Below are 249,643 nucleotides of genomic sequence, written 5' to 3'. Positions count from 1 at the left end.
CCCGTTCCCACGCTGCCCCCACTGCAGGCTCTATCTGGGTGGAGCAGTGGGGGAGGGCAGGCTGGCTGGTGGCCTCTTTAGAGCCCAAAGACATGGAGTGGGGCTTTTAAGACTGAGCAAGGCTGGATAAAGCAAAAGCCAGACAAACATGAGAAGGAAAGGAAGGACAGAAGGAAAAGATAAAACTTAAGAAAAAGGGGGGAGGGAGGAAAGGAAAAAAGGAGAGAAAAGGAAAAAGAAAACAAAGAGAAAGGAAGGTGGAGAGAAAGAGGCCAGAATTACTTCAATTCCTGAAAACTTAGTAGTGGTCTGGCCGTAAAGTCAGGGTTGGAACCCTGGTGCGTCTTCCCAGGGTAGGATTCGAGGTGACTCGGGGCAGAGAATTACGGAGGGGGCCTGGAAAAGGAATCTTTCCAGCAAGTACACCAAGCACAGCAGAGCCCTAGTGACCTAGGTGTTGAAGCCCTCAGGGAAAGGTTCTTAAACTGGACTCCTTCAGAGAACCTGACTGCCTAGCAGGAGGAGCCTGCAGATTGAAGGGGAACAGGTGATGCCGCCCCACCCCGACCACCCTGCTTTCCATCCTTCTCCCCTTCCCCCAGCTTTGCCTCGCCTTCCACAAGCACTGGATAGAGAGTCTCCTAGGAGCATAGGAAGGGCAGAGAAGAGATTTCAGGTAGAGTAGACAGCCCAGTTATGGGGAGAAAAGGGCTGAGAATCTGGACCCCGGGGAATGAGAGACCCCAAGCAGACCCTAGAGTGGTGGGAGTTTGGCCAGGTCTGCCTAGTCAGAGGAGGGAGGGTTGTTCAGCTGGGTGGGAGGAGTTGGTGGGAAGTCGGGGATATTTGTCTGGCACTTTCTGTAGTTTAATATTCTTCTGAAACTTAACCCAATTTGAAGTTATTAGGCAAAATGCTGGGAAAGGTTGCGTGTCAATTTTATTTCAGTAAATCCTCAAGGCAGGAAAGATTGGATGGGGACGGACGGATACTGGCCCTCCACTCACTGAAGCTGCAGCTGCCCCTACTCCTTTTCTGGTGGGGAAGAGGGTGAAGGGCACAGAGTTCTCCTGTCGTGTCCGACTCTTTGCGAACCCATGGACTATACAGTCCATGAAATTCTGCAGGCCAGAATACTGGAGTAGGTAGCCTTTCCCTTCTCCAGGGGATCTTCCCAACCCAGGGATCGAACCCAGGTCTCCCGCATTGCAGGCAGATTCTTTACCACCTGAGTCACACGGGAAGCCCCCTCTATAAGGCAGGAGGTATTTTTCCTCTCTGACCTCCTTCTCTCCTTCCTTACAGTTCAATTCACTTAACGTGAAGTGTCCGCCTTAGCTTTTCCTAAAGCAAGCCTCCTCTCCTCCACACCTTCCCTCTCAGCATCTCTAGGTCACAGGCAAATAAAGCCCAGCTTCTTGCCTGGGGTGAATCACAGGAACCGGGTCGCCGCGGCGGGGAGAAGAAACCGGCTGAGAGGAATGCGCTGCAAACCCGAGCGAGCAGATGTGCCTGGCGCCTCGGGCCCATCCCTGGCCCGGCCCAGAAAGTCTCTCCTCAGCCCTGCGTTCGCGGAATTACATTATGTTCTCCCAGATCCAATCATCTTTTTACAGAAAAAAATTTTTAAAGAAATATAAATTGCTGCTTTGCAAGATCAAAGCGCGGCTCTCTGGTGCATCTGGCAGAGCGGGGAGTTGGGGGAGGGAGCAGGAGAGAGTGGCGCAGTCACAGCCAACTTCAAAGTGTTCTCAACAGTGAATTTTGACCAGTGTATTTGAAATTCTCTTCCCCGCCAACTTAGAGGGGTGCGCAGCGGGGAAGCGCTTAGCTGGTCCTGGGCGCGTGGAGAAACCTCGACGACCAATTCCACGCGGGGGTTAGAATCAGAGCCCCGAGATTCCTGCCGTTACACGGACTTCAGACCGCGCGTGGGTGAGGGTGGCTAATCACCGACAGGACGTCGGGTCATCAGATATCCAAATAAACCTCGGAGACACCACCAAATCGCCTTGTCGCTACTCAAGTAGCCGCCAGAGGCTCTTCGTCCCCCTCCTCTGCGCTAAGGCTGCAGGTCGCTTCTGCGCTGCCAGAAGGACTGGAGTGAACTAGGATAGGATTCTAATCATTCGGGGCTTCCGGGTCAATCCCAGGCTCTCCGGGCAGAGAGTAGCGAGGATCTTGACTGTGGATATGTGACAGGCCAACTGGGCGACTCTGCAGGCCTGGTCGATTAGGTTGGACTCCTTCCGACCCTCAGTTGCTTTCCTTAAGCGAAACGCATTCGCCACGCGGAGAACTCGGCAGTGTGGCCCGGGTGCCTTCGCCGCGAGGCGCGCGGGGTGCGCCGCGTGTTCTCACAGCTTGGGAGTTTGTGCGGCCAAAGAAGCTGAATCCAGGTTGGGCTGAGTCCTGGAGAGGGGCCGACCTTCTCTCCGTTTTCGCTGCACGGTTATTGTGGAGCCAAGCGGCAGAGGATTGTTTTTTCTCTCTCGCGTCTGCAGAACCTACTTTACCTGCAAGATGCATAGGGTGACCGCCACCTATCCGTTGGGCTTCCTGTGCTCTTTGGGGCGGGCCCAAAGGGCAAGCAGGAAAACTTGGCTTCTTCCAACCCTCCGAAAGTCTTTTCCTTTCCTGGAAAGACCAAGAGTGCAATATCACCTCGATTGCACTTGAGTTGTTCCTGTGTGGCCATTTCCGATGTTTTAAATTTCCGATTTCCCTGCCAGGGCAGGAAGAGTTAAAACAGCCGAAAGCGCGCCTGCTCTCTCCTGCTCTGGATTCCATGTCTCCCCAGCCTCCCACGGAACTGCATCTCAGAAAAGATACCTATCATTCCCCTGGGTGGGCAACGTGATGTTAATGTCATTTCTAGCCAAGAAAACCAAGGTTCCCGAAACTTCGTTGACTTTTCCTAGGTTCTGAGTGGCAAAGTTAGGACCCGTTAGCCAGGTCACCTAAAAATTGTTCTTCCCGCTCCCTTGGAGATGATTCCACCCCTCTAGCTCTCCCTTCTCCCGCCCGTCACTCGAGGTCATCGCCCCAGCAGCTTGAGCATCTCTGTGAGGGCTTGTACGCACCGCCCTGACCACGCTCGTGCCAGGCATCTCACATCAGCCAGGCAGGTGCAGAGGTGGCGGCGGCAGCGGTGGGTCATTCGGCCGAAGGGCGGGAGTCGGCTGGCAGCCTCTTTCTGCTGCCTGGTGGCCGAGGGAGCAGAGAAGCGGAGTGGGGGCGGGCGGGGGGGAGCTGACAGGGCTGGAGAAACTGCCAACAGTGGGTCCCGGCCCCGTCTCCCAAACACAATGTCCAGGAAAGCTCGGAACTTTCCATTGTCTAAGGAGCATCACTAAACACGTTGTCCCTATAATTACGGGGCCACACAGAAGAGAGGATAACTAAGGGGGTTAAGGAGAAGAGCGGGCCTGGACTGTCCCTGGAGGAGCCCAGGGCCTGGAGCCTGCCTGCTGGGATGTATGACAGGAACTCTCCACCGCCCGCGGCCCCGCAAGGAGGGAAGCCCTGAAGCACCTCAGTGCTTCCCCAAGCTTCAGTCAGGGAGCTGAGCACCGGGGAGGAGAGGGGCGTCCAGGCCTGGCCTCCTGGATTCTGGGTGGGCAAGGGGCCAGAGTCCGGCAGCTACAGGCTTCTGGGAGAGCCGGAGCGCTTGTTGCTTGCAGGACACGGTGCCAGAGAACTGATCCCAAGTGCCAGGCTTCCCCGATATTGAATTTGTAATGACCCCCACCCTGGACAGTGGCGGGCGATGTAACTTCCCTTCCTTTCTCGTGGAGAAGTTACACTTGCCCCCTCCAGATACACACTTTCCCATCTCAGCAAATCTCACGTGTCCCACTTTCCCCCGGCACACGCCTTCCTGCACCGTGCACTGCCCTTAACCCCAACCTGCCCTTGGAGGTGGGTTCCTAAGAGGTTTAGACACTCTCCGAACACAAATCTTCTATTCTCACCACACTGGGTAAAAAATAGTCAGCCTTCTCTCAGGCAAGAGCCGCGGGTGGGCGCAGACCCGACTCACTGGGCCAACAAGTCGTCAGCTAACCTTGCACGAATCTCTTGATTACCAAGTCCACATTTCCCGTTTGTAAAATTAGAATAATTGGGGCAGCCTAAAAGAGCTTTATGGTTCCCAAGGCGAGTCAACTGTGGCGCCCATTCGGAGCACATCCGACACGTGTGCACGTCTACGTTTGAATCCCACCACCTGAGCCCTTTGAACACCAGCGCACAGACCCACACTGTCTTTCTGTCCCTCTAGCTACTTTTCCTGCTTGCCGGGCTGGTTTCTGCAGGGTGATTAACGACCCCAGATAGTGTAAGGAATTTGGCTTCTCAAGCTCAGCATTTTCAATTCCTTAATTTGTCCCTAGGTGATCGTTAGCGATCACGGCTGTAGATCACATTGGGGGGCGGGTCAGGTAGAGTGAGCAGCTGATTCAACACTGTTGAGTTGGGGTTTGGTTTCGATTTTTAAAGGCGGTTCAGAAAGCGGCCCCTGGAGAACTTCAAGAAGGCGGCAGGCGGCAGGCTGCGGAGGTCCCCGACTAGCCTTTGGGTTGTCACCACTCTCATTCTTTATAAACTGTAAAGCGCTAGCTAGCAAGTCGCAAACTCCCTGGGGCCTTAGTCTCTGATGTAGGTGGGGCAGACAGGTGAGGAAACGGAAGATCAGAAATGTCCTGCCCCTAAATCCAAGGCCTCACTTTGCTGTGGGTCAGGCCTGTTCCTGTAACCTATTCACCACAGAGCAGCAACAGAGGCTACTCCAGATGCAGCCTCAGTTTAACATTTTTCTAGCTGTTCAGGTTAGAAACGAGTTAGACTGCCCTCCACTTCCTTAGTCCTGACTGCCGTCATCTTGTTTAAAGAGGAGTTACTGTCCCTCCTGAGGGGCTGGGGTCTGGAACATTATGGGTTGTCCCAAAGAGCTGTCACAATTTCTTTGGCAGTTTGGGTTTAGAGGAGCTTTAAAAATACTCCTTTCCTGCCCCCGTCCCCCTCTCCTTCCCGAAAAAGCAGGCGGCTGCCCTGGGGGCAAAGCCTTTAGAGGCAGCTCCCTTCAAGGACCTCCTGGACTTCCAAATGCTAGGGAGAGTATAAGGGGAGAGGTGGGAGATGAGGAAGGAGAAACGGAACGGGGAAGAATCTTTGTCCTTGTTTTCCTGGGTCTTTCAGGCTGGGGCAGACTGTTTCTGCTAAGAGGGGGCAGAAATTTGCTCCTTACTGTTTCTGCTAAGAGGGGGCAGAAATTTGCTCCTTACCTCCCCTATGGCGACTAGGGCACTGGTAGGCTGCTCCTTCCAGCCTGCTATGCCTCTGAAGGGGTCTGGGGGCAGGAGGTGGTGGGAAAAAGAGGGTATCAGCATGCTCTAGGTGGTAGCGGGTTGGCTGGAGCACAGAAGAGGATCCTCCGACTCCCACAGAAGTGTGAGCATCTGCGGTCTACTGGAGGGCAAGAGTTTGATCCACTGGACTCTCTTCTCTGAGGTGCCAAGTTTGTAATGTCTGAAGTCACACTGCATTGTGATTAAATATACATTTTATAAAACAAACCTAGAACATTAGACTTGTCTCAGCCAGATTGGAAACAGTGGCTTTTTCCTACCCTTCCTGGAACTGGCAATCCTCTCCAAGATGAAGACACCAAGCATTCCTGAAAACTTCAGCCAGTCTGTGAAAATGCTGACTGAGGCCAGGCAGGTTAATAGGGAGGACCAGTCCATCTGTAGGCCTGTGAAACCCAGCAGTATACCTAGAGATGTACAAAGGAACATAGGGGTGGGTGGGGTGAAATCAGTCGAAGAACCTTTATGAAAACATGAGTGTCTGTGAGGGAAGGAAGGAGGTGACCAAAGTAATGCATTTAGTTTTACTGGTTGACTGACAGGCTTTGCTGCGGGTTGGATAAGTTTACCAACTGGTTGCAGAGACCTATGCCTCAGGCAGGGACATGGGGGAGGGAGCTATTCAGAAGAACTGGAAGGGAAAAGAGGCAGACACCAAAAAATTCTCCTACATTCTGGGATATGTGACACAATTCCTTGTCACATATATATAGTACATACACATATACAAATTCATTTAGCTAAAAAACCTTAACCTGAAAAAAAAAAAACATTCACAAGTTCATTCATTCACTCAACAAAAATATCATTGAATGTCTATGGTGTGCAGGGCATTTTACTATGCTCTCCTTTGTAGAAATTCATGTGTGTCTGTGTACAAGTTCATCCTGCAAGCTCTGCTCTGGCTTCATGGAAGGTTCGTGAGAGTTTCAGCTCTCAACAATCAGAATGATGGAGGCTCAGACTTCAGGATGCACACACTTTGGGTCAATGCCAGAGGTGATAAAGAGTCTGCTGGCACCCTATGAGTTCACGCTTTTCCTCCACTGCATTTGTGGAAGCTCCAGTCGGGCTACCATGGGGTGGGAAATGCTTAGAAACAGAGTATGCTAAATCCTCTTTACACAATGCTTTTCATTTCTAAAGCCTGTTTTCCTTCCAGGAGCGGTCTAAGGAGCTTGGGAATCACAAACTCTGCAACCAAACAAAATCTTTTCAAAGCATATGCCAGAAAGGAGAGACTGATTTAGGGTAATTTCCACAGGTGCACACTTCAATAGCATGCTCACACACCCAAACATATATATATATATATGTATGTATGTATGTATATATGTATATACACACACACAAATACACACATTACTATACAAATTCATTTACATAGCATGAAATCATATTTACAGAAAAAGCAGAATGGGAGAAGGGTGCCTTCAGTTTTTCCTACTAGGCAAATTCAGAAACTCTTCCAGTAGGCTCAAAATATCACTGAGTTTTTTAGCAGTCTTTTTCATAAGTCCCTATCACCTTATTCACTTTATCGGTGGATTACCAGCCCAGAAAACACTACCCTATAAGGGTAGCAACAAATGAGCCAGTGGCCTGTGGCTTCTCAGCATAGTCGGTGAGAATCAGATTTGTACTCCCTGGTAGCAGTGCTCAGAACCTCTGAGATCTAACGGAACTGGTGATGAGGTTCAACAGCTTTGGCGTAGGTATTTGCATGTACAAGCATATTCGTGGGCTGTGACTTTGAATTCTAAGTTCCAAGCCAAGCAGAGAGATACCAGTATAAAGATTCTGTCTAGAAGTACCTTTGGGGAGATTTCCAGCTGGGGGAGAGTGTGACACAGGGCTAGAGAGGAAGGTAAGTTGAACCCAAAATAGAAAAGCTGGCTACAAGCCGCAATAGAAGAAAACGCTGCTGGGGGGGCTGGAGGAAGAGGAGAGGGTGGGACCAGAACGCCACCGGAACTCGTCCAGATGCTGTTGCGTTCAAGCAAATGCCGCACCAACGCACCAACGGCCGAGGCGGGTACAATTTCCCCCAACGCGAAGGTAGGGAACGGAGGGTACTGGGAACCGGAGCTTTTCCTTTTACGGATTCACAGGTCAGCGTAAGCTGCACAAGACCTCCTTAAATGTCCATTCGCCTTAGCTATATCTAGTGAAATAGACAACGGAGAAAAACATCCAGCCCCATCAAGCTGAAAACATTTTCACTTTTACCCTAAACAAATGAAATAAACGGCTTTTCCTTTTTTGAACATCTCTCTTATTTTGCCATCTAGATTTTGGAAATGTAGCCTCGAAATTAAACACGCACAATCATTTCCACTACACCTGTACAGGTGAGTCATGCTTTCACCCCCTGTGACGTCGGATCCCTAAATGACCGAGCTGGCGGCTACCGCTCAGAAGGGAGGTCTGGCCGCGAGCTTCCCTCCCCGGTCCGGGTTCAGCGGCAGCGGTGCGGGCCCGTGGGAGAGGCACGGCCGCACCCCCCTGGCGCAGGAGCCGGGCTGAAAGAGCCCGGCCCCGGCCGCTCCGCGCAGGAAGCGGCGCGGTGCTAAACGCAGCCTTCGTGGCTCTGCGCTTTCTCTCGATCACGGGGGAGAGTGGAGGCTTCCTCAACTCCTGCGTGCCTGCGATATTCAGACGCAGACCAGGCTGGGGCGCCTGTCTTTGTTCCAGGCGGGAAGCCGCCGCGCGGAGTTCGGGTGGGGCTGGGGAAAAAAGGAAAAAGCGAGGGGAGGCGGTGGGGCCAAGCTCCTGACCAGGACCCTCTAGGAAGCCCGCTCTGCGTCCCACTGCGCCTTTCGGTCCCGAGGACTACTTGTACCTGACGCTCCTCGAGCCTTCACACGCGCATGACCTGGAGAAGTCTTGGATCCGGGCGCCCTGGAGCCCTGTGACCCCTCGCGAGGTTTCCGAGCGCCTCCCCCCACCCACCCCGCCAACATGAGCGGGCTGCGAAGGCGTTTATGGCACCCACCCACCCCCCACTCCCCGCCAACACACACCTTCTTTCTAGGGTCTAAGGTAGAGGAGGGTTGAAGCTCCTTATCTACCCTAGCCCGGCATTGCCCTCTTCTCCGTCTTAAGCAGGGAAAAAAAGAAAGAAAGAAAAACCCTTTGGAGCTTTAACATCTTACCCCCTCGCCCCCGCCTCCCCACCACCAGATTTTGAAAAGCGGCTGCCTCCTCCCAACAAGGGCCTGTCCCGCAGGGCACAACTTCCGGAGAAATGGGCCCACGCGGTGAATTCTGTACAGTCGAAGGGCCAGGCCCCTATCGACCAGTTGGCGCTGCGCCGGCGCCTGAGGTGGCCTCGGAGCGGGCTCGTGGTGAAGGCCGAGGCCCAGCGCTTGTGGAGCCCATTTGCTCCGAGTTCCCGGCCTGGCATTTACCCCCCTCAGGAAACGTCCCCTCCTCCTGCCGGCGGAGGGTGCCCCCTTTTTCAGTGCGGTGGGCCAGAGAGGGAAGGAGGTAAAACCTCGAGGAAGGCCTCGCTCATAAACCCCGAATTCCCGCCGTGGTTTTGTGGAGCGAGGTCTGGCTTTGTTTCGGGCTCGGTGCTCAGGGCTTTTACTTGACACTCTCGCGGCTCGCACGGCCGAATGCGCTGTTGCTCAGCCGGCTTGCCGGCCGCCCCAGCCCCTGCGCCTGGAAGGACAAGCCCCCCCAGGCCCAGGAGCCCGCCCACGGCCCGCGGGAGGCCAAGCGCTTCGCTTCCCGTTCACCCGCTTTATCCTCTAGCACAGGAAGGCCTTAGGGGCTCTTGATGCTAAGACATTAACCCCCTGGCGTCGCACAGAGCACGAAAGTTGCCGTCTCTTGCTCCGACTGCGAAGGGTGCGGCCGATGAGCTTGGATCACGCCCCGCCGCCCGCGGCCCCCGACCGGGCCCTGGAGGGAGGCGGGCGGCCTGGGCCGGCTCTGCGTCCCCGGGGCCCGCTGGCGATGCCCGGATTCCAGCCGAGAAACGCCCCCGGAGCGAACCGACGACCGCACCCGCTTGTGAACGAGAACTTCTGACTTCTGTGGCAGCAGCTAGACTTCAGGGCAGACCTGGGGGCCGGAGCCGGCATTTCCACGGTTGGAATCGGCGAGCGCCTAGCAGGGTCCTCGCCCCGCTCCTCCCTTTGCTATCGAGTCCCCGCGAGGTTGTGGGCGGGAGCCGGGGGTCTTGGAACCAAAGCGGCTAGCGCGGCAGGGCAGGGACGCGTGTTCAGGCTCCGGGGCGGGAGATCTCGGGAAAGGCCCCGAATCCCAGGAATCCCTGGGCTCTCACCCTCGCCCTGAGATCGTTAGTACCCCAGGACCCACTGTCTGCGGCCGCCGCCCCGCCGCCTTCTCAGCTTCTGAACTTTTCCATTTCAAAGAACTAAAGAACTGTTGTGACACATCTCCTGCACATTCTCGTGGAATCACCTCCTGTCGAAGAGGGTGCAGTAATCAGTTCCTAAGTTGTCTCCTCCCTTGCCCTTTTTTCTCACCCCTCAACCTCGGGTAAAGAATCTGAGCACATCGAGGGGAAAAAGTAGTAAAACGCGTACCAGAGTGAGGTGGAGGACATTCAAGTCACAAGACTGCCCCCAGGTGATAGTTTTCAGCAACAGCATTTCTGCACGACTTGAGGTCGCTCTATATCTGTACTGAGCTAATGTTATCTGTGGTAGAAAAGTTATTGAATCCAAACGTTTACTTAATCCCGCAAGAAAAGGAGAAATGTCCCCGAGAAACCTCTTTCCCATAGATGCTGTGAAATTGTTCAATTTGTCTTTCTAGCCTCACTACCATTAACATTTGATAACTGCATTTTCAAATCTAACTTTCCCCTCCCCAAAGTGTAGACCTGCTCCCACCCGTCCCTTTTTCTCCCCCCACCCCTTCTTCACCGTTTCCTCCTTCTGAAACAATAGCACGGGCTGCTGGAGTCAGTCTGATGATATAATCCTTAAGGCATTCACAGGCAGACCAAGGGCCAAGCTATCAAAGGGTTCAGCTGCTGCTGCTGCTGCTGCTTCCTTTTTTTTTTTTTTTAAAGCTGTTTACTATTCAGGAAATTTGGTAATTATTTTTTTTTCCTCCATGTAGTGGTATTACCCTCTTCCTTTTGATATTAGATCCTCTATGGGGCCCTAGTTTCATGCTGTAGAGACAGGAGAAAGATGAAGGGGCTGAATTCTGCATCAGAATGTAATTTTCCTTTATGTCATCATTGCTGCTAAAGACCAGCTGAGGGCTTCCAATAGAACAGGAACCCCCAGAACAGGCAGAGAGTCCTCATGCTTCTAGGAGCAGAAGAGAATGCCAATTTCATTTATTCTTTTACACCACAAACTTGGGATTTTTATATACTTCACTTCACTTCATCAAAATACTTTTAGTACTTTTATAGCTGGATTGAAAAGTCACCTCAGGAAGGAAAAGTGAAGATAATAACCAAATTTTAAAAATCATTTGTTTAGAATGCATCACAATGAATCATGGTTTTTTTCAGGGGGTGTCATTGATAGGTATTAAAATCCTTACTATGTTATCATGTTTATCAAGGTTTTCCCTGTGCCTAGCATAGTGCCTTTCTCATTGCAAGTATCAATGAATATATGTTGAAGGAAAGGACAAATGAAGTATAAAGCAAAGGAGCACAAAAGGGATTGGATAGGTAACTTCATTCACTTAAAAACACCTCCATGACATATCTCTTTGAGTGAATGTGTCATGCAAAGCAAAACTATTTTTGCTGGATTGTGAGGGACTGACCATGTTAAATGGGTTTAAGTTTTATCTTACTAACTAAAGTGTCATATATTGAGATCAGGAACTCAGTGTTGACACTTTCATTATATACAATGTCTTTCATATTTCTGGGGACATTATCAATCATCTTAAAGTATGGGGAAGGGGAAGCCTCAACTTAAGATAGAAAATGTTAAGAGAAATGTAGTGTTAAGGCATCCCTTTGGGCAGTGCCAGGTATCCTGGTAGAGGGATGACAGGTCAAGGGGTAGGGAAATTTCTGTTCAGACTCCTCCTTTAATCAGGCCATATAGTCTCCTGCCCAGATTCCTCCCAGAACCAATATCTTCTCCTTGGATACCTTCCCCCATAGGTTATGAAAGCATAGAGAACAGGATGTGTTGACCAGAGGATGACTCTTCCATGTTACATCCTGCCTCACTCCCACCACCCATAGCTTTTTTAGCTTCTCTAGTTTAAGCTCAACAGGTTTGTGTGAGCACTAACCAGATCATCACAAACTTTCCATCCACTGGGGCACGAGTTTGCCCTATTTCAAGCACATCCATGATAATATTTCCTATAAATTCATGTTATTTGGCCAAAGGGAATTTGGAAAGTGCCACCTTTAATATATTCTTACAGGAGATCTTGTTTTTGGAAAATATTTGCCAATCAGCTGGATTTTCCCATAGGAGCCAAGTCATCACAGAGGTTTATATGCCTGTGTAACACTGTCTAATAAAAAAAATAAAAGAGACATAAAATGTACTTTCAAGGAGCTTTCTGTTTTTCACCACTTTTTTGTATTTTTCATTTAAAATTTCCCTATGGCAAGCATAGGTAATCAGGATCAAGTTGTTCATCATTCCTTGTGGCTTTCCACATAGAAAGACTTTCTGCTTCTTAAGGAGCCATCTCATTATCACCCTGCACCTAGGCGTAAAGCATGATACACCAACATCTAAAATGCTGGCTCTCCAAACCATGAATAGTTCATCCTTTGATTCCTCACTGTGCTTCTGCTTAGCATGTTCAAAAGTCCCAAATACTTGATTTGAATGTTGGCTAAATTAGAGGCCAGTGTTGAGTCTGCTCCTAAATATACCAAGTCAGAAGTATTTTCTATGTCCTCCACACATCTCATAAAGGTGAGTAACAACTGTCACTAAGGCAGGGTGCTTTCCTTTGATCAGTTAAAATTTTTCTAAAGGATTAAAGGATTGAAAGCTGACTAGAAAGCAATGGGGCTGATATATTTTTTTAAGTACCAAAATTTATTTATTCAAATTGGAGTTGTCCTTCAAAGAAGTAACCCTGGGATTCTACACCTTATTCAAATGATTTCTCAAGACATTTTTGGAATGCCTCTCTTGGAAATGTCTTGAGGGATAGCTTACTAGCCACATGAAAGATGGCATCATCACTTACTCCAATACTATTTTCCTCCTTGCTGGCTAAGACGTGTACACTCCTGGAATTCAAAGCTGCCCAAACTGAGAAACTAACTCTAAAAGCTAGGCGTGGTAAGTGCAAAGCAGCATCTTTCCCCAGAGAGAGTAGTGTATCACTTCAATGGTGTCCTTACGACAGACACACAGCAAGTAAAACAGTGGCAGAAAGCAACTGTGGGCCAGTCCCAACTATATCCAGTGACTCTAGAGCTCCAGAACAAAGCAGCTCCAGGAAGCCAGCAGATTCCTATGGGGGTGCCTGCCTGGAGAGCCCCAGATGTTCCAAGGGTCCTTTTATTTGAGACAGAGCTTGTTCCAGGAAGCATCCCTATTTGGAAATTTTGAGCTATCGTTAGATGGTCTCAGAGGAAATGGGCTAAATTGACTGTCAGGCCCTTCACCTTCCCAACCCCTCTAACAAAAACAAACAAAATTAAAAAAAAAAAAAAAAAGCAAGAACACATCATTTAGACTAGGAATCACACTAGTAGGACCAAACAGCAGAATTACAAAACTTTGCTGATGGCTTAAATGATGATGGATCATCTATAGGTTAAGAAATAACTGCCCAGTGACCCATCACATGTTTCTGAATGTGCCCAACATAATCTTCCAAAGTGCACATCAAGGAAAAACTTGAAGCTCACCACCCAGCTCAGGCCTCCTACCCTAGGAGATGTGGAGATACAGGAAATCTTATGCTACAGCCTATGTGCAATATTAGCAGCTGGAGGTAAAGGAAGTGTTCCCTTTGCTTCTCATTGATACTGCCAGATCATTCTCTCTCTCTATTCCCTAAAACTCTCCGATTTTGAAACTAGTCATTAGCCTATAGCCTCCTAAGACCATTCTCCTCCATTTCTTAAAGATTAAATGCCTGGCTTACACTCACTTATATCCATTCAACTCTGGGCATAGACTTTGTGCTTGCACAGTGAAATAAATGATGTTTGCAATATTGCAGCTTCTTTGACCTTCTCTCTTCTCCAGAGATAATGTTTTCCTCCCGATATCAACAATCATTCCTCAGGCCATTCCCTCAAACTTTGTCAGTATCAAGAACTGCTTGTCCACAATCTTGAATTCAAACTAAGATCAACATCTGTCTTTCCAGCTTACTCTCGCAATTCTTTGACATCACTGAGGCCTTCAGTCAATTGATCTTGCCCTCTTTTCACTATCTCCACATCCTTCACACCCTCACTTTCCCCTTGGCCCCATTTGGGTGCCATGGCTAATTATTATACATTACTTAGGTCCTTAGCCATTTTGCTCTTTTGTTGCAGTTACCTAGCAAAGCCCAGTTCTAGGTTAATTTCTAGTTTCCCTACATACTGCCTACGCCCACAAAGCAGAATGTGGCTGGAGCAAAACAATCAACTTTATTGGCTCCTCTCATAAATTCACGTTCTCTAGTTTCTTGAGAGCCCTTAAATGCAGCCTGGAAATTCTATTATATGTCTCTGGTCCTTTCCCTTTCCTTTTCCCTACGGGACTACTTTACACCTCCCCCGTCTCGCTCCTCAAACCTCCATTGTGCCCTCCCTCATCCTAATTTTCTGCTGCAGACCTTGATTCCTTTTCACTCAGAAAACTGAAGCTTGCTTTCCTACGACACACAAAAGTCCACCTGGACTGCATTCTGCATCCAGATATTCTTCCTTTTCCTGTCTCTTCTGCCTAATTCCAACCCATTCACAGGTGTCCTAGATCCCATCCTTTCTCACTCAAAGACATTGCTTCAGTAATTGTTCTCTCTCACTCCTGCTTCATAAAATTTTCTTCTTTACTGGATCATTCTCATCAACATACACACATGCAATTATTCCCCCTTCCCAACTTAAAAAGTAACACAGCTCTCCTGAATCCATCCATATCAATGTCATACTGTCCCATTACAGCATCACTGTTTGCAAGTCTGTCAAAGTGATCATCTCTCATGTCTCTTTTGCCATTTCCTCTTAAATCTATTAAACTTTTGACCTCACCATCCACGCGAATTGCTTTGATCAAGGTCACGCAGGAGCCCCAAATTGTTAAAGCCCCCAGTGGTCTTTTTTTCAGTCCTTACCTTACTTGAGGAAACTCCAGGAGATATTGGAGGACAGGAAAACCTAGCGTGCTGCGCTCCATGGGGTCGAAAAGAGTCAGATACTACTTAGCGACTGAACAACAATACCTTACTTGACACAGATAAGTCCTTTTCCAGAAAACATCTTTTTCACTTGTCTTCCAAGGCAACACTCCCTCCTGGTGTTCCTTCTATCATACTTGTCTTTATCAGTCCTGTTGCTGCATACTTTCTTATTTCCTTCTACCTTGAAACAAGATCAGTCCTTGGTCCTCCTCTTTTCTCTGTCGATGCTTACTCGTTTAGGGATTTCATCAAGATTCTTGGCTTTAAATGCTATCTCTATATTGATGACTCCCAAATAATATCCCTTGCCTGGACCTCTCCCTGACCTCTAGTTTTAAATATCTAACTGCCCGCTAAACATCTCCACATGTCCAAAATGAAATTCCTGATCTTTCTAAATTTGCTTCTTCTACAGTCTGTCTCATCTTAGTAACCAGGGACTCCATCCTTCTAACTTCTTAGGTCAAAACTCTTGAAGTTATCCTTGAGTTTTTCCTCTCTCAAATATCACAACCAAACTGTCAGCAAATTCTGTTACCTCTGCTTTCACAAGTATCACCAATTTGACCACATCTTACAACTTCCATCACTATTACCGTACTCCAAGCCTTCCTTCTTGTAGGGATGATTAAAATATTTTTCTAACTGGTCTGCCCACTTCCATCTCTGACCCCTATAGTCTATTTTCTAACATAATAGCCTGAATGAAACTTTTGTAAGTTAAACCTGCAGTGGCTTCCCAATTCTATTACCCTAATGTAAAAGCCATGATCCTTACAATGTCCTGTGAGGCCTTGACCGTGCTCCAGTTACTGTCTCATCAGCCCCTCTCCTTCTCATTAACTTGACTCTGGCCACGCTGGTCCCCTTGCTATCCTTTAACAAGTCAAGCAGCCTCCTGCATCAAGGCTTTTGAGTTGGATGGTCCCTCTTTCTGCACTGGTCTTCCCCAGATGTTACATCACTGTCTTCTTCACCTCATTCAGTGTTCTGACTAAATTTAACTCCAGCAAAATCATCCTTTAGAATCTTACTTAAAAGAAGAGCTCTGTATTAGTTTTCTAAGGCTGCCCTAACAAAATACCACAGACTGCTAAACAACAGAAGTTCGTTTTCTCATAGTGTGGTGGCTGGAAGTCCAAGATCAAGGTGTTGGCAGGTTCAGGTTTGATTTCTTCTGAAGCCTCTCTCCGTGTCCTGCAGATGGCCCCCTTCCCCTTGTGGTCTTTTTCTCTGTGCATGAGCATTCCTGATATCTTTCTAATGTCCTAATCTCCTTTTCCTATAAAGATATCAGTCAGGTTGGATTAGGACTCACTCTAATGACCTTGTTTTAACTCAATTTCCTCTTTGAAGGCCCTATCTCCCCATAAGATCACTTCTAAGGTCCTGGGGGCTAGGGCCTCAACCTATGAATTTTAGGAGGTTGAGGAAGAGACACAATTCAACCCATAACACATTTCACCCCCATTTTCTTTATATCTCTACAGAGCACTCATCACATTACGACTCACCATTTTCTTTCCTTGTTGGTTCATTGTCTGTCTGTCTCTCCTATAATTTCAGTTCAAAGAGGGCAGGGGTTTTTGTCAATTTTGTTCACCACTGTACCCTCAGTGTCTAGCACTGCCTGGCACATAGTAAGTAGTGAAAAAATTTTTTTAATTAGTTAATGAATTTACATAGTTTGGAGTCATTGAACTTGGCAGCTCCTAAACCCTCTCTCTCTTCTCAGGGCTGTTTTCAGTCAATAAGCATTTATTTAGCACTTACTCTGTGCCCAGTATTATGCCCCAGACTGTGAGTAGTTTACAAGATCAATAATAAAAAAAAAAACACCAATATTTTTGCAATGGTATGTGCTCAAAACACTTATAAACAAGTATATATAAGAGAAAAAAATAATTTATGGCACAAACTCCAAGTACAATAAATAGGTTAGTTGGTGCTGAAGGGCACAGGGAAAATTTATCTATAAAATGAGGATAACAATCCTTAGGCTTGATACAAGTTTGTGAAGATGAAATATGGTTATAGTTTACCAAACACTTCTTCATATGTTAAATTAGGAAAAGATTAGAAATCCACGAGAATTAAGAGACTTCTGGGGTCACATAAACTCTCTTGTGGATGAAAAAGGAGTTAATCTGCCTGGCGGTACACAGGGGTCTGATGGGTCTGGTCAGCCAATATAAGCAGATTGCTGTGATGTCATTCTTGTAACATGATTCCTCACTGGGGTGCACCGGTGGGGCATATTGGAGCCTCACAGAGGGGCCCCTCTCTAGCCTGCCCACATAGTTCAATTTACTCTCAATAAAAATGCAATAAAAAGCTCACATGCCTTCAGACTGTTGAATGCTTGTGACTCCAGATTATTTGGAATAGAAATCCTGACTGACAGGATTTTGGGGAAGAAGATGGATGAAATATCCTTAAAGCGAAAAAGCAGGAAATGAAGGAAATAAAGTGGTTGTATTTTACCAAACTGGATGGTAGTTCAAAGACCCTGCAAGATTTTGGAAGTGTATAAGCCAGGGCTAAAATAATCTCTAGCAGCAAATGATGTGGTGTTCTTAATACAAGGTGGTGGAATAAAACCCTTTCTTTTAAAGATTCACATGACTTTGGGGAAGCTGGGCAATGCTAACTGCCGCCTCTTCATTATCATAAAGAGTCTAAAGTTCCTGAGTCTCAAGATTGGCTAGTTTGAGGGCATGCTAATGCTTCTCCCATATTACTGCATTATCCAGAGTGTTTAGCTCCTGCGCTAAAAATGTAAGATCAGCTTGCTGTGTATAGTGGTAATAATATTTTATTTAGCTTTTGGATTATCTACAGGTTTCAGTTATCTGTGTTGTCCCCTGTTAATATGAATAATAAACTGGCTTTAATCTGAAATCGTAACACATGCTTTTATGAACTACATCCATTGTCTCCCTTATTTCTTCTACTTTTATCACCCATCAAATCTGAAGTGTGTACAGGTTTTATACAAAAGACACTAAGCACAAGAGTCCTTATTCTTAGTCATCTGCCTTTCCGTCCCACCACCAATCCCACACTGACCTAGTTTGACCTAGCCTAGAGTTCTGGACACTGATGATATGATGATAAGGGTGGTGACAGCAAAGACCGTAGTTTCCATTTATGATATTGACGTCAGATATTTCAGGAATAATTTAAACATTCCTAACTTGTGCTTAATGTAATTTTATGACTTTCTCACTCATAAATTTAATCCACACTCAACTGTTTTTATTTCTAGGTCATATAACCCTTTATAGGGTAATAAGTACTGTAATTTTACTACCCACAGTATAAAATAACTCCCTTTTCTTATTTGTCTCTCTTGGCTTCAGGAGACTCTCATTTGTTCTAATGTTGATAACCAATTTGTGTTGATCTACAAAAGTAACTTCATTTATTTTCCCTTTTAGGATTTGCATAGACCCAAATGACCTAAGTTTTTAGGGTGCCTATAAATAATCATACATATAAAGAAAAATAGTCTACGTTAAATTATTTTGAGTTAATCTTATGAAAAATGTGAGTAGACAGGAAATAGAAAGTCAAGACAATAATTACGTTTTTGTGATTGGTTATCTATTTGCACACCTTTTACTTCAACGTAAACTCCTCAACTGAGGCTGGGTTTTATTTCTTTTTTATCTGCCCAGTATGTGATTCTCAAACATTAATGTGCATCCAGATCAGCTGGAGGGCTTGTTAAAACCAATTGCTGAGTCTCACCCCCAGAGTTTCTCATTCAGCAAGTCTGGAAAGCAGTCTGTGGGTTTGCACATCTAACAAATTCCCAGGTGAGGATGCTGCTGCTGGTCTGGGAGCCATACTTTGAAAACCACCACCTTACCACATAGAAGGCTCACATAAAATGTTGGTTGAATTGTAGTAATCCAATTGCAGGAAGACATTGGACAAAGAGGCCAGTAAGGTATTAGTTGGGGTAATAGCTAAGGCACTATTACAGAGTTAAAATAGCTAAGGCACTATTACAGAGTAAAATAGCTAAGGCACTATTACTCAAGTTAAAGTGGCTTAAATATGATAAAAGTTTATCTCTCACATAACAGTCCCAAGGTACATGGGCAGTCCAGGATAGAAAGGCAGTGCTTCTTGCCAAGTCCAGGGACCCAAGATGGGGGTTGACCCTCCCCATCTTTCTCTTGTGGCTTTCATCAATGGGTCCAACGTGCAGTTCCAGGAAGTGGGAGGAGGAAGCAATTTCTGTTTAAAAAGATGTGAATTGGAAATTGCACATAGGACTTCCCTGGTGGTCCAATGGTTGAGACTTCACCTTCCAATGCAGGGGGTGCAGGTTCGAAACCTGTTTGGGGAGTTAAGATCACTTATGCTTCCTAGTCAAAAAACCAGAACATAAAACAGAAGCAATATGGTAACAAAGCCAATAAAGACTTTTGAAAAAATGGAAATTGCCCATAACACCTTTGCTCCATCCCATTGGCTGGAATAAATTTATACCTTGCTGCAGGGTGGGCTGGGAAATGTAGTTCCTACCTGTGACTACGTGCTCTGCTAAAATTAAGGGTGAGAGTTCCATTCCAAAAGGGAAGAATGAGAGACTGGATACTGGGGCATAGTTAGCAGTCTCTGCCACAACTTTATGGCAAACCCATGTATAAAGAGAGTTCTTTATGTATCTGCACATATTATTTTCTGGGAGGAGAGGAGGGATGGGGTGGGGTGGAGAAACATTTATGCTTAATACAGAGGTTTTTACTTTGGAATTAAGATGGATCAAAAGGCAACAACTCTTTCATTTACCTTGACAAGTCAATATGCCAGTACATCAAAAGGACATCGAAAGGTTCTTTCCCCAATTCCTCTATGGATGATTCATGTTGATGTATGGCAAAACCATCACAATATTGTGAAGTAATTATCCTCCAATTAAATTAACTTAAACAATGAAAAAAAAGAAGAAAAAAACGAAAGGAAGAATATGGAGGAACAGGTGGCTTGATGAATATGAAGTTGTAGAAGGTGTGAGAATGGCATTGAAGTCATGATAGTGGCTGGTGCAGAAAGGACAGTGGGGCAGAGAGTGGGTAGGAGTGATGTACACAGTTGTAGTTATTGTAGAACAGTGGGAAGGAAATAAGGCGGAATACACAGATGCCCAGACTCAATAGGAACTGGCAGAAGGAGCTTACACTGGCTACCATAAAGTGAGACATCAAGGGAGACTTGAAAAATGAAACATACACAGGCATCAGGGAAGATCTTGAAACAGAAGGGGTGGGAGAGCTAGAAGAGTGCCAAAGTTGCAAGGTCTCAGGAGGAGGTGTGTTTTGCTTATTTGTTTCTCTAGAGAATAGTAGAAGCAATAGATAAGAGAAATGACAGCAGTAGCTAGACTGGGCATCCATTTAGATATGGGGAGTAGGGAGGAGATGCCCAAGAGTGAAAGCACATGCCCCTTCTGCATGATGTGGTGCCTACTAGTTACCACGGAATTCTTTGTACTGAGCTTGCAGGAGTTTTAAAGATGATTAGAAAGTAGGGAGTAAAAAAAGCAGGCCTAAGAACAAAGTAATATAATAATCGTTAACTGAGGAACCACCAACCTCAGCAATTTCACTATTTGTTAATCCCAGGAGAGAAATCCATCAGAAAGCAGTTTGTGGCTTTGAATTCCTATCAGTACTCGCCTCCGCTTCCAGTGTAAGAATAACCCTTCTGCCTGGTTCATGGTGGGAACACTTCTATCCCCAGATCTGGCTCCCATGTCACATCTGGACAAGCCACAGAGTTAAAAAAAAAAAAAAAAAAAGATCACCAGACCTCCTTTTGGGGTGGAGGCTGCTGCAAACTCAGGGAACTCTCTGGACAAACTCTATTTGAACTGACAATTGCTCTCAATGAGCTTCCTTGGGGGCCAGGCTAGTGTGGGATGTGGTTGTAAATGCAGGCCCACGTGCATCTTCATTCTGCGTTCACAGATAGGACCGAGGATGTGGCTTTCTTCCCAGGAAGAGTCTGTACTTTAAAATCTTATTGGAAAAATGGATTAAGTTGGATACGATGAGTAAGACAGTGACTATGTAAAATCAGATCACTTTATTCTAAATAGAGTCCTATAAAGTCACATCATCTGCTTTTTGGAAATACTTCTAGAAAATGATGACCATCAGCCTGTTTTACAGTGTATGTGGGCAGGAGTGGGAAGGGAATATTTCAAAGAACTAGTTTGCATTCCATAGAGCCAACACAGTTAAATATCAAATACTAAATATTCTGCCTGAGAGACACTGAGTACACTTAGAAGCCATATTTCAAATAATGCCTTACTTGATACACCCTGAAGACATACAAGACTCAGAAGACTTTGGTTCTAGATGTTCGTCTGCGTCTCACTGGCTTTCCATGCTCATCTCCACAGAGGAAACGGGGACTCTGCGGGTGGGGACTGTGTCTCAATACTAATTCTCAGTGCTTAGATGGGGCCTGCAAAACAGGCACTCCACAAAATGCTTGTTCATTGGACACAGTGGGTGGATCCACATACAACAAACTGCCAGTTTTGTTGGTAAAAATAATCAAATATCGACAGTTTCATATGGTTCAATCTAATATTTGCATTCTCATTTTGTTCACATACTGTATAGCTTTGCTTTTCTCTAAATGCAAATTTCATGTTTCTGGGTCCTTTCCTAATTGAGATAGTAAAGTCCCTTCTCCTATCCTATATCTGTCTTATTTCTTCCCTAAACGTCTTGGTTAATTGTTCATTTCTATGCTCATCCAATATTTGCTAGCTAGTATCTCTGTGTGTGGGCTCAGCGGTAAAAAAAAAAAAAATCCTCCTGCAATGCAGGAGATGCAGGTTCAATCCCTGGGTTGGGAAGATCCCCTGGAGGAGGAAATGGCAACCCACTCTAGTATTCTTGCCTGGAAAATCCCATAGATGGAGGAGTTTGGTGGGCTACAGTCATAGGGTTGCAAAGAGTCGGACACAACTGAGACTGAGCACGATATCCGTGTGTCTTCCTCTATATTATATGCACATTGCATTTCCCCTGTGCCTTTCACAAAGCAGGCCCTACATAAACTTTTGTCATAATGTTGAATTGCATATCCGAGGATAAGTCACTAATGCTCTGAGCCAGTTTCCTTCCTGGAGAAATAAGATAATCCCAGTCTGGCCAATATAACAGAACTGCTGAAAGTTAACATACGAGGGCTTAAATGATTAACAGTAAAGCCTCCAGGTTGACTGTCTATGGGGGTGTTTGAAAATGTTACATGCTAGCAATAGGCAATCTGTTTTCAGCTCAATTACAGGGAGAAATTGACTCTTCCCAGCCAAAAAAATTTCCAAAGTCCCCTCCAGTTGACAGAGTGAAAAGAGAACATTAGTCACACAGGGAGAACACACAGTCGATGAGAACAGACACAGAGTCATCATGTTAAAGAGACAAAGTGCTGCCCCACAGTACAATCCCTTTACCTAGTAACACAGGCACACAGTACTGGACAGAGTGAACTGCAGGAAATGCAGGCGGGGAGAAATCAGCCTAAGGACTACCCTGCGTGCACAAACTAAGACCTTTGAGGGAATTATTATAAGAGCATTGAAGGAAGAAAGGAGGCAGGGAAGGAGATGTGAAGGCTAAGATAATGGGACATGCAGGAGAGGAACAGAATCCAGAGTAGTCAAAAAGAGGCATGCCACTTCCTTGGGCACACTTAGAATTAAGAGGTACCACTGGGTTCCCAACTAGAAGAAACTACAGACTAATGGCAAATGTGCGAGTCTAGCCAAGTTACTGAATCTTTCTTTACTTATTTGAAAAAGTAGCACTACTAGTTTCTGTCTTGTGATATAAATAGTAAGTGGGATATTTCATATAAACAAACAAAGTACCCAGCAGATAGCAAGTACATATGTATTCTTACTATCTAAGAAACTAAGAAATTATAGATATTAAGTTGGATCTATATCTTCTGGGAAAGATTGAAGTCAGGAGGAGAAAGGAATGACAGGACAATGGTTGGATGGCATCACCAACTTGATGGACATGAGTCTGAACAAGCTCCAGGAGTTGGTGATGGAAAGGGAAGCCTGGCATGCTGTAGTCCATGGGGTCGCAAAGGGTCAGACATGACTGAGTGACTGAACTGAAGTTTGGGAAACTATAAGGTCTGTCATTCTCACCTCATCACTTTGCTATCTTTATGAATTCTCCAGTTGAAGAATTCTCCAGGGAGAGTCCTCAACTGTAGGTGCTTGACCTATTACAAGCAAAATCAGTAAGCTGAAGCCTTAAAGCAGCAATGTCCAAGAGACATTCCTGTGATGACTGAGATACTCTCATCTGTACTGTCCAAGATACTAGTCACTAGTCACTGAGGCTGTTGGGCCCGCAAAAGTGCTGCAGAGGAAATGAATTTTTTATTTAGTTTTAATTAATTCAAATTTAGATGGACATATATACCATATTGGACAGTTCAGCCTCAGCACATGACCCCAAACACACCAGAAGACATTGTGCAGGATCCATTATGGCCTAGTAGGACCCTGGATCAGATGACCTGACTCTAACCCTTGGAAGCTGGACTCTCTTAGGCAAATTACTCAACCTCCTATGCCTCGGTTGCATCCTTAATAATATGATATTGACAATAGTTTCATTTTATTGGGCTATGAGAGCTAAATGAGAGAATTCATATGAAAATAGTTGCTCTTTAATTCTAGCATACATAAGAATTCCCTGGAAGGCTGTTAAAATGGATTGCTGGGGTCATCCTCAAAGTTTTGCGTCAGTAGATCTGGGGTAGAGCCAGAGAATCAATGGGTTCCCAGGTGATGCTCATGTTGTTGGATCAGGGACCACATTTGGAAACATACTGTTATAAGAAGTTGAGTAACAGTGGCTGATACAGAGTGAGGACTCAAGTATTAGCTATTGTTTTATGATTAACATTTTTATGGTCTGCATCAAGGTTTCTGAAAAAAAATCCATTACTTCACTAAGACTCTCTAGCCCATGTTCTGACATTATTTGGATAGATGTTTACTAGGTACCTACAAAAGGCAAGATACTTCCACTGTATTCTGAATGACAGTCCCTCAACATGGATTGGAAGTAGGGCTTGTCAGGGGGCAGAGCTACAGAGCACTAAGTTACCTGAATATGTCACCAACATCTAAATATTCTTCATCATTTCAACTCTCCACAAAACATACAGGAAAAACAATTAAAATCACCTTCTGAGAGATGCCACAAGTTGGATTTCACTCTAATTTTTCATCTTGATAAAAAGATTATGTGGAGGCCTGTAAATGCTAAGTAGAAGAGATGTGAAAATAAATCCAGGTTCTAGCCTTGGCTCCTTTATCAACTTACTGAAATCAAGGGGGCACCTCTCTCAATCATTATGGACTTGGATATTAGATGTGATGAGTCCTCAGGTCACTTTCAAAGAATAACAACAGCAGGATTCTCCCGAGCCCAACCTCATCTGCACAGGGATTTGTTCCTTAGAAGTTATTATAAGTCTTCTAGTTTTTCTCCTCTGAGATTCTTTCCATGGTGCCTTTAGTTCTTGGATAAAAGGTGTGTTAAGGTGGTTAAAAAAAAAACCCACAGACAGTTTGACAGATCCACCTTTAATTTAGTCATTTTTCAGGATTCATACTAGGATTTCTTTTAAAGGCAAAAAAAAAGAGCCTTGGATAAATATGCCAGGAGGCTCTAAGACTCTAGACATCCCTTTTCAAGAAAAGATGCAAAAAGGATCTTTTAATTCGGATTCTGGGAGGCAATGTTAGGTGTATTAACATCTGCTCTGATAAAAGGATCACTCTATTTCCTTCTCTTTAAGAAACACGAGTAAAAATTCTTTGCCCAGCATGCTCATCTCTCATGTGTAAATGGTGATCATGGTACTCACTGACAAAAAACTTATATAAGCAATTTCTGTTACAAAATCAATCAGGCCCTGGAGTGGTGAATCACAATTGTCATTTCCATCTTCAGATGTGGGAAAGGGAAGTGCAGAGAAGCTAGGTTTTGGAGTGACTTGCTACTATTTAGTGGAGAAGGCAATGGCACCCCACTCCAGTACTCTTGCCTGGAAAATCCCATGGACGGAGGAGCCTGGTAGGCTGCAGTCCGTGGGGTCACTGAGTCGGACACGACTGAGCGACTCCACTTTCACTTTTCACTTGCATGCCCTGGAGAAGGAAATGGCAGCCCACTCCAGTACTCTTGCCTGGAGAATCCCAGGGACGGGGGAGCCTGGTGGGCTGCCGTCTATGGGGTCGCACAGAGTCGGACACGACTGACGCGACTTAGCAGCAGTAGCAGCAGCAGCTACTATTTAGACTGAAGCAGATGTGAGATGAGAAGCTTCCACTCAATGGGAAAATCCGATTCATTGGGCCAACTTCTTTTTTTTTGGTTGTGCCGCATAGCACATGGGATCTTAGTTCCCCAACCAGGGATCGAAACCGTGACCGCTGCAGTGAAAGCTTGGAGTCAACCACTGGACTGCCAGGGAATTCTCAGGCCAACTACTCTTGTAGTCAGGCAGAATATACTTTGAAGTGTTTCTGAGGTAAGCATAAGGAGACAAGATTTGGGACTTGCCTTGGGGATTCTGAACAGCAAATGTGATCAAGTTTGGCTGAATCCAGATATAAATCTAGCAGCTATTAGTTGATTTGCTGATATAAACAGTATCAGTAGTTCAGGTCTTATATTTCCAGTTGTTGTTGTTTATTCACTAAGTTGTGTCCAGCTCTTTTTTGACCCCAAGGACTGTAGCCCACATGTTCCTTTGTCCATGGGATTTCCTAGGCAAGAGGGTTCTTTACCACTGAGCCACCTGGGAAGTCCTATATTTCCAGTACTCATCTTCAAAATAAGAATGCTTGGGGTCTCAAACATACTGCCTCTCTATGTGCTGATGAAAAAAGCACTACTTAGGAATAAGGAGTTAAGGTTTTGATCTTGGATTTGCTTCTTACTCACGGAGAGATACTGTACAAGCTAACAGTACTCTCTGAGCTTCATGTTCCTCAGATATAAAATGGCAATTCCTCTCCTATAGATTTCGTGATGGGTTGATGACATTAAACTGAGGGACAAATGCAAGGAAATACATATTAAGAACATAATCCATGGACCTGGGCTTTAGTACAATAAATAAATCAAGTTGAAATAATTCAACCTTCTCAGAAGGTTATATCAAGTATCTCTGAATAAAAAATGTAATAATAATACTTTCTAAAAAAATCAGTGTGGTCTCTTCGGAAATAAGCAGATTAAATACAATAAAGCAGGGATCATCTCAGTGACAAATGACTTATTTTTATGAGCCCTGATATGAGATCTGAACACAAATTGGTCCAAATGGCATCCCAAGGATTATAAGTCTAAGACTTCTACACATTACTTTTTTAAAAGGTTGGGATAGATAAAGGGAGCACCTGTGATGGTAAGGACTCCTGAGAGAGACAAAAAATGAAACACCCATTGGCCAAATTAACTACTACTTACCTCAATCACATTTGTGTAAATAAATTAAGGCCAATGAGCATGCATCAAATAATTGAGGATTCAGATAGGTATGCCTTCTGGGGTTTTTTTTGCTAGAGAATTTGGGATTCGGGACACTGCTTTATTTGAAAGCTACAAATCACTATTCATCAAATGAAACCAATGATCAGATGTACCAAACTATGTGTCCCTAAACTCTATTCGTTTGCTTGTGAGAAAAGCTACCTTTATCGGAGTGCACAGACCACAAGATAGAAAAGTCTTTTTGTGACTCACTGAAACTTCTTATAGAAAGCCCACCAATTTCTTCACCTCCTGGCACACGGGATATGCTAATTCTTTGGCTCTTGCTGACCCAACTTGCAAAATTTTCTCTAAGTGGTCCTTGTTCATCTTCAGTTTTTCAATCTCACTCTTAATTGGAGCAAATTTCTCAATCACAGCATCTGCCACCACCAGCTTGTAGCGAGCAGTGTCTATCCCAGCACTGCGGCGGACCACCTCCTCCACGGGGAGCCCAGTCACCGCTGCGTGAATGGCCACCAGGTTGGACACGCCCCCTCGGCTGGCAGGCTCGTAGGTGACCTCCGAGGTGAAGTCCGTCATAGCCTTGCGGAACTTCTGCACTATCTCCTCCGGGCTGTCGGTTATTCTGACAGTGGCCAGTTTATCGGGGTCTGATTTCGACATTTTGGCAGAGGGATCACGCAGGGACTTTACCTTCTTCATTGATGCTAGGTAGAAACACCAACACATGTCCCAGGGGAAAAAAAAAAGATGTAAACAAAATAACAAAACACCAATAGGAATGCAGTGTCTAGATCTTAAAAAGCAGCAAGAACATCAAATAACTTCATTATTTTTATCTGATTAAATAAATAACAAACACTCACTGTAAAAAATTCAAGCAATTTGAGCAAGCATGAAAGTAAAGGTGTAATATATGTAAAAAATGTTAATATTTTGATCATATTTTTATGCATCTTTTAATGCATATATACACATAAAAACAATTTTATACAAGTGAATTTGTATCAACTATACTGTTGTGCCATGCATAGTTTAAAAAGTATTCCCTATTTCTTTCCTCTTTGCTCTTCCCTATTGGCTAATCACCCCCTGCCTACAACTACTGCCTTTCCTACCCCCATGCCAGTTTTCACAACCTATGGCATCTTTCCATTTCTTTACCATTAATTAGGTAAGTAATTACCAACACACACACAAACACACATGCACACACACACACATGAGAGTGAGAGAAGTGCCTTTATTGCTCTGATAGAATAAAAAATGTTATGCTGTGCTTTATAAAACCAGTATTATTAATAATTGCTTAATTTATGGCTATTACAGAAACATATAAAGTTTATATAGGTAAAATAAAATTGACCAAAGCGTGAAAATAGTACTTGTTGCTAAAAGAAGGTTGATTTCAAAGCATGCTGCTGCTGCTAAGTCGCTTCAGTCCTGTCTGACTCTGTGCGACCCCATACACGGCAGCCCACCAGGCTCCGCCATCCCTGGGATTCTCCAGGCAAGAATACTGGAGTGGGTTGCCATTTCCTTCTCCAGTGCATGAAAGGGAAAAGTGAAAGTGAAGTCGCTCAGTCGTGTCCGACTCTTAGCGACCCGATGGACTGTAGCCTACCAGGCTCCTCCGTCCATGGGATTTTCCAAGCAAGAGTACTGGAGTGGGGTGCCATTGCCTTCTCCGGATTTCAAAGCATGGGGGGCCCTAAATTTATTTGTGTGAACTGTTGAAATAACTTAGGAATTTATATCCACCTTCTGTTTCTAAATTGATACTAGGCACATGTTATATTCTTTAAAATGCTGTCAGCTTAATAAAGATGGGCAGAGCTTAGGCTCAGTGATCTCTGATCCTGCCATAAGTTAACACTGCTACCACAATACTGATAGAGATTTACAGTTTCTTTCCTCAATAAGATTCCAGACTAATATAGCTTTGCAAGCCGTAGGTGAGGTTTTGGACTCAGTAGGTAGAACTGTATACTCCATCTCAGTTGTGCATTCAAGAAGGTAAAGTATGAGGATTATCAGTGCCCTCTTGGTTTATCTAGATTATGATCTGGTGGTTCTCACTCTTAGTACTTTTGTTCTACTGTGAACAGAGAAGGCAAGGTCAGCTGGCTTTGGAACAAGAAGAGCTTGGTGTAGGGTCCAGCTTTGCAACCAGCTAGATACATGACTTGGGCACAAAGTCAGCCTTGCCAAACCTCAGTTTCCTCATCCACAAGATAGGGAAAGATACCTGCTCTACCAAATAAGATGTGTTTACAAATACATATATATGTGTGTGTGTGTGTGTGTGTGTGTGTGTGTGTGTGTGTGTGTGTATACATATATGGCTTCCCAAGTGGTGCCAGTGGTAAAGAATCCACCCACCAATGCAGGAGATGCAAGAGACACAACTTCAATCCCTGGGTTGGGAAGATCCCCTGGAGAAGGAAATGGCAACCCACTGCAGTATTCTTGCCTGGAAAATCCCATGGACAGAAGAGCCTGGTGGGCTATAATCCATGGGGTTGCAAAAGAATCAGACACGACTGAGTACACACACAAACACACCTATATATATATGCTATTTTATAATGAAAATGATTATTTCTAGTTTCTAGTCTCTATTATACTTTTCAAACTTCCTTGGTTATTTTATTCAATAATCCAATGAGGCCTACTAGTCCTACATTATAGAAAAAGATGGGATTCCCATTACAAATCTTGAAGCCTGTTCATGACAAAGCCAAGTATAGTCCCAAGAAAGTTCCAAATCTCTTACTCCATCATCCAATCCTCTCTTCAAAATGCAACCTGATTTGACAATCTCATATTTGCTACTTACTCAGAATGGACTTGGGTACTGGGAAGAACTCCCCATACTTCTTGTTAAAACTCTGTGCTAGATCCTGAACTAGCTCCATGTGCTGGACTTGATCCTCCCCAACAGGAACGTGTGTGGACCTTTAATAAAAGACAGACAGAAGAACTCAGCAAGGCTCCTGCTTATAATGAAATGATATTGCAAGCAGCTGCATTTCCTGTGCCTATGTCACTGTTGGTGTTCAACAAATGTTCACCAGCTACAGAGGGAATGTTGAGACCCAAGTCTTTATCTGTGTATCAGACAGATGCCAAGGAGATGTTTGTCTACTCTAGTTCTGTGTCTTCCATAGCAGAAGAATACAGCCTTCAACACCAGCATGACAGGATCTTGCTGGGAGGGAGGAATGGTATCCTAAAGAGCATATGCTCCAAGCATAATTGTATTTTAAACCACTCCGCTTTCCCTCACCCAGTCAGCACATATTATCCTAGCTTTGACCAGATGCTTTTTACTTCAGGGCTTGCACTCACTTGAAAAACACTCCATCCCACTCTTCATATCAAAGATGGTGGAAAGTTCTTCAGGCAAGTGTTTCCCTCCCTGTCACACAGGGAGTGACTCAAAGTCTTTTTTTGGAATATTGTCTGTTTTTACGTAAATTGCAATCATAGAACAATCAATATGCTAAGGGAACTTGAACAAAATCTATTAGTACAATCTAGACAGATCTCAAAAACAATGTTGAATGAAAATAGCAAGTCGCAGAAGATGTGTAGAGTACAGTGACACTTATCTTAAAAGTACATATGACAATATTACATATTGCTTATAGATGCATATATAAATATAAAAACATACTGGAAGCTTCTCCAAAGATTCGTGATCATAGCTGCTTCTAAAGAAGGAAAGAGAATGGGTCTGGGGAAAGGAACAAAGGAGATCTTGATTTTATCTGCAATATTTTATTTTTATTTTTTTTTAAATAATTTATTTGATTGCACCATGTTTTAGTTACAGCATGCGGGATCTTTGATCTTTGCTGCAGCATGCAGGATCTTTTTTTTTATTTTAGTGTGACATGTGAACTCTTGGTTGTGTGTGGCATGGGAGATCTAATTCCCAGACCAGGGATTGAACCCAGGCCCCCTGCATTGACAGAGCAGATCCCCAACCATTAGACCACCAGAGAAGTCCCTGCAATATTTTGTTTTATTAAAAAATGAAGATGAGGCTTTCCCTGGCAGTCCAGTGGTTAAAACTCTGCCCTTCCAATGCAGGAGGTGCAGGGTTGATTCCTGGTGGGGGAACTAAGACCCCACATGTTTTGTGGTGTAGCCAAAAAGAAAAAGAAGAAGATGTAAGATGAAAATTATCAACATATAAAGACATTGTTTATAGTGCTTTTAATCCCATATATAAAGTTTGCTCTGTTGGAACATGAGGTGGTATGTCAAACAAAGGAAGATGAACCATTACAGAGAAGTCTTGATGGGGAAAACATTATGCTGAAATATTACTAAGGAAGGAGACAGGTGATTTTAAGTATGTAGTGTTGGGCTAGGAGTTGACATTTGATAATACAGTTAATACAGTGTTCTAGTTTCTTGATCAAGGACATTTAATATTCTGCCTGTGGAAGCATCAGCCTTAGAGTACACTTGAATATTTAAATGACAATTGTACATATGAGTGGAAAAATAACAACTTTTCAAAACAGCCACAGAAAAGAAAAACTGCTAGAAAACTATGGTACTTTGTTACAGAGAGAATCTACTAGCCTCGTGGTTAATTAGTGGTCCCTGAAAAACAGGACGAGATTATTTTCCTTGTGCATTACTGTCCACAGGCTACTGGTTTATTTGAAAAAATTGTCTAGAGTATGAGGAAGTGAAGGTAGTTTTGACTAGCATAAAGACTAGCTACTTTATCTCTGATTTAAAGCTACATTATAAAGCTACAGCAATCAAAACAATATTGTACTGGCACAAAAACAGACACACAGATCAATGGAACAGAAAAGAGAGTCAAGAAATAAACAAGTGCATGTACAGTCAATTAATTTATGACAAAGGAGGCAAGAATATACAATCGAGAAAAAACACTGTCTTCAATAAATGGTGTTGGGGAAAATGGACTACATGTAAAAGAACCAAACTGGACTGGTATCTTATATCATATTCAAAAGTTAAAATGGATTAAAACCTTGAATGTATGACCTGGAACCATAAAATTCCCAGAAGAAAACATAGGTGGTGATTTCCTTGACATTGGTCTTAGGGAAATTTATTTTGGATCTGACTCCACAGGGAAGGACAGCAAAAGCAAAAATACACAAATGAGATGGCACCAAACTAACAGGCTTCTGTGTGAATGAATTAAAAGTAAAGTGCTGAAGGTGAGAGACAGCAGCAGGATGAAACCTGGGAGCAGGTATCCTGGTGACTGTTCTTTTTCATGTAATACATCTGCTCAGAGAATGAAAGAGCCAGGCAGGCAATAGGAGAAAATCTATCTAAGGCACAAATATTAACCTAGTTGAGCAACACAAGCATTTGGGCTGGGGCACAGCACACGATTCTGCCCTCCTGCTGAATTCTGAGCAGGGAATTCAACTAGCATCCCAGTAGAGAGATGGCGGACACAAGGGCTTTCAGAGACTTTTGTCTGCTGGCAAACACTATTTGAAAATAGTTTTCTTGTTCTGATAAGGATTTTAAAAACCCAACACATAAAAATGAATTTATGAGGACTTCCCTGGTAGCCCAGTGGTTAAGAATCCGCCTGCCACTGCATGGGACATGGGTTCAATCCCTGATCGGGGCAGATCCCACATGCTGAGGGGCAACTAAGCCTGCACACCACAACTAGAGAACTAGAGAGTAGCCTCCGCTCCCCACAACTAGAGAAAAGTCTGTGTAGTAACAAAAACCCAGCTCAGCGCCCCCCACCCCACCAAAAAAGAAAGAAATCAGTCGATCAAACAAACAAGTGAAAGACCCCAATACAAGGCCTATGAAAAATATCATGGAATGAAGGAACGGGAATGTTACCCTTCAGACCCTGAGCAAGGTCAAACGTTTGAAAATGAACTTTTACAAGAAACAACTGTGTGTGTGTGTGTGTTTTTTTTTAAAAGAAAACTGCTGGGTAACCTCAATAGGATTCAAAAAGGCATGGCTGTTATTACATACGAGCAAGAAATCACAAGAGAAGAAAAACAAACATAGAGTGGTGACAGAAAACAATTAAATGAAGAAAAAGTAAAATGATGAAGGAAACCAAACAGATAATAGAATTGGGAGCAGTAGAAGCAGAATCCTAAGGACAGGATGTATCAGTGACCTAGAAAAGAAACCTGAAGCTCTTCAAGAACTCAGAGCAAGAGGAGAAAGAGAGAAGCATAACATGCAACTAACAGGCTGGAGGGCCATCCTCTGACCTAGAGTATGGTCCTCCTCAGGAAGACATCAGGACCATGTGAACAAAAGAAATAACCTAAAACAGGAGAGATTAATGAATTAAGAACAAAGAAGTAAGCAAACAAAACTGAGTATATTTACTGAAGGAACACAGCAAGTTTCAATTATATAAAAAAAAAACCTGGGACTTCCCTGGTGGTCCAGTGGTTAAGATTCCACATTCCCAATGCAGCAGGCATGGGTTTGGTCCCTGGTCAGAGAAGATCCCACATGCCTGGCCCAGCAAAAAAAAAAAAAAAGGGAAAAAAAATCCTAGAGAATCACACCAAAACACAATCCAGAAAAAATTTTAAATTACAAACTTAAAGAAAAATCCTATAAACCAATAGTTAGAAATAAAGACAGAAAAAAAAGAAATAAGGTTGATAATACAACATTGAAACCATGTTTATAGGGTTGTGAGAAAAAAGTATTAAAAACCTAGCCAAGCTGTGTTTTATATGTGAACTATACTAATAATAATTGAGGACTTCCCAGGTGGCTCAGATGGTAAAGCATCTGCCTACAACGCGGGAGACCCAGGTTCAAGCCCTGGGTCAGGAAGATCCCTTGGAGAAGGAAATGCCAACCCACTCCAGTACCCTTGCCTGGAAAATCCCATGGACAGAGGAGCCTGGTAGGCTACAGTCCATGGGGCCGCAAAGAGTTGGACATGACTGAGCGACTTCACTTTCACTTTCACTTCCATACTAATAATTGGGCTTCCCAGGTGGCTCAGATGGTAAAGAATCTGTCTGCAATGCAAGAGACCCAGGTTCAATCCCTGGTTCAGGAAGATCCCCTGGAGAAGGGAATTGCTACCCACTCCAGTATTCTTGCCTGGAAAATCCCATGGACAGAGGAGCCTGGTGGGCTACAGTCCATGGAGTTGCAAAGAGTTGGACACAGCTCAGCAACTAACACTTTCATAATAATAATAATGATGATGATGATGATAAAGTAACTGATAGCTATTGAACACTTCCTACATGCTACACACTTTGCTAAGCACTTTTAATGCATTCTTATTGTACATAAATAATTTTACAGTGAGGTAAGCTGAACAGAAAGAAATTCTCAGACTGGAAGAAAAATTGTAAAGGACTGGAAAAAAAGTTGAAGTAAATCTATGGACTAAAGAACTCAGAAATGGAGATGCTGAGGTATAAGGACTGGCTAAAAAAGACTAAAAACATAAAGTCTAAATTTTGGTTACAATTTGAAATAGAAAATGATGTAGTCTGAAATCAAGTCATTTATGTAACAACAGTCAATTGAAAATCCCAGGTTAATTTACAAAATCAAAAGCAAGTGTGAGTATAGACTCAGGATCTGCAAGTGTAATGAATAACCCATCTTAACCACACAATATCACAACAACATTTTTTTACTTGAAAAGATTAACGAAAGAGTCAAAAATATATTTTCAAAAAGAGACAAATTGGTATACAAATGGACAATGGTCAGACAATCTATGACCAAAAATCTCTGACCCAAAACCTCTGAAGCAACCAACGAAGGAAGACAAACCAGTCTCTGCAGGAGTGGACCCAGCATGGTCAAGACTTGGTTAATAACTGCCAACATCCCAATTCTTTGTCCAACTTAGGACCAACCAGAGAAAGTCAAATATGTTTCCCAAACCAATCACATAAGGTGTCCCATTTCTAGTTAGTTAGCCTCCAGCTTCCCCTTGGCAACAATCTCTAAACTGAGCATCCCTGAAGACTTCCTTTCCTATAAAGATTCTCTACTGCCCCACTTGCCTGCAGAACACAAGTGATGGTGGCTGAGTCTCTTGCTGTGGTAAGCTCTGAAAGCCTATTTGTTCCCATTTGGGTGGTCTTTGTCTAAAGATGATCACTACTAGAATTAAACCCAGAAAGCACACCTTCCAAATCACTGGAATAGATAAAAGCAAAGAAAACACAATCTCTCTATAGAGCAAAAGGCCCAAAACAAAGAAAACATTAAAATCATTCTAAACAAAATATTTAATGATGTGGAACAACATAAAACAAACAAAAAAAACCCCACTCAGGATGCAAACTTTTTGGAAAATATATATAATGTGCATTCAGATAAAGAAGAGGCCATAGTGGTTAGAGTGGGTACTCTGGTGTTAGGCTGGGGTCAGGTTCTTGCTCTGTCACTCACAAGCTAGGTGTTCCTGGGTGATTTGTTTAAACTAAATCCCTTTTTTTAATTTTTAAAGATGACTAATAATAGTTCCTACTCACAGAGTTGCTTGAGGAATGAGTACAATAATGCATGCAAAGCTCATAGTTGGTGCCTGGTATGTAGTATGCAAACAAGGAATGTTAGCTGCAAAGTCTGGTTTGGAGGAAATGGCACGTGTGTGTGTGTGTCTGTGTGTGTGTCTGTGTGTCTGTGTGCTCAGTCGTGTCCAACTCTTTGCAACCCCATGGACTGTAGCCCACCAGGCTCCTCTTGTCCATGGAATTTTTCCAGGCAAGAATACTGGAGCAGGTTACCATTTCCTACTCCAGGGGATCTTCCTGAACCAGGGATTGAACCTGCATCTCTTGTGTCTCCTGTGTTGGCAGGTGGATTCTTTACTACTAGCACCACCTGGGGGAAATGTACCAATATGTTAAAAAGAATAGAAATAGTAGAAGTGATTTCTCACTTTTTACTGGTTGAATATAGAATGCTTAAATTATATCAGAACATTGAAATGAATTTGTAGAGACTTGACTCTCCTGCTACTGAACTCTATAAAGACAGAAAACAAGATGATGAATCCTGTAAAGTTTATAATTCAAATGTTTAAGGCAGGGAGCTGGATCTATTGAATGTATTGCTCTTGTATCCTACTAGACTCTTCCTCCCTTAACTCTTACTGGTGCCTTGATTTCAGGTCTAAGCTTAAATATCACCTCTTTGGAGAAGTCTTCCCTAACTCTACTCTCCAAAGTTAGCTTCCCTGTTATTCTTTTTCACAATACCTTATTTATTTTCTTTATAGTGTTAATCCTAGTCTAATAATTTTACTTCATTTGTTTGCTTATTTAATTGTATCTTGCTTTCTCTCCTGCTAGCAAATAAACCTTTTGAGACCCTGTCTTGCTTTTCAATCTATTTCCAACACCTAGTGGAGCTGCTTGGTAGGAGGAGCTCAATAAATATTTATTCAATAAATGAATGATCTCATGAGGAAGTAACTATAGTCTATATAGGTTTAAACCAAGAGAAAATTACAATAAAATCCGCTCATGATCAGAATGAGTTAAAATCATAGCTCCATTAGCTACTATTGAGTTACCATAGCCAAGTTTCTCACTGTTCTAAAGCCTCCATTTCCTCTATAAAATGAGGATCATAATGGTGCTGACCTCTTACTGTGGTTTCAAAGATTAGATAAGCTAACCAAGCATAGTCCTTGATAGTAAGAGCTCAATATACACAGGCTATTAGTACAATGTAAATTCATTACTATCTGACAGCATGAAATGATACAAGAATGATAATATTGGGACCTTGATGTGTGGTACATTGTGACTTTTTTTCAAACCAGGACCGTTTTCCTTTTTGATAGCAGACTCATACCACAAACATAAATATCAACACAGAATCCCAGAGACAGCCACAGACCTGGGCAGCAATCCTGATTTGGGTAGAAAACATATTTCAAACTGGCAGTTCAAATATCTGATTAGATAATCCCTAAATACAAATGGTATGATATAGGACTTCTGAGGAGTCTTTTGATTTAAGGAAAATAGGGACAGGATAATGAAGGGAAAGGGAAAACCCAGGGACCATGACAAAGGGTCAGGAAGTCATTTCTCTTCTTCGAAGGTCAGTAGATTTATTTAGGAAATTCTACAAAATCATGTCCAGTGATCTCCTTTCACACAGCCTGGAGCAGAAAGTTACTGACTTGATGAGAAATGAAAATAAAAATCTTCCTTTTATGTTTCCTGCAGTATCCACAACCCTGTACATGCTCCTCTCTGAGGTGTACATGTACTCACCACACCTTCCTAAATTTCTCTTCTGTGACTGGACTTTGGACTCCTGTCTTGTAATTATAGTAAGGCTGACATGCAGAGGTCATCTTGACTGCCCCAAACCAAATTAGCCAACAGGGTAGGTTAAAAAGCAATTACAGTAGCCCATAGGAAATCACAATGGACTGCAACTAACACAGAAAAAACAATTACCATAATCAATACACTTTAAGCACATCAAAATGAATATTTCCACATGTCAAAATGGTTCCAGATTCACAAAGCAACCGAACTAAACAGAAAACACATTTAGTTCTCATAATGACTCTGCATAAGTCTTTGCCTTCTGTCGGATCCTTGCCTCTTTACTAACAATTCTGAGAGGTTTTGCTTTTACAAAAAGGGATTAAAATTTTTTTTTAATTTTTTTCACCTGGACCGATTGCTCCACTTGGCTTTTTCATCTGATTTTAGTTTGTTTGTTTCTAGTCTTTCCTCCCTCTGCTCCTGCTGCTCCTTTCACCTCCTATAATTGATCTTGGCCCTTCCTTCGCATCCATTGAGTTTACACTTTACATTAATTCAGCCTGTCTTTGATTCTGCTCACTTATGGGGCTTATTCTTTTCACATTTTCAGCCTCTCTCCTCACAGTCTTCTTTTCACTTCAAATAATTTAGTGCTGTTCTTTTAAAATTTATACCCTACATAATGATCTCCATATTAATGTCTTCTCTTTTTCCCCATTTTCTTTTTTTTTTTCCATACCCTGACTGTACTTCCTTAGACACAACATAAAACAAAAGTCTTTCATAATTTTGATTGTTATAACTTCTGTCACACAACAATGCGTCTGATCTTCTTTGGTGACTACACCATGTTTCTTTTGCTTAGTTCCTTGTTGCATCTACATTCACTTGGGATCCACCCCACCCCTCAGGCAGAATTAGTGTCCAGATGAATAATCATTGCTCACATGTATCGGCTCACAGAAATGTGTTCCTTTTTTTTTTCCTACTTCTTTGGCTGTGTTTGTGCATTTTCAGCGCTGCTGCCTTTAACCAACCTGGCTGGAATAGCAGTTTGGTGCTGCTTTTCCTTTCATAAAGAATGAAATCACCACCACTGGTTGCCTGTCTGATATACTGTAGTGACTCCTTAATTTAGCAATTATTTATTGAAGATCTATGATGTGCAAGGCCTGGTGTCAGGACTATGTGAGACATGAAGGTTTTAACTTCTAGGGAGTTAAAGCTTTCAAAAGAAGAGAAAACACCGCATGAAGTTATAAATTCTTCTGGCTAGTCCTCCTACAGTATTTCCTATCTCAGTGAATGGCAACACCATCATCAATCCAGCTGTATAAGTCAGAAAGCTGGAGACATCCCTGATGGCTTTTCCTCATACACATCCAATCCATTATGAAGTCTTATCCATCTTACATCCTAGAATCTTTTAAATTTGTCTCTTCTCTTCATCTTCACTGCCAACTTCGTGGTCTAAATAGACTAATGAAAGAGCCTCTTAGTAGCCTACTGACCTTGGCTAAACCCCTACGACTCATCCTTTGTATATTAATCAATTTTCTTTTAAAAGTATAAATCGGATCATTTCACTCTGTTCTTAAAAAGTGCACAAATACCTTCCCCCTGCTTTTAGGAGAGTATACTGAATTGTTTGGGGCTTCCCAGGTGGCTCAGTGGTAAAGAATCTGCCTGCCAATGCACGAGATGAGGGTTCAATCCCTGGGTTGGGAAGATCCCACGGAAAAGGAAGTGGCAACCTACTCCAGTATCCTTGCCTGGGAAATCCCACGGACAGAGGAGCCTGGAAGGCTACAGCCCATGAAGTCACAAAGAGTTCGACATGACTGAGCAACTAACACTTTCACTTCACTTTCTCAAGCTTAAGATGGTCTCAAAACCTCCATTCTTGGGTTCCTTACAGAATTCTACCAAAACACTTATATAAATCTTTCATACACTTATCTGGAAAGCTCCTCTTCCACTGCCTTCCCCCATGTTTGTTCTCCAGCCCCTCATGGGCCACTCATCCTAATGGTGATTTTGACAAAAGAAACATGAAATCTATAACAGCTCTGCACATCAACATATTATGAGAAGCCACATACAGATTTGCTTGTGAGAAAAAGTATGAATTTTTTGGTATATATTTTTGTTTTTTTGTATTTATATTTATAATGTGTATCTTCATAAACATTCTAGTTATCATATTTTTCAAAATTCAGAAATATCTCAAACAAAAAATACCCCAAGTGCTTGAGCTCTGTTGTAGGGAAAACAATGGTAATGGTACAGGCTAAAAATCAGACTTGGTTGAGTTCTGCCTCTGCTACTTATTATCAAGCAATTAGGAGTTTCTAAACTTTGGAAGGAAGCATAGTAAGACAGATGAGAAATGTATGTCAGCAGAGTAAATGTAGTAAACAGAGCTGAGTTTACTGTACTTATCTGCACACTTTGCAGTGGCCCAAAGGACACACATGCCCAGGAAATGGGGGATGTGCATAGTGTGGCAACAGTACTCCTGGGAATAGTCTGAAGGAAGATGGCAGGAGAAAAAAGTTCAAAGGAACAGAGTCTGTGAGCTGGAGCATGTGTGGCTGGTAGCAGGATGTCTGGCCTGAGACCAGACAGGACAGAAACATAGGGTTGTTTCTCTTAAGAAAAGGAGCATACAGTTACTAGCTCCACATCTTTGATCTGATTGTGGCATTACAGGCAGATAGTTTCTAGGCTAAGGTAGGAGACAATCATCTTGAATATAGATAATTAACTTGGATTAAAAAAAATTTATTTATTTTAGCTACCCTGGGTCTTAGTTGTGTCGGGCAAGATCTTCGATCTTCATTGCGACACGCAAGGTCTTTTAGTTGTGGCATGCAAACTCTTGGTTGCGGCATGTGGGAACAAGTTCCCTGACCAGGGATTGAACCCAGGCCCCCTGAATGGAGAGCATCCAGGAAGTACCAGTTCCTAGTTTTATGGAAAAATACTTCCGTTTAACAAATTAATATATCAGAATCCTGACAGGGGTAGGCAAAAATCCACCACTGTAATTTTCCTCTCAGAAAATAGGAAAAATGAAGGAATCTGATGGCATTCTTAGTGTATATTCTAATCACTAAATAGATCAGGAAGTTAAAGAAGGAATATTTATAGTATGGGATTTTTTTTTTTTTTGCTACAGGGGGATAATTGAGGGTGGAAAAGAACTACTAATCCTTAAGTCTTAATCAACTGTGACAGCCTGCTGACGTTGGGCAGAGTGAGACAGACAGAAAGCTATTGGAAAGCTCTTGGTGCTTACCTGCCACATCTGAAATAACTATTGTTTTATGTAAGAAAAGAAGACATTCTCATTTTCACAGTTGGATTGAATTTTGTCGTTTGTACTCTTAAAATCTCTGTATTGAGTATATACTAGGTGATATGAATTTACGCAGAATTTAATAAGCCCCTGAGCTGTGTACCATTAACCCACTTTAGAGATGAAATAAACTACAGGATTTTTATAATTCTGCCAATTATATTTTTGGGCAACTGATGAAAACAAATTCACTATCACTTTGGTATATATGATCTCGTACTGCTCTGGTTATTCACGTGATGATCTTGCCTCCTAACATAATTTATGACTGGCTCCTTAAGGAGGGTGAGCACTGGCCTCAGGAGACCGTGATCACACCCTTAGCCTCCTCTGTCCACTGTCTGGCTCCACAGCTTTGGACAGATTGCTTAGCCAGCTTGGGCCACATTGGTAGAGCAAGGCATTTGGAGAAGAGGCCCTTTAGAGCTCCCTCCCACTCTCTGTTCGATGGTGTTACATAAAGGTCAATCGTTCTTGTTCAAGTTCGGTTTTTCTTTCATAGCCCTGAGTTCAGAGGACTCTCCCACGAGAGCTCTTGAACTGTTAAAGAAATCTGCTGTGCTTGTATGCTTCCAAATCCTGGTGCTGAAAAATCAGCCTCTGTTTCTATGTAGAAGCAGTCCTTGAAAATGGAACTAGACATAAGATTGTGATAGTCAGAGATATCACCCTTAAGCATAGACAAAGGACGTATTTCATTATAATCCTTTAGGAAGGATTTTTCTCATCTTTACAGGTGACAAAATCAAGGTTCTTTGTTGAACCTTTCTAAGTAAATATGCTACTACAGTGGGGAACTATATTATCAGATCCTTCTTAGACTTTCATTTGCTGCTCCTGGAGAAAAATGTTCTAGATTTCCCAGGATAAGTCAAAAGTTACTTATTATAAATAATAAATGCTATCAGGGGCCCAGTATTCAAGTTAAATAGCAAACAGACACATAATCATAACATGAATCAAACTTAAATTTAATGAAATGATGGCAGCTTGTATGTACTAATGGACATTCCTCATATGCAAAGCTGAGCAACTATATTTCTGGCTGTTTCCACCATCATTGCACAAGGGCTCTGGGGTCATGTCACAAGGAACACACACTATCATCTCCATGCTATTATCACATTTACATGCAAAGAATTCCAGTCTTCCCACAGAAGAAGCACTTTTATTGGGGTCAGGGCTTTAGGGGAAAGAAGTAAAAAACACTCATAGAATTTCTCTTTTTCCTCAGAAGCTTTCACTGTAACAATGCTTGGCTATGAGTGCCTGCTGACTGGGAGGCTTTATCTCTAAATGGCCAAATAGGTGTCAAGGGAGGTGATGTGGGGATAGCAGGGAAGAACTGGAAGAGGAATGGGGTCAGAAGCCCTGGCCAGTCCTACAGAGAGTGCAAGGCATTGGCATCCTCTGGTTGTATACTCTTGAGACCTGTAAGTGGCAGCAGTAGCTGATTTATAGATTATGGGTTCAAGAAAAGTGAGGGCACCTTATAGCACGTTGAAAAACTTGCTTTCAGGTCCAATACAGTAGCCACTAGCCACAGGCAGCTCTTTAATCAACTAAAATTAAATAAAAGTTAAAATTCAGTTCCTGTCAACATTTCAAGTGTTAACAGCCACATATGATTAGTGGCTCTGGTCTTAGAGCAGATAGAGAGCATTTCCATAGCTGCAGCAAGTGCTATGAAATAGCATTTCTTAGGAGGCTAGATTATCTGAGAAATCAATATTTAAAACTCCTGAAGTGAAATTATTATTAGGGAAGGCTATATCCCATAGTGGTTAAGAACACAGACTCTGTACCTAAACTTTATAGACTCAAATCCTAGGTCCAGGCCTTGCTATCACCTGGCCCCAGGCAAGTTATTAACTACTCTGTGCTTTAGTTTCTACATCTGTAAAATGAGGATGCTGATGGTACAGATTCTAAAGCCTGTTGTGAGGGTTAAATGGGTTAATGTATGTAAATTACTCATGACTGTTTGCAACCCATAGTAAGTGCTATTTAAATGCTACTTCTTAAAATTATTAGTTTCACATTTAAACATACTTCTATTTGTTGTTGTTCCATCACTCAGTTGTCTCTGACTCTGCGACCCCATGGACTGCAAAACGCCAGGTTTCTCTCTCCTTTACTATTTCCCGGAATTTGCTCAAACTTATGTCCATTGAGTTGGTGAGTTGGTGATGCCACCCGACCATCTCATCCTCTGTCATCCCCTTCTCCTCCTGCCCTCAATCTGTCCCAGCATCAGGCCAAAGTATTGGAGCTTCAGCTTCAGCATCAGTCCTTCCAAAGACTATTCAGGGTTGATTTCGTTTAGGATTGACTGGTTTGATTTAGTATTATTACCGGGGAATAGATGCAAATAGATTCATGTGTCTGACCCTTGCTGTAACCATCCTTCCCCATGAACCAAATCTTTTAGAGCTAGGTGACACTCTCTTGTCAGCATGACTACATTTAGGGCTGGGGTGAACTCTGCTCCTTACTTGTACAGCAGAATGTCAGCTGCCTGGAGCACTGGGTAGGTGAGCAGCCCCACGGTTCCATTCTGCTTCTCCTTGGCAGTCTTTGCCTGTAGGGTGAAAAGAGAGGAGAGAAACAAATCCGACATGAAGCTAATTATAATGCCATATTAAGAAATCTTAAAAGCAAGCAAAGGGTGAGCTGAAGCCACCTGTAACAACATCCTGACTCAGTTCTTTTTAGTAAATCTGGCCGTCTTCTGGCTGGCTTGTCTCCACATTCCAGGCTTAGGCAGGAATAAGGTGAATCCGCTTCCCCACTGTCCCTTGAAATGATCCCGCACTGCCACTATTTCTTTTCCATTTTATTAAAATAAAGGTCTAAGATAGACTCCAAATCAGATAAATTCCAGATTTCACAGGGTAGGTCGGAAAATATCATGAAATTATATTAGTTAACATCACACTGTTTGTGGAAACTTTCCAGAAGTTTCATACTGTGCTATTGAGAAAACTGTAATGTCCCCTTAACATCACATTAAAACAAAACCCTAAAAATCATAGTGTTAAAAAACAATGAAACTAAGAGAAATTTTCATCTTACCAATTCTAATGATCTGTCATGATCTTTAGGTGGGAAAGCAGTGAGAGTAAAGTGATTCCAATGAACAGTACAGGTTGTATAAACCAAAATATTTCCTTAACAGGGAAGCTAATGGAAACACCGGAGGTGATATTAGAAATATTTAACAACTGGTGAGAACTGGATGCTGACTATAAACTACTGGTATGCATACCCTGAATATCAGCCCTAGTGGTACTAACCCCCTTGCTACAGGAAATTTGGCTTTCTGGATAGAGTTGCTTGTTAGCAGGGACTATTGTGTGCAGTTCACTGGTAACTGCTTCCAAGGTCTAGGTATATCATACCTGTAAACTGATAAATGGGGCTTCCCATGAGGCACAGTAGTAAAGAATCTGCTGGCCAATGCAGGAGACGAGAGACATGGGTTCTATCCCTGGGTCAGGAAGATCCCCTGGAGGAGGAAATGGCAACCCACTCCAGTATTCTTGCCTGGAGAATCCCATGGACAGAGAAGCCTGGTGGGCTACAGTCCATGGGGTCGCAAAGAGTTGGACACAACTAAGCATGCACACTAAATTGATATTTTGGTGTGTAAATAAGTTTTATTTGTTTATCTAATATGAATTACTTCCCTTAAATCCAGTGACTCCTGAATGAAATGAACAACTCAATTTATAAACTTACATGATTCCAAGAATCAAGTTCACACATGCCCTCACAACTCGGGCTTCCTAAACCAAAATGCAGACATACATTTTGAGGCTGAATCTGAATACAATAATTTCTCCCTTTAATCGTCTTAATGTTCCATAATTTAGTTGCAGGCTTTTCTGGTTACTTCAAGCAATTTTTGGCTTGTTTTTGTTGCTTAGTCTCTAAGTCATGTCCAACTCTTCTGTGACCCTATGGACTGTCGCCGGCCAGGCTCCTTTGTCCATGGGATTTCCAAGGCAAGAATATTGGAGGAGGTTGCCATTTCCTTCTCCAGAGGACCTTCCCAACCCAGGGATCAAACCCATGTCTCCTGCATTGGCAGGAGGATTCTTTACCACTGAACCACTAGGGAAGCCCAGTTTCTGGCTTACAGCACTACTAGTGCTATAGGCCATTCATAGGAAATTTGAAAGTTGACCATACAATTCCTTCAGTACATCTCTTTATTATAACGTTGATGATAAAGGCCAGTTTGCACTGATTATCAGGTAATTCTAACAAAAATGTAATTTGGAAACAAACAAATGAGAAAAGAACCTAACTTTTAAAAACTGTTACTGTATTAGATTAATAGTCTTTTTATATTAGAATACTAGATATTGAAACTACAAAGGAAGTGGGGAGATGCGGGGAGTTCTAATATTTATTGGATGCCTATTATGGGCCCCAGATGCCTCACACCTGTGTTATCTCATCAGTCCTCCAAATAACCCCGACCTCAGCAGCCCTGATCCTATACTTCTCCCCCACTGTTTTGCCCCTCACTGTCCCAATCAAAACCAAGCTAGGGGGTCTTAGATCTTCCCATAGAACTGGAACCTTGTCCTCTTAAAACTTTTCATACTCTGATTTTTTGTTTAACTGTGCATGCATGCTAAGTCACATCAGTCGTGTACAACTCTGTGCAACACTATGGACTGCAGCCTGCCAGGCTCTTCTCTCCATGGGATTCTCCAGGCAAGAAGACCAGAGTGGATCATCATGCTCTCCTCCTGGGGATCTTCCTGACACAGGGATAGCACCCATGTCTCTTAAGTCTCCTGCATTGGTAGGCAGTTTCTTTACCACTAGTGCCCCCTGGGAATCTGTTCCAGAATAGACTACAAATCTCATGAAAGGTGCTGCATCCATCCATCTTGGTGACTGTGATATCTCCAGCACTTAGTGTGCTATGAGACTAGCAGAAGGCATCACCAGTATTTGTTAATGAAAGAACGACCCTTGAAGGCAGTTTCCAAGCTCTAGGATAAGACTAGCTTTGAAATCCATATTTTTCCCACAAATAAGAAATCACAGACTAGTGGAAGGCTTATTCAGAATGCATTCACTGGCAGCATGTTACCAGGAGATTCTTAGACACTATTTTAAAGTGGGAGCATTTCCCATAAATCAGTTCTTTTAAAAGTATTCTAGTGTTCAGTTTAGCATTACCATATTATGATAAAAAGGGAAAGTCTTGCTGCAAACCAACATATGATAGAGAACATTATCAAATTTTGTTTCTAACTCCTGGCAGGTAATGATTCTACAGCACCACCAGTATGCCTTATTCAGGTATTTCCAGTTTAAAGCTCTGTTTCTCTCTGTAGCGTATGTGAAGCCTTCTGAACAAGCTTTTAAGGAAATCAGTGACCCTGAAAATATGCTAGAAAAAGCTTGATACTAAAATTAGTGTTGATGTCCTGGAGGGCTACATAACTTCAAGTGTGATCCAATTAGAAAATTATATAGGAATACTATGAATTACCCAATTTATATTTCTCAGTTGAACTCTTAGAAAAAGAACAGGCTTAATTTTTTTGTGAGTTTGAACTGTTGCTTAGACTCAATTTGTTTAAATGTGGAATAAAATATGCAATCTCTTCTCCCCACAATGATAACCTTCAGGCCTTAAGTGCCAGTTAATTCTGGTGGAGGCAACCTCAGGGTCTAGTAATCCAGAAATGGTGATTGTTAATTAGAATGTGGCACATTCAAAGTCATTACCAAGTCTATCTAACAGTCACTCAGGACTGACCATGCACAGATAAAATCAAATAATGAATAAGCTGGATATTTTTAACCAGTTTTTCAGTTCCAAAGAATCTTGGAGAATCCTTTTATTTTCTGTTTCACACCCTGAGGCGATGAGGTTAAAGATACTGATCTTGCTAGCCACTAGTGCACAGCAAGCCAGAAAACTCAGGATTCCCAGAGCCTAACACAAAAATAAACAGAGGGGAAAAATAGCTGCAGTGGGGACTGAACTTCTTTCTGTTTATTAATCAGATCCCTGGCATTTACCTTCCACTGGTGTAAATGTTGTAATCGAGGTAATCTGACCATGCAGGTAAGGATCCAACTTAATTGTGTGTGCTCAGACACCTGAAGAAATAAAATAGAACATTAACAAAGGTGGTCAACATCATCTCGCATATAAGGCAAAACTCAATGGACAACAGGTGTTACCTTGACTAAAATATCCCAGATCAGGGTAATTTAAAAAATCAAGGGAGTTAATTCATAATGCATAGAATTTTAGATGCAGAAGACATCTTAAAAACTACCCAATACCATTATTAGTCTAGTATTTCAATCTTCTTCACAACATCCCTAGCCAGCAGCTGACCAGACATTGCTTCAGCATCTTCAGTGAGGGGACTTCATTATGTCCTGAGGAATCTATCTCAGCACAGGGGATCTAGTCAGGATTTTATAATAACTTTGTATGGGGTGTAATCTGTAAAAATATGGAATCACTATGCTGTATACCTGAAACTAATATAATAAGTCAACTATATGTAAAAAAAAACAAAAGCCAAAGAGAAGACACACCCATGCACACACATAAACATGCATACACACTGGTCCAATCCTCTAAATATATGAAAGCAGCTGTAATATCTTACATGTAAATGGCAAAAAAAAAAGGTACTGGACTGAAAATTAAAGATTGAGTCCTTTAGACCAAGAGTAGTTTGAAATTTAGGAGTCAATTTATCATCTGAAAGCATGTTTTTATAGTTTCTATTTTTTCCTTTTTTTTTAAAGAATAGATTTAATCAACAAGAAAATATAACCTTTTCTCAATTTGTTTTTGTTTTAACCAAATTAAATCAAGTCACCAAATCTGGCAACAATTGGGATGATTCTTGGGTTGGGGCCAGGTTCTAACTGGTCACCGAGAATTTAAGGCCTATGCATCCCGTTTCAGGACCCTGGGGATTCCGAGCCCTTCATCCATTGTGGCTTTGTGTGTGTGTGCCCATCTGATTTCCTTAAAAAGCAGAGACTGTTGCCAGCTCTGGAAAGTGGCCCCAAATGTGTTCTTTGTGGGTTTTGCAAATGGAACATAAAGGAATGAAGCTGAATCAGCCCAGGCCTATTTTACTAGCAAGGAATCGCCATCTGGCATAAGATAGTTTCTCGTTTTTTTTTCCCTCAAGTCATGGAGAGGGAAGAGCTGTTTTTCACATGTTTGACAAGGAATCGCTTTTAAAGTTTTGCAAGTTGCTGGGCTGAATCTGTCATCTTTCTTCCAAGAGGCATTTGGGCTTCATTGAGGGCAGTGACTTTGACAGCACTGTCCATGCAAATTGCTAACTGCTGCTGTAAACAAACAGCTATCAGACAGAAACAGGAACCCTGGCTGGGAGCAAGAGGATTATAGTCACTTCCAGTCACCAGCAAAACACGTTCCCACTTGAACTAATAAAATAAGAGCTGTTTTTTGACATGAAAAACTAGGAGGGATTTTTTTTTTCTTCTTTACTGAATTAGGAAAGGAATAAAAACACAGAAAATAACCATGAACATGTGGAAAGAGATAAGATGATCCCTTTCCTTCAACTAGGGCTCAAGAGCTCAGCTTTGGTGATATGCAAACAGCTACCGGGACGTCTCTATCAAGTCAAGTATTTTCCTTGGAGTAGCTTTTTATTTGGATATATGGAATGAGACCTATTGAATATTCTGCAGGGATCTTCCTGGTGTTTCCAAATAATGTGGCATAAAATTAATTCAATTATTCTTATATAGAAAAAAATAAGACTTTTTGGTCAAAGGCAATTAATTTTCATAATTTATCATTAATAAATACATCAGAAGGGTACTATACTTTAGGATTTGGCTCTCTTAATTTATTTATATTCATGGCTACCACTTGGACGTGATCAGATTTCTATCCGGAGAAAGTGAAAATGGTATTAAATATAGTACATTCTGACTTATGTTGTGAAATCACAAACAAAATAAAAATATAATCTGTTTTAGCCACAGAAAAACAAAAGCATGGAACAATAAAGTGGTCTGTTGACCATCCATAAACAAGTCAGCAGTGATTTAAGATTTCTGACCTCTTAATCATAACAAGTAAAGACATATGTATTCTGCAGTTACAGTCATTTTGCCTACCTTGTCCACTGCTGTAAAACAAGAGTCTGGCACACTATAGGTGCTCAATAAATATCTGTTGAATGTATGAACAGTAACAAAGGCTGCAGAAAGAATGGTTAGGACCAAAAAGAATCCATTAGCTTTAGCAACAGACTTGGTAATTCAGCCAAAAGCAGTTTCAGGGGAGTGACTGGGATAAATGCTGAACTATAAAGCCGTGGTTGAAATGTGACTAGGAGGCAGCATATAAAGACAGATGTACAAGCAAAGCATTAAGTAGAGTTCCTTGTGCTACACAGTATGTTATCATTTGTTATTTATTTTGTATATAGTATCAATAGTGTATATGTAAAGCAACTATATGCCAGTAAAAATTAATTTAAAAAAAGAGTAACTAAAAAAAATGTATGGCAAACACCTGTGAAAATATGAAATGTCAAAGTAGTATCCATTAAGTATGGAATGAGGAAAAAAGGAAATATAGCAGAGTTCAAAAGTGCTCTCTCTCTGAGCTTAGGCCATGGTTTCTGAATGCTAGTTCTGCCACTCATTAGCTGGGTAACCCTATATAAATGACTTAACCTCTCTGTGCCTCAGTTTTATCATGTATAAAATGAGATTAACAAAAGTATTCACTTGACAGTGCTTGGTAGAGTATCTAGCATACAGTAAGCACTCAATAAATGATTGCTGTTCTTGTTCAGTCACTAAGTGGTCTCTGACTCTTTGTGACCCCATGGACTGCAGCATGCCAGGCTTTCCTGTTGTATACCATCTCCAGAAGTTTGCTCAAATTCATGTCCATTGGTTCAGTGATGCTATCTAAGCATCTCATCTTCTGCTGCCCTCTTCTCCTTTTGCCTTCAATCTTTCCCATCATCAGAGTCTTTTCCAATGAGTCAGCTTTTTGCATCAGGTGGCCAAAGTATTGGAGCTTCAGTTTCAGCATCAGTCCTTCCAATGAATATTCAGAGTTGAATTCCTTCAGGATTGACTGGTTTGATCTTGCTATCCAAGTGACTCTCAAGAGTCTTCTCTAGCATCACAATTCTAAAGCATCAATTCTTTGGCACTCAGTCTTCTTTATGGCCCAACTCTCACATCCTTACACGACTACTGGAAAAACTACAGCTTTGATTATACAGACATTTGTTAGCAAAGTGATGTCTGCTTTTTAATACACTGTCTAGGTTTGTCATAGCTTTTCTTTCAAGAAGCAAGCATCTTTTAATTTAATGGCTGCAGTCACCATCAACAGTGATTTTGGAGCCCAAGAAAATAAAATATGTCACTGCTTTTACTTTTTCTCCTTCTATTTGCCATGAAATGATGGCACCATATGCCATGATCTTAGTTTTTTGAATGTTGAGTTTCAAACCAGTTTTTTTATTCCCCTCTTTCACCTCATCAAAAGGCTCTTTAGTTCCTCTTCATTTTCTGTCATTAGGGTGGTGTCATCTGCATATCTGAGGTTGTTATTTCTCCCAGCAACCTTGATTCCAGCTTGTGATTCAGTTATTATAATTATAGAAACTTTCAGAAAGAATCTTTTAACTTTTTATGCTGAGATAATTATAGATTTACTTATAGTTGTAAGAAATACTACTACTGAGAGATCCAGTATACCCTTCACTCAGTTTCCCCCAAAGGCAACACCTTGCATAAATACAGTACAATCTCATAGCCAGGAAACAGAATTTGACACAATTCATCCACCCTATTTAGATTTCACCAGTATTACATGTATTCATTGTGTGGGTGTATTTAGTTCAATGCAATTTTATCACATGTATAAGACATTTCTTTTTTAAGGAGGATAGAAACAAAGGTAAGTGGTAGGGATTGAGAACAAAAATTTTGTTTATTTTTTTAATGTGGGATAAACCTACATCTTCCACTGAAACAGGAGGAAGAGAAATAAATACAAATGAGGATCTATCTTGTGGGATAACAGTGGAGAGCAGAAAGTGAGAGAACTTCAACTCTAATGGGTTCCATTATCTCTGAAAACAGAAGACAGGGGGATTACAAACAAATGGGCTAAGAAATATACTCAATGGAATTGCTGGGCTTGATAGGAAGGAAAAAAAATATTCTGAAATAGAGCTGTATAAGACTTGATTCTTTGCTGGTGCTTTTGTGAATGAAAGAGGACAATCATCTTTAAAATACACTCATGAGGAAATACTGATATTCTTCAGGATTGGCTAAAATTTTTTGCCTAAACATTAAAAAAATTTGTATAAAAAATAAACCAGTTGATTGCATCTTTAATTTCCTTTGGTCAGTAAGAATTTTTAATAGGATCTGAAAAGCACTAAACAGAAAGCAAAAATCTTGATAACTGAAACATTAAAATTAATAACATATTTTTATCAAACACCACTATTAAAAAGGGCTTCCTTGGTGGCTCAGATAGTAAAGAATCTGCCTGCAATGCAGGAGACCCGGGTTCGATCACTGGGTTAGGAAGATCCTCTGGAGAAGAAAATGGCAACCCACTCCAGTATTCTTGCCTGGAGAATTCCATGGACAGAGGACCCTGGCAGCCTACAGTCCATGGGGTTGCAAAGAGTCAGACACAACTGAGCAACTAACACTTTCACACTGGGTGCTTTGCTTGGGAATTCTTTCTAGGCAGTAAATCAGAGCCATTGTTTCCCATCTCTCAAGGATCACTCCCTGTCCTTCTTCACCTGATGCCGAAGTCTCCTGAACCATTAAAAGAGGGAAAAAGGGACTTCCCTGGTGGTCCAGTGGTTATGAATCAACCTGTCAATGCAGGGGACGTGGATTCAATCCCTGGATTGGGAAGATCCCACATGCTGGGAAGCAAATAAGTCCGTGCACCGCAACTACTGAAGCCTGGGTACTTAGAGCCAGAGCTCTGCAACAAGAGAAGCCACTGCAGTGAGAAGTCAGCGCGCTGCAACGAAGAGTAGTCCCTACTCGCTGCAACTAGAGAACGCCCACATGCAGCAATGAAGACCCAGCACAGCCAAAAATAAAATAAATAAAAATTATTTTTAAAAAGAGGAAAAAGGCAAGTCACAGAGTGGGAAGAGATGTTTGCAAACAGAATACACTGGTATACAGAATATGTAAAGAATGCCTACAAATTGATAAGAGAAAAGCAGTATAACCTTATGAAAACCGACCAAATGTTCTAAGTGCAAATTAGTGATACCACTACACACTCAGCAGAATGATTGAACTGAAAAACCCCAAGTATGGTCAGGATATTGAGTAAACAGATCTCTTATACTGTGCTGAAGTGAAATGAAAGTCGCTCAGTTGTGTCTGACTCTTTGCAACCCCATGGACTGTATGTAGCCTGCCAGGCTCCTCGGTCCATGGGATTCTCCAGGCAGAATACTGGTGTGGGTTGCCATTCCCTTCTCCAAGGAATCTTCCTGAACCAGGGACTGAAGCCTGGTCTCCTGCATTGCAGGCAGATGCTTTACCATCTGAGTCACCAAGGAAGCCCTCTATACTGTGCTGTGGGAATGTAAACACTGTTCCATTGCCTTTGAATGCTGACTGTATCCACTAATACTCAGCATTCATATAACATATGACCCAGGTATTCCATTTCTATGTATATACCTTAACAGAAATGTTTACATATGTTCACAAAAATATACGTGCAAGACTGTACTGTAATAGCCCCATGTTATAAGTAATCCAAATGTCCACCTACATAGAATGCATATATTGTGGTATACTCACTCAAGGGAATACTACAGCAATGGGCAAGACTAAATTACATTTAACAACGTGAATGAATCTCATAAACATAATGCTGAATGAAAGAAGCCAGATGTAAAAGAGTATGTACTAAATTATATTGAATTTAAAAACAGGTTATCTTGGGAAAGGGTGGTTAGTAAATGGAAAGGGGAATAAAGATCAACACAAGTTACCCATGTAACCTGCACATGGGTGTGTTCAGCTTGTGAAAATAGGCAAAAGGCTTGTAAATCTAACTACACTTGGTCTTGAATAAAATAAAATGAAAACTTTTCTGGTGCTTAGAAAAGGTGGAGGGACTGCTGAAACAGCAGAGTAACAACCTCTGAAAATCTGCTCCTCCATAAAAACAATGAGAACACAAGCAAAAACACAAAGTCAACTTTTATAAAACTCTAGAAAGTTAACCAAAGGCTTGCAATCATCTGAAGAATAATTAAGACTGTTCTTCAGTCTCAGGAAGAACAGAGAGCCTGGTGGCATTTTAACTTGCCTGATCCCCATCAGTCTCTCCCCGTGTCTGTGTGGCCATGAAAACAGCAGCCTATCAGCCAATGGTAGGGAAAGTTGAGGTCTGGCGCTCCTCATAAAGACCCAACCCCAGAGAATCGTCGCTACTCAACCAGACAGCTGCACACTTGGAAAATGGGGAAAAGCCCCTCATTTGCAGGGCTGGCGATTATTTGGCCTGACTTAGAGTTCACTCAGTCAGAAAAGCCCTTTCCTTAGGACATGTTTCAAAAATAATCACCAGCAATGACTTAATATTACTGCTGCCTAAGGGGCTGATACCAGGAGGAGAAAAACAAGATGCTGGCTAAAAAATCTTACGGAGAAAAGCTGGGAAATGATATGCTTATGGAGGGCTTTGAAAAGATCTGACATGTTCCTGGGCCTCTGGCAAGGTTGTGCACAATCCCAGGAAAACAGTGAGAAAACCCCAATCTCTTACCTCTGGCTCCTCTTGAGGCCCTGTGTAAGCCCCTCAGCAAAGGGTTGAAATATAGGATCAAAGCATTTAGACATTTCTGCTCAATCATTGGTGGGCTCAGTGGTAAAGAATCTGCTTGTCAATGCAGGAGACACAAGTTTAATCCCTGGGTTGGGAAGATCCCCTGAAGAAGGAAATGGCAACCCACTCCAGTATTCTTGCCTGGGAAGTCCCATGGAGAGAGGAGCCTGGTGGACTACAGTCCATGGGGTCACAACGAGTTGGACATGACTAAACAACAACAACAACAAGCTCAATCTTTACCTGAACACTAAGCTAACCCAGAAGAGACTGTAGTGAGCACACAGGACTGTGAAGATGGACTTTACAGATTTGCTGCAGAAAAGTCAATCAGCAGACACAGCAACAACAACGAAATGAACCCTCGGTGGTGGGTAGAGAGCAGATTTCACTAGTGAATTCCTATAAACATTGAAAAAATTAATATCAATTCTTCATAATCTCTTCCAAAAAAATAAGAGAAGAGGGCACACTTCCTTACTCATTCTAGGAGGCCTGTATTACACTGAAACCAAAACCAGGCAAAGGCATTATAACAAAATAAACTATAGACCAATGACATAAATATAGATGCAAAAGCCCTCAACAAAACACTAGCAAATTAAATTCAGCAACATACATAAAGCATTACACAACATAATCAAGTGGGATTTATTCCAGAAATGCAAGCTTGCTTTAACACCCCCAAATCAATCAATGTAGTACTACACTAATTTAGAAAATGTAGTACTGGTATAAAGATAGAACATCACTGCGGATGGTGGTTGTAGCCATGAAATTAAAAGACACTTGCTCCTTGGAAGAAAAAATATGACTAACCTAGACAGCATACTAAACAGCAGAGACATTACTTTGCCAACAAAGATCCATCTAGTCAAAGCTATGGTTTTTTCCAGTAGTCATGTATGGACGTGAGAGTTGGACTATAAAGAAAGCTGAGCGCTGAAGAATTGATGCTTTTGAACTATAGTGTTAGAGAAGACTCAAGAGCCCCTTGGACTGCAGGGAGATCCAACCAGTCCATCCTAAAGGAAATCAGTCCTGAGCATTCATTGGAAGGACTGATGCTGAAGCTGAAACTCCAATATTTCAGCCACCTGATGTGAAAAACTGACTCACTGGAACAGACCCTGATGCTGGGAAAGATTGAGGGCAAGAGGAGAAGGGGATGACAGAGGATGAGATGGTTGGATGGCATCATCAACTCGATGGACATGAGTTAGAGTGGACTCCGGGAGTTGGCGATGGACAGGGAGGCCTAGTGTGCTGTGATTCATGGGGTCGCAAAGAGTCGGACACGACTGAACTGAACTGATGTGGGAAAGGAAAATTGTAAAAAGATTCTACAATACAGCACCACTTGTATCTTTTTTTTAAACCACACAATTAAAACTATTGTATATTGCTCATGGGATTGCACATGAAAACAGGTGTGACAAATTGGCTAGATTGATACAGGCCAAGTCCAAGATTTTGTTGTCTGGGGATAGAGAAAAGGGATGCAGGGAGGAGGGGTGAGAGGAGTGGGCAAGGAAAGAATGAAAGGATCCTTCAACTTTAATACAGGAGATTTAATACAGGAGATCAAGCAAATATGACAAAATGCCAACAATATTCATCCTTGGTGTTGGGAACATGAATGTCTGTTATACTATTTCCTGTGTTTTGCTGAATTTAAATTTTTTCAAAAACATTTAATTAACAAGTATAGCATCAGTCAGTCAGTTCAGTTGCTCAGTCATGTCCGACTCTTTGCGATCCCATGAATCGCAGCATGCCAGGCCTCCCTGTCCATCTAACTCCTGGAGTTTACCCAAACCCATGTCCATCGAGTTGGTGATGCCATCCAACCATCTCATCCTCTGTTGTCCCCTTCTCCTCCTGCCCTCAATCCTTCCCAGCATTAGGGTCTTTTCCAATGAGTCAACTCTTTGCATGAGGTAGCCAAAGTATTGGAGTTTCAGCTTCAACATCAGTCCTTCCAATGAATACCCAGGACTGATCTCCTTTAGGATGGACTGGTTGGATCTTCTTGCAGTCCAAGGGACTCTCAAGAGTCTTCTCCAACACCACAGTTCAAAAGCATCAATTCTTCAGCGCTCAGCTTTCTTCATCGTCCAACTCTCACATCCATACATGACCACTGGAAAAACCATAGCCTTGACTAGACGGACCTTTGTTGGCAAAGTAACGTCTCTGCTTTTAAATATGCTATCTAGGTTGGTCATAACCTTCCTTCCAAGGAGTAAGCGTCTTTTAATTTCATGGCTGCAATCACCATTAGCAGTGATTTTGGAGCCCAAAAAAATAAAGTCTGACAGCATGATACAAAAAAAAAATACAGTTGCTAGGTATTGATCAAATCCGTTCAAGCAATTATCTAATTCAATAAATCTTAGCTCAAACATCTAAGTGTCCCTTGGGATTTTACTATTTCCCATATAAATGTTATCTTCCCAGGAATCAGGTACTTTTAAGTTTTGGTTTGGGTACTTGTAAGACTGTTCAGACACAAATTTCCATTTATCGTTTTCTCTCAAAAACTAGCAATTTCATGCTGAGTTATCTTTATTAGACTCTTATCATCCCCATCACAAATCCCTTAACAGGGGCCTTGTTTGGGGATCTGATTTTAATTAAAAGAACTCTGATTTTAATTAAAAGAAAGTTTATCAATGATAAACTTTCATTCACTCTCTTCAACTGGTCTGCCTCCTGTTGGTACTTACATTTGCCAATGAATATCTATCTGTACACATTTGGATTTTTCTATACTTTTTTCTTAGTCCAATACTTCCAAAGCTAAATAAGTAGCTATTTAAGTCTACTCCAGACTAAAAAGTCACCCCTCTAAGTTCTATTGCTTAATTTACACATGTGTATGTGTAAACATATGTATTTTTTTTAATCTATAGCAGTATATTAGTCTGCTTTTTCTAGCTTATGTTGGGTAACAACCCTAAATAAGCAGCTCACAGCAATGGTCTCTTTTTCATTCATATCACATATTAGTAGCTGTAGGCTGGCATGTGTGTGTGTATGTGTGTGTGTGTGTGTGTGTGTGTGCACGCGCAAATGTACGTGCTCAGTCATGTCTGACTCTTTGTGACCCTATGGGCTGTAGCCCACCAGACTCTGCCTATACGATTTTCCAGGCAAGAATACTGGAGTGGGTTGCCATTTTCTCCTCCAAGAAATCTTCCCAACCCAGGGAACAAACTCGCGTCTCGTGTCTCCAGCTTTGGCAGGTGGATTCTTTAACACTGGTGCCACCTGGGAAGTTTACTCTGCTTTATTTACCTTCTCATTCCAGGACCTAAACTAAGTTAGGAGGAAGGAAAAAGAGCAAGAGAGTTAGAACAAACATGGAATGGCTTGTAAAGATTCTGCTTGGGCATGGTGTGTATCATGCTCACTCACTTTCCGTTGGCTAAAACAAGTCATGTGGACAAGCCCAACATCAGTGGAGTGTGACCAGATGTTTCTCCTATCTGATGCACTGACTGCTGGTCACATGGCAGTGGATGAGGACATATAACCCTCATAAAGTAATGGTTAGCAAACTGCTGCTCACAGTCCAAATCTGTGGTTCTAGATATGTTCACATATCTAGATTGAGATTTTTTGAAAGATCTCATAGAGAGATGTCTAGAAGATAGCGAGAAACACACCAAAAAAGTGTCTGAAGTTAGGAAGAAAGGTCAAGGATAGAAACAAAATTTGAGAGAAAATAGCTGAAAGTTATATAAGCAATTGAAACTTCACAAGGGCAGAATATATATAACAGATCGCTCTATCTACCTATCTACCTACCTACTTCAGGACAGAATTCTAGAGATTAAAGATGAATCAGTAAAGGAAACAAATGAACTATCAGAGTAGAAGAAAAATGAAGTTACTGCCTTAACATTGGGATCAAGAGAAAATCCTAAAAGGAATGAGGGAATCAATATATCAATGAATCAGAGCAGTAAAGAAGTATATAAGAAGAAAAGACTAAGGACAGGTAAATTAGAGGTCACATTGTGCTTCATTAAAAACCAACAAACAAACACTGAGTTGTGTTCTTTATTTTGTAATATACAACAAGTAAGTACAAAATATGTTTGTAAAAGATATCTCTCCCTACATATATTTGTTGCTGTTTTGATTGGGATAAATAATATTTAAACAAGGAAAAACATGAATTAAAAATAATTTAAAAACAAACAAAAATGATGGAAGTCTTAAATCATAAGATGATTTTCTATTCTTATTTTAAACTTTTTTATCTCTTGACTGAAATTCCCTAAAATTCTTGGCAGAAAAGATCTTGTCAGTCTAATTCAAAGCACTATCTCAGGCAAAGCTTCTTTTTTTAATACTTTCCTTGGAGTGGGGTCAACAGTTGCAACACTTGGTTTCACAGGGCTTCTTGCTGGTTTTACAAGAAGTTTAGGGAGCATGTTACATCAACATATCAAATAATTAGTTTACTGGCTAAATTTGTGAGCAGGTTGTTTTTTGGTTACATTGTGAATGGGTGACTCGAAGCTCACATGACATTTTCATGCCATATTTACTTTGCCTTTATCATTTTAAATGTCCAAAAGACAACTACATTGAACTATCTATAATGTTCTCACACAGTTCCATGGGTTTTTCTCTTTTTTCTTTTGACTTATACAACATCCTAAGTGCCTACTTATTATAAAAAATTTTTAATATTAAATAAACTTTAGTGAGGCATAATGTACAAACAGTAAGATGGACCCATTTTAGCTGCTCAGTCTTAGGAATTTTAATAAATCCATACACATGTGTAACCACCACACCAATCAAGATATAGAGCAGTTCAATGCCACCCAAATGTTTCTTCACACCACTTTGCAGTTAATTCTTCATCCCTTCCTCACCCTTGCTTCTGGAAACCACTGATCTGCTTTGCGTTATTATGGATTAGTTCTGTCTGTTCTAGAATATCAAATAAATGTTAGTATATAATATGAATTATTCTCTCGTAGGCTTCTCTCGGCATAATGTTTCTGCTATTCCTTCATATTGTTACATGCTCCTTTTCACTTTGAATAGCAGTCCATTGGCTGAATATTCTACAATCATTTATTTATTTGTTGATGGACATTTGTATTGTTTTTAGTTTGGGACTACTGCAAGCAAAAACTTTATGAACATTTATGTGATGGTTTAGTTACTAAGTTATGTCTGACTCTTGTGACCGCATGGACTGTAGCCTGCCTGGCTCCTCTGTCCATGGGATTCTCTAGGCAAGAATACTGGACTGAGGTGCCATTCCCTTCTCCAGGGGATCTTTCCAACCCAGGGATTGAACCTGGGTCTTCTGTACTGCAGACAGATTCTTTACCAACTGAGCTACAAGGGAAGCACAAGTCATTTTGTAGACAATGTTTTCATTTCTCTTGGGTAAATGCCTAGGGAATTACTGGGTCACATGATAAGTATATGTTTAATTTTATAGGAAACTGACTTTTTATACTCTTAATAGCAATGTATGAGCTCACATTGCTCTACATCCTCGCCAAAACTTAGCCGTATTAGTATTTTTTAATTTTAGTCATTCAAATGGGTAAAATGGTTTATAAAAAAGAGTCATTTATTTGGAAATTAAAATACCTATTTCTAAATAAATCACAGATCAGACAAGAAATAACAAACTAGAAATCATTTAAAAATGAGTTATGGTGAAAATATTACATATCATAACTTTGTGGATGCTGATAAAGCAGTTCAGTTCAGTTCAGTCACTCAGTCATGTCCGACTCTTTGAGAACCCATGAACCGAGGCACGCCAGGCCTCCCTGAATCCACGCAAATCCATGTCCATCGAGTCGGTGATGCCATCCAGCCATCTCATCCTCTGTTGTCCCCTTCTCCTCCTGCCCTCAATCTTTCCCAGCATCAGGGCCTTTTCCAATGAGTCAGCTCTTCGCATCAGATGGCCAAAGTATTGGAGTTTCAGTTTCAACATCCGTCCTTCCAATGAATACCCAGGACTGATCTCCTTTAGGATGGACTGGTTGGATCTCCTTGCAGTTCAAGGGACTCTCAAGAGTCTTCTCCAACACCACAGTTCAAAAGCATCAATTCTTCAGCGCTCAGCTTTCTTCACAGTCCAACTCTCACATCCATACATGACCATTGAAAAAACCATAGCCTTGACTAGACGGACTTTTGTTGGCAAAGTAATGTCTCTGCTTTTTAATATGCTATCTAGGTTGGTCATAACTTTCCTTCCAAGGAGTAAGCGTCTTTTAATTTCATGGCTGCAGTCATAATCAGCAGTGATTTTGGAACCCAGAAAACTAAAGTCAGCCATTGTATCCACTGTTTCCCCATCTATCTGCCATGAAGTGATGGGACCAGATGCCATGATCTTAGTTTTCTGAATGTTGAGCTTTAAGCCAACTTTTTCACTCTCCACTTTCACTTTCATCAAGAGGCTCTTTAGTTCTTCTTCCCTTTCTGCCATAAGGGTGGTGTCATCTGCATATCTGAGGTTATTGATATTTTCCTGGCAATCTTGATTCCAGCTTGTGTTTCCTCCAGCCCAGCGTTTCTCATGATGTACTCTGCATAGAAGTTAAATAAGCAGGGTGACAATATACAGCCTTCACGTACTCCTTTTCCTATTTGGAATTAGTTTGTTGTTCCATGTCCAGTTCTAACTGTTGCTTCCTGACCTGCATATAGATTTCTCAAGAGGCAGGTCAGGTGGTCTGGTAGTCCCATCTCTTTCAGAATTTTCCACAGTTTATTTGATCTACACAGTCAAAGGCTTTGGCATAGTCAATGAAGCAGAAATAGATGTTTTTCTGGAACTCTCTTGCTTTTTCAATGATCCATCGGATGTTGGCAAGTTGATCTCTGGTTCCTCTGCCTTTTCTAAAACCAGCTTGAACATCTGGAAGTTCAAGAACCCCATGAACAGTATGAAAAGGCAAAAAGATAGGACACTGAAAGAGGAACTCCCCAGGTCAGTAGTTGCCCACTTTTCTACTGGAAATCAGTGGAGAAATAACTACAGAAAGAATGAAGGGATGGAGCCAAAGCAAAAACAACACCCAGTTGTGAATGGGACTGGTGATAGAAGCAAGATTCGATGCTGTAAAGAGCAATATGGCATAGGAACCTGGAATGTTAGGTCCATGAGTCAGGGCAAATTGGAAGTAGTCAAACAGGAGATGACAAGAGTGAGCACTGACATTCTAGGAATCAGTGAACTAAGATGGACTGGAATGGGTGAATTTAACTCAGATGACCAGTATATCTACTATTGTGGGCAGGAATCCCTTAGAAGAAATGGAGTAGCCACCATAGTCAACAAAAGAGTCCGAAATGCAGCACTTGGATACAATCTCAAAAATGACAGAATGATCTCTGTTCATTTTCAAGGCAAACCATTCAATATCACGGTAATTCAAGTCTATGCCCCAACTAGTAATGCCGAAGAAGCTGAAGTTGAACAGTTCTATGAAGACCTACAAGACCTTCTAGAACTAACACCCCAAAAAGATGTCCTTTTCATTATAGGGGACTGGAATGTGAAAGTAGGAAGTCAAGAAACACCTGGAGTAACAGGCAAATGTGGCCTTGGAGTACAAAATGAAGCAGGGCAAAGGCTAACACAATTTTGAAAAGAGAACGCACTGGTCATAGCAAACACCCTCTTACAATAACACAAGAGAAGACTCTGCACATGGACATCACCAGATGGTCAACACCGAAATCAGATTGATTATATTCTTTGCAGCCAAAGATGGAGAAGCTCTATACAGTCAGCAAACACAATACCGGGAGCTGACTGTGGCTCAGATCATGAACTCCTTATTGCCAAATTCAGACTGAAATTGAAGAAAGTGGAGAAAACCATTAGACCATTCAGGTATGACCTAAATCAAATCCCTTATGACTATACAGTAGAAGTAAGAAATAGATTTAAAGGACTAGATCTGATAGACAGAATACCTGATGAACTATGGTTGGAGGTTCGTGACATTGTACAGGAGACAGGAATCAAGATCATCCCCAAGAAAAAGAAATGCAAAAAAGCAGAATGGTTGTCTGAGGAGGCCTTACAAATAGCTGTGAGAAGATGGGAAGTGAAAAGCAAAGGAGAAAAGGAAAGATATACTCATTTGAATGCAGAGTTCCAAAGAATAGCAAGGAGAGAGATAAGAAAGCCTTCCTCAGTGATCAATGCAAAGAAATAGAGGAAAACAATAGAATGGGAATGACTCGAGATCTCTTCAAGAAAATTACAGATACCAAGGGAACATTTCATGCAAAGATGGGCTCGATAAAGTACAGAAATGGTAGGGACCTAACAGAAGCAGAAGATATTAAGAAGAGGTGGCAAGAATACACAGAAGAATTGTACAAAAAGTTCTTCACGACCCAGACAATCACGATGGTGTGATCAATCACCTAGTGCCAGATATCCTGGAATGTGAAGTCAAGTAGGCCTTAGGAAGCATCACAACAAACAAAGCTAGTGGAGGTGATGGAATCCAGTTGAGCTATTTCAAATCCTAAAAGATGACGCTGTGAAAGTGTTGCCTTCAATATGCCAGCAAATATGGAAAATTCAGCAGTGGCCACAGGACTGGAAAAGGTTAGTTTTCATTCCTATCCCAAAGAAAGGCAATGCCAAAGAATGCTCAAACTACCACACAATTGCACTCATCTCACACTCTAGTAAAGTAATGCTTAAAATTCTCTAAGCCAGTCTTCAGCAATACGTGAACCGTGAACTTCCAGATAAAGCAGTACTTACAAGGAAATGAATATTTACATTTATATTAGAAAATAAGAATGGCTAAAATTATTGAGGTACACTTAATAAAAATAACAACAAAGTAATATCAAAGACAACGGAAGCAAGAGAGGAAACAACAAAACTAAGGAAATAGGAAAGAAAGATATAATAGCGCATGCATGCATGCTAAGTTTCTTCAGTCATGTCCGACTCTTTGTGACCCTAAAGACGGGAACCCTCCAGACTCCTTTGTCTGTGGGATTCTCCAGACTAGAATATTGGAGTGGACTGCCATGCCCTCCTCCTGGGAATCTTCCTGACCCAGGGATCAAACCCATGTCTCTTACATCTCCAGCAACGGGAGACGGGTTCTTTACCACTAGTGCCACCTGGGAAGCCCAAGATATGATAGAGTCTCACAAAACCAAATCTGTGCTCCAGAAAGATTAACAGAGTAGCCTCCAGCAAAAGTCATCAAGGGAAAAAAGGGAAGATGGGAATTTTAAGGAAAACAACTCATAAAAAGTGTTGCTAATCATAAAATGTCAGATTTCAAGGAAAAGTTAGAATTTTGGAAAATATGCATCCATTACATGTGCTAGACATCTTCCCAATACTTAAAGACACTTCTGATATGATCTGTGCTGATAATTTCAAATGTGTTTTTTTTTAAATAATGTAAATATAAACTGTCAAAATGTGTACAATCTAAAGATGGTAAGATTTATTTGTAGATAATACTTAAATGGGAAAAGCAAAACTTTAAAACATTTAGAAAATAATCATAAAGAATAGCTTTATGACATCAGGCTAGGGACCAGTTTCTTGAAAAGACAACCAGAAGCGCAAAACCATATAGGCAAAGCCTGAATTGACTGCATTAAAATGAACACTTCCATATAGTAAAAGACAGCATTTACAAATTTAAAAAGACAAGCCATAGACTGAAAAAAGGCAATGTAAAGCAGACAAAGGATTAATATTTAGGATATGTAAAGAAATAACTTCTACAAACAATAAAAAAATACAATTTTTTTAAGTGGGTAAAAGGGGTGAACAAGTAATTCACAGATGAAAACAAACTGTTTTAAACATAAAAAAATGCTTAACCTTACCAGTAATCAGGGAAATGCAAATTAAAACAATGAGATAAGATATTCCATCTTTTATAATGGCAAAAATAATGCCTAATTATACCAAATATTACCATAGACCAAAGGGAACTCTTGGTGGGAACGTAAGTTGGAATGCCATTTTGGAGAGCAATTTGGCAATATATTCTTTGGAATATTTTTTCCAGTAGTCATGTACGGATGTGAGAGTTGGGCAACAAAAAAAGCTGAGCGCCGAAGAATTGATGCTTTTGAACTGTGGTATTTGAGAAGACTCTTGAGAATTCCTTGGAGTGCAAGGAGATCAAACCAGTCAGTCCTAGAGGGAAACGGTCCTGAATATTCATTGGAAGGACTGATGCTGAAGCTGAAACTCCAATCCTTTGGCCACCTGATGCTAAGAAGTGACACATTGGAAAAGACCCTGATGCTGGGAAAGACTGAAGACAGGAGGAGAAGGGGATGACAGAGGATGAGATGGTTGGATGGCATCACCGACTTGATGGACATGAGCTTGAGCAAGCTGATGGACAGGGAAGCATGGCATGCTGCAGTCCATGGGGCCGCAAAGAGTCAGTCACTACTGAGTGACTGAACTGAACTGAGCCAGCAATAATTCACTAACATTGATGTCATATATCCTCATGATTCCACTCTTGGGTATGTACACCTAGAAAAGCCTTTCAGAGGTGAACAAAGAGCATATGCAAGTATGCTCACTATAGTATTATTCACAGTAACAAAAAGTTAGAAAAAGTCTAAATATCTTTTGCCAGGAAAATAACAATAGATTAAATAAATTGTGATAGAGCCAGACAATGGAATATCATACAGCTGTCAAAATGATTAAATCTCAAACACATAATTAATGCTGCATACAAAAATATAGATTCAGGAAGATATATGCAGCATGAGGCTATTTATGTAAAGTTCTAAAACATACAAAATAAATAATATGGATTGTTATGGCCAAACCATATGCAATAAAAATGTAAACAGGTACATGGGAATGATGAATATTAAATTCAGTATAGTGGTTCCCTCTGGGGAGGCTTTCAGAGGCGCACAAAAAGCATATGTAAGTATGCCCATTGTAATAATATTCACAGTAACAAAAAGTTGGAAAAAATCTAAATATCTTTAGCCAGGAAAATAACAATAGATGAATAAATTGTGATAGAGCCAGACAATGGAATATCATACAGCAGTCAAAATGATTAAATCTCCTGCCTGCAATGGGGGAGACCCAGGTTCAACCCCTGGGTTGGGAAGATCCCCTGGAGAAGAAAATGGCAACCCACTCCAGTATTCTTGCTTGGAGAATTCCATGGACAGAAGAGCCTGGTGGGCTACAGACCATGGTGTCACAAAGAGTCGGACATGACTTAGTGACTAACACTTTCACACACATTTTCTGGAGAGGCAGAAAGCAGAATGAGACTAGAGAGAGCTAAACAGTTTTGACTATACTTGTAATGTTTTATTTCTTAAAAAACAAAAACTGCATGCAGCAAGTATGCCAAAAGGTTAGCATTTCAAAAAGCAGCCGTCCGTACTCATACTCTTCTCAATGTTTGAAATATTTCTTGATAACAAACTCTTGTGAAAATATTTTGTCATTGGGAATAAAGAGAGGCACTGTCACTAATTTGATCTTCATCTTACAAATGCACTCCATCCTTAAATCAAGAAGCCTGGACTGGGGACAGTTCATGTGTGGTGAGGTAAGGTGAGAGAGAAAGTTAACATCTTTCAGGAATCATATGTATATGTCATTTTATTTAAATATCCTTATTATAGACATTATAAAGGGGGTTCAGAGAGCTTCAGTAACTTGCCCAGTATGTCACAGTGAGAAGAGATCACAGTGAGATTCAAACTGTATCTGGCTTCAGAATCCATACACATTGCCCTGATAGTAAAAAAGCTCTTATTGGAGGTGTAATTAACATATGACCTAACTCTGTGCTCCAGGATGAAAGCAACACAAATACTATAGCTTCTCATCAAATCACACATGAGTATAGATCTAGGCAAGGAAGTGGTACTAGCGGAAACCTTTTAGAGAAGGAAATAACATGAGAAGTTTGGGTATTTTAATAATTTTCCTAACTTCTCTTTATTATTTATTCCATGGGTCATTTAGAACCTCTGCCTCTCCCTGGAAACTCGAAGTGATGCCAATTTTACAAATAGATTCCTCAAGACCACTAACTTATACAGAGGTTTGTTTGCTTCCTTTCTGAGTTGAACGTATACCTGTTGTCAGTAGCCTAACAACTTGAGAGTTTACCAAATATAAATACATCCTTAAACATGCTTCCAAAATTATGAAGATAAATGAAAACACAAGAGATTCCCTCCCCTAGTTTAGGCTTTGGCTTTGTTTCTCTAAGACAAGCACCACGGGTCAGGTACAACTTTTGTTTGTATTCACTGAGCCAAGATTCGTGAGGTCAGTTCCGTTGGCCCTCATTTGGAAATTGGTTCCTTCATAGTCCCCCTTCCTGTATTACTATTATTGATTTTTGTTTCCTGGGAAACCAAACCTCGCTCTAATTAGAGAATGAGGCCACATTCTGAAGCTGCAGATTTCGTTCTTTGCCCTGGACTCTTCCCTGGACTGTTTCGGACCCTCTGTAACAGGAGGTCTGATGGTCAAAGTTGTCCTTTTCTCTTAGCCTTGGCAGAAAGCCAGTGCCTCAAGCTATGAACTCCAGCTTTTATCTTCCATCTGCAGGGTGACTCAATCCCAAGCAAAGTAACCACTAAAGATGTGGAGAGATGCACCTCAGAGACAGCTGTGGGAATCAGATTGGATCTGTACTCAAGCCTGCTAGAAATAAAAGACCACTGACTTTGGCATTCGGATGGAAAGCTCTGCCAAGCACACACACAGGCAGGCGTCTTCTCTCTCCCTCTCTCACTCACACACACACACATGCATGCACATAGGCACACCTTTTAGAGGAGAGGCTCTGAAAAATTCCCCACATATGGCAAACATATTTTAGGGGAAGCACCATGACTAGAGGCCAGTGGGAAAGAGAGAAAAAGAAAATAATGAGAAAAATCTTCAATAAGTCTCAATTGTTCCAGTCAGACTGCTGAGAAAGAATGCAAAGGACTGGAGATAAAAATAATCGATAAAATCAGCATCCCAACATAGCTAAATTCTTTCCCTATTTCAAACAATTACTAGAACTTACTCTGGTAGACAACAATGGTCTGGGGAACTGGTCTCTATATTTATCCATAAGTACTTTGCTTAACACAGTGGATGAACATGAAAAGAACACTTACATAATGTAAAAAAATATTTTTTTCTAACTCACAATTTCAAAATTCTTAATTTTACTTGCAAATAATTGTGTGTGTGCAAATGCAAGAATAACCAATTTTAACTGGCATTGGCTCCCAATACTTTGTTTTCTAAATTCCTATCATATTTTATGATCAACTAAATGCTTAAAAGCACTACCAAATTCCCAATATTAAAAAAACCCTTGCTATAATTACATAACTGATCTCTAATTTATCTGTTTTATAAGTTAAGAATTGATTTATCAAGTTTTCTCAAAATAAAACAAGAAAATATTCTAACTTTTGCTTTAAAGAATTATTGATAAAAGTTAATCAGATCATTTGAGCACAAAATAACTTGTGATAAAAAGTGGTGGAGTGGAAGAAACACTGACCTGATGTTCTCAGGGATCTTATGATTGAAGGGTTTTGTAGAAACTGAGTTTAGATTTTTGCCTTGAGGGTAGGAGAGAGGTGCTGGTTTATTTTAAGTAGAAAGAGCACATGGCTACAACGTGGGGAATGGACCGTCTACTGGTGAGACTGAGGCAGGAGTGAAAGGGTAATTGAGTAGTCCAGGGCCTGGAGGTCAACTCCGGCTCTGTACTGCCTCTCTGCCATCAGCTCCTGAGGCAAACGCATGGTGGGAGACAGAATAAAGTTCTCTCTCCAAGAGTACTCAACTTACAATGAAGTCACGTCTTGATAAACACACATTAAGTTGAAATATCCCAAGTCAAAAATACATACAATATACCTAATCTTCCCAACATCATAGCTTAACCATGCTCAGAACACTTACAATCAGCCCTGGTGGTGGTGGTGGTGGTTTAGCCGCTAAGTCGTGTCTGACTCTTGTGACCCCATGAACTGTAGCCCATCAGCCTCCTCTGTCCATGGGATTTACCAAGCAAGAATACCGGAGTGAATTGTCATTTCCTTCTCGAGGGGCTCTAACACAAAGCCTATAAAGTGTTGAATATCTCATGTAATTTATTGAGCACTGTACTCAAAGTAGAAAACAGATTGGTTATGTCTTGATCATTTACCCTGGTGATCTTCTGGCTGCCTTGGAGCTGCCCAGTATCACACAGAGTATCTTTCTACACATTATCAGCCTGGGAAAGATCAAAATCTAATTCAAAGTACAGTTTCTACTGAATGTATATAGCTTTCAAACCATCATAAGTTTAACCACTGTAAGTCAGAAACTGTCTATATAACTTGCAAAAGTAGTGCCTTAGGAAGAAAATTAAGGTTCATGTTTATGTCCAAAAAGGCTAATTTTATAGTGAATAAAAGAAAAGCTGATTAACATATTAAAGGCATGAAAAAAAGTGGTAGCAAAAAAACCAAAGTTTTAAATGAGGAAAGATTAACTTTACAGAAATAAAACGATCAACAAATCAAAGGCACGAAAAACAAGAGACTTAAGATCCATAATCAAATGTTATTTGTAGACCTTGGTTGGATCATTTCAATAAGTCAACTATAAAAGACATTTTGGGAGAACCAGCATAGTTTGAACATGGACTGGGTATTAGATGATAATATGGGGTTATCATTAACTTTGTTAAGTCTGATGACACTATTGTGGTTATGTAAGAAAACTTCCTGAGTTTATAGAAAGGCATGCTGAAATATTTACGACATGGAATGTCACTATGTGCAATATTTGCTATAAAATACTTCAACAAAGAAAACAACATGGGATCTTCCGTGGTAGTCCAGTGATTAGGAATCTGCCTTCCAATACAGGGGATGTGGGTTCAATCCCTGGTCCAGGAACTAAGATCCCACATGCCTCAGGGCAACTAAGCCTGCATACAGCAACTAAAAGCCTCTGTAGGCCACAATGAAGATCCAGCATAGCCAAATAAATAAATAAAATTGGCTAAGATAACCATGAAGAAGTATATTTAAAAAAATAAAAGAAAACAAAATTGGAGACAAATCACAAAATGTTAATAAATGACAGGGGTAAAGTATACTATTCTCCTACTCTTCTACATATATTTCAAGTTTTCTTCATTAAATATTTTAAACAGGAAAGAAAATCTGATACAATAACCAGTCTACCCATTGAGCTGTAATAATGTTGGTTGCCTGAGTTAAAGAAGGAAATGGCCCAGACCAAGCATGTCTTGAGGACAGAAAGATATCTGAGGAAGTCTTTCATACTGTCTTTGTGTGACAAATTGTGGAATATGGGCTGATGAGTACTCTTCTCAAATTTTACCTGGCAAACTATCGAAATTCCCTCAAGGGAGCTGAAGTCAGGGATGGTAGGAGGGGACCTGTGAGACAGTTTAGAGGCCACTGAGGAAATAGGCAGCACCAGTTGCTTCCACTCTCTGACCTAGAGCCACAACCAGATGGGGAACCAGAGAGCTCACTGTGTAACATAAAAAACCAAAGGGAAGGTGAATTTTATTATCCCTCACTTATGAAAGAGTTCTTACAAAGCTCCTCATATTGTGGGTTACTCTTTCAATTGCTATTTTGAACAACAAGTACCATGTGGAAGAAGATACCTCAATAACTGCAAATTTTTATGTATTTATGGAGATCACTGCCAAAAACCCTTTACAACAGAGAATATATTTAAAATAGAGTAGTTCCTTCTGGTGGAGAAGGCAATGGCACCCCACTCCAGTACTCTTGCCTGGAAAATCCCATGGATGGAGGAGGCTGGTAGGCTGCAGTCCATGGGGTCGCTAAGAGTCGGAGGCGACTGAGCAACTTCACTTTCACTTTTCACTTTCATGCACTGGAGAAGGAAATGGCAACCCACTCCAGTGATCTTGCCTGGAGAATCCCAGGGACGGGGAAGCCTGGTGGGCTGCTGTCTATGGGGTCGCACAGAGTAGGACACGACTGAAGTGACTTAGCAGCAGCAACAGCAGTTCCTTCTGGGGCTACGAGCTCAAAGTACAAGTATTGGATGCAGTTGCACATAAGCCTTTAATTTTAAAAGTTGCTTCAAAAAGCAGTCTGACAAGTGGCTACTTTGTGGAGATTAGACATTTTTACCTACAAGAATTATGAAAATAGAATATAATTTTTAAAATTTATACAACCACTATGGAGACCAGTATGGAGATTTCTTTCAAAACACCAGGAATAAGACTACCATATGATCCAACAATACTACTACTGGGCATATACTCTGCTGCTACTGCAGCTAAGTCGCTTCAGTCGTGTCCAACTCTGTGCAACCCCATAGACAGCAGCCCACCAGGCTCCGCTGCCCCTGGGATTCTCCAGGCAAGAATACTGGAGTGGGTTGCCATTTCCTTCTCCAGTGCATGAAAGGGAAAAGTGAAAGTGAAGTCGCTCAGTCGTGTCCGACTCTTAGCGACCCCATGGACTGTAGCCTACCAGGCTCCTCCGTCCATGGGATTTTCCAAGCAAGAGTACTGGAGTGGCATATACCCTGAGGAAACCATAACTGAAAAGGACACAGGTATCCCCATGCTCACTGCAGCACTGTTTACAATAGCTAGGATAGGGAAGCAACCTAGATGTCCACTGACAGATGAATGGATAAACAAGTTGTAGTACATATACACAATGGAATATTACTCAGCTATAAAAAAGAGCATATTTAAATCAGTTCTAATAAGGTGGATTAAACTAGAGCCATTATACAGAGTGAAGTAAATAAGAAAGAAAAAAATGAATGTCATATATTAACATGTATATATGGAATCTATATATACATATATTGACATGTATATATGATCTCTGTTCATTTCCAAGACAAACCACTGAATGTCACGGTGATCCAAGTCTATGCCCCAACCAGTAATGCTGAAGAAGCTGAAGTTGAACGGTTCTGTGAAGACATACAAGACCTTCTAGAACTAACACCCCCAAAAGATGTCCTTTTCATTATAGGGGACTGGAATGTGAAAGTAGGAAGTCAAGAAACACCTGGAGTAACAAGCAAATTTGGCCTTGGAGTACAAAATGAAGCAGGGCAAAGGCTAACACAATTTTGAAAAGAGAACGCACTGGTCATATTAAACACCCTCTTCCAACAACACAAAAGAAGACTCTACACATGGGCATCACCAGATGGTCAATATTGAAATCAGACTGATTATATTCTTTGCAGCCAAAGATGGAGAAGCTTTATACAGTCAGCAAAAACAAGACCAGGAGCTGACTGTGGCTCAGATCATGAACTCCTTATTGCCAAATTCAGACTGAAATTGAAGAAAGTAGGGAAAACCACTAAGACCATTCAGGTATGACCTAAATCAAATCCCTAACGATTATACAGTGGAAGTGACAAATAGATTTAAGGGATTAGATCTGACAGACAAGAGTGTCTGATGAACTATGGATGGAGGTTCATGACATTGTACAGGAGACAGGGAGCAAGACCATCCCCAAGAAAAAGAAATGCAAAAAAGCAAAATGGCTGTCTGAGGAGGCCTCACAAATAGCTATGAAAAGAAGAGAAGCAAAAAGCAAACGAGAAAAGGAAAGATATACCCATTTGAATGCAGAGTTCCAAAGAATAGCAAGGAGAGATAAGAAAGTCTTCCTCAGTGATCAATACAAAGAAATAGAGGAAAACAATAGAATGGGAAAGACTAGAGATCTCTTCAAGAAAATTACAGATACCAAGGGAACATTTCATGCAAAGATGGGCACAATAAAGGACAGAAATGGTATGGACCTAACAGAAGCAAAAGATATTAAGAAGAGGTGGCAAGAATACACAGAAGAACTGTCCAAAAAAGATCTTCATGACCGAGATAATCACGATGGTGTGATCACTCACCTAGAGCCAGACATCCTGGAATGTGAAGTCAAGTGGGCCTTAGGACGCATCACAACAAACAAAGCTAGTGGAGGTCATGGAATCCAGTTGAGCTATTTCAAATCCTAAAAGATGATGCTGTGAAAGTGCTGCACTCAATAAGCCAGGAAATATGGAAAACTCAGCAGTGGCCACAGGACTGGAAAAGGTCAGTTTTCACTCAAATCCCTAAGAAAGGCAATGCCAAAAAATGCTCAAACTACCGCACAATTGTACTCATCTCACAAGCTAGTAAAGTAATGCTGAAAATTCTCCAAGCCAGGCTTCAACAATACATGAACCATGAACTTCCAGATGTTCAAGCTGGTTTTAGAAAAGGCAGAGGAACCAGAGATCAACTTGCAAACATCTGCTGGATCATCAAAAAAGCAAGAGAGTTCCAGAAAAACATCTATTTCTGCTTTATTGACTATGCCAAAGCTTTTGACTGTGTGGATCACAACAAACTGGAAAATTCTGAAAGAGATGGGAATACCAGACCACCTGAACTGCCTCTTGAGAAACCTGCATGCAGGTCAGGAAGCAACAGTTAGAACGGGACATGGAACAACAGACTGGTTCCAAATAGGAAAAGGATTACGTCAAGCCTGTATATTGTCACTCTGCTTATTTAACTTATATACAGAGTACATCATGAGAAATGCCAGGCTGGATGAAGCACAAGCTGGAATCAAGATTGCTGGGAGAAATATCAATAACCTCAGATATGCAGATGATACCACCCTTATGGCAGAAAGCGAAGAAGAACTAAAGAGCCTCTTGATGAAAGTGAAAGAGGAGAGTGAAAAACCTGGCTTAAAGCTCAACATTCAAAAAACTAAGATCATGGCATCTGGTCCCATCACTTCATGGCAAATAGATAAAGAAACAGTGGAAACAGTGGCAGACTTTACTTTTTTGGGCTCCAAAATCACTGCACATGATGACTGCAGCCATGAAATTACAAGATGTTTACTCCTTGGGAGAAAAGTTATGACCAACCTAGATAGCATATTAAAAAGCAGAGACATAACTTTGCCAACAAAGGTTCATCTAGTCAAGGCTGTGGTTTTTCCAGTAGTCATGTATGGATGTGAGAGTTGGACTATAAAGAAAGCTGAGTGCTGAAGAATTGATGCTTTTGAACTGTGGTTTTGGAGAAGACTCTTGAGAGTCCCTTGAACTGCAAGGAGATCCAACCAGTCCATCTTAAAGGAGATCAGTCCTGGGTGTTCATTGGAAGGACTGATGTTGAAGCTGAAACTTCAATACTTTGGCCACCTGATGCGAAGAGCTGACTCATTGGAAAAGATCCTGATGCTGGGAAAAATTGAGGGAAGGAGGAGAAGGGGGCAACAGAGGGTGAGATGGCTGGATGGCATCATCAACTCGATGGACATGGGTTTTGGTGGACTCCGGAAGTTGGTGATGGACAGAGAGGCCTGGCGTGCTGCGGTTCATGGGGTAACAAAAAGTCAGACACGACTGAGTGACTGAACTGAACTGATGGAATCTAGAAAGACAGTACTGATGATCTTACTTGCAGGGCAGCAAAGGAGACTCAGACTTAAAGAATAGACTTTTAGACACAGTGGGGAAGGACAGGGTGGGATGATTTGAGACAGTAGCATTGAAACATATGCAACACCATATGCAAAATAAATAACCAGTGGGAATTTGCTGTATGACACAGGGAACCCAAAGTCAGTGCTTTGTGACAACCTAGAGGTGTGGGATGGGGAGGTAGGTAAGAGGGAGGTTCAAGAGGGAGGGGACATATGTATACCTATGGTCCATTCATGTTGATTCATGGCAGAAACCATCAAAGTATTATAAAGTAATTATCTTCTAATTAAAAATAAATTCTTTAATAAAAGAGTATCACATAAGGATCAAAAGAGAGCTTATATCAAAAACAGCTAAGACGGAGTGAAGATGGTATGCCTTGGAAAATGTATTAGGTGACTCAAAAATTGGCTCTGATAATTATAATGTGAGAGAGGGGTGTGAAGAATTTGGATAGACATTGCCTCATGAAATGTGAGAGGCACCATCTTTTCAGAGAAAAGGTAGGAATGCTTCCAAGGTAGGACAACCAAGAGGGTGAGACATCTAAGGACAGCTACTATGAAGAAGATAAGTCCTATGGAACAAGGACCTGGAGGCTAAGAGTGATGCACAACCAATACCTTCAAGTATTGGAATAGCAGTTATGTGGAAGACAGAGTTTATTTATTATGTATTTTCAGAGAGAAGTTAAATGAGTGGCTGAAAATTACAGGAAGGCAGATGTTTGCTCAACATAAGCAAGTTCTTGATAACAATTAGATCTGTCTGAGATTCAATCTGAAAAGTCATACATAAAGAAAGTCTTCCTGACCAACTGTGAAAAAGGAAATTGAGGTAAATTGTCTTTAAGTCATCTTAATGATTAGATTCTATTATTCTTTCAGATTATCTCTAAGCTGGCAACAAGTTTAAGTTGATAACTGCATTTATTTTTTTGAAGATATTCTTCTCATTCATTACATATTTTTAAATGGTTGCTGTGTGTGAATCATTACATTAAGTTCTATGGGTGATTAAATATGCATAAAAATAATGAGTGTCAGAAGTTTATGATCAAGAAAGGAGTTGTACACATGTATAACACGTACCACACTTGCATACATGTTAAATTATGCCAAAACATGTATAACATACCATTCCTTTGCTGGGGCTTGTCATCAGGTTAAAGGAAACATGTAATGTAAAGCATGATTCGGTTAAAACTCTCATCTTCTTTGCTAGGGAGTCTCTTAAGTGCTCTGTCTCTAGGCCAGGTTATCTGCCTGTGCAAGAGCAAACTGATTCATTCATAGTAAAGATATGAGTCAAATATTCTGGCTTTGTTCTGAGGCCTTTCTTGGCTTGGACTCAAGACACTGGACATAGTCTTCCAATTTCCCATCTAGCTCTTTCAAATCTTCTCAAAAGTTATTATACAAAGAATGAACAACAGGAATTATCCAACAGACCTTCCAAATGCAATACCCAGCAAAGCAACATTGGAGTTACGTAAAACCGTCAGTTGCTAAATTCTATCCCAGGAAACTAGTCAACAGCATGAATTCATCAGTTTGAATGCAACCCAATATAGAAACAATTCTTGAGTTAGAAGTAATAATAGGATGCAATTTTTTGGTATATGAAGCATTATAAACTTACCAAGTACAGTTGAGGAAAAACTGAAAATATTATTGCATTATAAATAATACTCAATAATAAGAACACAGGGAAAAATGAAAATAAACAGTTACATTTGATGAAGTCACCTTTGAATGGTCAAAAAAAAAAAATCACAAACAGGAGCTATATAAACCACTGAATTTTTTCCTCAAATAATCTGAAAATAAAAGTTTTCTCAGTTCTAATCTGAGAAGCTGACCTGAGATTGCTGGAAAAGGATGCTCTTCTCTGGGTTTATGCCACAAGCGAGAAGAGCAGCAGTCATGTCCAAGATGCTCTGCCGGAGGATGGCTGGGTCTTGGGGGACAGTGATGGAATGTAGGTCAACAATACTGTACAGCACAGAGTCATGCTCGTCCTGTAACCTCACCCAGCTCTCAATGGCTCCCAGATAGTTGCCAAGGTGGGGGATTCCTGTAGGCTGAATGCCCGAGAATATTCGCTTCACAGCATCTTTCTGGAACAAAGGAGAACAAACAAAATTGCTTTTGAATCAGAATCCATGAATCTGATGCCCTTGTTACCATAGCTATGATTGCTACTCTCATTTGTTTTTTTTTAATGAAATCTGACAGTCATCATCCTTATGTATTTATTTTGTTCCTACTTGGTGCAAAGCACTATGTTAGGTGCTATTAGGGGACAGAAGATGATAATATATTTTTTTTTTCTTTTTGCACTCAATACCTTACAAATGCAAAGGCACGTAGGAAAAGGTCTGTATCTCCAATCTAATTGGAGATAGAAGATATGCTTATGATAATAAACGGAACAATACAACATGACAACACAGTCATAACCAGTTTGGAAAGATAAATAGTGGGGTACAGGCAGGAATTCCCAAGAGCAAAAGATGACTGTGGTTCTGGTGGTCATTAAAGACTTCAGACATAGAAGTGAAATTTCACTTGAGGTTAAAGGGGCTCCAAGGGTTTGTTATGACATGATTCACTCATTGTGCAAGTAAGGCAATGAAGGCCATAGCGTTAGGGCTAAAGGTTACTGCTACTTAATTCGGTTTTCTTTAAAAATAATTGCTGATATAATTCAATGTGCAGAATCTTGGGTTAAAATTTAGGAAACCTATACTTCATTTCTGATATTACTTCTTGAGAAAGTTATTTCACATTTTCATGTTTTGGTTTCCTTTAACTTTTGATAAAATCATACTTGTTTTTTTTTATTTCTTCAAAAGAAGATTTTAATTTTGCATAATTTTTAAATTATAAGATCATTTTTGACATGCTTTTCCACTGACCTAATTTGCTGTTCCTGAAGTCACAATAGGAAGTGAGAAAAAAAATGTGCCTCTGTATTTGAAAGATTTTGAATGCAAAAAAAATTTTCTTTGCCATACCACGTGGCTTGTGGGATCTTAGTTCCCCAACCAGGGATTGAACCTGTGCCCCCCTGTGGTGGAAGCATGGAGTCCTAACCACTGGACTGCCAGGGAATTCCCCTGCAAATTTTTTTCAAAAAATATTTTCTGTCCCTAATACAGAGTGAAAAAATACCATGTTTCCTTTTAATCATTTTGCATTCTATAGTGAAAAACCAAAAATGAATGTATATCAATAAATGTGCTATAACAAAAAGGCTCTGAAAAAATAAAATGCATCCTTATCATTTTTACAATAGTAAAAATATAACTAATAATAGCCATAATTTACTGGACAACTACTATGTTGCTGGCATTTATGCTCCGTGCTTTATATGCATTAATGTATTTATCCCTTATAATACACAATATGGTACGCATATGATTACCTCCAATTTGCAGACGAGAAAACTGACGTTCAGAGATATTAAGATATTGACCATGGTCATACAACTCATACATGAGACTGAAATTTCAACCCAAGTAGCACTGACTTCAGAGCTCATGAATGCTCCTTCCACTGGCTATCATGTTTTGCTTAGCCACCAACTATTAAAACTTTTTACATTCATTGCATTATTTTGCAACTTTTCTGTTGCCAAAAAAAAAAAAAAGTTATGGGTGAAAAAGAATATTCTTATGTTTACTTGTGTACAAGTTTCTCTAGTGTACACAGTTAGGAGCTGAAGTGCTGGGTCATATGGCTCAGCCAGTAAAGAATCTGTTTGCAATGCAGGAGATCTGGGTTTGATCCCTGGATTGGGAAGATCCCCTGGAGAAGGGAAAGGCTACCCACTCCAGTATTCTGGCCTAGAGAATTCCATGGACTCTATAGCCCATGGGGTCGCAAAGAGTCGGACATGACTGAGCGATTTTCACTTCACATCACTTCAAGGTATGCATTCAGTTCAGTTCAGTCGCTCAGTCATGTCGGACTATTTGCAACCCCATGGACTGCAGCACACCAGGCTTCCCTGTCCATCACCAACTCCTGGAGCTTAATCAAACTCATGTCCATCTAGTCAGTGATGCCATCCAACCATCTCATCCTCTGTCATCCCCTTCTCCTCCCACCTTCAATCTTTCCCAGCATCAGGGTCTTCTCTAGTGAGTCAGTTCTTCAAGGTATGCATATGTATTTTCAATTGTACTACAGTGTGCTAAACTGTTCCTAAGTATGCAGCTTCGACCACCAATTCCTGTTGGTCCACTTCCTCACCAACACTTTGCCAGTAGTTTTCATTTTAACTAACTGGTGATATAAGGTAGACTCTCATTACAGTTTAATTGCATTTCTTTGATTACTTATTAGAGAAGCTGAGAACTCTTATGGTTATTGCTATTTTAATAACCATATTGCTCTCCCCTGTGGAGAGCCTATTCAGGTTATTTTGCCTATTTTTTTGAAGTTGGAAAATGTTTTTATTGATTTAAAAACTTTTGTATATTCTGGATCCTACTATTTTGTCAGTTACGTGTATGGCCAATATATTCTCTCACTGTGTGGCTATTTGCTTTTTTGTTATCTTTTGATAAAGAGATGTTCCTAAATTTACCAAATATATAATCTTGACTACAGATTTTTATATCATAGAACAAATCTTCCAAAACCCCAAGTTTATGAAGATATGTGTATACATATATAAAATATATATGTATGTGCATGCTTTTAAGTTTTATCTTTCACATTTAAGTCTGTATCAATTTGGAGATTTCTACATATGGTGTGAGGCAAGCATCTGCTTTATTTTCTTTCCATTTTCTTTTTCCTTGTGTGGATACCTAATTATTCTAGCACCATTTATTGAAAAGATTGTCTTTCCCCACTGCTCTAGAATGCTATTTCAGCATAAATCAAATATCTCATGTCTGAGTCTGTATCTGGTCTTTCTATTCTGTCTCATTGGTTCACTGGTCTCTTTGTCTATTCCTGTACCAGTATTACAGTTGTCTTTTTAATAAGTCTTGGGGCCTGGTGGAGCAAGTCTTTCTGCCTTATCTTCAATAGTATCTAACCCACCCTTGGTCTTTTACACTTCTCAATGCATTTTAGAGTCATCTTGTCAAGTTCCAAGAGAAAAAAAACCTGTTGGGATTTTTGATTGGGATTACATTGAGTCCATAGATTGCTTTGGGGAGAACCAACATCTTTATAATATTGGGTCCTCCAATCTTGAAAACCATACAGCAAAAGAGAATTAATGTAAAACATGATGACTATAGCTGATAACACTGTGTTGTATAATTGAAATTTGCTAAGCAAGTAGAACTTAAATGTTCTCCCTCTCACACACACAGACAAATATGTAAGGTGTTGGTTGTGGTAATAATTAACGAGATGGGGGATCTTTTTTCCCTTAATTTATTTACTTTTACTTGAAGAATAGTTACAATATTGTGTTGGTTTCTGCCATATATCAACATGGATCAGCCATAGCTATACATATGTCCCCTCCCTCAAGAGCCTCCCTCCCATCTCCCACCCCATCCCACTCCTTTAGATTATCACAGAGCCAGAAGGGGGGATCTTTGCACAATATATATCAGATTACCATGGTATATGTGCACTTTAAATATCTTACAATCTATTTGTTGATATACATCAACAAAGCTGATATTTTTAAAAAAAGAATGTAACATTTACCACAGACTTTATATATAACATTAGCTCCTAAGAGCCAATCTACTTCAGATATGTGAGTGCCAAGACTACTTAAATTTTGCCCTTTCCTTTTCCCTAGAATTTCAAATCCTACAAATACAGTCTATTTTCCTCATATCTGCTTATTTTCCTCTTTATTCTTCAGATGACAGCTATAAAATAGAATGCTACATCATAGTTCCATGATCCAGAATTGTGCTTGATCCAAGCACTCAGGAGACCTAAAAGATTTGTGGCTCTGAGAATATGAAAAATACCTTTTAAGTAACTGAGAACAAATATGATTTTGCACTTAGAATCATACACATGTACACACACACACACACAAGGCCCTCAAGGACTAACTCCTGAAATCATAATTTAGAGACATTATTTTAAAAACAGTTGGTAGATGAGAACTGAGGCTGAAAGACAGAGGTGGGGGTTGGAGAGGGAGAAGGGGAGAAAGAAAAGAAAGGGAGAGAGAAGAGTTAGCATAGAATAAGTAACTGTCAGTGAAGCTTTCTCTAGTACCTTAGGACTGTAGTAAGCCCTGGGTTCCTGATATGGGAATAAGTTAAGGAGCTTTTGGTGAGGTTAAAAATGATTAATGGGCTTTAGGGACTGATTGATGAAGAGACAAAGCAAAGCAGAAAAACAAGCTTTGAACTTAATAAATGGAAAGGAAAAAAAAAAAAATACCATCCAGAAATGCTTGACCTAGGATGAAGGACTAGGAATATCACGCTGGGAAAAAAAAAAAAAAAGAATATTTCCACACAAATTCCTCCATGTTCAGGAATTATCCCCCAGGACAAATGGAGACACTAATTCTTGAGAAAACTAGAAGAGAAAAGCACTAGAGGACAGACTGTGGGAAAAAAAAAGAATTGTGACCAGTGGGAATGAACTAGACATGATCTAATACATCTTTTTCATTCTCTAGTTTCTGTGATTCTATACATCCAGGCAGAGGGAATGATGTTATCAAGAAGTAAGAGCAACAAGAAATGTTTTGTTCAATTTTCAAGGAGCTATTAAAAAAATACAGGCTCTAAATGAGAACTGGATTCCTAGCCTTAAAAATATACAGAGAGTGTCTTGCTCTTCTGTGGTGAGTTTATGTTCCCGTCTGTTCCCCCTGCAAGAGTCAGCAGGCAGCCTGACGGCATGGCAGGGGAGATACGCCTGGTACCATGAAATCATGGGGCTGGAATGTGGAGTTTGGGTGGTGGGAGGATGGGGGTTCTGTGTTCAAAAGCAGTAGAGCTGGAAAAGAATGAAAATGAAAGGAGCATGGGCTTCCCAGTGGATGGGAGGCAAACCACAAAGAAAACAGCTTCAAGACCAGCCCACAGGCATTCACTCCTCGGGCAGTCTGGAGCATCAACCTTCAATCCCTGTGCAGTGCACAGAGACTAAAAAGAAGGTCCGTTTTACAAAATAGGTCTTCATTTTTATTTCAGATGTATTTCTTTAATAAAGGCCACTTTCAGTCAATGCAGGCCTTGGCTCATTTTGTAACAGAATTAGCATCACCAATGGGCAGCTTCAGCTCTCAGATTTGATATATTCCAGAAGAGAGGATGGGAGTTTGAATTTGAATCAGAGGGAGAACAAATTTATCAATCTGACAGACGTAGCTCAAATCATTCCTGTTATAAGGTACTGAGCACATTGCAAATTCGTAATTATCATAATTTCAATGATTGCCTCCAAAAGCAGTTGAAAAATCCCAAGCTGCTAATTATGGCAAAAGATAACTTTTCTGGTCAACTAAAGAGAGCTTCTGATTTTATTCCCAAGTACATAATATACATCAAAAAAAAAACCTGCCTACAAGCTTAGAAACACTTTCAACTTTGGTATGGAGGTGGCAACCAAAGACTTCGACTAAAGATTTCAAGATTCTTATTACAAAGTCCTGCTTGTGTCCAGCTGGGGCATCAATTGCACATTCATCATACCTGTTTTAACTATAGTCGATGGTAGACCAAAAACTTGGCTAAACAACCATCATGTCTAACTGGTTCCATGAAAAGCATGTTATCACAGTCTATGATTAGAAAGAAATCAGCATTATCAACTAATTAGGTTGAAAATCTCTTTTTTTAAGTCTGTTTATTCTGCTAACTAAAAAATATAGCTTAAGGAGCTCTCTGCTAGGGCCTCTCAATTCTATCATGTATATCACCCTATCATGTATATCTAGGCCCCTTGCACATAATCTTCAACACTTCCTTGAAAATGTCTCTACCACCAACTAGTGATTTAAGAGCTGGAACATAGGAGACCCAGCATAGAAAAATAGCACTTCCGTCCTGGCTGGGAGGATCCAGGTGCTTCTCTGAAGCTTTCTTTGGCCACGGCTCAGCATTGTTCTGCCACAGTCAGCACTTTCTTTCAGAAAGCACAGAGAGCCATGAGTCTGGTGAGAAAATGCTGACTCAGCACCAAGGGAAAAAAAAAACCTGGGTTCGTTTCTGCTTAGAAATGAAACCAGATGCTCAGACCTGGGAATCAATATAGTAAATATTAATTCAATATAAGAGAAAGCAGGTTTTATGTCACCCTCAAACCAGAAGCAATATGTAGGCTAGCAATTAAAATTGTAGGAAAAAATCATTATCAAAAAGAAAAAAAGAGGAGCGACTGATCCATTAGACTGCGAGTTCCATAAGGGCAGAGACAAGAAGCGCTTACCACATATTGTTAGGCCAGGGAAGTAGTTTGAAAGGAATAAACTTGAGTTTTTAAAACAGTTTTCTATAAACTTATTTAAGCCACCTCCGAATTTTAAGAGCTGTGCATCCGTTTCCCACCCCGTGCACTATGCTGTCCTTCCATCACACAGCAGAATGCTTTCACAGATGTATTTTTCATTCTTTGCTGAACTCGAGCAATCAGAAAGATTCCCTGGCACCTGCATGGACCTCACTGCATGTGATGGAGGCAGGGATTACCAGCCTTACTTTCCAGGAAGCACACTGGAAGGTTAAGTAGCCTGCCAAGGTCACAGGCAGGTGGTCAGATCTGAATCTCAGCTCTCAGAATTGGACTTGCCCACCTTCTCACTGGTCTGCATCCAGGTTAGAACTTCTTGACTTCAAGGTTGGCCTGAACTTTAACTACCTTCACTCCCACCCAAAGCTCCCCTCTCCACACACATGCTTCTCAGAAAGGGAAGGTGTGCCACGGAGATGTTTCCTGAGAGGCCCAGGTAACAGCTGGTGGTATAGATGAGACCAGAATCCAGACCTCCAGAGCTAGGCTCACCAGACCACATGATGCTCTTGTATTTATATTTATCACATTCTTTTCTCCTGCAGCTATTGCTTTTGTACCTCAGCATCTCTTCGGGCTTATTTTCTTCACGCCTTTCTTTTGTTTTCTTTCTTACACATCTGTGAATAGCACCTCAGTCAATGTCTCCCCATCAGATGATGAAACATAAAATCTAGGGACTCTGCTCCCAGGAGAGAATGCATTGTCACCCAAGGGAAGCTAAGCCATGTTCAAATGCAAAGCTTATATGTAGGTACAGAATAATCTCGCAAGTTCTTTTAGTTTTTATTGGAAGAGTGACTCAAATATATTATCTAAACACAACATAAATAATTATAACATGATATGTAGTGAGAAACACTTTTAATTTCTAACAATAATACTGATTCCTAAACCAAATGAGCCAGGGTCAAATTCTTGACATAAACATCTTAACCACCACTACATAATTTATTTTTACATTGAATGGAACAGTAAATACAGGCAAGAGATCAAAAATACGAAAATTTTTTAAGTATAAAGAATGATCTGAAATGCTTAAGAAAATATTAGTTTTTCCCCATAAGAAAATTTGAACATTGATCTTAAAATGTTAGAGAAATCACTGCCTAGAAAGATACAACTTTTTTTTATCATTGCCTTTTTTGGTAAAATACAGGCTTATGCGTGCATGCTTGGTCACGTTCAATTCTTTGCGACCCTATGGACTGTAGCCCACCAGGCTCTTCCATCCATGGGATTCTCCATACTGAAGTGGGTTGCCATTTCCTCCTTCACGTGATCTTCCTGACCCAGGGATAGAACCCAAGTCTCATTTTCAAATGTAATATTCTTACTAGATATGCCCAACGTGTAGAAAAGTCCAAAGAAAAGCTTGGTATATAGACAACAGTCAGTGAAGGAGCCTCAGCAGCCAGCACCCTGTGGGCTCTTCTGCCTTCACTCCAGCCAGCCTCTTGAGGAGCTTCCTAGAGCACAGGTTTGGAAACAACTTGATTCAGTATACTTTTGAAATGTTAATATGTTGTTGAAAAAAATATTCTTCCTCAGGGTAACAGGAAATATACAGAAAAGAAAGTTTTCACACAAAAAAGGCTGGGATAAAACATAAATACCACATACACAGACTTAGCTGTATGTATACATCTTTTCCTTTCTTCCTCTGGGGTAAGGCTCAGACATTATGTGACCATTAATCCCTTTCCCAGTCGCCCTCCATCATCTTCCATGAGGAGCTGACCTAGTTACTTGCCACTCTTGTATTGCTCGTTCCCCTCTGCCCTCAGACTCTTCCTTCAGCCTGGATATCCTTCGTCTTTGTCTCTGCCTGGAGACTGCCCCAATAGTCTTCAAGGCCAAACACTCCTTCCCTGATTTTAAACTTGCTAAACATACCTTCTCCTTACCAAACACACACACACACAGAGTCACTCTCTCCAAGCAGAACAGACCCTTCTTTCATCAGTTCTTCATTATTGCACATATCACACTGGTAACTTGGTAAATATTTTCTTATTTGCTTAGTAAATATTTTCCCACCTAGAATATGAGCTCTCCAGGGCTGGGGCTGTCTTTTTCATCTTTATATCCCTAGTACATAGCAGTGCCAGGTACATTGTGAGCATCTAATAAGTGTTAGTGGAATAAATGACAAATCTCCCACTCCTACCCCTGACTTTGGCTCCATGTAAAGGGCAAAATAACTATACACAAAATGAACCGAATGTTCCAGTTATAGGTAGTTCCTAAACAAGTTATGTTCATGTTTGAAAACTGGTTTTCTGAAACTCAGAAACTCAATTCTTTAAAAGGCGGTTAAACTCCTGGAAGACAGCCCATGGAAGCCTCATTGAACCCACAGTACTCCTGAAGGATGGTTTTAACAGCAGTATTTCAGCTGCACCTAAATACCATTCATAAAATTGTTTCTGTGGGAAAGTGAAATCCAAGTTCTACTTTGGGACACACAAGAACTACCTACCCAGTGGTGGCTCTGACTTCAGAGCAGAAAGCACTTAAGAGGAGCAATCTGGTAGGAAGAGCAGGCTGTATTTTCATACCGACTTTTGAGACTAGATTTACGATTATTTGGAGGTGGAGGGGACTACGGAGGATGAAATGGTTGGATGGCATCACTGACTCAACGGACATGAATTTGAGTAAACTCTGGGAGCTGGTGATGGACAGGGAGGACTGGCATGCTGCAGTCCCTGGGGTTGAAAAGAGTCGGACGCCACTGAGCGACTGAACCGAACTGGAGGTGGAGCACCATGTGGGAGCTTCCTCCAGCATGATCAGCTTACCTAACACTGATATTGTGTGTATACGGTCTGTCCTGGAGGTGGCTGCCCTGGCTGCCATTGTTGAGAAGAAAGTTCAGAAGGTGGAAGGCAGGCACTGGGGCAGAGGTTCAAACCCTATGTCTCTGTACCTGCAATATCACCTGAATAGGGACCTTTCAGGAATGCAGATACCTGGGCTCCAATCCAGACCTACCAAAGATGGGCTTATTCCAGGAGAAAAATTATAAGAGTTATGCAAGCTGTGCCTTGACAAGCCTTCCAGGTGACTCTGATGCATGCTCATTTGAGAGGGACTTTGGGGGCACTCATATGTAGTCTTAAAATTCACTTCAACTACATAAAATGAGGTAAGATGAAAACATTTGAATAAAAGTTAGAAGATACCTTTCTAAGCTACCAGTTCTCAATCTTGTCTGCACAGTGATCACCTGGGAGCTTTAAAACATACCAGTGCCTGGGTCCTATCCTCAGAGATTTTGATTTAATCAGTTTGAGATTTGGCGTGAGCATAGGGAATTTTTAAAAGTTCCCTTTGTGATTCTAATGTGTGTCCAAGATTGAAAAACCACTATTCCCAGCCAACTACTACATAATTACTCTCCAAAACTGCCAACCTGATTGGAAACATAGAAATACACACACATAAACAAACACATACACACACACATGAACATACAAATAGACTACAAAAATGTGAAAAGTTCACTTGCTTATAACTTACATTTCAAGGTAATAAAATCCCTTAGCATTTATGCATTAATCCACGGTCAAGGATCCCTTTGGCTTCAGGCAGAAGTTCAGCAAATTATGGTCAACAGATTATGAAGGTGTGGCTAGAGTCCCTACGTTGGTGAGAAAAGATCAAGTAAGCACACCACCTTCCACCATTAGGTAAACTTATTTGATAATGCCCAGTTTCATAAATCCTTATGGCTCAGGGATTTAAGAAGCTTCTCAGGTGGCACTAGTGGTAAAGAACCCACCTGCCAATGCAGGTGAGATGCGGGTTCAATCCCTGGGTCGGATCCCCTGGAGGAGGGCACGACAACCCACTCCGGTATTCTTGTCTGGAGAATCCCAAGGACAGAGGAGCCTGGTGGGCTATAGTCCGTAGGGTCATAAAGAGTCAGACACGACTAAAGTGACTTAGCATGCAAGCAGGGACTCAAGAAGCACATATAGCCCAGATATTGACAAGAAAATAATCCCACTAAGATTTTGCTATCAGAATTGTAATGGATAGAATACAAAATTATCACTGTATAGAATGCTCTTTTCTACCTATTTCCCTGTGTGAAAAACTCTCTAACTTCCTCTAACACCTACAGAGTCTGAATCCAACACTCAGGCAGTTGTAGCTGGGTTTCATGGTCAGCTCAGTCAGTTGGGGAAAACCTGAACTAACCACTGGTGGCCTTGGATAAGTGAAACCAAGATGCCAGAAATTCTTATATCCAACAAATGAAGGAACTCCATGACCTCAGTGTCCTCAAACTTTGAAAGACAGCATGAATATCTTGCAGGGTTCCCTGGTGACTCAGACAGTAAAGTATCTGCCTGCAATGCAGGAGACCCAAGTTTGATCCCAGGGTCAGGAAGATCCCCTGGAGAAAGAAATGGCTACCCACTCCAGTATTTTTGCCTGGAGAATTCCATGGAGAGAGGAGCCTGGTGGACTTCAGTCCATGGGATCGCAAAGAGGCGGACACAACTGAGCAACTGAGCACACATATACACACAATACTACAAACAGAGAAAAAAGAAATTCTAAAGTTATTTTCTTGGTATAAAAATATTTCACCAAAAAAACTCTTTGACTATCCTAAATATTACTAGGTGAAAGAAGTCTCATTTTGCAGGATCCATGGTCCCCTTTCTCATCATCCAACCTGTAGACTGATACAATTCCCAGGGTTGTTTGAACAGCATTTGTTTCAGTTCAGACCCTTCTGTCAGCTCATTCTGTTAAGTCAACTTTAGAATAAGTTAGAAAAATGACAAAGTCAAGCAGTAAAATATGATGACTGTGATAACTTGTCTGGTTATTTATAGTGATTAAGCAGTAGGCTTTAGCACCACACTGCCTGGGTTGAGTCCTGGCTCTATTACTTATATGGTCTTGAACATCTACAAAATGGGGATAATAATATACCAGACTCACAGGGTAGATGACAGGATTGTGATGAGTTTATTAGTGTTAAGTGCTTAGTGCCTGGCATGGAGTCAGCTCTCCAGTAGTTATCTGATCATTGATGGAGGTCAAATTTTTAAGTGTTTAAATATTTTCACCCAACCATCCAACAACAGGGCTTCCCAGGTGGCGCTAGTGGTAAAGAACACACCTGCTAATGCAGGAGACACAAGAGAAATGGGTTTGATCCTGGGTCGGGAAGATCCGGGTCGGGAAGATCCCCTGGAGGAGGGCATGGCAACCCACTCCATTATTCTTGCCTGGAGAATCCCATGGACAGAGGAGCCTGGCGGGCTACAGTCCATATGGTCACTAAGAGTTGAACATGACTGAAGTGATTTAGCGTGCACATATGCATCCAACAAACAGAAACGTGTCCTACAGAAACACTCATTTTAGAATGTAAGTCTACCTGGCATCCCGTATATGACTAATGACAAAAGGACTACAAGCAACTAAATGTCCATTAGGGAACATACTAAATAAACAGTAGTTTTATTTTTATATGATGGAATACTATGCAACAGATAAGAAGAATATAAGTACTACGAGCACAGAGTGGAGGTGAAGAGGCCCAACTCTGGAGTCAAAGGGCCAAATCCAATACCAGCTCTGCACATGCTAGCTGTGTTTCCTTGTGCAAGTCACCGAACTTTCTCATCTGTAAAATGGGTGTAATAATAGCACCTTCCTCAAGGCCTGAGAACAATGCTTAGCCCACAGTGGTTCTATATAGACATTTATTAAACAGACAACTGCTGACAAGGAAGGCGAATACACATTTAACTTAACAGTGGTTACCTCAAAGCGTGGGAATATGCAATGATTACCTTTTTGACACTCTTGTATTATTTAACTATTTTTAAGGGCATGAACATCTTTTGTAGCCAAATTTAAAAAAATAAATGCCTGGTTTTACTGCATATGGCCTGATGATGATTGATTGATGTATAATTACAAGAATCTCATACCAACAGGAATGTCAGGTAGTATCATTTTCATTTTACATAATGGGAAATAAAGACATGGGTAAAGTGAAGTGACTGATTAAGCTCACACATGAAGTTGTTTGTAAGATGGAACTGGAACGGAAACAACATAATGTGATAGAAAACACATTTTGGGGGTCAGACAGTCCTGTATCAGGTTCAATTCCTTTTACATACCCCAGCACTTTGCACAAATTATTTAATCTCTCTGAACTCCAGTTTGATCATCTGAACAATGAGGTTAATAATAATAATGGCTAATATTTGTTGAGTGCTTACTATGTGCAAATACTCTAGCAAGAGCTATGAATGCATTATCTCATTTAATCCTTACAAGAAGCCTTATGAGGTGGGTAGTATTATCAACTCTGTTTTATAGGTGAGGAAACTGAGGCACAGAGGGGTTCAGTGAGCAGTGCATAGCTAATAAATAGTGGAGTCAGGGCTTGAACAGAAGTAGATCAAATTCAGCTATACATGCTTCACTTAGTCCAGAGACTTGGTGCAGGCACATGAAGGAGACGGACCCACTGCAGGACAGAGTGGCCTCCTGGAACCACCAGCTTGCCTCCCTGTGAGACTAGATTCTCTGTAGATACTTCAGAGGGAGTGTATGAGAATACAGCAAAGCACTCGATAAATTATTTGCTTTTATCCCTCTGCTTCAATAAATGATACCTCCTAGGATACGACTGAGCAACTTCACTTTCACTTTCCCCTTTCATGCACTGGAGAAGGAAATGGCAACCCACTCCAGTACTCTTGCCTGGAGAATCCCAGGGACGGCGGAGCCTGGTGGGCTGCCGTCTATGGGGTCGCACCGAGTTGGACACGACTGAAGCGACTTAGCGGCAGCAGCAGACTGTACAACTTCAAATCTGCTGTAATTTTATGTTCACATAATGAACTTCTATGGGGATGTGTGATTCTCTCTCTTGCACTGCACACAGTAAAGATAATTGCCCTGTGTACTTCTTGTTTTCCTTTAGAAGTGGTGGCCAGTACAGGGCAGGTGACAGGGACAGTGGTTCTTATTCATCTGGGCAGCAGCTTCGGTGCTAATTCTAAACACAGGTGGTGAGAGAGACAGCCAACAGGAAGGGGGAAGGAATCACTGCTGACATGTGCAACTGGCAAGATTGATGGTTTCCCTCTCTCTTTCTCCCCAGTGCGTCGGCCTGGGGGCAGAGACGCAGGAGCTGCTGTGCTGGGGACAGTAAAATACACAGCACAACGTCTACCTTGCGGCAACGCTGATTAATGAGACTGAAATGACACAGAAAACAGGCAGTGCTTCGGAAGGAGAATTCACAGGCCTTTCTTTCTTTAATGATTTCAACAAAAGCAGTTCCCATAAACAGCTGGGTTTGAACTGGAATACCCCGTGGTTAGAGCAAGGCAGGGGTGTATTTGGTGGAATGTGTGGAGCAAAGGGTGAGGGTATAAGGGGAGTTTGTAATGAATTAAATTCACTTGTGATCACTGGTTACAAACCATAATGAATGAACTCCTTTCCTCTGTCTGCTTGGCTGAAAAATGTCATAAAGTTCTGGGTAAGATATTTACTTACCTAACCATGTAAAGAGGACATAGGAATATACCCAGAAAGACTTTTCACCCCGATGAAGGCACTCAGTTAGTTTTTTAGAGCTGAGAGATGGTATCATCAATTCGTCATGTTTTACCACAACTACATAATGTATGTACTAAAACACAGTACTTTCTTTTTGAGAAAAGATGAATTTGAATACCAAATATTATTTCTAGTACTTACTATTAACTATTTACAAGGTATATTCATTTGGATTTCTCACCAGCAGCTCTTCAAACTTAATATGATATCCAAAATTAAATCTACTGACTCATAACCTTCCAGTAAACTGCCCACAAACCTGCTCTTCTGTATTTTCAATCGTGGCTAATGACAGAACCATCCACTCAGTCTCCCAAATGTAGAAGCCACCCAGATTCTTTCGTTTCCTTCACCAGATTCTGTGGGTTAAAATCCTGACCCCTTCAATTGCTAGATATGTGATATTGGGTTGACCAAAAAGTTCATTAGGGTTTTTCTGAAACAGTGTGTAGAAAAACCCTAATGAACTTTTTGGCCAACCCAATATTTGTGCCTCAGTTTCTTCCTCTGACCAACATTTTAATAGTATTAATACTACTTCATAGGGTCATTATAAGAATTAAATATATTAGTACATAAAAAATGCTTAGAATAGTGCCTGGCACAAAGAAAGTACTCAATAAATATTAGCTATGATTGATCTTAAATGTGCTCACTGCATTTATATACATAAAATTACGTGAGGGGGGTGGATGTGTTAACTAACTTCATTGCAGTAACCACTTCACAATATATATGGGTAACAAACCATCTGTTGTTCACCTTAAACATACAATATGTCAAATATATCTTAAGCTGGAAAAAATAAGTTGCTATTATTAACATTACCTAACCAATTGCTAAATCTTCAGGGATAGTTTCCAACACAACTTCACTACTCCCTCTCCATTGGGGCAAGCAGCTCCCTGAATGAACCCTAATTAAGCAACTGGGAAGTCTCATGAGAAATTCCAGGTTAGTGATTTATAGTTAATATTTTATAATATGCTATTTTTCATTTATCATCCTTAGCATCAGAGCTAATATCACATTCAATTAAAACCACAAGAGCAATCTTCAGGATCGATAATTTAAAACCCAAATGTAAAAAATATTTATATGCCAACTGACATTATTCTAGGTCAGATTAAATTTAGAGCATTTCCATTGCTGGGTGTAGTGGGTTGAATATGTCCCTCCACCAAATTCATGTCTATCTAGAACTTCAGAATGTGACCTTACACGGAAGTAGGGTCTTTGCAGATGGAATCAACTAAGATGAGGTCATACCAGATCAGAGTAGGACCTAAATCCAATGACCACTGTCCTTCTAAGGAGAGAAGACAACACATAAAGATACAGAGGGGAAAAGGTCATGTGCCGAAGGAGACAGAGATGGCAGTGATGTAGCTGCTAGTCAAGGAACGCCAATGTTTGCAACAAGTCACCAGAATCTAGAAAAGAGTCCAGGAAGGATTCTTCCCTAAAGCCCCTGCAGAAGAGCATGGCCCTGATGACACCTTGATTTCAGACTCTGACCCACCAGGCATGTGAGAGGATAGTTTTAAGCCATCTGGTTTGTGACACAGTTAACACAGCCTTAAAGAATAATACACTTGGATAATGTGGTAAACTAATACGATGAGTCTTTCAGGGTCAGTCTGTTAGGATACTGAGATTCTTCTCCAGAGCTGCCCAAGCCCATGCTGGGGTCAGGCAGACTAGAACACGAGCATTCTGCATTGGCTATCGTGATTGGCCAGACCTCAACCACACATACGCAGGTAGTGGTGCTGAGGTGCAGGAAGCATTAGGTAGACCACATCAAATAAACAAATAGCTAAGATCAATGACAGGGATGTAATGAGTTGCTGTTACTTTGTTCTGGGATAAATCAAAGTTCTAGGATCATATTTGCATTGATTCTACAAAATTACTGTATATAGCTAGCTTTGCTCCATTTTATTCCTTCCATTTAAACAGTAGATCTGAAATTTCCCCACACTATAATAACTCAGAAAATGTAAACTTACTCTTAGCAAATACCATTTCCTTTGGTCCAAAAAATATTGATTGGGCACCATTCTTCTGATGAAGCAGTATGATACATACTATTTGAAGAAAAGCTATGACAAACCTAGATAGCATGTAAAAAAGCAGAGATGTCGCTTTGCAAACAAAGGTCCATATAGTCAAAGCTATGGTTTTCCCAGTAGTCATGTATGGATGTGAGAGTTGGGCGATAAAGAAGGCTGAGGGCTAAAGATTTGGTGCTTTAGAACGGTGGTGCTGGAGAAGACTTTTGAGAGTCCCTTGGACAACAAGATCAAACTAATCAATCCTAAAGGAAATCAACCCTGAATATTCATTGGAAGGACTGATGCTGAAGCTGAAGCTCCAATACTTTGGCCACCTGATGCGAAGAGCCAACTCTCTGGAAAAGACCCTGATGCTGGGAAAGATTGAGGGCAAGAAGAGAAGGGAAAAAGAGAGGATGAGATGGATAGATGGCATCATTGACTCAATGGACACGAGTTTGAGGAAACTCAGGGAGATAGTGAAGGGCATGGAAGCCTGGTGTGCTACAGTTCATGGAGTTGCAAAGAATCAGACATGACTTGGCGACTGAACAACAATAACAAACACCACTGTTCTCCTCTGAAAGGACTTTTTTTTCTTGAAACATTAAGAGATTATCTTTTGGCATAATAACCCCGGCCCAAATCATTTTGAGATACAGGTTTTCTTAGATAATAAACAGTGAACTATTTGTCTTAAAAACTAAGAAAACACATCTATAATCTTTCTTTGAAGTTCTTTAGAAAGATTTTTTTTTTTGGCTGTGCCATGTGGCTTGTGGGATCTTAGTTCCCCAACTGGGGGTTGAACCAGGGCTTCAGCAGTGAAAATATGGAGCCCTAATCGTTGAACCACTAGGGAATTTCCTAGAAAGAATTCTTATAATGTTTTGTATGAAATAAACTTGGGAGGAAAAAGGGTAAAATTTACGTTTGGAAACCAGTGTCAGCTGATCATTAATTCACCATCCCTCTTTATATTTGAAAGATCTCAGGAAGTTATCAATGATAGCCCATAATGTTGAAGAACAAATAACCCAACATATTTTCGACATGCCACATAGTTTCCTGCTTGTCACATTTTTGAGCCTCTTATACAAGTTCTGAAAAATCTGGTCTAACTTATGTAGATCCAGAGGCTGTGTTGTCAAAGAAGTGTCAGCATAGAGATCATTTCAGAGTTTCCAATTCTTTATACTTATTAATGTGTGTCTGACTTTTCTGCGACCCCATGGATGGTAGTCTGCCAGGTTCCTCTGTCCATGGGATTTCCCAGGCAAGAATACTGGAGTGAGTAGCCATTTCCTTCTCCAGAAGAATCTTCCTGACCCAGAAATCAAACTCACATCTCCTGTATTGCAGGCAGATTCTTTATCACTGAGCCATCAGAGAAGCCCCACTCTTGTTAATAAACCTTAGAATTTTTCACAGTTGAGTTTTTAGCCCTTCCTGTAAAACTTAACCACCCCCACATTCAATTTTCTATTTATGTTTAATGGAAATGTCATAGTTCTGATTTGCACTCACTGTGTGTGTATACATGTAAAGTAACTCTGTATTCCTTAGTCAGTTGTCTCATTGTACCTAATAAAATTCAAGAATATTTCTTTAATTAAGGGAGACTTGCTTTTTCTGATTGTTTATACAAATTGATGACATTTTTTCATTCTGCTTTAAATTGTCTCATCATTTATCGTCAACTAAGCTGAAGAAACATTTATCTCATTTATAAAGTAATGCAGTGTCATAGTTTCATTTCTCTGATTCCAATTATTTTATTTGGAATTTGTGCATTTTTGTGCTGATCAAGTTGTAAAATAGAAACCAAAATAATTATTCTCCTTTATATTTTAGTTTGATTTTCAATTCCAAAAACCTACCTTATTCATCAATGAATATTTATCACGTCCCTTTTGCAGTAAACACTGTTTTCCAATAAATTTCCAAATCTGATTATTTTTACATAGTTTATGTATCTATATGAGCATATTCTATTTTTATAAACATACTTTGAGTAAAAAATGAAAAATCTTCAACAACTTCACCACACATCAGCACTCACATTCAAATTGTAATGATTTTAAATACAATTTCCCTTGGCATTTTTGAGACCCTTTCCTCTTCAATTAGAAATTTTTTTGGTGTACATAATTCTTTTTTATGACTAAATATTAGTAATAATTTTTATGACTAAAAATTAAATTACTAATTTAAAATTAGTAAATATTACACTAAAATAACTAGCGTAAGTAACAGAATATTCCCATCTTCAACAATTTCAGTCAGATGGCTTGAAAGTACATCTTGAAAGTAGTACCTTGTTTTTCAACTACTTAGATGACAAATTACTATATACTGAATAATGATTAATGATGAAACACTTGGTACCACAAATGACACTGGTGCTTGCCTCAATTCTTGGACATTTTTGTGAAAAATAACACTAACTTATTTTTTATATTACTATTAAATAATCATAGTTATTGAGAAAGTAACTGCAGATGCTTGTGTTGTAACCATCAAATAATGAAGAGCGAGAAAGGTATGTACCAAGTAAAACAGAGCGGTTTTGTGTAGACAGGCAGAACCCCAGCTGTGTAAAAATGATGCTATTGAAATGTCATCAGTACTAAAGTATAATATGTAGATGATTTTCTTTTTTTATTTTCCATCTTGATGATAATTTTTTTTTAAAAAAGCACTGTTGGAGAAAAAATAGCCCAATGACCTATTAGAAGAATTACATAACAAAGTATTTTGCAAGTTCTCTTGTGTTTCCAGCAATTTTGCTGGTTCCTATCCCACCAGCACTGATGAGTTAAGAAGATCCAAGTGTATTTTTTCAGCCTTTTTTTTTCTCACTACTTTACTCCATGAATTGTCTACCTCTTTTAGTTACCTGAAGAAGCCATATTCTTTTCAAAATTGAACCCTTTGCACATTCACTTCTCTCTGCCTGGTGTGCCATTCACCTGCCAAGTTTCAATTTATCTTTTAAGACTCAGTTCAGATGTCACCACATTTATGAAGTCTTCCCCAGCTTCCCTAGGTTTAAGTTGAGTTACTTGCTCCTTTAAGTACCACAATGCTTTGTTCTCCCTCTAGACAGCATTTGATTGTGCTGTAATTTACTTTTCCAGCAAGTCTGCCACCCTCACCAGCCAGTGAAATTCTCAAGGGCAAGATCCATGTTTCTTAACATTCTTAACATCAACAGAGTGGAGGTTTAATATATATACATAAGTGAGGTAGAAATGAACACTAACTGTATGACACTTCTACAGTGCAGGAGCTGGAAGTCTGGTCTTATCTTACTCATCATCCCCAGGGAAGAAGAGAATGAGGGAAGGATATTCACAAGACTACAAGGACATTTTCAAATTATCCTTTCCCAGGTTACCTATGCATCTTTTAGTCAACAACACCTACAACTATCAGAACACCTTTCCAAATTCTTAACGTATGGCGATCTTTTTAAGATTTTTTTGATTCTTTATTTAATTTGTTACATTCTTGTTTCTGTTTTCTGTTTTGGTTTTCTGGCCCCAAGGCATATGGGATCTTCACTCCTCGACCAGGGGTCGAATCTTCACCCCCTGCACTGGAAGGCAAAGTCTTAACCACTGGACTGCCAAGGAAGTCCCTGCATTGCAACCTTAGGTGAAGCTATAATAACACACTATTAGAATAAAATGTGCTGAAAAAACTATTTTTATGAACCCTTGATAAAGTTGTTCAACTCTGCTCAGAACGTAAGCAATCTTACTTTAAGGTTCAGAATGGATTTTATTTGATAATTTCCTGATTTTATTTTAACAAGGTACAGTCAGAAGGCAACTTGCAAGTACACAAGGAGCTCATAGTGTAAACTCAATTTGACTTTTGACTAGTTCTGCCCTTAGGTAGAGTGTGTCTACCCTACAATACAGCACTATTTCCTTTTTCTGGAAGACAAGCACAGCACGCACTGCTCCCACCCCAACTCCCTGGCCCCCGCCCCTGCCTCGCCTTCAAGGAACCCAGGAGCACGCCTAATCCGGCAAGGGCAGAAACACAACAGAACACTGCAGGATCAGGATGTTTTGAGTTGAGTGAGGGGATGGGATTTATGGGAAAACTGAGTGGAAATGTGTTTATGTTTTTTAATCTGAATGCTTAAAAAGGATACATTAACAATCTCAAAATCAACATCAGATGTTGTGTGATGACTTCAACATAACAAATAACCTCTTAAAACAAAATATTTTGAAATCCAGTTCCTCCTTTGCTCACCTGCTGCTGCTCTGGTTCAAGGGGCCAGGGCTTCCACTGTGACATTTCCGAACAACCAAAAGCAACCTGGAGAAAAATGCTTTGGTCCTACTAGTGTCCCTGGTGGTAATGAAATAGCAAACTCCTGACGTTAACTGGCAAGTTGAGCAGAAATATATGTTTTATTATCAGAATTATTTCAACTTCCCCTCACTAGGAAATAATCAATTTGGAATATTAGTTCACTGATTAAAAATAAAAACAAGCCCATGCTATTTTTTAAATAAAGGATAATAAAATAGTTTTCCCAGTGAAAAAGTTACACTTGACTAGTCTAATGCTTCTGTATACCACAGGTGCTCCAACTATAATTACTGACTAAAGGAGAGTGTCATCACCAGTTCCTTCTTTTAGAAAAATAAAAGACTAGAAGTCTTTTTTCTTTTCTTTTTCAAGCACTGTCTGTCCTTGCCTTCCTTTCCCTTCCATCTTTTACTTTTTACTTGTAAAAGCACAAGCCATTAAATCTGAAATCTGGATCTTCACTTTATTACATCTGATACAGAATTCCTAAAATGGGTTCCAAGTCTCTCTAACACACAAGCCAGTCATTCAGCTTTAAGTAAGGACATCTGAATTATCTAAGTTACCAGAATTCAGTAACTCAGATAAAAGCAGGAAGGTACAGGTTCTTTGGGGGCCCCTGAAATTGCAAATAGGGGCCCAAATATGACATTTCTGAATGTGGGCCAGAAGCTATAAGCAGCAGAATAATGTGTGCTAGATCTAACAACTCAATCAGCCAGCATTGCCAAAATACCACTGTCATCCCTCATCCTAAGGAAAGGGAACAAACACTGAGGGTTTAGAGAAAAGGTGTCATATATTAAGTCCTGTTTCCAAATGGCAAACTGTTAAGGGCTTAGTCTAATGACTATACTTGATTTCACCTAGGCCCTAATTTAGGGTCAAGAATAGTTTAATTCAATCAAAATAAACTTTCAATAAGCACATGCAGGTAACAGACCATCCATCCATCCACCAATCCTGCTTTCCTTCCTTCCTTCCTCCCTTCCTTTTTTCTTTCCTTCCTCCCATCCATTTATCCATCCATCCACCCATCCCTCCACCCATCCATTCAAATATTTATTGAGGACTAACCATGGTACAAAAACTGTGCTCTTGCATCCGTGGGGATACAAGAGCAATACATGATCCCTGCCCTTGACAATTCTGTAACTCAATGACTATTGTGCTATGCCTAAAAATTCACTGGTCCATTTTATTTATAGCTAATTTTAAATCTCTAGTCTACTTAAGACCCAGGAGCTCCCCTCTTATTAGATGACCCCAGTCCATTTTTACTGAGTTCAATATGTAGCATCAGCTTCCCTACTCTGTACTGCCAAATATTTCCATGTAGATAACCGTCTTCTTTCCTCTTTTGTTTTAGAGAGGAAAATCCCTCTAAGATTAACCTTTTCCCTCAGTGCTACCGATTTTATACCTTCTTGTGTTCTTAAGACTATTTCTCCATCAAGTTTTCTTTTGCTTTCTTCCATCTTAAATCTTACCTCTTTACACATTCTTTCCCATTGTGTAGAAGTACAGAAAGAGGTCTAGCCCTATATGGAGTTATTTCTCCCTTTTCTACTCTTCCCAAAAATTACCATGAGAACCCTGTACTTGCCCACCACTTTAACTCCCCATAAACTGGTTTCTCAACCACCAAGTTACTACAGCTTTTCTAAATCAATAACGGTTCCTTAATCCCTCACTCCAACAGCGTCTTCTGCCTTGTTGTTCTTCAATGACCTCTTTGAATCTAACAACTGACACTCTTTATTATCATACTTCAAAACCCTCTCCTTCATTTCCACAAAACTACAGTGTTGCTTATATTTTTGCCTACATGGTATCTCCAATTTTGTTTCTGCTGGTTCCTGACTTTCCATTTTTACTTGCTAAATGGGGTCCTACGCCACAGCAGCTGTTTTTAACCTTTGTTCTTCTATGATAGATAATGCTCACTGAAGGAAAAGACTCCCTTCTTTGCCTTTTCTTGCTCCCCACTTGGGTCAAAGAATGGCTCATTGAATTGATCAGTTTCAAGGACCACGCCTGGGTCCTGTTTGTTAACAGGTGAATCCTGCCCTTTCTGCCATCCCTATGAGCCTGCCTAGAGCCAGGCTCCCCAGACTCCCCTCTTCCCTCATTAAGAGGTCAAGTTGATCTCTTGCACCCTCTATCTCAGGCTGCTGGTAATTCACATCCCAACATTTGGGTCTGGGTTTAGGTAAAGAGTCTCTGGCCTAATCAAGTTTATCAGAGCCACACATTAGGGTATCAGGCCCATGCTAAGTTGATGATAAAACAGTATTTTAATTCTCATAGGCCACTGTACCCAGTAAAGCTCACACAGAGGGGATTCTTTAAAACTAAGAAGGGGTCCAGACAGATAATGGCACTAAATAAAATTTTCTTTAAAGGACAAAAGTAAATAAATATCTTTTAAAAAGGGACTCCCTGGTGGTCCAGTGGTTAAGAATCCCCTTGCAAGGCAGGGGACTCGGGTTTGATCCCTAGTCAGGGAACTAAGATCCCACATGCAGTGGAAGATCCTGCATGCTGCAGCTGGGACCCAAAACAGCCAAATACGTAAGTATTAAAAAAAAAATCACAGGAGTCTGTGAGGGGCTGAGCTGAGATCATGCACAGTTCTAGACATTGGTAAAACAAAGGTGAAGGAAAAGATGTAATCCCTGCATTTCTGGAGCTTATCTTCCAGTGAGCTGAGCATGCATGCTAAGTTGCTTCAGCTGTGTCTGGCTCTTTGCAACCCTATGGACTATAGCCCGCCAGGCTCCTTTGTCCATGGAATCTTCCAGGTAAGAAGACTGGAGTGGGTTGCCATTTCGTCCTCCAGGGGACCTTCCCAGCAAAGGGAATGAACCTGTGACTCCTGCATTGCAGGCAGATTCTTTACCGCTGAGCCCCGGGACAAGCCCCCAGCTATAGCTACAGGGACTTTATATAAGGGATGGGGCCACTCAGCTCCTCCAACTCACTGTGTTCTGCTGCAGCTTCAGAGCCAGCAGGGCAATAACGTGATCTAAAGGACCTCCCTTGCTCCAATCTTTCCTGCTTGTGCATCCCTGAAATTCTTTTAGCAGAACTCAAAATCTTTTTCATGTTCAATGAATAATAAAGGGCTCAACATGCTAAATATTTGGTTGAAGTAAAAATAATGAAATCCATTCATATTAAAGTACATCAAATAATAACAACTGTAGCAAATATACATTGAGCGCTGTGGTATACCAGGCTCTTTTCTTCACATTGCTGCTTAACTGTTGCAACAAACCTACAACAAAATAGTAGGTGCTATAACTAGTCCCATTTCACAGGTAAGGTGACTAAGGCACAGAGAGGGTAAGTAACTTGGGAAGGAAGTGGCTGGGCCAGGAAGTCTGGCTCTAATAATGACTTGACATCACCACCTTCCCTTTATTTTGCTTTTAAGCCAGGGAGGGGATCTGAGAGCAGGTAAAAACTATAGAAAAAACAACTCGCCAACTACAGAAAGGGTTAGTCCAGCCTGTATGAGTGTGTGCATGCTTAGTCATACCTGACTCTTGTGATCCTTTGGAATGTAGCCTGCCAGGCTCCTCTGTCCATTCTCCAGGCAAGAATACTGAAGTGGGTTGCCATATTCCTTCTCTGGGGAATCTTCCCAACACAGGGATCGAACCCGAGTCTCCTGTGTCTCCTCCATTGTAGGCGGATTCTTTACCCACTGAACCACCAGGGAAGCCCCCAATCCATCCTGGTAGTGACCAAACAGAAGCTGTGCGCATGTGCACAGAGCTTAGTGGGGATAATGCTGCTTTGCTTGATGTATGGTTTGGAGATTTCATTTGTGTTTCTTAATGGAGGAGAAGTATTTATTGTTCTCAATGCAGTATCTAAATGGAAAAGAACAGGAAGATTCTGAGAATAAAGTCCTAAACAACGAGAGTGTGGACGGTACCATTTTAGAGCAGAATAATAGCTCAGTAAAGAATCTGCCTGCAATGCAGGAGACCCAGATTTGATTCCTGGGTTGGGAAGATCCCCTGGAGAAAGAAAGGGCAACTTACTCCAGTATTCTTGCCTGGAGGATCCCATGGACAGAGGAGCCTAGCAGGCTACAGTCCATGGGGTCACAAGAGTCAGACATGATTTAGCGACTAAACCACCACCACAGTCTACTGGATAACCTGAACAAGGCACACAACCAGAGTGATACTGTCCATGACACCCCTTTCAGTAAGCTGGCCATAACCCAGCCAGGGTTTCTCCAGCTTCCAAGGTCAGCATGGGAGACTTGGGAGTTGCTTGGCGACCATTCCTGTCCACAAAGAAAAGTAATGTCCATGATTAGGGCTTGGCAACTCTCCCTGTCACCCACTACTGGCATAAGAGACAGAATGGCAATGGTCCTACGATTATACCTATTGCAGAAGCTATAAATTCATCCCTAAGTACAATCTGCAAAGACCCAAACTAATCTTGCTTTATCAGAGCTTAGAGTTAGATGGCCTCCAGCTACCTTAAAACACAGCCATATGCCCCTGATATTACAGGACCTATTATGCAAGGCTCCTCCCAATCCCAGAGGATACCAAATGACATGCCATTGCTTGCTGTTGCTTCCTATCCACATTTTTAAATAACAGAATAAAACGGAAAGAAAAAAAAAAATCCAGCCACAATTGGCTCCAGTTGGTGTGAATAATGAGATGTGGTTGTCAGAATCCTGGAAAGCTGCCAGCTTGGTCATTAGCTGGCCAGATACTGGGCCCACTTATAAACAGGGTAAGGAATACAACTTTAAATGAAGTCAATTTTAAGGAGACTTTAAAAATGTGGCATTTGGGTGTGAGATGAAACAATCTTAAGAATTAAAATCCTCCTTGTATTAAGTGCTCTCCTGAAGAAAGGGTACAGGTTATGACGAGATGAAGCTTCCTCAGTTTTGGGAGTCAAGCTTTGCCCAGTTAAAATCTGGCCCCTCTTTTTGAAGTGTATGATGGAAGAACCCTAGCTTTGACAAGTTGGCAGTAATCCTTGTGATCTATTTTACTGGGATATATATTGTCACTGCAAAAATAAAACATACTACAAAACTGGAGAGCAGACTCTGCCTGTGATCATTAGACAGACTGGACCAAGTGCCTCAAGCCTTTGATGCCCCTGACATATTATTTTCTGGATGGTGTCCAGCAACCCAATGCAGAATAGCTTTTTCTCTACTGTATCCAGATGGCAAATGGAAGAGATCAAATTCAACAGTTTCAGAGCTAACCTTAATGGATGTGAAAGGCTGGCTTCTCCACCAGCTTTGCAGGGATCTACAATACAAAAAAGGCCTTTGAACAAAGAGACAAATAATTGACTTTTCCCCCCCCCTCTCTTCAAAACTAAACCATGGATATAGTAATCTGGTTCAAATCCATCTTCTGGTTGAAAAGGACAGCCAAATATCTGATCAGTTCTAATCATTGGCACTCTCATGACACTTTCTGTGAAGTTCAGATGGGTGTTGCTCTTAGTATTCTGGACAGCTTTTTTTTTCACCTTTTAAGCAAATATTTTCAATCTTCCTCTGTTTCCTCCAAACTTTAAGAATATATATATATATAAATGTTTAGGCAGCAGCATTTTATAGTAAGATTCACACACCATTTACTAAAGGCTGAATTTCAGAATTGGTGAGCATGAGCCTTGCACATTTGTGTTATTGTATACACACGCTCTAGAACTTCACTGAGTCCTTTTGTACAGGAAGGCATATGGTATGACAGTCTACCTCCTTCTTCAGACAAAAGATTTCACTTATTGAAGTGCCAGGAATACTTCATTATTAAATAATTTCACATAAAAATCCTATGGTGTAGATCATAAGACCAGCTTTATAACTAGTAAGCGGTACAGGAGATAATAATAAGGAAGAAGGCTTTCAAAGAAAGGAATAAGTTTATCTTCCATGAGCCAACAAAACAGAAAGGTCAACTTTAAGTAGGAGTTCTTAAGCTGAGTTCATGGACTTGTAAAACTGTACACAAAATTTTGAGAGTTTATGTACATATTTTTCTAGGTAGAAGGTCCATATTTTAATCAAAGGAAATAGTGACACGGCCCCCCACCCCCCAAAGTATAAGAACTCTGAGGACAGGACTTAATGGAAACAAGATGAAGTACATTAACATATCTAAAGAAAGAATATGCCTCCTGGAGTGGTGGAAGCTTAGAAAACGCAGCTCTTTTGGGAAAACTTTGGCCATCTGTTTAAAGCCACGTCCGAGGGAAACGGTGCTATGACACCAGTCAGGAATATGTTGTCCAAGGAGCATGTATGCTCCAAAGTGAGGGTGGAGTTTTGGGTTATCACAGGTGAATTACAGTCGCCAGTGAGGTGACCCAAAGACCACCCCCTACACACGCACACCTTGTTCTGATTCCACACCCATCAAGCTATCTTATTTAATCACCTGGTTTCCCAATTAATTTTTCCTACAAGTAGAGAAATTAAATTTTCCTGCAAGTAATCTGCAAAGAAAAGTAGCTGCTACCCCTGATCATTCTGTCTTCATATAGGGTATGTTGTGCACACATATGCATGTGCAAACACTTGCATGTGTGCCTGTGTGTGTGTAATGCGCAAACACATAGATGCACATGAACTGGACTCCTACCTACCTGGCTACTACTATCTTGGCTAGTTCTCATCTTTCCAATCTCTTAATGTTGAAATGCTCACAGCTTCAGTACTTAGACCTCTTCTCTTTCTAAAAACACTGCCTAAATGATCACACCCAGTCTCATAGCTTTAAGCACAGTACACGCTAAAGACTTACAAATTTATGTCTGCATCTAGATGTCTCTCTTGAGGTTGGGTCTCATATATTCAACTGTCTACCTGACATCTCCATTCAAATGTTCACTAGTCATCTAAACTCCTGATCTAAACTAGTCATCTAAACTCCTGATGTCTAAAACTCAACTCCTGATCTTCAACCCAGTCTCCAAAGTCTTATTCCTCTTGCTGTCTTTACCATCTTAGCAAGTGGCAAATTCATTCCTAAAGGTGCTCTAGCCAAAAACCTTGGAATCAATCTTGACTCCTTCCTCCCATCGTACTGATTAGATAATCAGTAAAAAACAAACAAACAAACAAAAAAATCTTGTTGACTGTACATTCTCTAAAATAAATATCAAGAATCTGACCACTTCTAATCTTTGATGAAATCAAGTTACTGAGCTTCTCTGGTGGCTCAGATGGTAAAGAATCCACCTGCAATGTAGGAGACCCAGGTTCGATCTCTGGGTCAGGAAGATCACTGGAGAAGGAACGGCTATCCACTCCAGTATTCTTGCCTGGGAAATCCCATGGACAAAGGAGCCTGGTGGGTTACAATCCATGGGGTTGCAAAGAGTTGGACACTACTAAGCGACTAAACACACAAGCACATTTTTATTACTCATCCTTGTCCAAGCCACTATCATCCCTTGTGCAGATCTTGCACTAGCCTCTGATTGGTCTCCTTACTTTCATCCTGCTCTTCTATTTTTAACATAACAGCCAGGGTAAGTTTAAAAACCTGTGTCAGCCTTCCTTCCTCTAAACAAAGCCTTCCATGGCTTTGCAACTCAATCCTAGTAAAAGACAAAGTCTTTATAATTGCTTCTAAGATACTATACAATTGTCTTCCCCACTTGCTGTTAGCCATCTGATTTCATATCTCCATTATGTCCTGACAGCCATGCAGAAACTCCAATTCTGGATCAAGGCTAAAAAGCTAATTCTTCACTTACATATTTTGGTAGTTGAGCACTTTTGGTGAGAAATCTTAAAACAATGTAGAATCTACCCATAAATCTAAGTTATAGTTTCTTAGGCCCTCGACTCTCAACGCTGCTTAATGAACCATTTTTAAAAACTTATGTAGTACTAATGATGTGCCTGGTACTGGTCCAGACACATAAATATTAACTCCCTTAATCCTCACAGTAATTCTGGGAGGTAGACATTTTTATTGTCTCCATTTTACAGATGAAGAAGTTAAGGTATAGAAAAGTTAAACGACTTGCCAAGTAAGTATTGCTAGCTGGCAGGAGAGCTTACTAGCTCCAAACTCTGGCAGTCTGCCTATGGAGTTCAAGCTTTCAACTGGTCTTACAGATGACGAAAATGAGGTATAGTTGTCAGTAACTTGCCCAAGGACTTCCAATTACCAAATAGAACTTGACTTTGAACCCAGGCAGTCTGACTTTTAGTGCTCATTCGCTAAACCACTACCTGATTCCATTATCTCAGGACTGAAGCTCCCTGAGTGAATTTATACCGATCAGGTTTTACGGTTCCTAAATTTCCCACCCCAAACTCATCTAGACCCACAGTCATCTCTACCCCCTTTCTCCCAGCCTCAGAGTTGATCTGTTTCTCCTGATGTGCAATCATTTGCTCTGGATTGCATTTCTTTCCATCTCTTTCCTGTATCTGCAATCTCTCCATCTTTACTGGCTCCTGCAATCACGCTCAAGTCTCCACCATCCCCAAAGACCTTACCTCCAAAAAATTCTCTTGGTCAGACCATTCTTTAAAGCTCCCTTCTCCCTCCCTGGCACGTCATTCTCATTCAGGTTCCTCACAAGAGCAGTCCCCACTTCCTCACCTCTCAACTCATTAACTTGCACCAGTGACTCTTCTAAAGCTGCTGCTGTTGCTAATATCATTAGTGATACACCAGTTATAAACCCCGAGAGCTAACTTTTAGTCTGTATCATACTATAGCACTATTTTAGTCTTCATTTTTCCTTTGAAATTCTCTACCCCCTTGGAATCCTTCGACTCACAATTTAATGATTTTTCTCTCATCTCTCTGTTGGATTTTTCAACTCTGGTCTCTCTCAGTTTAATACTATGAAGGGTTAAAAACTGCTAATTTTTGAACATTATTTTTCCCACTTTATGTGCTTTTCTTGATGGTCTCTCTAAACACATAATTTAAAGTGCTACTCAGCCGACAGCTATCTTGTCAGGGATCTTGGCTTTGTTATTTTTTTGGAAGAGCCCCTTCTTTCTCTCCCCATTCCTTCTTACATGTGGTCCACATGGAGGCTGGATGACCCTCTCTCCACAGTCAGTGTAAAGGCAGGCATTTGACTTTCAGGAAGAAAGGAGTCATGGAACACTGACCAAAAGTCTGCTATTTAGACAGAAAAATAAGATGAGGGGAAAGCTGTGTCTCTGTTTGAGTCATAGATATGTTAATATATTCCCAACCAAAATTAAGGACACATGGTCTGCTAAAGAATTTCTGTTCTATTTTAGAATGTGAAAAACAATGTGGGAGATGTCATGTGGATGCTGAAACACTGGAATTTCCAAGACATTTGAAAGTTTGATGGGTACAACTCATCCTGGGTTTAACAAGATGTTTGGCCACTGTAGTCACGAACTTATCAGGAAGATGCTGCAAATAAACCCCATCTAACAGACAAGACATCCTATCATAAAACAGTTCTGTGATTATGCTAGGTTGATTTTGGGTTTTATTAAACATGTAAATGATAAATTGGTAAGGAAGTATAACAATAAACTTTCCTTAACAACTACTAAAATGTCAATAGGCCATTTTAAAAGAAGAAAACGTAAGTTCTTTGTAATGTAGATATAAATTCTTCTTGAACCATACTACTGTACTCTTGTGTGTGTGTGTGTGTGTGTGTGTGCATGCTCAGTCACTCAGTTGTGTCTGACTCTTTGCGACCCCATGGTCTATAGTCCACCAGGTTCCTCTATCTGTGGGATTCCCCAGACAAGAATACTAGAGTGGATTACCATTCACTTCTCCAAGGGACCTTCCCAACCCAGGGATCAAACCCACGTTTCCCGCATCAGCAGGCAGATTCTTTACCGCTGAGCCACCTGGGAAGCCCCACTGTACTCTATCATGGTCCAAAGAAAAATGGAATAGCACTAGATGGGAAGCTTGTTATTGTTGTTCACTCACTTAAGTCATGCCTGTTTTTTGCAACCCCATGGACTGTAACCTGCACTCCTCTGTCCATGGGATTTCCCAGGCAAGAATCCTGGTGTGGGTTGCCATTTCCTTCTCCAGGTGGGAAGCTTACAAATGGCCTTACTGTCTATAGTGTAGCGTCAGTACAGGCCTTAGTGTCTACATATACAGTGTAATAATACAATGAGACTTAGAGCTGTTTTCTATATCTCTGCAGAGCGTACCAAGATCTGTAGAGCAAAGGTCCTAAGGCATGCCTTCACAGGTTGCTTTAAAGAACTTATAATGAACGATTAAGAAAAAAGGCTATGCTCATACAATAAATGAACATTTTACTTCCTTCAGGAGTTGAAAGCATACTCTTAATACTACACTGCATGATGTCATTTGTTGTATAGATAATATGCATGTTTATTGAACTAGACAGTCTCTTGAGGCAAAACTACACTCAAACTAAAACCTTCTCATCTTAATTCTCAGTTTGTCTATGCTTTTCTATATACAAAGGTAACAAACTTTAGTATAATTTACAGAGGTAGCAAACCCCAGTATAATTAGATACACTTATAAAAAACAGAAGCTGTACCTGTGAAACAGTGTATATATCATAAACTGTTTCCTGGTGGAGCGTTCACAAAAAAGTCTGAATAAAAAACAACCCCCTCCCCAAACCAAGCTTTCCATCTGTCTTAAAGCAAATGTCCATAAACAGAGAGAGTATATATGGAAGGATTTGTTAATTTCTATAAGAAAGGTACAAAGTCCTATAAAATTTCAAATGGGAGCAATCATTTCCAGCTTAAGAGCAGTTTTCCATACATGAGTTTTGTTTTTGTTGTTTGCTTGTTTTTTATTTTAAAGAATCACCACTCTTTAAAGATTGACGGGTACATACAAATTAAAATGGAAAGAAAGGTTTTTACAAGGAGAGACAGTGACATTAACAAAGACGTCAAAGGAAATAGCTCTGAGCAAACTTGGAAATTCTATTAACTCCAGGGCAGAGGACCCATGCAGGACAGCAATGACCTGGAGAAGTGTTTTGATCTGGACTGAAGGTCGGAATGTAGGGTTATAAGGAGTCTAAACTTTATGAGAAGCCCTCAAAGATTTCTGAACAAGGGAACAACATCATTAGCACACTGCTTTGGGGAGGTTAATCTGGTCAGATTGATTTTGGGGGAGGATGAGGGGAAGGATAGCCTGGAGATGAGAAGAATCACAAGGTTCTTAAGATTGGTAAGAGGTAGAGGAGAGCAAAGTTGGTGAGAAGAATAATATATTAGTGAAGACATAATCATCATAAAGCACAGAGGACCCACCAGGTGCTGTGCATTGGCCAAGGGACTTTACACATATGATAGAATTTTGAATCCACATAAAAGTTTTACCATGTGAGTACTACTATTAATACTTTCAGATGAGGAAACTGAGGTGTAGTGAGGTTGTATAACTTGCCTGACATCACACAGTTAGCATGTAGTCTGACTTATCCCGAAAGCCATGTCCCTTCTGCTTTACCACACTTCCTCTTCATGAGAAGTCAGTCAAGTTTAAGATGACAAGTGTAATGTTTCTATGGCTGTTGAGTCTCTAGACACTGGCTTCTCTGGGTTACTGAGTTTCACAGCTTGGCAGCATGGGAGCGCCTGGAAACTTGCCAGCCATGGGAGAAGCCAACATTGCCTTCACAGAAGGAATTTCCTTCACAACCAAGATGGCCAGGTAGCCAGTATCCACGGAGGGCCAACCTGGCTCTCTCCCCAGAATTGGCAAGGGCTCCACATCATCTGGTCCTTAACATCTCCCTTGGGACTCCACCTTCACGCTGCGCACTTACCCCCAACCCAAGAGGCTCTTTTCTCTTCCAGTAAATTTATGAACTGGCTGCTCAGACCATTCTCCCCCTGGGAGGACAGGAATCCAGATCAGGGATTTAAGTAAACAGCTCCATTTCCCTTCACAATTACATTCTCCTGCTCCCCCAAAGGGGCTGAAACTATTAGAGTAAAAAGTGAGGCTGAATGAATATAAAATAGAATGGTCCATGCAAAGTCTCTGTTCATGGGAGTTATAAGGAAATGTTCATGAGAAGCCCTTTGTCTGGTGTATAAAATAAATTCTATCCAATGTTGCTAATTGTGAAGCCTCAACAGCATCCCAACTAACGTACTAATTAGTAATAACACTTCAATTCAATTCATAACAGACTCTACTAAGAACTTTTGGGAATGAGAATCTTTTAGAATAAAAGTCTTACTCATTCCTTGTAGAAATGGCCCACAACACTAATTACTTTAATCTTTCCCATCTTCTCACTTTGCACCTCTGTTACCTTTGAAGAAAGTATTCTAGCCATAAATCCCAACTAGACCCTAGATAGTGGTCCCTGGCCATCCATAAGCTTCAGCACTCACCACCTCCTCTCCGCCTGCAGGGCTGTGCACAGGTTGACCTTGCAGCTATAGACTGTGTATAAACACAACTTCCTACATGCACCTAGGGACTTATGTGTTAAAAGCCCTTATTTTACACAGGGTAATCCTAGTGGCAGTAGCCAAAGAGAGACACGGAGATAAATTTATAAGACAGCTTTGCTCCTTTCTCATAACTCATTGAGCCAAACAAGACTGTAGGTTCAGCAACAACAGAGGATGATTTATAATTTCTACTCTGCATGTTATCATGGCAAGATATATAAGTGACTTTCACAGAACAGATTTAAAAGTTTGCATGGCAGTTATTAGCATATTAACATGGGTAATTTGCTTCAGAATTTAACATCTTTTAATACATTTAGTACACAGAATTAGCAATCAGTACTGCCTAGGGTTACCATCTTGGCTCTGATACTTGCTATGTGACCATGGGTGAGTTATTTAACCTCTCTGTAAAATGGGGCTAATATTAACAATGACCTCATTGCATTGTTATAAACAAGCTAATGCGTGTCCAAAAAAAAGTGTGCTGGTATCATTTCCTTTCTCATCATATTCCATAATAACTAAAATGATCACAGTCCCATCAGAGCAGGGTCCCAAAATGAGTTAAACATTGAATTAATTTTAGTACAAATAAGAAAATAATAGCTATTGAACTAAAACTTTAAAGCATACTGACATTTACTTATTTAATTCATCATCATTACAGAACTGGTAAAAAAAAAAAAAAAATTCTTCGATGGCCAGGCACAATTCTGAACATTCTATGCTCTAGAAACATGTGTATCTAGAATGAAGAAAGTCTTTCCAAGAAGAAATAAAGGACAAGCATAGAAAAGCCGTGTGGCTTTTAATAGCCCTACTGCTTGCTCAGGAGTTCCCTGTGCTTCAGCTCAAAGTTGGGCCTGGCTGGTTGAGAGCTCCAAGAATGGCCAGGTCCCCTCTGTGTCCTCAGCCTGAGCCTCAGGACAACGGTGACTCCAGCCTGTGTCTCAGTTTATCTTTTTTAGCAATGTCCTAATACTGCATATGTAAACAGTTCCAAGAAACCCCCACTGCTGGGAAGTGAAAATTTCATCATTAAAACTGTCACTATCGCCAGGCTTCTTTTCTGGAATTGTTACATTCAGCCTCAGGACAGCTTCATATTGTGCTGATTTGGTTCCAGTTATTTTTATCATCCTAAATTGAGCATGCACTGGTGGATATATATACTATTAGTCACTAAAGAACGCATTTGTAAAGTCATACCCTCTTTTGGGTATATATTACAAGGAAACACATTTGAAGCTTGCCTCCACAATTCCAAGATTTTGAATAACTGAAAGAGTATGGATACTTTTGTTTTAAGAAGTTTTCCCACCTGCTGAAATACATGTAGAACTGACTGTTTAAAAAGGCCAATGTGTTGTTCCATAGAAGCTAATTTTTTGTCTTATTTTTTAGAGAAAGGCAAATAAATATACAGTGGATTCTTCTAACAATAAATGATGATGATAAAAAATGGGAAGATACAATGAAAATTTAATCAATAAGTAAAAATTTTAGATAGCTAAATAATAAAACATTGCATGTTGTCCTCAAGATTAAAGGAGAATATGGGAAGCATTCTGAAAACTACAAAGTGTTATATTAGAGCAGAATATTATTAATGGAAATAACAGATTCCACTTGAAAATTGTTATTTGTGATATGTTATTTTATTTTATGTTTCTGAAAGCATTGATGAAAAATCTACAATCATTATCCCAAGAACCTTAAACAAGAAGCAGTGTAACCAATGTCATTAGGGGCTCTATCCACAGTGGAGTTTCCTGGAACTGTAGAATCTCACTAGAACACCAGGACAGGAATGCAAAGGAGAAACTGACATCTCTGTCCACTGGTTGGTGTCCCAGCCTAGAGGGCAGAGAATGTAAATGTGGAAATTGAGAGAACCCCTATGGGTTAGAAATCAGGGTAGTCAATGTGCTTTTGAAGAGACAAAAGGGCAGTCAACAAGGCAGTTCTTAGCCAACCAGAAGTAGGCTCAATGCGAGGAAGACTGTGCCAAGGAAAAAAGAGAGCTGTAGATGAATTTTGGTAAATGATTACAGGACCATAAACAGTCAGATGATGGGGTGGGATGAACCTAGATATGACCCTGCTTTGCTCAGTAAGCTGGGTGGTTAAGGAAAAGTGTTAAGCTTCTGACTGGGAATAAGAGGTAGGGTACCGCTAAGAAATGATACAGAGAAAAAACTGTTAATGCCTGAGCAGAGTTAAATTCAGTCATGCTGGAGTCAATGTATCACCTCTGTGCCTACAAATTATCTTTCTGCATCTAGTGTCTCACATGGGCAGAGCAGCTTCTATCATAAGCCTGTACATTTATCCTGTGGAAATTCAAGAGGAAGGCTGAACACCTGATAGGTGGTGGTAAAACAGGATCAAGAGCAGAGCTGAAGAAAGTACTCTTTGGGAGGTGGCTAGAGGCCAGGTGGGATGAGTGGTGAACAACTTGCCTGCCAGTGCAGGAGACATAAGAGATCTGGGTTCGATCCCTGGGTGGGGAAGGTTCCCTGGAGGAGGGCATGGCAACCCACTCCAGTATTCTTGCCTGGAGAATCCCGTAGACAGAGGAGCCTGGTGGGCTATGACCCATAGACTCACATAGAGTCAGACACAGCTGAAGCAACGTAGCACGCATGCACAGAGGATATGTTGTGCATAAGCACCTGCATATTATGCAGAAGTAAACTGTGTTTGGATGAAAGAAAGAAGTTAGAAAAGAAAGAAGGAAGGAAAGAAAACTGACTGCTATTATCTCAAGAACTCTCTTAGCTTAAGATAAATAGAACAAAGGTTGCATTTTATTAATAAAATACATACCAAATCATTTATAGAGCAGCTCCTTAAAAATCCATCCATCATATGTGGTCCTAAGCCAACAAACTCATTTGGATATTTAAGGAAGCTGAAGTATTTTTCAAACTTCATCTTAAGAAATCCAAGACTCTGTGGCACCGTCTTAGCAGTCCCTGGTTGTGTGTGGAGGGAAGATGGTAGACAGGGGTAAGAGGGGCCAAGCAACTGGGGCCATAGCTACTTTACTATTTCTTAAGTCAGAAAAGCTCTACTTTTTATTTTTAATTGGAGAATAACTGCTTTACAATGTTGTGCTAGTTTTTGCCATATGACAACGTGACTCAGTCATAAGTATACATATGTACCCTCCCTCTTGAATCTTCTTCCTACTCTCCTAGGTTGTCACAGAGCACTGGGTTGAGTTCCCTGTGTTACAACAGCAACTTCCCACTGGCTCTCTATTTCACACATGGTAATGTATATCTTCCAATGCTACTCTCTCAATTTGTCCAACCCTCTCTTTTCCCCACTGTGTCCTCTGCTCTGTCTGTCTCTATTTCTGCCCTTTAGATAGGTTCATCATTACCATTTTCCCTTGATTCCATATATCTTCACTAATACACAGTATTTTTCTCTTTCTGATTCACCTCACTCTGTGTAACAGGCTCTAGGTTCATCCACCTCACTAGAACTGACTCTAATTCATTCCTTTTTACGGCTGGGTAATATTCCATTGTACATATGTACCCCAATTTATTTATCCATTCGTCGATGGGCACCTAGATTGCTTCCATGTCCCAGGTGCTGCAAATAGTAAGTAGTGCTGCAATGAACATTGCGGTACATGTGTCTTTTTGAATTATGGCTTTCTCAGGGTGTATGCCAAGTTGTGGGACTGCTGGGTCATACGATAGTTTTATTCCTATATTTTTTAAAGAAATCTCCATACCGTTCTCCATTGTGGCTGTATCAGTTTACATTTTCACCAACTGTGCCAGACGGTTCCCTTTTCTCCACATCCTCTTCAGCATTTATTGTTTGTACATTTTTTGATGATGTCTGTTCTGACTGGTAGGAGGTGATACCTCACTGTGGTTTTGATTTGCGTTTCTCTAACAATGAGCCATGTTGAGCATTGTTTGTGTTTATTGTCCATCTGAATGTCTTCTTTGGAGAAATGTCTGTTTACGTCTTCTCCCATTTTTGATTGGGTTGTTTGTTTTTCTGATATTGAGCTGCATGAGCTGCTTGTAGTAATATATTTTGGAGATTAGTCCTTTTGTCAGTTGCTTCATTTGCAATTATTTTCACCCATTCTGAGAAAAATGTGCTATTTTTATCTGCTTTATCTAAGAGGGATTCCTATAGGATTTTATTTGATAAGAGACAACTGGTCAAGTGGGAAAAGCTCAGGAAAGGCTGAGTGGGAATCCTGGCACTGCCATTTACCAGCTCTCTGATGGGAAAATTTCCTAACCTCTTCAAACCTTAGTTTCCAGTTTTATAAAATGGTTAGAATAATATTTACAGGATTTTTGTGAGAAGTAAATAAGATAAAGCTGTATAGTACATAGCAAGAAGGCTTAGCACATAACAAGCCTTAGCAAAACGTTAGTTCCCTCTCTGAAAGACAGAAGGATATGCATACATACACGCTTAAATATACAAACACATACATTATATATATGTGTGTGTATATATTTATGTGTGTGTGTGTATATAGATATATATATAGAAAGAGACTTCCCAGTTGGCGTTAGTGGTAAAGAACCTGCCTGCCAATGCAGGAGATGTAAGAGATGCAGGTTCGATCCCTGGGTTGAGAAGATCCCCTGGAGGAGGGCATGGCAACCCATTCCAGTACTCTTGCCTAGAGAATCCAATGGACAGAGGAGCCTGACGGGCTACGATCCATAGGGTTGCAAAGAGTTAGACACCACTGAAGCAACTTAGCATGCGCATGCAGTTCTGTAACCTGTAGACATGCAATAGGTATACTGAGAAAGATTCTGGCAGTCAGCAGCCTCACCCTCTTCAGCATCTCCTGACTGTGGTTGCTAGCAAAAATGCTCAGCTTTGATTCACACTTTCTCCTCTGTATTTTCAGCAGTTACCCTCAGTTTTCATCAGCTACACAAAGAGATTTTCAAAGATTTTTAAATACTATTGTTTTGAATAAACTAAGTCAGTTCACATGGAAAATTAACCTAAAAAGCATTTTAAACAAATGGACTCATAGACTGAGCTTAAAAGGAGCTTTAGAGTGGATCCACGCAACATCCTTATTTAAGAAAAGCACAGAGAGGAGGCAGCCAGATCAAACTGGCACAGTAAGCAGCTAGTACAATTTCCAGAGGGTCATAGAAGTCCTGACAGCTTTCCAGGCTGATCAGTTCATGTTGCTGGTTGGGCAGACAATGCAAGGCAGAGAAAAGCTAAAGGGAAGAGTCACTGGGAACAGTATCCCAATTTAAGGCCATTAAGATCACAGCAACCTCTAACAACAAATACTAATTACAAAATATGGAATGAAATGCCAACAGTCAATTTTACCATCCTAATTCCATAATTAATTAGCTCTGTGACATTAGGCGAGTTACTTAACTAAAGTCTACTTCTGGATGCTTAAAATAAGGTGTTAATACCTATCTTAAAGCCTTGTTATGAAGTATTCTAGAGGATTCTTGCCAAAATCCATAACCTCAGTCTAATCATGAGAAAAATATCAGACAAACCCAAACTGAGAGACATTCTACAAAATAATTAACCAATTCTCTTAAAAAAGGCCAAGGTAATGAAAGACTGAGGAAGTGCCATAGACTGGGGGGAGATATGACAACTAAATGCAATATGGGATCCCGGATTTGATCCTAAACCAGGAGACCAGTGGACACATCGGTGAAATTTGAAATTGTCCCATGTTAATTTCTTGGCTTTGGTAAGTATATTATGCAAGATGAAGCTGCTTGGTGAAGCATATACAGGAATGCTCTGTACTAATTTTTCGACTCTTTATCCCAAATGATTTCTTTTTAATGCTTTTTAAAAAAGAGCAATTTTTTAAAAAGCCTTGTTGTAAGAACTAAACACAAGATCAAAAATCTAATACACTGCCTATTTTTTTGCAGGCATGATTCCTTCATTGAATAACCATAGGTCACATTTAGTGACCATAAACAGTAGAAGCAGTATGTTAATACTGGCCAAACCCAGGATGCGACAGCTAATAAGAAGTGTGCTGTTCAACAGTGATAAAATGTGGACATTTTATACTTCACCTGAATGATCACAAATATTCTTGCAAAAGTCTACTAACCGTCAATATTTCACTCTTTGCACAATATAATCATAAGTTAGTGCTTAAATAAGTGTGGATTCTGGGTTTGGTCAAATGATGCTGCTGCTGCTGTTGTGAAGTCGCTTCAGTCGTGTCCGACTCTGTGCAACCCCATAGACGGCAGCCCACCAGGCTCCGCCGTCCCTGGGATTCTCCAGGCAAGAATACTGGAGTGGGTTGCCATTTCCTTCTCCAGTGCATGAAAGGGAAAAGTGAAAGTGAAGTCCCTCAGTCATGTCCGACTCTTTGTCAAATGATGACAGGCTTAAATTTACCTAATGCCATCAGTGTTTAAACATAAAATGTCAGATCTTCATTCCTCTGACTTGTGACTACTCTCATCTTGTCAGACTTCAATGGTTTTCTGTCAGGTAACACCTAGCAAAATAAACCGCTTTCATATAAATTGTAGACATTCATAATGAGTAAGGCTTGATACACCATTATTTCTGTTTTCTCTCTAGCTTTCATTTTAAACTTGATTCTACATTTAGCCTTGAAGGGCAAAAGCCTCCTCTTGAGATAACTAAAGATCCCCAATGCCAAGGTTATTAACCAAGATTTTGCTTTCATAGGAAATCATTAAAACAACCTACGAATCTCAATACTCTGGCAAAGTACTGCCGTGGTTCATCCACTTTTGCTTCTCACCTCAGGAAGTAACTGTACAGCCAAAACTAATAAGAAGCAAATTGCTATTTCCTACTTGTTGATAGAATCATTCATGTGATAAATATATGTTTCTTTCCATTATATTATAGCCCTACAAAATAATTTTTGTTTTCTACAAAGGTTATGAGATATCATAAAAGTGTCTAATGCATCTGGTTTAAGAATCCAATTCTTCCTTCACATATTTCTGCATCTGTTCACAAAATCTCTTTGACTTCAAAGGAAGCTTTTCAAGTGAAAAAGAAGATACATACAGGAAAAACGGCCATAAATTTTTCATTTTCTAAAGCCATTTTAATAACTTTTCTAAGGCCATTTTAAATAACAGCACTGTGGGACAAGTACTGTCCCACAAACTCTCCCTCAGAGACCTACAATAGCCAGATGATATAATGGCTATTCATTCACCTGAAGATTTATGTTTTAAGACTTTTTTCTGGGTCTGAGAGTGGTATCTCTTCAATTTAGAACATGTGAAAAATACAGAAAGCTTAAAGAAGAACACTTAAATCACTTTTAATCTATTATTTAGGAAGACCAAAGAGAAAGCAAAAAAAGTTAAGAACAGTTGTTTCCTTCTAGTCTTTTTTCCTGTACATAGATACTTACATAAATATTTATTTGCAAATATAATATTATAATGACACTGTGAATGTAATTTTATATCTTTTCTCAATTGGTCTTTCAAAAGACTGCACTAGTCCTTCAAACCATCATTTTTAATGACTGAAAATTATAGGAGGCAGTGGAGGGATAAATTAGGAATTTAGAATTAGCGAATACAAACTACTACACATAAAACAGATAATGGAAAAGAATCTAAAAAAGAATTTTAAAATTTATATGTAGAATTATGCTTTAAGAAGTGCTCTTTCCTATATTTAATTTGTATTCTGCCAAAAGCTAAATTAAAGGCTTGAGAACACTCTTTTGGAGAATCTACATCTTGAAACAATCTAGATTAACAGTTGATTAAGATAACTGTATTCATAAATGCCACTGAAACAACAGTAGAGATTTCAAATTCTATTCTTTAGCGTTTATAATGATTTAATGCCCTAAACTTCCTGGGACAAGCATTAGCAGACTGTAGTTTGTTTTTCTTTTCTCTGATTCTGTTTCTCATGACATTCACAACTTTTGAGTTTGTTATGAGAGGAAGTTTGGGTCTAAGATTTAGTAATTTTGGATTCACAGGTTTTATTATGCTAGAAATATAGCATATAGCTATAGTAATCAACCAAACCTCCCCCACCCTCAGCTTGTGGGATCTTAGTTCTCCCACCGGGGATTGAACCCACACCCTCAGCAGTGAAACCTCAGAGTCCTAACCAATGGACCACCAAGAACTCCCAGTAATCAACCAATTCTGGGACTACAGAATCAAATTTCTAAACTTCAAAGAGAGGGATATTTGCTGTATTTATCTAACTCGCAATCAATTCTTACCTAACTATGCCACCCGCAATTTAAAACAACATTTAAATAACTGTTTTGATAAATAACTTTTCAGTGTAATACCCTCTATTCTTATAAGAATCTGGTTAGGCCAGTATCTATGAAGAACACTTAAGTACAGAAAGTTAAGTAATTATGGGATGATTAGAAAACCAAGTTGAATTTATATCTTGGTTTTGATAATTAATATCACTGCTTTACTTTGGCTTCGTTATCGTGGAGCCACTCATTTTTCAAAGCTTGAAGTAACACTGTCATCAGTCTAACCCTTCCTCCACCCATTTTGCTGAAGAAAGTAAGTCCAGAGAGATAAATGTCACACTTCCTTGGTGGCTCAGTTGGTAAAGAATCCGCCTGCAATGCGGGAGCCTTGGGTTCAGTTCCTGGGTTGTGAAGATACCCTGGAGGAGGGCATGGCAACCCACTCCAATATTCTTGCCTGGAGAATTCCATGAACACAGGAGCCTGGTAACAGCAGTGCTTACCAGGGCAGGACCACACCTTTGGAAAGCTTGCTTAAATTCCTTCATAGAACCTTCTAGATACAAGTTTGCTTCCGGACAATGGGGAGAAATCAAGAGTGGAAGATACACTGACATTGCTCAAGTATCGCACTGCCAGAGGGAGGATGTTAAGAGGGTGCACCTCCTTAAACAGTCTAGTTACTAATGCGATGTCTTCTCCAATTTCTCCACCAGGTCTGTTGGCTTACTGTTAGGGCAAGGAAAGTAAAAACAACAACACCAGGACTAGGTGGGCAGTGCCGGATGGACTAGCTCTCCCGTGACTGACAAGGTCACACAGGGAAGAGCTTCCCGGGTTGCCCGGCAACAGTGGAGGTGCAGCGCTCAGAGAGGAAAGGACTAAGGCCAAGTGGGCGAGCGGCGGCGCGCTCCTCCCACCAGGGGCGCGTTACGTCACGCGTATCCTTGCAACGTCGCCACGCTCCGAGTAGGAAGGCAGTCTTAGGCGAATCAACCTTAGGAACGGAAGAGCTCGGTACTCTCCAGAGAAAACGGGAAGGGTGAAGCAAAAGGAGGGAGGAAAGGAGGGTGAGAAAGACCTAGCGAGATGGGAAACCGGCGGAAGAAGGGCTAGCATTGGTTACCTGGGGGACGGGAGCAGCGTCGGGTCCTTGATGAAGTGCCCGGATGAAGTTCCAGCACTCACGCGCTTTCCGCATTGAGTGCAGCGCCATCTTGAAAAGGGCGGAGCCGTCTTGTCTTGAGTGACATTTGGTCAGAGGAAAGCCCAGATTCGCCGCGCGTTTGCTTGCTGCGCATGCGCCCTTGCCCTCGGGGCGGTCCTCTGAGCTGGTGCCTGCGGGAGTCCGGCCTTCGCAGAGCAGGTGTGAGTCAGGAACCGGGTGGGTGTTGTCTTTAGTATTTGCTATGGAGAACTAGTATTTGCTCAGGTTTCTTGAAGGACGGGATATTAATAACAGCGGTTTAAACTGGAAGAAAGTCAAAAAGCCTTTCGGATCCTAACCGTCCTGAGGCAAGCTTTTAAGAAGTTTCTCTGGTAGTGGGGCCTCCCTAATCCTCTTAGAGGGCAGTAGGTTGTCTTTTGAGACCTATGTGGCCTCATTAATGCATTTGATCTGCAAATGTTTGCTGAACCCGGCCGTCTGTTAGGTATTGAAAGTGCAAAGAAAGACATATCTTGCCTTCAAGTAGTGTATGAGGTAATGGGGTAGCAGATAAATGAAGCACTGTATTAGGTGTTATAGAAGTAAATGCCAACATTGGGAAAGTGGGATGGTAAAGACTGTGGTGCTTCAGCCTCCCCTAAAGAAGCCTTCAGAAGGAAGAAGATACTTGATAGAAGAAAGTGTTTCGAGTTTTAGCTTAAATTATGAGAAGAGTTAACAGGGTACTCCTACCTCTGTTAATGCACCCCAAAATCTGTCAGTAAAAATACAATTGGGAAAGATTCATTAGAATTCCTTTATGTGTATTTATTCATTAGGGAAAGGTAGGAGATAAATGCAGGAGATAAAAGGATACCGATACACTTTCAATGGGACTGAAATCTAACAAAGTAAGACAAAACTATTCAACTAAAACCATGCAGTAAAAATCTTCTAAGAGAGGTACAGAGTACTGGTGAAGTTCAAACATAATTGATGTAATTCAGAAATAAGCAGAGAAGGAATCATAGGAATGAGGGCAAAAAGAACAAACAAAAACACTAAGGAAATCAAGTCACATTCTTTGACAGAACTAATCTGTTTGGTTGTCTCTGTTAAATATGAGGTGCTTGTAGTACTTGCAAATATGGCACCAATTAGATAGATAGGTCTGGACCTCAGGAAAGAGGTCTGAGCTACAAAACAGATGGTAATTGAATCCAAGGAAACCTTTGAGACTAGGAGGTAGAGTTTGTGGAATAGAAGTAGTCAGATGATAGAAATTGAAAGGAGTTGCCAAAATATGTTTAAAAGTCCCCCAAATGTGATATTACTGAAACCCAGGAAAGAGACTTTGCCAGCAGAAGTGATGATTGATCTTCATAAAGATGTAAACTTATAAACGTGCAGTTTTATAAATGCCTTGATGTTTTATACTCGTGTACAGTAAAGCATTAACATTATAAAACAGAGGTTTTTCTTTTTACTGATATATTATTAATTAGATTTAATGACCCTAGAAATTAGTAAAATTAGACTTCTAACATCCTCAGCCATCTGGATTGTAAGATAATGCCTAACAATTGAAGAGGGGGGTTTTGGCAGAAAGCTGTCACAGAATCTACCCACTCTACTTCCTCAAGCAGTTAAGGTTAGTCTTTTATCTCTGGAAACTCAACATGACTGATGATATTTTCATGGGACATATTTCCAAGACATACTTCCATTGAAGAAGGTGTGTCAGGACAGCAGCAGTGTAATCACTTCAGTATATATTTTTAAAAAGTAAATTCTTTTCTTAAGGACCTACTGTACAGCACAGGGTGCTGAATCTTTTGTAATAACTACAAGGGAAAAAAATCTTAAAAGTGTGTGTGTGTGTGTCTGTGTGTGTGTGTGTCTGTGTGTCTGTGTGTCTGTGTGTGTGTGTGTGTGTGTGTGTGTGTGTGTGTGTGTAGGGGCTTCCCAGGTAGCTCAGATGGTAAAGAATCTGCCTGCAATGCAGGAGACCCGGCTTCAATCCCTGAGTTGGGAAGATCCCTTGGAGAAGGGAATGGTGACCCACTCCAGTTATTCTTGCCTGGAGAATTCCATGGACAGAGAAGCCTGGCAGACTACAGTCCATGGGGTTGCAAGGAGTCAGACACAACTGAGCAACTAGTATATATATATATATATATATATCTCATATATGCATGTGCATAGAAGATATACACACATATATATATCCAAACTATTTTGCTGTACTCCTGAAATTAACATTATAAATCAACTATACCTCAAAAAAAAAAAAAAAAAGTTCTTTTCAAACATAGAATAAATTGTGTTTCCCACCAGAGTGGTGATCTGGTAACTCAGGTCACTCAACCAGCATGGTGATTCCTTTTGTATTTCTTAAGTTTCCTCAGCATCTAGTATATAGTACCTTGCACAGAGTAGGCACATCTTTTAAATCTGAATTTTAGTTTGACAAAGTAGGCAAGCTAATAATTGACAGGTTGATATACTTTTAGACAGAAGGGACAACTGACAGCAGAAAAGACACTATTGAAAGCAAGCTAATTTTGTCTGCTTTTACACTTTTTCACAGTAGCATTCTGAAACATTTTGGTGTTGGTGAAAGTGTCACCAGAAAGCTCACCATCTTCTGCTCTTCTAAGAAGTGCAGTATATTCAGCATATTTTAATAAGTATTTTAAACCTTAATCCTGAATCTTCAGGGAAAGATTTGTTATTCAGTGTCTCTTTTAAAGAAAAATTTGTAACTTTTGGAAAAGTTTTCATGTAAAATGGTTAACATTTTAAAGGTTTGTATAAGGCAGGGTTAGTTTGGTTACATGGGAAGTTCTCTTATAGAGTATTTCATTGTGCAACAGTGTTTTTTAAATGAGGTGCCACTATATTTATTGGCATTATTTTACCATGGCTATCGTTTCGTAAGCCAAAGAGCTTTAGTAAAATGAGATATAAATGTATTAAAAGCAGACTTTAGATATACTTACAATTAAAACCTTTTATTGTCTAATACTTGTAGCGTGCACTGTACGTCTACATATGTTCATGGTTACAATTTTGAACGCTTGTTTAAAATTTGATTTCTCATCAACACTTTTATAGTAAGTTCTGGTAATTTTGCTCTTTCCTTAACATTCCCCACAAATCCCATCTTGCTTGAAACAATAGATTAAAACCAGACTGGCAGTTGGGGAAGGCTTTCTATTGCAACCATGTGTGTCAGAAGAAAGGATTAGGTTTCCTTGTCCAAGAACATCAAGGGGAAACCTCCACCTCTGTAGACACACCTCTATTCCTCAGTAATGGAGAGTTTATATCTAGTTAGATTTAAATGGGATAAGGAAAGAGTTTAAGTCCAGTCTTAGTTCTTGTAGTATAATCAGCCCTCAAGTCTCAAAGTATCCAATTTTGTTTTCTCTAATTTAATTCTAAGTGTCAGGTTGGTATTAGATGCTGATCAAGGTAATGGAGAGTTACCCTACACATTTATTCACTTAAAGAAGAATTTTGCAGAATGCAAAGACTAGATGGCATCTATGTTGAAAAGTTACTTGAAGCGCTATCCATTCACCTCTGACCTTTCATTTATATTGAATATGTTTTTCAAATACAGAGGGAGAGATTGCACAATGAAGTCAAACCTTTTTCTTCATAATCTGGAGATACAACCACAGTTCTCTGGCCATACCATCTTTTGCTGGACTCATTTTATTGTGATCTAAATCGAATTGAGGCAGAGTCTACCTTAGAGTGAGATAGCTTCCAAGAGTCACTAAAATATATGGGAAATAATAACAGTGATTTGGACAATGTTTCTTTTATACTTTTGGTTTAATTCTAGTTCTACACCTCATTTTATATCTGATGAAACTGGTCCAGAGATACTCAATACCTTGCTGAAAATCACACAACAGATAAGAGCAGAAATAAGAAGAATTTTTCTCCAGTTGAGTGCTCTACTTTAAGACACCACTGTGAAGCTGAAGGAGCTAAGACTGATGCTGGTCCAAGCAGGAGAGAGTTTCACCTAACGGCACATCCTTGTCATACTTCAAACTCAGAGTAACTAAATGGCTGAATCTTAGAGGGTTGATGGGCTCATCTTTCCTTCCCTAACATTCAAAGATGCTAGTAGTTTTGGGGGAAATGCAGATGGTAGCATCTTCTTTGAGTGAAGGTGGTAATTAGGAGGCTTATCTGGTCTTTAGGAAAGCTAGGGCTTTAAGGGTGCAGTATTATCACTTTTTTCCTGGAGGATGCCATCTAGTAAAAATCAAGGGAGAGGCTAGGTGATGTGGATTGCAAAGTAGAATTTTTCTCAAAGTATCTTTTTCTTAAGTTTAAGAATCAAGGTCATCAGTTCAGTTCATTCGCTCAGTCGCATCCGACTCTTTGCGACCCCATGAATTGCAGCACGCCAGGCCTCTCTGTCCATCACCAACTCCCGGAGTCTACCCAAACCCATGTCCATTGAGTTGGTGATGCCATCCAACCATCTCATCCTCTGTCGTGCCCTTCTCCTCCCGCCCCCAATCCTACCCAGCATTAGGGTCTTTTCCAATGAGTCAACCCTTCGCATGAGGTGGCCAAAGTATTGGAGTTTCAGCTTCAACATCAGACCTTCCAGTGAACACCCAGGATTGATCTCTTTTAGGATGGATTGATTGGATCTCCTTGCAGTCCAAGGGACTCTCAAGAGTCTTCTCCAACACCACAGTTCAAAAGCATCAATTCTTCGGCGCTCAGCTTTCTTCACCGTGCAACTCTCACATCCATACATGACCACTGGAAAAACCATAGCCTTGACTAGACGGACTTTTGTTGGCAAAGTGATGTCTCTGCTTTTAAATATGCTATCTAGGTTGGCCATAACCTTCCTTCCAAGGAGTAAGCGTCTTTTAATTTCATGGCTGCGATCACCATCAGCAGTGATTCTGGAGCCCCAAAAAATAAAGTCTGACACTGTTTCCACTGTTTCCCCATCTATTTCGCATGAAGTGATGGGACCAGATGCCATGATCTTAGTTTTCTGAACGTTGAGCTTTAAGCCAACTTTTTCACTCTCCTCTTTCACCTTCATCAAAAGGCTCTTTAGTTCTTCTTCACTCTGCCATAAGGGTGGTGTCATCCGCATATCTGAGGTTATTGATATTTCTCCCAGCAATCTTGATTCCATCTTGTGTTTCTTCCAGCCCAGCGTTTCTCATGATGTACTCTGCATAGAAGTTAAATAAGCAGGGTGACAATATACAGCCTTGATGTACTCCTTTTCCTATTTGGAACCAGTCTGTTGTTCCATGTCCAGTTCTAACTGTTGCTTCCTGACCTGCATACAGGTTTCTCAAGAGACAGGTCAGATGGTCTGGTATTCCCATCTCTTTCAGAATTTTCCACAGTTTATTGTGATCCACACAGTCAAAGGCTTTGGCATAGTCAATAAAGCAGAAATAGATGTTTTTCTGGAACTCGCTTGCTTTTTCGATGATCCAGCAGATATTGGCAATTTGATCTCTGGTTCCTCTGCCTTTTCTAAAACCAGCTTGACCATCTGGAAGTTCACGGTTCACGTATTGCTGAAGCCTGGCTTGGAGAATTTTAAGCATTACTTTACTAGCATGTGAGATGAGTGCAATTGTGCGGTAGTTTGAGCATTCTTTGGCATTGCCTTTCTTTGGGATTGGAACGAAAACTGACCTTTTCCGGTCCTGTGGCCACTGCTGAGTTTTCCAAATTTGCTGGCATATCGAGTGCAGCACTTTCACAGCATCACCTTTGAGGATTTGAAACAGCTCTACTGGAATTCCATCACCTCCACTAGCTTTGTTCGTAGTGATGCTTTCTAAGGCCCACTTGACTTCACATTCCAGGATGTCTGGCTCTAGGGGAGTGATCACACCATCGTGATTATCTGGGTCGTGAAGATCTTTTTTGTACAGTTCTTCTGTGTATTCTTGCCACCTCTTCTTAATATCTTCTGCTTCTGTTAGGTCCATACCATTTCTGTCCTTTATCGAGCCTATCTTTGCATGAAATGTTCCTTTGGTATCTCTAATTTTCTTGAAGAGATCTCTAGTCTTTCCCAATAGTCTTTTTCAGATTCAACTTCTTACCTTAAGGTCTCTTTCTTAGTGCACAGCAATGAAGATGTTTTGATCGGGGTTGGGAGAAGGTGGTAAGGATGGAGAAAGCCAGAGCAGACATAAGTGAATAATTTATTGATCTTCAGACAACTGATTGCATTACCTGTAGAATTCTTTGTGTGCAGTACTGGAAGACTCTATATGAGGATGTTACAGGCCCTGGGATTCCTGTTGATTTTCTATATTTTCTCTCCATATTCTTTTTCAAACTGCCTTTTCAATATTAGAATACAGATTTTCAGAGAAGATAGAGAATTGCTTCCTTGATTTCCTTAATTAAGTGGGTCTAGAATGGCAAGAATAATTTTGGAGAAGTGTAAGATTTTTTTCAATGTTTCCCACCCCCACTGTTTACCCTCAGTTGTAGGACATATGTTCCTTGCAGGAAATGGAGCTTAGAAATGAGCAAATTAAAGTTTTGAAGGAGCATCTTACTTTGCTGTCTGTTTTTGCATGCCGTATCGTGTCCAAGTGGTGTGGCCCTAAAGACAAGCTCTATATGTAATATGCACAGTCATTCTGTCTTTAAATTGCCACTCTTTGCTCTCAGCTACTTCATCACTGGGATGAATAGGCTTCCTTCTTCTGGATTTATGTTTTACAAAAAGAACTATAGCAAGGCCTCCAAAAAGCTTCCTGGAGTGTCTTTAGATAGGCTCTTTTCTATTTTGTCTGTGTAATCTAACTACGTCATATTCCTTCCCACACTGTACCCATCTGGTGTGATTCCAGGATCCTAGCTGTGAGCACAGAAAGTCAGACATACCTCTTAGGTCTTGATCTTTCTAAAAAAATGAAAGTGAAAGTGCCATCCATGGGATTCTCCAGGCAAGAATACTGGAGTGGGTTGCCATTTCCTTCTCCAGGGGATCTTCCTGACCCAGGGATCGAACCCGAGTCTCCCACATTGGAGGCAGACTCTTTAACCTCTGAGCCACCAGAGAAGTCAAAGATACCCAAATTTCTCTAAAAATCAGCGATTATGTTTTCACTTTTTGTCCTTAATAAGTAGAACTGAGCATGAATTTGGAGACAATTTGCATGGCAGTTCCATTACTGATCTCAGTGAGCCATTTAATCATCACGTGCCTCTTTTTCCTTAAGTAAAATGAGTAGTAAAACAGGAGGCCTAAATGACGCACATTGTAACTCTTAGAATTCTAGAACTGGTTTCTGTCAGAGAATCTAATTGTCCCAGATCAGATACAGTCAGGATCTGCATTTCAGAGCATATGCCCCGACCCATATCCATGGATGATACTGAGATACAGATATTGAGAACAGGCCTCAAAACTTTTTCAAGACTGTGCCCCAGGCAGCTACTCTCACTCAAATAAAATTGGGTCTACTTGTCATCCTGGTTTGGGAGGGTTATCTTTATGAAAAACAGAGAATATGAAACTTCACACCCAACTGTGAACATGAAGTGGCTTTGCAAAGATCTCTTTTCAGAGGGTAGGTGGGCAGAGTATCTTGACCTGTGACTTTAGGTAGCAGTTCACTTAGCTCCCAACTACATTGCTTTTTGATATTGCTCAGAGCTATATTTATGTCAGTGATTTATAGGACAGCTGCTAATCCACGAGTTTTAGGAGAGGGTTACCTAGCAGGTGCTGTGATCTTTAGGAGAGGGATGTAGCCACTGTCCACCCACAGCTTGGCAGGCGTGGGGAATGAGAATAGCCTTGCCTGTCTCTCCTCCCATATTCTTGTCTTCTGATCTGTTGGTTTCTGTCATTCTCTGCACTCCAGGACAAAAGGACACGGAGGTCCCTACTCCCCAAGCACAAAACGTTGCAGAATGGTACAGTGTAGATCTGGAAGGCCAAATGAAATACTCAATACAGAACAATCCATTTATAGAACTAGAAATACAACTTAAAAAAGTGGAAAAAAAATCCCAATCTTCTTAGGATAACATTTAATCGGGCATTAAACTTGAGGGAAAACCACATTTTCATCTCTAATTTAGCAGAGTACCTGGGACATCAAAGAAGGGTTCCATAAATATTGGCAGATTAATTAAATGAATAAATGAACACTTGTGAGAAAAAGGAGGGGTAGTGTGCAGTGGGATAGTTTAAAGAGACAGTGCAGGGAATTGGGGAAAAAAATATAAAGCCTAAAGTAAGTCCTGGAAGCATTTTTTAAATCTCTAATATATACTTTCTTTCTTGTGGTTCGCTTTTTCCACTAAAAGGCAGAATGCATAAAATATTCTGATTAGTTGAGGCTTATTACTCAGGTTCCAACTAATGTTTCATATATAAATCTCAATTACTTCTTTTCCTCCATTCTCCTTCTCTTTCTGTTTGGTCAGATCCCTGTGGGATGGAGTAACATTCCTGTGGTGGGTAAAATAATTTCTGTGGAAATTATTCAGAATGCAATTTCAGTAAACACTATGTGAAGATATGATTTATTTCTGGATTCAGCTCTTGTGCTTGCATCATCTCCCTATTTATCATCAAGTTCTCTGTTTGCCAGCATCTCTTTTTAAGGATTTGTTCATATCAGTTTTGCATCTTAGAGGATAAACTTCCAACGGGAGGGTTGAAGCAATGGGAAGCAAGAGAGGAGAGATTGTATGAGAAGAGACTCTTCCAGGAAGTGATGAGAGTACTGAATGGACTTCATTACCGGTCCCAACTCTGACGTAACTAGCATAGTGACATTGGAAAGTCCTTAACCTCTCAGCTTGCTTTTTATTTGAAAAAAATGGGAGTGGTTGAAAGAGATCGTGTTCAAAACTCCTTCCAGTCCTTAACTATATAAGCTTATACTCACACAGGTGTTACATGTTCAACCCAGAGGTCTCCTAGTGTTTTGCAAATACATCTACAGGCCGATAGGCTGAACTGTCTTCCCATTTTGACAGATAGTCCCACTGGGACCTCAGTGACTCTATAATCATTTCATTGTAAGTCTGTGAAAGATCTAGGAACTGTGTCTTGAGTACTTTGTTGGAGGCATTGAACCAAATTGTGACTAATTTGAGAGTGTTGGTAGTGAGAACATCATTAGATAATAAATTAAAAACAAAGTCTTCTAATATTTTCTAGCAAATAAATATTTTCTAATATTTTCTCCTAATATCTTCTAACAAACCAGTCTTCTAATATTATCGCATGCACTGGGTTAGGGGGAGGTGGTGTTTGGGAGCTGGTGCCAGGGAGAGAGCCTGGAGGCAGAGCAAGAACTGGAGGAGATAGGAGAAACATTTAGCTGTAAAGTTGTCTGACAAATGTACTATTACTTTTATTGATTCATACTATTCATGCCTTCAAAATCATTTAATAAGTGCCTACTGCATACCTACTCTATAAAACTAAAGGACTAAAACTTTAATCTTTCAGTCACTACAAGTACCATGTGATACTTCTTATATTTTATCATATGTATCACCTCCTTTGTTTGGCTCTAGTTTTCTAGTTCCCACTCTGAAACCTCAGAGACGAAAGGAATTGGAAAGCCAGCATTCTTTCTTGCTTCTCTCCCATCCTTCCTTCCTACTTCCTTGTCATACTTGTTGACCACCTACTGATAACCTGAGACTGTCTGAAGCACTGGGGATCCGCAGAGTATCAGGACATGGATTCCACCATGGAGAAGCTGAGTATTACAGGGAAGACTACTTATAAACTTGTTAAACTACAACAGCATAGACACCATTCTCAGGTACCCCAATTTCTAAAATATTAGTAACCAGATCACTAAACATGAGTCCTCAAAGTCCTTGACAGAACAAAGAGGCACTTCTTGGGACATCTCTCCTGGTCGACACGCACAGCTCTTATGCCAGCCCCAGCTACACTGATCAATTCTATTATCACTGTAGTCGGGAGATGGTGAAGGACAGGGAAGGCTAGCGTGCTGCAGTTCATGGGGTGGTAAAGAGTCGGACACGACTGAGCAACTGAACAACTACAACAACATCTAAATAAAAACAAAATCCACACGCCTAAGGCACAGAAGGTCACACAAAATAAGACTGTGAGTTCTCCTCAAAGACTAACTCTCCATTAGAGCTTATTTTATTACTGCTTATTTTATTACTGTTGTCTTAGAACCGCTTGGAAATCAAGAAGGGAAGGTAAAGAAAGGATTCTCTAGCTCTGATCTTTACTGTGTCAGGAAGATCCTGCCCCAGTCCTGTTGCAGCTCCATTTGTTAAATAATGAAGCCCCTTTTCCTAGAACACTCAACCTAGGTCTCAGAGATTCACAGACCTTTAAAGTTGTCTGACACTTAATGCCAGGAGACGGTGGGGTGAAATTTGACAACATGATGTTAATAACACATTCTTCAGGGCCTGACATTCTGTTACTTATTCATCTAGCAAAAACTTACTGGGTGTCTAGCCTATGCCAGCCACCATGCTAAGCAGTAAGTACACAAAAATGAATAAGATAGTGCCGATGCTCTTCCAGTTCACAGTTTAATGAGAGGAACTGCAAACACAATTTCAGGGAAAATATCTTTGCATCAAGAATATCTTTAAATTTTCTTCAAATCACACTTCAGGGACAGTCCTGGGTCCACTACTTACTATTTGTTATGATCTTGGACAGGCAGCCTCAGGTTATTTACCCCACTCTCTTCACCCAAAGATAATGAGTTCCTGAGTGCCCTTACAGCTCTGAGATGAGTGCTGAGCTGGCTCATGAAGGAGGAACTAAGTGGAATTTCAAATTGGGAAGAGGAGCTGGATGACTTTAGGAGGGATAACCACATGATGGAAGCATGGATATGCAAATGTAAAGGTGAACAGAGGAATGAAGATAGGAGAATAAGATGTTAACATGTCTCCCTGCATCCATTCTTGTCCTCTTCAGTTTATTCTCAACCTGCAGCCAGAGTAAGCCTTTAAAATTGTGTTAGATCATGGCCACTCTGTTCAAAACCCTCCAGTAACTTCTTATGTCATTTGGAAAAAACCCAAGGCCCTGCCAAGACCTAAGGCCCCATGGTCCACTTTCTCCATCCCAGCCTCCCTTTCTGGCCTCTGGGCCCATTGCCTTCCTTTCACCTGGCTCTACCCTGGACACACTGGTCTCCTCAACAGGCCTCAGTGCATATCACAATCTAACATATTTTAGTTTACTTTCTCATTCTCTAGAATGTAAGCATCATAAGAGCTTGAACTTTTGTCTGTTTTATTCTATATCTAAAATTTAGAAAGTGTGTGGCTAGCAACATACTTATATGAATTTCTCTATTTCTGGAATAAGAAATTAAGATCAAAAGAGGGAAAGTGAGTGAGGTCAGAGTACTCCTTAGAAGGAGAGGCTGGACACAGTAAGACTTAGATCTTCTGTCTCTCCACCCCCTAGGCTCTATGGTAGACAGAATAATAGACTCCAGAGATGTCTACACCCTAAAGCCAAGAAATGTGGCAAAAGGGCCTTTGCAGATGTGATGAAGTTAAGGATGTTGAGATGGGGAGATGATCCTTTGGATTGTTGGCTTAACTTCTGACATTCCTTCCCTCAGGTTCTTCCACTCTATTAGATTTATTTATTCACTCAACCAACATTTACTATATATATATATATTGATACATCTATTTTAGCAAAAGAAAAAGGAAGGATATGAAAATGGAATTTTTAGATCTCTATGTAATTTTTTTTTTGAGCTGTGGGATTAAGTATGTGTGTTTGTTCTGCTTCAATTTGCAGATTTCTAGTGTTTTTTAACTTAAAAGATTGTTGTTTTCATTGTCGTATCCAACTCTTTTGCGACTCCCATGGACTGTAGCCCACCAAGCTCCTCTGTTCATGAGATTGCCCAGGCAAGAATACTGGAATGGGTTGCCATTTCCTTCTCCAGGGAATCTTCCCGATCCAGTAATTGAACCCACATCTCATGCAATGGCAGGCAGATTCTTTACCACTGAGCCACCAGCGAAGCCCATAAAAACAATTAATTTTCTGAGAGATACTCTGAGCCACATACTATGGTAGATCCTAGAGATAAAAGAAAATTATTGAACTACATACACTTAGAGCTTTATAGAGGTGACAAGTGAACAGAGAATCAGATTGTCCCTCCTCAAGCAAGTGTCACCAGGGAGGAAGCAGGGTTTCGGTGGAGGCCCAGAGCAGGAAATCTAACCCTGCCTAGAGGACAGCATTTGGGGGGGAGGGGTAGCTATTGGAGAATCCCAAAAGTAATATCTCAATTCAGTGATCTGATCCTTATCAAAGTTTGCCTGTCCCTGGCCTCAGGTGTTTTGCTAACCAGAGCCAGCTGTTTTGTGGGTGCCTTCTCCCTGCTGTCCTACTGTCCCTCCTTGGCCCCTCCACTCCCTGCCTCCCATTCCTTGGCACAACACAGATATTTTCAGGCCCTTTTCCCAGGAATTTATTTAGAGCCAGCATCCTGTGCAGCTCAAAAGGAACCACAGCTCATGATGATATGTGGGAGGGATTTGGAAGAAAACATGATGAACGTGGACAAAGTCAAGGGGGAAATATGCGTGTTTTCAATTGCTTTCCCCAAACAGGATGCTTTCATACCATTTCCCATAATCCAAGCAGTATGTTTCTCCTTAATATACTGTGAAGATGTGGTGACCATCTAATTTAAAGCCCCATGAGACATGTTTTCCTCCCAAAGATGGGGTTAGCATGCCAGCTGGTGCTCCCTTCAGCACCCTATGCTCCCATATCTTAGAGGGTCACTGACACTCTGTCCCAACGCAATGACTGTCTGTATTCTCCGTGGACTCCGAAGATCCTTCTAGAGCAGCCACCAGTTTTCCTGAGGTTGTACGGCACAGGCCCTGCATGCAGGCAGTGCTCAATAAACGATTGCTTAGTTGCATTGAATACTATAAAACAACGTAGATGCTAATTTGGGCAAATTTTGAAACATCTGAAGTCAAATTCTCATTTTGGATGGCTGACAAATCATTTTCAATTTTAATTTATTATTTTTGTCTGCTCTGTTATGTCCAACTCTTCAAGATCCCATGGACTGTTAGCCTGCCGGGCTCCTCTGTCCATGCAACTCTCCAGGCAAGGTTACTAGAGTAGGTTGCCATTTCCTTCTCCAGGGGATCTTTCTCACCCAGGGATCGAACCTGTGTCTCTTGCACCTGCTGCATGGGCAGGAGGATTCTTTAGCACCATGCTATCTGGGAAGCCCTTATTATTTCTAAGGAAACATAAAAATGTTCACACAATTCTCAAGTTAATATGGACTGATGACATTTTCAACCTGATTTGAGAGACTGAGGAGGAAAAGTCAGTTGCACACATAATAGAAAATTATATTTTAATTGCCCTCTAATTTGTGGTTGTATGTAAAGAAGGAACACAGGATATATGAGGGGAAAATGCTTTGAGAACCCTCAAATGGACTGCAGACTTTGGTTTATGTTTTACCCAACTGAAACACAAACTGCCTCTGTGCACTCATTCCCTTGCAGTTTGAAGCAGACATCAGTGTTTGGATGGGATACAGGAATGGTGGGAGGAATGGATACTTTCTGCACAGAGAATTCAATTGTTCTGGGCTTAGCCAAAATGCAGATGGTTTTCCATTGCTGGAATTGGTGGGGGAAGCACTTAAGCTGTGCTTTCACTGAATTGGCAATGCAGGCTTTTAAGAAATCTTTGAACAATAACACTGTTCAGGTACCTACTTGGAAAGATCAACTGCTTGATTCATTTTTTTAAAATTCCAATCAAACAAGTGACGGTGACATGTCTTGGTGCCATTTCGTACCATCCCTGACTTCTCAGAAGCAGTTGGCACCAGTTGTCTTCCCTGGCAGGGATTGCTAGCCCTGGCTTTGCAACAGTCCAGAGAGACTACAGTTCTCCAGGGAAATTGCAAAATACTTTTAAATATTCTAGAAATGAAATTAAATATTTATTTTATTTTAATTTACGTATGCCATCCAGTGCTTTAGAAGATGTTAGTACTGTGGAATGACATGGTCAGCCAGCGTATGTTTCAATTCTGACATACAGCTGTGAGTCCTCAGAATAAGATGCTGATAGTCCTATGGTACAGCGTTGATTTTCACCTTGGCCAGCTATGAGGTTTAGCCAATATTTATCTTTCTGTGGGGCTATGAAAAAATTTTGTAGGTTCAAGATGGTCAGATATTATTTAATAAAGCCTTATTCTAATGAGTTCTAGCAGTTCTTAATCTTTCTCAAATAAATACTGGTCAGATATTCTCCAATAACAAAATAACTAAGCATCCACATTTTACAACTGTAATGTAATTTTAGTATAGGAAAACTATTTCCTGGTCTCCAAGATCTAGTTAGTAAACATTTAACAAATAATTAGGAATGTTAGAATCATGGTTGGGGAGGCAGAGGTTCTGAGCATCTCCATCCCAAGCTCTCCACCTCGAATTTCTTGCTCTTTTTATTTAAGCATATCTTGGTGTGTTGCCTGGGAGTTTAAATGTGTTATTATAACACAGAAAAGAATTATGTAAGACAAAGCCCAACTTTCTTTTCTTTCCCCTTCCACTCCTACTATATCTTAGACAAAACTCAACCATTTTCTAACATTATGTAGAATGGCTACTAAAAAGGAAGTTTGTAGAAAAACAAAGCTTTCAGGGAAAAATGAGAAACAAATGCATTATGATTTACTTAACTTGAGATTGTGAGTAAGAGTCATGCCCAAGAACATGGAAACGGCTTCTTGAAAATATCTGGGTTTTTTTTTTTTTCAATTTTAAAAGGTAAACAAAAACAATTCAAATTGTAAGAAAAATACAAAACAAGAGCAAAAAATTCTCTTTTCCAATCTCCTGTCTGAGATCCTGAATCCTGCTGCCCAAAGAAGTATTAGCCATTTGTCATGCATCCTTCTGAAAATATTCTATGCAAATGATAGAGATGTCACAACACCCACATGTTTTCTTTCCCTACAAGCTCCACAACTTCATTTTTTCCCCTTATTGTGTCACAAGCATTTTAACATATCAGTAAACATTTATAACTCAGTTTTAAAGAAAACGACATGCTTCATAGTTTTCCTTTGAATGAGAGTATATTTATTTGTTTATACAATCTCTTTTGATAGACGTTTGGATTGCTTTTAGGTTGTTACTATTGCAAACAGTGATTCAGTGAACACCTTTATCAACACATGTTTGTACATATAAAAAATAAATCTAATATCTACAAGGTGAATTTCAAAAAATGAAGTGACTAATTCTGAAATTATGTGTATTTGCATCTTGAAAATTATCTCCTCATTTGTCTCCAAAGATGTTAACCTATGTGTACATCCAGCAACAGTGCATGAAAGTATGTTTCCCACCTGCTCTCATCACTAGAAATTTGTTTTTATAAATAACAACATATAAACACTCTCATAGGTTACACCTTTTGCTTTCATACATGTCTGTACTATGCAAATTTGATACAGTGACCATGTTTTCTTTTGTAATTAAGAAAGATTAAAGGTCCCAAATACTTGTTTGTAACCGTTTGGGGAAAAAATTTCACTTGTAAAGCCCAGAGTGTGAGACCATTCTCAGAAGAAGAGCATGGGAGGCAGCGAAGTTGGAGGCAGAATTTTGTCTGATACAGGTAGGCTGAAGGAGGGGAAAGGAATACACCTTATAGGCTACTCACCTGTGAGAACTGGAGGAGATAACCTGTGGTACCCAGATGCAGGAGCCCAGAGATGGCTGTAAATCTCTTGCAGCGTTGCTCTTTTCCCATGAGGTCGCTATCCATAGAATAGGGCTTACTGTAAAAATTTTTACAAGCTACACGTATAAGGCAAAGGACAAGCCTAAAGACAGTACAATCTATGTTTCTTATTTTAAGTTCTTTGGGAATAAAGTCTGCTCAGTTCCTTTTCCCTCACATAGGCTGGAAAACTTGGATCTATCCCCAGCTTTATACATTTTCTTTAGTTGAGAAAACCCACATGTCCTACTCTCAGAATCACTACTGTAGTAGAAGAGGATTTTTTTTCAGGGCAAGAATTCTTTGTAAAACAATATCCAAATTCAGGATAAAACGTCTGAGTCATAACAATTTAAAGTCCAATCTGGTCTGCTACAAAAGATGTTTCTACAACGTCAGGTATCTCATATGCAATTGGTAAATAAGAAAATAAGGTGGGATTAGTGGAACTGAAACTTGATTTTCCTAGGTAAGGAGAGCCAGAGTAGCTGGAAGAAAATTGTAACCTTCAGCATGAAAGGAAAAAATTTTAGTGTGCCTACTGCTAAGCAATAGTTCTTTCAGCTGTACTTTAAGAAATTAAAAAATAAGTGCTTGATTGCTGGTGGTAGCACAAATTGTATAAACTGATGAAGTGAAATTTAACAGTACCTAGCATTCATTTGGGGCCAGAAACTGTCCCCTCCCAAATTCATGTATTAGAATTCTTACTCCCAGTACTTCAGAATTTGACTGTGTTTGCAAATAAGATCTTTAAAGAGATAATAAAGGCAAAATGAGGTTAGGCTATATAGGTGCTACCTGGCTTTCCTAGGTGGCTCAGTGGTAAAGAATCCACCTACCAAGGCAGGAGACGCAGGAGACATGGGTTTGATCTCTGGGTTGGGAAGATCCCCTGGAGAAGGAAATGGCAACCCACTCCAGTATTCTTGCCTGGGAAATCCCATGGAGAGAGGAGCCTGGCAGGCTACAGTCCATGGGATCACAAAGAGTTGGGCATACCTTAGCAACTGACCAACAACAAGGTAGACCCTAATCCAGTACAACTGGTATCTATGTAAGGAGATATTAGGACACAGACAACAGACAGGTAGAGGAAAGACCATGTGAGCATGCAGCACGAAGGTGGCTATCTGCGAGCCAAGGAGAGGCCTCAGAAGAAATCAAACTTACCAACACCTCAATCTTGGATTTCCAGCCCCCAGAACTGTGAAAAAATTAATTTCTGCTGTTTAAGCTACCTAGTCAGTAGTATTTTTTTATGGCAGCCCTAGCAGACTGATACACTCTTGGATACATACGTACATACTCAGTATATTTCTGCCACAAAAAATGAAACAATGTATAATTAAAATTGTTCATTGTGATAATATTTATGATAGCAAAAAAGCAGAAACATCATAATTTCCTTCCACAAGAGATTGGTAAGCTATGGTATATCCACACAATGGAGTTTGATGCAGCCATGATAGATAGTGAGGAAGACCTCTGTGAACTGCTATAAAATGATTTCCAGGACATCCTGTTAAGTGAAAAAAACAACAAAAAAAGAGCAAGATGCTGCAGAGTAGATGTAGTATATCATGTTTTGTGTTAAAAGGAAGGAAAAATAAAAATATGTGTGTATTTGCTTATTTTTGCACAAAGTAGACACAGAGAGTAAAAATAAAAAGTGACAATGGTACTCGATATAGGGTAAGGGGTAGGTAATGAGCTCATTAAGATAGGGATGGGAGTGTGGTATCCCTGAGTATATATTTAGTGTGCTGCTGCTGCTGCTAAGTCACTTGAGTCGTGTCCGACTCTGTGCGACCCCATAGACGGCAGCCCACCAGGCTCCGCCGTCCCTGGGATTCTCCAGGCAAGAACACTGGAGTGGGTTGCCATTTCCTTCTCCAATGCATGAAAGTGAAAAGTGAAAGTGAAGTCACTCAGTCGTGTCCCACTCTTAGTGACCCCATGGACTGCAGCCTACCAGGCTCCTCAGTCCATGGGATTTTCCAGGCAAGAGTACTGGAGTGGGTCGCCATTGCCTTCTCCTATATATTTAGTGTAGTCTTAGTCTAATTAATTAATTAATTTTCAGCTGCACTAGGTCTTTCCTGCTGTGGGTGGGCTTTCTCTAGTGGCAACGAGCGGGGACTACTCTATAGTTATGGTGCTTGGGCTTTTCATTGGGGTGGCTTCTCTTGTTGCAGAGCACAGGCTCTAGGGCATTCAGACTTCAGTAGTTGTGGCTCATGGGCTTCGTTGCCCTGTGCCATGTGGGACCTTCTTGGGCCAGGAATTGAACCTGTATTCCCTGCATTGGCAGGCAGATTCTTTTTTTTTTTTTGGCAGGCAGATTCTTAACCACTGTACCAGCAGGGAAGTCTGTAATGTAGTTTGAATTTTTGAATTACATAGATGTTTCACAAATTCAAAAATAAATTAATTTGAAAAGACTGAAAGAGGCGAACCCTAAAATTGAATACAATCAGAAAAAATAAACCTAACCCTTTTTCAAGTTGATAACCATGCAGCTAAAAAGAATTAAGGTAACTTTTGAACACTGTAACCTGAGTGGTTTATTTTTCTCTTGTTCTTTTCTTTTAAAAAATTCTGTGCTTCATTTTATCGATGCTGCTGCTGCTAAGTCGCTTCAGTCGTGTCCGACTCTTAGCGACCCCATGGACTGCAGCCTACCAGGCTCCTCCGTCCATGGGATTTTCCAGGCAAGAGTACTGGAGTGGGTTGCCATTGCCTTCTCTGGTATTTTATCGATAGATAGTTACTATTGGTGTGTCTCCAAGTTCACTTACTTTTCTTCCATGATATCTAATATGCTCTTAACCCTGTCTAGGGTATTTCTTATTTTAGATATTTTAGTTTTCATCTGTAGAAGTTCAGCTAAAAAAATCTTCCCTGTCTTTACTTGTTCAATCTTTCTTTTGGTTTTTATTGAACAATGGAATAGAGTTATCATAAATGTTTTACTGCCCTTTATTAGTGCTATCATCTATATAATTATTAGTATATTTTGATTGATTCTTCATTATGGGTTTTATTTTTCTAATTTTTTTTTTCAGCTTATTTGGGCATTTTTGATTAGATGCCCAACATTATGAATTGTATCTTGTGAGATGTCAGACATTTTTGTATTCTTAAAAATAACATCCCACTTTGTTCTGAGATGTGATTAAACTATTTGGAAACAATTTGATACTTTTGGGTCTTGCTTCTAGGCTTTGTTTAGTGAGACCAGAACAATATTTAGCCTTGGGTTACTTTTTTCCCACAACTGAGGCAAGAAACTTCTTGTTACTAATCTCAGTCTCAGGAATTATGAAATTTTCCATGCTGGCTGATGGGAATGGCCACTTTCCTGTCCCTGTCTGAACCCCTGAATAGTTTGCTCTTATTCCATAAGGTGGGTTCATTACCTAGTCTCAGGTAATGAGACTGACATGCTTAATCAGTTACCTACTGAAAGTTTGAAAGGGACTGTCAGTAGTTCTCAGTTCTCTATGCAGTTCTCTCCTCTCTTGTTCTCTGTCTGAGAATTCTACACGTCAGCTTACCAGGACTCCCAAATTCATCTCCTCAACTCTTCTCTCTCTGTCACCTGACTGGAAACGCTCTTCAGACAGTAAGCTAGGCAATCCTAGGGCTTACTCAGAGATCATTAGTCTTCATTGCTTATTTCCAATATCTTGAGAGCTGTTGTTTGATTCACCTATTTGTCTAAGCTTTCTGTTGCTAATGTTCTTCTTTTTTTTTTTTAACACAGCAAAGTAAATCTAGTCACTGATACTCCATCTCGTCCAGAAGCAGGGGAAGTTTTTATGCATTTTAAAATTTCCCGAGGCAACCTCCAGCTTTTTGCCTTTTCCTGGGCTGTTCAAGTTATCTCCCACATAACTATTAGTGTTTTTTTAGTTACAAAGTTGAATATGTTATTTCTCCACTTCCCTTTTATTTTAACATGCAATTTTGTGGTACACTTTCTGATGAATAAGTATATTATAGTATACTAGTTATAACCTATACAGTTTAAGAACATATGCTATGATTGGTATATACCTTAAGCAAAAGCAGAAAATACATAAAGATATATTTTTACTCACATTTTCAAAACTGAAAGTAAATGGTCAGATTTTTGAGGATAGGTTTCATTTTGTATAAGTCATTTTATTTCCTCCTCTGTAGTACCCAGCATGTAGATTCTCAAAATCATTTATTATTTTGTGATAGTAGATTTGTTGGTAGTCCAGGAATATACTATTGTCTTCACTAATATGATGATGACTAGCTATGATGTAATGACTGTCTATGTTAGGTACTCTACCGGGCACATTATAGGATATCTCATTCAGTCTCCACTATTGCTCTATGATATAGAGATTTTTAGTCCCTTTTTATAGACAAAGAAGAGCTTCCCTGGTGGCTAAGTGGTAAAGAATCCACCTGCAGTGCAGGAGACGCAGGTTCGATCCCTGGGTGGAAAAGATCCATTGAAAAAGGGTATGGCAACTCATTCCATCATTCCAGTATTCTTGCCTGGCTAACCCCATGGACAAAGGAACCTGGTGGGCTACACAGTCCATGAAGTTGCAAAGAGTCGGACAGGACTGAAGCAACTGAGCACAATAGACAAGGAAATGGATTCAGGGGAGTTAAATAAACTTTATTAAAGGGTCCCACATCTAGTAACTGATCCTATTGAGATTCCAAACTCAATTCTATCTGATTCCAAATCCCAAGCTTCTTGTATTGCTTTGTCCCATTCCGTAATGCATAATGAACCTTAGTAGTTCTTTTATTGAAAAGGGAAAGAACCTAACAGTTTATTTTCTCTTATTTTTCTTTCATCCTCTTAAAGAAGGGAATAAAAAGAAAGTCATTTTAGGACAAGGCAGTTTGAGTAAATATGCATCTTGAGTTTTCTGGATTTCTCAGGGATCAGATTCGAGTCCTGGGTGATTTCATGTGGCTCTTTTATCCCTGAAGACTAGGGAGAGATTATGTTATTAAACACGATAAACTAAGAATATGCCAGAATCCCTTGTTCTCTTTTAAAATAACTTTTGCAGTTTCTATCAATAGAGATGTATTTATTCTTCAAGCACACCCCAGTTTTTTCAGTCATGACAGGAAACTATTTCACATGAAGACTCTTTTCAGAGTTACGCAAAAGGCTTCTCTTGGGAAGGGCTTGCACTAGATGAAAAATTGAGTTCTGATCTCAAACAGTTTTCCTAATAATATTGTGGTATGGACTGAGGCAGGAATGTTCCCTGAGAAAGGGAGGATAAAATTATATTGACCTCACAATGGTGCATTTTACAGTTCCCCACATTTTGCTTCTCCACAACCAGGAAGCAAGATTTCATGTTACTTGGGGGTTGAGTTTGAGCCTGGTAGGGCCTCTCTGTGAAGGAAGTTAAGGAACATGAGCCCCGATTGTCTTCACAAGGGGAAAAGGAGCCCAGATTCATGGACAGAGCCCAAGGTTTATCTGAATTGCCTTCAATCTCAGTCAAGGTTTAGCATCATGTCATTGGTGCCTATCACTGTGGCAATGAAGGATTATTTTTATTAAGCATTTTGTGTTTGTCCAAGAGCTTTCAGTCATTAATCATTTAACTCTTATTCCCCATGAGATTTTTGTGAAGTAAATGGGAAAGAAATAACAAAATTCTTATTTTACAGAGAGAAAAACTGAAGCATTTTTGTTTGCCGCTATTACACCCTGAAAGAACTAAAGCCACATATTAGAATTTGGGAAAACCAGACTAGGAGTTTGATGAACTTTTGTTCTATCTTAGAAGTGAGGTTTTCTGTTTTTACATAAAATGAATTTGCATGTTTTTCAATTTGAAAGCAACATGATGGATACTGAGGGGTGCCAAAGACAAAAGTAGGCTTTATTTCCTTATCTAATGTATTGTGAAAATTTGACTAAGTTCCCACAGAAAAATTGGGATGCAAATATGCATTTAAGTTTAAGTAGTAAAGATTGTAAGGCATCACTAATCTTGAGTTTTCTAATAAGAAAAGATATAAGCAAACACATCTAGTGTGGTTGCATATAGCCAATAATAAATTATAAAGGGACCATGAGAGGTTAGCAGGGGGATTTTGCTGCCTGGAATTAATCTAGTTGGCTTCCTGGAGGGGGTGTGTTTTGGATTTCAATTAAAAAAAATTCAAAGATGGTCTGTCCTTCAGCCCAGATGCTTTGAAATATCTTTCTTATTTCTTTCCATGAAGTATAAACACTACCAAAAATTGTCAAATATCACAAGAAGGAGAAATCAACTGAGGGGTCCACAAGGGCACATTTCAGAGTAATGGAAAGGAAATGAAGAAACGTTTTCCGACAGTGAGATCTTTCATATTTGTTAACAATGAGGTAGTTCAGAGGACAGATGGATTGGGGTGGTAGGGAGCAGAGCATCAGTAGAATCCATTTACACCAGACTAGATAAAGCACAGAATGGTGACTTCAGGAAGCAGCGTGTCCTGTGGTGGGGAAAACAGTTAGGAAATGCATTTATTTACTTCCTTTGGCATAAGACGGACTGGATCCAAATCTATATAGAAACTACATGACTAAAAGTCTCAGGTTCCTCCTTTTCAAAATGATACCAACAAGGCCTACCTTATAAGTTGACGAGTGAAGAGAAAGTGGTATGTTTACATGGTACGTGGACCAGAGGCAAATCTGGGTTATATTGGGTCTGAAGCTTATATAGTACTGGAAATCTTCTTTAAGAAAAAGAATACACAATTCTGGTTATCAGTTTAAAGCAAGTATTTATTTAGGGGACTTCCCTGGTGGTCCAGTGGCTAAGACTCTGTGCTCCCAGTGTAGGGAACCTGGGTTCGATCCCTGGTTGGGGAGCTAGATCCCATATGCTGCAACTAAAAAAAGAAGATTGTATGTGCTACAACTAAGACCCAGTGCAGCCAAATAAATAAATATTTTAAAAAAATAATAAAATAAAGCAAGTATTTATTTATAATGAGAAAAGAAATCACAACAAAACTCTTAAAAAAAAAAACCCCAACAAATCAATAAATCTCACAAATACCATAGAATCCACAAACATCACAACATGATGTTTTAACTTGTTAACTATCTGAAATATCTCTATGTGATATGTGTGTATATAGTCCAATGTTCTTTTCATATGACAAAAATTTTGTAATATATTGCATAGAGAGAGTGGAAACATTTCAATGTACCTCTGATATGACTTATCAAGATTTGTTTTTAGTTACCGATAGTTTAAGAAAGCTTTTTCAGCACAACTTGTTGCTTCTGCTATCAGGCAGAATTTTACAATTGTTGTCAAATTTGGAAAAACTTCTATGCAGGTTTTTCGTATAAGCACAGTAAGATTTAGATAAGTCTTTCTGGACTAGCTTCTGACTATCCATGTCAAATCTTGTTCCATCGTCATAGTTGGAGCTGGGCTTTGTAGGATACATGCACACTTCAGCATGATGTATTTTGGTCTCAGCTTCTTGGGTGAACTGACAATGTTAGGAGTGTTTCTGGAGTCCATTCCTGCAACTGGGTGGCTAGGGTCAACTGTACACAGGAGTGATGTGTATCATGCATCATACATCCCACTCTACTCAAGCTGAATGTACCTTCAACTGAGCTCTGAAGCCAGTCTAACAAGAGCAAGTGTGATGGAGGGAAGGGGAGTCAGAGCAGTATTGACTAGTTGGTATTAAATACCTTAATTTTGTAAACTTAAAAACATATAACCATGCCCACGTACTGATAGAGTCCCTAAGAGAGCCTTGGAGGGGTCTCATGCCATTAGCTTCATGGTCAACTGCCCCTATGTGTTATATCAACATGTCGAACAATTCCGTCCCTCATACTGGCACATCTTGCTTGAAGTGAGCAAGATGGTGACGGGGATTTGGAATAACCAGTTCAGGAGACTTCCTGAACAACTTGTCCAGGCACAGAGACAAGATGTGACTCCTTCAGCAGTGGTGAATCCAAATTAAAGGGAGACTTAAGGATCTGATGGTGGCGCACCAGAAGGAACTCTTTGTCTTAGATTTTGCTGGTTTTTTTCACCCTGACGTCAGTTGGTTACATTTGATTTCAAAACTCCTCTTTGAATTTGTGGTGATTTATCTGACTCTGAACTCTCTCATCTCTGAAAATCCCTTCTTGGAGGGCCCTTGGAGCCCTGTGATACCTGGTGGTGGTAGAGATAAGCTGGCAAGGTTGTCAAACTTCCCTCAGGGCCCTTCCCCATGGTCCTGGGCAGAGGTATTTTTGAGGCTGGTGCAAGCAGCAGCTGGGAAGCAGGGGCCTAGTGGTGTGCTGGTCATCCCAGAAATGTAACCCCTCAGAAACGTGCTGCCCAGGTTCTCATAAGGAGGGTAAAACAAATAAAGCTGCCGCCGGTTTGGAACATACACTGGCTCCTTCCACATCTGCAGGACATTTAGCTCCTTGCATCTGGTAATGTTTGTGCAAATATAATTCCATATTCACTAATAATTCCTGGGGCTAAAGGCCCCCCCCTCGGGTAACCTTGTTAATATTCTCTCAAGGCCTGGTGTGAACGCCTCATAGCATTTTGATTAGAATTCAATCTTGTGTTTTTTTCCCCTCTCTGTCTCTCTCTCTCTTTCTCTCCCTCTCTCCTCTCATGCTTTCCCGGCCCCCGGTTTCCTGGCCACCCACATCAGGAGACATTCTCCCTCCCTTTCACTCTCCATTCTCAGTTTCAAGGAATTTCCTTGTGTCAAAGGCAAAATGTGATTGACATATTTTTCCCCTCTTAAGAGCAGCCATCGCAGTGTTTCATTTAACCATCTCCTTATGGGGCTCACGCAGTCATTACCTGGGTGAAAAAGAGACCTCCTGCTCACTCCCATGTTCAAGCACCAGGCTTGGACCCACAGAGCTCTGTATTTTTGTAGAGTTTTAAATTGCTGTTCTCCTTTCTCTACTCTTTTTTCTTTTTCTTTTTTCTCTCTTTAGGTAGGCACCAGCAAATGATTCCCTGGTGCGTTGTACCCTGAGCCTGAAAGAATTTTAGTTATCTAAAAACAGGTAGACCAGCTGCCTCCTACCAGTGCCCTCAGGTCTGCCAAGAAAAGCACTTGCTGTTCTTCAGACCTGAGGGAAAGAATGGACACATAATGGGTGCTCTAGCTGTGAATTCACCATCTCTAGGCTGGTTGTGCTCCTTGGGTTCCTTAGTCTTCCTTAACCAACTTATTTGTCTCCCAGGAGAAGAAAAGAGAAAACAAAAGCAAATTAGCCCTACAAGTGAAGAATTATCTTTAAAACCGAGAAGAATTTCTTGGCAGTGAAGTTCTTAATGTTGAAGGGATTCTGGAATGCAATGCACCCTCTCTCTTAGGCTGCCTTATCCTCAAATTACTTTGGGTTCTAAGGGTTTCTGCCTGAGAGGGATGAACTGGCTGACCTTGGAAGGTCACTTGTAGCTTTTTCATTCAGCAGCCACCTCTTCTTTTCTGTGGAGGGCCACACTTCTCACAGTGTTGGAGCTGACTCAGTCTTAAGGGGATTTATTCTTGTCTCTTCACAGTAGCCTGAATCACACCCCGCTGTTCTCTTCAGTGAATCATACATGCTAGTGTTGCTTGTGATAAGCTACCAGCGCAAAGTTACAATTGCAGGCAGCTCTGTCGTCATGCAATAATTATATTCTTAAAGTAACTCTGTGTGTCCCAAATACCATTGTTTCAGAAGGAAATGGAGTGCTAGATGATAGAGGCTTGGATTTGCAGTAATATAATTATTTTCCTGCTGAAATTTCAGTAATAAAATAGCTTTATTCCATTGCATATATGTACCACATCTTCTTTATCCATTCATCTGTCAATGGACATTTAGGTTGCTTCCATGTGCTAGCTATTATAAATAGTGCTGCAATAAACATCAGGGTACATGTGTCTTTTGAATTATGGTTTTCTTGAAGTCTATGCCCAGTAGTGGAACATATAAATGATTCACTTTGTTGTATAGCAGAAAGTAACACAGTGTGGTAAAGTACCTATACCCCAGTTTCTTAAAAAATCAGTTTAAAAAAGTAGTTTTGATAAAAGCTATATGTATATATACATATATAGCTGTAATATCTTAATTCATTGTACAAAGCTAACATTCAGTGACATTTTACCATTAATCAGGAGGAACGGTCTGTCTGCAGTGAATACTGAGAGCACTCTTATTAACATAATGTGACATAAATACTTGCTTGTCATAATTATTATCCATGTTATGATAAATAAAACATAAAGTCAACCCAGCAAAACAGGCATATATTCTTACATTGAGAATAACAGCAGTATGTGCATTATAAATTGTATTTTTGATTGATGTTATGCCCTACTGCTTTAGGAAAACTTGGCTATGGAGGAAATGCCAGTCCTTCCCACTATATAAACACTGATAAGAATACATGTCAATCTGTGGTCCATCCAGACAGTATGCAAGTCTGAAAGTAGAATTATGGATTGTGCATGGAAAATAGTGATTACCCTACAAGATACTGGCCCCAGAAGATTAGGATGGACTTCAAGACTTTGCTAGCTTATTTCAAATTCCTATTTCAGGTTTCCAATAGCCACTTATGAAGTCAAGACTGAAGAAATGATGTAGCTTGCCATGTATCTAAGTCTTTTCTGTACCCAATTTCTATTTTCACCTTGTATGCTCACTTGAGATAATAAGTTTCATAAATTCACCACCTGCTTCCTAGGGTAATACTTCCTCTTATTTGTTGTGTATCTGCTTTTTTCAAACTCAAGGAGTTTCACCAAATTCTTGTATTCTAGGATTCGGTTTAAGAGTCTATGGTTCACCATTTCTATATCTTTCATGACCCAGAAAACTTTGATCAGATTTTTATTACATGTTCCACTCATCTGTCTATTCCTCACTGCTACCACTTTCATCTTTCCAGGTGAATCAACAGGAATTTTAAGACTTGAATCACAGAGAATCCCTTTCTCTCCTTCTAAATATTTTAGTTGATGATGTCCAGAAGCTCTTTTAGTACCTAAATCATGATGACTGATATTACATATATCAGTTAATGTTGCTATAAGCTGGGATTTTCTTCTTAGAGGAGTAGATATAGTATATTCATGTCCTTCTATTCAGTTTTTCTGCTACACTGCTGTGTTTAAGATAATTAGACCAACTTTACTGATGACCACTATTAATAAGCTTAATACCTGAGCCAGTAGTTTCTAATTTTGAGCAGTGGAAATAGTTTTTCAAATACAAAGTTATATGGAATACAAAAACATGAATGTCATATAAGCAGCAGGAGTTGGACACCAATGCCTAGCTCATTTGGCTTCCCCCTGGTCTCTGAGGTACTCCATGAAATAAGAGGTCCATGAAAGATGCTTTGAAAATCACCAAGTTTACCAATCACCAAAGTGAGCATCAACTAACGCTTACTTTAAAAAGTATAACTTAGTCTAAAATGCATGCATCCACATTTTTTAAACAATTCTTTCTTTACAAAACGTATGATTTTGAAATGTGTCTTTTATTTCAAGTCACCAAATATTATCCAGGCCTCACCTGCTCATGGTTATAAATGAAGTCATGTGTGTGGTTCAGCACAAAGTACATTGACAAGGTAACCCTAACCTGTGGGACAGTAGGACCCCAGGTGACTTCTGAGGTGTTCTTATCCTCTAGTGTTTCTCAAGGAGTCTATAGGAGATGTTTTGCTTGTCCCCCTGCCCCCAGCCACCATCAGCAGTAACAGCGCAGACACATTGTCCCTGAGTGCAAAGTGGCTCTGCTGCTCCAGAAAGCTCTTTGTGGCCATTGTAGCCATCACCATTCCCTCTGCCCAAGAGTAGACACGGAAACTTTCTTTAATACCCCATAGTGCAGCCAAGAACAGAACTTATTACGTTTTTTGTCCAGCCTCAGGAATAACCAAAAGGAAGTATATACCAAAATCATCTTTTAGCTGGCAACTATACGTCCTCATGCAGTTTGCTATAAGCCACATTTCTGCTCAGCTACTGCAGAGAAACTCCATCCAATATCTGTTCTCTGCTCTTCCTTCCTTGTAGAAAAATAATTTCATTTGAGATGGTGACAAACCAGACTAAAAGGGTATCTTTCCCATCCTCTCTTGCAGCTAGGTACAGTCACAGGACTAAGTTCCAACTAATGCAACAGAAGTGGACTTCTGGGAAGGCTCCTTGCTGCAGCTGATACAACTGGGAGGTACTTCCTTTTTGCCTTTCCTGATGCCTGAAGTGAGTAAGTGAGAGCAAAATTGACAGCAGTCATCTTGGAATATGAGGTGGTCTTGAGGCTAGAAGCAAATGTTGAGGATGGTAGAGCAGAGAGAAGGAGATGGAGTCACTAATTACCTGGTGAAATCACCATGGAATCCTTGGAATAATGACTTCTGGACATATTTGTGTGTGATAGGTTTTCTGTAGTCAACAGGCAATCCTAATTAATCATGGCACAGCAGCAATGAGCCTGCTTCCTCCCTTCCTACAAGGCTGCTTAGCTCCTGACCTGGTTGCATATGGTGGAGTCCAGCTTCTCTCCATTGTGAGAAAAACCCTTCAGCACTTCTAGACCCTTCAGAGCTTCTTCTCAAGAGAACCAGAGCCCAGAAAGAAGTAATTTTCTCCTTACCCACAGTCGAGGGGCCAACTGCCAATTTTTTGCCTCTTGACCCAGAAGCTGCCTCTTTTCCAGGATAATTAAGAGTTATAATGATCATTCCCCCAGACCCCACTTTCTGCCCACAGGGGCGTGGCCTCACCTGCTGCTGCCAATGGTAAGCACATCGGGCTCACATTTCAGCCACAGTTCATTTCCTTCATCTGATAAATGGGGAACATTTAAAATAAACATAAACCACAAATGGCTTTTAAAATATACTCTTAGGTATTAGTTTTGGAATTCCTACCAGAGTACTTCTTAAATTTTATTTTTGACTCGGCTTATTTTTGGCTCATCTTACCCATATGTGCATTTTCTTAGATACACAGCAACTTATGAGCGTAAACTCAGAAACGCACACATACAGACTGGGTGCATGAGTATGCATACATGCACACGGAGATGCTTGTATACACTCCCACATCAATATATACATACACCCAGGACACTGATACACAAGCTAAAGGAATATGAATTGAAGTTTAGTTAATAAGAAAAATAAGGACTGGAGTAGATATAGCAGGTAAAAAGACTAGGCAGGTAGATTGTGAAAGAATAAAATAACCCCCAGGGTACTCATTTTTCTATGGCATTGCAGTAAATTTTCTATATGCTCCAGGGATAGGCTTAATGAGAAGTTGATTAGAGAGATGGGCTTAATGTATAGTCCAATGCTGCTGCTAAGCTGGCCCATGTCAACCTGGCCTTCTGGCTGGTCTCTTCTTTTTTAAAAATATTTATTTATTTAAGCTGTGCCAAGCCTTGTTGAAGTGTTAGTGGCTTAGTCGTGTCTGACTCCTTGGGACCTCGTGGACTGTAGCCCGCCAAACTCTTCTGTCCATGGAATTCTCCAGGCAAGAATCCTGGAGCGGGTTGCCATTCCCTTCTCCAGGGGATCTTCCCAATCCAGGGATCAAACCTAGTTCTCCAGCATTATGGCAGAGTCTTTACTGTCAGTTACTGCATCTGGGACCTTTGATCTTAGTTGTGAACTCTAAGTTGCAGCATATGGGATCTAGTTCCCTGACCAGGGATTGAAGCCAGGCCCCCTGCATTGGGAGTGCAGAGTCTTAGCCCCTGGACCACCAGGGAAGTCCCATCGCCGGTCTCTTGTTGATGGTAGAACTCTCATGAGCCGTTGTAAACTCCCTGAGAGTAGCAGGGAAGGCAGTCTTGTTCTCTAGCCTTATCATAGAAACCCAGAAAGATTTTGAAATGTGAGTGAATGATTAGTATACTTTGCACAGATCACCCAAAAGACTGACCCTCCTTGAGTATGCATGGGGAAGAGAGAAAAAGCAAGCAGAATGCTTACCTGGATCCAAGACAGCACTAGTTCTAGGAGATGGGTAGTGGGGAAGGGGAAATTAGGTAGAGATAAAAGGCCTCTGTGGTGACAATTCACCCCCTGGCCTGGGAGCTGGTGTGGGCTTGTAACTCTGCAAAGGAAAAGATTTTCTAGGATGTAATCCAAGGAACATCCCTGGCATTCCCGGAGAGGCCACTCTGGAGATAGAGACAGACAGAAGGATGGAGACACTCTGTTTCTCTTTTCATATTTTTGTCTTTCTCTTGTTTACATCGACTGTTCCTCTCCTCTCCTGGTGATTGAACACTTGGAATACTTGTATGTTCTAACCACAGCCTGGCCCTTCTGTCATTTAGCCAAATTACACACATTTAGGTCTTTTCATCTTTCTTTATGAACCACTCTCTCCAGTCTATTTAATCATTTTGGCAGTTCTTTTCTGAATTCCATCCAATTTAAAAATAAGCTAAATTCCCCACTCCTGTGGATTTAAAAGCAGGCTGTTGCGAACCCATGCAGAGTTCTAGCCTGGCTTTGGTGCATACAGAGGAAAGATAACCCCATGTTTTAAACTCTCTATTCCCAGTTTTCCTCAGCAGCAACAGCCTGGAAAAGGCCAGGGAAGGTAGGGAAAGGGGCAAGAAACTTTGTTGACCAGAGCAGAAGACCATGCTGATTGTTTTGGATTTGTTTTTAAATTTTCTTATTGACTGATTAATTGGTTGGTTGATTGTTGGAGGTGACAGTCACATTTGGCTCAGAATCTAAAAGGTGTAAAAATACATACAATGAACAGAAAGTGTTGCTTCTGTTCCTGTTACCTAGTCACCAACCCTGAAGAAACAACCAAAGTCACTTGTTTCTATGTGAATCATTCCAAAGATATTTTATGTACACAATCAAATATATATTTATATCTGTGTGCACATGAATCTCTCCACCTCCATTTTTAGACAAATGATGACATACTGCACACTTTGCTCTCCTCTTTGCGTTGCACTGACTCAATGAACATGAGTTTGAGTAAACTCCGGGAGTCGGTGATGTGGCATGCTACAGTCAATGGAGTCACAAAGAGTTGGACATGACTGAGCAACTGAACTGAACTGAACTGAACTTGCTTTTTTCAAACAATCTGTCTTGGAGATTTAGAGATTGGTCCATATTCATACACAAATAGTTTCTTCAGTATTTTTTATGGCTACATAATATCTATACTGTAAATGTGCTATGATTTTGGCATCCACAATTAATGAGCATTTGTATACTGACTTTTTATGGTTGCTGTTAATGAACATTTAGGGAGTTTACTAATTTTTTTTTGGTATTACTGATACTGCTTCACTAAATAAGTTAGAGATTTTACACATGTATGAGTAGATATGTAGAATGAAATTCCTGGGTTAAAAGGTAGGTGTAACCTAGATGGGTGGGTTGGGGTAGGGATGGAAGGGAGGATCAAGAGGGAATGGATATATGTATACTTACAGCTGATTCACCTTGTTGTATGGCAAAAACCAACACAACCTTGTAAAGCAATTATAAGTTATAAAAATAAGTTAATTATAAAAATAAAGTTAATTATAAAAATAAGTTAAAAAAAAACAAGGTACGTGCATCAGGTTGTTTAGTTCAAAGCTGGCTGACTATCAGCTTATACACCCACACTGTGCATGGATATGTGTGCATAATCAGTCATGTCTGACTCTTTGCAACCCTATGGACTGTAGCCCACCAGGCTTCTCTGTCCATGGGTATTCTCCAGGCAAGAATACTGGAGTGGGGCGCCATGCCCTCCTGGGATACCATGCCATCCCGACCCAGGGGTTGAACCCATATCTCCTGCATCACCTGCATTGGTAGGTAAGTGAATTCTTTACCACTGAGCAATCAGGGAAGCCCATACCCATACCAATGTATGAGAATAACTGTTTCCCCATACTCACATAAATACAAAATTTTTAGAACTTATGACAGTCTGATGGGGGAAAAGGTAAAACATTTTTGTAAATTTCCCTTATTGTAAGTGAAGCTGGCTTCTTTTCACAAATTTAAGAGCCATTTGAATTTCCTTTTGAGTGGATGGTCTATTTCCTTTCTTTATATTTCTATTGAATTGTTGGTTTTCTATTGATTTAGAGGGGCTTTTTAATAAATTAAGATTAGATCCATGTGACTTAAGTTGAAAATATATCTTCCTGCTTGTCATTCTTTTCTATTTACAAAACTAATATATTCACCTTTTATTTCATGATTTCTGGGCTTTGGTTTTGTGACATACTTAAATAAGTTTTTTTCCACTTTGATATTGTTTTTAAGAAATTCCATGGTGTCTTCTGGTACTCACATAACTGACAAGTAAACTTTGTTTTTCCAGATGGCTACCCAGTTGTATCAACATCATTTATTAAATAGATATCTTTTATTCATAGATTTGAATGCTACTTTTATAATGTATAAAATCTTCATGGCATTTGTGCCTGTTTTCCTTGCTGGTTTCTTATATGAATTTTAGAATCAGGTTGACTATTTTAAAAAATCATTTTGGCATTTTAAAAACTCAGGGACATGCTAAATTTATAGATTAATTAGGGAAAGTAGGCATCTTTACCACATTGCTTGTTCCTTCCCAAGAATATGATATATTTTTTCATTGTGCACATGTTTCTCAGTAGAACTTTAAAGTTTTGTTTTTGTAAACTGTGCCCATTTCTTGATAATTTTATATCTTTTTAGTTGCATAAATTGAGATCTTTTATCATCTCTTCTAACCAGTTGTATGTGTGTGTGTGCACTTTTGCTTTCTGCTGATTAATTTTGTAATCACCAGACACATTCCCAAATACTCTTCTGTTCTCTCTGAGTGTCTCTCAAAGGTTCTTGTAGGCCAGGGTTTCTCAACTCTGCACTATTGGCATTTTAAGCCAGGTAATTATTTATTTCTGGGGTGTTGGGGGAGAGGGAAGGAGGTGTGTTGTAGGATTTTAGTGACATTTCTTATCTCTACTTGCTTCTGATTAAGAACCATTGCTTTTGTTCATAATCCAAGGAAGGTATTCATTATTTCAACCTGCTCCCAGCCCACTTTTCTATTAGCCACTGTTGGATCTAATCACAAGAATGGAAATAGCTAAGGCCCAATGTTCTGTTGTAACAACAAACAATGCCTAGAAGTAGCCATGGAAGTAATGGTTATTCATAGTTCATGGCCAAGCTACTGGTGGAAATCAGTCACAGTTACAAACTTCATGAATTTAAAAGTTAAAAGTAATAAAGAGGGAAATGGAATTTATTGCTTCTGTATCACACTTCTTCTGCTTTCACTGTATGGTGTCTGGCATGTTCTCTAGCAGTTTGAAGGTGTGACCACTGTCTTCTCCATAGGCTTGAGTCATACATCGCAGGCTTGAAGGGATATCATCATGTTCCTTAAGGCATGTTATTACATCTTGCACTCTGTTAACACTCTCAACTATGTTGTACCATTTTTATATTTTTGCAATGTTTACCATTGTGCTGAGTTCATGGCAGGGTGTTTGAAATAAGAAAGATCTGCATTCAGTTCCTCGTTAAGAGTCATTAGATTATTAGCTGTATATACAAGTTATCTTATTTCTGTAAATACCATCGGCAAAACAATTATGAATATTACTCACATTGTAGCGTTGCAGTGGCCATTAAATGAGATCACATGAGTAATGAAATGAGAACATAGCAAGAACACAATACGTTGACTCGCACTGAAAACTCAAGCACTCAATATGTGATAGCTGTTCTCTTCACTGTTATTATGTGAATATAAGTTCTTTATCTGAAGAATTAAGACTAAAACAAACTAATCTAAATCATCTCTTAAAAATGTTAAATATTGGGAAACCAGTTGAAAATAGTGGCTTGATACTGTTGAAAGTCAGATATTTCTGTAAGAAACATCCATTCCTATTATTTCTTATTTATTGAACATAGACTCTTTCAGAGTCTGAATAGTCTGGGCCTTGTCAGCAGCTTTGTGGGTGATTATTGTCTATAGAATTCAACATTGACTATAGAATAACATACAATACAAAAGGGAAAAATTTGTTCTTAATCATGTTTTTATGAAGTGAAGCAGAATTTAATGATAGTATTGCTTAGTTGGACTTGCTTATTTTCTTGTTAAAGCCTTTTCAAGTTTTGCTTGTCACACACATATAGAAATATATACATATATAAAACTTAGATGTACTGTATAAAATAAGCAAATAATGGATAACTTCTGCTCAAATTAAGAAATAGCACATTACCAGTCCCCTGAACAGTGGATCCCTTCCTTATCATAATCCTCCCAATCCTTGTTTTTCTTTGTAACTTTACCCTCTATAAATATGTGCCCTATTGATATAGTTTAATAATTTTTCTATCCTGTTTTAAAACTTTCCGTAAATGTATTGGTACTAGATCTATTCTTTTGTACCTGGCTTCTTTAAGTTTGTTAGGTTTATCTACAGTTTTGCCTTATAGTATTTCATTGTATGAATAAAGCACAATTTATTTACCCATTCTACTGTTGATGGACTGATGAGTTATTTTCAGTTTGGGACAAATATGAATTATGTTGCCATGAGCATTCCTGTACATGTATTGTGGCAGGAGTTTCTCTGATTAAGTACCCAGAAATAAAATTCTGGATCATAGGGTGTATGTAAATTCAAATTTAACAACAATTTTCAAAGAGGGGTGCACTAATTCATACTCTCACTAACTCTGTGAGAGTTATGCATGCTCCACATCCTTGCCACATCTGTTATTATCAGGGTACTCATTTCTAGGAGCCCGGTGAGTCTGTGGTGAAATTTCATTATGACTTTAATTCATGTTTCCTTAAGGTTGAGAACCTCAGACTGTTAATTGGTCAACTGAAATTTCCTTTGCCGTGAATTGCCTCTTTTAATCTTTTGTCTGGATCTCTACTGGAATGTTCTGTTTGCTTTTCTTTAGGATTTTCATATCCTTTTTCAGAAGTGAGATTGGCATGTACTTTCTTTTCTTAAATTGATTTAGCTTGTGCTATCAATGTTCTAGCTTCATTTGATGAGTTGGGTAATATGTAATTCTTTTCTATTATCTGGAAGAGTTGGTACAAGAGTAGAATTATTTCTTTGAAGAACTTTTGATGAAACCTACCATCAAGTGGGTTTCCCAGGCGGTGCTAGTGGTAAAGAACATGCCAGTTCAGTAAGTATACCAGTGCAGGAGACGTACGTAGGTTTGATCCCTGGGTTGGGAAGATCCCCTGCAGGAGATAATGGCAACCCACTCCAGTATTCTTTTTTTTTAATTAATTTATTTATCTTAATTGGAGGCTAATTACAATATTGTGGTGGTTTTTGCCATACATCGACATGAATCAGCCACAGGTGTACAAGTGTCCTGCATCCCAAACCCCCCTTCCACGTCCCTCTCCATCCATCCTTCTGGGTTGTCCTAGGGCACCAGCTTTGAGTGCCCTGTTTCATGCATCAAACTTGGACTGATGATATATTTCACATATGGTAATATATATGTTTCAATGCTATTCTCTCAAATCATCCTACCCTTGCCTTCTCCCACAGAGTCCAAAAGTCTGTTCTTTATATCTGTGTTTCTTCTGCTGTCTCACATATAGGGTAGTCATTACCATCTTTCTAAATTCCATATATGCTGCTACTGCTGCTAAGTTGCTTCAGTCGTGTCTGACTCTTTGCAACCCCATAGACGGCAACTCACCAGGCTCCTCTGTCCATGGGATTCCCTAGGCAAGAATGCTGGAGTGGGTTGCCATTTCCTTCTCCATAATTCCATATATATGCATTAATATACTGTATCGGTGTTTTTCTTTCTGACTTACTTCACTCTGTATAATAGTCTCCAGTTTCTTCCACCTCATTAGAACTGATTCAAATGTGTTCTTTTTAATAGCCAAGTAATATTCCATTGTGTATATGTACCACAGCTTCCTTATCCATTTGTCTGCTGATGGACATCTAGGTTGCTTCCATGTCCTAGCTATTGTAAGCAGTGATGCAATGAACATTGGGGTACACGTGTCTCTTTCAATTCTGGTTTCCTCAGTGTGTATGCCCAGCAGTGGGATTGCTGGGTCGTATGGCAGTTCTATTTCCAGTTTTTTAAGGAATCTCCACAGTGTTCTCCATAGTGGCTCTACTAGTTTGCATTCCCACCAACAGTGTAAGAGGGTTCCCTTTTCTCCATACCCCCTCCAGCATTTATTGCTTGTAGACTTTTTGATAGCAGCCATTCTGACTGGCATGAGATGGTACCTCATTGTAGTTTTGATTGCATTTCTCTGATAATGATTGATGTTGAGCTTTTTTTCATGTGTTTGTTAGCTCTCTGTATGTCTTCTTTGGAAAAAAGTCTGTTTAATTCTTTGCCCATTTTTTGATTGAGTCATTTATTTTTCTTGTATTGAGCTGCATGAGCTGTTTGTATATTTCTGAGATTAATTCTTTGTCAGTTGCTTTGTTTGCTATTATTTTCTCCCACTCTGAAGGCTATCTTTTCACCTTGCTTATAGTTTCCTTCATTGTACAAAAGCTTTTAGGTATAACTAGGTCCCATTTGTTAATTTTTGCTTTTATTTCTGTTACTCTGGGAGGTGGGTCATAGAGGATCTTGCTGTGATTTATGTCAGCGAATGTTTTGCCTATGTTTTCCTCTAAGAGATTTATAGTTTCTGGTCTTATATTTAGATATTTAATCCATTTTGAGTTTATTTTTGTGTATAGTGTTAGAAAGTGTTCTAGTTTCATTCTTTTCCAAGTGGTTGACCAGTTTTCCCAGCATCACTTGTTAAAGAGATTGTCTTTTCTCCATTGTATATTTTTTCCTCCTTTGTCAAAGATGCAGTTAAAATATTTTTCCAATGATATTTACCATTTTTGCAAAATCACGAAAAATTTGTGTTCCTGGTTCTAAGAGTATAAGACTAAATAAGATATGGGGCCTAGCAACAGTGGATCCAGAGTTTAGTGAGGAGATGGGTATATAAACGGTTAACTTAAGTAAACTGTAATAAGTGTTATAATAGGTAGATGTATATAATCTCAGGTTGATGTGAAAGTAGAAAATGACAAATAAATCTAAAAAAGGCTTCACATGGGAAGCACCATTTGACCCAGTCTTACAATATTTTCAGGAATTTCCCAAGCATGAAAAGAATGGAAGCAACTCATGGAAGAAGGAATAACATGAGCAAGAACCTAGAGGTGTGAAAACACAGGAACATGTGCTTGGTGACAAGGAAGCAGTTCTAGGAACTTGCAGTTAGGACAGGTGAGAGGGACTGATGGGAGGTGAGGCTGGGGAGGTACATAGGAGCAGATAATTTAATTCTTTGAGTGATAAGCTAGAGAGGTTGGTTTTTTATTGTCATTGTTGTTCACTATGAAGAGCCATAAAGGGACTTTTCCTTCTCTAGGGGATCTTCCCCAACCCAGGGATCAAACCCAGGTCTCTTGAATTGCAAGCAGATTCTTTACCAGCTGGGCCACCAGGGAAGCCAGACTAGTACTAGTACTAGTGTGAAGTATATCTTGGAAATGAGACAGACCAGAGGCAGGAAGATAATCATGAAGGTCCTGTCATGGTATAGTTTATAGTCAGACAAACTGAACTAAAGCAAATGGGCAAGAAGTAGGAGAATGATATTAAAAGATGACTCTGCAGTTTTTATTCAAGTGACCTAGTAGACAATAGATACAAGGATAAGGAAGACATAAAGAGGAGCTGGAAGATGCATATGGTTTGAGATTTCTGGAGTTACTGATTTGGTGACCAGGAAACACCTCTTTGTAGCTATCCATTGAAGACAGTATAGACCTGGAGTTCACAGAGTAAGCAGGGTTAGAGATGAATGGCATAGAATGGGACCGCACTTCAGGAGGGGCATGTAGATGGAGAAGGGAACCACTGATGGAATCTTGAGGAATGGCCTTTTGGAAAAGGTGACTGAAGAAAGAGAACAAGCAAAGGAACTGATAAAAGGGTAGTAAAAGAAGTGGGAAGAGAAACAAGAGTGTCTTATGAAAACCAAGCAAAGCACTTTAAGAGGGAAGGAGTTAGAATTACTGCCACAAAGAGATTTAAAAGAATAAAGTCTAAAAACAAATGTGTACTGTTTCATCGGTGGAGCTAGAAAGTAGAAAGCAGATTGCAATGTCTGAGATATTAATGGGAGGTGAAGAAGGGAGGACAAATAAAACCTATTTAGGGGAAGCAGTAGTTAAAAGCACACATCCTAGAATCAGACTGCTGTCATTAGCATCCCCACTCTGTTGTTTACTAACTCTGTGGTCTTAGACAAGGGACTTAATCTCCCCTTTCCTCAATTTCCATATCTGGAAAATGTGATAATAATAGCATATATCTAATCAAGTTGTTTTGAGGGTTGACTTATACATTAAGAACTTGGACTAGTGCCTGGCACACAGTGGGTGTTCAATTAGCTGTAGCTCTTATTCCATCAAGACGGAAACTGATGAAAAAGAAAGCAGTGGGTCAACAGCTTGAGGATGATGGGGTGGGAACAGAAAAGAGGGCAATATTTTTGGAAGAGTACATTTGTAGGTAGATGCAAATCAGAGGAGAAGAAGAAACAACTCAATAGAGTGATTAATTAGGAATTAGAGTCCAAAGGGAGAATGAGTCTGTGAAATGAGGAGAAAAGGTAGAGGTATTGAGCCTATGCAGGATAGGAAGAAGCAGAGCTCAATGTATATATGTATATTTAATCATGGGGTTGCCTGGTAGCTCAGATGGTAAAGAATCTGCCTGCAGTGCAGGAGGCCCGGGATCAGTCGCTGGGTCAGGAAGATCCCCTGGAGAAGGGAATGGCTACCCACTCCAGTACCCTTGCCTGGAGAATTCCATGTATATGTGTGTGTACGTATTTGTGTGTATATATAGTATATACAGCAGCATGCTATTCTTACATTCAGTTCAGTTCAATTCCATTGCACACTCGTGTCTGACTCTTTGTGACCCCATGAACCAGAGCACACCAGGCCTCCCTGTCCATCACCAACTCCTGGAGTCCACCCAAACCCACATCCATCGAGTCGATGATACCATCCAACCATCTCATCCTCTGTCATCTCCTTCTCTGCCTGCCCTCAATCTTTCCCAGCATCAAGATCTTTTCCAATGAGTCAGCTCTTCGCATCAGGTGGCCAAAGTATTGGAGTTTCAGCTTCAACATCAGTCCTTCCAATGAACACCCAGGACTGATCTCCTTTAGGATGGACTGGTTGGATCTCCTTGCAGGCCAAGGGACTCTCAAGAGTCTTCTCCAACACCACAGCTCAAAAGCATCAATTCTTCTGTGTTCAGCTTTCTTTATAGTCCAACTCTCACATCCATACATGATTACTGGAAAAACCATAGCTTTGACCAGACAGACCTTTGTTGGCAAAGTAATATCTCTGCTTTTTAATATGCTGTCTAGGGTGGTCATAACTTTCCTTCCAAGGAGTAAGTGTCTTTTAATTTCATGGCTGCAATCACCTTCTGCAGTGATTTTGGAGCCAAGAAAAATAAAGGCAGCCACTATTTCCACTGTTTGCCCATCTATCTGCCATGAAGTGATGAGACTGGATGCCATGATCTTAGTTTTCTGAATGTTGAGCTTTGAGCCAAATTTTTCACTCTCCTCTTTCACTTTCATCAAGAAGCTCTTTAGTTCTTCTTCACTTTCTGCCATAAGGGTGGTGTCATCTGCACATCTGAGGTTATTGATATTTCCCCCGGCAATCTTGAATCTAGCTTGTGCTTTCTCCAGCCCAGCGTTTCTCATGATGTACTATTCATATGTTAAATAAGCAGGGTGACAATATACAGCCTTGACGTACTCCTTTTCCTATTTGGAACCAGTCTGTTGTTCCATGTCCCGTTCTAACTGTTGCTTCCTGACTTGCATACAGGTCAGGAGGTCTGGTATTCCCTTCTCTTTCAGAATTTTCCACAGTTTATTGTGATCCACACAGTCAAAGGTTTTGGCATAGTCAATACAGCAGAGGTAGATGTTTTTCTGGAACTCTCTTGCTTTTTTGATGATCCAGCTGATGTTGGCAATTTGATCTCTGGTTCCTCTGCCTTTTCTAAAACCAGCTTGAATATCTGGAAGTTCACAGTTCATGTATTGCTGAAGCTTGGCTTGGAGAATTTTAAGCATTACTTTACTAGTGTGTGAGATGAGTGCAATTGGGTGGTACTTTGAGCATTCTTTGGCATTGCCTTTCTTTGGGATTGGAATGAAAACTGACCTTTTCCAGTCCTGTGGCCACTGCTGAGTTTTCCAAATTTGCTGGCATATTGAGTGCAGCACTTTTACAGCATCATCTTTAAGGATTTGAAATAGCTCAACTGGCATTCCATCACCTCCACTAGCTTTGTTCGTAGTGATGCTTTCTAAGGCCCACTTGACTTGACATTCCAGGATGTTTGGCTCTAGGTGAGTCATCACACCATCATGATTATCTGGGTCCCGAAGATCTTTTTTGTACAGTTCTTCTGTGTATTCCTGCCACCTCTTCTTAATATCTTCTGCTTCTGTTAGGTCCATACCATTTCTGTCCTTTATCGAGCCCATCTTTGCATGAAATATTCCCTTGGTATCTCTAATTTTCTTGAAGAGATCTCTAGTCTTTCCCATTCTATTGTTTTCCTCTATTTCTTTGCATTGATCGCTGAGGAAGGCTTTCTTATCTCTCCTTGCTATTCTTTGGAACTCTGCATTCAAATGGGAATATCTTTCCTTTTCTCCCTTGCTTTTCGCTTCCCGTTTTTTCACAGCTATTTGTAAGGCCTCATCAGACAGCCATTTTGGTTTTTTGCATTTCTTTTTCTTGGGGATGGTCTTGATCCCTGTCTCCTGTACAATGTCACGAACCTCCATCCATAGTTCATCAGGCACTCTGTCTATCAGATCTAGTCCCTTAAATCTATTTCTCACTTCCACCGTGTAGTCATAAGGTAAGGGATTTGATTTAGGTCATAACTGAATGGTCTAGTGGTTTTCTCCACTTTCTTCAATTTCAGTCTGAATTTAGCAGTAAGGAATTCATGATCTGAGCCACAGTCACCTCCCCGTCTTGTTTTTGCTGACTGTATAGAGCTTCTCCATCTTTGGCTGCAAAGAATATAATCAATCTGATTTCGGTGTTGACCATCTGGTGATGTCCATGTATAGAGTCTTCTCCTGTGTTGTTGGAAGAGGGTGTTTGCTATGACCAGTGCGTTCTCTTGCCAGAATTCTATTAGCCTTTTCCCTGCTTCATTCTGTACTCCAAGGCCAAATTTACCTGTTACTCCAGGTGTTTCTTGACTTCCTACTTTTGCATTCCAGTCCCCTATAATGAAAAGGACATCTTTTTGGGTTGTTAGTTCTAGAAGGTCTTGTAAGTCTTCATAGAACTGTTCAACTTCAGCTTCTTTGGCGTTACTGGTTGGGGCATAGACTTGAATTACCGAGATATTGAATGGTTTGCCTTGGAAACGAACAGAGATCATTCTGTCGTTTTTAAGATTGCATCCATGTACTGGATTTTGGGCTCTTTTGTTCACTATGATGGCTACTCCATTTCTTCTAAGGAATTCCTGCCCACAGTAGTAGATATACTGGTCCTCTGAGTTAAAGTCACCCATTCCAGTCCGTTTTAGTTCACTGATTCCTAGAATGTCAACGTTCACTCTTGCCATCTCCTGTTTGACCACTTCCAATTTGCCTTGATTCATGGACCTAATATTCCAGGTTCCTATGCAACATTGCTCTTTACAGCATCGAATCTTGCTTCTGTCACTTGTCCCATTCACAACTGAGTGTTGTTTTTGCTTTGGCTCCATCCCTTCATTCTTTCTGTAGTTATTTCTCCACTGATCTCCAGTAGGATATTGGGCACCTACTGACTTGGGGAGTTCCTCTTTCAGTGTCCTATCTTTTTGCCTTTTCATACTGTTCATGGGGTTCTCAAGGCAAGAATACTGAAGTGGTTTGCCATTCCCTTCTCCAGTAGACCACCTTCTGTCAGGCCTCTCCACCATCATCCGTCCATCTTGGGTGGCCCCATACGGCATGGCTTAGTTTCACCGAATTAGACACGGCTGTGGTTCATGTGATCAGATTGGCTAACCTTACATATTTATACCTTAATTTTCTAACCCAGTAATATATCTTAGAATTCTCTTTCAATAGCTGGCTAATGTGTTATTGAGTGGGTTATCATAGTTCATTTAAGAGCCTAGTACTTAAGGAAGGGGCATTGAATCTGTGTCCAGTTATTTGCTTTTACAAGTAACAAAGTACTAAACATTATTGTGTATTTGTGTACACATATGTCCACTTGTACAAATATTAATATATGCATAGGATAAAATTTTCAGAGAAGACAATGGCAACCCACTCCAGTACTCTTGCCTGGAAAATCCCATGGAGGAGGAGCCTGGTGGGCTGCAGTCCATGGGGTTGCTAAGAGTCGGGCACGACTGAGTGACTTCCCTTTCATGCATTGGAGAAGGAAATGGCAACCCACTCCAGTATTCTTGCCTGGAGAATCCCAGGAACGGTTGAGCCTGGTGGGCTGCCTTCTGTGGAGTCACACAGAGTTGGACACGACTAAAGTGACTTAGCAGCAGCAGCAGCAGCAGGATAAAATTTTAGAAATTGTATTTCTAGGTGAGCGGTATCAGTAATTACCCCTCCAAGGAGGAGAAGCTATTTTATACTCCTACCTTAGAGTGTATCCATATACCTGTCTTTACATCCTTTGAACACTGTTAATACCAGACTTTTCAATCTTTGTCATTCTAATATATGAAAAACAACTTTATTGTTTCCATTCATACTTCTTTAATGACAAGTGAGATTAGGCAGCTTTTAATATGTTTATTGGACAGATCTATTTCTTGATCTGTAGTATGCAACCTCTAAAATGGCCCCAAGATCCTCAACTCCTGGTATTCAGATTCTTGTACAGTCCTTCCCACAATGCACCAGGTTTGGCCTGTGTTACTAAAAGAAAGAATATGGTGGAAGTAATGGTGAGTCACTGCCAAGATTAAGTTGAAAAAATACATTGTGGCTTTTGTCTTGAGATCTCTCTCTCTCTTTGTCTCTCTAGTCACTCACACTGGGAGAAACTTCTATGTCATAAAAACACCCAGGCAGTTTAGAGAGAGACCCACATGGGAAGAGGTCTCTGGCCAGCAGCCAGCAAGGAAGTAAGGCCTGACAAAAACTCTATGAGTGAGTTTGAAGCAGATCCAGCCCCAGTCAGGCCTATAGATACTGTGGCCCTGCTGACAGCTTGACTGCAACTTCACAAGAAACATGGAGATGGACCTCCCAGATAAACCACCCCAGATTCCCGGCCCAGAGAAGTCAGGAGAGAGTAGATGTTTGCAGGTTGTTTTAAGCTGCTGAATTTGGGGGTAATCTGTAGTACAGCAATGTATAACTAATACAGCTTCCCCCCCCATTTTTCCATAAATTGCTTATTTTTTTGTTACTGATTTTAAGAATATTTATCATTTTAAGATAACCCTTTGATGGCCAACTGGCACATGAAAAAGGAATCCTCCTGCACTGTTAGTAGGAATATAAACTGGTGCAGTCATTATGGAAAAGAGTATGGAGGTTCTTCAAAAAGCTAAAAATAGAACTAGCCAATGATCCATTAATTACACTCCTGGGTATATAACCAAAGAAAGTGAAAACACTAATTAGAAAAGATGTGCATCCCAGTATTCATAGCAGCATTATTTACAATAGCAAGATAACGGAAGCTATCTAAATGTCCTTCAACAGATGGATGGATAAAAAAGATGTGGTGTGTGTGTATACACACACAATATTTTACTTAGCCATGAAAAGGATGAAATTTTGTCATTTGCAACAACATGAATGGACCTGGAGTGTATTATGCTTAACAAAATGTCAGATAAAGACAAGTACTGTATGTTATCATTTATATATGGAATCTAAAAAAAGGAAACAAATGAATACAACAAAACAGAAACAGACTCATAGATACAGAGAATAAATGAGTGGTTACCAGTGGAAGAAGAATGGAAGTAGGCAAGATAGAGTCAGGGGATTAAGAGGTACAAACCACTATATATAAAATAAATAAGATACAGGAATATATTGTATGAGGAATATAGTAAATATTTCATAATAATTTTTTTTTATAAATTTATTTATTTTAGTTGGGGGCTAATTACTTTACAATATTGTAATAGTTTTAGCCATACATTGACATGAATCAGCCATGGGTTTACATGTGTTCCCCTTCCTGGACCCCCCACCCACCTCCCTCCCCATCCCATCCCTTTGGGTCATCCCATTGCCCCGGCCCTGAGCCCTTGTCTCATGCATCGAACATGGAATGGTGTTCTGTTTCACATATGATAATATACATGTTTCAATGCTATTCTCCCAGAACGTCCCGCCCTCACCTTCTCCCTCAGAGTCCATAAGACTGTTCTATGCATCTGTGTCTCTTATTCTGTCTCGCATATAGGGTTATCGTTACCATCTTTCAAATTCCATATATATGCATTAGTATACTGTATTGTTGTTTTTCTTTCTGGCTTACTTCACTCTGTATAATGGGCTCCAGTTTCATCCATCTCAGTAGAACCGATTCAAATGTATTTTTTTTAATGGCTGAGTAATATTCCATTGTGTATATATACCACAGCTTCCTTATCCATTCGTCTGCTGATGGACATCTAGGTTGCTTCCATGTCCTGGCTATTGTAAACAGTGCTGCGATGAACATTGGGGTACACGCGTCTCTTTCAATTCTGGTTTCCTCGGTGTATATGCCCAGCAGTGGGATTGCTGGGTCATATGGCAGTTCTATTCCCAGTTTTTTAAGGAATCTCCACACTGTTCTCCATAGTGGCTGTACTAGTTTGCATTCCCACCAACAGTGTAAGAGGGTTCCCTTTTCTCCACACCCTCTCCAGCATTTATTGCTTGTAGACTTTTGGATAGCAGCCATTCTGACTGGTGTGAAATGATACCTAAATATTTCATAATAATTTTAAATGGCGCATAATCTTTATAAATGTTTAATCACTGTTGTATACTTAAAACTAATGTAATTTTGTAAATCAACTATATTTATTCAACCTAAATAAAATTTTTGTTCAGGTTTTATTTCAAGGAGTTTTTGTTTTGTATAGGTCAATTGGTAGTCTCTTTTCTTTTTTTATTTCTCTGTTTTATTTAATGTATTCATTTCAAAATTATTGTTAAAAATCACTCATGCTTTCTTCTATTGCTATGTCTTTAAGTTCACTAATACTTTCGTCTGCAATGTCTAATATGCTGGTGTTCCCATCAGGTGTATTTTTTTAAATTTCAGATATTGTAGTTTTCACGCCTAGAAATTTATTTGTGTCTTTTTATGATTTCTAGGTCTCTACCTGGAATGCTTAATCTTTTTTTTCAGCTTTTTCATTATGTGGACTATACTTACAATAATTGACTTAATATCCTTGAATACTAATTCTGTTGTCTTACTAATTCCTGACTCTGTTTCTATGGATTGATTTTTTTCATTGTGTAATATTTCCCTGTTTCATTGCATGCCTGGTAATTTTTTAATGGATTGTGAAGCCAGACATTGTGAATTTTATCTTCTTGGCTGCTGATTTCTTTGTACAGTAAATATTCTTGAGTTTTGTCCTAGAACATAGTTAACTGCTTGGAAAACACTGATCTGTCTAGATCTTGTTAAACTTTGTTAGGTAGGAACCAGAGTAGCATTCAGTCTAGGGCTCATTTTCCTCCATTAATAAGACAAATTCTTGTGAGTACTTTTCCTGATTCCCTGTGAGTTTTGAGGATTTTCACTGTGATTGGTGGCAACAGGAACTGTTTCCAGCTCTTGTGAGGTATTGTTCTCTCTCAACCTTTCAAATGGTTGCTTCCCCAGCCTCTGGGGGTTCTACTAGTTTACTCACATTTGCCGAGCAATACTGAGCTGCACACTGCAAGGGGACCCTCTGAAGACCTCCAGAGCTCTCTCTGCAGCTCTTTTCTCTCTAGTGCGCTACCCTCTACTCTAACTACCTTGGTCTCCCTGGACTCACAGCTACATCTTTTCAATTTAGAGAGATCATTTTATGTAACTGGCTTCCTCTTCCCTATCTGCAGCCTTGAAAGTTTCTCCAGCTCACAGCTGGGGCAATCTTAAAACTCATATCATTTGTTTCCTTCTCTCAAAGACTGCTGTCTTTTGTTGCCCGATTTCCAATGTTTTAAAATCATTGTTCCTTGTAGTTGTCTTTTTTTTAAGTTGTTTCAAGAGACAAGGTAAGGTCTCTATTATTCCTCATTCTTTCTTTCATATCTTTTGTTTTATACATCTTTAATCCATCTGGAATTTATTTTTTATTGAGAGAAATATAGTTTTAATATTTTTTCAAATGGTTAGCCAATTGCTCCAAATCATATTTTGAATTTTTCCCTTTCCTCCTCACCCAGTTGGAAATGTCACCTTTATCATAAGCCAAACTTCATGGATACTTGAGTCTGTTTCTGAACTCTTTATTCTGTCCCTTTGATTTTCCATCTTTTGTTGAATAGCAAACATTTTTACTTGTTAAAGTTTCAAACTATATTGCATTATCTAGTAGAGCTAATTATCTCTTATTTCTTTTTATTTTCAAGATTTCCTTGAGCATCCACACATGCTATTTTCTACTTGAGCTTTAATATCATTTTCAACTTTCTTCTGATTTATTATAGATGTTATGTGCTGGGATTACATTAAGAGATTAGGACCTAGACAAGTTGGAAGATGGCAGAGTGGAGAGTCAGGAGAGTAGAAGTTCAATGATTTAATTTTCATGGTGACCTAGGAGGCAAAGACAAACAGAGAGTGAGTAGAGTAGGGCTGAAACATACACTAAGGATGAGCAATGGAAACTTGAGTGAATCATATGTATTATAATCATGGGGTTATTGAATCCCAGATAAGGAGAGTGTTAGTGGCTATGTAAAACACTGACTGAATATCTCAGGACTGCAAGTGAAGATTCATCAATGGATATTTGTATTTCTATGTTTCCTTTCTCTGAAAATATAAAATATGCCATTAAAGGGTCCTGGAATGTATTTGTTATTGCCAAGCCAAGCAAATCTCTAGTCATCCAGTTTCTTTGAAAATGCATGTCTCTCCGGTTTGCTGTCATATCATCAGGGCCAAATATATTGCTTGTCCATATTTGGTACTGAGTAAATATTAATGGAGTGAATTAGTTAATTTCTCAGTGGTTTCCTCTGACTTCTGCTTAAGATGCTTTGTTGGTATCTCTGTCATTCTGACTTCAGATTCAAAATCCAGCCTCAAATCCTAATGATGAGTTCTTCAATTGCCTAGAAATGGAGAACTTAGGGTGATTGCTTTTACTATCCAAATGGCACAGTGTGCTAGAATGCTGTTTGAATAAAAGCTTGTTCAGTCTTAGACTTCTTAAACCTTTTTTCAAATTACCCAAGTTATTCATGTAAGTATGTTTATGGGAGAAAGAGAAACCCAAGTAAAACAGTAGGTGTTGTGAGAGGGCATCAGAAGACACACTGAAACCATAATCACAGAAAACTAGCCAATCAGATCACATGGACCACAGCCTTGTCTAACTCAATGAAATTAAGCCATGTTGTATGGGGCCACCCAAGATGGACGGATGATGGTGGAGAGGTCTGACAGAAGGTGGTCCACTGGAGAAGGGAATGGCAAACCACTTCAGTAGTCTTGCTTTGAGAACCCCATGAACAGTATGAAAAGGCAAAATGATAGGATACTGAAAGAGGAACTCCCCAGGTCGGTAGGTGCCCAATATGCTACTGGAGATCAGTGGAGAAATAATTCCAGAAAGAATGAAGGGATGGAGCCAAAGCAAAAACAATACCCAGTTGTGGATGTGACTGGTGATAAAAGCAAGATCCAATGCTGTAAAGAGCAATATTGCAAAGGAACCTGGAATGTTAGGTCCATGAATCAAGGGAAATTGGAAGTGGTCAAACAGGAGATGGCAAGAGTGAATGTCGACATGCTAGGAATCAGTGAACTAAAACGGACTGGAATGGGTGAATTTAACTCAGATGACTACTACTACTACTAGTACTACTACTGGTACTGAGTAAATATTAATGGAGTGAATTAGTTAATTTCTGAGTGGTTTCCTCTGACTTCTGCTTAAAATGCTTTGTTGGTATCTCTGTCATTCTGACTTCAGATTCAAAATCCAGCCTCAAATCCTAATGATGAGTTCTTCAATTGCCTACTACTGTGGGCAGGAATCCATTAGAAGAAATGGAGTAGCCATCATGGTCAACAAAAGATTCCGAAATCCAGTACGTGGATGCAATCTCAAAAATGACAGAACGATCTCTGTTTGTTTCCAAGGCAAACCATTCAATATCACGGTATCCAAGCCTATGCCCCAACCAGTAATGCTAAAGAAGCTGAAGTTGAATGGTTCTATGAAGACCTACAAGACTTTTTAGAAGTAACACCCAAAAAAGATGTCCTTTACATCATAGGGGACTGGAATGCAAAAGTAGGAAGTCAAGAAACACCTGGAGTAACAGGCAAATTTGGCCTTGGAGTACAGAATGAAGCAGGGCAAAGGCTATTAGAGTTTTGCCAAGAGAACGCACTGGTCATAGCAAACACCCTCTTCCAACAACACAGGAGAAGACTCTATACATGGACATCACCAGATGGTCAACACCGAAATCAGATTGATTATATTCTTTGCCGCCAAAGATGGAGAAGCTCTATACAGTCAGCAAAAACAAGACCGGGAGGTGACTGTGGCTCGAATCATGAACTCCTTACTGCCAAATTCAGACTGAAATAGAAGAAAGTGGAGAAAACCACTAGACCATTCAGGTATGACCTAAATCAAATGCCTTATGATTATTCAGTGGAAATGAGAAATAGATTTAAGGGACTAGATCTGATAGACAGAGTGCCTGATGAACTATGGATGGAGGTTCGTGACATTGTACAGGAGGCAGGGGTCAAGACCATCCCCATGGAAAAGAAATGCAAAAAACCAAAATGGCTGTCTGAGGAGGTCTTACAAATAGCTGGGAAAAGAAGAGAAGCGAAAAGCAAAGGAGAAAAGGAAAGATATTCCCATTTGAATGCAGAGTTCCAAAGAATAGCAAGGAGAGATAAGAAAGCCTTCCTCAGCGATCAATGCAAAGAAATAGAGGAAAACAATAGAATGGGAAAGACTTGAGATCTCATCAAGAAAATTAGAGATACCAAGGGAGCATTTCATGCAAAGATGGGCTCAGTAAAGGACAGAAATGGTAGGAACGTAACAGAAGCAGAAGATATTAAGAAGAGGTGGCAGGAATACACAGAAGAACTGTACAAAAAAGATCTTCACCACCCAGATAATCACGATGGTGTGATGACTCACCTAGCGCCAGACATCCTGGAATGTGAAGTCAGGGGGCCTTAGAAAGCATCACTATGAACAAAGCTAGTGGAGGTGATGCAATTCCAGTTGAGCTATTTCAAATCCTGAAAGATGATGCTGTGAAAGTGCTACACTCAATATGCCAGCAAGTCTGGAAAACTCAGCAGTGGCCACAGGATTAGAAAAGGTCAGTTTTCATTCCAATCCCAAAGAAAGGCAATGCCAAAGAATGCTCAAAGTACCACCCAATTGCACTCATCTCACACGCTAGTAAAGTAATGCTCAAAATTCTCCAAGCCAGGCTTCAGCAATACGTGAACCGTCAACTTCCAGATGTTCAAGCTGGTTTTAGAAAAGGCAGAGGAAGCAGATATCAAATTGCCAACATCCGCTGGATCATTGAAAAAGCAAAAGAGTTCCAGAAAAACATCTATTTCTGCTTTATTGACTATGCCAAAGCCTTTGACTGTGTGGATCACGATAAACTATGGAAAATTCTTAAAGAGATAGAAATACCAGACCACCTGACCTGCCTCTTGAGAAATCTACATGCAGGTCAGGAAGCAACAGTTAGAACTGGACATGGAACAGCAGACTGATTCCAAATAGGAAAAGGAGTACGTCAAGGCTGTATATCGTCACTCTGCTTATTTAGAAATGCTGGGCTGCAAGAAGCATAAGCTAGAATCAAGATTGCCAGGAGAAATATCAATAACCTCAGATATGCAGGTGACACCACCCTTATGGCAGAAAGTGAAGAGGAACTAAAAAGCCTCTTGATCAAAGTGAGAGAGGAGAGTGGAAAAGTTGGCTTAAAGCTCAACATTCTGAAAACTAAGTTCATGGCATCTGGTCCCATCACTTCATGGGAAATGGATGGACAAACAGTAAACAGTGTCAGACTTTATTTTTCTTGGCTCCAAAATCACTGCAGATGGTGATTGCAGCCATGAAATGAAAAGACGCTTACTCCTTGGTAGGAAAGTTATGACCAATCTAGATAGTATATTGTAAAGCAGAGGCATTACTTTGTCAACAAAGGTCCATCTAGTCAAGGCTATGGTTTTTCCAGTAGTCATGTATGGATGTGAGAGTTGGACGGTGAAGAAAGCTGAGCGCCGAAGAATTGACGCTTTTGAACTGTGGTGTTGGAGAAGACACTTGAGAGTCCCTTGGACTGCAAGGAGATCCAACCAGTCCATCCTAAAAGAGATCAATCCTGGGTGTTCATTGGAAGGAGTGATGTTGAAGCTGAAACTCCAATACTTTGGCCACCTGATGCGAAGAGTTGACTCATTGGAAAAGACCCTAATGCTGGGAAGGATTGGGGGCAGGAGGAATAGGGGACGACAGAGGATGAGGTGGCTGAATGGCATCACTGACTCAATGGACATGAGTTTGGGTAAACTCTGGAAGTTGGTGATGGACAGGGAGGCCTGGCGTGCTGCAATTCATGAGGTCGCAAAGAGTCGGACATGACTGATCGACTGAACTGAACTGAACTGAAAATAAAGGAGGGCTTCAGGCAAAAGTGACCTGATTTCTTTCAGCCATTCAGAGGTGTTCATCTCAAAAATAATGATAAAGATGGGAAGGAGTCCACATCGTGTTAATGTATGATTTTACTTAATTTGGCCCTTAGTGTCCTACACACTCTTCTATTTGAACCACTCAATGGCTTTGAAAAAGTGGACTAACTTAGTTAAATGCAAATTTTCAATAGTTGTCTCTTGGATTAGATGTAACAAGCATATGGTTTATATTAGTATAATACTTTCACCCTAAAACATCTTGAGATAATTTCTCTTTTTTTTGAATAAATTAATTTATTTTTAACTGGAGGATGATTGCTTTAAAATTGTGTTGGTTTCTGAAGGTAATTTCTGATGAAGAAAGACAGGGTATATGGTTTTCAGGGACAGAGTTCATTCTTCTGATAGGAAGATAGATCTTAAGTACTCAAGGCAGTCTCCTTGACAAGGAGATCAATTGACGAGAGTCAATTATTAATGGAAAACGAAAATTTAGAAAATTCAGAACCACTCAGACACTTTAGATCTTGGACTGATGAGAACTTTTGTAGAACAAGTAGAATCACTGGAGCCTACCTCCTCTGTTTTAACATTTATTATTTTATTTTAAGGGAAGCAAAGCTTGAAATGCTTTAATACCCCCTTAGAGACTATTTGACTATTTCATAGCCCATAAAAAGTAATATTTGGATGATTTAAAGGGAAATTAATCAGAAATATTAAGTTTCAGTTTTGCTTTATGCAACAAGACTTCACCACACCTGCAGAGTCAATAGAAATAGCCTGTAGGGTAAAACACAACTTAGATTTTATTGAAACAAAAATGATTATCTATGATGTATGGCAGAAACCAACATAGTATTATAAAAGAATTATCCTTAAAATAAAAATAAATATTTTTAAAAATGCAAAAAAATTATCGATGCATGTACAGATAGTAATGTCTGTTCCAAAATACTTTTATTGTAAAATATTTAGACACTCAATCTTATAATTTTCCTATTGGTTAACAAGGGATCTAATAACTTCCCGAATTTCTTCAGAGAGGACAATTTCTTGCATCAAACCTATTGATTAAACTCGCTAGTTCTTAACCAAGTAGAAGTGTGCTCTCACTGCCCCAGGCAGTGTTTTCATAAGGTTTTTCTCAAAAGCTACTTCAGGCTTCTCAGTTACATACCTCAAAGTGGGTGATGGTGGTAGAATCCAGAGTATCCATGTGACTGGTTGGCAATGTTTTCAATGTAGTTATTCATTATACATTTAATGTTTACTTCTTCTTAGTTTAAACAAGATTTTCATTTAGGCATTGGATTTGTATGATATAAGCATTTCTCTGTAGGTTAATAAATGGCTTCACTCTTCACTGATGTAAAGGAAATGGGAATTAGCAAACCTGGTTGTCTCTCCTTGCTCTGCCATTACCTTTCTGAGTGACACTGGGAAAATTCCATTGTGTTTTCGGCCCCAGTCTCCTCATCTGTAAATAAGGTGGGTTAGATGATCTTTACTTTTTTGGGCTCCAGAATCACTGCTGATGGTGACTGCAGCCATGAAATTAAAAGACGCTTACTACTTGGAAGGAAGGTTATGGCCAACCTAGATAGCATGTTTAAAAGCAGAGACATTACTTTGCCAACAAAAGTCCGTCTAGTCAAGACTATGGTTTTTCCAGTGGTCATGTATGGATGTGAGAGTTGGACGGTGAAGAAAGCTGAGCGCCGCAGAATTGATGCTTTTGAACTGTGGTGTTGCAGAAGACTCTTGAGAGTTTCTTGGACTGCAAGGAGATCCAATCAATCCATCCTAAAAGAGATCAATCCTGGGTGTTCATTGGAAGGTCTGATGTTGAAGCTGAAGCTCCAATACTTTGGCCACCTCATGCGAAGGGTTGACTCATTGGAAAAGACCCTAATGCTGGGTAGGATCGGGGGCGGGAGGAGAAGGGGACGACAGAGGATGAGATGGTTGGATGACATCACCGACTCGATGAACATGGGTTTGGGTAAACTCCGGGAGTTGGTGATGGACAGAGAGGCCTGGCGTGCTGCAATTCATGGGGTCACAGAGAGTCGGACACGACTGAGCGACTGAACTGAACTGAACTGAGATGATCTCTGGAATCCCTCTCACAGCTGATGTGCAATTTTGGCATTTTTTGTTGTTGTTCAGTCACTAAGTCATGTCTGACACTTTGTGACCCATGGACTGTAGCATGCCAGGTTTCTCTGTCCTCCACTATCTCCAAAGATTTCTCCAATTCATGTCCATTGAGTCTGTGATGCTATCTAACCATCTCATCATCTGCTGCCCCTTCTCCTTTTGCTTTCAATCTTTCCCAGCATCAGAGTCTTTTGGCATAGAAATCATTCATTAAATGGTAACATTTATTTTTTATTGAAGAGTTTCCTTCATGGCAAATATTAGAATAGCTTAATTTTAAGAGTCTAAAGAGCTTAGAAGTGGACTCAAAAGTCTTGGACTTCTGTCTCGTTATTAACTAGCTATATAATCTTGGGACATTTTTGCCATTTTTTAAAGACTAAATATCTTCATTTTTAAAATGAGATGAAAGTGTTACTGTTAGGCACAGTTCTTTGTTGCAACTAATAGAATCCACTCTGGCTAGTTTAGGCAGGAAAAGAATTTGGTAAAAATATTAAGCAGTTCACAGAATCCTCTGGAGGGCAAGAGAACCAGACTTAGAAATAGTGAGGCCAGAAACCACACCAAATCATACTCTAGAATTTACTCCAGTGAAAATACCATTGCTACCAACACTTGGCAACAACTCTGCTTCTTAGTGAAGTGTTGCCATTTGCACTGATAATGCCAAGAGCTCAACCATTGAGCCCCTGTGGTCATACTCACTTGGGATAAATGCCATTCGCGTCAGCATCCTTATAGCATTAGCTTGCAGCTGAGGACTCATGTGATGCATCTGATTGGCAACACCCATTACGTGTATGATGTCAGCAACAAGAGGGCCTAGGACAGTGACTTCTGGCTATATCTTAGGGGTTACAGAGGGGGAAACACTCCAAAATTCAGAAACTATGTTCAGAAGAGATTGGACAGCTTCAAACTACTCTACCTAGGAGAAAATCTGTGCCCCAGATAACAACCCCTGTACTATATGAAAGGTAATTGCTACCTTTTAAAGCTTATTTTACTGAATAGGAACAAAAATTAGGTAGATGGAGCTTATAAATGAAAACTGTAAGGAAATCTAGCCAGATATGCTTTCTCTTTTATTGTGAATATATCCATACATATTTATATTAATATGACTGTAAAATATATTCTCACTATTAAAAATTCATGAAGAATAGAAAAATTATAGGGAAGAAACAAGAATCATTGAATAATTCTACCAGCATGAAGCTACTTTAACCTCTTTGTTTCATACTCATCCATTCATCTAATAAAATTACATAATGTGTACATTGTTGTTTAGTTGCTAAGTCATGTCAGACTCTTTTGTGACCCCACGGACTATAACCTGCCAGGCTCCTCTGCCCATGGGGTTTCCCAGGCAGGAGTGGGTTGCCATTTCCTTCTCCAGGGGATCTTCCTGACCTGGGGATCAAACCCGCATCTCCTGCATTGGCAGGCAGATTCTTTACCACTAAGCCACCTGGGAAGCCCTTAATATATACATTATTCATATACATGTGCATCAGTTCAGTTCAGTCACTCAGTCATGTCCGACTCTTTGCAACCCCTTGGACTGCAGCATACCAAGCTTCCCTGGCCATCATCAACTCCCAGATCTTACTCAAACTCATGTCCATAGAGTCAGTGATGCCATCCAACCATCTCATCTTCTGTCATCCCCTTCTCCTCCTGCCTTGAATCTTTCCCAGTATCAGGGTCTTTTCCAATCAGTCAGTTCTTTGCATCAGGTGGCCAAATGATTGGAGTTTCAGCTTCAGCATCAGTCCTTCCAATGAACATTCAGGACTGATTTCCTCTAGGATGGACTGGTTGGATCTCCTTGCAGTCCAAGGGACTCTCAAGAGTCTTCTCCAACACCACAGTTCAAAAGCATTGATTCTTTGGCACTCAGCTTTTTTTATGGTACAACTGTCACATCCATACACGACTACTGAAAAAACTATAGCTATGACTAGATGGACCTTTGTTGACAAAGTAATGTCTCTGCTTTTTAATATGCAGTCAAGGTTGGTCATAGCTTTTCTTCCAAGGAGCAAGTGTCCTTGCTGAGTTTTAAGCCTACTTTTCCATTCTCCTCTTTCACTTTCATCAAGAGGCTCTTTAGTTCTTCTTCACTTTCTGCCATAAGGGTGGTGTCATCTGCATATCTGAGGTTATTGATATTTCTCCCGGAAATCTCGATTCCAGCTTGTGCTTCATCCAGCCTGGCATTATGCGTGATGTACTCTGCATATAAGTTAAATAAGCAGGGTGACAGTATACAGCCTTGATGTACTCGTTTCCTGATTTGGATCCAGTCTATTGTTCCACGTCCAGTTCTAACTGTTGCTTCCTGACCTGCATACAGGTTTCTCAAGAGGCAGGTCAGGTGGTCTGGCATTCCCATCTCTTTCAGAATTTTCCACAGTTTGTTCTGATCCACACAGTCAAAGGCTTTGGTGTAGTCAATAAAGCAGAAATAGATGTGTTTCTGGAACTCTTTTGCTTTTTTAATGATCCAAAAGATGTTGGCAATTTGCTCTCAGGTTCCTCTGCCTTTTCTAAATCCAACTTGAATATCTGGAAGTTCACAGTTCACATACTGTTGAAGCCTGGCTTGGAGACTTTTGAGCATTACTTTGCTAGCATGTGAGATGAGTGCAATTGTGTGGTAGTTTGAGCGTTCTTTGGCATTGCTTTTCTTTGGGATTGGGATGAAAACTGACCTTTTCCAGTCCTGTGGCCACTCCTGAGTTTTCCAAATTTGCTGGCATATTAAGTGTAGCACTTTCACAGCATCATCTTTTAGGATTTGAAATAGCTCAACTGGAATTCCATCACCTCCACACTAGCTTTGTTCCTAGTGATGCTTTCTAAGGCCCACTTGACTTCACATTCCAGGATGTCTGGTTCTAGGTGAGTGATCACACCATTTGTAGTTATCTCAGTCGTGAAGATCTTTTCTGTATAGTTCTTCTGTGTATTCTTGTCACCTTTTCTTAAAATCTTCTTCTTCTGTTAGGTCCATACCATTTCTGTCCTTTATTGTGCACATCTTTGCATGAAATGTTCCCTTGGTATCACTAATTTTCTTGGTGAGATCTCTAGTCTTTCCCATTCTATTGTTTTCCTCTCTTTCTTTGCATTGATCGCTGAGGAAGGCTTTCTTATCTCTCCTTGCTATTCTCTGGAATGCTACATTCAAATGGATATATCTTTCCTTTTCTCCTTTGCCTTTCACTTCTCTTCTTTTCACAGCTGTTGGTAAGACGTCCTCAGACAACCATTTTGCCTCTTTGCATTTCTTTTTCTTGGGGATGGTCTTGATCACTGACTCCTGTATAATGTCAAGAACTTCCATCCACAGTTCTGTAGGCACTCTGTCTATCAGATCTAATCCCTTGAATCTATTTGTCACTTCCACTGTACAATTGTAAGGAATTTGATTTGGGTCATACATGAAGGTCTAGTGATTTTCCCTACTTTTTTCAATTTAAGTCTGAATTTGGCAATAAGGAGTTCATGATCTGAGCCACAGTCAGCTCCCAGTCTTCTTTTTGCCAACTGTATAGAGCTTCTCCATCTTTGGCTGCAAAGAATATAATCAATCTGATTTCAGTATTGACCCTTTGGTTATATCCATATGTAGAGTCTTCTCTTGTGTTGTTCAAGAGGGTATTTGCTATGACTAGTGCGTTCTCTTTACGGAACTCTATTAGCCTTTGCCCTGCTTCATTCTGTACTCCAAGGTCAAATTTGCCTGTTACTCCAGGTGTTTCTTGACTTCCTACTTTTGCATTCAAGTCCCCTATAATGAAAAGGACATCTATTTTAAGTGTTAGTTCTAGAAGGTCTTGTAGGTCTTCATAGAACTGTTCAACTTCAGCTTCTTCAGCATTAGTGGTTGGGGCATAGACTTGGGTTACTGTGATATTGAATGGTTTGCCTTGGAAATGAATAGAGATCATCCCGTTGTTTTTGAGATTACACCCATGTACTGCATTTTGGACCCTTTTGTCGACTATGAGGGCTACTCCATTTCTTCTAAGGAATTCTTGCCCACAGTAGTAGATATAATGGTCATCTGGGTTAAATTCGCCCATTCCTGTCCATTTTAGTTCAATGATTCCTAAACTGTCAATGTTCACTCTTGCCATTTCCTGTTTGACCACTTCTAATTTACCTTGATTCATGGACCTAATATTTCAGGTTCCTATGCAGTACTGTGATCCGCTTTGACTTGTGGATCACAACAAACTGTGGAAAATTCTGAAAGAGATGGGAATACCAGACCACCTGACCTGCCTCTTGAGAAACCTGTATGCAGGTCAGGAAGCAACAGTTAGAACTGGACGTGGAACAACAGACTAGTTCCAAATAGGAAAAGGAGTACATCAAGGCTGTATATTGTCACCCTGTTTATTTAACTTATATGCAGAGGAGTACATTATGCAAAATGTCAGGCTGGATGAAGCACAAGCTGGAATCAAGATTTCTGGGAGAAATATCAGTAACCTCAGATATGCAGATGACACCACCCTTGTGGCAGAAAGGGAAGAAGAACTAAACAGCCTCTTGATGAAAGTGAAAGAGGAGAGCGAAAAAGTTGCCTTAAAACTCAACATTCAGAAAACTTAAGGTCATGGCATCTGGTCCCATCACTTCATGGCAAATAGATAGGGAAACAGTGGAAACAGAGAGATTTTATTTTTCTTGGTTCCAAAATCACTGCAGATGGTGATTGTAGCCATGAAATTAAAAGATGCTTACTCCTTGGAAGGAAAGTTATGACCAACCTAGACAGCATATTAAAAAGCAGAGACATTACTTTGTCAACAAAGTCCCTCTAGTCAAGGCTGTGGTTTTTCCAGTAGTCATGTATGGATGTGAGAGTTGGACTATAAAGAAAGCTGAGGGCCGAAGAATTGATGCTTTTGAACTGTGGTGTTGGAGAAGACTCTTGAGAGTCCCTTCAACTGCAAGGAGATCCAACCAGTCTATCCTAAAAGAGATCAGTCCTGGGTGTTCATTGGAAGGACTGATGTTGAAGCTGAAACTCCAGTACTTTGGCCACCTTATGCGAAGAGCTGTCTCGTTTGAAAAGACACTGATGCTGGGAAAGGTTGAGGGCAGGAGAAGTGGACGACAGAGGATGAGATGGCTGGATGGCATCACTGACTCAGTGGACATGAGTTTGGGTAAACTCCGGGAGTTGGTGATGGACAGGGAGGCCTGGCGTGCTGCGGTTCATGGGGTCGAAAAAGTTGGACGCAACTGAACTGAACTGATGCAGTATTGTTCTCTACAGCATAGACTTTACTTCCATCACCAGTCACATCCACAGCTGGGTGTTGTTTTTGCTTTGGCTCCATCTCTACATTCTTTCTGGATTATTTCTCCACTCTTTTCTAGTAGCATATTGGGCCCCTACAGACCTGGGGAGTTCATCATTCAGTGTCATTTATTTTTGTCTTTTCATACTGTTCAGGGGTCCTCAAGTCAAGAATGCTGAAGTGGTTTGCCATTGCATTCTCCAGTGGACCGCATTTTGTCAGAACTCTTCACCATGACCCGTTTGTCTTGGGTGGCCCTACATGGCATGGCTCATGGTTTCACTGAGTTAGACAAGGCTGTTTTCATGTGATCAGTTTGATTAGTTTTCTGTGATTGTGGTTTAAACACACAAATTTTTTTGTATATACACATAATAATTATATATGATTTTGTATCCAATTAAAAAAATTTAAATATGTTGTGGGTATCTTTTCATTCATCTTTTCATACTGATCAACATTATTATTTTTAAAGGCTGCCTATTGTTCTGTTTTATGAGTGTGTTAGTCACTCAGTTGTATCCAACTCTTTGCAACCCCATGGACTGCAGCTTGCCAGGCTCCTTTGCCCGTGGGGTTTTCCAGGCAAGAATACTGAAGCAAGTTGCCATTCCCTTCTCCAGGGGAATCTTCCCAAGCCAGGAATCAACCCCCTGCCTGTAAGGGGAGGGGGGTTTACTTTACTATCTGAGCTACCGGAGAAGTTGTTCTGTTATATGAATACACAATAATTTTTCACTAATCATCTATTCACTAATTACCTATTTTCTCACTAACTACCTGTATATGGGTGGTTTCTGATTTTTTGCTCTTTTCAAGACAGTTATGGGGAGCATCCATATAGCCAAATATTGATATATACTTGGAGTAATTCCTTATGATGAATTAGGAATTACTAGAGAAATAGAGAAATAGAATTTCTGTTTCAAGTATATTCAGTGAAGAATATTGATACATGCAGTGAAATTGGCTTCCAAAATTAGTAAGAATTTATACTTTCATGTGCAACATTGTGTATGAATTTCCTCACACTGTCACAATACTTGATATTACCAACCATTTTTATTTTATTCATTCTTTAGGAGAAAAATATAGGCTTACCTAGTGGCTAAGACAGTAAAAAATCGGCCTGCAATTCAGAAGACCCAGAATCAATCCCCAAGTTCGGAAGATCCCTGGAGAAGGGAATGGCAACCTGCTCCAGTATTCTTGCCTGGAAAATTCCATGGACAGAGGAGCCTGGTGGGCTACAGTCCACGGGATCACTAAGAGTTGGACATGACTGAGCACATACACACACACGTTGGAGAAAAATATCTCATGGTGTTTATCTTCCATTTTTTAGTTTACCAAATATTTTATATATATTTATTTTTACTTACATTTCTTTATCTTTGAACTGTGTGTTTATGTCCTTTGTCTACCAGTAGATTGATTTTTCAACCTTTTAAATTAGTTTTTAGAGTGCTCTGTGAAGATACTAATTTTTCATCTTCTATGTGTCATCCAGACATCTTTTCCAAGGTTGTCATGCCTTCTGTTAAAACTGAGCCACCCTCTCCTTTTTTGCTCCACTATCTTGTATCAAAGGACATTCCTGTTAATGTCTGATGTGTTTTTCCAAACAAGCCACTGCCTTCCCAGGCAGTTCCTCCTGAAGTCCTTTGTCCAGGATCAACTGTCCTGAGCAATTGTCAGAGAGATGAAAAAGTATCATTCGTTAATAATCATCTTAGAGTATATTGAATGTATTAGTTAATTCACCAAATATTATTTGTACATGAGCACAGAAACAACTTGTTTTATTTGCTTAAGAAAATAAACATTGGGGTTAGAAGCAACAAACAAACAAACAAACAAACCTGAGGTAAAACATATACAATAAAGTGCACAAATCTTAAGTTTACAGACAGTTATGTATGAGAGGGTAACAGGCAGGAAGGCTAGGGATCTCCAAATGCAGGAAATAGGCTGCAAGTGTCAGACATTTTTATCTCTCTCTTAAGTGGCAGGAGGTAAACTATAAGTGTCAGATTTTTTTCCCTTCTCTATATAAAATTTAAAGGAGGTTTCTCTTAAAATTCTGTGTTGCCACGATGACACCTGGTTCCATGATGACACCTGTTTCCACCTGAACTTAACGTTTCTCAGACCTTGAGCTAACCAATGCATTTTTCTTATGGAAATGTTTTTCTGAAGCTATGTTAATGAGCTATGTATTCACCCTAGACTCTGTCTTTCTTCAAGTCGGTTCCACTTAAGACTCAGAGCTGACAAGGGCTCAACAAACCTATATGCTTCACTCATACATTGTTCTCCTAATCTATGTTGATGAAACTATATATTTACTTGGAAACCTGCATTTCTTCAAGATTCATGTCAATCGTTTTATCTCCCAGGATGATTCACCTTGTGCCAATGTTATCTCAAAATGCACGATGTGGGTGAGGGGCCTGGTAGCACTCTGAGTTTTGAGACATTTCTTTTCTCTAATGAACAGCTTGCTGATAGCTATATAACATACTGCTAAAGGCTAGCAGGAGGGCACTCTTTCTGCCCCCTTCTAATGTCAATGTCACAAGCTTTCCCTACCTTTTATACTTAATAAAACTTTATTATACAAAAGCTCTTAGTGATCAAGCCTCGTCATTGGCCCCAGACAGAATTCCTCTCCTCCAGAGGCCAAGAATCCCAGTGTCTTTCATGACTCAGCAACAACCTTTCATGTATATGTCACAGAACAATCACCTAGATCTAGAAAAATAACATTTCCAGTATCCAAGAAGGCTCCTTCATGTTCCTTTCCAGTCAGTGCTTCCCCACAGAGTAACCTCTGTCCTAATACCATAGATCAATGTTGCCCATTCTTGAGCTTCATTTATTAATCGGAATCATACATGGAAACAAGTCTCTGACTTTTACTTACCATAATGTCTGGGACATTATGGGGTTCGTGACGTTGTACAGGAGACAGTGATCAAGACCATCCCCAAGAAAAAGAAATGCAAAGAGGCAAAATGGTTGTCTGAGGACACCTTACAAATAGTTGTGACTAGAAGAGAAGAGAAAGGCAGGGGACTAAAGGAAAGATAAACCCATTTGAATGCAGAGTTCCAAAGAATAGCAAGGAGAGATAAGAAAGCCTTCCTCAGTGATCACTGCAAAGAAATAGGGGAAAACAATAGAATGGGAAAGACTAGTGATATCTTAAAGAAAATTAGAGATACCAAGAGAACAGTTCATGCAAAGATGGGCACAATAAAGGACAGAAATGGTATGGACCTAACAGAAGCAGAAGATATTAAGAAAAGGTGGCAAGAATACACAGAAGATCTTCATGACCGAAAAGAAAAGATCTTCATGACCGAGATAACCACAAATGATGTGATCACTCACCTAGAGCCAGACATGCTGGAATGTGAAGTCAAGTGGGCCTTAGAAAGCATCACTAGGAACAAAGCTAGTGTGGAGGTGATGGAATTCCAGTTGAGCTATTTCAAATCCTAAAAGATGATGCTGTGAAAGTGCTACACTTAATATGCCAGCAAATTTGGAAAACTCAGGAGTGGCCACAGGACTGGAAAAGGTCAGTTTTCATCCCAATCCCAAAGAAAAGCAATGCCAAAGAATGCTCAAACTACCACACAATTGCACTCGTCTCACATGCTAGCAAAGTAATGCTCAAAAGTCTCCAAGCCAGGCTTCAACAGTATGTGAACTGTGAACTTCCAGATATTCAAGTTGGATTTAGAAAAGGCAGAGGAACCTGAGATTCATGGGGTTGCAAAGAATCAGACATATCTGAGCAACTGAATTGAACTGATGTCTGGGAGAGTCATCTGTGTTGATACAGGTAAAGCAGCTCATTATTCTGAACTACAGTTTTCAGTTCAGTTCAGTCGCTCAGTCATGTCTGACTCTTTGCGACCCCATGAATCACAGCACACTAGGCCTCCCTGTCCATCACCAACTCCCAGAGTTTACCCAAACCCATGTCCATCGAGTCAGTGATGCCATCCAACCATCTCATCCTCTATTGTCCCCTTCTCCTCCTGCCCCCAATCCTTCCCAGCATTAGTGTCTTTTCCAATGAGTCAACACTTCACATGATGTGGCCAAAGGATTGGAGTTTCAGCTTCAACATCAGTCCTTCCAATGAACACCCAGGATTGATCTCCTTTAGGATGGATTGATTGGATCTCCTTGCAGTCAAAGGGACTCTCAAGAGTCTTCTCCAACACCACACTTCAAAAGCATCAATTCTTCAGTGCTCAGCTTTCTTTATAGTCCAACTCTCACATCCATACATGACCACTGGAAAAACCATAGCCTTGACTAGACGGACCTTTGTTGACAAAGTAATGTCTCTGCTTTTAAATATGCTATCTAGGTTGATCATAACCTTCCTTCCAAAGAGTAAGTGTCTTTTAATTTCATGGCTGCAATCACCATCAGCAGTGGTTTTGGAGCCCCCCAAAATAAAGTCTGACACTGTTTCTACTGTTTCCCCATCTATTTCCCATGAAGTGATGGGACCAGATGCCATGATCTTAGTTTTCTGAATGTTGAGCTTTAAGCCAACTTTTTCACTCTCTCTTTCACTTTCATCAAGAGGCTCTTTAGCTCTTCTTCCCTTTCTGCCATAAGGGTGGTGTCATCTGCATATCTGAGGTTATTGATATTTCTCCCAGCAATCTTGATTCCAGCTTGTGTTTCTTCCAGCCCAGCGTTTCTCATGATGTACTCTGCATAGAAGTTAAATAAGCAGGGTGACAATATACAGCCTTGACGTACTCCTTTTCCTATTTGGAACCAGTCTGTCGTTCCATGTCCAGTTCTAACTGTTGCTTCCTGACCTGCATACAGGTTTCTCAAGAGACAGGTCAGATGGTCTGGTATACCCCTCTCTTTCAGAATTTTCCACAGTTTATTGTGATCCACACAGTCAAAGGCTTTGGCGTAGTCAATACAGCAGAAATAGATGTTTTTCTGGAACTCTCTTGTTTTGCAATGATCCAGCGGATGTTGGCAATTTGATCTCTGGTTCCTCTGCCTTTTCTAAAACCAGCTTGAACATCTGGAAGTTCACAGTTCATGTATTGCTGAAGCCTGGCTTGGAGAATTTTGAGCATTACTTTACTAGCGTGTGAGATGAGTGCAATTGTGCGGTAGTTTGAGCATTCTTTGGCATTGCCTTTCTTTGGGATTGGAATGAAAACTGACCTTTTCCAGTCCTGTGCTGCTGAGTTTTCCAGGTTTGCTGGCATATCGAGTGCAGCACTTTCACAGCACCATCTTTGAGGATTTGAAATAGCTTAACTGGAATTCCATCACCTCCACTAGCTTTGTTCGTAGTGATGCTTTCTAAGGCCCACTTGACTTGACATTCCAGGATGTCTGGCTGTAGGTGAGTGATCACACCATCGTGATTATCTGGGTCATGAAGATATTTTTTGTACAGTTTACTTAACAGTAAAATGAGCACAATAACATTCCTTATGTTGTATGGTGTGAAGATAAATGTGTTAATATAAGTATAACAGTATTTGGCTCATGGTGAATATATATACCTAATCATGTTAGCTACTCGTATCACACTACTGGATTCAAATTGTTAATTTTTTTATTTGGAGTTTTATATTGATATTCAGAAATGAGTTTAGTCATACTTTAGCATTTGTGCATTTATGTGCTTCCATTTTTGCCTTTCCATACTGCCCATGGGATTCTCCCAGCAATAATACTGGAGTGGGTTGCCATAGGCCCTGATGCTGGGAAAGATTAAAGCCAAAAGAATGGGGTGGCAGAGGATGAGATGGTTAGACAGCATCACCAACTCAATGGACATGAATTTGAACAAACTCTGGGAGATAGTAGAGGATGGAGGAGCCTGGCATGCTGCAGTCCATGGGGTCTCAAAGAGTCAGACATGACTTAGCAACTGAACAACAACAAATTTTTGTGCTAATCTTATATTGTTTGGATATTGGATTTTGATAGTAAACCTTCACCTACCTGGGTATTCTTAAAGAAGTTGTATAATGAACCATTACCACTCACATCCACCCAAGATCCCTCCAAATCTGCCTCCCAGATACATCTCAGATCTGTGAACTTTTCTCCATCAGTACTTTCTCCTCTCTGGTCCATATTGCCATCATCACTGCTTTTGTCCACCGTGCTAGTTAACTAACCTGTCTCCCAGTACTAAATATGTGCTCCTTCCCCTTGCACTTAGGTTAACAATCTTAAGACTTTTTCAGGGTCTACCAGGTTCCTCATATCATGGCCCTGCCTACCTCTCCATTCCTGGCTTGTACCAGTGTCCCTCTCACCCTCATGCTTTGGACACATTCCCTGCCGAGCAATACACTCCCCATCCCAGGACCGGCCAGTCCCTACTTATTCTTTCTCACTGAAGTTTTCCCTGACGTGGCAATATCAAACAGATCTCTCTATAATAATCATTCATCTTTCCCTTTTCTTCCCTTTCTCAGCACTCACAGCATGTGTATTTTTATGTTTGTTTAATATCTATTATGTTTATGAGTTACTATTTTGTTTGTCACTTTAGAATTTTTATTTTTTATTTATTCTTAATTTGCACATAATGAATTGCTCAACAGATGTTTATTGAATGAGTGGCCCCTAGTCTAGCTGTGAAGACAGATACATAGACAATAGCAATGAAAGGAAAAATTGAAACAGATATATGGACATAGATGTTGAGAGCACAGAAAAGGAGGAGGAAGAAAGAAACTGTGTCAGGGGAACCCTCCCACTGGCAGTTTACAGAGAGAGTTGCTCACTGATTAACTAAGCTCCCCTTGAATGTTATCCTCTCAGAGATGACATGTCGATGGCACCGTGTTACCATTTAACATTCAAGGGAGGTGTTGGGTTCATGACAATACTAGATGCACAAGTCGTAAGAGACTCAAGAAGGCACAAATTTGCTTGAGCTCTTGGCTCACACACAGAGCACAAAGGCAGCTCTGAAGGTGGCAGAAGTCCTCTGCACCTCCCAGCCCTGTTTATTTTCTCCTGCAGCAGAGGGGGTGGCGTAGGTCAGCTGAAATGGTGCATCCTGGTGAATATTTGTTGACCTAGAATATCATGCTGACAGACATGCGGACAGGCAGACACGGAGGCCTCACTCTCAGCTGCCAAGGTTGTGACACGGCTGACACTTCCCCGCACGGGTCCTGACTTCCACAGCTGCTCCTGGGGAAGTTGGTGTCTCACTGGTGGGGGTCCCTGCGGACACTGTGCCAGATGCCTTCCATGCTGCTGCCTAGGCCTCTGCCCAATGGTGGTCTCAAGATGTTTCCTGTTCCCCCAGCCCACACCAGTGATCACCGAGCCAGGCTCTGTTTCCATCTCTCCCCTGCTAACTCTTCCATCTCCACCTTAACTCCATTGCAAGAATTCTAGGTGCAAACTAAGTGTGCGTTTTAAAGAGGAAAGTCCTGGGTGACATCAACAGTCATCTTTGTATACAGTAAAGAAAGACATTCTGCTTTTACTATAAAAAGTAATTATGAACAATTCCATTCACCATCACAACGAAAAGAATAAAATACTTAGGAATACATCTTCCTAAAGAAATAAAAGACCTATTCATAGAAAACTATAAAACACTGGTGAAGGAAATCAAAGAGGACACAAATAGGTGGAGAAATATACCGTGTTCATGGATCAGAAGAATCAATATAGTGAAAATGAGTATACTACCCAAAGCAATCTATAGATTCAATGCAATGCCTATCAAGCTACCAACGGTATTTTTCAGAGAACTAGAACAAATAATTTCACAATTTGCATGGAAATACAAAAAACCTCGAATAGCCAAAGCAAGCTTGAGAAAGAATGAAAATGGAGGAATCAACCTGCCCGACTTCAGGCTCTACTACAAAGCCACAGTCATCAAGACAGTATGGTACTCGCACAAAGACAGAAATATAGATCAATGGAACAAAATAGAAAGCCCAGAGATAAATCCACGCACCTATGGACACCTTATCTTTGACAAAGGAGGCAAGAATATACAATGGAGAAAAGACAATCTCTTTAACAAGTGGTGCTGGGAAAACTGGTCAACCACTTGTAAAAGAATGAAACTAGAACAATTTATAACACCATACACAAAAGTAAACTCAAAATGTATTAAAGATCTAAACGTAAGACCAGGAACTATAAAACTCCTAGAGGAAAACATAGGCAAAACACTCTCTGACATAAACCACAGCAGGATCCTCCATGACCCACCTCCCAGAATATTGGAAATAAAAGCAAAAATAAACAAATGGGACCTAATTAAAATTAAAAGCTTTTGCACAACAAAGGAAACTATAAGCAGGGTGAAAAGACATCCTTCAGAATGGGAGAAAATAATAGCAAATGAAGCGACAAAATATACAAGCAACTCCTGCAGCTCAGTTCCAGAAAAACAAACAACCTAATCAAAAAGTAGGCCAAAGAACTAAACAGACATTTCTCTGAAGAAGACATACAGATGGCTAACAAACACATGAAAAGATGCTCAACATCACTCATTATCAGAGAAATGCAAATCAAAACCAAAATGAGGTACCATTTCACGCCAGTCAGAATGGCTGCTATCAAAAAGTCTACAAGCAATAAATGCTGGAGAGTATGTGGAGAAAAGGGAACCCTATTACACAGCTGGTGGGAATGCAAACTAGTAGAGCCACTATGGAGAACAGTGTGGAGATTCCTTAAAAAACTGGGAATAGAACTGCCATATGACCCAGCAATCCCACTGCTGGGCATACACACTAAGGAAACCAGAATTGAAAGAGACACATGTACCCCAATGTTCATAGCAGCACTGTTTATAATAGCGAGGACATGGAAGCAACCTAGATGTCCATCAGCAGATGAATGGATAAGGAAGCAGTGGTACATATACACAATGTAATAGTACTCAGCCATTAAAAAGAATACATTTGAATCAGTTCTAATGAGGTGGATGAAACTGGAGCCTATTATACGAAGTGAAGTAAGCCAGAAAGAAAAACACCAATACAGCATACTAATGCATATATATGGAATTTAGTAAATCGGTAAAGATAACCCTGTATGCAAGACAGCAAAAGAGACACAGATGTATAGAACTGTATTTTGGACTCTGTGGGAGAGGGCGAGGGTGGGATGATATGGGAGAATGGCATTGAACCATGTAAATAATCATATGTGAAATGAATCGCCAGTCTAGGTTCGATGCATGATACAGGGTGCTCAGGGCTGGTGCACCGGCATGACCCAGAGGGATGGGATGGGGTAAGAGGTGGGAGGGGGGTTCTGGAAGGGGAACACATGTACACCCATGGCGGATTCATGTGAATGCATGGCAAAACTAATACAATATTGTAAAGTAAAAAATAGATAAATAAATAAATTTTTAAAAAAGTAATTATGTCACATAAATGTGACTCATTCTTAATATCTTTCTCTCCATCTTCTGAGTTTTCTTTCCCATCGAATTAATTTAAATATTTCCATATCTTTTTAGTGTTATAATAAGTAACAGAAAACCATAAAAAGAAAATGTGCAGGTTAAAGTTGCTGCTTTAAGATTGTGTGCATGCATGTATGCGTGTCAGTCACATGACAAAGAGTCATATCTGACTCTTTGCGAACCCATGGACTATAGCCTGCCAGTTTCCTTGGTTCATGGAATTCTCCAGGCAAGAATACTTAGGACTCTTGTAAATACTACCCATGATTAGAGAATTTTTCCAGTCACCCCAGAAGCCCCCCTGAATGCCTGCCTCAACCACCACCCCTCTCTCTGCGAGAGTAACCACCATCTCACCTTTTATTGCAACCACTTTCCACTTTTCTCTAGTCTTACCACCTAGGTGTATGTTCTTAAACACCAGTTTGGTTTTACCTGTTTCTAAAATTATCTTTAAAATGTCCTTTAATCCATAGATCTTCCCTTCCATGACTTTATTTTTCCTTACAATTCACTTAATGAAGAAATTGGATCACTTTTCTGCAGTTTCCTGTAGTCTGGATTTTGCTGATTACTTCCCCAGAGCGAAGCTTAATCTCTTCCTCTAACCTCTATGTTTCCACTTATCCCAATTCAGCTCCTTTCTTCCCGCCCCCCTTTTGGTCATGACAACATCACAGGTGATGTGTTCTTCATCAGGAGGCATGTATGTCTCAAAGCTTTCCTTATGGTAATAGTAATCATTGATGTCCAACACTCTGTTGATGCATTAAGATTACAGTGACATTCTAATTCTATTATTCTTTCTTTGTGGATTTCTTAAAATATTCTAGTTAAGTACCCGTGTACTTGTTTTCTTCCATGATGCAGAAAAACAAGATGAAAGCTATTTAAAAAAAATAGTTGCCTAGTATCTGAAGATATCATTTTGGTTTTTTAGAGTTTAACTTTAAAAACAAATAAGCAGCTAATCATGCAGTACACTGGCAGCCCTTCAGAGGATGTTACATATCCTAGGAGAGAGAAGGGGAGAGGTTAGGCCAGCAAAGTGGGAACCCCAGCAGAAACACAGCATGCAGACAAGCCTCACTTTTGCTCAGAAATGACCAAAGTAAGTGGGTTACATTGGCCACACTAAAGTAGAGTCAACACTTGAAGAGGGATGCAAAAGAGACCACTTAGGAGACACTGCCTTCCTTTCATACTCAGTGTGTGACCCCTTCTTGGAATGTAGTGGTTCATCTTCCTTTACTCGCGCTTCTCCGTCCAGCCTCCTCCCCACTCCTCACAAGGAATGTTTACAAACTTTAGATGAGTCTCAATTCATCTACAATCGCTGATTGATGTCTGTCCTCCTGTTTTTTGTTTTTTCCTTTAGGAGTAGCTAGATAGGAATTATGGATCTGGGCTGCATTGTGGTTAGAGCTGGAGGCTGAAAGGTGGAGAGGCTGGTGCTCTTTGTAACTAGACAAACTTTCCAAGTTAATATTCGAGTTCCCAGCAGGTTCCTAAATGTCACTTGAGCAATACCAAAATCTTTAACATATTTTTTATTGGTATATCATTCACATACCATACAGTTTTCACTTTAAGGTGTACAATTCAGTGGGTTTTAATATATTCCAAAGGTTGTGCCCCTATCACCTCTATTTCAGTTTAGTTCAGTTCAGTCGCTCAGTCATGTCCAACTCTTTGCGACTCCATGGATTGCAGCACGCCAGGCTTCCCTGGCCATCACCAACTCTTGGAGCTTACTCAAACTCATGTCCACAGAGTCGGTGACCCCATCCAACCATCTCATCTTCTGTTGTCCCCTTCTCCTCCTGCCTTCAATCTTTCCCAGCATCAGGGTCTTTGCCAATCAGTGAGTTCTTCACATCAGGTGGCCAAATTACTGGCATTTCAGCTTCAGCATCAGTCCTTCCAATGAGTATTCAGGACTGATTTCCTTTAGGGTGGACTGGTTGGATCTCCTTGCAGTCCAAGGGACCCTCAAGAGTCTTATCCAACACCACAGTTCAAAAGCATCAATTCTTTGGCACTCAGCTTTCTTTATAGTCCAACTCTCACATCCATACATGACTACTGGAAAAACCATAGCTTTGACTAGTTCTGCCAAGAGAATGCACTGGTCATAGCAAACACCACTATTTAGTTCTGGAAAATTTTCATTTCTCCTAAAAGAAACCCTGATCCCTTAGCAGTCACTCTGCATTATCATCTCTCCCCAGCTCCTGGCAATCACTAGTCTGTTTTCTGTCTCTTAAGTTTCCCTGTTCTGGACATTTCATGTAAATGGATCACAGAGTATGTGGACTTTGGTATCTGGCTTCTTTCACTTATCATCTGTTCAAGGTTCATCCATGTTGTAGCATGTATTAGTACTTCATTCCTTTTATGGCTAAAAAATATTTTATTTGTATGGATATACAACATTTTATCTACTTATCAGTTGATGGACATTTGGGTTGTTTCCATCTTTTGGTTATTACAAATTGAGCTTCTATAAACTTTTGTGTGTACATGTTTTCAGTTCTCTTGGTTATAAACTTAGTGGAATTTCTGGGTCATAGAAGTCTATGTTTAATTTTTTAAGGAACTTCCAGACTGCTTTCCAAAAAAGCCACACCATTTTGTGTTCCAACTAGTCACATACAAGGGTTCCAGTTTCTCCAGATCCTCATCAGCACTTGTTATTTTCTGTCATTTTTACTTTAGCCATCCTGGTGAGTGGCAAGTGATAGCTCACTTTGATTTTGGTTTTGATTTGCATTTCTCTAATGACTAACGATACTGAACATCTTTTCATGTGCTTATTGACCAGTTGTCTTCTTTGAAAAGTATTTTTTAAAATACTTACGTGTCTCTGGAGAGATCTGCCTTTGTTACAAGTTCTCTCTAGTTTATTCTTTGCCTCTCCTCTTCACTTTAAGAGGAAAGTGCTAGAGCCTTGTGCATACCTTTCTCTTGATTGCATCTTTACTTGGAGAGAATTGAACAGTAGAAGCAGCAGTAGACTTGGAGTGGGAATGGGGTGGGAAAAAGGGGTGATGTTCTTTGTGTCATTAGAAAAAAGTCCTTAAGGGAGAGTGAAAAACACCCAATATGTTAGTGCTTACCTTTTTTCCCTTTGGGTTCTATTTTTGGACACTTTCTCCTTTGATGTCTATAAGAGGGTGAGAGAAATTGAGGTCTTAGAAATCACGTTTGTCTTAGAAGAAGGGGAGGAGAGCAAAAAAAAAAAACATAGCCCATGAAGAAGTTAGTGAGATGTTTGTAGCCAGGGACTGGCTCCAGGGACCTATTCCCCGTCTGCCCTTTTTCTTCCTCAACTCTTCTTCCTGCTCTGACACAGAAAGGTTCCAAGTGGCTTCCAGTATCTTCTCAGTAAGGGACTCAGCAAACTTCCCAGTCTAGAGTGATAGGGACTCCATCTTGTCCCCATCTTGTCAATGAGGCTCAACTAGTAAATGCTTCTCATGGTGCTGGGTGCCTGGGTGATGTTACAGGAAGGCGGGTTTGTTTTTCCCTCCTTTACTTAAGAAGTTCCTTCTGAGCACCTACGATGTGCCAGACTCAGTGCTTTCCTGAGGGAGACCAACTTGGGGAAAAACAACTTAGACCCCAAGTCAGCACTTGATGCATTCCATGTGGATGGTCCCCGTGTGAAGCAGAGCTTGAGAAGAGAAGAAGCAGGTGGAGTGTTGAGTGATGTTACACTGAAGTGCAGAGTCAGGATGAGTGGCCAGTGATGCAGCTCCCACCAGCTGGCCAAAAAGCTTAGACAAGGAGCCCCCCGTCAAGGAGAAAGGAGTAGCATCATCATGACATGCAGGTGGAAACAATGTTTTTGAGCTTTTGCATGTTTCCCCACATAGAATTAGGAGGCTATCTAATTTCATGAGCTAATATTATTTATGGAGGCAAGAAGTAAACTTGATCCATCATCAACTGCGAGGAGAGTATTACCACTTTAAATATAATTTTATTGAGTTTCCTGCACCTTTTTGATTGCCATTTCCTTTTTAGTCAGTGTCAATTAATTCACCGTTGCTGGTTTTAGTTTTCTACTTGATAAGCAAAAGGTTTGAATCCATCTTGATTAAAGCAGCGAGGCCCCAAACTCCATCCTGCCAGCTTTCTTTGAAGTTCATGTAAACTCTGTATTCAGATCAGCTGCTCAGGGCACAGAGAAAGATGAGCTATGAGCTGTGACAACACAAGGGCCCCAGGCCAGATGCTTTAAGACAGTCTGCTTCCTTCTGGGACTAGAATCACTAGAGAGTTTCATCTCTCTGGAATGGCTTAGGTGTGGCTGGAAAGGAAAAAAGCACAAAAATCCAGAAATGAAAAGATGATTTTTCAGGTCTCTTCCGGAAACGGTCCAAATTAGACAAAAATCTATTTGTTAAAGCTGATGGCAGGCTTTCCAGGGCTTGGGACTGCCCTGAACTCTAGATTATTCCAAGATATATGCCATCTGGTAAGATACAAGGTTGGTTGTTTACACAGAGGAATCAAGAAAGGGGAGAGTGGGATATTGTTAAATATATACCATGGCATATTTTTCTCATATTTGTGCAACAACCCTTCTGCTTTCTGTCCGTTTATAAGATTGCCTCTTTTCTCTCTTCTCTCTTAGTTTTTTCTTTATTCTGCCTTTCTCTGTGTCTCTGTCTCTCCAACTCTGACTCTGTCTGTCTCTCTCTGCAAAACCAACATTTTCCTTTGTTTCCCTTTTCCTCTTTCACTCTTTTTTTCCTCTTTATGCATATTTTCAAGTGGAAGCTTTGGTTCTGATGCTAATACATTTCAAATAAGCCACTTTCCCTCTTTGGGGAACAGGTATTTTTTTTGTCAGTAACATATAATGATTCTTAAATTTCCCTCAGTGCTAAAATTCTCAGATTCTTTGGGATACTTATTTTGTTCAAGTAACACAACTTTCTTCCCCTAAAATCTGTAGAAATTGACCCTATCATGGCTGACAAGGCAAGTGATAATTCAAACCCCTTTGCTTTCTCTTTGGGGATCACTTTACCTTGCATCTGTATTAAAAAGTCACACATGATCTCTGATAACCCCATGCCTCCCAGAAGCCTGAGAATAATGGAGTGTGCCCCTGAAGAAACAGATTCAGACATTTCATCAGCATCAAAAGCTTAGGATCTGGGGAAGAAGGATAAGGAAGAGGAGAAATTTAGAAAACACGACTTTTAAAATGAAGAATTTTTTTTTGTGGTATTGAACTCTCCTGAAGATTATTATATGTATCTCAGATTGCATGCCCTACTCTCTGTGCCATGTATTTTCAGGTTTTTCCTGGACAGAATATCTAAGAGAACACCCCCTCTTTCCCCTCCAAAAGAAAAAGTTTTATTTTCCATATGGTATATGCTTGCAATCCTGGCATTTGACCACATTTATGTAAACATGCAGAGATAACTATAAATTATTGGATTTATCCCAGTTTGAGTTTCCAACTATGTACTACAATCATTACAGCTGTTCTTACTTTAGCCTAAGATATTTTGGTCCATTATATGGCTGATTAGTCATTTCAACTGTAGACTACATTTATAACATTGTTTGGGGAACATAACAGATATTCACTGGAGGCACCAAGAGTCTATATATAACCCAACAGTTCTGCAAACTGGTAGAGATCTCCCAACCCAAGTAGTAACTGACCGTCCGGGCTACCCAGAGCTAACCAGCACTTTGAGGGAAATTTGGGAGAACTTGGGCTCTCCCTCAGAGTATTTAGATTGAAGAGAGCAAGAGGCTGGGATAACTAAGATCCCCACTGTTAAAAATCTGGGCCCTTTCCAACAGATCTGGGACTTGTCAGTGGGGAGAGGATCCCGGTGGGCCTTAATAGCGTTGTAGGAATCTTGGCAGTAGAGATTAAGTTGAGCTTTCTCACTCAGCTCCCCCTCACTCATCTCCACCACAGGTCTCACTGCTTAGCCCAAGATGAGCTCAGATCCGCTGAGGGTCTCATAGGGCTGGAAATCTTGGGCTCTAGCCTGCTGTCAACATCTGGGACAACCTGCAGGGGGCGCCCTAAAGCAGATGCTGCCTCCCACAGCTCTTTCACTTTAGTACTCAGAGGAGTTTCCACTATTATTTGTAATTAACCATGCAGTTTGTTCATATTACATCTTAGGTTTTGGGCAGCTTTTTCCCAAATAAATTTTTATATTTTGTTTAATTTTGTTTATTTTTTTTATCCACTTCTCACAATCACCAGGCAAAGCAGCCTGTGTAGAAAGGTGAAATGATTGTAAAGTTTAGTTGGTCATCAGTGATATAGAGTATCTGAAAGTAAAGCATCTTGAGTCCCAGACCTGTGCTCTTTCTACAAAAGTTCTTTACAATGAGGATAATAGTAAACAGAAAACACTTCTGCTGTCCCTTTTCTTTTCACTTTCCTCTTTAAAACTTTGACATGTTTTATTTATGTCAGTCCTCCTGAGATCAGTTTTCATGAAACTCTAGTACATTATTGGCTGTCCTCCATGCTCAAACAATGTTGGGTAGGATCTCCAGTCTTGTTCTGATTTATTCAGCAGATGGAGAGTTATTATCGATATTTCTTCAGAGTTTTGAGGGGGTATTTTTGGATGATAGAGTTAGTTTCCATTTATCATCATTTTTATCCCCCAGTGCTGCTTTGGGGGCTCTGATTTTTGCTGTATGAATGTGAACCCTGAATTTGCATTCATCTTGGTCTACTTTCAAAGCCAGAAGAATAGAGACCAGAACACAGAAATGTATGGTGGCCTTTGGCAACTTGGTGGGGATGTTCACTTAAGGCATTCATACCTCTTCAGACCTTGAAGAAGTCATAGAAAACTTTTAGTAGCTTTTGTTCTCACTGATGCAGAAAGTGAGACTCAGAGAAGTCAAGACACTTGCCTGAGATCACACAACTGCCTGGTGGTGGTGCTGAAAACAGGCATCAGGTCATTTGTTCTGGGTCTGAGGTGTCATCTGTGTAACCATAGGATCTCTCAAAACTGAGGGCTGGCTACGCCTAGAGAATGCTGAGGGAGAGTCCATGTGATTAACTCAGTTCAATAAACACTCACTGAGGCCACTTCAGGGAAAACCACTGAGGTGTTGTGTGGAACACCCCCTCCCCCCGACAGCTCGCAATGGCTGACTGGGCAGGTCCAATTCTATTTGTTCCTCAGTTCTGTTCTGAGGGGCCTAAGGGCCAGGCCTCCTGAGATGCTGCTATGTCTACATTGAGAAACTCATTCTGAGGACTAAAATCTTCTGTCTGGGGGGATGGGACCCAAGCTTTTCCTTTGTTTCCTGTGGTAACAAAAAGGAAGGCCATGGTGAGGTTTTCCTACCAAACCACAGGAAGATTAAAGGGCCAGGGAAAAGGAATGCATCCTGGATGAGGAAGTCGGAGAGTTTGTGGGCCCAGAAAGGAGCTTTCTCATTATTAATGGTGGCTCTACCACAGCTGTGGCTTGGAAACAGAGAGACAGGAGGTGAAAGAGCCCCGTGAGTGGGTCTGTGTTGCTCTGACTGCAGGCGTGTCCTCTGGACACCGTGTCCCACCGACACTCAGGGCAGCAGGAGTCCTTGCCATCCACATCTGGCGACAGTCCCTGCTGGCCACCTTCTCCCTGGCTCAGGGGCAGTGAGCACCGTGGGGGAGGAGATGAAATTGCTAAGAATAGCCATGGTCTTTGAGGTCTGCTCTTTTCAAGGAATCAGTGGAATTAGAAATGAGATATTAGCTCTAATCAGTCACATATGTTGGGTTCTTAGGCCCTAGGAAAAGAATTTCTGATTGTGGCTCGTCACCCGGTGGGGAAAATGCATCTACACCTGTGGGTCTGGCAGGGCCCCTCTTCTGTCCTCTGGAGGGTCAGGGACAAAAGTACCCCTTCGTATATGCTGTCAGTCCATCATCTAGTCTCATCTGAAGTGGCCAGACTTCTGACTTAGCATCCCCTATGTGGCTTTTCAACAAGTGCAGAAGAAATTCAAGGCACACAGAGTTCCATACGGAGCCAAAAACTAGGGCTGGAGGTGAATTCCATTTCCCCTTTGTCTTATGTGCTTATGTTTCTGAAATGTGGGGGTGTTTGGAGGATTAGGCACTTAGGGAGAGGATGGGTTTTTTGGTTTGTTTGTTTGTTTTTACTTTGCTTCTTATTTTACAAAAATTTAAACCTATGAATAAGTTTCAAGAATGATCAAATGAACCCCTGGGCGTCGCTGGTATAGATGGAGGCTTGGTGAGCAGGTTTTCACTAAGCATGTGAGTTTCTCCGTATGGTCCCCTGACCATCCAGAGCTCTCCACTCAGGACCTCAGGGCAGTCTGGGCTGCTGCACTCCACACAGTTCCCCAGGGAGCATTGATGGGCTGGTACCTGTGAAATGCCCTGTTGTGATCCTCATACAGAGCCAGGAGTCTATTGACCTGCCCATTCATTCTTTGTATTACCAACTCTACCAGCTCCAATGCGTGGTCAGAATAGTGTGCTAATTGATATCATCTCTTTTGACCCTGCGTTATACCTTTAAAAGTATAAACAAGGAGAATCACCCCTTTTTCCCTTTCTAACATGGCACTTTTCCACTTAGCTACTAGGCATGACCCTTCTTCAAACTCAACAGACTTGTAGTGAAAATAAAATCTTATGTTAAGGTTCTTGCCAACTTTTTAATACTTAAATTTAATTTACGATTCACATTGAAAGTTGATTTTATAGCCCTAGGCCTGCCCTTAACTAGAAACGTCCTCTGTGAATTATTTGTGTATTGCTGATGGGTGTGAATACAGATGCACTCACATGAAACACTCATCGAACTTTTAAATGTCAACATCGAAGTATTCCAAAGGGAGCAAAGGACAAAGTTAATTTTCAGGACAGATTTGAAGTCCCAGGTCTGATCTACAGTTGCTTCTGTTTGGGGGTCTGCATTATGTCATTTAAAACAAGAAGAGTTCAGGAAGTAGGGATGGGTGAAATGGAAAAGGATGGGGGTGGGTGGTCAGGGAGCAAGCAGCAGATCAGGTGTTGGCCCACTGAAGTTGTAGTCAGGCAGCAAGAGTCATGGCAGGCGAGAGACTGCAGCCAGAGTAGCTGCTTGGCATTTGCTGAATGCTTTTATGAATGCCATCCCTCAGTTTCTTCTGAAGGGGCTACTGTCATAATTTCAGAGCTTAGAGAGGGCGGGCGGACCTACAATTCTGCCCCTGGGGCCCACATTTTGGTCTCTGCTTTGGTTCCTGCTATTCACAGCCACCCTGTTGCACAGCTTTGGGAACCACATTCACTTATGCAGAACAGAGAGTGAACGGAGGCCCCCACATTGGGCCCCTAGCAGCTCTGACTGTGCCCTGGGCGCCTTCTGGGAGGATGCCGTGGCTGCCATGGGCACAGCCCCCTGGGGTTAGCAGATTTTATTTGAGTGTCGGCAGTCCCTCCTATTATTCACTCACTCACCAGTGCTACTTGTCTATAGTTTGGTGTTGCTTTCTCAGGGAATCCTAGGGGCCAGATCCCTTTAGGAAAGTGACTACCCTCTTTCCCCACAATACTTTGTATCCTCAGCATTCCAACCCTGTTCTATGAGTATCATAAACGCCGAGAGTATCCGGGACTCTTAAAGCTGAAGACATTCACTTTATTGAGGTTCTAACAGAAGGCCTTAGAGTTATGGCTCTTGGAGAAATGAAGGATAAACATGATATTTTGGGCACACACTTTTTCAATTAGGGGCAGCTCAGACCCAGTATTGCTCCTCATCCATCTCAATCTGAAGGCTGTGGGGAGGCTGCTCCTAAACATCTTTGCACACTTAATCTCAAACCCCACTCATGCAGCTTCTAAATTTTTTAAGATTAATCAAATCTAAGTCTTGCAAAGCTTGCACCCTGATTTATATGAGTTTTGGCAAACAGGCACACCGAATAAAAACTTTCCTAGTTGGAAATGACAGCATTAGGGGGAACAAGGGCCAGAGAACCATACCAGGGCACCCTGTTTTGATGAGCCGGTGGCAGCTCCTGGAACTCCCTTAAAGGACTCAGCTTGGTGTGGTGCTAAGGCCGGGGCCTCCAGATAACATGTAAGGATTGCTGTGTTCTCTCACCCTTAGATTTATTTTTGATCTCTAGTTCCCATGAAGGAAAACCTTAGAAAGACTCTTGTCAGATGAATTGCTGTGTAGGAATATTACACAGACTCAGTTGTGTCCAACTCTTGGACACCCCATGGACTATAGGCCCACCAGACTCTTATGTTCATGGGATTTTCAGGCAAGATACTGGAGTGGGTTGCCATTTCCTTCTCCAAGGGATCTTTCTGACCCACGGATCGAACCTGTGTCTCTGGCATCTCCTGCATTGGCAGGTGGATTTTTTTTTTTTTTTTTTTTTTTTTTACCACTGAGCCACCTGAGAAGCCCTCTATTGTAGGGGCTGGAGGCAATGATGAGAAGCTGGAATCAGCTCTGGCTCAGGGGCTCATCAGAAAGATGCCCAACTACCCACTGTAGGAGTCAGTGAATTCACTCTTGACTGAAGCCATTGGTTTCTAAGAAATTCCAGTAGAATGAATCAATATGGTAGAAATCAGTAGAGCATAGTAACATACAGTTAAGCTTGGTTCTGGGTTCCTGGTCCCGGGTTACTATTCCATTATTAAGCATTTCCCGGCAGTGAATTGACCTTGCTCTTGGCCTTCATCTTTGGCAAACTTAGCTTGTTCCCTAAGAGCACTGAACATTGAAGCCTTTTGGCTGGCAGTGCCATGCTCCCCTGCCACGGGAGGGAAGTGGACAGAGTCAGACTGGCTGACTAAGTGGAGCTGGAGGTCCAGGCAGACTGCCAGCCCACAAGGGAAGTATTCAGTAGGAAAGAGAGGGAGAAGCCCACTCGCTTGAGTTGGGCCTTCTTATGGGAGAAAGGCATAGCTATGGCTTGTCAGGCTCAACATCAAGTATACAAGACAGGGTGCAGATGAGTAGCAATAAGACCAGTTCCAGACTTATTGAGTGAGGGTCTGAGCCCCTGGAAAAGCGTGGGTTTTTGTCAGACTGGCTTCAAAACTGGGTGGGACTGGACTTGGCACCTACCTGGACAGGAAGAACTCTTCCTTTCTAGACAAATGTCAAAGGAGCAGCACCCTCTGTGAAAATAGAAGAGGGTTTAAAATGAACACCTAGGAAAAACTTATTTAAAATAAACATCTGGACAATACCTGGTATGTGTTACTCTACATTTTCTTTTAAGGTCTTTTGCAATACATGACTAGATTCTCTCAACCTTTTTTTGTTGTTCAGCCACTCAGTCATGTTCGAGTCTTTTTGACCCAATGGACTGCAGCACGCCAGGCTTCCCTGTCCTTCACTGTCTCTCAGAGCTTGCTCAAACTCATATCCATTGAGTCGATGATTCCATCCAACCATCTCATCCTCTATAGTCCCCTTCTCCTCATGCCCTCAATCTTTCCCAGCATCTGGGTTTTCTCCAATGAGTCAGCTCTTCGCATCAGGTGGCCAAAGTATTGGAGCTTCAGCTTCAACATCAGTCCTTCCAATGAATGTTCAGGGTTGATTTCCTTTAGGAGTGACTGGTTTGATCTCCTTGCTGTCTATCACAAGTCCTAAAAAAATTTTTCTGGAGAGACAACAAAATATGAGGGTAAAGTCACACACCGCCTTGCAGAGCTGCTGCTGCTGCTAAGTCGCTTCAGTCATGTCCAACTCTGTGCGACCCCATAGACGGCAGCCCACCAGGCTCCGCCGTCCCTGGGATTCTCCAGGCAAGAGTACTGGAGTGGGGTGCCATTGCCTTCTCTGCCTTGCAGAGCAGGCAGCAGGAATTCAGAGCCCAGACTAATCTGAGGCACCATGTGCTGCCCTGCCTTTGACGAGTTCACTGCTGTCTGAGAAGTAAGATTTAACACGTTGGAAAGTACAGGGACCTATATCAGCCAGATGATGAGTGTCATACGAATGCAGACAAAGGGTCACAGGGAAAGGGCTAAAGGACAAAAGGACACTGGGAAACCATTGACAGGGGAAGAACGAGGCACAGAGTGCTCACAGACACTAGTGAAAGGGTCCAGCAGAAGGAGGGCAGCATGGGGATGGGCAGGAAACAAAGGGCAGATGGCTCTATTTTTAACCTTTCATTTTATCCAGTCCAGGGGACCTACTAGAGATTTGGAAAGATCTCCAATCACTATTCAGGCTTCACATACACTCAAGGACAAAGTCAAGGCTGCCTAATGATTTCCTTTAGTGTTCAGGTCTAGTCATGAAATCTAGGTCAGTAAAACAAAGTGACTTGGGCCTAGAATTTGGTGCGTGTATGCATGTGTGCTAAGTCACTTCCGTCATGCCCAACTCTTTGTGAGCCCATGGACTGTAGCCCACCAGGCTCCTGTGTCCATGGGATTTCCCAGGCAAGAATACTGGAGTGGGTTGCCATGCCTTCCTCTAGGGGATCTTCCCGACCTAGGGATTGAACTCACATCTCTTATGTCTCCTGCATTGGCAGACGGGTTGTTTACCACTAGCACCACCAGGGAAGCTTTGGTGAAGGTTGGCAAACTTTTTGCATTTTACCTCTGAAATCGCCCTGTTGTTCTGTCATTAATAACAGTGGCAGTAATAGCAGCAACGATAATCATGAAAAGCAAACTCATGCTCCATGAGGCAAACACTGTTTTAAGCTCTGTGTATTAACTCATTTAATTTTCACATCCACCTGATGAACTCATTACAAATATTATTCCCCTTTTTTAGGTGAGGAAGCTGGAGCAGAGACAGTTCCTGCTTTAACCATTGCTTTCCCTGAGTCTTATAAATTACCAGTAGGATGACCACAATGTAATATGATGACAGAGCCCAGCTCACAAGTGTTTTGTTTTGCTTTTAAATATTATTATCATTTGTTCTTAGGTACCTTGAGCCATCTTGGAGGAACTATTTGAAACTGGTGCCTGATCTGAGCATGGCTTCTTTCCTGGCATTGTGAGGGATTTGAGATGGTGTGATCCACTGAATTTTGCATTCCACAATGGAATTGGCTCAAACCAGGTTCCATTTACCTGGGCACACTCTACAAGGTACAACTTCAGAGTACCTATGCCCTTTGAGTAGAAGACATGAAATTTAACTCACATATTTCACAATTCTCTTCACGTAATCATGCCAGATCTTTAAGGAATTCCCATTTTCTTGAATGTTATTGTGTATTTATTAAGAACAAAGCATGGTCGCACTTCCCTGGTGGTCCAATGTTTAAGAATCTGCCTTGCAATGCAGGGGACCTTGGTTCGATTCCTGGTCAGGAAACTAAGATCCTACATGCCACAGGGCAACTAGAGAGCCCACGTGTTGCAACTGCTGAGTCCGCGCAGCAGAAAATCCGACATGATGCAAGGAGGATCCCACATGCCACAACTAAGACCTGACACAGCCAAATAAATAAAAATTTTAAAAGGAATATTAAAAAAAAAAAAGAACAAAGCATGGTGAGTGTTGTCAGGGATACAGTGATGAATCAGAAAAGGGCTCTGACCTCATTTACAGTGCTCTGGGGTAGGCAGAGTGTATACAGATCATTGTAATGACCAAAAGAGGTCTTCCAGAACCAGTTCTGTTGTGGTTATACAACTTTTGGTACTTTCAACCAATTCAACTCAGTAGACTTTTATTGAGTATCTACTGTGTGTGGTGCTGTGATAGATTCTGAGGACACAAAGGTGAAGAATCTTCTGTTCCTGTCACTGTCTGTAGCTGCTCTAATTCAAGGCTGTGTGAAAACACTGCAGGGAAGCCAGAGGAGGGAAGGAATAATGCTGCATGGTGCGGGGCTATGAGGAAGGCTTTCCAGAGGGACAACAGTTGAACTGGACCTGGAAAGTTTTATGGGACATCGCTAGACTCGAAGAGAGGGAAAGATACTTTTAGGACAGGAAGAAGTAAGCAGACCCACAGAGACACAGAAGAGTATGGTGTATTTGGTCAATGTACTCTGTGAGGCTGGAAAGAGAGTCTGGAACCAAACTGTGGAAGGCTCTTCATAGTCACAGAACAGTGTTTGGACTTTACCTGGTGCAGTGGTGGAAAGGAGGTGGGGAACCAGATAATAAACTGGGCAGTCTATTACTGAAATGTGCCAAATCACTTCAGCCCTGTCCGACTCTTTGTAGCCCACCAGACTCCTCTGTCCAAGGGATTCTCCAGGCAAGAATACTGGAGTGGGTTGCCATGCCCTCCTCCAGGGGATCTTCTAAGCCCAGGGATCAAACCCGCCTCTTCTGCATCTCCTGCATTGCACGCAGATTCTTTACCCCGAGTCACGTGGGAGCCCGTTCCTGAAATAGTCAACACTAATCAAGATTGGCTCACTGGAAAAGACCCTAATGCTGGGAAGGATTAGGGGCAGGAGGAAAAGGGAATGACAGAGGATGAGATGGCTGGATGGCATCACCGACTCGATGGACATGAGTTTGTGTAAACTCTGAGAGTTAGTGATGGACAGGGAGGCCTGGGATGCTGCATTTCATAGGGTCACAAAGAATCAGACATGACTGAGCGACTGAACTGAACTGAAGCTTAATTCGATTCTAGTGAATGCACTGAAAATCATAACAGATTTTAGAGTCAAAGGATCAGGCTTAAATCCCAATCTGTCGATCACAAGCCATGTGACCTTGACTAGCTTATTTAACTTCAGCTGTAGAAGGAGGCTAGTAAGTTTATCAGCCTTACAAGGTCATTATAACAAGAGGAGACAGGAGAGAAAAATGGTTTCTATACTGTCAAGCACTGTGTAAACTTTAATTATCAATGTTGTTTGGCAACAAAAAAAAGAGATGCTGGGAAAGTGTCTGTTTAATATTTTCTCTCTGTATTGTAGAGAATTCCTGGTTTTTCAGCAGTGTAAATACTAATGGTTTGCTTTCCACATGCCATGAGAACAATTATGAGAGGCGATGCTTCTAAACTTGGCATACAGCCTAGCATAAACAAGGGCAAAAGGAAACTAGCATTTTCTGAGTACTGTCCTGTGCCAAACACTTGGCAAACATCCTCTCCTTTAACCTCCACTTTAACACTTAGAGGTAGTTATTGTCCCCATTCTACAGACAAGGAAATCAACGTTGAGAGTCATTTAACTTGCCCAGATTAATTAGGAAGTGGCAGAAGGTGGTTTTGAAGGTTTTGTCTGTGCTGCCATGTTTGTTCTGCCTAACTGTGCTGTATAGAACATAGAGTTACTGTTTAAAATCAATCAGCCCACATCTCTTTTCTCTGGTAAGTCCCCCAACCCCTTGCCCCTGATGAGGGGCCTCCTGAGATGGCCATGCTTATAAGACATGACTCCGTGGTCATGGCTGATTGGACCACTTCTGATGCAAGCTGGACCAGTTACATTCCTCTTTCTGAAATTCGGAGTTGTAATATTCGGCACCTGAGACAATCACTGTGGGAACCAGGTAGGAAAGACAAGCCAAGTCAAGGCTTGAGCCCACAGTCTGGAGAGGCAAACTGAGATGCAGGCTTGAGAATGAGGAGTGGCCTCCAGAGATCAGAATATGATGTCCTGGGAGGAAGCGGATCTGCACAAACAGGATCAGAGCCTGCACACTCTATGCCCACAGAGAGCAAGGGGGGCAGAGGGCTGTCTTAACAGCCCCCAGTGGCTTTCCAGTTTTCAGGTCCAATTTGCTTGATATCTTGATATTCTTACAATCTCCTTATCTATTTAAACTAGATGGTCCTGCAATCAGACAGCATCAATCAAACAAGCGCACGATAAATTCATGTAGAATGACTGGTTAATTGATGTATCTTCTATCACTTTTCTAGATGTTTTCACCCTGAGTACCACCTACTATACTTTTATCGATTTCACTGTAATTCTTTGGTCTGCCATTTGGTCCTGGGGCCATTGTTCTGAAAGAATGAATAAATGATGCCTTAGAAATTACTCACCAAATAAAGGTGGCAAGATATTGGAGCAGAGGTACTGATAAAACGTTCATGGGAGTGTTAGGTTATTTTAGATGGTCTGAATACCTGTGAATAAATTACACAATGTCTCTAAAATCCATATGGTGCTCTATTTCAATGTATTACAAAATTTAATTTTTGTTATACGCTAGGGGTTTTGGTTCCACTTTTAATAATAACAACAAAAATTTTAAGTGGATGACCAACAAGGACCTACTGTAGAGCACAGGGAACTCCACTCAGTATTCTATAGCAACCTAAATGGGAAAAGAATTTGAGAGAGAATAGATACATGTACATGTAAAACTGAATCATTTTGTTGTACACCTGAAACAAACACAACATTGTTAATCAACAATAAAAAAGACAACTCCAATAAATTGGAGTTAAAATTAAATAAAAAATAAAAACAACTCCAGTAAAAAGTAAAAAAAAAAAAACAAAAACAACACTAAAAGCCCTTTTACATAAAGTAGAAAGGGTACACACAAAAGCAAAGAACAGTCTTTCTTGCGACTAGCAAAAAAGCAGTGATATTTGCTTAGAGGAAAAGTCCTGCAGCAGATTTTGAGTGTCAGGAAGAGGAATACCTCATGACCTTCCTTACATACTATAGCTGAAAAGAAGTGTTAATCCCATTCCTTTTTGAAGCAGAGCATGGAAAGAGGGAAAGGTTTAAACTTATGAGATTAATTCGTCTCTGTTTTTAACTTTTTTTTAAAATCTTGCTCCAAATTTTATTAGCCTTTTAAATGTGAACTTATGCTAATATATGTAAACGTGTAGTTTTGCTGCTTAATGAACATTCTATTTTGTGAAGGGAAGGCCTATTATTATGAAAGTGGCCTAAGGGGATCCAGAGGGTTTGCATATTGATGCTGCAATCCAGGTAGCAGCTTTCATAGTCAGTTCAGTTCAGTTCAGTCGCTCAGTCGTGTCCGACTCTCTGCGACCCCATGAATTGCAGCACGCCAGGCCTCTCTGTCCATCACCAACTCCCGGAGTCTACCCAAACCCATGTTCATCGAGTCGGTGATGCCATCCAACCATCTCATCCTCTGTCGTCCCCTTCTCCTCCGGCCCCCAATCTTACCCAGCATTAGGGTCTTTTCCAATGAGTCAACCCTTCGCATGAGGTGGCCAAAGTATTGGAGTTTCAGCTTCAACATCAGACCTTCCAATGAACACCCAGGATTGATCTCTTTTAGGATGGATTGATTGGATCTCCTTGCAGTCCAAGAAACTCTCAAGAGTCTTCTCCAACACCACAGTTCAAAAGCATCAATTCTGCAGCGCTCAGCTTTCTTCACCGTCCAACTCTCACATCCATACATGACCACTGGAAAAACCATAGTCTTGACTAGACGGACTTTTGTTGGCAAAGTAATGTCTCTGCTTTTAAACATGCTATCTAGGTTGGCCATAACCTTCCTTCCAAGTAGTAAGCGTCTTTTAATTTCATGGCTGCGATCACCATCAGCAGTGATTCTGGAGCCCAAAAAAGTAAAGTCTGACACTGTTTCCACTGTTTCCCCATCTATTTCCCATGGAGTACCTCACCTGAAAAAAAGCGTCTCCTTTGGAATGTTGACTTTTAGTAATAAAATGACAGTGTATCTGCCTGCTAAGTCACTTCAGTCATGTCTGACTCTTTATGACCCTATGAACTCTAGCACTCCAGGCTCCTCTGTTCATGGGATTCTCCAGGTAAGAATACTGGAGTGGGTTGTGATGCCCTCCTCCAGGGTATCTTCCCCACCCAGGGATTGAACCCATATCTCTTATGTCCCCTTCATTGGCAGGCAGGTTGTTTACCTCTAGCACCACCTGAAAAGTCCAAAATGACAGTAGATGTCACAATACCAAATGGACAATCCAAAACACTTACTTTATTCCCAGTGTTAATTTTGAGTATGTGGAATCCTTGCTGGTGGTGGAAAAATGAAAAGTGTACTGAGCTGGGAGGCAGAGGACCAAGTTGCCAGCATCACTGCCACTATTTAACTTCTCTGAGTTCAGGTATTTCATTGATAAATTAGTGATGATAGGAGAAAGGTCCTTGGAAAGTCTTCATTTTCTAGGAACATGGGGTTGAATCTTCTAGAAAGGTTGTGGACAGGATTGATAAAATCCCATATTTGACAGTGACTAGCATAGTTCCTGGAGCAAAGTGAGCACTCCAACTCTGCTTGCTATTGTCCCCATTCCTTCACTCACTGACGAGGCTGCAGTAAGTCCGTGTTAACCAAAAATAACATTATCAGCAGCATCTGCTGCTCTCCCTTAGCCCCACCACTGGTTTTCTGTTGCTTGGTGGGTAGCAGAGGGTATGAGCCATTCATGCTACCTGAGCAGGAGAAATCTGTGTCTCCTGGAACTTAAACACTTGGGAAGCAATTGATTCTTGTCCATATTTGAATTTCAAAATAAAGTCTCTAATCTAGCGTGCATGTGTGCTCAGTAACTTCTGTTATGTCTGGCTCTTTGTGACCCTATGGACTGTAGGCCATCAGGTTCCTCTGTCCATGGGATTCTCAAGGCAAGAATATTGGAGTGGGTTGCCATTCCTTTCTCCCAGGGATCAAACCTGCATCTCCTGCATTGCAGGTCGATTCTTTACAACTGAGCCACCGTGGAACCTCCTCTAATCTAGCTAGAGATCTAATTTAAAACTGGAATGATCAAGTGGTTCAAATGATCAATATCTTCTATTTACAATAGCCAAGACATAGAAACAACTCAAGTGCCCATCAATAGACAATTAGCTTAAGAAAATATGATATGCGCCCATACACACATACACAAACTATGAAGTATTACTCATCCATAAAAAGAATGAAATATTGCAACCTACAGCAACATAGATGGACCTAGAGAATATTATACTTAGTGAAGTCAGAGAAAGATAAATACTATATGATATCACTTATATGTAGAACTTAAAAATAGTACAAATGATTCTATATGCAAGATAGTGCAGATTCATAGACACAGAAAACAAACTTACGGTTATCAAAGGGGAGAGAGAGGGACAAATTAGGAGTATGAAATTAATAGATACAGACTACTATACATAATATAGATAATCAACAAGGATTTTCTGTATAGCACAGGGGATTATAGTCAATATCTCGTAATAGCCTATGTGCTGTGCTTAGTCACTCAGTCATGTCCGACGCTTTGCAACCCCATGGACTGTAGCCTGCCAGGCTCCTCTGTCCATGGGGATTCTCCAAGCAAGAATACTGGAGTGGATTGCCATGCCCTCCTCCAGGGAATCTTCCCAACCCAGGGATCGAACCCAGGTCTTCCGCATTGCAGGTGGATTCTTTACCATCTGAGCCATCAGGAAAGCCCAATAACCTATAACGGAATGTAATCAGAAAATAACTGAATGACTTTGCTGTACAACTAAAACTAACACAATATTTTAAATCAACTATACTTCAATCAGAAAAAAATCAGCGTCTGAGAAACAGAAAAGTCAGCTTCCCCAGGAATATTAATACTTAGAAAAGGAGGCACTAGCAAGAGTGAGCCCTGGTTTGGAGGGTATCAACCTGCAGATGGGATGTGGGAGTGGGGGCAGGAAGCATAAAGGACGCCTCAACATTCCTTCATCAACTGCAAATTGCTTTGTCAGGGAGGATTCCCCACTCGGGATCAATAAGCAGTTCTCAGCTGATACTCTTTAAAGCCTAGAAAAGTGTGGAAGCAATCATATGGTGGGGGAGTTTCCATGTGGCCCCAGGCATGCCGAGGTAGAAGAATGAAAGCTGCCCTAGAGAGCTCAAGAGGGAGGAAGGGAAACAGCTGTGAGCATCTCTGGATGGAAGAAACCGGTAATAGATGCACACAGGGTAAGAAAGAGAAAAGGAGCAGGAGACGGGGCAGCAGGAAACAGCATATTTCCACTCATTTCATCTTGAAAACACAATGGTCTTCTTTAAAAAAAAAAATTCAGGAACTAGTTAACACTATGAAAATTTGTTTTTAGCAAGTGAGTAAACAAGTTGGGTTTTAATTTTAAAAATGTAATTCTCCACCTTTACTGCCCACTGTTTCATCAGTGTGGGCTTGACAGTACATAGTAAAGCTACAGAGTTGAATACTGTAGTAGATAGTTGAGTTTAACACTGCATAGTAGTGGCAAAGAATCTGCCTGCCAACGCAGGAGATGTAAGAGATGTGGGTTCAATATCTGGATCAAGAAGATCCCCTGGAGGAGGAAACGGCAACCCACTCCAGTATTCTTGCCTGGAAAATCCCATGGACAGAGGAGCCTGGCAGGCTGCAAATACCATGGGGCTACAAAGAGTCAGACACAACTGAGCATGTACACAAGCCACTGAAGTTAACTGGTGACTAGTTCAGGATGAAGCTAGCGTTGGATGAAACCAAACAGAGATGGAAATATGGTCTTTATTGCTTCCTCTTTATAGTGGGCTAGAAGACACTGTGTTTCTCCAAAGCAACCAAGATGATAGGAATATATGTTGGGAGACTAACTTTAAAGCAATGTGAAAAGGGGGAAGTAGCTACCTCTTACTGTGTTATATAACTCCTTAAACTTTCTGAGTCTTTGTCTCCTCATCTGATAAATCAGGATAATAATACCCATGGGCTTGTGAAAATACGACTATATAGGACATGTAAGAGGGCTTGACTTATAGTAGCAGTGAAAGTGTTAGTTGGTCAGTCGTGTCTGAATCTTTGTGACCCCATGGACTGCAGCCCACCAGGCTCCTCTGGTCTATGGTATTCTCCAGGCAAGAGTACTGGAGTGGGTTGCCATTCCCTTTTCCAGGGATCTTCTTGACTCAGGGATCAAACCCAGGTCTCCTGCATTGCAGGCAGGTTCATCACCATCTGAGCCACCAGGGAAGCCCTTATAGTAGTAGATATTGGACAAATCAATCTTGGTTCACTTTCTCTGGCAGATCACCCTGTTCTCTGGCGAAGCATCTGTTAACTGCAGAAGTGCATTTCGTGTTATCTAAGGCAAACGGGGTGTTGGTGATAGGGTCTAAGTTTTATTTTCCTAACTTTCCTCGAGTTACAAGATTTAATTTGTTGCTGTTCAGTCACTCAGTTGTGTCCAACTCTTTGTGACCCCATGGACTGCAGCATACCAGGCTTCCCTGTCCTTCACCACCTCCTGGAGCTTGCTCAAACTCAAGTCCACTGAGTCGGTGATGCCATCCAACCATCTCATCCTCTGTCACCCCCTTCTCCTCTTGCCTTCAATCTTTCCCAGAATCAGGGTCTTTTCTAATGAGTCAGCTCTTCGTACCAGGTGGTCAAAGTATTGGAATTTCAGCTTCAGCATCAGTCCTTCCAATAAATATTCAGGATTGATTTCTTTAGGATTGACTGGTTTGATCTCCTTGCAGTCCAAGGGACTCTCAAGAGTCTTCTGCAACACCACAGTTCAAAAGCATCAATTCTTTGGCACTCAGCCTTATTTGCAACCCACTCCAGTTCTCTTGCTGGGAGAATTCCATGGACGGAGTAGCCTGGTAGCTGAGATCCATGGGGTCACTAAGAGTTGGACACAACTGAGCATCTTCACTTTCACTTTTCGCTTTCATGCATTGGAGAAGGAAATGGCAACCCACTCCAGTGTTCTTTCCTGGAGAATCCCAGGGACAGGGGAGCCTAGTGGGCGGCCATCTTTGGAGTCGCACAGAGTTGGACACGACTGAAGCGACTTAGCAGCAGCAGCAGCAGCCTTACTTATGGTCCAACTTTCACATCTATACATGACTACTGGAAAAACCATAGCTTTGACTAGATGGACCTTTGCTGACAAAGTAATGTCTCTGCTTTTTAATATGTTGTCTAGGTTGATCATGGCTTTTCTTCCATGGAGCAAGCATCTTTTTCATGGCTGCAGGCACCATCTGCAGTGATTTTGGAGCCAAGAAAATAAAGTCTGTCACTGTTTCCATTGTTTCCCCATCTGTGTTCTATGAAGTAATGAGACCTGATGCCATGATCTTAGTTTTCTGAATGTTGAGTTTTAAACCAGATTTTTCACTTGCCTCTTTCACCTTCATCAAGAGGCTCTTCAGTTCTTTGCTTTCTGCCATAAGGGTGGTGTCATCTGCATATATGAGGTGATTGATATTTCTCCTGGCAACCTTGATCCCAGCTTGTACTTCATCCAGCCCAGCGTTTCACATGATATACTCTGCATATAAGTTAAATAAGCAGGGTGACAATATACAGCCTTGATGTACTCCTTTCCCAACTTGGAACCAGTCAGTTGTTCCATGTTCAGTTCTAACTGTTGCTTCTTGACCTGCAAAATTCAGGCTTAAGTTGAAGAAAGCAGGGAAAAACCACTAGATCATTCAGGTATGACCTAAGGCTATGGTTTTTCCAGTGGTCATGTATGGATGTGAGAGTTGGACGGTGAAGAAAGCTGAGTGCCGAAGAATTGATGCTTTTGAACTGTGGTGTTGGAGAAGACTCTTGAGAGTCCCTTGGACTGTGAGGAGATCCAATCAATCCATCTTAGAAGAGATCAATCCTGGGTGTTCATTGGAAGGTCTGATGTTGAAGCTGAGACTCCAATACTTTGGCCACCTCATGCGAAGGGTTGACTCATTGGAAAAGACCCTAATGCTGGGTAAGATTGGGGGCGGGAGGAGAAGGGGACGACAGAGGATGAGGTGGTTGGATGGCATCACCGACTTAATGGACATGGGTTTGGGTAGACTCCGGGAGTTGGTGATGGACAGAGAGGCCTGGTGTGCTGCAATTCATGGGGTCGCAAAGAGTCGGACACGGCTGAGTGACTGAACTGAACTGAACTGAACAATTAACCAGTGGAATTGACAAAATAGATTCAAGGGATTAGATCTGATAGACAGAATGCCTGAAGAACTACGGACAGAGGTTTGTGACATTGTACAGGAGGCAGTGATCAAGACCATCCCCAAGAAAAAGAAATGCAAAGAGGCTCAATGGCTGTCTGAGGAGGCCTTACAAATAGCTAGAAAAGAAGAGAAGTGAAAGGCAAAGGAGAAAAGGAAAGATATACCCATCTGAATGCAGAGTTCCAAAGAATAGGAAGGAGAAATAAGAAAGCCTTCAGTGATCAATGCAAAGAAATAGAGGAAAACAATAGAATGGGAAAGACTAGAGATCTCTTCAAGAAAATTAATGATACCAAGGGAACATTTCATGCAAAGATGGGCACAATGCCGGACAGAAATGGTATGGACCTAACAGAAGCAGAAAATATTAACAAGAAGTGGCAAGAATACACAGAAGAACTATACAGAAAAGATCTTCATGACCCAGATAACCACGATGATGTGATCATTCATATAAAGCTAGACATCCTGGAGTGTGAAATCAAGTGGGCCTTAGGAAGGATCACTACGAACAAAGCTAGTGGAGGTGATGGAATTCCAGTTGAGCTATTTCAAATCCTAAAAAATGATGCTGTGAAAGTGCTGCACTCAATATGCCAGCAAATTTGGAAAACTCAGCAGTGGCCACAGGACTGGAAAAGGTCAGTTTTCATTCCAATCCCAAAGAAAGGCAATGCCAAAGAATGTTCAAACTACTGCATAATTGTACTCATTTCATATGCTAGCCAAGTAATGTTCAATGTTATCCAAGCTAGGCTTCAACAGTACATGAACTGAGAACTTACAGATGTTCCAGCTGGATTTAGAAAAGGCAGAGGAGCCAGAGACCAAATTGTCAACATCTGTTGGATCATAGAAAAAGCAAGGGAATTCCAGAAAAACATCTACTTCTGCTTCATTGATTACACTAAAACCTTTGATTGTGTAGATCACAACAAACTGTGGAAAATTGTTAAAGAGATGGCAATACCAGACCACCTTACCTGTCTCCTGAGGTTTAAATTAGGAGGGTAGATATTTTGTGTTTCTTGCTATGTCAGAGAGTTGTTGGTTGTTGCGGGCTGACTGGGAGTAGGGTGAAAGCTATTCTGATGTCTCTTTTAATCATACACTAGTTGGTTGCCAGGCAGTTGAAACAACTACATTTTCTGGCATGGCTTACTTCTGCTGGCCTAACACAGATAGCCTTAGAGAGATTCTCAAAAGAAACTCAACAGTGTTGAGTGGTCACTCCTCTTGGATACATGCTAGGCACTTTCAAATGCAATACCCCATTTGCTTCTCAGACTTACTATAGGAGGTAACATTTCCACTTTAAGAAAGGAAGACTGCAACTGAGAGACATTGATTTGCCTCCAGATATATTACAATCAGCACCTGTACCCTGAAATGAGCTAAATACCAAGCCTGAGTTCCTTCTGCACTGATGGAAGGGAAAGGAGAGAAAAAAGAGTAAGAACCAATTCTGTGGTATTGATTTCAACTGCTCATTGCTTCCACTGTGCACATCTCTTCAGTGTTCTCAGGAAACCTCTGGAGGAATTCTGCACCATGGAATGATTCCAGCCACCTCACGGCACATCCTTGGAGCTTCAGCTCAGGAGCTAAGTCGCAGCCCACTCTGCATGCCATGGCAGAGGGCTACTCACGAAAGGGACTGTTTCGGAATTAACTTCATTTCATTGGTGAGTTTCATTTCATGGTCGAGCAGATATGCCTACCCTATCTGTGAGCACTCCTTTAGGGAGGAGCCAAGTTGTGTGGTGTATTATAGGGATGCTATTACTTTATATTATTGCTATTCTTCGAGTGATAAAAAGAAACCACCAGCTTAAATAATTGCTGGCTGTTGACCAGCATTTTACACACATCGTCTCATTTAATGTCACAACAACTCTATGAAATAAATATCATCATTCTCATTTTATAGACAAAAAAAGTCAAGAAAGTTCAGAGGCTTGACAAAGGTCACAATAAGTGACAAAGCAGCAATGCACAATGCTGTCTTTTTAATACTCAAGCCTGTGGTCTTTCCACCTTATCGTGTGTGCTTGCACGCGTGCTGAGTTGCGTCAGTAGTGTCTGACTATTTGCAACCCCATGGACTGTAACCCGCCAGGCTCCTCTGTCCATGGGATTCTCCAGGCAAGAATACTGGAGTGAGTTGCCATGGCAAATCCAGGGAATTTTCCCACCCAGGGACCAAACCCATGTCTCTTGCATCTCCTGCAGGTGGGTTCTTTACCACTAGGACCACTTGGGAAGACTTTGCCCTTCATCATGGTCTCTCAAATAATTAATCTGTACATTGAAATGAGGCATGAAGCCTGGGCTTTGGGATTTCAAGACTGCTGTGCTTCTAAATGAAGTCCTTCCTCTTTAAAGTTAACTTCCAACCCCTAAACATCTTTGTTGTTGTTGCTGTTTACTCACTAAGTCATGTCCCACTCTTTTGTGACTCCATGGACTGTAGCCTGCCAGGGTCCTCTGTCAATGGGATTTCCCAGGCAAGAATACTGGAGGGGGTTGCCATTTTCTTCTCTAAGGAATCTTCCTGACCCAGAGATTGAACCCATGTCTCATGCCTTGGCAGGAAGTTTCTTGACCACTGAGCCACTAAAATAGAAAAGATGATCTCTGTCCCTTTTCAAGGCATCTCCCAAATTTATGATCCCCAAACCAGGACACTCCTGCTGGATTTTGCTTAGAATTTTTCCTCACCCTCCATCACGGATGCTAACAAGATCATTGATTCTTTCTTCCTAATGTTTTCTGTATTCACGCCTTGTCATCTAATTCCACTGTCACCACTCTCCTGTATTATTTCAGTGGTTTCCTGACTTCTTGCTTCCAGGCTTTTCCTATCCTAAATCTTGCTCCTAGATCAGTCCTGCGAACATGTCATCTTGTAAATGTCAATGCTCATTCAGAAACATTCCATTGATATGATGCAGCCATTTAAGCTGATGTTAGAGAAGAACAGTTAATGGCATGATACGGAAAAAATGTTCACAGTATGTTATTAAGTGAAAAAAAGTTATGAAATACTCCCAATGTTAGTATGGGTGATTTGTGTGGTGGAATCATGGATGATTTTATTTCATTTTTGCTTCTCTAGAGCTCTTAAATTTTTTGCAATAAACATTATTCTTATGATAAGATGAAAAAAACTAGGATTTAGAGTAAAAATAATGAAAAGGTACTCAGGGTAGTGTAAAAGAGAATAATAATGAGATTCTGTTCTGTTTGTTTAATTGGATATATTTGACATAATCATGTAAACTTCAGATATACAACATGTTACTTTGATATGTGTATGTATTGTGATTTGATTGCCTTTGTAGATATAGTTATCACATTACATAATTATAGTACAGTATTATGGTTTATATTCATTATACCTACATTTGATCACTGTGGCTTATTTGTTATTCATTACAAGTTTGTACCCTTAAACAACATCAGCTTTATCTCCTGATTTCTTTTATTTTTTTTAACACAATTCAATTAGCAAAAAAAAGTATAAGGATTAAAATAGCGTGTGTTTTGGGGAAAGGGCATGTTCACACACTGCAGTTGGGGGTACAAACTAATACAACTTTTGTGGAAGAATCTGTGCAGGGGTCATCAAAGTGAAAAATTTGCATAAACTTTTACCCAACAAGTTTAATTTTAGCAATCCAGTGTGGGGAGAGAGCAAATTAGCCAAGATGGCGTGTTCAGACTCTCTCTCCCCCGGTTTATAAATAATGACTATATAACAGCTAAGATCATTTATAGCACTGCTTATGTGCATCACAAGGTACTCGCTTGGTCATGGGCTACTTTGCATGATCCAGATATATGAGCTCCACCTAAAAAGCAGTGGGATTACTGCTGCATCATGGCTGTGTCCCTTGGGTAAGCCAGGAGAGATCTTGGTGTGGTATCCAGGATCTGTGGTTTAACAGTCACTGAAGAGGCCATTCTGATGCATGCTGAGGTTTTAGAGCCCGACAAGAAACAGCCTTCCTAAGTAAGTACGTTTGTGAACAAATGCACAAGTGTTACTGTATAATGATTTACATTACCATCTTACTTATAATGTTGTAAAATTAAAAACAACCTATGGGGTTTCCCTGATGGCGCAGAAGGTAAAGAATCCACCTGCAATGCAGGAGATGTAGGAGACTGGGGTTCGATCCCTGGGTCAGGAAGACCCTCTGAAGGAGAGTATGGCAATCCACTCCAGTATTCTTAACTGGAAAATCCCATGGACAGAGAAGCCTGCCGGGCTACAGTCCAAAGGGTCAAAAAGAGTTAGACATGACTGAACAACTAAGCACACATGTACTCAGTAGGAAAAGTAGGTTCTATTCATTTATCCTGTGAAATACTATGCACTGGTTAAAGAGAAAAGGTATTAGCATAGAAAGACCATTAGTACATATGACTTAGCAAGGAAAGTAATTTGCAGACATAAATATGTCATATTCTTTTTTAAAATTAATTGGTTTTTTTGCAGCACTGGGTCTTTGTTGCTGCACACAGGCTTTCTCTAGTTGAGGTGAGTGAAGGCTACTCTCTAGTTGTGGCACATGGTTTCTCGTTGCGTTGGCTTCTCTTGTTGTGGAGCATGGGCTCTAGGGCATGTGTGCTTCATAGCTGTGGTGCACAGGCCTGCTTACTTGCTCCACCACATGTGGGATCTTCCCAGACCAGGGATCAAATCCATGTCCTTTGCATTACAGATAGATTCTCAACCACTGGACCACCAGGGAAATCCTATATATCATATTATTAACCACAATTTATATTGTTTGAAAACAATAAATTCATTTATTACTTATGCAAAATAAAACCTCCTCTTGGCTCCTATAAGACAGATTTCAAACTTCTTAGCCAGGTAATGAAGGTCCTTCATTACTTGCTTCAGACTGGTTCTTCAGCCCTAAGCCCCTAGTATATTCATTAAAAAAAAAAAAAAAATCCATTCCAGGTCTGTTACTATCAAATTATTCTGAGAATGGCTTAATATTTATTTCCTTAGACTTATTTCCATTTTTAGTCGAGGAAATTGAGAAGTGTAAAAGTTGAGTGATGACTTGCCTGTGATCACAAGACAGCATTTGAACCTGGGTCTGTTTTACTGAGTTCCATCTCAAGTGTTTGTTCCACTTCTCCAAGCTGGTTGGCTAATTGTTCCCCAGTCTGGAATACACCTCCTCTGTGCCTTTGCTCATGTCATTTTCCTTTCTTAAAGTGCTCTGAATCAAGACTTCTATCCTTCATGAAGTCTTTCTCCAGAACCCTAAGCAATGGCCTTATACCATGTATTAACAATTAAATCTTTCAAGTACTGAGCCTCCCTCCTCACCTGTTCTGTTCTGTAGCATTCCAAGTCTATTTCCCCAAGGATTCTGTTGTACCTTGGGACAGGGGCTGCTCTGTTCTTTTTTCTTCTTAGTAATTGATCTGCAATAAATGGTTGTAGTTGATGAAAATGATGATGGATATGTACTAACACATATTTGCTCTAAGTATGTCAAAGATCTGACTTACCCAGCAGCAGTGACAGAAATCAGAGCAGGTTCTTGGCACACCAGTCCTTGGAATTTAGAAGTTGAATTAAGAATACAAATAAGACTTCTCTAGGTATATCTTTTAATATAATTTTGACATGTAAGTTGTATCAGGGCTTCCCCAATGGCTCAGTTAGTGAAGAATTACATGCAGTGCAAGAGATCCAAGTTTGATCCTGAGTCGGGAAGATCCTGGAGAAGGGAATAGCTACCCACTCCAGTATTCTTGCCTGGAGAATCCCATGGACAGAGGAGCCTGACAGGCTACAGTCCATGGGGTTGCAAAGAGTCAGACATAAGTGTTTTACTTATTCACAAAATAAAATGTGAAAAGATGAAAAATAAATAAACGTTCACATTTAATGCAAACAGAAACAAACAAATCAAGTTGTTATCAAATTGATAATCTAACCACACAGTGTAAACAATTTAAGTTTAATTCTGAACATAGTACTCTATGTGCAATTTCTCAGTGTAGGGACAAAAAGAATTTCAAGAAATTTTAATTTTACTTAGTTGGTCATTTTTTAGTAATTATAATGTTAGTGGAGTCCTGAAACTATCCTGTACATATTTGTTCGACAAAACAAATAACTAAATATATTGATGTTATCATGTAGTCAGAAACATAACACTCCCCTTCCCAAGATATCTACATCTGGACCTGTGTTTGCATAGCAAAAGAAACTGCGCAGATAGAGTTAAGGTTAATTCTTTAATTCAGAGAGATTATTCCAAATTATCTGAGTGGGTTCAGTGAAACTATATGGGCCCTTAAAAATGAGAGAGGAAGGCAGAAGAGAAGGTAAGGGAAGGAGAAACAGGAGAGAGTCAAGTCATGAGTAGGACTCAGACTGCCGTTGCTAGTCTTGAAAATAGAGTAAGGCGGTCATGAGTGAAAGCATGCAGGTGACCCTCAAAGGCTGGGAACAGCCCTCAACTGACAATAAGGAAATGGGGACCTTAGCCCTGCAGCCACAAGGAACTGAATACTGCCAACAACCCAAATGAGTAAGAGGACAGATTCTTTCCCAGAGACTCCAGAAAGAAGTTCAATTCAGTTCAGTTGCTCAGTTGTGTCCGACTCTTTGTGACCCATGGACAGCAGCACACCAGGCTTCCCTGGCCATCACCAATTCCCAGAGCTTGCTCAAACTCATGGCCATCGAGATGGTGATGCCATCCAGCCATCTCATGCTCTGTTATCCCCTTCTTCTCCTGCATTCAATCTTTCCCAGCATTAGGGTCTTTTCTGATGAGTCGGCTCTTCGCATCAGGTGACCAAAGCATTGGAGCTTCAGCTTCAGCATTAGTGCTTCCAATAAATATTCAGGATTGATTTCCTTTAGAATCGACTGGTTGGATCTCCTCGCAGTCAAGGGACTCTCAAGAGTCTTCTCCAACACCACAGTTCGAAAGCATCAATTCTTTACCTCTCAGCCTTCTTTATGGTCCAACTCTCACATCCATACATGACTACTGGAAAAACCATAGCTTTGACTATATGGACCTTTGTCAGCAAAGTAATGTCTCTGCTTTTTAATATGCTGCCTAGATTGGTCATAGCCTTTCTTCCAAGGAGCAAGTGTCTTTTAATTTCAAGGCTGCAGTCACCATCTGCAGTGGTTTTGGAGCCCAAGGAAATAAAGTCTGTCACTGTTTCCATTGTCTCCCCATCTATTTGCCATGAAGTGATGGGACTGGATACCATGATCTTAGTTTTTTGAATTGAGTGTCAAGCCAACTTTTTCCCTCTCCTTTTTCACTTTCATCTGAAGTTCCTCTTTGCTTTCTGCCATAAGAGTGGTTGAAACCTCATATCTGAGGTTATTGATATTTCTCCTGGCAATCTTGATTCCAGCTTGTGCTTCATCCAGCCCGGCATTTCACATGATATACTCTCCATATAAGTTAAATAAGCAGGGTGACAATATACAGCCTTGATGTACTCTTTTCCCAATTTGGAACCAGTATGTTGTTCCATGTCCAGTTCTAACTGTTACTTATTGACCTGCATACAGATTTCTGCAGAGGCGGGTCAGGTGGTCTGGTATTCCCATATCTTTAAGAATTTTCCACAGTTTGTTGTGATCCACACAGTCAAAGGCTTTGGCATAATCAATAAAGCAGAAATAGATGTTTTCCTGGAACTCTCTTGCTTTCTCAATGATCCAATGGATATTGGCAATTTGATCTCTGGTTCCTCTGCCTTTTCTAAATCCAGTTTGAACATCTAGATGTTCACGGTTCATGTACTGTTTAAGACTGACTTGGAGAATTTTGAGCATTACTTTGCTAGCGTGTGAGATGAGTACAATTGTGCAGTAGTTTGAACATTCTTTGGCACTGCCTTTGCAATTGGAATGAAAACTGACCTTTTCCAGTCCTGTGGCCACTGCTGAGTTTTCCAAATTTGCTGGCATATTGAGTGTAGCACTTGCACAGCATCATCTTTTAGGATTTGAAATAGCTCAGCTGGCATTCCATCACCTTCTCTAGCTTTGTTTGTAGTGATGCTTACTAAGGCCCACTTGACTTCGGACTCCGGGATATCTGGCTCTAGGTGAGTAATCACACCATTGTGGTTATCTGGGTCATTAAGGTCTTTTTTGTGTAGTTCTGTGTATTTTTTCCACCTCTTCTTAATATCTTCTGCTTCTGTTAGGTCTATGCCATTTCTGTCCTTTATTGTTCCCTTCTTTGCATGAAATGTTCCCTTGGTATCTCTAATTTTCTTGAAGAGATCTCTAGTCTTTTCCATTCTATTATTTTCCTCTATTACCTTGCATTGATCACTGAAGGCTTTCTTATCTCCCCTTGCTATTCTTTGGAACTCTGCATTTAGATGGATATATATTTTGTTTTCTCCTTTACCTGTAGCTTCTTTTCTTTTCTCAGCTATTTGGAAGGCCTCCTCAGACAGTCATTTTGCCTTTTTGCATTTCTTTTTCTTGGGGATGGTCTTGATCACTGCCTGCTGTACAATGTCATGAACCTCTGCCCATAGTTCTTCAGGCACTCTGTCTATCAGATCTAATCCCTTGAATCTATTTGTCACTTCCACTGTGTAGTCATAAGGTATTTGATTTAGGTTGTACCAGAATGGTATAGTGGTTTTCCCTACTTTCTTCAAATTAAGTCTGAATTTGACAATAAGGAGTTCATGATCCTTTTATTGCAAAGTTCAGAAAGCAGTGCAGCCCTGTCCATAGCTTAATTTCACCCCGGTAAGATTGACAACCAGCCTTCGACAGAAATGTGAGAGAACCAACACGTGTTGTTTTAGGTTGCTCAGTTTGAGGTAGTTTGCTATGGCAGTGTATTTATCTGCTTGGGCTGCCATCACAAAGTACCACAAACTGGGTGACTTGAACAACAGAAATGTGTTATTTCGCAGCTTTGCCCAAAGTCAAGGTGTCACAGCCTTGATGCCTTCCTTGGTGCTGGGAGAGAAGGACCTGTTCCAGGTCTCTCTGCTTGGCCTGAAGGTGACTGTTTTCTCCCTGTGTTTTCATATCATTTTCCCTCCTTGTATGCCTTTCTGTCCAAGTTTCCTCTTTTCATAAGTGTACCAGTCATATTGCATTAGAGCTTACCCTTTAATGACTTCATTTTAGCTTCATTACCTCTGTAAAGACCCTGTTCCCAGATATGATCACATTCTGAGATACTAGAGGTTGGGGAACTCAATATATGTGTGTATATATATAGGTATGTATATATTTATAAATTGTGTGCATATGTTCAGTTGTGTCCAATTCTTTGCAACCCCAAGGACTGGAGCCTACCAGGCTCCTTTGTCAGTGGAATTTTCCAGACAAGAAATACTGGAGTGAGTTTCCATTTCCTTCGTCAGGGGATTTATAAATTACGTACATATAAATTATATTCTGTTTATGAATTACACACACACACACACACATTTCCCTCTAACCATGTCAAACAAAAGGGCCTTTGGCAACAACACCAACAACACCACTGTAGAAATGAGCACATCTTGCACCCAGATCTTGATTTCTAAATATCACTTCTCACTAAAGAAATGAAGAAATAACTGCTTCTGATCTGGTACAGGGCAACAACAAGTGAACCTGGAGAAATCTTGGTGTGCCAGAAAGAAAGGAAATACTTAAAGATTAATGAGGTCATGTCAAAAGGACATAGGATCTTGCTTGAAGGAGTTCCCACTGGCCAACTTTGGAATAATTTGAACATCAAAAAGAAAATGACAGTAATGGATTAAAATCCATTGAAGATTTTTGGGGAAAAAAAAAAAAAAAAGCCCATGAGTCCACAATCATTCTGAAAAGAGAAAGAAGTTCAAAAAAAAACCCTATCTTCCTCCTAATAAATGCCGAAAAAGTGATAGAATTAGGAAATCATTGTGTTTCAGTCCCTACTATAATAATAGATTCAGGCAAGGATCACCAGATGTTAACCACTGAGTAAAAGTAACAGGATGTTCACACAACATCAGTGTATTTTCTCACAAATTATTAATTACAAAAGGGAAAATGTTTGGTTTGGAGAGGTTTGATGGTTATTACTGTAAGTGATCAAACTGGGCATCACCAGTAGTGGAACAATCTGATATTATTTAAGCCTTTTGATATGAAGCCCACTTCTGGATTATTTTTGCCAAAAAATATTTAAGTTATTAATTAATCTAACCATAAAAAAAAACTTTATAAACCCAGAATGTGACACATTCTATAAATGGTTGGTCTGGACTCTTCAAAAAAGTCAGTGTCATAAAAAAACCTATAACAAAGCAGTTGGGAAGGGGGTCCATTCTTGATTCAAACAAACAAACAAACACTATATGCAATATGTGGCCTTCACTGGATTCTTGATTTTTTAAAAAATGCTATGAAAGACATTTGGGGGACAATTTGGAAATTTTTAGTGGGAAATGTCTACTAGATAATACAATGAAGCATGTTGCTAAGACTTAGAGGCTGGGGGAAAAAAAAGTGCTAATTTTTTCCTTAAGTGTGATAATGATGTTGTGAATATGTTTGAGAATGTCCTTATTCTTAGGAGACACATACTGAAGTTATTTGGTTCAGTGCCATTGTATCTGCAAGTTATTTGAAATAGTTCAGGAAAAATATGGTATACTGGAACCAGCTCTTACCAGCTCCTGAGAGCAAATAAATATCAGGAATTTTTGCAAACCATTGTTAAACTAATGGCTTAAAATTAGTTTGAAATCAGTCGTGATGGGAGTCCTTACACCACAGAAATTGACACATGCTACACCTAGGGCTTCCTCCCCTGCCCCCAGAGACTGGGTTTATCAGCACACCATTGAACATAGAATCAAATTTTAATAATTGGTGAAATGATTCAAGTGCATCTTGTGTTCAGTATGGTATTCTTTCAAGCTTTGTGAAGATTTTAGATTTTTCATAATGAAGGTTGGGAAAAACAGAACAGAAAAAGAGCTTCCTTCCTGGAAATGTGAAAACCACGGAGTGAAGGATATGGCGGAGAGAGGGAACACTTGGGACTCTGCCAGGTGAGACTCTTAGATGAGTCTGTGGGCTGACTGGGAACCTCTGTCTGAGGCCACTCTGGTGCCTGCAGGGTGAAAGATTTACCTGCTTTAGCCCAGGGTATGTGAGACACTTCCCTTCCCTCCCCCAGGCCTGGAGCTGAACTGCTGGGCTTGCAGCTTACCTGAGATTTCTGGGTCCTCTATGAATTTTCTAATTCCTTTGAATAAAAGGAGTAAGGTATTATAGTTGTGGCTTGTGTGGTAACTAAGGCAACTGTCAGTGACAGGCTTCGACTTTTCATTTGTCTTTTCTTTACTCTTGTTCCTTTCCTCCTCTCTCTACTACCAGGAATGTCTGCTCCACACCTCTGCCTACCTAGCTCACCAACCTTCTAGAAGATTCTCAAGACCCACCTCCTCTACCAAGTCTTCCCACGCTTACCTCTGCCCTTCTTTCTCATGTTCCATGGTACTGACATCTGCTTTGTATTCTGTCATATTTTGTTCCAGGATGAGCGGTGTGGCTGAGTATTTTAACTAACCTGCAAGCTCTTGGAGGGCAGGAAGCAGATTTGATAGATACTTATTATATAAAAACACTTCTTTCTCCCACAAAATATTTATTGGATTCGATTGAATTGCTTTCCTCTCCTTCTCTTCTCGATTCTCTTTTTCTGTTGTTCTCCCCTTCCCTTCCTCCTATTTTGTTCCCTGTTTTTGTCCCCCGCCTGTCCATACTCTGTTTAGCTTATTTCTTCCCCTTCTTTTATCCCTCTCCTTGGCCCACCAAGACTGCAGTTGTGGCTGCCTCCTGACTCTGGACCTCTTCTCAGGGCTTCCCCTGACGCATGAAAGTTTTGCACACCTAATTGCACTGCAAGAAGAAAAGCTGCTGGTTCAGTGATTAAGACTCCACACTCCCAGTACAGGGAGCACAGGTTCGATCCCTGGTCAGGGAACTAAGATCCCACATGCTACACAGAGAAACCTTTTTAAAAGAAAAGAGAAAGAAAAGCTGCCTCAGAAATGTACACAGGATGTCCATCCCCCACAACTCTCAGCTTCACAAGGGAAGCAGCACTGGGGCAGCACATAACTCTCAGACATCTGCATCCCACATTTTTTCTCTCCCAGCCCCTCTCCACCCACCCACCCACCACCACCACCACCCCCTCAGATTCTCTGGACCAATTCTTGTGGTAAAATCTCACACATTTTCTCAATCTATATGCAAACCAGGTAGGATTGACAGCTGAAGAAAGCTGTACATTGCCTGGACTCAAAGTTATCTGTTCTCCCTCTGAGGGAAAATCTTTGAGCTCCGTGACAGTGCCTCGAAGCCATGGCCCCTGTCCTAGACTCTGCCCTGGCCCAGGCGAGCGCCTGACCCCTGCTAATGTGTGGGATCTTTAGCAGCAAAGAGTGGGGGGAGGTAACCAGAGCCCCCCGCATGCCAGTGATTCATGTTCTCTGAAGGGATCAGAGTGTTATTAGAAACCTTGCCTGCCAAATGTGGGGCAAATGTAACCAATTTATTAATGCTGAAAAACCAATGTGTGAAATTGGACCAAGAGGGGCTGGCGCCCCTCTCCCTGCTTCCTGCTCTCTGGCAGTGATGGAGGGAGGGTGGTGGACAAAGAGTTCTGTCTTCTTCAGGAGGATGTTGCTGTCCTAATCACACATGATAGTGACAACAAATATTCCTGGCTGAAACTTCAAAGGGCTGGGAGATAATTGCATCCACTATCCTCGGCCTGGCTGGTGATGCCTCAGCCTGCAGCTCGCAGGTTGTAAAGTGGGTTGGCTGGAAGGTGGGGAGCTTGGCCTTGGTTTCCCTCTGCCCAGCTCTGCTCCTCAGTAGTGGGACCAGGTGAGAGGGGGAAGTAGGAATGCTCTGTCATTTGTGTTCACAATGTCTCTCCATTTCCAAATTGATGTTGTACATTGGTCACTTGTTGTTGTTGTTGTTAATGAGTCACTGAGTCATGTCTGACTGTTTACTACTACCCCCTGGACTGTAGCCTGCCAGGCTCTCTGTCCATGGCATTGCCTAGGCAAGAGTACTGGAGTGGGTTGCCATTTCCTTCTCCAGGGGGTCTTCCCGACCTGGGAATTGAACCCACATCTCCTGCATTGGCCCACAGATTCTTTATTGCTGAGCCACCAGGGAAGCCCACACTGGTCACTTAGCCCTTTTCTATAAATGGCCTCAGATTGATCTCTCAGGGTTTCCTGGGTGATTGCAGTTTCTCTCCACCAGAGACGGTTACTTCAAGAGAAGTGTGCAGTTTTGTATGACTTATTGCCATTTAGCCCCTAAACAGGTGGTTGAGTTGAGATGAAGACATTAGCAGCCTCCATTTATTAAAGAATTACTGTATGGTATGTTATTATTATAAATTATCTCATTCAATCCCCACACAAATGTCCTTGTGATGTAAATATTGTTATTCTTGATTTCCATTTGAGGAAACTGAGCTGTGTTAATGAACTTGCCCAAGATTACATTAAGTTTAACTGGATAGGATTCAAGCCCATATTTATTTTAACTGTACTCTTTACCACCCAAATTTAAGAAGTGGCAATCCCACAAAATTCTTGTGTAATCTGGTGGGATAGTCAGAAAGCAAATATGGGAGATTTTCTTGCTAAAGCTGAAGTCTCATAGTTCTAGTCTCATAGTTCATAGAAGTCTCATAGTTCACATTAACAGTTTTCAAAGAATCACCTTACCATAAAAATAATGAGCATAAATTTTACAAGAGAATAAATAAAATCTTTATGGTGAGTTGGAGAAACTTTAGAAACTTAGAAGATGTCAGGCTTTTTTGGGTTGGCATCATTATCATTGTGGGGTGGGAGATGAAATCTGGTTATTTTAGATTTCTAGCCACTTAGATTCTGGCTGAATGTCCTTTATTTTGTAATGTGTCACCACATGTCATGTCTCAACATAATGTCTAGTGGGGAAGTCAGATAGTAAATCTTGAATTAGTGTCCTGTTAATAGTTCTCTTATGAAGGAAAGATGCTGATAGAATCTCCTGTGCCCGAGTGCCATTAAATTCACCCATTCCTTTCTGCTGAAAACACGCTTGACACATTGCAGTGTTGCTCTGATTGTCATGATGTGCCTAAAGGGCGGTGATGCCTTCCATTTCTGGGATTTTTTTCTCCTCCACTTTCCAGTGATAGTTCAACTGATCTTGAAGTTTCTGTGTGTCATGAGGCAGGAGTAGTTGTCCCTTCATCTGGAGGGAAGGAGGGTCAGTTCTAGAATCACTGAGATCTAGAAGCAAAGGTCAGTCTTCATTTCGAATTAAAATCCAGCCCAATTCCTCCTGCTTACTTTGGTGTCTAGAAGAGTGTCCCTTTGGGACTTCCAGTGGTTAAGACTCCATGCCACCAGTGCAGCGGGCTGGGGTTCAGGTCCCTGGTCAGGGAACTAGATCCTACATGCCACCAAATAAATATTTTTTTTAAATTTAGAAGAGTGTCCCTATTTCTTCCTTTCTTTTCTACAAGCTGTAACTCTCCCAAACTCTTCTTAGAAGAATAAATCACTCACTAAAAAATTCTATAAGCCAATGAAGTTATATTTATGTACTTAAAAACAATTTTTAATATCTGAAAAAGGTGAAAATGGCTTTTTTGTCCTATAATTTGGTAACAGTAAAGGGCCCTTTGAGGATTTGAAAACTGGGTTGTCCCCTGAGAGTTGAAAAGCCCACACCCAAAGGCAGTGATTAGCTGTGTGGTTTAAGAATAATGATAACTCCCCTAATAATAATGGCAATAATAAGAATACAAGGGACTGACTACATAAGTGTCAATCCAACCAAAAGCTGAGCTAAGAATCCTCCCAAGGAGACCTGGCTAAACGTAGATGTAATTTAGTAAGAGGAAAGGGAATAAAATACAACTCTATTCTGTCTGGAGATTGACTATAAGCAGAGATTGGCCCCAAAAGATAAAAAGGAAAATCTAAGAGTGCCAATCTTAATCTTTTAGAGGTGAAGAAGGCTTTTGAAAGGGCTCTGAGCCTTGTGATTTTCATGGTATGTTTTCCTATCATAAAAACTCACAGACTGGCACCTGATAAGCCAAGTCTGGCCCACAGACAAGTTTTGCTTGGTCTACACTGTATTGATTTAACAGTATTTTAAAAAGTTGTCCGCTAGTTTCATATAGAAAACATCTAAGATTCTAGCTTTTGTTGAAAAATTGGGAAGACCTGGCTTGTCTGAACTGGCAACAATGGACTGGAGCTATAAAGCAGCAGCGACTCCCTTTAGAAAGGGATTCACTCTCTGGTTTGCCACAGTCTCTACTATTCCTTACACACCTGCTCCCTGACCTGCCTGATTCATCCATGTTGCACTCTTTTGTACCTCTTGGTTTTTGACTGTGTGACCTCCCTAATGGTAAGCTGACTTTCAGCTACTTGAGCTGAAATTAGCTTTTTAAGACTCTGAACTCTCCTTTTTCTTATTCTGTGCTCAGCATGCAACTTGGTGAGAATCTGGATTCCCATGTAATTTGCCTATAAAGAAAGAATGCACTGATCTTCTGCCCTGAGCATCTTGCTTTATATGAGGAGGTGCATAGAATAAAGTTTAAAAGGTTTCGGCTTTGGAGTCAGACAGGTCTGGTTCCAATTCTGGCACTGACACTAGATAAGGTCACCACGAGGCCTCTGGGCACCCCTCCAGTTACCTTCTCCTGGAGATGTGGCCCTGGGTCACCTCAGGCCACATACCAGAATATTCAAAATTTAAAAACACTTTATGAGCAAAATGGATACCCTTAAGTCACAAATTACAGCAAATCTAGCCAACCAACCAACTTTACAGCAGCCCTGAATCTAACCAACCAACCAACCAACGTAAGTTTCTTGAGAGATAGTAGACATCTCTATGTATAGAAAGCTATTGATCAGAAACACAAACTCTGATGAACTCTGTTCTAGTGAGTCAGAGAGGGACATGGTGGCTAGAACATGGATTTTGAACTTAAGAGACTTGTATTCAAGTCCTAGTGCTTTCCTTTATGTGAACTTAAGTAAGTCATTAATTGCTCTGAGTCTCCCAAATAAAAGTTTCCTCCCTACATACCCAATAGAAACTTTATGAAGATTAAATAAAATAAAGTGGGAAAGACACCAGGAAAACTCTAAAATGCATGGAATTGTTAATATAAAAAATGTTAAGGAATCTCTGTACTGTTCTCCATAGTGGCTGTATTAATTTGCATTCCCACCGGCAGCATAAGAGGGTTCCCTTATCTCCACACCCTCTCTAGCATTTATCGTTTGTAGACTTTTTGATAATGGCCATTCTGATCCGTGTGAAGTGATGCCTTATTGTATTTTTGATTTGCATTGGAATGATTTGAGAGAATGGCATTGAAACATATATACATTACCATATGTAAAATAGATAGCCAATGGAAGTTTGCTGTATGAAGCAGGGAACCCAAAGCTGTTGTTCTGTGACAACCTAGAGGGGTGGGATAAGGAGGGAGTTGGGAGAGAGGTTTAAGAGGGAAGGGACATAGGTATACATATGGCTGATTTGTGCTGATGAATGGCAAAAACCATCACAGTATTGTAAAGTAATTATCCTCTAATAAAACTAAAATTTTTAAAAAAGGAACAACAACAAAAAAGAATGAAGCAATGTATCCTGGTCAATGAACAACATGAAAATGTAGATGATTGCTGTTGTTTGAGTATGATACATGACTGCTGCTGCTCCTAAGTCGCTTCAGTCGTGTCCGACTCTGTGCGACCCCACAGACGGCAGCCTACCAGGCTCCTCCGTCCCTGGGATTCTCCAGGCAAGAATACTGGAGTGGGTTGCCATTTCCTTCTCCAATGCACGAAAGTGAAAAATGAAAGTGAAGTCGCTTAGTCGTGTCCGACTCTTCGCGATCCCATGGACCGCAGCCTACCAGGCTCCTCAGTCCATGGGATTTTCCAGGCAAGAGTACTGGAGTGGGGTGCCATTGCCTTCTCTGATGATATATGACAGTTGATTCCAATAAATGATTTCAACAATAAAACAAACAAAAAAATGTATACGCACCAGTGATCATGAGAGTGGAAGTAGTAGGAGAAGAACTCAAGATGCCCCAACCAAGAGTTTCTAGGCTGCCAGAGCAGTATTCACAACCTAATGATCAGTGCCAGGTTTGGAACACCCATAGCTTGGAGTGTACATTGAAGCCTGCAGTGTACATCAATTTAGACTCTGATTTGTGAAATAAAGCAATACTATCCAGTGGTGATTAGGGTTGGGGGAAGGGCCTCACACACACTCCTGGTAAAAGTATAAACTAGAACAAAGAAGTCAAGTTGACAGTACCTATTACAATTTTAAATATGCTCTCAGCAATTCCCTCCTAGGAATTTATCCTACAGAAGCAATCTATAATGGGAAAGAATGTCTGTACAAGAATATTCAAGGCAACATTGTTTATAATATAAAATATAGGACTTCCCTGGTGGTCCAGTGGGTAAGACTCCACGCTCCAAATGGAGGAGGCCGGGGTTTGATCCCTGGTCAGGGAACTAGATCGTATGTGCTGAAACTAAGAGCCTGCATGCCACAACAAAGATACTGTGTGCCGTAACTAAGATCTAGCACAGCACGTGTGTGTGTGTGTGTGTGTATTTATAATATAAAATTAATGCATATTTTTGCTATGACTACTATGTAGTCGTTAACAAGAATGAAATAGAAACATATACTGAAATGGAATGGGTGTCTGTAGTGTATGATTGAGTTACAAAAAGCAAGCTGCAGCACAAGCTCTAAACATATATAAATCTAACTTTAAAAACTGATTTCCACTGGAGAGGGTGAGTAGAATGTAAGGAAGAAACTCCATTTCTTACTTTATATACTTTTATGTGGTTGTTTTTGTTTTTAGTCACTAAGTCGTGTCCAACTCTTTTTGCAACCCCATGGACTGTAGCCTTCCAGGCTTCTCTATCCTTGGGATTTCCTAGGCAAGATTCCCTTCTCAGGGGATCATCCCAACCCAGGGATTAAACCCGTATCTCCTGCATTGACAGGTGGATTCTTTACCACTGAACCACCAGAGAAGCCTGTACTTTGATGTTACTTGACTATTTTATAATGATCATGCATTACTTTTGTAATTTTTTAAATACAACTAGAATTCAAAAAAAGAAAAGTTAAACCAATATTTAAGCTAGGGAAAATAAAATATAACTAAAGAGCCAAGGAATAGAAGCTGGGGCTTAGAGCCCAGAAAACCATGTGCCTGGGATCTCCCCAGTAACTGTTTCCACACACCTGACCATTGATATTTCAGGACCACACTTGTCCTCCTGGACTTTGGGCACTCTTTTGTGGAGTCAGTGTCTGCATAGTTGCAACTGCTACTACAGTACTGCTAACTGTTGTCCTATTTCTGAAGTTGAGGGCTGTAACACATGCCTTCAAAACTAAGAGTCTTGCCCATGCCACAAAGCACGGGGGCTTCTAAGAGAGACAGTTCTCCTGTTCCTGAGGATTTAACTGGACTGACTATCCTTCCCCCTTGACTTCTGCATTTTGTTCTGTATTAACTCCTTGTGGCTTTGACCTTGGGTTTGACCAAAGATTCTAATTCTGCCTCTGCTCCAATCATGTGTCTTCTCTTATGGTAATCTACTGTCTGATTCTGGCCAGTTCCATGACTTGGGTTTTCTTCAGGGGCTGGATTTGGGCATTTTCTTCACATTTCCTTCTAGCCCCTAAACCTCTTCCAACCTTACTTTTAACCCTGTCGTCCTATCTCATCATTGATATCACCAACAAAGAGGCCAGCAGGGGCCCAGACCTAACTATGGCCGTGATATCTACAAGACATGATGACTAGTGATAACCACACACATGGGGCAACTGGGAAGCTTGCTGTCTGGGAAGAAGCTGTCCTTAACTTCACGTGTAGTTCTTAATGAGATGACAGGAAGCCAGTGCGAATGGTCATGCTGGAATCACGGTGCCATTGTTCCTAACATGTTGCTCCCAACACTTGGGGAGCAATGTGCCTAAGTTGGTGTGAGTTATGACTATATGGAGGGAGATGGGATGCCACCAGCTTGAGCCAGTCTGTCCTTCTTATCTTGCCTGAACACTGTCCTCTCCAAATGATGATTTTTTTCTTTTTCATCTCATGACACAGAAAGAACATGTGGGAAGATTCCAGGAGTGAGTTTAACTTTCTTTTGAACCATCGAGTGTGAGTCAGAATTGTGGCTCCCTATAGTTAGGGACCTTTCTTCTCAGACTTTTCACCAAGCAGCCTGGGTGAGGTTTGTGCATTGACAAGGAGATGGTTAGGGAGATACAGCTTCTCCCAAGGCTGGAACTGAAACCCAACCTCAATTAGGTTAAGAAATTCTCAATTGAGAATGTCTGGCCCTCTTCACCTTGTCAGGTTTTAGGAGTTGAGACAGGATCTCCCTAGGACCCAGAACAGAAGCATTTTGTAATAAAATTCCTTATACATTTTCACTTCTCCATGGCTATTAAAATAATCCTTTAGCATGAAGAGTGATTTTCCCTTTTGAATCCCAGATCTGGATTTCCTGCCAAAAAATAGGCATTCAACACACAGTGTACCCAGAAGCCATAAAGGAAACTAGTATATTACATTTGAGAACTTTAAAACATGTATATAAAATCTATAACCATAGTCTAAGGACAAATAGTACTTTGGTAAAAAAATGTTCAAAACAAACATGACAGATAACAGGTTAATTTTCTTACTTTAAAGAGACAATAAGTAAATAAATTTATAAACAAGGAGTTCTCAGAAAAAGATATAAATAAATACATATATGTATGTGTATATGTGTGTGTGTATATATAATCTTTTTGTGAAAACTCCCTGTATATGTATGTATAGCCCTGGTGGCTCAGTGGGTAAAGAATCTGCCTGCCAAGCAGGAGATACAGTAGGTTCGATCCCTGGATCTTGAAGATCCCCTGGAGGAGGTCATGGCAACCCACTTTAATATTGTTGCCTGGGGAATCCATGGACAGAGGAGCCTGGTGGTCTACAGTCCATGGGATCACAAAAGAGTCAGATGGAGCTGAGCAACTAAACAACAGCAATGTGTATACATATATATAATATATATACATGCATATACACATATATGTACATATATATACATACATACACTATATATATATGTACACACATACATACACATACAAGGAATTCTCAGAAAAAGATAAAATACAAATGAAATATAAGAAAAGATGCCCAACCTCACTGAGGATTTAAAAAGTGCCAATCAAAACAACAACAAAAAAATCATTTTCTCAGACAAATAGGCACATATTAGAAAGTTTTACAAATTTGATATTGGAAAGAAAATATTAAAGTAAGAAAACTTATATACTGTTGGTCAAAATTTAAATTAGTGTACACTTTTGGAATGCAATTTGGCAATGTTTCAACGTGTTCTAATGTCCTTTGAACCAGTCCTAAAATTTGTCCTAGAAATATACTTATAAAAGCAACCTGATAAAGGTAAATAATATCTGAAATAACCCAATATTCATCAATATGAGATTCATTAAAGTTTTTTTTGCCACTAAAATGGAATACTATTTAGCCACTACACATATTAAATGTCTGTGTGTTGGAATGAAAATATTTCCTCATATAAGTGAAGAAAGCAAGAGGCAGAACAGCATATTTGGCATCACCTCATTTATAAATAAACATGGTGTTATATATGTACATGTAGAGTGATACATGCATAAACAATTTTTCTAAAAGTTTGACAGGGAAGTGTTAACAGTTTGGCAGAAAGATCTGTTAGGAGGTGGGAGCAGATGTTTCTCTTTTTATACCTATGTAGATCACTTTTTTTCTAGGTGGCTACCATCTTCTTATTTAACAAAAAATAGTTAAAAGTGCTACTGTATTCAATATGTTGTATATGATAAGTGGAGGTGGTGGTGCCATGGAGCATAAGATGGGCAGTATGAGTAAGGCAAGAAGAATGTCAAGCCTTTCTGCATCAAAGGAGGACTGGGCTTCATTTTTAAGGATAAGAAATCCTGAGATAAAGATCAGGGTCAGGGAACTCCAGATAAATGAGAAGGAAAGTCATGCTTAGGGAATTAAAGGGGAGGGGAAGATGTGTAGAGTGATTAAAAGCAAAAAAATGGTCAAGTAGAGGCTAAGACTTACTGTCTTAAGGACTCTGGGTTTTCTCTTAAAGCAAGGAGAAGCCACTGAAGAATTCGACGTGAAGGAGTGACCTAGTGAAGACCTATAAACCTAAACTTTGGTCATCATAAGTTGGATTAATAGCAGGGACAGTCAAGTAACTTCAAAGAGGATAACAGGAATTGAGACTCCAAGAAGTAGAAGTTGAAGACAAAATTATTAGTCGGGAATCCAGCAGGACCGAGGGTCCCTGGAAAGTGTCACTCATCAGATACTCGGCATGTGACTGGAGCCAACTAGATGGCCCCTGAGCACAGCAGCACAGTCTCAGACTTTAAAGCAAACTGAGGTAGATAGGCTCCGCCGTGTGCAGTGGGCAGATGGATGTGTCAGTTTGGCTAGGCTACAGTCTGCAGGTGTTCAGCTAAACACTAATCTAGGCATTATTTTGAATATGTTTTGTAATATAATTTAAGTCCACAATTTAAGGCTGACTTTAAGTAAGGGATCACACCCTAGATAATCTAGGTGAGCCCGACTCAATCAGCTGAAAGGCTTGAGAGCAAAACTGAGGCTTCTCTCAAGAGGAAATTCTGCCTGTGGAAGCATCTCCTGCCTGTGTGTTCCTGATGGCCTGCACCATGGATTTCAGATGTGCCTAGCCAGCCTCCACAATCACAGAAGCCAGTAAGTCTCTTAATGGGGCTCCCAACTTCTGGGATCTAATGCCTGATGATCTGAAGTGAAGCTTAATAATAATAATAGAAATAAAGTGCACAATAAATGTAGAGTGCTTGAATCATCCCCAAATCATCCTCCTCCTTCAGTCCGTGGAAAAGTTTTCTTCCACAAAACTGGTCTCTGGTGCCAAAAAGTTTGGGGACTGCTGCCTTAATATGTATCACCTACTGGTTCTGTTTCTCTGGTTGGACCCTGACTAATAGGATGTAACAGGATGGGGTAAATAAAGTTACAGGGAAAAGGAAATAATCCATATGTGATCTTACCCAGTAAATCTTCATTGAATGTAGTTTTTTTTTGCCTCTCTTTTTTTGGGCAGCATGAGTCTGCCTCAAATGTTCCTTACTCAAATACTCAGGAGTTTGACTTTCATATCCTATGCCAAGTAAACTCCATAGATTACTTTCCTGGGCTCTCACAGTTAAATTTATTGCAATAAAACTTTTAGATCACTCAGGACTTTTAGTCTCAAGTGACAGGTGTGTGCATGTGTGTTAGTTGCTCAGTTGTGTCTGACTCTTTTGCACCCATGGACTGTAGCCCACCACAGTCCTCTGTCCATGGAATTCTCCAGGCAAGAATACTGGATCTTCCTGACCCAGGGATCAAACCCAGGTCTCCTATATCACAGGCAGATTCTTTGACCTCTGAGCCACTGAGGAGCCAAGTTAAACTAACATCAACCCCCAAAAAGGGGATCAATAGAAGGCATGAACCACAGAAACTCCAAAAACCTCAAGGTCCAAAACTATGACACTTGAGCCTATAGGGACCCTGTCTTACTTCGTTCCTTCTTTCTGTGTGTTTCCCACCAGTTTCTTTGAGATGGCAGATTTCATGGCTCCTGGAAATGCCATCACGTGTTTATTCATTTAACAAATACTTGTCAAGATCTTCTGTACCTTGCACAGTTCTCAGTGCTGGGGATATAGCTCTAAATAAACATAGAAACTCTACCTTCTGGCAGAAAAATCAGATAATGAACTATACATAATATGATGTCATCATTACAGTATTATCATGGGTTTTGGAGGGGGCCACAATACAGAGAAAGTTCTGACTGGATAGCTTTGAGTCTTGTCCCTATCTCTCCCCTGTGACAGGCAGTCCTCACTCAAATACCATGGTCATAGTTGATGTGAGGGGGCAGGGGAAGCAATTCCTAAGAGAAAGAAGGTACATTTCCCAGAAAAGAGGGAATTGGCCAGGTAGACAAGAATATTTCACATCTTTTCCCAACCATTATATTGGAATTACTGACTTATTGCTTTGTTGGCACTCAAAAACATATTTCCTGTGAATTTAAGGTTAACATGCTTTGGGGAACCAAAGTAAAAGAAGAATAGAACAAATGCTAAGTTGTTCAATAATCTGATTATTTTAGAAGACTTAATGTGTGCGCAGCATCATAGAAAGCCCCTCCTGGGGGCATTGAGCTTGGGATGTGAAGGATAAAATTGAGTTCCATGGCAACAACTTTAAAGATGTGGATTGTTGATGTATTTTTTCATCCATTCATTCATTCATAATCATAAAAACAAATATTGAGTATATTTTATATTGAATATATATTATATGCAAAACAAATACTCTAAACTCCGAGAGAAAAGGTGCCAAATGCACTGTCTCTGTTATCAAAGATGGAGGGGGAGGCAAATGTATTAAACAATCAAAATGTGCTCTGATTAAGTTCTGTAGTGTACTTAGCATGACAGAAACAGTGGAGGCAGTGCTAAATTCATAGAGGAATCAGAAAAGGCTTTGCAAAAGTGGCAACATTTGAACCAGACCTCAAAAGATAAAAGGAGCTCTCTAGGTGTGCAAAGAGTCAGACATGACTGAGCACACATGCAACAACAGGAGGTGAAAGAGAGGGGGCTGGTATTCCAGAGATAGAAAACAGCAACTAAGGCACAAAGGTACAAAATGAGTAAAAAACATAATGAGGAGAGAAGTTAGGCTAGAGAGCTCTTTTTTTAAATTATTTTTTATTTTATATATATTTTTTTTATTTATTATTTTTTATTTTTTTAATTTGTTTATTTTCTATTTTTAAACTTTACAATATTGTATTTGTTTTGCCATACATTGACATGAATCCACCATGGGTATACATGTTTTCCCCTTCCAGAACCCCCCTTCCACCTCCCTCCCCATCCCATCCCTCCAGAAGGGAGTGGAGATGAAATTGTCCACAATTTCAGAATGCGCACAAGCCATTCCAATGACTTCAGACTTTTCAACCCATAGGCAACAGGGAGCTACAGAAGAATTGGCAGCAGGAGAGGTGTCATGTTCTTGAAATTCTATCTTCTAGAAAAAACTTCTGGAGGGCTGTCAAGAAGGAGTGAAGTCTGTGATTAGCCCTTTGGGAGCTGTTGATACCATCCTGGTAAGAAATAATAAGAAACTAAATGCCGTCTAGTTCCCTGGTGGCTCAGATGGTAAAGAATCTGCCTGCAATGTAGGGAACCTGGGTTTGACCCCTGGGTTGGGAAGATCCCCTGGAGAAGGGCATGGCAACCCACTCCAGTATTCTTGCCTGGAGAATCCCATGGACAGAGAAGCTGGGTGGGTTACAGTCCATGTGGTCTCAAAGAGTCAAATACGACTGAGCGACCAACACTTTCACTTTCAAATGCCATGTAGAGCCACAGGATTAGAGAGGATAGGAGATATCTGAGAAATAATAACAAAGCAGATAGAAGAGGACATGATTTGTTGAGTTTCTACCTTCTCCCAGGCCCCGAGATACTTTGCACACTTTATTTCATTTACTCTTTACAGCAACCACATGAAGGTACGACATCCCCCTCAAGAAGCGGAACAGCAGAGAGGCTGACACACAGGGAAAATCGTAGAAGCATGAAACCACAGAGCCAGGACCAAGGTCTGCTGAATCCCAAAGTCCATGCTCATCCTCCCTAGTAACGAAAAATCAGGAGGACCTGGTAATTAGGGCTCCATCATCCCTCGCTTTCCAACACTTTGTAGGAAGCAGCATGCGGTGTACGTACCATCCTCTATCATATCTGGGGAAGAATGTATTCTGTTAGGTTACATTGTGCTGAAGGAGGGTGGACTTCACATATCAGGAGGAGTTTGGAGGTCAAGCTCATGTTCACCCCATCTAACTCTGTATTAGTTTTCTATTATTGTTACTGTAACAAATTGTCATAAACATAATGGCTTAAAACAATATAAATGTATTATCTTACAGTTCTGTAGGTTACAAGTTCAACAAGGGTCTTGCTGGGCTAAGATCAAGTTGTCAGCAGGGCTGAATATATTTTTTTCTCGAAGCTTTAGGGATAAATTCTTTTCTTGCTTTTTCTAGCTTCTTAGAAGCCACCAGTTTTTGGTTTTTTGCTTTTTTCATGGCCTCCTTCCTCCAGCAGTGACCAGTCCAGTCTTTACATCACATGTCGAGATCTTTCCTTCTGCATCTCTCTCCACTTTTAAGAAGCCTTCTGATTACACTGGACCCACTTGGATAATCTGGGATAGTCTCCCCATTTTAAGGTCAAACGATTAGCAACCTTAATTCACTCTACAACCTTAATTCCCCTTGGCCACGAAACAGAACATATTCATAGGTTCTGGGGATGAGAACATAGACATCGTCAAAGGACCATTATTCTGCCAACCACGAGTTTCTTTATATGATTTGAGATTTGACTCTTGCCACGCTGGTTCTGGAAGTTTACAAGCAGAGGCTCAGAGAAGCAGTGGTGAGTGAAGAGTTAACCAGTCATCCAAGAAACACAATGACCTCTTGACTGCGTTGAGTGTGGCGGAAACCTATGGGCCAGGAGCTGGGCTGTTGGAGTAAGCAGCTCACATCTTCAAGAAAAGCTCATCAAGGCATGACCAGTAGAAACCAGGACACCAGTCACCTGGGAAACCAAGTAAACATAAACATACAGCCATCCATCATTATCCTCTGGAAAAAATTGGATAGTGAGGGTTCCTGTTAGGCCCTGCTCCAGTATTTATTTGTGTAGCTGGAGACCCCAGACCAGCCTTTCTGTCAGCAATGCTTCAGTGAGGTATTCAGGGCTGAATCCTAGGCTGGAATTAAAACACATCACCTTTCTGTGTAAATGTGAATATAAACATTACCAGCAGGTCACTCGAGAGATAGTTGTCCTTATTTCCAAATATAAACAGTCTCTGTCAGTCAGACACGAAGACCCCATGGGCTCATTGGCAACATCATCTTGAGAAAAAAATAAAAATCTGAATTCCCAGTGAATGCTACATGTGTCCTGTCCAGGAGCTGTGGTGTCCAGGAGCCTTGTCCCATCAGCTCCACCCTGGTCAGTGATTTCACGTAGAGGGGTGCCAGGGGGAAATGGTTTTAATTGGGTCCACTATGCAAAGGAATACATTAAGTTACACAGGCTCTCCTCCCAGGAGTCCTCACTGTTGGTCAAGAATGTTTTCAGTTGTCGCCCCAACCGTGGTGAGAGATTTGCCCTGATCCCCTCACACGCTCTCACCCTGTCCCCCAAGTATTCAAAGATATTTACAAGGCAGCTGGCTGGGGTTTGCAGGGGCAAGTCTGAGGCATGGATCAGAGCAAAGGGAAATGACCCATACAGGGAACAAACCTATGACCTTGGCCTCTTAGGCACTTACAGACTCAGCTGACAGAGCTTTCTGGAAACCCACCCTTCACTGAGGTCCATATGCAACATTGAAACACTGAGAGGCTGTGGGCCACAGCAAGAAGAACTTTCAGACCAAGAGGAATGTCCTAGCATCACGTGTCCTCTGACCTTGAGGATATATTAGGGTGATATGGAGTCAGAACCAAGCACATTTTTAAAAATTAAAAAAAATTTTTTTTTACAAATTTTAAAGGTTACTTTCCATTTATAATTATTACAAAATATTGGCTACACTTCCCATATTATACAGTACATCCTTGAGCCTACCTTACACCCAGTAGTTTGTACCTCCAACTCCTACAACCCTATATCCTCTCCCTACTGATAACAACTAGTTTGTTCTCCATATCTATTGTCAGCTTCTTTTTGTTTTATTCACTGCGCGCGTGCTAAGTCTCTTCAGCTGTGTCCGACTCTTTATGACCCTATGGACGGTAGCCCACCAGGCTCCTTTGTCCATGGGATTCTCCAGGCAAGAATACTGGAGTGGGTTGCCATGCCCTTTCTCCAGGGGTCTTCCCCTAACCCAGACATTGAGCCCAGGTCTCCTACATTGCAGGCAGATTCTTTACTGTCTAGCCACCTAGTTTGTTGTATTTTTTAGATTCCATGTATGAGTGACATTATACAGTACTGTCTCTGACACATCTCACTTAGCATAATGTCCTCCAAGTCCATTCATATTGCTGCAAATAGCAAAATTTCATTCTTCTTTTTGGCTGAGTACTATTCCATTGTGTGTGTGTGTGTGTGTGTGTATACATATACCCCACATTTTCTTTATCCATTCATCTATTGATAGACACAAATTGTTTCCATATCTTGGCTATTATAAATAATGCTGCTGTGAAACTTCAGGTGTGTATATCTTTTCAAATTAATGTTTTTGGTTTTTTGGATATATACACTGTAATGGAATTGCTGGGTTATATTGTAGCTCTATTTTTAGTTTTTTGAGAAACCTCCATACTGTTTTCCACAGTGGTTACACCAATTTACAGTCCCACCAATAATGTAGGAGGGGAGCCAAACACATTCCTGATGACTGTGAAGGGCTGTAGGTTGTCTAGGAATTCCCCATCCTCATTCATGATTATGTGTGAGCTCCCGCAGGGCACAGCAGTGCTGTATCCAGTCCTTGGCATAAGGTGGATGCTCAAAGCTTGTCAGTGAAATGAACTGTAAAAGTGGATGAATTTGTGAGATGGATAAATTTGTCATATATATGTATCCTGGCTTTACTTTGAAAACTGGTTCTCAAAATCCTCATATTCCAGATCATTTGTTTCACAAACAGGAAACACCCTAGTTCAATACTGCCTATTGGAAATAGAATGCAAATCCCCAGTGCAAGTCACACTCATATTTTCAAATTTTCTAGTAGCTACATTAAAATAAATAAAGACAAGGAGATTAATTTTAATTATATTTTATGTAACCCTATATATCTAAAATATTATGATTTTATGTGTAAGTTATGTAAAAATTATTGAGATATTTTTCTTTTTTTGGTGCCAACTCTAGCAAGATATCTCAATTTAGACATTTCAAATAGCTACATATGGTCTGTGACCACTGTATTCAGTTTAGCTCTAGATACTATCAGCATTCACTGGTCAATATTATTATTAATTAACATCTGAGTAACCGTTAACAAAAGAATTCTTTTTTATTAACCCATTAGTAATGACCATGTTGATAAGTTCCATTATTTCCACTTTATAGTTGAATAAGCAGGCTTAATTTCAAGCTAGTAAGTAGTTGAGCTAAAATTTGAAGCCAGGTGCTTAAGTCTACGTTTCCAGCACACCAGGTACTACCATTCCTGCAGGGAACCTCAGCACAATGTGGAACAGGTGGGGTTTCTTTGGACGACTCCAGGGAGCTGCCTTTTAATTTTAATTCACTATCATGCTATAGGTGGCTTCCCAGGTGGCGCAGTGGTAAAGAAGTCACCTGCCAATGCAGGAGACTCAGGTTCCATCCCTGGGTCAGGAAGATGCCCTGGAGTAGGAAATGGCAACTCACTCCAGTATGACAGAGGAGCCTGGTGGGCTACAGTCCATGGGGTCATAAGAGTCAGAGACGACTGAGCATGCATGTTATAGTTAATGTAGGTCAAATGGTTTAGACAGACACTGCCACATTATAAATGTCATGCCATGTGCACCTGTGGCTGATTCGTGCAGATGTATGGCAAAAACCACCACAATATTGTAAAGTAATTAGCCTCCAATTAAAATAAATAATTTTAAAAAAGAAAAAATAAATAAATGTCATGTCAGCTGCCCCAGCTCTGACTGTACACTTTCTGATTCTGGGAAGAAAAGCAAAGCTTGCAGAGAGACACATTTTTCCTGTGCCATTACATACAGCTCCCTAATTTCATTGTTTTGTTCATTTAAGAGCTCCAAAGAACTTGCCTGAACCTCTTAGTCCTGCTTCCAGAAAGAAATATGAACTCAATTTTTTTTCTTTCTAATTTCCCAACAGTAATAGTATCTGATAACACTTTCCAATTTTATTCCCAGTGACCAATGGCCTCAACTCCCTTCCCAGTTATACTGTCAGAAAGACTTAATTATGATTCTTTTGCAGCGTTAATTTTTGTGCAGTCTGACTGGCCAATAATACCCCTTTGCTTGGACCTCTGATGCTGTGATTTTTCTCTTAAAGTCCAAATTGTCTTTGGAAAAGCCAACCAGTTTCTCACCCAAGCCACGTCCAAACAGTTCTGGTCTCCAGACCATTTCTGGCGTGAAAAGAGGCTCAGTGCAGTGCAGAATAGATGGCTGTAGTCTAATTTTAGACCAGATGGTTCTCAAGACCATGTTTCTTCTCTGCTGACCCCGCTTCTTATCCCCTTCAGACCCCTTCCTCAGGGAGGGACCCTGACAGGCATCAAGAACATACAGGAATGAACATAGGATTTTCCTAAAACACACATGTGATCCTGTTATCCTCCTAATGAAGACACTTTAATGGCTTAGCACACTCTATGAGATGAAGTCCAAACTCTTTCATCATGCAACAGAGCCCTCCTTGTTGGGAGTCTTTCCTACCTCCCCAGCCTCCTTCCCTATTATATCTCATATTCATGCTTCAGTGGCACCAACATCTCTGTAATTTTTTTCTAAAAATACCAAGTCACTTCAGGCCTGTGATCTTCACACCTCAATGGCCAGTTCTTCCTTGCTTATCTCTGTATACTTTGCCAACACTCACTCAAACTGATTTTCACCTGAACTCCCCAGATGGAATTGTCCACTCTTTCCTCTGTGACTCCCAACACTGTCCACCCATCCAGCACAAAGCTTGTAACATGCTGCTGTACTTTTTGCTTACATGGCTAAACAAAATGTTACCTGGGGGCAAGGACTATGTCTTAGTTATCATTGACCCTCCTTTGCCTATCAAGATGTCTGGTGCGTGAATAAGCATTTTATTTATTGATGAAGTTAGGAAGAACAGACAGGTATTACAGAGGTAGGGTGAAGTCCCAGTCTTAATCAACTTGACTTTCTCTTATCTTATTTGGAGATATTTAGAAATCTAAACATGAGGGACGTTCTGGGACTTTTTGGTGGCTGGAGAGGCAGAGCAAACTAGATGGACCTGGAGTGAAAAAACATGTTGTTGATCGTGCAGCATTTCTTCTTGGCTTAAGGAAAAGTGAACAAAGGGATTTTCAGGTATTCCTTTAGGTTTCCCAGCTTAGCCCAGCAGGGAGGCACAGGAAAAGAGGCAGGATTCAGAGCAAAAGACTTTCTCTGAAATAACTTTCCATGTGACTGGAGAATTTATCATACTATATCTTGTGAAAGCATGGTATATACTATATCTTGTGAAAGCAATTAAGTGAGAACTCAAATTGTATTCCCTTTAAGTCTAGGAAGGGAGGTTCCTAGATCATTACTTGATGCTTGCAATTTTTAAATGACTCAAGAAAATGCTGCAGGATCTGAAATTATTGGGATGATTTATCTTTGATTTATAGAGACTAAGGAAGACTTCTCTCACAGTCTTGATACTTTAGAAAGGGATTACATGTCATATGGTATAGACTTAATAATTGGGGTTATAGTCCCACCTCCAGCAATATCTGAGTATTTATTATCAGACCACGTATGTGCCCATGCGTGCACACACCTCATGCACAAGTGCACACACACTTGTCAAAATATGTTTTAAAAAAACTATTATTATAGAAGAGAGTTATTAACTTTCTTCTATAATAGAAAAAATGATACCATTGAGTTTCCAGATTTTATACTTTTCAGACTTTAATCTGCGCCAGGCAGATGGCTAAAGCTCCAGTTGAAACCCAGTCTTACTGGAGAACAACCAGAATATGGTCCAGCTGCAACAGTAGAAAGTTAAGTGGGAATCCCCAAAAGGACAGATACCAAGAGAGGGAAACACAACTGCCTACAACTCTGACTGAACTTTGAAATACACTTATATAGAGCAAGCACCAGACACCTAGTAAAGCTAGAAGAGCTGAACTGAGATTTGAGCTGTTATTCTCAACATGGGAAACATTAAAACAATAAGGGAATATAATACATACTAAATTTGACAAATTAAATAAATGAACAAATTCCTTGAATGATGCAAACCAGCAAAACTTACTCAAGATAAACTGCACAGTCTTTTTTTTTTGAAGAAGAAGAAACAACTTTATTGAGGTATAATTTAGGTTCCATATTTAAATTGTACAGTTCAATGATCTTTTAAGAAAAGTTTATTTTTAAATGTGCAACAGGCTCCAAGACAACACTTCATTCTAGATATGGGTGGCAATAGATGTTATGGCAGGGAACCCAGATGCTTAAACAGGAATGGAATTGAGGATCACTTCAATGACCTTCATTAAACTTACCTAGTTGTGCAACCATCACCACAGTCAAGTTTTGTAACATTTTTATCTCCCCAATAAGATTCCTCTTACTAATTAACAGTTAGTGATGATTCCCATTCTTACCCCTATGGTCAGTAGCTCAGTCATATCCTATTTGTGATCACATGGATTCCTCTATGGAATTTTCTAGGCAAGAATACTGGAGTAGGTTGCCATTTCCTTCTCCATGCACAGTCTTATATTAAAACTTTTGGATCCATAGTTTAAAACATTCCCAAAATACAACTCCTGGCCCAGATGCCTCACTGGTGAATTCTGCATTTTATCAAAATGTCATATCAGTTCTATAAGAGAAAAAAAACAATGAGAAGAAAAACTTTCCAATTCACATTATGAGTAACTAACCTTAATTACTGTGATATAAAAATCAGACACATTGTAAGAAAACAAAATTACAAATGAATATTCCTTGTGAATACAGATATAAATATTAGAAAATAAAATCCAGCAATGTAGGGACTTCCTTGGTGGTGCAGTGGATAGAAGTCCACCTGCCAATGCAGGAGACATGGGTTAAATCCCTGGTCCAGGAAGATTCCACATACTGTGGAGCAGCTAAGCCCGGGCACCACAACTGGTAAGCCCGTGCTCTGGAGCCTGCAAGCCACAACTACTGAACCTGTGTGCCACAACTGCTGACATAGTGTGCCCACAAGCCTAGAGCCTTTGCTCCCACAACAAAAGAAGCCACTGCAATGAGAACCCTGAGCACCACAACAAAGAGTAGCCCCGGTGCACTGCAACTCGAGAAAGCCCGCACACATAAACACACACACAAAAGCAATGAAGACCCAGCACAGGCAAAAAAAAAAATCCACCCATATATTAAAATGATAATACACCATGACCAAGTGGAGTTTGTCATTGAAATGCAAAACTGTTCAATATTCAAAAATCACACAATATAATTTACCATATCAGTAGATTGAAGGGAAAAACCATGTGATCATTCACTAGTTGCAGAAATAGCATTTGACAAAACCACCATTCATGATGAAGACTCTAAGCAAACCAGGAATTAGAGGCAATTTACTTTCAAGTTGCTTCAGTCGTGCCCAACTCTATGGAACCCCATGGACAGTAGCCTGCCAGGCTCCTCCGTCCATAGGTTTCTCCAGGCATGAATACTGGAGTGGGTTGCCATGGTCTTATCCAGGGGATCTTCCTGACCTAGGGATCGAACCTGAGTCTCTAGAGTCTCCCGCATTGGCAGGTGGGTTCTTTACTACGAGGGCCACCTGGAAAGCCTGATAAAGGGCATCCATGGAAAAGCTACAGCTAAAATCACACTTAATGGTGAAAGACTGAATGCTGACACTAATATCAAAAACACAATAAACATGCTCCCTCTCATCACTTTGAAGCAACATTATACCGAAAGTCCTTATCAATACATTAAGTCAAGAAAAAGAAATAAAAGGTATACGAGTTAGAAAAAAAAGTAAAAGGGTCCCTAGTCACACGTGACATGATTGCCTATATAGAGTCTGTGTAGAAACTTGAAATACTAAGGGAAAAATCTAATAAAATATGCGTAGGATCTGAATGCTGAAGGCCTAAAACTATTATGAGAGAAACAAAATACTTAAAATAATGGAAGGATATATTGCATTCACTAATTGGAAGACTCAGCCTTATTAAGAGGTAAGTTTTTCTCCAAATTCACCTCTAGAGTTAATGCAATTCCAATCAAAACCAATCAAAATAAGCAGGTTTTTCTTTCTTTTTTTTTTTTTAAGAACTATATAAGCTGACTCTAAAATTTATGAGAAAAATAAAAAGAACTAAATCATCAAAGCAACTTTGGACAATTAAAAGGGGACTCACATTACATGCGGAGAAGGCAATGGCACCCCACTCCAGTACTCTTGCCTGGAAAATCCCATGGACAGAGGAGCCTGGTAGGCTGCAGTCCATGGGGTCGTTAAGAGTCGGACACGACTGAGCAACTTCACTTTCACTTTCCCCTTTCATGCACTGGAGAAGGAAATGGCAACCCACTCCAGTCCTCTTGCCTGGAGAATCCCAGGGACGGCGGAGCCTGTTGGTCTGCCGTCTATGGGGTCGCACAGAGTCGGACACGACTGAAGCGACTGAGCAGCAGCAGCAGCAGCACATTACACGTTTTCAAGACTTACTAGGAAACAACATTAATCAAGACAGTGAGATATTGGTGAAATGAAATACTTAAAAATCAGTGAAGAATTTAGAAATCAGCCAAGGCAATTCAGTGGTGAAAGAATTGTCTTTTCAGCAAAGGATGCTGAAACAGTGAGATATCCATAAGAAACAAAATGTATATTGACCCATACCTTAAACTATGTATAAAACATATCTGGAAAATGGATCACAGTCTGTTTTCAAACCAGCAAACCAGGAATTAGAGGTAATTTACTTTCAAGTCATGCCCAACTCTATGGGACCTGTAGCCTGCCAGCTCCTCTGTCCATGGATTTCAGTCAAAATGTAAAGCCTAAAAGTTTAAAAATTCTGGAAGAAAACAGGAGAAAATCTCTATGACCCTGGGTCAGATAATACTTATTAAATAGAATACAAAAAGTACAACCCATAAATGAAAAACTTGATGAAATGACTATCAAAAATTTAGCATGTTTGATACTTTAAGAATATGTAAATACAAGATATAGACTAGGAGAAAATACTTTCAAACACATATTTAAAATATATTGAGGACACTCACAACTCAATAAGAAGAAAACCAACAACACAGTTTAAAACTGAGTGAAACAGTTGAACAAACACTCCACTAAAGATAATACATGGATGGCAAAAGGGCACTCAAAAAGATACTCAACCACATTAGTAATTATAGAAATGAAAACTTAAACAGCAATCAGATACCACCTATTAGAAAAGGGGCGCCAACAAGAATGCAGAGCAATGGAACTCTAATACATTGCTGATGGGGGTGCAAATTATATAGCTAGTTTGGAAGACAGCCTACTGTCAGTTTTCATAAAACAAAATATGCAATTGCCATATGACTCAGAAATCCCAATCATAGATAGTTACCCAAGAGAAATGAAGCTATATGTCTACACACAAACATATACACAGGTGTTTATAGTGACTTTATCCAGCATTGCCAAACAATGGAAATTATTCAAATGTTCATTAACTCAGTGAGTCAGTTTAGTCGCTCAGTTGTGCGACCCCATGAACCACAGCACGCCAGGCTTCCCTGTCCATCACCAACTCCCGGAGCTTACCCAAACTCATGTCCATCGAGTCGGTGATGCCATCCAACCATCTCATCCTCTGTCGTCCCCTTCTCCTCCTGCCTTCAATCTTTCCCAGCATCAAGGTCTTTTCAATGAGTCAGTTCTTCCCATCAAGGAGCCAAAGTATTAGCATTTCAGCTTCAGCATCAGTCCTTCCAATGAATATTCAGGACTGATTTCCTTTAGAATGGACTGGTTGGATCTCCTTGGAGTCCAAGGGACTCTCAAGAATCTTCTCCAACACCACAGTTCAAAAGCATCAATTCTTCACCTCTCAGCTTTTTTATAGTCCAATTCTTACATCCATACATAACTACTGTAAAAACCATAACGTTGACTAGATGGACCTTTGTTGGTAAAGAAATGTCTGTGCTTTTTAATATGCTGTCTAGGTTGGTCATAGCTTTTCTTCCAAGGAGCAAGCATCTTTTAATTTTATAGCTGCAGTCACCATCTGCAGTGATTTTGGAGCCCAGGAAAATAAAGCCTGTCACTGTTTCCATTGTTTCCCCATCTATTTGCCATGAAGTGATGGGACAAGATGCCATGATCTTAGTTTTCTGAATGTTGAGTTTTAAGCCTACTTTTCCACTCTCCCCTTTCACCTTCATCAAGAGGCTCTTTAGTTCTTCTTCACTTTCTGCCATAAGGGTGGTGTCATCTGCATATCTGAGATTATTGATATTTCTCCCAGAAATATTAATCCCAGTTTGTGCTTCATCCAGCCTGGCATTTTGCATGATGTACTCTCCATATAAGTTAAATTGGCCTTGACATTTCCTGATTCAGACCAGTCTGTTGTTCCATGTCCAGTTCTAACTGTTGCTTCTTGACCTGCATACAGATTTCTCAGGAGGGAGGTCAGGTGGTTTGGTATTCCCATATCTTTAAGAATTTTCCACAGTTTGTTGTGATCCACACAGTCAAAGGCTTTGGCAGTAATCAATAAAGCAGAAATAGATGTTTTTCAGGAATTCTCTTGCTTTTTCAATAATCCAGTGGATGTTGGCAATTTGATCTCTGGTTCCTCTGCCTTTTCTAAAACCAGCTTGAACATCTGGAATTTCATGGTTCACATACTGTTGAAGCCTGGCTTGGAGACTTTTGAGCATTACTTTGCTAGCGTGTGAGATGAGTGCAATTGTGCAGTAGTTTGAACATTCTTTGGGATTGCCTTTCTTTGAGATTGGAATGAAAACTGACTTTTTCCAGTCCTGTGGCCACTGCTGAGTTTTCCAAATTTGCTAGTATATTGAGTAGAGCACTTTCATGGCATCATCTTTTAGGATTTGAAATAGCTCAACTGGAATTCCATCACCTCCACTAGCTTTGTTCATAGTGATACTTATTAAGGCCCACTTGACTTCAGACTCCAGTATGTCTGGCTCTAGGTGAGTGATCACACCATCATGGTTTTCTGGGTCATGAAGTTGTTTTTTTTTTGTATAGTTCTCTGTGTATTCTACCCACCTCTTCTCAATATCTGCTTCTGTTAGGTCCATACCATTTATGTTTTTTATTATGCCCATCTTTGCATGAAATGTTCCCTTGGTATCTCTAATTTTCTTGGAGAGATCTCTAGTCTTTCCCATTCTATTGTTTTCCTCTATTTCTTTGCACTGATCACTGAAGAAGCCTTCCTTATCTCTCCTTGCTATTCTTTGGAATTCTGTATTCAGATGGGTATATCTTTCCTTTTCTCCTGTGCCTTTCACTTCTCTTCTTTTCTCAGCTATTTGTAAGGCCTCCTCAGACAACCATTTTGCATTATTGCATTTCTTTTTCTTGGGGATGGTCTTGAACACTGCCTCCTGTACAATGTCACAAACCTCTGTCCATAGTTCTTCAGGCACTCTATCAGATATAATCCCTTGAATCTATTTGTCACTTCCACTGTATAATCATAAGGGATTTGATTAAGTTCATACCTGAATGATCTAGTGGTTTTCCCTACTTGCTTCAATTTAAGTCTGAATTTAGCAATAAGAAGATCATGATCTGAGCAACAGTCAGCTTCTGGTCTTATTTTTGCTAACTGTATAGAGCTTCTCCATCTTTGGCTGCAAAAGATACAATCAATCTGATTTCGGGCTGACCATCTGGTGATGTTGATGTCCATTTGTAGTGTCTTCTCTTGTGTTGTTGGAAGAGGGTGTTTGCTCTGACCAGTGCATTCTCTCGGCAAAACTCTGTTAGCTTTTGACCTTTGACAAGACAACAAGATGGTGAAGTAGAAGGACGTGTGCTCATCTTCTGCAAGAACTCCAAAATTACAACTCGCTGCTGAACAACTGTTGACAGGAGAATGTTTATTAACTAGTGAATGAAAAAATAAAATGTGGTACATCTACACAGTGGAATATTATTCAGTAATGAAACAGAATGAACTACTGATACATGTAACAACATCAATCAATCTCAAATGTATTATGACAAGTAAAAGAAGCTGGGCTCAGAATGCTAAGTACCGCATGATTGTATTTACATGATATTCTGGAAGAGGCAAACTTATAGGGATAAAAAACAGGTTAGTGATTATTTGTGGACTGGAAACGTAGGGATGGATTTGACAACAAAGGAGCATAAGAGAACTTTTAGGTTGAGAAAAATGTCTTGTATCTTAATTGTGGTGGTGGCTATTGTACTATATGAGTTTCTTAAAATTTATTGCACCCGAAAAGGGTGGATTTTACTATGTGCAAATTACTCTTCAATAATCCTGACTTATGAAAAAGAAAATAGAATAATGTCCTTTGTGATAGAGTGAAGCAGTCTTTTCATCAGACTGAAGAAGACACAGCTCTAACCTCATTCTTCCTATTTGACCTCACCCCTTGATAGAAAACAGGAACGGTGAAATTGATATTTACTGAGTGGAAAAGAAAACATGAGGTTATTTTAAGTGTAGAAAACCAAGTATAAGTTTCAAATAATGAATTAAGGATCCATTGTGATAACTGAATTATGGATAATGACAAGGGAATGAACAAAAAGATACTTGAGAAGTATATGAAAACTTTCTCTTATTGAGTATCAAGTGAAGTTTACTTCCCAGATGAGATTACCCTGGATTGTAACTTGAGAATTAAAATTCACAGAACTAGACTTTTAAATTTGTATTAGATTTTAAATCAACATCATTTTGCTATTTTTCCTTTTGGCTGGAAAAATCGGAATCTAGATTTTACAAGAAAACCACTTTTCAGGTAATATATTCTAGTTCATATGTAATTAAACTACAGTACCATTTTCAAAGGACTTTTTTACTACTAAAGAGAAAAGTATAAGGTTTAGGTAATTTGCAGTATACATAATTTTGAAGGGGGAAGTTCAACCATATGTTAACTTACAGATAATAATATTTGGAAACATTAGAAATTTTATATAGCTAAAACCTTTATAGTTTGAAAAATATAATAAAAAATTTTGTTATTTAAATTTTATCAAGTTGAAGTGAAATGAATAGTATAAAAATATAAATAAATGTCACAGATACTATTTTTAAAAGAACGTTTAGATTTAGATTTGGACAGTATTATGAAATTTTCTGTAGTTTCCTACTCAGTTACATATAAATTCAAAATATTTACTGTAAAAGAGTATATAATAAGAAATATTTCAAACAACTTTATGCCAGTAAATTTGAAATTTTCAATTTAAATTCCTTGAGTAACACAATTTATCAGATGTAGGACAAGAGAAAATAAGAAATATAAATAGATCTGTTGTTGTTGTTTAGTCAGTAAGTCATGTCTTACTCTTTTGTGACCCCATGGACTATATATATCCTGGCAGGCTCCTCTCTCCATGAGATTTTCCAGGCAAGAATACTGGATTGGGTTGCCATTTTTTTTCCCAGGAGATCTTCCCAAGGGATTGAATCTGAGTCTCCTGCATTGCGGATTTTACTGCTGACCAGCAATCTTACCAGCTTGAAGAGTTACTAAATGGAGTTCAGGACTACTAGTGCTTCCTTGGTGGTTCAGACAGTAAAGAATCTGCCTGCAATGCAGGAGACCTGGATTCAATTCCTGGGTTGGAAAGATCCACTGGAGAAGGGAATGGCAACCCACTCCACTAGTCTTGCCTGGAGAATCCCATGGACAGAGGAGCCTGGTAGGCTTCAGCCTGGGATTGCACCAAGTCGGACACGACTGAACAACTAACACACTTTTAAAGCAGCTAGAGAGAAAAGACATATCATAAAAGTGCGAGAAAAGAGAGGAGCCCCAAAATGTGCATATAAACTCTGCTCAAACCCTGAATAACCCCTGAATTATACACATGTGGGGTAGACTCCAAACAGCCCAGTGAAAAGCAGCAACAGAAGTCTGAAAGAATTTAGCAGAGACACTACTGCACATCATAAAGGAAAGATCCTTGAGTGTGAATTCAGCCAAGCTAATTCCTTGATAGGAAGGGAAAAAAAAAAAAACCTCTTCAGAGGAAGATAACAATATCCAGCCTCTACAGTGTGATGAAAGATTTTTAGACACACAAAGAAACAGGAAAATATGATTAACAGAAATAGTAATCAATAGAAACTTACTCTAAGGTGATCCAGATATTTGCATTTTTATACTTTAAAGTAGCCATATATAAATATTTTCAAAGACTTTAAAACGAAAGCATGATTATAATTAATGAAGTTATGTGGAATTTCAGCAGAGAGGTGGTAACTATTCTTGCATGTGTGGAAAGTCACTTCAGTCATGTCCAACTCTTTGCAATCCTATGGATTATAGCCTACCAGGCTCCTCTACCCAACTCAGGGATCAAACTTGCATCTTCTGCAACTCCTGCATTGCAGGCAGATTCTTTACAGCTGTGCCATCAGGGAAGCCCTATTAAAAACAGCCAAATGGAAATTCTAGACCTAAAAGGAAAAACATTAGAAATGAATATAACTGACTGGGGTTAAGAGCAGATATGAAAAGGCCAAAGAAGTGTTAAAAAAAAAAAAAGTGGCATGGAGGACAATGTCAAGTGGTTTAATTTAAGGGTGACTGGAGTCTCGGAAAGAAAAGGGAGATGAAATGGGGCAGAAAAAAATATTAGAAAAATTGGCAGAAAAATTCCTGAATTTCATGAAAAAATATATCCAAGAAGTTGAATAAATGTCAGCCATGATAAATACAATGAGAATCACAACTAGGTATATTTTAGTTAAACTACTGAAAAGCAAGCATAAAGATAAAATCCCGAAGGAACCAGAGAAAAGTAAAACATTGTGTATGTTGTTCAGTCACTCAGTCATGTCTGTTTGTGACCCCACGGACTGCAACACGCCAGGCTTTCCTGTCCTTCACCATCTCCCCGAGCTTGCTCAAACTCATGTCCATTGAGTCGATGAGGCCATCCAACCATCCCATTCTATGTTGCCCACTTCTCCTCCTGCCCTCAATCTTTCCCAGCATCAGGGTCTTTTCCAATGAGTCACATTAGGTGGCCAAAGTGTTGGAGCTACGGCTTCAGCCTCACTCCTTCCGATGAGCAGTCAAGGTTGATTTCCTTTAGGACTGACTGATTTGATCTCCTTGCTGCCCAAGGGACTCCAAGAGTCTTCTCCAGCACCACAGTTCAAAAGCATCAAGTCTTCAGTGCTCAGCCTTCTTTGTGGTCCAACTCTCACATCTGTACCTGACTACTGGAAAAGCCATAGCTTTTTTTCTTGGTTCTTTAGAATGAATACTTTCTATTGATCTTTTGCCTTTTTTTTTTTAGTTTATTGACACTTTCTTTGGCCTTTTCATATCTGCTCTTAGCCCCAGTCAGTTATATTTATTTCTGATGTTTTTGCAAAGTAATGTCTCTGCTTTTTAATACATTGTCTAGCTTCATCATAACTTTCTTCCCAAGGAGCAAGTGCTTTTTAATTTCATGGCTGCAGTCACCATCTGCAGTGATTTTGGAGCCTCAGAAAATAAAGTATTTCACTGTTTCCACTTTTGCCCCTTCTATTTGCCATGAGGTGATGGGACTGGATGCCATGATCTTAGTTTTTTTGAATGTTGAGTTTTAAGCCAGCTTTTTCATTCTCCTCTTTAATCTTTATCAAGAGGCTCTTTAGTTCTTCTTGATTGTGTATGAGAGCAATTCAAATGATGGCTGGGATTCTATCAGAAACAATGGAGTAAAAAGACAATAGGACAGTATCTTTAAAAGTGCTGAAAGGCAGAAAAAGGAACTATAGACACAGAATCTATATCCAATGAAAATACCCTTCCTATGAGGGCAATATTAAAGCATTTTAAATAGACAAAGCTAAGAAAACTCATTACCATTTATGTTCTTACCCAATTCCCTGACATGATCTGGGTGTTCTGCAATTAAATTCAATTCTACACTACCTGGAGTTTGTGCAGAACCCACAAGTTAAAGGCAAAGTTATTCATGAGACTACCTCAACTTCAGACTACAGTCAAAAGTCTTGGAGGCTATCCACACTTCTAACCTACCAGCTATAAATTTAGGAGTTCCTGTCAACCTTTTGGGCTTCCCAGGTGGCGCTAGTGATAAAGAACCAGCCGGCTAATGCAGGACATGTAAGAGATATGGGTTCGATTTCTGAATCAGGAAGATCTCCTGGAGTAGGTAGTTCCATTATTCTTGTCTGCAAAGTTTATGGATAGAGGAGCCTGGCAGGCTACAGTCCATGGGGTTGCAAAGAGTTTGACACTACTGAGTCATCAAGAGCAGATATGAGAAGCACATACATCACCCTTTCAGTTTGAATAATTCACTAAATTGACTCACAGGACTCAGGAAAGTCTATACTCATTACCATCTTATTATAAAGGATAAAAATAAATAGCCACATGAACAGATACATAAAGCAAGATCTGCAAGGGTTCCAGGCACAGGAGCTTCTGCCCCACAGAATCATTATTCTCCTAGTACATCAATATGTTCATCAACAAGGAAGTTCCACTGAGCCAGAGATTTAGGGGAAAGAGTAAGGGATCGCTGCATAGGCAGGATTGATGAAATCATTGGTCACATGACTGAGCTCAGTGTCTAGCCCCCCTCCCTTGTCCAGAGATTGGGCTGGCCCAGACTTCCTCTAATTATGTGGCTGGTTTTTCTAGTGAGCAGTCCTCATTCTGATGCTATCTAGAGATCTACCAAGAGTCACCTCCTTAGCATAACAAAGACACTCCTATCACTAAGGAAATTCCAAAGGGAGAGAGACCAGACATATTTTTTTTTCATACCACACCAGCAGAACTAAACTATAAGACATGCTAAAAAAGCTTCATCAGGCTGAAAGGAAATGACATTAGGTGAAAACATGAGTCAATAGGAAGGAATGAAGGTGACTAGAAATGGTAAAT

General features: G+C 40.6%; 2 protein-coding genes and 1 long non-coding RNA gene across 15 annotated transcripts; 1 reads left to right on the top strand and 2 right to left on the bottom strand.

The window, feature by feature from the left end:
- Nucleotides 1–7,571: 7,571 nt before the first annotated feature.
- LOC145507101 (uncharacterized) lies at nucleotides 7,572–10,534 on the bottom strand. Its single transcript, XM_081492930.1, has 5 exons — nucleotides 10,271–10,534; nucleotides 9,929–10,042; nucleotides 9,664–9,806; nucleotides 8,393–9,440; nucleotides 7,572–8,095 (listed from the first exon to the last, which is right to left on the bottom strand). Exons 2-4 carry the CDS (start codon nucleotides 9,992–9,994, stop codon nucleotides 9,245–9,247), a joined length of 405 nt encoding a protein of 134 aa, XP_081349056.1. The 5' UTR covers nucleotides 9,995–10,042; nucleotides 10,271–10,534; the 3' UTR covers nucleotides 7,572–8,095; nucleotides 8,393–9,244.
- A 13,810-nt stretch (nucleotides 10,535–24,344) lies between these two features.
- WARS2 (tryptophanyl tRNA synthetase 2, mitochondrial) lies at nucleotides 24,345–116,816 on the bottom strand. Of its 13 annotated transcripts, none has more exons than XR_014052532.1 (8): nucleotides 116,717–116,816; nucleotides 98,415–98,751; nucleotides 74,258–74,515; nucleotides 45,977–46,057; nucleotides 42,418–42,503; nucleotides 29,121–29,239; nucleotides 26,061–26,988; nucleotides 24,345–25,981 (listed from the first exon to the last, which is right to left on the bottom strand). XR_014052532.1 is itself a non-coding variant. In XM_081486142.1 (8 exons), the coding sequence occupies exons 4-8, from the start codon at nucleotides 74,321–74,323 to the stop codon at nucleotides 26,540–26,542; spliced, it is 801 nt and encodes a 266-aa protein (XP_081342268.1). In that variant the 5' UTR covers nucleotides 74,324–74,515; nucleotides 84,387–84,507; nucleotides 98,415–98,751; nucleotides 116,717–116,816; the 3' UTR covers nucleotides 24,345–26,539. The 13 variants fall into 13 exon arrangements, 8 of the variants coding, with proteins under 8 accessions (XP_081342268.1, XP_081342262.1, XP_081342265.1 ...); XR_014052534.1 differs by having other exon boundaries at nucleotides 74,429–74,515; XM_081486142.1 differs by adding an exon at nucleotides 84,387–84,507 and having other exon boundaries at nucleotides 24,345–26,988.
- Nucleotides 116,570–198,057, top strand: LOC145504818 (uncharacterized). Its single transcript, XR_014052537.1, has 4 exons — nucleotides 116,570–116,974; nucleotides 144,731–144,819; nucleotides 153,762–153,898; nucleotides 197,523–198,057. It is a non-coding gene; the product is annotated as an uncharacterized LOC145504818 (long non-coding RNA).
- Nucleotides 198,058–249,643: the final 51,586 nt, after the last annotated feature.

The sequence above is a fragment of the Giraffa tippelskirchi genome, chromosome 5 (assembly GCF_054371585.1).
Source record: "Giraffa tippelskirchi isolate mGirTip1 chromosome 5, T2T-mGirTip1v1.2.pri, whole genome shotgun sequence".
NCBI classification, from domain to species: domain Eukaryota; kingdom Metazoa; phylum Chordata; class Mammalia; order Artiodactyla; family Giraffidae; genus Giraffa; species Giraffa tippelskirchi.
This window is presented reverse-complemented; position numbering and strand designations above follow the sequence as displayed.

Excerpts from the sequence above, each read along its gene's own strand:
- LOC145507101 (XM_081492930.1), bottom strand. The coding sequence starts at position 9,994 with ATGCTGTTGCTGAAAACTATCACCTGGGGGCAGTCTTGTGACTTGAAT. Across the intron at positions 9,807-9,928 it reads ATGTCCTCCACCTCACTCTG|GAGGTGATTCCACGAGAATG; the intron begins GTACGCGTTTTA and ends CCTCTTCGACAG. Across the intron at positions 9,441-9,663 it reads CTAACGATCTCAGGGCGAGG|GTCTGCCCTGAAGTCTAGCT; the intron begins GTGAGAGCCCAG and ends TCCGGCCCCCAG.
- WARS2 (XM_081486136.1), bottom strand. The coding sequence starts at position 98,561 with ATGGAGGAGACACAGGAGACTCGGGTTCGATCCCTGTGTTGGGAAGAT. Across the intron at positions 46,058-74,257 it reads TCCTTTTCCAGCAATCTCAG|GTGTCTGAGCACACACAATT; the intron begins GTCAGCTTCTCA and ends TTATTTCTTCAG. Across the intron at positions 26,989-29,120 it reads AGTACCCAAGTCCATTCTGA|CATCAATGAAGAAGGTAAAG; the intron begins GTAAGTAGCAAA and ends GTTTCTACCTAG.